The 257,037-nt window shown below is 40.4% G+C and overlaps 1 protein-coding gene across 1 annotated transcript, besides 8 other annotated features; it reads left to right on the top strand.

The window, feature by feature from the left end:
• Positions 32,609-33,129: an enhancer, noted in NCBI's record as "H3K4me1 hESC enhancer chr9:122132157-122132677 (GRCh37/hg19 assembly coordinates)". NCBI's record gives its function as "activates a minimal SCP1, AML or CMV promoter by ChIP-STARR-seq in primed H9 embryonic stem cells {active_cell/tissue: H9 hESC(primed)}" and the evidence as "EXISTENCE:reporter gene assay evidence [ECO:0000049][PMID:30033119]".
• Positions 33,130-33,652: an enhancer, noted in NCBI's record as "H3K4me1 hESC enhancer chr9:122131634-122132156 (GRCh37/hg19 assembly coordinates)". NCBI's record gives its function as "activates a minimal SCP1, AML or CMV promoter by ChIP-STARR-seq in primed H9 embryonic stem cells {active_cell/tissue: H9 hESC(primed)}" and the evidence as "EXISTENCE:reporter gene assay evidence [ECO:0000049][PMID:30033119]".
• On the top strand, positions 33,573-236,379 carry BRINP1 (BMP/retinoic acid inducible neural specific 1). The gene is made up of 8 exons (NM_014618.3): positions 33,573-33,952; positions 89,603-89,870; positions 153,858-154,048; positions 160,792-160,961; positions 164,248-164,353; positions 188,853-189,089; positions 194,067-194,289; positions 234,784-236,379. The coding sequence occupies exons 2-8, from the start codon at positions 89,653-89,655 to the stop codon at positions 235,922-235,924; spliced, it is 2,286 nt and encodes a 761-aa protein (NP_055433.2). The 5' UTR covers positions 33,573-33,952; positions 89,603-89,652; the 3' UTR covers positions 235,925-236,379.
• Positions 33,653-34,174: an enhancer, noted in NCBI's record as "H3K4me1 hESC enhancer chr9:122131112-122131633 (GRCh37/hg19 assembly coordinates)". NCBI's record gives its function as "activates a minimal SCP1, AML or CMV promoter by ChIP-STARR-seq in primed H9 embryonic stem cells {active_cell/tissue: H9 hESC(primed)}" and the evidence as "EXISTENCE:reporter gene assay evidence [ECO:0000049][PMID:30033119]".
• Positions 37,076-37,757: an enhancer, noted in NCBI's record as "OCT4-NANOG hESC enhancer chr9:122127529-122128210 (GRCh37/hg19 assembly coordinates)". NCBI's record gives its function as "activates a minimal SCP1, AML or CMV promoter by ChIP-STARR-seq in primed H9 embryonic stem cells {active_cell/tissue: H9 hESC(primed)}" and the evidence as "EXISTENCE:reporter gene assay evidence [ECO:0000049][PMID:30033119]".
• Positions 80,155-80,655: an enhancer, noted in NCBI's record as "H3K4me1 hESC enhancer chr9:122084631-122085131 (GRCh37/hg19 assembly coordinates)". NCBI's record gives its function as "activates a minimal SCP1, AML or CMV promoter by ChIP-STARR-seq in primed H9 embryonic stem cells {active_cell/tissue: H9 hESC(primed)}" and the evidence as "EXISTENCE:reporter gene assay evidence [ECO:0000049][PMID:30033119]".
• Positions 104,098-104,626: an enhancer, noted in NCBI's record as "OCT4-NANOG-H3K27ac hESC enhancer chr9:122060660-122061188 (GRCh37/hg19 assembly coordinates)". NCBI's record gives its function as "activates a minimal SCP1, AML or CMV promoter by ChIP-STARR-seq in primed H9 embryonic stem cells {active_cell/tissue: H9 hESC(primed)}" and the evidence as "EXISTENCE:reporter gene assay evidence [ECO:0000049][PMID:30033119]".
• Positions 104,627-105,156: an enhancer, noted in NCBI's record as "OCT4-NANOG-H3K27ac hESC enhancer chr9:122060130-122060659 (GRCh37/hg19 assembly coordinates)". NCBI's record gives its function as "activates a minimal SCP1, AML or CMV promoter by ChIP-STARR-seq in primed H9 embryonic stem cells {active_cell/tissue: H9 hESC(primed)}" and the evidence as "EXISTENCE:reporter gene assay evidence [ECO:0000049][PMID:30033119]".
• Positions 124,416-124,922: an enhancer, noted in NCBI's record as "NANOG hESC enhancer chr9:122040364-122040870 (GRCh37/hg19 assembly coordinates)". NCBI's record gives its function as "activates a minimal SCP1, AML or CMV promoter by ChIP-STARR-seq in naive H9 embryonic stem cells {active_cell/tissue: H9 hESC(naive)}" and the evidence as "EXISTENCE:reporter gene assay evidence [ECO:0000049][PMID:30033119]".
• Positions 236,380-257,037: the final 20,658 nt, after the last annotated feature.

Here is a 257,037-nt window from a genome sequence, read left to right as displayed (position 1 = left end):
CTATAACATTTGTGCCATCAAAACTAGATCTGAGACCAGACATCAAGCAGAAGTATCAAATCTAACTCCTATTAAAACCTCTCTCTCTCTCTCAGACACACACACACACCCCTTTACAAATTTTCTCGTTAAAACAAGAACTCAAACTGCAGAAAATAATTTTAATCAACGTCATGCTAGTGCGGGCTGAGGGTGAAATAGCATATTAATGCTTTTATCTCTGCTGGGGACATGGCTGACTTCACATTGATTCCATTCGAAGTCATACCCCAGGTGTGTTCCCATGGCATTTCTGCATTAAGCAGCTGCGAGACCAGGTCTAACATCTTTTATTATCTCGGCAAAGCTGCACGCACTGAGTGGTGGGGCCATAATAAAAAGATCCAATACCCCATTAGCACAGCTAAATATTTGACTTCTAAACTCAAGTGGAAAATGAAACTCAGTGCCTGGAGAGGAGCTGGTGAGGGGTTGCAATGTCTGGGAAGAGAAACAAATTCTTTCTTGTTTTATAGCACTTTAGGTTTACGATGCCTTGTAGATGCATCTTTTCACTTAATTTTCACAACTGCTACCCGTTGTAGGCATTATCATCCCTATTCATTGGTGAGGGAACCGAAGCTTGGAGATGTGAAGTGACTTGTCCAGATGACTGGCCCTTAAATCCGCATGGCCTGACTCCCAAGCAGATGTGGTCTCTAAGGTACATGGTGCAGGAGTCTTTCATCCATGTTGGTTCCCTTTTCTTCTGCATCCTTTGGCTCAGATGCTAGGTGTTAAATAGAGAATTTTCTAAACAGAAACTATGATTGCAGCTTCACGTTTGGGAAGAAACTACCTTCCTTCCTTTGCTCACTTCTTGCCCTCTTGCCTTCCTTCTTTCCTCAATCCCTTCCAACAAAAACATATTGAACCTCACCACCTCCTGTGTGCCAGCTCTGTGCTGAGTGCTTGGGATGCAGCAGTGACTAGGACATTTGATGTCCCTATCATCATGGATCTTCCCTCTAGCAGAAAGAATGGACTAACATTTCTAAATCACAACAGAAAATGATGAAACAGAGAAACGCAAGGGGATGGAAAAGTTGAGGGGATCTAGAAGGATGGATTATGGAAATTGCCCTCAGATAATGACATCAAAGCTGAAATTCAGTTAGGACTCAGTCATGAGAAGGCAGGGGGAGTGTGCAGATGGAGGGAATTCCTAGAAGAAACAACATGTACAAATGCTCAGAAGTATAAGAGGACATGCTGACTTGAATCACTGAGAGCGGTTTGTTATGGCTAGAGGGTAAATTGGTTGTAAACTGGCCAGCAAAGTAGGCAGTGGCCAGATCTCCAAGGGGTTAAGGCACTGAGTTAAGAGGCTGTTATGCTAATACAGGTGAAAGTTGACAGTGGTTATGGGAAAGGATAGGACTTTTTCAAGCTTTAATGTGTAAACAAATTACACCTAGAGATCTTGTTAAAATGCAGATTCTGACTTAATAGATCTGGGATAGAGACTGAAATTCTGCCTTTCTAGCATGCTCTCAGATGATACCCAAGGTGTGGTCCACAGACCACACTTGAATAGCAAGGTCTAGACCGGTGCTGTCCAACGTGGTCACCACTAGCTGCATGTGGCTAATTGAGCAACTGACACATGGTTGGTTCAAACTGAAATGTAATGTGAGTGTAAAGTACACATTTGATTGTGAAGACCTAAATAGAAAAAAAAGTAAAAATGTTTCATTAGTTTTTAATTGTTTGTACGTTGAAATGATACTATTTTGGATATATTGGATTAAATACAATATAGCATTAAAATGAAGTTAACCTGTTTTTACTTTTTGAATATGCCTACAAAATTAAATCACATCTATTGATTATGTGCTTACCTGTATCTTGGTTTAAGTGAAATATATTATTATAATTAATTCTACCTGATTGTTTCTACTTTTTAAAATGTGGGTGCTAGAAAATGCAAAATTACATATGTGGCTCATTATCTCTCTACCAAATTGCCCTGTCCTGAGCTGTCTCTCTGCCATGGTTAATTTGCTCAATGTTTCTTTAAGACAGGGCACTTTCCTACTCTGAAACCTGTGTTCACTGCTTCCCCTTCTTAGAATGACGTCCTAGCTATTAATACTAGCCAACTAATTCATCAGAAAATGTTGGTTTTCCTGGAGCAGGGCTTCCTAACATTTGAATCACCAGAGGAACTGGTGACCTAACCCTAATTGGTTCTGCTTTAAATACTTTACCTGCAGTGATTCTAATGTGTATTCAAGGTTGAAGATACTAAAAAGGAATTTAGACTTAATCCGACCCTTATTTTTTAAATGACTAAACCAAGGCTCAGAGTCAGAGACTCATTTAGGGTCACAAAAAATCAACCCAGGTTCCTGGATCCTTATCATTTCTCAATCTCTTCTTTGCAGCCTACCTCGAATGTCATTCACATAGGCTTACCATTGTGTTCCTCCTTCAATGGCATTTGCATTTAATTGTCTTGATCACAACTGGAAGGACTCTGAAAGCCTGTGGGTACCCCAAAAAAGTGGAAAAAGTCATCCTTCTAGGACTAGCACCTCTGATGTATACTAGGGGACTGAGACCATATTCCAAAGTAATAAAGGCTCACGTGGTACTAAACTAAAATAGTGACCTATCTAGGATGTGTAAACTTACTGGCTGGCAAAATTAATTCTTCACACACACACACACACACACAACTTTATGTATAATTTTTTTTTGTAGGTAATGTCAAAACAGGAGGCCTTCCATGAACATGAAGCCACTTGCTGAATGGCCCATTCGGCCCCAGAAATTGCCTCTGCCTGGGAGTCCTTACACCATGCCTTGCAGGCTGCCACCTGGTTTGCCAAAGCCGTACTTTGGTTACAGTTCATAACCAATGTTATTTTCTTGAGGACTGAATTTTGGCTTGTCTTTTCTCTGTGATCTCTGAGATATCATCTTAATTAAAATATCATAAAGAATGTCAGTAGGAGACCACCAGGCAGCTTTGATGGCAGACCAGCAATTCTTGCCTTTACTTGAATGCATCTTTCCCCTTCTCTGGGAGCTCATATTTTAAAGCCTGACACAATAGATTTAGGTAATTCTCAATTATTCTAATTTTCCCTAAAATACCCTTCTGGGCAGGAAGAGGGGTTTTTTGAAATGTTGCCTAATAATATCTAATAAATCAGAAGGTAATTCAAGGCTGGTGTTTATTTTTCATTTTTTGAAATGGAGTCTCACTCTGTAACTCAGGCTGGAGTACAGTTGCAGGATCTCAGGTCACTGTAACTTCCACCTCCTATGTTCCAGGGATCCTTCTGCCTCAGCCTCCCAAGTAGCTGGGACTGGAGGTGTGTGCCACCATACCCGGCTAATTTTTGTATTTTTAGTAGAGGTGGGGTTGGCTAGGCTGTTCTCAAACTCCTGATCTGTATTTGATGGAAAAGTTTGGGCCTGAGCTTCATCATTCCCATGTCATAGAATTCCAGACCTATGAAGTGTCTTAGAAGTCACTGTTGTTGAATCCCTTTAATGTATGGATAGATGGATATTGCCCAGAGCTGGGGTGACTTCGTCAAGGCCATAAAGGCAGTTAGTGTCTCAGAGGGAACAAAAATCAAGTTTCTGGACTCCCACATCTTTTCATCACCCTCAGATGTAATTGTGTGCTTGTTGCCAAGAGGCCCTGCCAGGGACAACTTCAGTGTTTCTCAAATGGCCAGACACACCAAAATGAGCAAAGCCCTGCTCTTGGCCTCAAAGGGCTTAAATTCAGCATAACTTTATAAGCATAACTGGGGCTATGATTCCCGGTATTTTTTCTCATCTGCATATATGGGCTTCCACCCTTGAGGAATTTTTGGGTTTTTTTTGTTCACTGCTACATCTCTATAGCATCTCTGTCCAATAGACATAGAATGTGAGTCACACATTTAATTTTAAGTTTTCTAGTAGCCACATTAAAAAAGTAAAAACAAATACATGTACATAATTTTGGACATTTTATTTGAATAAATATATCAAAATTTTATCCTTTCAATATCCAATCAATAGTAAACAGTATTAATGAACTATTTTATATTACTTTGTTCATACAAAGGTTTTGAAATCCAGTGTTCATTTCATATTTACAGCACAATTCAGTTTAGGGTAGCTCTGTATCAGTGTACCAAACCGTGGCTACAGTGGCTAGTGGCTACCTTATTGGACAATTCAACTCTAGAACTTGGAAAAATGTCTAGCACATAGTAGGACCTCAAAAAAGGTATTTATGAATCAATGGACTGGACTAACAGAGTCCACTTCATCGAACACCTAATACAGTGTATCAGTATCAGTGGAAGGGAAACAAAGCCAGGGAATGACAGTGACTTACTCTGTCATGGTCCATTAAATTGCTTTCCTTCCGGACTAGAAATTAAGTGCAGCACCCAGCCAGGGACCAGGCCCAGCCTACCCTTGACCATGAGTAATCCAGGGCTCAGCACAATACCTGACACATAACAGGTGCCCAGTGAATGTGTGTGGAGGAAAAGGTCACTTTACTAATTGGTAAGAGAGCAGGGTAGAAGACCTGGGATTCCTGCCTCCTGCTCAGGGCTCTTTTCACTACACCCTGCTGTCATGAAAATTGATTTATACTCAGGACCTGGAAGAGTGCATAACAACTGCATCAAGGACATGCTAGTGGGGTGCAGATACTGAGGCACTGATTACTGTTTAAATTTCTTTGTGAATAGGTGTCCAGTAGGCACAGTTGGAACTGATTGTGTCAGGATCTGAATCTGCCTGCAGTAGGAACGCTGGATGTCATTTACATAGCAGAAGACCAGCACTGGCTACCCTGGTTCTTTTTAAACAAACATATGCTTTCGGATGTGCCTGGGGCTCACTGGACTCGGAACCTTCCCTCTTAAGCCACGGGGTGTCAGAACTGGGAAAGCATACTTCCGACATTCTCTTCTGCTTTATTTTGGTATGTCTAGGTTCTCCTCATTCTTCAGGTCCCAGCCAAAAGTAACATCCTGCATCAGCTGGTGCATCCAGGAACACTTTTTGCTCCTTTGGCTGACAAAGCAAAGTTTCTATTGCTTTTTACCTTGTCTCACAGAGACTGCTTTCCAAGGGAGAAGTTGTATCTCAGAATCAAGTAACTATAAAATATCTGAGCTTAAAGAAATCTTGCACATCTCCTAAAGCAGTTTCCCAAATTTCAGGTGCTTGCATACTATCTCACAATCTTTTATCTTTGTTTTTTGAGACAGGTCTCGCTGTGTCATTCAGGCTAGAGTGCAGTGGTTTGAACACAGCTCATTGCAGCCTCTACCTCCTTCTGGGCTCAAGTGATCCTCCAACCTCAGCCTCCTGAGTAGCTGGGACTACAGGTGCACGCCACCATACCCAGCTAATTTTAAATTTATGTAGAGGTGGGGTCTTGCCATGTTGCCCAGGCTGGTCTTGAACTCTTGAGCTCAAGTGATCCTCCTGCCTTGGCCTCCTAAAATGCTGGGATTACAGGCATGAGCCACCATGCCCTGATCACAACCTTTGTGGTAGCTATTGTTACATTCATATTGAATCATTTGCTTTCAATCTTTCTGCTTTCTAAGGTTAAATCAGTGTATTTTTGAAGGAAAGCAATATCTTTGAAAACATGATCATGATATGTATGTTATAAATTGTCTCCATATAAAATAAACATATAGCTATTTTGCTATAATCATAACATCCTTATTATTTATAAATAGCTATATATAGCTAAACAGCCTCTCTGTGCACCTCCTAAAACCAACTATGCTTCTACCAGTGATACATATATCTTGCTTTTAAAACATTTTTCCAGGGCATAAACTTCATTAGACAGAGCCTTGAACTGAGACTCAGGGAGAGACAGGTTCTGTCCCCAGGCCAGTATTAACAGAGATTTGGTGGTAAGGCTGGTTTGGCACTCAGTCCTGTGGTTCTCAGACCACAACTCTATCAGCATATTCTTCTCCAGTTGCAGCAACCAGTTGTGTGCTCCATGCATCGGTCTGATGTTACAAGAAAATAGGGGCTTTCAAGTCATAGGTTTGAACTCCAGCAGTACGTTGTCGCTACACGAGTTTCCGCCAAGTTTATGCTTAATCCTCTCCAGTCTATTTCCTTTCAGGCAGTGGGGATGATGCATTATCTGGAGTTGTGAAAACATTTACAATTTTAACCTGGCTCACTAAGGGTCTCATTCCATAGACTAGCCAGGAGCTGTCCAATAGAAATATGAAATAAGCCACATAAGGCATCTAAATTTTATAGTGACAACATTTTAAAAAGGAGTAAAAAGGGGTGAAATTAATTATTATACAATATTTTATTTAACCTTTTGTATCCCAAATATTCTTATTTTAATATGTAATAAAAATAAAAATTATGAATAAAAGTTTCCTTTTGTTACATTAAATTTGTAAAATCCAGCATGTATTTTATACTTAAAGCATATCCCAATTCAATTAATTCTTCTTCTTCTTGAATTTCCATCAAATAACTTGATCAGAATTTAGATTTTATAAAGCTTATACAATTGAAAATGTAGATTCATATACGCAGGATTTCCAAACATACTTAAAATTGTTCCATTAACTGAATTATCAGCTTTTAACTTTAAAAATATTCAGATCAAAATATTTGAAAAAATAATAAAATATAAAAATGCAGCAATAAAAATACAAACATAATACAGTACAATGACTATTTCCATAGCCTTTGTATTGTATCAAGTATAAGTAATCTAGAGGTGATTTAAAGTGTACTGGAGGATGTGTGTAGGTTCTATGTAAATACTACACCTTTCCGTATAAGTGACTTGAGCATCCGAGGACTTTGCTATCCTCGGGGTGGAATCCCCTTCAGATACTGAGGGGCAACTGTATTTAAAATAAAAAAAAAGTAAACATCAAGTTCCTTATCACGCTGGCTATCTTTCAAGCTCTCAATAACCACGTGAGACTTGCGGCTACCATATTTGACAACATAAGTCTAGCATCTAACTTCGTTTGTTTTTATATTTCCTGTCTTGTAAAATAGTCATTGAATGTGTGTTGAACTTAAACATCTTTAAAATATTTGCACCTTTGATTATCCTGATCATCACAAGATCTCATGAGATAAGCTGGATAGAAATTAATATCCTCATAGTAGAGATGGCAAAACCAGTGCTTAGGGAAGTTAAATGACTAGCCCAGGGTCACACAGGTAGTAAATGGTAGAGGCAGGCCTAGAACTCTGGGTGGTCGTTTCCTGAACAAGGCTTTGCTCAGCATCCTTAATCAAATTTTTCATCCTTAATGAAAATTTTTAGTTTACCTACCATTTAAAGAGCAGTTAGATTTGAAGACTAACCCGTCAAATGTATTCCTTTAAAATACTCATTTTATCACATACTTGGTGTTATGTGTTAATAGTTTGAGCCCATCATTTTTTTAAAGCTGAAAGGATGGGAGATGAGGTTATTGGCAAAATGCTGAACTAATTAGCTTCACTGTAGGTTTACTTAGAAGGCTCATTTTAGCAGCTGTATTATTTAAGCATCAGATAACTGATTTGTTAATAACTCTTTTTCTTCCTCTAGTGAGTATAATTTTCTTCTCTGGGGTTCATAAAGGTAAAACTTTTCCCACATAGAGGCCTGATTGTCATGTTCAGTCTTTGATAAGGTTTATTCTTATGCCAGGTTTTCTGGTTTTTCTTCTCTTTTCTCTCCCACCCCCGCCCCTCCCCTGCCCTGGGTTGCAGGCTGTGTGGGAGTGCTAATCTATATAGGATCTCTTTTTCCCCTCCTCTGTTTGTCTTCCTTTGACTATTTTCTCATGTGAAGGCAAATACAATAATAACATCTTACTTTCTAAAGCTCTTTTCATCCTGATCGAATTCCGAGCACCACAGAACACATTGCATTTCAAAACTTATGGAAATGCAGTCTTACAGGTTACAAATTTAGACAACATGAAAAGTCAGACACACAGGGCCCTTGAAGCACATCAATTCACTCACAACATGCCTCGTCCTCTGAACAGCTACAATTAATCGTCGCCAAGCTAAGCCAGGCCTTTTGCTAAAGGTAGCACAGACCTTGTTAAAAGAAGGAGAATGATGTTTATCTATGTGTCTACATTTCCATGTGATTACTGGGAGACCATGCAGCTCTGTTGGGTTCAAACCAGCAATGTTGGAAGAGGAGTTTTTACTCTCACTGCAGTTTCCCAGACGAACCAAGAGTTTGCATCTATTGTAAAGCTCATCTCTCCTATCCCTTCTTTCCAAGGCTGTGAAGTCCATGTTCCTTTTAGAAACTGTTATATCTGCCTATAAGAATGTAGAAGAATAAAACTCAAATGCCTATCATCTTGTATGAGGCCCTACTTAAATAATAGCCCTGCCTCATCTCAAATAGTGAATATCTGTCATCCACACCGGCCAACCTAACCCCCTTCACTGCCTGTGCTCTCTGCCCCTCAGCCACATTGGGGATTTTGTCTGGATCAAGCTGCTTCCAGCTTCCAGAACCTCTTCTTATGCTCTTCTGTCAGCTGGCTCCTTCAAATCTCCCCTGTCCTGGCTCAATAGCATCTTCTCAAATGGGCCTGCTCTGCCCACCTGTGTATTTTTGTCATATTTTACAGCAGTATTGTTCCTCTTTCAACTCTTCACTATATGCCTCTTGTGTTTTGTTAATTTTTTCAATTGTTTAGTGTTTGGTCCTCCTCATCAATGTTCAATTTTAGCCATAAAATTGAGTGTGTAGTGGTAGCCCCAGGAGCCTGTTATTTTGCAAAAAAAGAGGGATTGGAGATACACTCACTTAGTAGTCTTTAATTACAACAAATATCAGTGTGTAGGATCCAAGAGTGATTTTTAAATCTATCATCTATGTTGGAGGAGAGTAACTGAAAGAGCAGCAATTCTATCCATGTGTCTCCCAGCTTGTGGCTGGAGGAAATCATTGTTCACCTGGTCAGATTGTTAAGGGAATATGGCCAGGGAGATTTTGAATTACTACCTTTCTCATCCAACTACCTGACATTATTTTTTCCAATTAGTATTCTCTCTGGGAGCATCTTATTCAGCTCTGATATTTATAGCTAATTTTTTAACGGTATGTAATGAAGGGAGCCCTAAAATGAGAAGGAACCAAAAAAAATTCCTTTCACTATCCTTTAGTCCTAAATCAAAACTCAAGGTGATTTTTGGCAGAAGAAATGAGCTTGTACTACACTACAGCCAAGGAAACTTTGGAATGGAGGGAGATGGAGGACAGAGAAAAGAGGAGAAAATTTACCCTTGTTTAATGTGGGAATTTCCAAAGTTCTCCCACATATATTGTCTCATCTAGTCTTTAAACAAGGCTAGAATAGGAGTTATCATCTGCATTTTCCATATAAAGACTGTGAGATGCAGACAGGAAAAGAATGACTTGCTTGGGCAAACTGATGGGTTGTGTATGTATCAAAAGGAGTGTGTTTCCTTGTGTGTTTATGTGTTTCACTTGGGTTTCACTTCAAGTATTTGATCTGTCTTGGTAGTATGTGGGAGAAGAACTGCTAGGAAGGATTCCGAAGCTGTGTCAAAATTTAGCCAGAAAGCATGGTGATTGATTAATTATGTCTGTCAGAGACATGGGAGCAGTTGTGGTTATAGGGTAGTGTGCATGCTATGTAATTTAGAACCTTGGTAAATCCAAAGTTCCAAAGCCTGAGCCATCGATGCAGTCTAAATTTTGAGTCGCTGAGATACCTGGATTCTATTTCTGACTTTTCTAGTAATGAGTAGTGCGGTCTTCAAAGGTCTTTAAAGCCTGACACAATAGATTTAGATAATTCTCAATTATTCTAATTTTCCACTTCCTTCTCAAAGGTTATTACGAGTCTATATAATCAGAATATTGGAGTAGATGATTAATAAGGCTTTATCTAGCTGAAATAGTCTATGATTTTATAAGAAGTTTATAATGACTGTATTCGTAGAACAAGCATACTCACATAGTGGCTCATTTTATTCTGATATACCAGCACATTTTTTTCTTCTCTTTTTCACTCAAGTAGATTATGTATACAGGATGTTTACTTATATAAATAATTTAACTATTTAAAATATCCATATCGACTCATATAGTGTTAAATTTGAAGTATGTCATGTGTTTACTCTAGCACATATTGGGAGGCAGTCAGATTCTCATTTATTCTTATTTTTCAGGGTGACAACACTTGACCTACACAATACACTCTGTTCACTGAACATATGCTGTTGATCATGAAAGTCACTGAGTAGAGAATCAGAGAAGCAAACTTGTAGGAAAAGGGGATCAAAAGACACTATAATTCATATAGTCATGAGGAATTTTCTTCCTTTCTATGACAAAATAAAACACGTTCATTATAGAAAGATTAGGGAATAGAGAATTGTGTATATAGTACTTGATAGCAGGAATTATGTTTATCTCACCAACCATTGTGTCGTCAATGATTTGTAGAGTGTCTGGAACTAATTAACAAATATATTCTGAATATATAAGTAAGTAAATGAATAACAGCAAGAAGTAAAAACAAAAATCACAGCTAATCCTGAAACACAGAGATAACTAGTATTAACAGGTAGTGTATCTCCACCTAGACTTTTCACTGGGCAAATATATACATGTTTATCTTTTAAAACCAGCTTCACTGAGGTGTAATTTATACACAATAATTGTCACCAGTTTTAAGTGTACAGTTCATTGAGTTTTGACAAATATGTGTACACATAACCACCACAATCAAGATATAGAACATTTTCTTTACACCAATATCCCTTGTGACCCTTTGTAGTAAATCTCTCCTCATCCCTGACCACAAGCAATCACTAATCTGATTTCTTTTATCATGAGTTTGCAGTTTCCTGAATTTTGAGTTAATGAAATCAAACAGTGTGTTCTTACTTGTGTCTGGCTTCTATCACATAGCAAAAAGGTTTTGAGATGTATTCATGTCATTACATATCAGTAGTTGGTTCCTGATCACTTCTTTATGGTTATACAATTTGTTTATTCATTCACCAGTTAGATAGTTAGGTTGTTTCCAATTTTGGTTATTGTTATGAAGCTATTATTAACATTCCTTTGCAAGTCTTTCTGTGGACCTATGTTTTTCTTTCTTTTGAGTAAATATCTAGGAACAGGAATGCTGGGTTACATTTTAACTTTATAAGAAATTGCCGACTGTTTTCCAAACTGGTTGTATCATTTTGCATTCCTACTAGCAATGTAGGAGAATTCTATTTGCTCCATGTTCTCAACAACACTTGCTGTTGTCGTTCTTTTCAATTGTAGTCATTCTAAATGGGTGAGTAGAAGTACATCATTGTGGTTGTAATGAGTATTTACTTAATAACTAATGATGTTGACCATCTTTTCCTCTATTGATTTGCCATCAACATACTCTTTTTTGGTGAAGTGTTTCTTAGAATTCTTCCCCTTTTTTCCCCTCCTTTTTTTGCTTCTTTTGTTTTAAAATAATCTAGTTGCTTATCTTTTTGTTAGGGAGTTTATAATGGGTTATGTGTATGTGCTATTTACAAGATCTTTATCAGATATATACTTATCATTTATATTTCCCTAATCTGTAATTTGCCTTTTTATTTCAATTACAATGCCTTTGAGGAATGAAGGATTTTAATATTGATCAGGTCCTATTTGAAAATTCTTTACAGTTGGTGCTTTAGGTATCCTATGAATGGAATCTTCTTTCTCTAACCCAAGGTTACAAGGACTTTCTTATATATTATCTTCTAGAATTGTTTGTAGCCTTTATATTTAATTATATGATCCACCTAGAGTTTAATTTTTGTGGCTCGTGTAAGGTAAAGGTTGAGATTCATTTATACATATGTGGCTATATCATTGTGCCAGCACCATTTGTTCAAAAGAATAATACCTTTCTGTCTTGGATTACCTTGGATCCTTTGCCACAAATCAACTAACCAGTTATGTTTGAATCCATTTCTAACGGTCTATTATGTTTCATTGATCTGTAAGTTATTCTTAAGCCAAAATAACCGTGTCATAATTCCACAGCTTTATATAATAAGCAATTCTTCCAGTCAGGTAATTTGAATCCTCCAACTTGTTCTTTTTAAAAATTATTTGGGTTATTTTAGGTTGTTTGCATTTTCATATACATTTTACAGTCAACTTTTAAATTTCCACAAAAAATGCTTATAAGGATATTGACTAGTATTTATGTGAATGTATATATTAGTTTGGGGAGAACTGACACCTTAAAAATAGTAAGTTTTGTGATTCGTGAATATGGTATATATCTCCATTTATTCACCTTTTTTTCTTTCGGCAATATTTTTTAGTGTTCGGTATGCAGATACTGGCATGTTTTATTACATTGTCTTTAAGTGTTCATGCTTTTTGGTTCCATGGTAAATAATATTTTAAAAATTGTAATTATTAATTGTTCATTGATAGTATATGGGGAAACTACTTTTATACATTGATCTGGTATCACAAAATCTTGCTAAACTCACTTCTTAGTTCTAGTAGCTTTGAAATAAATTTTGGAGGGAATTTAGACATAGGTAATCATGTTATCCACAACTAAAGGCAATTGTAATTGTTGTTTTGTTATCTGTATATCTTTTATTTTCTGTTTTGATTTGTTGCTCTTTTCTTATTACTCTTGCTCTTGTTTTATTACTGTAAGATTGCCAGTGCAATAATGACTAATAAAAATTATTCTTGCCCTATTTTTGGCCTTATGAGGAATCTATTCTCTCTTTTTTTTTTACCATTAAATAAGCTAATAGGTTTTTCAAATAAATGCTCTTTATCAGATTAAAGTTTCTTCTTCCTTTCCTTTTTTTTTTTTTAGTTTACTGAAAGTTTTTTATGAACAAGTGTTGCACTTTTTCAAACATTTGTTCTACATAGATTGAGATACTCACATGGGCTTTCTTGTTAGTCTAATAATATGGTGAAAAACATTGATAGATGTTGAATATTGTTATATAATTTAAAAATTGTCTCATCTTTACCCTTGCTTCCTGGGATGGATCTTCTAAACTCTTGTAATTTCTTGATTGGTAAGAGTGTCTTTGTTATTCATGGCGGTGTCTTTTTCCCCTTGTTAAATCTGGTTAGAGCTTTCTCTAATTTTATTGATTGTTTCCAAGAATCAGATTTTTATTTTATTGATTTTCTCAGTTTTTTTTTGCTTTGTTTTTCAGTCTCTATTTTTATCATTAGTATTTTCTTGCTACCTACATTAGATTTCATTTTCTTTTCTTTTTCTAATTTTCATATAGAAATTAGAGCATAGATTTAAATGTGAGTATATAATGCTACAAATTTCTCTTTCAGCACTGGTTTACCTACATCTTATAGTTTTTTCATGTTGAGTTTTTATCTTCATTCAATTCGAATAGTTTTCTAAACTCCTTTGTTATTTCTTCTCACACTCATGAGTTATTAAGAAGTGTGTTGTTTAATATCAAATATTAGAGTTTTTTCAAGTATATTTGTGTTTTCTGGCTTCTAATTCAATTCAATTTGTGTCAGAGAACATATTCTGTACACTTTCAATCATTTTAACTTTATGAATATTTTTAGGGGGCTAACCATAATTTTTGGATATTCTTAATTAATTCCTTTGTGGGGATCCAAATTTTTATTTGATATTGTGCTCCTTATATTGGAAAGATTTCCTTTTACATTCCTCATAATGCAGGTCTGTTGACAAAAATTATCTCAGTTTTCCTTGATTTGAAAATACTTAATTTGTCTTAAAATTTTAAAATATGTTATTATTGGGTATAGAAATCCTGCTTGAAGGTTGTTTGGTTCCAGCACTTTAAAAATGTGGTTCCATTGTCTTCTGACCCTCATGGTTTCTCACAAGCTATGTACTGTAATTTTTACCTTTGTTCCTTTGGAAGAAATGTGACTTTTTCAATACATTTTCTTTATCATTGGTTTTCAGCAGTTGAATTATGATATGCCTAGGTGCAGTGTTCCTTAATTGCTTCTGCTTTGGGTTTGTTGATGTTTTGGGGTTATTGAGTGTACTGTTTTACACACATTTGGAAAAAATGAGCTACTTTTTAAAATTTCTTTTTCTTTTCTATCACCCTGCTCCTTATATTCTGATTATGCACACATTCATCTGCTTGATTTTTTCCCGGATCTTACTGAAGTCTAACGTTTTTTCTGCCTTTTTTCCCCCTCTGCTTCATTTTGGAGAATTCCCATTACTATGTCTCAAGTTCATTGATCTTTTCTTTGGCAGTGATTAACACCGTCTATTTTTTATTTTAGATGCTGTATTTTTGTATCTGTAACTTCCATTTTCATCTTTTTAAATTCCATTTCTCCTCTCACCATGTTCATGTTTCCTCTGTTTTTCTGAACATAGTGAATATATTTATAGGAGTTGTTTTAAGTTCCCTTGCTTTCAAATTTCCTTATCTACATTATAAATATGATTCTACTAATTTGTTTTATTTTCTGATTATTATCAGAGTTGCTAGCTTTCTTGGATGCCAGTAATTTTTTATTGGATGTCAGATATTGTAAATATGTATCATTGTATGCTGAATATTTTGTATTCATATCATATGTTTCTTTGTTCTGGCCCACATTACTATACTATACTATACATTACTATACTTGGGAAACAGTTTATTTCAAGATTTGCTTTTAAAAAGTTTTGTTATGACTGGTCCAGCGCAGCATTTATGCTGAGACTAATTTAATCCTACTCTTAAGGCAATACCAATCTCAGAATTTGGCCCACTGCCTCACATATTAGCAGTTCTTTATGCTCTGGCTTGCAAAAACAGGCACTATTTCTAGCCCTCTATGAGTTCTAGAAATTAGTCAGCCTACTGCTCCTGGAAATCCTTTCTTTGATCTTCGTTAACTTTATCTCACACTTATATAGGTCATACTCAGCTACACATCTGAGAGGAGTCCTATACAGATCTCTAGAGATCTTTGTGTGGCCCCTTTATCTCTTGTACTCTGCCCTGAAAACTCTAGTTATCTTGGCCTCCCTAAACTACGATCTTTGTCTCAAGTTGGGAAATTTCTGGGTTTCAATTCTGTTCTATCTCCTTGTGCTACTACCTCAAAAGTGCCTCTCAGAGTAATCAGAGGTAGTCAGTGCACACCTTATAACCCTGTACTGCCTGTTGTTCAGTCTTGTCTTCAATTTGTTTTTCTTTAATGTTGTCTAGGTTTCTAGTTATAAAAGCGAATTCCCATAGCAGTTATTCCCTCATGGGCAGATGTGGAGATCTCATACATTGTGAAAGGGATCATATTACACCTGCTGTCTTGTAGATTGTTTTGTTTATCCACTTACTATAAAATTTTTCCTAAAACATTAAATGTTCTGCAGCAACTCAATTTTAAATGCTGTTGAGTAGTGTATGAGTTCATTTAATCAATACTTTATAGTTGTACATATAAGCCATTTCATTACCAAACACAATGTCATTGATATTTGTATACCTTAAAAACAAAATTTTAAAATTAAAAAACTAAACTTTCACTGCCTCTAGTCAGAGTACAGAACTAGTTAAAAAAAAAGTCATAGAATCTTCATCAGAGGGTTGTTTACCAAAACCTAGATTATTTGACTGGCTTGATCAAGAGATTTGGAACAGAGACATTTAATACACAGTTGCAAAAATGCCACTGAGGTTGGAATTTTATCTACTAGCCTCCTTTGATCAGAATCTTGAGCAAAGAGAGTATACTTCTATCTTTCATGCTTAAGAAAGAGAGAGATACATAAAAACTGTATGATTAGTTAATTTTCAAATTTATCTTCTAAGGCGGGCCCTTGTATTATAATTAATTTAGTTCAGTTTTCTTCACCTTCCTCATCTTCAACTACTATAAGTTAGAAAAATTGTGAAGGGTCATTTTAAAACCGTGGCCTTGGTGGTACTCCTGATAGTGCATCCCTAGAACTAAAAATATCCTAAGTCTATCTTCTCTATATATGTAATTTATTCATAAATGTTATACATTATTATATCTATACAGTATGTTTGTCATCACCTACATACATAAGAAAAATAAACTTTGAAGGATGAAATGTATACAGAAATAGAATTCTAATATTTTCTCCTCAAAACTCAAAATAGATCATCTTTCCATCTCTACAATGTGTGTTTACCCACCTTGGAGACCATTTTTCCTCAAATATAAAATAGAATAAAATAAATAAATGAAGACCAGGATAGGTAACTGACTTCTTGAGTTGACATATGACAATTCAATAAAGCACAAGCTATTATTCACATTTTATACATAAGGGACTTGAAGTTGAGATGGGCTAGAAACACCTAAAATTGTATATAAGGTAAACAGGAGAGTTCAGTAAAATGTAAGTCTCCTCATTCTGATTCAATGAACTTGCCTTTGCATAACTGTGTCCCCACCCTTTGAAAAATGATACTTCATGCCTGATATATAAGGACAATGTATCCAAGCAGCCTACTACCGTTAACTAAAAAAATCCTTCAAGATAGGCCAGGCTCAGTGGCTCACGCCTGTTATCCCAGCACTTTGGGAGGCTGAAGCTGGCGGGTCACGAGGTTAAGAGATGGAGACCATCCTGGCCAACATGGTGAAGTCTTGTCTCTACTAAAAATACAAAAATTAGCTGGGCGTGGTGGCACGTGCCTGTAGTCCCAGTTACTTGGGAGGCTGAGGCAGAATAGCTTGAACCCGGGAGGCAGAGGTTGCAGTGAGCCGAGATCGCGCCACTGCACTCCAGCCTGGTGACAGAGCAAGACTCCGTCTCAAAAAAAAAAAAAAAAAAGTCCTAAAGATATGATTAAAGTCTTAGTTTGCAAAACAAATCACAAAAGATATTTTATTAAATTAATACAATTTAATGAAGATATTAGTAATCATATTATAATATGCAGGAGATGACATTTAATCCCATGTTTCTACATCATTTGCTCTTCATTCTTTCTCTTATTTCAGGTATGGGAAGAAGTGAGGTCAGTGGGAATTAACTTTTCATTTCCAATTAATGAGGTGAGATTTTTGGAGAAAAGTAGGCCTAAAAAATGGCATGGAAATGGGCTAGAAGGAGGGAGGCAGAGCACTTGGAGAATAAAGGAATCTTTGGGGGAAGTCCCAAATCCCAGCTGTTATCCACCAAGTAATCACGTACTGCAGAGAGTGAAAGACTGGACCAGATTCAGTCACTGACCTGGAGATGAAATTCTCCATTTTCCATTATCAACTCAGCCAGAAATTTACTCCCCCTGGAGCCATATTTAGCCAACTTGCTATCTCCCTCCACCCTGCCTGGTTCATAAGCACAGATATAGGCATGGAGGTGAACAGACCCAAGCATTATCTTCCCAAAGGGCAAACTATTTTTGTACTGCATCAAGCAGAGTGCAGGGACCAGAAATGGTTGTTGCAAATAAAATAACAATACTAAATCCTGTTTGCAGTCCTGAGAGTGATGGGTCAAAGGAGATAAGAAGAGAAGATGAAGAATCAGAACTGAAAATCTTCAGCCCACTGGCTATAGTAAAGTAAATACATTTTAGAGAGGTGCAGTTTGGTATTGGAGAAAGAACATAGATTTGACAGTGGAAAGAACTGTGTTTACGCTCCCCATTTTACCTTCTCCTGTGGCTAGATTTATAGCACACCACCTCTACGTTACTGGCCTCAGTGAGATGACATTTCAAATGGGAATGCAATTTTTGATGCCACATAGAGTCGTTCTGGGTATTAATGTGAGAGTAAACATGAGAGTGTTTATTATTTACCTTCTACTCATTCTCTAGGGTCAAGACTAAGTGACCCTTCCCTTCCACTCTCAACGACTTTTATCTATGTGACCGTTCTTCTTCCCAAATCTGTTCGAAGAGCTTGTCCTAGCCACATTACAAAAAGCAAAATGAAATAGATGAAATTAATTATAATCACATTTTATTAAATCCCATATATCAAAAATACATCACTACAACATATCACCGATATAAAAATTATTATAGACATTTAACATTCCTTTCCACACTCTGTCTTCAATACCAGTTGTGTGTTTCACACATACAGCATATCTTAATTCAGACTTACCACATTTCAGTTGTTCAACAGCCACGTGGGGCTAGGTGCTGCCACTTCTAAGAGCTGGTCCAAGAGGAGACAGCTTTCTCCATTTCTGTGGATGGGTTACTTTCCTAAGGTTACTCTTGGCTGGCAAAAACCATGTCAGTGGCCTGGGGAATACTCTGTAATACCAGCTCAGTTTTAGAATTTTAATCAGTTTAACCATTTTATTTCTGATATTTGAGATTCAAGCATCAGATTGAAATTGGGATGGAGCAGATTTTAGAACCTGACCTTTAAAGATCATTTTAGCTCTAATTCCTGATTCAGTGCCCCACAAATACTTCCAAAGGCATCTCCTGTTGTTCAGATAAATAAAGCTGAGAAGAGAGTGGGTCAGACCAGATTAAAACCCTAGTGCCCTTCTTTTTCCATCAGCAATGTTTAAGAGTTAGAATGCCATTGGATTCCAAGGGATTCAGTTTGTGCAGCATGAATGCAGATGTGCCCAAGTGTATAGGACCCTTGCTCAGTCTACCATATCCTAAATTTGGCAAGCTCACTAAAGCATGGAGGTTTATTCAGTTTAAATTGAATGAGAATGGTGAAGATTGTTAAAAAATAATGTCAACCACAACAAAAATCAAAAACAAAAATAAAACAGAGATCCCTCACTTGCTAATAAAATAACATTTATTCCAAATCTTTAGACTAGACCAAAGATCTCCTAGAACCAGACAGTCCCAACTGAATCTGTTAATCCTAAAATTTTAAGGCGATTATGTGGAAAGGTTTTCTTGTATTTCTAAAAGCACAGAAGCCCCAGGAGAGGTTTAGTTTCCCCTACATTTTGGTAGAGGCCTGTGTGAGAGGTCTAGACCTAAGACCATTTATTAGGCAGTTGAGACCCACTGGTCTTATCTAAGGCAGACGGCACCTTCCCAGGAGACAGATGTTTGTGCAATGAATTTTGGGCACAGTTAAATAGGCTCACAACTTGAGGGGTATTTGTTTGCAGAAGAGAAATGCAGTTTGCATTCCACAGGAGACCTAGAGAGCAGCAGAATATCAACACAGCTCTCCAGGAGCATATTCAACCAGGTTTAAGGTAGCAATGAACAGGCATAACTATTCTGACTTGGGAATAATGCATGCTGCTAGCACTTGAAAATGGGTTGAAAAAAACATCTCTCTATCTTTTCCCAGCTCACAAGCTGCGTTTTGTGAGAACAGTAAGAGGAGCTAGGAACCAGGTCTGATCTTAGCTCATTGATCATGGGACTTTGCAGCAAGTCTTGTCTATGGAATATCAATGAGAAATGAAGGATCCCTTGCTCATGAAACCCCTTGGCTTTGAAGAGCAAGTGGCATCTATGTTGTCCTACCCTGGGTAACTTATAGGACTTAGGAAAACAGCCAGAAAGAGAGCACTTGTTGGGCCTTTTTCTAGCTCCTAGGTGCATTTCTGCTACCAGTTTTGTTGTTAGTGTTGTTTGCAGAATGAACTTTTTTTTTAAAGTGCTACCTTGACCTACTTTATATAGCATATGATAAAAATCAGCCGGTATAGTGTGTGATAAAAATTAAACATTGTATATAATAGGGAAGTGTTTTCCATTGTTTGAGTAGTTGTCATAATACAGGTTAATGCAGCAAGCAGAAAGTATATTCTGGTTGCTCACTATATGTTAGAATTTTCTAATATCTCTGCCTATAGAAAGAAAGAGATAAAGAAAATTATATTAAGTGTTTGTGAGCTTAGGTGTGTTGATTTTTTTTCATTCCTTCACTCAGTAGACATTGACTGAATCCATACCCCATGCTAGATAATGCCTTAGGTTCTAGGTTTTAACCCTAAATCTACCATATATAAACCATGAGGTCTAGGGCACTTTCTGCACCTTAATCTCCTTGACAATGAGATAATACACGATCTGCTTTGGTCATACACTGGATGAAGAATTAAGTGTGTCAGATGCTATGCCAAGCTATAATATTTTTAATCCTTACTCAGTTAGTTCTCTAAGCTAAGTATTATGGGCCAGTTTTACATATGAGGCCGATTTTACATATGCAACTTGGAGAAGTGAAATAGCCTAGATTAATTGAATTAATGGCAGAGGAGGGATTTAAATCCAAGTTCATCTGGCTTCAAAGATTATGCTGTTAGTTATAGATTTCATAAATATGAAGGTCTTCTAACCACACTGAACTATTTTGTAATGTTTTGTTATGACATAGCTAATTTCATGTACCAACCCCAAATATCTCTATAGACTCTTAGGAGCTTTGTGATTGCTTTTACCCATCAGCTTTTAGAAGGTGGGAGATAATCTGGCAGGACAGAAAGTGGATCATTGTGCTTCTTAGGTGCAGTGCATCAGATAGATCAACACTTCAGCTGAGATTTTGTTGCTTTAGCTGAGACTTGAGCAGCAGAGTGGGTGCTGGATTGGGTCTTGAATCTATACCTCGTGGGTGTAATAGAGCAGGTAGCTATGCTGCAATTAGGTCCTGAGTACACACTAGAGCTCATGGACACACCAGTCGTCAGAGATGAAAGGTACTTTCAAGATGCTTTCACTAAATTTTCTCAAAACAGAGGCCTACAGAGATTAAATAGCTTTCTTAGGTCTGTATGAGAGTTCTCCAGAGAAACAGAGCTAACAGGATGGCTAGAGATATTATTGATAGATAGATGGATAGATAGATATTATAAAGAATTGGCTCATGTGATTATGGAAGTTAAGAAGTCCCAAGATTCTGGGGAATAATTTGACAAACTGGGCTGAAGATGTAGCTTCAGTCTGAGTCTAAAGGCTGAGAACTAGGAAAGCTAATGTTACAGTTCAAGTCTGAAGGCAGGAAGAAGCCAGTGTTTCAGTTGTAAAGCAGTCAGGCAGGAAGAATTCTTTCCTACTAAGAAAACACAGGGAGAAAGGGTCAGCCTTTTAGTTCTGTTTTGGCATTCAACTGATTGGGTGAGGGTATCCATATTAGGGACAACAATCTATTTTATTCAGTCTAATGATTTTAGTGTAATCTTGTCAAAAATACTCTTATAGAAATACTCAGAGTAATATTTGAGCAAATATCTGGACACCCCATAGCCCAGTCAAATTGATGCATAAAACTAACCATCATGGAGTCACACTGTTGAATAGGGGAAAAAGCCATGAAGAGAACACACAAGCCTTTGGATTGGATTTTTGGATTATTTTCTTTTACACACTGATTTCATAGAATCCATGATGTATTGATTAAAAATAGCCACTTGTATACATTAACAAAACCAATTGATCTCTAGATCGAGGAGTGGGAAAATGGCATATACAGATTACTGCTAAGTGTTTTATTGGTATTTTCAAAGATAGATATCTGAAATATGCTCTGTAGTTTACTTGATCCAAGGAAAAGAGGTAGTTAAAAAACATTTTAAGCATTCCCTTCCTAATCACATTCACTTTCTCCTGTTATTTGTGATGCTTTTGAGTTGAGACATGTAAAGTTAAAAAAATAGAATCAATTTTGCACTATCTTTGGTAATGTTTAATAACATCATTAGAACATTTCAAGATTAACTGTGACCATTGAATTGTAAAATGTGTAAGGTTCAGCAGTATTTAAGAATCTTTCTGATAAAGTGTTCTGGGATTCTGAAACAACCTTGAAAAAGATGTAAGAAAAATATTATCTCCATGTTGAAGATGAAGATACTGGTTTAAGATGTTGCTGAGGGTCACCCAACTAGGGTGAAGGTGACTGTCCCAAGCTTCACCTGATATTTTTAAGGTGAACATTCAAAAGAGAATATTTAAAATTTCAAATTATTTGTTTATATCTTTGCCTAGGAGCAACTAATGGAAAGATTTGATTAGGGTCAAAGAGGCTGGCAATGTGGACATTTGTTGTGTGACATTTACATAGACATGTATAGCACTTATCTCTTTTCCATATTTCTGGTAATAGTACCCCACTTCTTTCAGAAGAGTCATTTTTTTTCTTAGTTATTCTGGTTGAGATAATGTTGAGATATTCCCTGGATTCGAAGTGTGAGAGGAACATGATGGGCAATCAGTGATGGGAACACAACATTATCGCAGCCAGTAGGATACAATCTTGAGATTTTGTTTGGGACTGTTGGGAACAGTTAAGATTGGCATTTGAGCTGTGCATGGAGAAAGTCAGCCTGAGGACCAAGCCAACCCAGAGAAAGAAAGAGCCGAGAGAGGCAGGATGTGTCCTTGTGACATGGAGACAAACCTGAAGAATGTTTTACCTTTTGACTTTTCAGTTACATCAACCAAGAAATGCTTTTTTTTTCTTTTTTTGCTTCATTCAGTTTCATATGAATTTTCTGTCATTTACAGGCAAGAGAGTGCTAATTGATATAGCAAGTTTGATTACTCCCTCTCAAAATCTGTCTGAAGTTGCTGTAGCCCCCTGGGGTGTGTAGTGATCCTGCAAGATTATTAGCATGGAAAAGTATGCAGCTTGGTTGTATCACGGTCTGATTATTTTTTGTTTATAGCTTGATTTTTTTTTAGACAGAGTCTCACTCTGTTGCCCAGGTTGGAGTGCAGTGGCGTGATCTCGGCTCACTGCAACCTCCGCCTCCCAGTTTCAAGCGATTCTCCTGCCTCAGCCTCCCAAGTAGCTGGGGCTACAGGTGTGCACCACCACGCCCAGCCAATTTTTGTATTTTTATTAAAGACAGGGTTTCACCATATTGGTCAGGCTGGTCTTGAACTCCTGACCTCGTGATTTGCCCACCTTGGCCTCCCAAAGTGCTGGAATTACAGGTGTGAGCCACTGCGCCTGGCTGGTCTGATTATTTAATAGTGTCATTATCAGCAAGATCTAATACAAACAAATGTCCTAGCACAGAAGAACAATGATTAAATTCATTAACCATGGCTTTGTTTACCCTCTCATTGTTAAATCAAACACACATCCTTGGTATACCTCTCCCTAGTAAAGCTTTCAGTGACCACATATTAACAAAAGAGGATTTGATGTCTACAATGTCTGAATTGCATAAATGTATTTCACACAAGCAGCAGCAGGGACTCAGGCTCTGTACATAATTTTCTTTGCTGACGTCTGTAATAAAACACAGATAATGATACAGGATATGCAGCACTTGACCTTCAACATAGAAAGGTAAAGATATTCTTAATTCCGAATTTAGATAATTCTTTCTATTTCATCTTGCCATTGGACAGACATGCTTTTATCTCTAAAATCTACAAAAGGCCTTCAACCATCTCAGGTAGAGAACATGTGGGACTGAAACTTAGGTTTCATCTCCTTTGCCTTATCCAATTGATTGGTAGTTTTGCTTGAGGATTTTGTTTTGGATTTTGCAAGGGAGAGTTCCATGATGGATTAGTAATGGCCCAGGCAAGAGGTGGACAAGAGGTAGTACTAAGGAGAAATCAAGAGATATTGAAAACTGACGAATATGTGATAGTTTGAAACAAAGACTAACCAGCTAAATTCAAGCTAATTATAATAGAAGTAAATTAAAACAATGATAAAAAATATATTTGTTATAAAATAACATCCCAACCATACCTCCTCAAAATAGTGAACCTGAAAATGAACCTGTAAAGAAAATGTGTTTATATGCCAGTGTAGTGTCACTTAGCACTCAAGTAGAAGAGACTGCAGTCTCTGTGTTACATAGGATAGTTTGAGAAAGTGCAAACTAGCTGAGCACAGAAGAGCACAACAATTAAGAACACAGACTACAGGGTTGCTTCTTTTTTTTTTTTTTTTTTTTTTTTTGGTGAAGCCACAAGCATTCTGCTTCTGTGCTTTTTATCTTTTATTCATTTAATTTTTTTGAGATGGAGTTTCACTCTTGTTGCCCAGGCTGGAGTGCAATGGAGTGATTTTGGCTCACCGCAACCTCCACCTCCCGGGTTCAAGCCATTCTCCTGTCTCAGCCTCCCTAGTAGCTGGGATTACAGGCATGCGCCACCATGCCCAGCTAATTTCGTATTATTAGTAGAGATGGGGTTTCTCCATGTTGGTCAGGCTGATCTCGAACTCCCGACCTCAGATGATTCGCCTGCCTCGGCCTCCCAAAGTGCTAGGATTACAGGCGTGAGCCCCTGTGCCTAGCCCTGTGCTTTTTTGTTTTGTTTTGTTTTTGTTTTGATACAGTCTTGCTCTGTTACCCAAGTTGGAGTTCAGTTTAATTTATTAAACTAAATACTATTTGTGAAGCATTTTGCAAGCTTTCTGGAACATTATAAGCATGAAAAATGCAAATAAAAACAATGAAAACCAAAAGCGCTACTACTAATGTCGTTTTATGTAACCCTTGATCAATAGCAGTGACTTGGTTAGAATTTGTTGTGTGTGGGGTATTCACGGTATGGAAGTGGCATATGCATTTGGGGTATTGGGAAACTTTCACATTCAAAAAACAAACAAACAAAAACTATCTACCCTGTGTCATCCCTTTTACTTTAAAGGCATCTAATGAGAATTAGTAAGAAATCATAGTAAAGTGCATTGACCTGTGAGCCCAGTGATCTGTATTTATATCTCAGTCTGATACTTATCAGTTCTTTTCTCATTGGGGATGATAATCACATCTACCTCTTGGGATGTTTTGTGGTGATTATATGAGTTAATACACAGAAAAGAATTTTGAAAAATGCCTGACCTGATGTAAGTACTCAATAAATACTGTTATTAATAATCATATAGCTCCTTTTGGGTGCCATAACCCCTCCAAGCATGGCTCCCACTGAATGAGGCTGTCAGGCTCCATGCTAAATGCTTATCTCATTTAATCATTACCACAACCTTATTAGTGTAAATATTACTTCCTAATGAGATTATATGCTCCAAAAGAGAGTAACCTATTCATTGCCATTAGACTAGATATTTGGTTCAGAGAAGATGCTCAAAACATAAGTTCTGGGTAAACTGTTGGATCCTCATTTGCAAAATAAGGACACTGAGACTCGGACACTGAGAATGGTGCATGTGAGGTTCCTGGTAAGGCTTACTGTGTTTCTTCCCAAAATGTGTGATGACAGGTTTGGGCTCAAACTTATTTGACTCCAAAGTCTATTTTTCACATCCACTAAGCTCACTGACTTGAAAATAATTAGTGTATATTCACACTTCAAAAAATGATGTCGCTGGATCAGAAGACCATTTTACTGGGAGCAAGCTGTGGGGGCAAAGGAAACTCATTTTCACATCCCCACCCTCAATAATTATGTTTATCCAGATGGAATGTACTGCATCAACAGGATAAGACTTTATATAGAAAATAAGTTGCTGGATGGAATAGCTTTGCAAGTCGGGTGGGAGGGTGTTTTTTTCCCTCTCTAGCTTGGAAGGTGTTTATGAATAGACATGAGATGGATTATCAGGGATTGGGATGTATTATGGGAATCCCCAGATAGTTTAGCACCAGAAGTTATTGCCACCTAAGAAAGTGATAGTGGAATTGAAAGGGAAGACTACGGAGACATTTTGATAAAACTATATTTATAGAGTATATTAATTTTCTATTGCTATGCAACACATTCCCACACATGTAATAGCTTAAAATATACATATTTATTGTCTCACTGCTTCTGTAGATGTCCAGAAGCAGAGTGACTGGATACTTCACTCAGGATCTCATCAGACTGAAATTAACGGGTCATCTAGGGCTGTGGTTGTCATTTGGGCTTGGTGTTCTCTTCTAAGTTCATTGGCTGTTGGCAGAATTTCCTTTCTTGTGGTCATTCCTGCTAGCTGTCAGCAGGGACACCTGTCAGCATCTAGAAGCCACTCATGGATCCTTGCTACATATCCTCCATAGGCAGTTCACAATCTGGGTGTTTGCTTCCTTTTAGGCTAGCTGGAGCACATCTCTCAGACTTCCTTTTTTATAGCCAGTGAAAACGTGTTTTTCAAAGCTAACATGGTTTAGCTGCCCCACCCAAGATAATAATCCCCCTTTTGTCATATAATATAATGTAATCACAAGAGTGATATCTTATTATATACACAAGTTCTACCCACACTCAAAGTAGAAGGAATTCTACATGGCCAGGGGGCATTAGGTGTCATATCAGAATTCTGCCTACCACATAGGTTAAGAATACATGGCCCAGAGGGACAAACAGACTTGACTTGTGTAGGGCACAGGGCTTACTAGAGGTAGAATTGAATTAATAGAAATTCACTTGGCTCCAATTTCATTTCTCTACTTTTGGTCTCTCTGAATCAAATGTTTCAAAGTTCTGTATCTAAAACTCTGTCACTCTGATTTATAATGCTTTAAGATACATTTGGTGGCAAGTGACAGAAACCCAAACCAAATTGTTTAAAATAGAAAGGAAAGCGATTGGTTTGTAGAGTTAAGTATGTGTTGAAGACTTCAGAAACCTCTGGATCCATTCCATGTTTCCTTCCTTCCCAGTCGGACTTCTTCATTGCAGTGGCAAAGGTCATTTTCAGAACTCCAGGTTTGAATCCTACCAGCTAAATATGCCCATTATCACTATTTTGATTTTAGGAGTACTTTTTAATAATGGGTCCAGCAAACATTCTGGATTTGACTCTCTGGGACCAGTGGGTATCAATCTCCATGCCTATACCAATCACGGTGACCAGTGGGATAGAACACCCTGACTGGCCAACCTTGGTCATGTGCCCTAGAGCCAGGGGATAGGAGCAGCACCTCTAGAACAAAATGAAGTGAGAAACTTAGAAGGGTGGTTTCCTAAAGGAAAATAAAGGTACTGACAGCAGAAGAGGGAAATGGACATGAGGAGGCACGTGCTAAAAATAACCTAAGTAGGGCTCCCCCTCGTGGAGTGTGGCAGAGCTTGAGAGAAATGATAGGAGCTGCCTGTTAGAAAGAGGAGTTAGGAGGGAATGAGTTGAAGTGGAATAGATTGATCATTAAGCCACCTAAAGCAGTGTTTAACACAGAAATAAAGAGAGAAGCAGTACACCAGCCTTGATGAGTTTGAATACCTGGTTCAAGCTGTGGGTCCATCATTACAAAGGGTTATCCTTCTATGAGCCATTCTTTGTCCCCAAGCCTCTATGTCACCTCTATAAAGGGGCTACCTGGTGTGCCTACCTCATCTTTCCATCATCACAAAAAGTGAGATTGCTAAAAAAACAAGACAAAACAAAACAAAAACCAAAAAGTCAGAGCAAAACAAGGAAGATACTATCTGAGATTTCAAGAGAACTTGCATATACTGAATTATTAATTCAAGTAGAATATTGAACGAATTTGCAATAGGGATGTTCCTTGAGCTTCGGCAAACAGGATAATATTTTTTCAACACCTTTCCTAAAACCTTTTTTTGGAAGTTGTATGTCACCAGGGCAAAGCCCTGGGCAAGCGCAGGCTTAACGAAGCTAGAACTTTAGCAACATGGAAAGGAGAGGGAGGAGAGAGAGAGAAAGCTGGGCATGTCTAACAAAATCATTTTGCACACTCTCGTGTCCAAACACATCCATGTTCACAGCTGGGAGAGCCTGATGGGAGACTAAGAAGGGTCCAAATCCTGGTCAAGGAGTTAGTAGGTAGAAGCATGCCTCCAGAGATTCGGTATGTTTGCTGAAGAACCAGAGCCGATAGCTGGGAATACCAAGAGCAAGGTTCACATATGCAAATAATCGTCATGAAAGAAAGTGAAGAATGCCACAGAGTTAGAGGAGAATGGATAACTTAAAGACTGAAGGCTTGAGAAAAAACTTCTGTTTATTGAATACATTTGTATTGGGCTTTTCCCATGTAAAGGGCTAGGTAGCTTAGCGGCCATGTTTGGCTTCTATAGCAGGGTGGCCTCAGTTCGAATTTTGGTTCTGACATATGATAGTGGGCAATTTGTTCAGCCTCTCTGTGCCTCAACTTTCTTCATCTGAATATGGAGGTAATAATCATAATGACAATAATGACATCATAGGGGTGTTAAAAGGATTAGATGAATTAACATTTGTGAAGTACATAGAGCAGTTCCTGGGACATAGGGCATAGTTCACACAAATACACTGTGTCTTCATGTACCAAGCTCTCACCATGAAAATATCTTTTATGCCTTTGAGTTTTAGTTCTAGCTGGGGTAACATATATAAAACAAATAATGTCACTGATAATTGTTGAATTACAGTGATGATACATGTTGTGACAGGGACATTCAGGGTTGTGAGAGAAATGAGAGCCTTGTTCTGGGGGTCAGGGAAGTGACATTTACACAGATACTCAAAGGGTAAGTAGGACTTGGCTAGGAGTGGAAAGCAAGCACAAAGCCTAGAGGCAGAAAGGAACTTGGTAAACTCTAGTGATTGGAAGACAGCCAGTGTGACTGGAGTAGAGAGAGGGGACATGATATTAGAGGGAAGGTTAAGGCCAGATCATGCACAGCTTTGTACACTTCATGTAAAAATGTGCTTTATCCTAACTGAAGTGGTCACGGATAAAGCACATGAACTAAATGTTTAAGGAAGGGTAAGATTTGGTCATGCAGAAATGATGGGCTGCTAGGGAGAAAAAGACCTGGGAATAAAGGGACCAGCATGCACAGAGAAAAGGAAGCTGGGAATGAAGAAGCAGTGAGCGGTTCATTTTTGCTAGCATAGAAGGTACAGGGTGATAACTAGGTATAAATAAATTTGTAAAACAAAAAAACAAAAAAAACAAAAAAACCCACAAAAACACCAGGACCAAATGATGGAGGGCATTAAATTCTGAGTAAAATGGTTCTGACTTTGGTATACAGTTAAAAGTCTACCAGGTTTTAGATAAGTAGAATGATGGATGAGAGTTGTGTTCTAAGCACATTGCCCAAACAGAGTTGGTATGGGCTGGGAAGGAGAAAAGAAAGAGAGGGAGGGAGGAAAGCGGGGAGAGAGATAGGGAGAGGGAGAGACAGAGTGAGAAAAGGAGAGAGAGAGACATTGAGAGAGAGAGAGAGAGACTAAGAGGCATAGAAGTTTTTATTTTGGAACATGATCTGGCTCTGTAGCCCAGCCTGGAGTGCAGTGGTGTGATCTCGGCTCACTGCAACCTCTGTCTCCCAAGCTCAAGCCATCTTCCCAGCTCAGACTCCCAAGGGCATACCACCATGCCTGGCTAATTTTTGTAGTTTTTTTTTTTTTTTTTTTTTTTTTTTTTTTTTTTTTTTTTGGTCGTTGTTGTTGTAGAAAGTGTTTCTTCATGGTGCACAGGCTGGTCTCGAATTCCTGAGCTCACGTGATCCACCTGCTTTGTCCTCCCAAAGTGCTGGGATTACAGGCATAAGCCACTGCGCTAGGCCAGCGTTTTTTATTCAATGAAAAGAGGCTCATAATAGCCTAGTTGAGAGACATGGAAGGCTTAAATGTTGCTCACACATATTAATCACTCAATAAATATCAGTTATTATGAATTCAACTGTTTTTAAAACTAAAGAAAAATAGCTGTTTATAGGTGTAAAATGTTATACCTAACATTGAGGCAAAATTTTCCTCCTTTTAGCTTTTCAATATTTCCTATAGACCCTGAGCATGCCTGCTACATTCTATGGTGTATTCTGATTATTTAGGCATGAGTATGGCTCTGCAATGGATTTCAGACTCCTAGAAGACAGAGACCAGGCAAGATATTTATCTCGGAATCTTTCATACTACCTCACAGTCAGTAGGCGCTTAAGAAATACAGGCTTCTTTCAGCAGTTGTTCAGCCTATTCTGAACCCAAAGCACCCCAGATTAAGGGATTTTAACTCCTTTGAGATTTGACAGGAGTAGTGAACTTAAGCTTTTGAGACAGTGGCAGGTGGCTGAGAGTCCTGCACAAACAGGACAAAATCTTATCTTTATTTAAGGAGGGGTAAGTGAAACCTCCATTTCATCACTGAACATTTATCTATATTTCTTGTCTATTTCTAGAAAAAAATGATGCTTACCTGTTTATTAATTTATTCACTGGATTTCCCTTTGCAATTTCTTAAGCTTAAGTCTAAGTAAAGCAACCTATAAAATCTAAGGTCAGATTACAGGCCAGAAAAGCCACCTATTCTAGAGTCCTAAAGCTGGGGTCCAGGGATAGATATTCACAAATGAGATTGGCAAAGACAAATTTAGTGAAACTCCATGTAAAATTGTGTGAGATTTTTTATAGTACATTTTCCACAACAGAGAGGGTCTATAGCAATAGTGAGGTTCTTAAAACAGTCTGTGATATTAAAAATATTATCCATTGATTTTCAAATCTATCATACTATGAATGAAATGCTGTGAAACATTCCATTTTCTTATTAAATGCCATTGTACAAAAGGTCCTATTTTAGTGTCACCCCAAAATCTACAGACAGGAAGTTCTTTCTTAAGTCTATCCTAATCTGTTGGCAGCTCCTCCCCATGGAAGCCCTTAGTAAATTCGGTGGAAATAGCAAACAGCTGCTCACCAACACCCACCCCAAAGAAAGAACAAGACATTTCTCACATATCTCAAGCTGCCTTAAATGTTCTTTCTTTGGCAAAGAAGAAAAAAAGAAATATATTTTTGGCCTCTAAACCTTTTCCCACCCGTGTGTATTTCTGCAAAAATGTTATCCATATGGTTTTGATTGCATTCTCCATAAGTCATTAGAAATGCTTTGCACTGAGAACTTTTCTGATGACCAAGGTGTCTTCGGAGACATTTTAAAATGGCCCTCTTAGCCTTTCTTCATAGAAACAGGAAAGCTAAACTGAGCCAAATGCAAATGAACTAAGACCTGGAAAGGTTGGCATTTTATTCAAAACTCAGAAACCATAAGGCTCGAGTGAGCCTTAAATCTGTCCATGCAAAGTCTTCACCTCCTTCTCCAGGGACAAGATACACTAAATCATCCATTGGGATGGGACACAGATAATGCAATGGATCCAGACATCTAAGTTGATATTTAGGGTTGGGTGCAGTGACCCCATAAAATTCCAAGAACTTCCAATCACCCCAGGGCTTCCCCATTATTCCCAGAGGATAAAGATTTTGGACTTGGACTTGGGTGTTGAATTCCTGACTCCATCACCTACTAGCTATATTTTGGCATATAGCTAGTTTGGCATATACTCAAGTTTTTCAAGACTCAATTTCCTATGCCATAAAGATGGGATAGTATTATCTATTCATACTGCAAAGTATTTTCAGAACTGTAAGCAATAATATTCAGAACATTGCAAATAAAATGCTTGGTGCACGGTAAAAGTTCAAAATTCTCTCTCCTCTTTCTCTCTGTGTAGTATTGGTTGGAACTAGAAGAGCTCTTTTTTTCTTTAGGGAAATATTGACTGGGTGGGGTGAGGAAGAGAAAGACTGGACAGTATTCCAAAGCATTAAGTCCCCACTTTCTAAGGTATGTAGACCACAACCCATCTTGGGAGATTGATTACAAGGAAAGGGTTAAGAAGAATCAGTCAGAACTTTGGTCTTCACCTGAAGTTGCCTGACTACGTTGTCTCAGATTGATTTCAGAACTGCATTATCAGCAGGGCAGCTGTTGCCTACTAACAGTCATGGAAGTAGATCTCAGCTGGGGGATGATGGGGAAACAAAGAGAAAGATAGGGACGAATAAAGGAAGGAATGGGGCACAGACAGAAAGAGAGAGAGAGAAAAGAAAGAAAGGAGGAGAGGCAAGAGATAGTGACCTGGGGTTTCATACCGCGGTGGGTGGGAGAAGGAGTGTGTGTGGTGGGCGTATTTCTTCGTGGTCAGAATCAAAGTCAGAACTGACCTGGGGAACCTGTGTTCAAGACCTGAACCTGGACCAGAAGCCAAGGGAAAGAGAAAGTTGCCCAAGAAAAAAGGGAGAAATTTCCACCAGGCGAAAATAGAAATCGCTGACTGGGTTTGTGGCTGGAGAGCTGTCCGTGGTGCTGACTCCTCCTCATTGGGATTCCAGTGAAGGCTGAGAAGCTCTGCACTGGCTGCTCCTCCTCTCCCTTTCCTCTCCCCTCAGTCCTGACCTTCTGAGACCCAGGATCATTCTGGCTAGCTCGATGTCTTCTCCTCTCTTTCTCCCTTTCTCTTTGTCGATTAAATAATTTTTCCCGAGTTCCCAGTTCATCACTCAAACATTTCTCTTCCATTTTGTTTCAAGACTCCTCTTCCTCCAATTAGTTCACTGGCTCCTAGATTGTTCTAGGCCTCCCTGGTGGTCACATCTCTCTCTTATCATCCTTTGAATTAAAAAACAAACAAAAAACATACAATGGCAATCATAAAAGCAGACAACATGCACTGAGCACTCACTAGGTGTCAGGGAGCAGTCTAAGTGCCTTTGCATACATTAACTCATGAGCAGTCTAAGTGCCTTTGCATATATTAACTCATTACAATTCCACATCAACCCTATTAGATGGGTAGATATATTATTATTCTATTAAACAGACAAGGAATTGAGGCTTAAGGGGTAAGTGATTTCACCAAGACCAGACAGCTACAGGACTCCAACCTCTCTGGAGCCTGCACTTCTACTGAATCTGGCTCTTTTACATATTCCAACACCTTTTCCTATGACTTCCTGCCCCTCCATCTGGTAGCCTTAATGCTTTCTATTCTTGCCTAATCTTCAGGGGACTAGGGATCTGCATTGCTGATTTGGTTTAAATCAGAAGGGAAGCAAAGTAAACAAACATACCAAATGTGCGCTGTGTGGGAATTATCATACGAGGGCTTTATTTTCTGCTTCAGGAAGAGGCCCTATGTTAGCAGCCCCAGCCTGCATTCAGGCTGATTGCAGAGTATTTTGCTTTTTATTTTCATGTCTTAGTCCCTGTACCCTCGCCCCTTCCCCGCCTCTGGTGGTCTCCAGAGAACTTCGTGTCCCCTCAGCTTCTCCCTCCTACATCCTGCCTACGTAGAGAAGCTCTTGCTTCATTCTGGGAGGTTACGTGGGCTCTCGCCTACACACCGAGAGAAACAAACAGTGTCAAACACTCACAGAGAGACGCGCAGACACAAACGGACCCACACGGGCAACTCCCGAGACAAAACCCACACTCGATGGATCCACGCGGCCGTGGAAACACCTGCCGCCCCAGAAACACTCAGGTACTCGCGACACACACAGTACAGTCACGCTTAAGGGCACCAGGATTCCGGGTTTGCGCGTATGCGCGGTCCCTTTGGATGCTCGTGCGCATAGACACAACACCCTACACGCCCCAGACCCACGAAACTCCCTACGGCTCAGCCCCAGCCCACCCGGGCCGCCCTTCCCTCGAGGCGGCCTCCCGTCTCTCCTCCTCTCGCTTCTCCTCCTCCTCCGCCTAAAGATGTACAAAACACTCCTCGGAAGCAACCCCGGCGTTCAGCTCCTCCCTCCCCGCCCCCCGGCCGCCGCTCCCCCATTCATTTTCGGCCGTCGCCGGCTAAGTCCCTCCCCCGGCGTAGCCCGGCCTCCGCCGCTCCCCGCCCGGAGACCGCGGCGCACTTGGACTTCCCTCTCCATTCGCCAGCCGCCTCGCTCCCGGACCCCACGGCTGCAAACTGATCTGGCGCGCGGGGAGGAGGAGAGCGCAGGCGAGCGAACCCGCGAGAGAGGGAGAGAGCGAGCGAGCAACAGCGAGAGCGAGAGCGAGAGAGCCGGGAGGCAGAGGGAGTAGTGACCGCCTTCCGGAGCCGGGATTCATGCCTGTCCTCGGGACCAGCGAAGGGGACTTTACGGCTGAGTATGAGCCAGGCTGCTAGGAGCCAGGTACCCCCACGCCTGCAGTCCCCGCGCCGTGCCCGGAATGCGAGCTGCACGCAGGGCTCTCCCAAGTTCCCACCGAGCCGAATAAAAAGCGTCCTCCCGCAGCTCTCCGCCAAAGACGGACATTGACTCCAGGTAAGGCGGCGCCGGGTGCAGCGCCCCGCAGCCCCGCTGCCCTTGGACCCGGCCCCGGGCCGCATTCGGGGCGTCCCCGCGCTCCTCTGCCCCTCCCCCTACCGGCACCCTTGTCCGCTCTTCACCTGGCCGCCCCGCCGCCTCCAAGTCTTCTCCAGTTCTAGGGAGGGGGTTCCTGTGCCTGGGGCTCAAAGGGCTAATTGCGGGTTTGAGTGAGTGGCGTGTGTGTCCCCGCGCGCTCCCGACGTGTGCACCATGGTGGGAACTTGATGTGGTGCTAGTGTGTTTGCGTGTGCGGCGTCGTTTGCGTTTGATGCGTGTGTTCGTGGTGTGTGTGTGTGTCCGTGTGTGTAAGGGAGGGGTGAAGAGAGAGAGGTCCTATAACCTACTTACGGCGCGATGTGTGTGTGCATGTTTGTACGTATGTGTTTGTATGTGTGCCCTCGTGTGTCTTTTTAATTAGGTCTCTCCAGCTTACACGGAATGGGACCCTTACTATAGGATCACGTAGTCACCGGGAAACCCGCTGTGGACTTCCTCTTGGGGCTCTGGGCTTGGGGTTTGGGGAGGATTATGGGGCTGTAGATGGCACCTTATTTAGCCCAATGTTGGTACGCTTGAAGGAAAATTCCTCCAAACGGTGGAATCCTGCTACACTGGGACCCACAGCTTAATATGAAAGAGACATGGCCAACCCCCGAGGCAAATGAGACGCTGTCACTTTAAATTCTACACTGGGCAGACTCCAAGATTCTGATGGGAATTTGGAGACACTGGATAGTGGGTGACAGAGAAAGGGGGAAGTCAGCGGTGGGCTCCTTATCTGGGGCTTGGAAAGTCTGGGATAGGGATTTACCCTGCATCCCCGTTTGCAATCAACAGAGCCCCTCCGGCTTCTGTTGGTTTTGGGGAGGATCTGGCAAGTTTGCATGGATCCCCCTCAGGGGAAAGGAGAAAGCGTCCTCGGGGACTTGCTCATCCATCACAGTTGCAAAGGGTCTCAGAGGAAATTTCATCTGGGGCGGCTGTGGATGATATGGAAGGAGATGGATGGGGCACTTTCCTAAGACAGATTCGTCTTTCTTTCCCCATTTCAGGCGGGGAAGCCCCCAGAGAGTCTCTCCCTAAATATGCCTCTCCATGGCTCCCCTGGAGTTAGGGGGATATTGAGAGAAGGCAGAGAGGTGGAGAGGGAGAGAGAGAGAGCAAGAGCGAGAGAGAGGGAGACAGAGAGAGAGAGTGTTTCAGTACTGAGGGAGATCTACAATTTGAAAAGGGGCTGTGAGTGTGGAACCCATGACAGAATGTGGCAGTAATTGACTTAAACTGCTGTCGGTTTGCACCTCGCGTCTCTCACTTGGCTCCAAAATACTGCCAAGGGCAGGGGGGCGGTGGAGGAATCTCAGCCAGGAAGGTAGTTTGGGTCAAGGCCCTCTTTCTTCTTTCCTCCATCTCCTGGGAGGCTCTTTAGGTAGGTCCCTTGGCCACCCTGGCTTGGTACTGTTGGGCTTGGGCTCTGGGGCCAGCCATTGATTTGATTCCCAGCTGCCTCTTAAAGGCTTGCCCTACTCAGCAAAAATGCTGAGTTTTACTGCTGTTAGCATGGCTTCCAGACTCGGCAGCTGTTACTTTCTCAAGGTAAGCGGCAGCCGTTCTGCTCTCAGGCAGGGAGGCTAGGAGAAGACAAGGGCTGTGACGCTGGGACACAGCCTCTTGTCTAGCTCAGCACGGAGGGGCCGCTGAAAAGCCCTCTTAGGGGAAAAAAGTAGAAATATATTTGGCCTAAAAAATGTACACATATATTCTAGGAAGATATATATATATATATATATATCAATCACACACACACACACACACACACATGTGTTCATATTCTGGGGAGAGATAAAAGCAAACATGTATTTGTAGGAACCTGCCCTAGTGGGTGGGTTCTACCTGCAGGCACTTGCAGACATACCATTCTCTGTCCAGAGGCTGATACCTCAGGCTGAAGCCTTCACATAGCCACAGAGAATCTCCTTCAGGAAACTCATGTCAGGGCAGAGCTCCCTGGATTATCTTGGGTAGGGGGTACTAGGGCCAAGGAGGAGACCCATTTTTGGGAACTGCCTCATTTTCTCTCTTTCCTAATTCACAGACGATCGAAACTGGAAGGAATATTAAAGAGCAGAAAGGCAGGACTCTGTGGCCTAAAGAGGGAATGAGAATTCCCCAACATTCAGTAGTGGGTTAGTGGCATGCCCAGGACTAGAATCTAGGCTTATCAATCAGCTAGATCAATACCCTTTCCACTCCTCCCAGCAATATACACTCTAGGACTGTATATTGCTCCCACCCCTATCTTGCCAACCTGCCACCATGACCCCTACCAAGACAATCGCTTGTCTTCCCTCATCAAACTTCACATTTTCAGAGATGCATTTCAGGGTTTTTCTATCTGGAAACATGGCCCTGAAGAGAAAAGATCCAATGCCTCAATCACTATTCCCGAAAGACACACACACACACACACACACACACACACACACACACACACACACACACACACACACGGTGGTGGGGGGAGGACTGAGAGAGAGACAGAGAGAGAACATAGATTCCTTCTCCAATGTCTTTAGGGAATTACCGACAAGCAAGGACCCAGTACTGAGTGTGACTGGTAGGCAGAACCCAGCAAAGTGTCTGGTCTGTATCTAAGATTTTTATTAAGGAATGCACTGGTTTCCAGAGAGCAAAATGTACACCCATCTACCAGTGCAAATACTTCAGGCAAATTAATTTCTTTATATTAATTAGAATCTCACCCCTAGACATTAATACATATTACAGGCACAGAAGCATATGCAAGCACACATGCATAGGTGTGCTTATACACACATGTGCACACAAAGATCCAGAAACCTTTCCTGCTTGCTACATTTCCAAAAAAGAGAACCTCCACACCAAATTGTGTTCTCCCATATAAAGCATCTCCCATGTGAAGAGTAGGACCCATAAACTCCAGGGAAGGAGAAATGTAAAGCCCTGTGAAAGAGAGACCCTGGAGAAGTCAGAATCGAGTTCACTCAAAAGCGTGCTCTTAGACTTCTAGATGCCTGTTTCGGGGTGCAGGCAGATACTGAAAAACATGGGGGTTTTAGGCCCATCTGCAATAGAGCCTTTTCCATGCAGGATTTTCCGGGGCTAGATGGCACTTTAGCTCCCAGAAGGGGGAGCTGTGACTCCATTTCAACCAAGGAGAAACAGCTCAGAGATGCCAAATCAGCTCTTGGGCCCCCGTTGAGTTTAGACGACCCAGCTCAGGCTGCAATGAGTATCTTTGCCGCTGGTACAGGCAAGAATTGTAAAAACACCCTCCCCTGATAGGTTCGAATTCAACATCTCTTTCTTAGTGCTTGCAAGAGTTTATGTTATGGATCATAAAGTCCTCTATTTTTCTGAAAAGGTCTTTGCCCAAAGGCCCCTTCAGTTGTGCAAGGAGACATTTTTTGATTTGCAACCTGTCTCTTTTCCCCTCCCAATTCCTTAGAGGAAATCACCAGTACATTATCACTTGAATGGGCCATTAAGGTTAGACATACCCTACCCGTCTTTTCCTGCTTTTCCCTTGCTGAAATACAAAGCTTAACAAATTGGCTGCTGAACTACTGGTAACCATGTTAAAGACAAGATGGAGGTCATGTGAAGAAGACAGGTCCTTAAATGTCATTCTTCAAATAATTTTTCCAGTTGTGCTCCCTTCTGCAAAGATTATCTTTATTATTCTTTCCACCATCTCCCACATTCAGCCACGACTTTTAACAAAATTCCACCCATATTTCAACATCTAGCTCAAATGACCCTTCCAAGAAGTCTTCTCAAGATCTTATTTTGGAATTAATCTCTTTATCACCTGATTTTTCTGTACCATTTTATCTGAAACTCTATTTTAGTTTGTGTCTCTGTTTGCCCTGCTTTATAGCGCTGGGGGTATAGGTCTATCTTACCCTCTTCAGTATGGTCTCAGGAGCATCTTTGTATTCCAGGGACTGACACAGAGTAGTTGCTTTATAAATGTTTGCCCTTGCATTTCCTGTTGCATCTCAATAGCAACTGTCATCTCTCTCTCTGTCTCTCACACTTTCTAGCTAACAATTGCTTCATGTTCATTTAAAGCAATGCCGTTACGGCATTTTTGCCTATACCAAGAATATGGGGATTCCAATGATAATATAGACAGATGAAAATTAGACCCTACCTGGAAGTGAATATTGACTTCCTGTGTTCCAGGGTCTTTAGTTTTGTTCTCTCATGTAGTCGTTCTTTCCACCCAGTGGGACAGATACAGCCCCTTTTACAGAAGAGGAAAGTGAAGCCCAGGTTGGTTAGACTCCTTGATCAAGGTCACACAACCATCACAGCTAGAATTTGAAACTGTCTTCCTTCTTACGTCATCTCTGCTCTTTTCACTGGACCACTGAGTTAATGGTAACTATTATGAATGGTTGGCAACATCGGGTTGTTCAATAGGTGCTAGGAATAGCTGGGAGTTATTATGAGCTCTTTGAAATTGATGGTATGAAGGTGTCATGAGTCACTGGATCAAAGAAAACCTCTGAAGGTTTCTCAATGACCAAACTTTTCTGTTTTCAGGAATGACGAGTCCTTTTTGTAATGCCAATAATACATGACCATTCAGTCTCAGTTTTAGTACTTTTAGTGATAGCAAGTTCATTACCGCACAAACCAGCCTATGTCATATTTGAAGAGCTTTGTTGGAATATTTTCTTACTTTGCCCCTAAATCATCCTTCTATCCATATGTCTCTGAAATCACACAAGTGCAATTCTCTTCCAGTTTTCAGTTCTTCGAATATTATGAAAACATAATTATTTCACAACAGTTTTCTTTCTGAATAGAGGGGATTGTCTTCACAGCCCTGTCTTCTGTAGCATCTGCTTGGAGGCCTCTTGGCACCCTGAATACTGTCCTAGGGAAATTGTCTAGTTTACCTCACTTTTAGGGCTTCGATGCCACCAAAAAAAAAAAAAAAAAAAAGGGAGGGATGACCTGAAATTGAGTGAGGATTTATTCAACAAATATTTATTGGGTGCCTACTGTTTGCCAAACATTGCTGTAGACGAGAGCTGTCAAATAGAACTGTCTGTGATGATGGACATGTTTTTTGTGCTGTCCAATATGGTAGCCACTAACCATGTATGATTGCTGAACACTTGAAATGTGGCCAGTGTTGCTGATGAACTGAATATTTAATTTTATTTAACTTATATTAATTTTTATTTTAATTTACATAGCTATATGTGGCTCATGGCTACTCTATTGAATAGCACAGGTCTGGGCTTTAGAAATGTAGCATGTACATGGCCATGGCCTTGTTTGTTTTCATTAAGTTCACACTCTAGAGGAGCGAGATGAATAATCAATGAGTAAACAAATAGATAAGCAAGATAATTTTATATAATATTAAATGTCACACCACTAGTCGTGGTAATGTGGTAGAAAGGAATGTGGATGGTATAATTTTCGATTGAGTAGCCAGGAGAAGCCTCCTCTGAGAAAGTGATGTTGGAACTGAGGCTTAAATGAGAAGGAATCAGCCATGTAATTTTGTGGGGAAAGAGCATTAGAGGCAGAGAGAAGAATAAAATGGAGTTGGCCAGGCTTGGTGGCTCATGCCTCTAATCAAAGCACTTTAGGAGGCTGAGGTGGGAGGATCGCTTGAGCCCAGGTGTTTGAGACCAGCCTGGGAAACATAACAAGACCCCATTTCTACAACAATAATAATCATCTTTAAAAAAACAGCTGGGCACCTGTAGTCCCAGCTGCTCCGTAGGCCGAGGTTGGAGAATCACTTGAACCTGAGAGGTTGAGGCTGCAGTGATCTGTGATTGCACTACTATACTACAGCTGAGCAAGCAGCAGAGTAAGACCCTGTTTCAAAAAACAAAACAAAACCAAACAAGCCACGGAGTCATTTCACTGGGACAAGCTTAGGAAGTCTAAGAGATGGACTACCTGCCAGTGTGGCTGAAGCTTTCAAATTGGGAACATGACATAAAAGGGAATTAGGAAGGTAGGCAGGGGCAGATCACAATGGCCTGTACAGGAGAGTGAGAAGTTTTGACATCTTTTCCTTGACATCTCTGGTTGGAAGGCAGGTAGTTTGAGGACTAAAGAGAGTTTGAGAATTGACAGAAGGTCATTGTCAAGTACTTTTGATGGGTTTTTATTATGTCCATTTTTAATCAGTAATTTCTACAAGTTTTCTCATTTTAATTTCTACTCCTACTCTGAATGCCATACCCTGGAGATACAACAGTGTAAAGTGAGGAGGAGAAACAAGAGTAGGGGAAATGGATAGAAAAGGAAGGAGAGAATGAATATGTGGGGATAAAGTAATTTAAATGAAGTGTTGTGAAAAAGAATGAAAGCTGGAAGTTTTCAGTTTGGATCAGCAAATATTTATTGCATATCTTGTCGTGGAAAGGCTTTGGACAAAGTGACTTGGGGGGTATGGTGATGAATCTTGCTAGGTGCTGGCAATCTAATAGTACCGATCTGCAAATCTATAAATAATTATCATTCATGATAGATTGATAATTGTCACTTCAGAAGTTCTGTGAGAATTTTGGGTAAGGGGAAGTCTAAAGGAAGACACTTCAGTAGTGATAGTGGTGAGGAGGATGTCGACAGTGAACTATAAGGTCTCAGAGATCACAGGCAGTATCTTTTTCTGTCTCCATTAATTCGGAATATTATACAATAAGAGCACAGGGACTCAGGGTACCTGATTCCAGTCCTGGCTTCTATCACTATATATCTAGACCCCCTCAAGAACCTATCTTTATCTCTCCAGGCTTGCCTTCTGTAAATTGAGAAGGGCCCAGCTGTGGCTTGCTTCACTGAAGGTATATTGCCTGGCTTTATGAAAATGTTGCAGTCAGGCATGGTGGCTCACGCCTGTAATCCCAGCACTTTGGGAGGGCGGAGGGGTTGGGGGTGGGGGGGTGGTGGATCATGAGGTCAGGAGTTCGAGACCAGCCTGACCAACATGGTGAATCCGTGTCTCTACTAAAAATACAAAAATAGCTGGGCATGGTGGCGTGTGCTTGTAATCCCAGCTACTCAGGAGGCTGAGACAGGAGAATCGCTTGAACCCGGGAGGCAGAGGTTGCAGTGAGCTGAGATCGCACCACTGCACTCCAGCCTGGGCGACAGAGCGAGACTCTGTCTCCAAAAAAAAAAAAAAAAAAAAAAATGCAAAAACTGTAGCTGGGCGTAATGGTGCACACCTGTAGTTCCAGCTACCTGGGAGGCTGAGGTAGGAGGATCACTTGAGCCTGGGAAGTAGAAGTTGCCGTGAGCCAAGATCATGCCACTGCACTCCAGCCTGGGTGACAGAGTGAGGCTCTGTCTGAAAAAAAAACAAAAAAAAGAAGAAGAAGAATATGTTGCATGACAAAGTTCTTGTAAAAGCAGAGAGAGACACACACAGTAGCTGTGCTTCCTCATAAGATTTAGATGTCTTCTAAAAAATAAGGAAATTTAAAAGAGGTCATACCTTACAGCACAGACTGTGTTTCGAGACAGTGTGGCTGAGTGGTGGTGAGATAGTGATTCTATGCCATGGTGGCAACTCCTGATATCAAAGTGATTAAGGGTTAACATGAAACCCACTGTCCTCATGGAACACAGCAGCCCAGAAAGACTGCCTAGAGATCCATAGACAGTCCTTGCTACTGAGGGGGCAAAAAAGACAATTAAGGAGATAATGAGGCTGAGAAAAAGTGAAATTAATTTTTTTTTTCATATGAGGGTGAAGGGGATCTTTGTCTCCTGAGGGAACTATCTTTTGGAGATTGCAAGTGGCCTTAAGGAGAATAGACTGAATGAGACTGGGTATGAGAGAGAAAGTGAAGAGTCATAAATTACCCGGACTTCCTGCTATCCCCACACAGGAATGGAGAGCCTGGTGAGGACACAAAATATATCATTCTGAACAAATTTTGTTCTCAGTTTGCAGAGGTTTTCTCACAGGGTGCGGAGTTGTATACCGGGAAGTTGGGGCCATCTTGGGATAGCTAGGAGACTGTATTCCCTCAAGGGTGGCAGGTAGATTGATAAGGTAATTAACAAAAGCAACATGCAACCATTTTTGTGTAAACTGCAAAGGTCAGAGCAGCAGGGCTCTTAGCAAATGGCCTATGTGAACAGCTAGAACCCTTTGTAAGGGTTAACCCAGTACTGGCCCTGGGAGGTTTCTAAGATATAATTTATCTAGCCTTGCAAAGGTCCTACAAATGAGCCATTGGGAACCTCTGTGAGAAATAATGGAGCTTGGGGATAATGGAGAACAGCCGCGTTTAGCCACGTTACAGATTACAAGCTGATTCAGTTGGAGGAAAGGCAGACATCCAGGATATGATTGCTTTTTGGGGAAAAAGTGGTGAATTCTCAAGTCTCCATTCTAAGATTTAGCAATCTGCAAAAGTAGATGAAACTCTAGTAGGCTGTGGAATTCCTAGAGTCCCCAGGAGCTCCAAGATAAACCTAGAAGAGCAAACAGAGAGCTGTGAAAGAGACAACTGCCTTCCGTAAGTACGTACGTTTCCCTTTACATGGTAGTGGATAAGCCAGATTTCTTATGGAATTTGATGGGTTCTGAGTTTACAGGCGCATGATAAAGGAAGGACCTACAGGAAGCCTGGGCTGGGACGACAAAAACATCTGCACAAGCATAGGGGCCATTAGAAAAGAAAATCAGCACTTTGGTATGCTTAGGAAAGATTGAAAAATAGATTACCTGGCAAGGGTTGGTAATACAGTTTTGCTGCTGGGACACATTTTGGAGACACAGTTCTTTTAGGTGAAGTGGTCCACATCAAATGCTATTGCCAGAGTTAGCCGAGGCTAGGGAGGACTGAGAGAGCTTATAAAGAATTTTATTCTGAATGTATATCAATAGGACAACAACATTGAAAGTCCAGTGAAGCCTTGCAAGTGATTCCTGAAAATATTACCAAGTCAGCTCCAGTTTTTGCTTACCGCTCTCTCTTCCCTGACAGTGGGAATGATACATGTAGGCAGAGCATGGACTGGAATTTGAAGGGGCTCTGGAAGGATCTTCATCCATAACATTTAGAGATGGCTGAAATGTCACTGCCCTAAAGCCGTTCTTGGAGTGGAAAAGTGGATGTGCCAAGCATGTGACATATTCTTTGTGTTGCAATGGATATTTGATGTAGATATCCTACTGAATATTCTCAACAAGCTCATGCATAGGTAGTATTGTGCCCCATTCTAGAGAGGTTGAAACTGAGCTCAGAGCAGTAATGCCACTTGACCAAGGCCATATACTGAGTCAATTGTGTTTTGTTGTGGATTTGAATCTACTTCTTTCTGACTTGAAAGTACAGAGGTTGAAAGCTTGGGTCTGCTGGAGTTTGAATACCTGCTCTGCCACTTACTAGCTATTTGATGTGGAACACATTACCTGATGTTTCTGTGCCAGTTTTCTTATCTGTAAAATGAGTACTGTAAGAATAGTAACTCCAGGTTTGGCATGGTGGCTCACACCTGCAATCCCAGCACTTTGGGAGGCTGAGGCAGGAAGATCGCTTGAGGCCGGCTGTTTGAGACCAGCCTGGGCAATATTTAGCAAGATCCTGTCTCTACAAAAAATTTAAAAAATAATTAGCCAGATGTGGTGGCATATGCCTGTAGTCCTGGCTACTTCGGGGGTGCTGAGGCAGGAGGATTATGTGGGCCAAGGTGTTCAAAGTTGCAGTGAGCTGTGATCATGCCACTGCAATTCAGCGTGGGTAACAGAGTCAGATTCTATCTCAAAAATAACAACAATAATAATAGTAACTTCATAGAGGCATGTGTGTATTTAATTAGTTTATATGACAGGTGCCTCAGACAGTGCCTGGCAGATCATCAACACTATATAAACATTAACTGTTACTGCCTTTTATGATTTCCACCCCCTCTTATATTAGATTAGCCATTGCTCATACTCTCAGGTATGTGCTCAAACTGGAAATAACATGTAGAAAAAAAGTATTATTAGGTTCAAGGCACTGCCTTCCAAATGAATGTGCTCAATTATTTCTACTAACCTCCCCACCATGTGGCAGTGGGATAACAGTGATTAGAGGAGAGAGTGAGAAAGTAGAATAAGGCGTGGGAGAACGCAAAATGATAGAGGCAGATTTTTAAATTCTCTATAACAGGCCAGAAATGAGATATAGATGTAAAGACCAGATATAGACATAGGATCACCTACCATAAAGGCAGAAAGTTATCTTCAACACAATCCAGCTGAAATTCCAACCTCTCTCTCTCTCTTTTTTTTTCTTGGAGATGGAGTCTCGCTCTGTCGCCCACGCTGGAGTGCAGTGGTGTGATCCCAGCTCACTGCAACCTCCGCCTTCCGGATTCAAGTGATTCTCCTGCCTCAGCCTCCTGAGTAGCTGGGACTACAGGCACACGCCGCCATGCCCGGCTAATTTTTTATATTTTGGTAGATACGGGGTTTCACTGTGTTGCTGAGGCTGGTCTAGAACTCCTGACCTCAGGTGATCTGCCCACCTCAGCCTCCCAAAGTGCTGGGATTACAGGCATGAGCCACTATGCCTGGACTCTCCTTTTTTTTTTTTTTTTTTTAATACATATAAACTCTTTTTAAGATCAATCCGTATCTGAGTTGGTTTTAGAACCTTCGCCTTGTGCAGCCCATCTCACTTTTGATTTGGTTTTCTAATGTATAAGACAGGGTATTCATCAGGTGCATATGGGAAAGTAGATGATTGACAGCATGATGGATGCTCTTGTGTGAACTGTGTTTATCAACCTCCTTCTTATGATTCCCCTCTTCATCCTTATTCTCATTTATTTTATTAGGTGTTTGCATGTTGTCACATGTTATATCTCATTTAACCTTTACAGTAACACTCTGAAATTGTAACTATTCTCCCCATTTTCCAGATGAGAACATTGTGGGTCAGAGGTAAAAGGATTTGCCCCAAGATATACAATAAGTGAGAGCATCAGGTTCTAAGCCCAGTGTATGTTATCAGCAAGTGTATGTTCTGTATGTATGTATGTTCTGTCCTTGAATTGCCATTCCTTTATACACCAGCTGAAGGCATTGTGGATTAGCAGCTTGGTGGTGTCCCAAAGACAAGGTTGAATACTGCTGCCTGATCTCTATTGTCTTGGGATAGGTTAGTCATTGCAAATCTTCATGCAATGAAGTCTGTCATGCAGACTCTGCCCTCAATCCTGATCCTGTACATGCCTAAATGAGAAAGGCATCCATCTTTCATATTCCAGGAGATGTTATAAATGGTGCCACTGGAAGGAGCTTTCTTAAATCTCCTTAACAATCTGCGTTTTGCTTTCTCTCTTTATCTGTCAGCATCATGAATATCTTCCACTCTTCTAGTGCTTTCTGGCTGCCAACTTCATAGCCTCTTAAAATAGTAATTTAACTTCACAGTGCCTCGGCAGGAAATCTTAGCTTAGCATGCTTATCTGCACCCTTAGTTCAAATGCTGCTGACACCAGGATCAGTAGTTATAGAATGAGCTGCTTTCTAACTCTGGGCCACAGCCAAGAGCCAGAATCTTATTCTTCCTGGGAGTAGAACCACCAAAGCCACCAGTCATAACAGTAACACTTTTTCAAGCCAGCAAATAGCAGGGTTGAGTTAGCCCAAATTGTGACAGCCAGATGTTGCAATCTCTCTGTCTGTCTCTGTTTTTCTCTCTGCTTCACTTATACACACACACACACATGCACGTGCACACGTGCATGTATAAAGAAAGGAATATTGAACATGGTTGAGAACAGGTAGAAGAGCAGCTGATATACCAGAAAATGTCCAAAGCAGATTTCTTCTTCTCTAGTAAAAGAACATGAGCCCAGATATGGTATTAAGATCACCTACTATCAGAAGATAATCTTGGGGTGGGACTTCTATCTAAAAATGGAATGAGGAACACATGTGACCAATAAATGTAAAAAATACAGGATATTTTGTTCTCCAGTAATCAAATAAATGAAAATAGCAATGCGATGCTATCATCAAAATGGCTTTTTAATTTAATGGCAGCATCCAGTTTTGGCAACAATGCAAGGAAAAGAACACTGTCACACAGCATTGGTGGAAATCTATATTGAGTATACCCTTTTATGAAATATGACTTTCATTCTGTCATAAACAAACTTTTGTTTTTTTTTTTTTTGAGACGGAGCCTCACTCTGTTGCCCAGGCTGGAGTGCAATGGTGCGATCTCGGTTTACTGCAACCTCCGCCTCCCAGGTTCAAGCGATTCTATTGCCTCAGCCTCCTGAGTAGCTGGGATTACAGGCACGCACCACCATGCCCAGCCAATTTTTGTATTTTTAGTAGAGATGAGGTTTTCACCATGCTGCCCAGGCTGGGTCTTGAACTCCTGACCTCAGGTGATCCACCCATCTCGGCCTCCCAAAGTGCTAGGATTACAGGCGTGAACCACTGTGCCCAGCTAAACAAACATTGTTTATTGAGCACTCATCCTTTGCCAGATGCTTTTTTATGAGCTATGAATACAGCAGGGAATCAAACTGACCAAGTTCTTACCACCATAGAGCTGACATTTAATTGAGAAGATAATTTATAAATAAAGAAGTAAACATATAGTGTATTGGAGAGCAAAGTGTGATAGAGAAAAAGGAGATAATGCATGTGGACCAGATGGCCTGGTGAGAGAGGACTTGGTATTTTATATAGGTGGGTAGGAAAAGCCCTCACTGGGATGGTGACATTGGAGCAGAGATCTGTAGGAAGTCAGGGATAGAGTCAGGTGGATATCTGGGGGAAGAGCATTCCAGGTGGAGACAGCAAGCATAACATTTTTGAGATGGGACTGTCAGTGTATACAGAAACCAGTGTGACTGAAGTGGAATAACCAATAGGAAGTAGGGGGAGAAAGAAGAGATACATTATTGTGAAAGCAGGGGTTAGATCTCTATCTCGATCTTTATAATTTCTATCTCTATTTCTGTCTCTTATCTTTATCTCTATACCAAATTTTTAAAAAGAAAAGAAGGTGCAAATGCTTTTGAGGAAAAAAAAAGTGTCCCCTTCTAAGAAGTCAGCTAATTACATGTGTACAAGTCTGTGAAGAAGAAATGTTATCAGAGTGTTTGGAGAAAAAAGGAAAACAAAACAGAGCATAGAATGGAATCCTCTGTGGTCCTTAAGAATGATATTAGGAAAGCACATTTGTACATTAGAAGGTGGGATGAAGATAGGGTGTATCTTTTTTTTTTTTTTTTTGAGACGGAGTCTTGCTCTGTCGCCCAGGCTGGAGTGCAGTGGTGCGATCTCAGCTCACTGCAAGCTCCGCCTCCCAGGTTCACACCATTCTCCTGCCTCAGCTTCCCGAGTAGCTGGGACTACAGGCACCCACCACCACGCCCGGCTAATTTTTTTGTGTTTTTATTAGAGATGGGGTTTTACCATGTTAGCCAGGATGGTCTCAATCTCCTGACCTTGTGATTCGCCCACCTTGGCCTCCCAAAGTGCTGGGATTACAGGCGTGAGCCACCGTGCCCGGCCGGGTGTATCATTTTTAAACAGAGCTGACAACAACAGTACCTTCCTTCTAGTTATGCTGTTGAGAATGAATGTCGCATGTACAAAGCACTTCGCAACATGCCTCACATATAGTAAGTACTCAATAAATGGCACTTATGACATTTATCAACATCAAATTTTTGTGAATTACCAATTTTAAAAAGCATAAGGTTCAAAATATCATATAGAGCATGATTATTTTATATGATGTATCCTAGTATTTGAATAGTCATCTTTGGGTGACGGGTTGTAGTGAATTTCATTCTTTGATTCTTACCTGTATTTTCTAATATTTCTTTAATGAATGTGATTTGCTTGTGTAGTCAGCATTTTAATTAGTGGGATATGGGGGATCAGTGAGCAATTTGTCGTAGGAACAGGAGTCAAAGCAGGGGAGAAAGCTTTAGTTCTGTTTTCTCAATTTCTAAGTCATTCATCCACCTTAAATCAAATTTAAATAGACTTAGTTTTTTTCTCTGTTTTGCTCAATCTTGGCCTGAACAATAATGCCTATAAAAACTGGAAATTTGTCAAGTGATTTATACTTACGTTTTTTCTCTGAGACAGGGTCTCACTCTGTTGCCCATGCTGGAGTGCAGTGATATGATCATAGTTCACTGTAGCCTTGGATTCCTGGGCTCAAGCAATCTTCCTGCTTCAGCCTCTTATGTAGCTGTGACTACAGGCACATGCCACCACACCTGGCAAGTTTTTATTTTTATTTTTTTTTTTTAGAGACGGGGTTCTTGCTATGTTGCCCAGGCTGGTCTTGAACTGCTGGCCTTAAGCGATCCTCCTGCCTTGACCTCCCAAAGTGCTGGGATTACAGGTGTGAGCCATCATGGCTGGCCTGATGTATACATTCCCTGGACCCTCACATCCCCTGAGTTTTCTCACTTGTAAAATGAAGCCTGAGATTCGATGGAGATTCTAAGAAAACCACTGAAGCCCACCACAAAAGCAGGGAGAGGTTGAGCAGGTGAGCCTGGATCTGAGATCATCCCCACCTTGCCACCCACATCAGAGCAGCTCCATGTTTTCCACTTGCTTCATTACATTTTTGTGTAAGCTTTGAATAAGGGGTTCCCAGGCTTTAAAACATGACTTGAAATCATTAGTTTACACTTTAAATCATCTCTAAAAGTGGATTTATGAGTGATGGATTTTGTCCTATTTTTTCATTTAATTTTTACTAATATTCTGTATAGCATACTTTAGGAAACTCTACACTAGACAAATGTATTTTCCATAAAAACCAGAATATTAGGCATGTCAAAAAATGTATACAAGCAATTCTGATGATCCATATTATTTCAGATATGATGATGATATTTTTAAAAAATTACCAAAGAATAATAAGAAGGGAAGTTTCCCAATGGTAAGAAGGGGTGTTTAATGTAAGTTTCACCTCTTTCTCTCTCCCTCATTCTCTCCCTAGTGGGTCAAGGGAGAGGGAGGGGTTAAAGATGACTTCCTCCAAGATTGTTCCAGATCTATTGAGGCCTGCTCTGTCTAAATAGTGCTTCCAGGAACAGCAGGGTCTCAATTATCTCACCGTGGGCTGTGAAATTGTAAAAAAAAAAAAAAAAAAAAAAAAAAAAAAAAAGTGCTCAAAACAAAATTAAGTTTAATTTGCTTTAATTGAAAAATAAACACATGCCATGTACAGCACTCTCAATAGGAGGAGAAAGGGCTAGAAAATGAAATGAACAGTTGGGTGTAGAAGGCCCTCAATTATTGGATACTCTGAAATGGGAACTGGTATTGATTGAGAAAATAAATTCAGAGTTAAATTCAGGGACAGAAAATGTGGGCCTCCTCTCTAAGCAACAGTTTTCTTAATTTCTCATGATGATATTTTTATTATTATTAAGAACATAAAGCAGACGTGGAATAAAGGAAGGAACTCTAACATGAGACCACAGAGTTGGAGTTTCACTCTAACACTGGCGTTATGTGATCTTTGGTAAGTGTCATTTCTCAGCCTCAGGTTCCTCATCTGTAAAATGGGGATAATCATTCATATATCACTGGATTCCTATGAGGATTGAATAGTTAATATACATGGAAGTTCTAAAGTACTGTTAAGGGATGATGGGAGAAGGATAAAGAGGAAAAGGAGGGAAAGGTGGAGGAAGGTTAGAAGGAGGCAATGAAAAATAAGGAAGAGGAAGAGCACCACAATGATTTGATCAGCTCATTCAAGCTCAATATTTATTGAGAGTCTTCTATGTTCCAGGCCTTGTGCTAGATGCTGGGAATAAAAGGAAAAGAAATAGCTGAGGCTTGCCTCGGTGGTACCGAAATTCTATCAATAGATGTTCTGAATCTTTAGGCCATAAAATGAAGTCAAGGAGGAGATTGGAGCTATGGGAGGTGTTTGAAAAGCCTTGAGGCATGCTTTAAGAGCTCTTCTTTTTAGTGGCCATTCTTTCTTTGCATGCTGACTCTACCTTCCCCATTCAAATACAGACACTTTGGCCCTGACTTAGGCTCCTACTTTCTCAAAGAAAAGGGTCTGGAAACCTCATTTGTATGAAGTTGATAGTGATTTAAGATTGTAAATTACAGTGTCAGAGTCATACTGTTGGCATCTTTGAATCATAAGTTGCAGGATTTCATAATTTATCAAATGTTGGAATCAGAGAATCTTAGAACAATAAAAATTCAGTCAGAATAGACTCATAGAGTATAATATTTATGGAATATAAAAATTAAATCTGACCAGGCATGGTGGCTCACGCCTGTAATCCCAGCACTGGGGAAGTCAAGGTGGGTGGATCACCTGAGGTCAGGAGTTCGAGATCAGCCTGGCCAACATGGTGAAACCCCATCTTTACTAAAAATACAAAAATCAGCTGGGTGTGGTGGTGCACATCTGTAATTCCAGCTACTCAGGAAGCTGAGGCAGGAGGTTCAGTGAGCTGAGATCGCACCACTGCACTCCAGCCTGGGTGACAAAGTGAGACTTTATCTCAAAAAAGAAAAAAAGAAAATCACATCTTAGAAATCATAGAATCATGAAATGAAATGAGAGCCTTTTAAAAGACAGCAGCATTTTGTGGTTATCTGGCCCACCATCTTTCCCAATTCAAAAAAAATACATATGTAGCACTAAAATATAAATATTCTTGATTATAATTATGTAGGAAAAATGTCTATGAAGGAAACGTCATGCTTAATAACACTGTGTTAATCATACTGACCAAAGGCACTGATAGTAAAGACAGATGGAGCTTCTGCACATTATAAAAGTTCTTCTTGGGATGGTTGCTGACTTTACGGATACCTAAGACAAACATTTATCTTGAGTAATAGAAAACTTGAAGCAGGCTGGGTGTGGTGGCTCACACCTGTAATCCCAGAACTTTCGGAGGCTGAGGCAGAAGGATCATCTGAGGTCGGGAGTTCGAGACCAGCCTGGCCAACATGGTGAAACCCCACCTCTACTAAAAATTAGCTGGGCATGGTGGTGGATGCCTGTAATCCCAGCTACTCAGGAGGCTGAGGCTTGAACCCAGGAGGCGGAGGTTTCAGTGAGCCAAGATTATGTCACTGCACTCCAGCCTAGTTGATGAAGTGAGACTCTGTCCCAAAAATAAAAAAAAAATAAAAAAATAAAAAGAGAAAAAAGCAAAGAAAACTTGAAGCAGAATAGGAATAATGACTTTGCTCATTGACTTTCCTACTATAATTATTCATGTTGGCCCAACTTATTCATGATGTCATGTCAGAAAATAAGCCCCTAAACATCGGTCTTTCCTAGGACTGTAAGCTTCAAGAGGGTACAAGTGATATGTGACTATCTGGTTTCTATGGGGTCTGTAGAAAAGTGCTTTGCATTGTTAGGTGCTTTGGGAGTTCAGTCCTAACTTTCCCTCAGCGCTTCCTCTTGTATACACATGATGAACTATTGTTGATCTCCATCCTTGTGCTTCCTTTGAAGCATTGGCTTGTATTGCCAAGACTTTTTTTTTTTCAAACCTGGCATCCATTTCATGTGTGGTAGTTGTTTGCTTCGCCTTCCACGTTCTTCTACAGGACCTCAGATCCAATGGCATAACTTGATAGATATGGGAAGAACCTTGCTTAAAGAAGTGTTTAGAGTGAGTAGAGCTCTTCATTTCGTATCAGGGCAGCTCTGTGTGTGAGTGTGTATGCAAGTGTGTGTGCTGCTCACATAAAATGTAAGCTTGGAAGTTTTTCACGTGCAAATGAGTTTGAATGTGTTACATGGATTTCTAAGTGCATTAATAAGTGGATAAACTTGTGTGGATATAATGTGTTTATGAATAGATGAGAATACATGGACACAGGGAGGGGAACATCACATACCTGGGCCTGTCGGGGGTTGGGGGGCAAGACAAGGGAGAACATTAGGACAAATACCTAATACATGTGGGGCTTAAAACATAGATGACGGGTTGATAGATACACACAAACTACCATGGCATATGTATACCTATGTAACAAACCTGCACATTCTGCACATGTATCCCAGAACTTGAAGTAAAAAAAAAAAAAAAGACATAAATACACTTGTGGTTTTTGACATACATTTGTTGAACATCTACTATGTTTCTGATAATGAAGCAGGTACATTTTTATATATATTTGATTTCACAACCATGAAGCAGGTATTACAGTTTTTATTTTGAAGATGTGTCAACTAACACTGTTAGAATTGAGCCGGCCAGGGCTAGTACTTGAAATGGAGTTTATGTGTTTTGAATGTGCTGATGTGTGAGAGTAGGGATGTGTGTGTGCACATGTTCATGGACGTGCGAGTGTGTGTGCAATCTTTTTTTTTAATGTGTATTTCTTAATACATGTGGAGAGATATATCTTTATATTATATGAATGTGCATGTCATAAATATATATGCACCAGCTGATACCTGAGTCATCCAGCAAAGCAAACCCATGTGGCTGATCTTAGGGACCAGGGGAATGTGAACTGTATGAGCTGTAGGAGAAAGCACCCAAGAGATAGAGAGCGGCAACTTAGTATAAATTCATCCGTGTTACTGACGTGGCTGTGTGTTTTCCAGTAATTGTATACCATAAGTTATTAACCCTCAAGAGCTTGTTTTAAAAGTAAGTACATCTAGGCCCTGTCCAGACCCAATAAGTCAGATTTTCTCGGGTAGGGCTCTGACTTGAGTGTTTTGTTAAAGTTCCCCTGTTCTAAAAAGCATCTCAGACTAAGATCCTCTGCTCTGGCAGCCTTCATCCAGAGCAGTTGTTCCCAGATGCTGGTGTGTGTCCCCACCACACGTTGGATGTTGATTGACAGGCAGGATTCCAGCCTTCAAAGTCCTGGAACCTTACTCACTAAGTCCATGGTCAGGATCCAAAATCATCTAAAGAGCACCCAAACATGTCCGTTTTGAGTGATCCTGAAACTGCAGTTTGTGAACTGTGCATCTAGATCTTAAAGCAGACTTCAAAGATGGAAGAAGAGGGAGAAAAAGGAAGCAAATGCTGGAGAGTGTTCATGATACAGAAGCTTAAGAAGGAGAAAGAAATGAGGAACTGAGAGTAGAGAAATACGAAGGAAGAGGAAAATAATTTTCTCAGTGTCACATAGGAACAGAGCTCGGATCTGAATCCAGGTTTTCCTGCCTACGTGTTTTCCCCTCTGCACTTCCCCTCCACAGATCCCCCTGCTGGGGGCTTTTCGCTGACTGCAACCCGAACCCACATAAATCTTAAGCAGTCTGACACCCAGCGAAGCACAAAAACATTCCACATTCACTGCACTGATGCTTTGAGGGGCTGAAATAGAACTTTGAAATTCTCCTTCACTTTTAATTAAAAAAAGATTTAGGCCAACCCCGGGTTCCCAGTTCTATTTAACTGAGACGGCTTTTAACCGTTGCTGTATTTTTATTGTTACAAGTGTACCGCACCAATCCATCTTCCTTGTAACGCATCTCGGTTTCTGCTCCATCTGCTGAAGAGAAAACATTTGCAGAAATCTCTCGGCTTCTCTCCAAGAGCTGAAACTTAAGTTGTAGCAAGGAATGCAGTGCAGGGAATGGGGCTGGCCATTGGTGAAATCAGGAGACTGGTAAAATCTGTTTCCAGTATGTTTTTGATAATTGTTTCTTCACACTAACAGTTGTCCCATATAAGCAGCCAGTGCAATTGTGTTCCCCTGTGTGTATCTAGGAGGACTCCAGGCACCACACATTTTGGTTTTTACACTCTCCCTTACAATGGAACCAACAATTTTGTTCTTAATTTTTGCCTGTCCCCTATCCTTAGCAAGCTCTTACGCGGGGGTTTTTCTAATAAACTGTCCTTAGTTTTAATTCATAAGGACTATATTTTTGTGTGAGAGGGGCCTTGGAAGACTTGGGTTCAAGTCTTTTCTTTGCCATGTTTCAACCTGGCAAATAACTCAAACTCTCTGAGCCTGGATTTCCTGTAAAAGCCCCAGGAGGTTGTCAGGATCAAATGGTTTAATTGAAGCACAAATGCTTTGCAAATTGTGAAATGCTACATTTACACCACACATACCCGGCCAGAGCATTCACTTGTCAGTGATTTGATTTGTTTGCTTATTTATTTATTAATGGGTCATTTGCTGGATGAATGCTATGCACCAGGCCTGGCTTCACTGTGCGTGATACCGAAATGAATAAGGCAAAGTCCAAATCCTCCAAAAGCCCACACATATGACACCATAGTAAGTGTTGACCTAGGGTCATAAATAGGCTGTTGTTTCCTCTTCCTATGGGATCAGGAGATTCTTCAAAGAGAGAATGACCTTGAAGTGAATATTAAAGAATAAAAGTTTCCCAAATCGAGAACAGTGACCAAGCCAAATGCTGACAAAAATAAGAAGCAACAGCAATTCTCACTGATTGCTAGTGGGGATGCAAAATGGTACAGCGACAGCTACAAAACTAAACATACTCTTACCATAGAATCCAGCAATCAGGGTCCTTGACATTTACCAAAGATGTTGAAAACTGATGTCCACACAAATACCTGCACACAGATGTTTATAGCAGCTTTATTCATAATTGCCAAAACTCGGAAGCAACTAAGATATCCTTCAATAGGTAAACTGATAAACTGTGATATCTAGACAAGGGGATATTATTCAGAGCTAAGAAGAAATGAGCTATCAAGCCATGAGAAAACATGGAGGAAACTTAAATGCATATTGCTAAGTGAAAGAAGTAAATCTGAAAAGGATGTATATTGTATAATTCCAACATATGCTAGAAAAGGCAAAACTATGGAGATACTGATAAGATCAGTAGTTATCAAGGGAGAATGGGGCAGGGGAGATAAGTAGATGGAACATGGAGGATTTTTAGGGTGGTGTATGTATTCTGTATGATGCTATAATGGTAAATACATGTCATTATCCATTTGTCCAAACCCATAAAATGTACAACACAAAGGGTGACCCCTAATGTAAACTATGGACTTTGGGTGATAATGATACATCGGTGTAGGTTCATGGATTGTAGTAAATGTACATTTCTAATAGGGCATGTTGATAATGGGGGATGCTATGCATATGACTGGATAAATGTATATGGGATAGCTCTGTGTTTTATTTTGCTGTGAACCAAAAAGTGTCCTTAAAAATGTCTTAAAAAAAATAAAAGGTTTATTAGGTTTGGGAATGGTAATGGGGTCGGGAGAGCATTATAGGCAGAAGGAACAGCTTGGGAGAAAGTGGCCATGGGGTAAAACAGATTGGGGCTTGCAGAAAATATTTGCAGGGAAACTAGGAAGCAGAGGCAGAGATGTTGGGAAGCGGGTGGACAGTGAGATGTGGGGAATAACAGGGTGAAGTAACAACAGATAATTGTTTACATTTAGAGGTGGGAGGAAGCCATTGATCAAGGTGAAATCAAGGTTTGATTGATTTCAATAATAATAATAATGTCCAATAATAATAATGATAGCTACCTTTTAACCAAACAGTATGTGCAGGACACGGTGTTCATGGTTTATATTCATCATTTCATTGAAAGCACAAAGAAAGTAAGATCCTGTGAAAGAGGTATGATTTAACTGGTGTGGGAACTGAGGTTAAAAGGGTTTCTGTGACTTGCCCGCATAGACAGTGGGCCCCATAGCTTGAGCCAAAGGCAAGTCTGTCTGCTTAAAGTCTCTGCTCTTAATCTCCTCATTGCCCACATTGGCATTTCAGGAATACCTGGATAGCTTGGAGAAGGAGCTAGTAAAGGGAGGGGCTGTGCAAGTAGCAGATTGCAATTATTCTTGAGGGTAAAAAAATCTCTTGGAACTGTAAAAACGGAGTCACTCTGCTGGCAGGATTGCAGGCATTAATTCCAAGCCTTTTCAAGGTGATTGATATTTTGGGGCAAGAGGGAGAGCTTCCAAGAAGTAAGTCTATGTGGGCAACTTTCTGCTGTACCTGAAGAAGAGGTAGGAATCTGTGAAGGAGTTGGGCCTTCTGGCTCTTGCTAGTTAACAACCTCCACATTGGGTCTAGTGAACTCTGTAGAGACACCTAACATGTCCGATTAATGTCATGGAAGCTGCCTTTCTTGACAATCCACCACAGGCAGAACCCCAACGTGAAAAGGCCATAAAACAACCCAAAGCCTTTACTTTATTCCTTTTCTAAGTATGTTTTGGTAGCATTTTAAGTTCCTTGAAGGAAACACCATAGAATCACAAGCTCTGTGGTCTGAAATGCCTTTGAGATTTTCATTCTCTTTCTTAATTTTGTGAATGTCACTGTCAGAACCCCTCAATTCTATCTTGCGATTCTATTGTTACAATCTCTGCCTGTTGGAATTGTTTTTTTTTCATGTACGTACCTTTCTGTGTCATCCACCTTTGGCCAACTCTGGCAGGCTGATGGCTCTTAAGTGCTGGTCTAAAATTTGGTGTCAAAATTTGAAGAGTAATATTTTATTTTGATGTTATGCCCTGACTGTTTCTTGTTGGTGGTTAAAATGTCCTTTCCCTTACAAAATTCTGGTAACGGTGATTGCAGTGTCTGTTTTGTTAAATAACCTTTCCTAGAACTAGAAAATGTTGATAATTTCACATTGGTCCAAAAAATTGGTTTTACAAATTTGATTTGGCCATGGGGTCAAAAAGGCTGATGTTGATGTTATGGATCAAACAGAGTAAGTCTGTTTCATATTTCACATTTGAGTACAGACTACTATTATATCTTTAATTTATTATCTTCTGTAATATCTTGGTAATGTCTTGCCCATAGTAGGTCATCATTAAATATGTATGTAAATGAGTCTCCAGGCAATCAAAAACATAGAGTACCTTTTTTATATTCTGGCCTGTTTGATGCACTGTTTGATGCATGCACTTAATAAGTACATTTAATGTGATATAAATCCTACCGTCAAGGCATCAGAGTTGAGTATGCTTTGTGGTTAAGAGGTCAGGTTCTGGAACTAGACTGCCTGGGTGTGAGCTCAGGCTTCCCCTCTAACTAGCTGTGCAATCTCAAACAGGTCACTTAGCAATATAGTGCCTCATTTACCCTGTCTGTAAAGTAGGTGTGATTAAAAAAACAAAACAAAACAAAAAAAACCACCTCATAGAGTTGCTGTGAATTTAAAGATCTTAGAGCAGTGCTTGACACATGGTATGTGCTCAGTGGTTGTTAACTCTCATCATCAAAGCTTACACATCGGAAATGGTGTAGTAGGGAGTCCACGTTGATTTGGTTCAGAAGACTTGGGTGCAAGTTTCTGCTCTGCTACTTACTAGTTGAGTAAACTTGGAAGAGTCACTTAACCTTCTAGTATAAACCTAATTAGAACTAATGGTACAACTTTAGAGATGGCTAACGTGCATGGGATGGAGAAGTTGAAAAAGCTGCCATGAAATGGAACCTTAAAGGATGAGTAGGGTATTGCTATGAAACAGACAGTAAGATGGGGTAGCAAAGAGGTGAAATCACCTGTGGAAAATATTTGGAGCCACTTATTTTCCTCTTTCTGAAATGTTCTTTGAGGAATTAGTGAGATCAATCATTTCTTTTGGGATGGAAGAGATTGAAACTATTACAGCTAATAGAGCATTCTTTTCCATAGAGACATCCAGAAATAGAATTTTTTTTTCTCCCAAGAAATTTGTTACCATGATGAAGACCTTCTTATCACAAGGGAGTTGATGAAAAGATGAAACTAAAGTCTAACATGGAGTTAAGAGAACAAAAATTGTTAGAATGATGTTGTTCAGGGTCTGGAATTGTTATCAAATATACTTAAGACAGGATCAATCTGGAAAGTGTTTCTACACAACATGGGTGGAATCAAATGTGTATGTGAATATTCAATGAGACAGGGGTTTTGGGTGCTTCCGGCTCTCTCGATTTCACTTGTTCCCAGAGATTAGGCTGCCATCTGGATGCTACCTGCATTCAAGATGTTACATGCATTCTTGCTGATTTTCAGAAGTTTGTCAACAATGTCTTTTATTTGTCTTCGTGCAGAGAAGAAATAAGTACTGGAGCATTAAAGTTATGGGAGAGAACTGATCATGTTGGGAACAGGGCAAGAAGTCTGGGGCTCTATTTTTTTATGTGCTTATGGGGTTTTTGTAAGCCACTGCAGGGGCTACGTTAAAAAAGATATCAGGCATGAGCAGAGGATGGTCAATGGATAATCTGATTGAGTACTTCTTTCAGTGGAACAAAGCTATTTGCATATTTAGGTGGTGGCTGTGGCATTTGAGATTGAATGTGTGGTGTCAGAAACTGGGAAGTGGAGGTAGGTTCATAACCTCAGCACTGGGTATCAGGTAAGCATTTTAACTAGAGCATCTTGGAAATCCATCCATCCACCCACATTTTCATCTGTTCATGCAGTGAACTTGTATGGAAGGGCTGTTCCTTGTACTAGAGGCTGTGGTTAAAATGAGAAAGTAGATCTGTTCCTGCTCCAGAGGAGTTTAATCAGTTGATAAATGTGTTGTCCACCTATTGTGTTCTAAATTCTGGTAACATAAAAGTGAGCAAGACAGTATGACCTTTACTTTTAAGGAGCTTACAGTGCAGGAGAAAGAGTAATATTAGCCAAACTGAATATAGCATGAGAGTGCTAGACTATGTGTGTGTGTTTATACATATGTATTTATATGTATTTTCCAAAATAATAATAATGTATATTTATTGAGCATTTACCACTGCAATAAAACATTTTATATGCACTGTCCCAAATAATTCTCCCTGCTGCCTTCTGAAGTAGGTAGCATGTAGTTATTATCCAGATTTTACCAATCAAGAAACAGATTAAGAGATGTTAAACCAATTACTTAGGGAAACAAAAAGAATCACAGCAGAGTGGGAAACAGACTGAGCTCCTCTGACTCCCGCTTCCTCCCCTGAGCTTCTCTCCATCTGTACCATCTCCCCAACATGCTGTAGGGGCTCTGGAGGAAGGAGCAACTAAAAGGGTTGTGATTGAGGATGGGGAAGCGATTGAGACAGAGGAGGGAAAGGTGTAGATTGGGTATATTAGGTCTAGTAAGAGAACATTAGGAGGACATGTTGGGGAAGAGCATTTCAGGCCTTGAGAACAACATATGTAAACACGTGGAGGTCTGAACAATCATATATTGTTGAGTGGCGCAATGAAATCTGAGTAGGTGGGTTGGGGTCAACCAAGGAGTTGAGGTGGGAGAGGGACATTATACATTATACTTCCTCTGTATAGCACAGCCTCAGGCAGATAGTGCATCTCAAATTTCAGTATCTGTCAAGGATCACTTACTTATTGGGGACTGAGTGAGGGAGGAATGATTTACTGACCTGATTAGGAAACACCCTACAGAGATGGAGATAAAGAATGAGGAAGAAGGTATTAAATGTAGAAAGATGGGCTTCTAGATACAAGAACTCCTTTGGGAGGCAGGAATGGCTTTCAAACAGGGTATTGGTGCCGTGCAGGAGGAGCAAACACGTTGAAGAAGCCAGATTCATAAAGTGAAATGTAAGTGTAGTGAAAGTAGTAAATTCAAGAGGTGAGCGGGGGAGAAGTGTTGCATGGTGCCAGGCGGGGAATGGAGCAGTTGTTAAGTTCAAGGTTTATGACTTGAAGAACGTGACCCATATAACCCGCTTTCTCTTACTGATGTGTTTTTAATCGGTTGTTCTTCTAAAATTCACCCTTCACTGACTCCATATCTCATTCCCCGTAGGCAGTGCGGAGCAATCTGTTTGCATCTGCACTTTATACAGCTGTGGGTCCTTCTCCCGTCACACCTGGTGGGTCACATCTTGGACACAGCACAGCAGCCAAAGTACCATTCTGCTGAATGACCTGGAGGAAGCTCAGCTTGACACTATGTTCTAATAATAATGGAAGCATTATAGTGCATGCTTCCTATGTTGCAGGCACTCTGCTAACGGCTTTACATGTGTTACTTGATTTGACCCAGGCATCCGCCCAATGTATTATACTCATCTCTATTTTATAAATCTATAAACTGAGGCAAAGAGAAATAAAGCAACTTGCCAAGGTTGAACAGTTCTTTAATATTATAATAGAACACCTAGGATTTGAACTGGGGGATGCCTCAGTTCCAGAGCCTGTGCTTAACTTCTCTAGCATATTGCTTGCTTGATGCTCTGCATGGATTTTCCAGCACAAGTGTAAGGACAGTTTGGGGCAGTTTTGAAATAGTAATTATGTCTTAAGAACAGGGATGAAAGTAATATCTGGCCATCACAAATGCCATTGAGTTGATTTTGCTCACAAATCGCCTCTCATTCACGGGGTAGTCTTACAGGTCTTATATATCCAAGACCAGGCATACGGTGTCTAGAGGTCTGCCAGGTGATGATGCAAATGCTTGAAGGCTCCCATTTTGTGGAGACATAAATGGAGGCTTAGGCAGATGAGGTAATAGTCAGAAGGTAATTGTTGTATTTGGCAGGTTTGGGATGAAAACTCAGGCTAATCTGGCTCAAAATTTCTTGTTCTTATATGACACTTTTTGCAGGCCATTTCCCTTCTTTGTGTCTCTGTTTCTTTGTCTGTGAAACAAAGGAATTGGATTAGATCAATGTTTCGGAAATGTTAGTCTTTCAGGCACCACTTTAACAGTTTCTATTGTCTTTTCAATCCATCTGCACTACTTAATATTTCTCTTTGAATCAGTCCACTTCTTAAATTCACATATTTCCATAGGAAATTTCATATCATTACAACTGAAAAAAGTATTATTTACACTACATAGAGGGTAACTGTATGAGTAAATATAGTGAAAACCAAAAAACAATACAACCATTTTTGTTTATATTCTAGCATGCATATTTGGCTATATTCTTGCCTATCCAAGTCTCTGATCTTTATAACTGACTTCTTTGTGTTAAAAAATAATACAGGCTGGGTGCGGTGGCTCATGCCTGTAATCCCAGCACTTTGGGTGACCGAGGGGGGCAGATCACCTGAGGTCAGGAGTTCGAGAGCAGCCTGGCCAACATGGCAAAACCCCGTCTCTACTAAAGATACAAAAAAAAATTAGCTGAGTGTGGTGGCGTGTGCCTATAGTCCCAGCTACTTGGGAGGCTGAGTCAGTAGAATCGCTTGAACCTGGGAGGCAGAGGTTGCAGTGAGCCGAGATCACGCCACTGCACTCCAACATACGTGATAGAGTGAGACTCCGTCTCAATAATAATAATAATAATACAGATGCTCTTGGACTTATAATGGCGTTACTTACCAATAAACCTATCATAAGCCAAAAATGCATTCAATACACCTAATCTACCAAACATCGTAGTTTAGCCTAGCCTACCTTCAACATGCTTAGAACACTTACCTTTGCCTACAGTTGGGCAAAATCATCTGGCATCACCGCACACTGTAGAGTGTCAGTTGTTTATTCTCATAAAATCGTGGCTGATTGGGAGCTGCGGCTCACTGCTGCTGTTGCTGGGTGTTGCAGGAGAGTGTCCTGCTTTCTACTGAATGTGTATCCTTTACACACCATCCTAAACTCTCAAAGTCAAACCATTGTAAGTTGGGGATCATCCGTATTTACAAATGTTAGAGAAAAGCTCAAGACATCGTGACACCCAAATGAACATTTTTCCTTGATATAATCAGGATTAAGAGAGAACTGGAAAGGGATTTTTCTTTCTCATTATGTGGGTTAAAGTTACGTTATGAAAAATCGAGTCTCCATTTAAAGCCATGCCTGCTGTGGCCAGTGTAGGCAGCTGTCATTTTTCTGAAATGCTGGATGTGGGGATCTGTGGTGTCTTCCCAACTTTTGCATTCCTTAACTTTAATAATCCTTTAGGGGCCTCCATGTACTTAGAGATCCAGTTTGACAGTAGTAGACTTGTTGAGAGATGAAGTGAAAGGCATGAGTCTAGACTGTGATATGGAAGAAGGAAGTCCAAAGAGAGCCGTTGCTGTGCTTGGCTATCTTAACCCTTAGAAGAGAGCCAGGGATTGGAGCTGATAAAATACCCAGTGCTGGACATTTGTGTCCAGGGTCATGTCTCCCTCTTCGAGCCTTTTCATTCTTATCCTTTTGCTGTTAATGTTCACTAGCTCCCTACTCTGTGGACCTTCATACGATTCTTACCTACTTGCCCCTCCTTTGTTCTCTTAAGGACTGATACATTTAAAAAGCTGTGTCTAAGGAAGATTTGCCTTGTGACAGTTCTTTAGGAGGAATGAACATGAATCACAAGTTTACTCTCCCCATCATAGGTTGGGCATTTGGCATTTTTTATTTCTCGTCTCCCAACAACTCAATGACGTAAAAATGAGTTAGGGTCTTACTTTACACATCAGAAAATGAGGTTTGGAGAGTATCAGTGACTCAATTGAGTCCTACGACTTCTGAGCCCTATATAGAATGGGATTGTCTCCAAATCCTGTACCCTTTTTCAGCAGTTATGATACATTGAAGATTAGCTGGACTGGGGAAGAGGAGGTTCTTGGATGGGGCAGCTCCTGGATCTGTCCCTGCATCCTGGGGGTGGGACTCACTGTCACACCTCTTGTCTCAGCCTTTTTTTTTTCCCTCAGAGGTTGGAATATGATGCTAATGAGACTCTACTCATGGATTTTAGCCCCTTGGGGGCCAATTAACTTAACTTTACTTCAGCTGCCGGGAACCTCAGATCTAAATCCAGATCAATTAGCTCATCCCAGGTGCCTGGTAATATCTGTTCCTTCACTCATTTTAACTATTCTTTGTTCCATTTTTATTTTTAATTGTCCTGATTTATATCTTATTTAACTTTGTAATATCACCTTAACTGTGCCTTGGGGGTAGGTGGGGTATGAATTCTAAATAAATAAGTAAAATCATTTTAGGTGTCAACTCTGGAGAGGAAGAACAGCTCATGGATCCTCCTCTAGATGGAAGCTGAGGTTATTCCTGAAACAGTGGCTTGGGAAGGTGAATTCTTACTGAAACACAGGGGGAGCTTGGGGAGGGGCAGGGAGAGGGAATGAGTGTGGGAGCAGCTGGGCAGACAAACCCTGTCCATGTGGGTGAGTGTAGCCTAATAGTGGAACAAGACTGTTCATGAGAACTCACTGGGGAGCCAGAACCCACCCAGGATTTTGGGGCCATGTAGAATGGCCTACATTCTAAAGGAGGAGGTTGCAAAGAAAGTTACATTTGCTGTGCTGTAGTGGGAGAGCCTTAGATTTGAATCCTTTCTTTTAAAATAATGAGTGAGTTGTGTGACGGTGGGTGAATCACTTAACCTCTCTGAGCTTGTTTCCTCATCTGTAAAATAGAAGAAATAATTCCTGTAGAAAATTAAAAAGACAGCAAAGTGCAGTGCCTGGCACTTGCTAGGGGATAAGTGATGAAATCCATTTATTCCAAAGATATGTATTCATTCATATCCAAAGATTTGCATTCATATTCATGCATTCATTCCAAAGGTATGTATTGAGCTTACACTATGTGCTAGGCATTGTTCTAGGAATTGATGATATACGGTTGACCCAAACAGATAAAAGTTTTGACCTGACCTCTTGATGCTGATATTCCAGTTGAGAAGACTAATAATAAATAATCAAATGAAATATATAACACGAAGTAGTTGTAAGTTCTGTAGGGAGAAAAGAAAGCATGTTAATGTCTAGCTCAGAAGTTGGCAAACTGCGATCTGTGGGCCAAATCTGGCCCGCTCCCAGTCTTTGCAAATGAAGTTTCACTGGAACACAGCCATGCTCATTTGTTTATTGATTGTCCATGGCTACTTTCTGGCTACAGTGATAGAGCTGAGTAATTGAGATAGAGACACTGTGGCCCATAAAGCCTAAAATATTTACTACCTGGATTTTTATAGAAAACCTATTCTACTCTTGGTCTAGAAGAAAACAGGATTAGTAGGAGCAGCAGTCCAGGTGAAAAGAGAGGCTAAGGTTTTATCTTCCCCTCTCATTTAGTGCCTCATTTTTCCTTCTCTTATTTCATCTTCCTTTCACTGTCCTCCTCTCTTTCTCCCTCTCTTCTTTTCTTCCTTCCTTCTTTCTCCCCACCCCCCTGTGTTTTTGTTGTTGTTTTTTTTTGTTTTTTGTTTTTTTTGAGACGGAGTCTCCCTGTGTCGCCAGGGCTGGAGTGCGGTGGTGTGATCTCGGCTCACTGCAAGCTCCGCCTCCTGGGTTCGCACCATTCTCTTGCCTCAGCCTCCGGAGTACAGGCGCCCGCCACCACGCCCGGCTAATTTCTTCTTCTTCTTTTTTTTTTTTTTTTGTATTTTTAGTAGAGATGGGGTTTCACCATGTTAGCCAGGATGGTCTCGATCTTCTGACCTCGTGATCCGCCCGCCTCGGCCTCCCAAAGTGCTGGGATTACAGGCGTGAGCCACCGCGCCCGCCCCCACCCCGCCTGTTTTTTGATCTGAAAGATTCCTTCTATTTCAGTCTTCTCCACTTATGGAGAGAAGATTGAATTCCAGAAACCGGAAGTGACTGCCAGAGTAAGGTGTCCCGGGAGAGGCCGTGAGGGGAAAAACACCTATCATTGTTGTTCTTCTCCCTGCATCTTTCAACAAGTACCCAGCACATTGTTAGGGGTTAAGAGTAGACAAGAGATATAAAAAACAGGAACAGCATCTAGTACAGTGCCTGGGACGTAATGCATGATGCATGGTCAATGAAGCTTAGCTGGCTTAAAGAAAAAAAAAAAAAAGCCCAATCTAATTGCAGAGGCAAAAAAAAAAAGAAACAAAAACAAAAACAAAAACCTCATAATCTGAATACCAGAAACTAATCAGAGCCTTAGAGATTGGAGATTGGTGTTTTTCAAGGAAGCAGCAGCATTGGCCTAGATATCCTCTCCTGCAACTCAACACTCCTCCCTGCATCATAGCTACCTCTGAGCCCACTTTAAAAACTGCTGACTTAAGCCAGTATCTTTATTTCAAACGTGGTGGAAATTGAGTCTCAGAGAAGAGAGTAACTTGCCCAAGGCTACCTGCCCAGCAAGTTCAGGGGGAGATATGGAGGAGCCAGGATTAGAACCCAGGCATCCTAGGTTCCCAGTGAAACACTCTTCTGACTGTAGTACTCTGCTAAGTAACCATGGAAATATGGTATATCTTTTGAAGGACAAAAGACACTTATATTCCCTCCAAGCTATAGGATTTGAGAAGGGGCTGATGTCATCAGGAAAAACTTCCTAGAAGAGGCAGAGCTTAGGTGGAACTTGAACTAAGTCCAAGAGGCAGAAACAGGCAGAGGAACTGCTCTGTATCTGTAAAGACAGCAGTAAGTTTCCCAACCTGTCAAAATTGGACTGACTGTGGTCACAGGTTCAATTCTGGTTAGAAAGCAAAAGCAAGACTAGGGAATTAGGTTAGATGTAGTTAAGGGAGAATCTTGGGCTTTTAATTAAGATGTTTGGACTTGATCCTGTAAGCCTATAGTCACAAACAGGTGCACTTGTCAACACATGGCTATGTTCTTGTATTTGACACTCACAGGGCTAGAGTGGAAGAGAGAACATTGGTCAATGCTTTAAATAGGAGAGATTTCATATACCTGTATTTCCTCCTGGCTTATCCTGAAACAAGTGACCCAGCAGCCTAAAGATCTCATTCCTACGTGGAAGCTCTCTACTGTCCTTCCAGACTGGGACCTGTGCCTACGATTTGTCACCGTATTCCCTTTTTAAAGTCTACACCTGGCCACGTCATTCCTTTGTGTTTACTGCCTGGACTGTGGGTTTTTGAGTTTGCATTCTCTGCAGAAGTGGTGATGCGCTAAAAATTCGTCATCATTGACAAGATGGAATCAATGTTAGGGGCTGTTTATTTTCTCATCAAACATTTATTGAGCATCTCTTTCCGGCAAGGGTTTAGAAAGGGGAGGATTGAGTTCAGGAGCTGAATTAGGAGGCTGGTCCAGTCAGATGAGAGAGGACGAAATCTGCTTAGAAATGGAACCATCGAGATGGAGAAGAGGTTGGCCCCTTCTCCCTCTCTCCCATTAATCCTTTTCTTAAAGAAAAGGCTTCCCCATCCCATTTCCGTGGAATCAGATGCCTGTCCATTTAGACCCATTCACCTGGTTGCTTTTATATTGTATTCATCTAAAAGGGAGCTATCCTCTTTCATTCTCATATTTTCTCTTTTTTTTTCTCTTCTCTCTCCCATTCTGTCAAGCAAACACATCCCTTCTGGTCCCCATTCCCCACAATTCACCCTCTGCATACAGAGTAGATGGTTCTGAACCTCCAAGGGTACGTGTGTGCCTTTACAGACCTGCTGAGAGCAGACCAGGAAGAGCCAGGCTGGCAGCGTCAGTTCAGTGAACTGCCTTTTCAAATCAATACGACTGCTTTGTTTCCATCTCTGCATTTGACTGCAGCATTCTTGCTCCCTCTGCTCCCCAGCACACACTCTCTCTCCCACATTTCACTCCCACCCTCACAGCCCACCCTCTCTATCACCTCTCCAGCGTGTTCCCCAAAGGTCCAAATGTTTCTCCATCCTTCACACACATTACAGCGTGATTGCTCTCGGAGTAATGAGAAGCCGAATTTGGGAAGTTGACTTCCTGGGAAATGGTTCCTATGTTAAAAACAAAGGAAAACAAAACCCACCAAAAATAAATCAACGTATGTAGGAACAGGAGAGGGTGTTTGCAGTCATAAAAACCATATGCAGGAGGAGGCATGAAGATGTGGTCTATACTTTTGGTTTCCTGCCATTAACTAGCTGTGGGACCTTGGGCAAGCCTTGATTTCCTTTTTCATAAAATAAAGCAGCTGCATTTCATTCTCTTTAAGGACCGTTTAATTTAGGGTATTCCAGAGCACTTGAAGGAAACATCACCCTGACATTTCTGAGGGGTTTTCTTTTCAATCTATACCTGACATGTAAATGGTGATGCCAATAACACATAATAAATGTGCACACCAAGAGACTTTTACCCATACATGTCAGCCTTAGCAATAACTACCTCCCTGGACATCAAGCAAGTCTCAGGTGGCATTCAAAAGAAGAACATCCTGACTGCACGAAATCTTAGTGGTTCTCAAGGAAAGCCCTTTCTCTTCTCTATGGGCCATCAGGAATAAGATGAACATCAAACCATGTTGTGAGGCTGTACCTCCTGAAGGTAGAAGGCTGGATTGGATGATACCTTTAGGCCAGTGCCCACCTGAGGAAAGTGTTGATAATCTCACAGAAAGCAGATTTTAGATTTAGAGAAGTCTGAGCACACTGCATGGCACTTGAAAGGTGTCCATTAAGTACCTGTTGAACAAATCACTGATATTAGATAGGTGTCCATTAAGCACCTGTTGAATGAATCACTGATATTGGATAGGTGTCCATTAAGTACCTGTTGAATGAATCACTAATATTGGATAGGTGTCCATTAGGTTCCTGTTGATCAAATCACTGATATTGGGTAGGTGTTCATTAAGTACCTTTTGAATGAATCACTGATATTGGAAAGGTATCCAGTAAGTACCTGTTGAAAGAATCACTGATATTGGAAAGGTATCCAGTAGGTACCTGTTGAGTGAGTCACCGATAGAGTGTGTCATAGAATGCCTGAGTTAGAAGGGCCCTTAGAGATAATTTAAAACTTCCAACTTTCTGCACAGACTAACTGAGGTCTGTGGATGGGATGAGCCTTGACTCAGATCACATGATGAATTAGAAACCTAGCTGGGCCCTGAGCTCAGGCCTCCTGACTCCCACATCAGTGCTTGCTGCACTCACCAACTCTCTTGGCATCTAACCACGTAACTTGGCTCAAGCAGCCTTAGGTTAACAGTTTCCAAAGGCCCTTCTGGGATTTCTGTAAATTATCTGAGCCTTTTAGGGGACATTCAGCTGGTGCCTTCTCTCCTCCTCCTGAGCTGGCTGTTTGTGTCCGTCTCAGTCGGGAGAATATTATAATCTTTCTCCCTGCTCTCCAGCAGTGCATGGCCACCCCATCACTCACTCTAACAGACCCTGCTGAGCTCCCACAGTATATCTGGAAGCCATTTTCTGTTTGGAAGTCAGTGGCGCTCAGCCAACATTTCAGTAATATTTGCTTTGCTAAGGCTTAGACAAATCAAATCCATTCACTTCCTCAGACTCGATCTCTCTTGTCTGGCACAATGTCCCCTCATCCAAGGCGAGCCAAGATTGAGCATGATTCTCTCTCTCTCTCTATTCCCCTCCCCCACCCCCTCCATAAAGTGCAAGTTTCTTCCTTATTTCACCAGTACAGAATTATAGTCCAAGACAAGTACTATGATTCTTGGAAGGAACATAAGAAAACACTTAAGTCTACCTTCCTCGTTGCACAGGTGCAGAGACCAAGTTCCAGAGATTTAGGGATATCAGTTGCCCCAAGTCTTGCCTCTATAGTAGTAGTGGAGGCTAGAATTGGGGTATTTTCACTTAGCTTAGTTAAGTGTCAGCTAAACCTGATGGCATGCTCTAGTTTATCCTCCACAAATAACCCTGCTTCTGACTTTATCTTGCCCTTGTTGAATTCCTATGGCTGGGGTCTGATTAGGGAGGAGCATGAGAGCTTGCTTGGGTAATCTTAGGCACACTACTTCAATTCTCAGTTTCCTTGCCTGTGGGGTGATGATTCAGTTTCCCCGTTGTGCCAACAACACGGTGTTGTGAAAACCGAATGAGGTAATGTACCCCTCAATTCGAAGGTGTTAGAAATATGCCTGCTCCTGCTGGTTGGCATGATTGGCCCTCTTCCTTGAGCAGGAATTTTCATTAGTTCAAAGTTGTGTTTATTCTATAATGAGCATTTGGGGCATCCTGGCAAGGAAGCAGGTATGATATTTTGAGGCAAAGGATCTCTTTCAGGAAACCTTCCATTCATCTAACTACCTCCTGTGTGCTGGGCCCCACTCCCAGCAGGGAAGCGGCCTTCTTCTCAGACTGCATTTAGAGCTGCCTCTGTCAGGGAGTGTATGGGCTAGAAATAGACCAGGCATTTCCTTTGGAGTTTCACAAAAATGGATCCTCTGGGTCAAAGGCCCCTTAATCTGCAAAACACAAGCTGTTTGCCTGACTTGAGGCCCCAGCAGACTTCCTAGACTTGAAGGGGCTTTGGTATGGAAAATGGTTTGTGTTTTGAAGATTAAGGGCCCTTTCATCCAAAAGATGCAATATATATTTTTTTTCTTTCCTTAGGCTCCCAATGAAACACCTTGTTCCTTTCTGATTTAAAGCCTGCAAGCTTCCTTTCTTATGCATAGATGGATTAAGGTAGACTGCACATTCACAGCCTATGAGATGGAAAGAACTTCAGTGAATACTCAGTGTCCCCTCGTTTAGGACAAGCCCTTCTCTCCTACTCCAAATATAGGCCATTCATCCCCACAAATGCATTAAAATAATACGGGAGCGTTTTAAGACTACAGATTTTTGGACCTCACCTCCAGAATTTTTAATGAAATCTGGAGGGGAAAATTTATTTTTTTTTATTTGAAGATTAGAAATATTTTAAGAACTTTTTTTTTTTTTTTTTTTTTTGAAACAAGGTCTCACTCTGTCACCCAGGTTGAAGTGCAGTGGCACGATCTTGGCTCACTACAGCCTCTGCCTCCCAGGCTCAAGTGATCCTCTCACCTCAGCCTCCTGAGTAGCTGGGACCACAGGCGTGCACCACCATGCCTGGCTAATTTTTTTGTATTTTTGGTAGAGATAGGGTTTTGCCATGTTGCCCAGGCTGGTCTCAAATTCCTGAGCTCAGAAAATCCACCTTCCTCAGCCTCCTAAAGTCCTGGGATTACAGGCATGAGCCACCACAGCCTGCCAGAAATTCACTTTAAAGTCAGAGACTGCTTGAGACTCACAAGCCACACTAGATTAAAGACACATAGCTTGGGGACCAGAGTCCTCAACCCAGTAGCTGACAGTTTAATGTGAATTAAGAGCCTAAGCTTTGAATAGATCTAGCATCAAATCCCAACTTTGGCTCTTACTATTAATAGTGTGACTTTGAACAAGTTACTTTGCTTCACTGACCCTCAGTTTTCTTATCTATAAAGTGGGAATATTAATATTACCTAGTGTATCTGTTAGCTATTACCGTAAACTTGTTATATAACAACCTCTCTCTTCCCACCACCTCACCCAATTCATTGGCTTTAAACAGCTGGCACTTGAAGCTCATGCATCAGTGGGGCAGCTAGGGCCAGCTGACCTAACCCAGGCTCACTGATCTAGGCTGGGCTGCTCTTGCTCCTGCAGTTCAGTGGGGAAGGGGGGTGCTCTACTCTAATCTTGGCTTGGCTGAGTCATGTTAGCTCGAGAGCCTGCTCTGCATGTCTTTCATCCTCCCTCTGAAATATCAGGCATGTCCTTGTGACAGTAGCAGGAGCACAGAGGTTAAGTAGAAACTCACAAGGTGTCTTGTGTACAGGCTCAGAACTGACACACCATCACTTCTGCCTCATCTGACCAAAGGGAGTTATGAAGATGAGCCCAAATTCAAGGAAAGGGGAATAGATTCTACCTCCTTAGTAGAAGGGCTAAAAAGTACATGACAGAGTGCCTAATGATAGGGAGGGGTGATGTGTTGGGGCCATTAAAGTAATCCACCACAACTATCCCATAGGTTGTTATGGAGATGAATTGAGGTAACATCTACAAAATTCTTGACACAGCTTCTGTCATACAGTAAGTGTTTACAATTTTTTTTTGTCATTAGTAAATTATTATTAATATTGTAAGGACTAAAAATGGTAGCTAGAATGGTTATATACAGAGTTCCTGAATCTAGCAACACAGATGGGAAAATAGATCCTCGGAGTGGTGACGTAGCCTTCTGAAAATCATACACATGGGACTGGTTGGGCCCTTAGAAATCAGAGAGTGCACAGCTTTTTATTCAGAGTTTGAAGGTAACAGGAAGGACCCTGGTTCTAGCTCATCAGGAGGCTTGTCCCTGCAACAATAGGAAGGCATTTCTTAGAGTTCAGCAATGGCCTCAGCTGATCCTGCTGATCTTCCTCCCCAGCTCAGATAGTGGCTTTTACCCTTTAGTGTATAACATTCACCGGAGAATTTACTAAAAGTGCAGATCCCTATACACTTCTTACTAGAGAGATTTATGATTCGGTAAGTCTGGTGAAGGGTCCAAGAGGTTGAACATTTATTAAGCATCCCTGGCGATTTTGACCAAAGTGGTCTGTGGAATATTCTTCGTGAAACCTCAGATAGTGTCAAGGGGATGGAAATAGTGAATTTCTTGTATCTTTGTATCTTTGGTTGATTCTCACGTTAGTAAAGCTGGAGGTCTTGGGCAGAATGGCAGCTGTGTAATCAATGGAGGTCTAGAAAAAGCTAGGAAGAGAGAGTGTTAAAGGATTAAGACAGACTTCATCATCTACATATTTACAAAGAAACACTCATGACAGCAGGAACACCCCCAAACCAGTACCATAGAAGGAGCCAATTAAATTCTACTGGAACCTCCCGATGTTATATATGGATGCAGATGTTGTTGACAAATTGCTGTTATTTCTTTGGGCTCTGTGTGCTGCTAGCAGTAGCGAACCAAACTGAAATTGTTTTAAGGCAAGAAAAATCCAAAACCCAAAACAACAAAATCATGTGATTGTCTTATGTAACTAAATCTTGTGAGCAGAGCTGGGCAGCAGGTTGCTCCAGGGTTTCTCTAGTCTCATCTTAGAACAAGTCTTGGTCCTGCCTTTCCAAGGCTCCTCCTCATAGTGATAAAATGCCTGCCAACCCTCCAGCTTCTCTTCCCTTTAGGTTCAGGTCTGGTAGCAAAGCCTTGCTTTCTTGGTCCTGGGGGTCTTTTACATTTTACTTCTTTAAGTCGAATCATGGACTGATCCTGAAACTACCCATCACACTACAAGAACTGAATGTGGGAAAGCAATAGAACTCCAAGTAAAAATTGATGACTGTTTCTTGTTGTTGCTGTTGTTTTGTTTTTTTGAGATGGATTCTCACTCTGTCACCCAAACTGGAGAGCAGTGGCACAATCTCGGCTCGCTGCAGCCTCCACCTGCTGGGTTCAAGCAATTCTCCTGCCTCAGCCTCCCAAGAACCTGGGACTACAGTTGCACACCACCATGCCTGGCTGATTTTTTGTATTTTTAGTAGAGATGGGGTTTCACTATGCTGGTCAGGCTGGTCTTGAACTCCTGAAGTCGTGATCCCCCCGCCTCAGCCTCCCAAAGTGTTGGGATTACAGGTGTGAGCCACTGCATCCAGCCTTGATGACTGTTAAGAAGAGAAAACAGGCCCCTGAGAGGCAAATATGAAAGGTCAATCACATTTATTGCATGCCAGTTTTTATGTTAAATGTAAGGATATAGGATTGTGTTAGAACCTGGGCCTTACCTTTAGGATGCTCATCATTCAGTCTCAGAAACATAAATGTCAACCATTGAATGAGATAGAAACACAAAGAAGAATGGACAATGTCAGCAAAGTCCCAAATATGGGAGGGTTCACTCCTACTGGTGTTCAAATAAAGGCCTCCAGAGAAGATACTGGAGATGAATTGTCAAGGGACAGTAAGAATTTGCTCTTTAGTACCTAGAGACATGGAGGCATTTCAGAGAATTTGCAAAACCTTGAGGCAACTGTAAGAAGTTTGGTATGCTGGAGGGAAGAGCATGGGGGAGTGGATGGTGGTGAGGTGAGTTTGGAAAGTAGGCAGGGTAGAAATAAAATGCCTTGTTAAAGAATTTGGACTGTATCCTTCAGGTGATGAGGAGGTAAAGATCAGTCTTAACAGGGAAATTAGATGGCTCTGGTTTAGCAAAAGGCAGAGAAAGAAAATGGTGAGCACTCCTAGTGTCTTTTCGAATTCTGAGACATGTGGAAAAGGTTAAAAAAAATTGGCACCCTCTGTAATATGTTCACATCCCTCACTGGTGGACCATGGATGTGCTTCTGTGTGGGAAATAAATTGTTCTCTATCAAAGTGAAGAATTATGAGAAAGTATAAGACTGAAAGCCCAGCTCGGGGCCTATGGCAGGAGTTTAGATCCAAGTCTACTTCTCATCCAAGTAGAACATTAAATAGGTATCACTGGCTAGTGGATTCAGAAACCAGATTACATGGATTTGGATCTTGCTGCTGCCTCACAGTAGCTTTGAGACCATGGGTCTCAGAAAGTTCTAAAACTTTCTGGCTTTTTTCTCACCTATGAAATAGGAATGATAATCACATCTTCAGATGCTTGTTTTGAGGGCTCAGTGAATTATGCCTGTTTTATTAAAATAATTTACTGGTGTTACCTCTCTGACTGTTCATTTTCTCATCACTGAAATGAAGAATATAAATCTTTGTCCTGTGTATGTTAAAAGTGGCTGAGAGATCAAATGGGAGCTCAGTTCCTTGGCAGCATGAAGTTTTACTGGAATGCAAGGATGGTGTGAGGAGAACCTTGAGAGAGTGGGAAGAGGCAGAGTGCTCAATCTCAACACTGAACCTGTGATTGCCGGCCCAGGCACATCCAGCATCTGCTTAAACACTCATGTGTCCCCTGCCTTCTTTCTTGGATTCTATGATTGTCACAGACAAGTGACAGCTGTGGCTGTACTTTTAGTTCATCATTTAAAAGGTACTCTATAAAAGGATGACAACATTGCAGAAGAATTAGCTGAACCATGGTAGTTTCTATACAAATGAATCCACCAAGAACTTTTCACCTGATTTCAGTAGGGACCTGCTGGAAACATCAGGCCAAGGGTCAGAACTTTTGATGAGTAAATATTGGAATTTGGATTCAAACACAAAACTTAAGTGTTTTATCTATTTGCTCCACTGAATATTAAGAATAATTAACCCCAGGGAAGAACTCAAAGCCACTAACTCACCAGAACAATCTGTTTCTTTATTGAGTCGCTGTATCTTGAGCACCTGTGTAGTGCCTGTTTCTATCTTTGGCATCTATTTCTGCCTCCAAGTCTGCCTCCAAGCTCTTCAATATGCCTCTGTGGGGGCAGCAAACTTTTCTTATTCTTTACATTTCTTACTCATTTTAGTGGTGGGTTTTTATGATTCCATGCTTTTGCTCACACTGCTCTCATGACCTGGAAAACTTTCTCTTGGGTTTTTTTGTTTGTTTGTTTTTGTTTTGTCCTTTCAGCTGGCACATCCTTGTTTGAACCATTCTCAGCTCCCCTGAGAAGTCTTTTTGACTCCCAAGCCAAATCTCAGCTCCCCTGAGAAGTATTTTTGAACTGGCTCTGTTTGAGTTACTTCTTCCTTCCTTTGCTCCAACAACATTGTTCAGGTCTCTGATACTCAATCTATTGTTTTGTAATTTGGGTTTTACAGATTTATCTCCGTTATCAGCCTATGGCTCCCTAAAGTCATGGACACTTTCTATTTAATTACCAAGTGTCTGGTCCAGAGTTTGGCCACCCTATCCCAGACTCCATTCCACTCTCTCAATAAGTGCTAATTATCTTTCTGTCTCATATTCTATTATTTAATTCTAGGTCTATCCTAGAATTAAATATACTAAAGTCTTTCCATAAAGAAAACAAAAAATCTTCCATTGACTCTTGGCTTCCCTCTCTGGTAGGGAGAAAGGAGAGCCATTTGCTCTTCTGCTTTTTCCATCTTAGCCAAGTACTGTATACTCTGTGTCTCCATTGACTCACATCCCATTCATGCCTTAATCTCTTTCAATGAATCTTCTGTTTCCATCATGCTGTTGACAACTGTCAGCTACCTCTGTATTCTTAATTCTAACAGATATTTTGCATCTTTATCTTGTTCTAGCACTCTGTAGCCTTTGAAACTTGAGACCCTTTTCTTCTTACACACCCCTGCTCCCCTGGCTTTGTTGCCATTATTCTCTCATAATTCCCCTTCATCCATCGTACTATCTCTTTTCAGTCCACTTTATGATATCTCTTCCTCTTCATGCTGACTAAAAATGGGCATTGCTTACTATTTATTTGCATTACTCTTGACTCATGAGTTTACTGAGTGGTCTCATCCACTCCTGTAGTTCTAATCACCACTGGTTCATAGTGATTTACAAATATTTACCTCTAGCCCTGGCCTTTCTTCTTCTTTTTTTTTTCTCTCAAGGATTCTGTAGCCTACTAGAAATCCTAACTTGAATGTCAATGGACACCTCAAATGCAACAGATCCAAGAGGGAACTTGTCATCATTTACTCAAAACCCATTCCTTTTCCATTATTCTTTATTGTCATGAATAGCACCAGCATTAACCTGGTTACCAAAACAGACTAAGAGTCATTGTATACACCTTCCTTTTCTCACTTCATCCACCCAGTCACCAAATCTTGCTAATTTTGCTTCTCATTTTTTTCTTTCCATCTAATACAAGATGTCTTGTTCAGACCATGTATAATCTATAGTGTCCTCAATTGCTTCCTCATCCTACCTTAAATCTCTCCACTAACCCCTGCAGTTGGAGTAATTCATCTAAAATGAAACTCTGACATAAAGCTACTGTGTTTAGAAGGTTCCCATGGTTCCCTGTGATCCCATGGAGTGAATCCTAGCTCTCAATTTGTACAGTTCATCCATTCAATAAATATTGATTCAGTACCTACCCAATAATTAGTTCCAGATGCTGGACATACATAGGAGGGGAAACAGGAATCTTGGTCCTCCACAGGGAGGGGAACAACATACACTGGGGCCTGCCTGTTGAAGGCACTGTAGGAGAGAGCATCAGGAAAAATAGCTAATGCGTGCTGGGCTTAATACCTAGGTGATGAGTTGATAAGTACAGCCAATCACCATGGCAAATGTTTACCTATATAACAAACCTGAACATCTTGCACATGTACCCCAGCACTAAAATAAAATAAAAAAGAATCTTGGTCCCCAAGAAACTACCAGTTGTTGGTAATGATATGGTTATGTAATAAGTGATCCCACTGAGGTTTTGCTTCATCTTCTGCCACTCCCTGCCTCAAAATTCCCACTGCAGCAACTGGGAAATGTTTGTAGATTCCATACTCACAACACACTCCTTCATGCCATTTCACATGCTTCTCTTGGTCTGAAATGCAGGCCAAACTTTTCATTACCTCACAAATGTCTCTCTGTCTTCTAAGGCCTCATCTAGATGTCATCTCCAGGAAGCATTTCCAGAGACCCTAGTTTAGGGGCCCGTGTTCCACAGAACCCTGGACGTATCCTGTCTTTGCTCTGTTATTACATTATACTGAAATTACCTATTTCTATGTCCATCTCGCATTCTGGACTGTGAGAGCCAATTAAAATAGAGGATCAAGAAATATCTATTGAATTGTAGCAAACTGGCCTACAATAAACACTCCAAAATATTTATTTCACTTCCCCTTTTGAAAGATCTCTTGCATAGACTGCTGATAATTTGGGGAGAAAGCTCCAAAGGCAGTCTCCCTGAATTTAGACCCTCACATTTCTAAATGTGGGTCCAAATGAAATATTTAAAAAGAAAAAAAGTGCTATACATAACTTAGGTTTATATTGTTAATAAAATATAATAGGATCACAGAAAAAAATTACAAAAATAATTATTCTACATATTTTAACTTTTATTCAGTTTTCCACGAACTTCTCTAGATTCACTATTTCTAGGAGTTTCATGCTTCAAGATGATTTATCAGAAATTCTCTTTATTAACATTTTTACAGTTGATTTGTGGTAGTTCACACTGGTCAAAATAAGAAAACTACAATTAGGGATGATGTGGTTTCTTAGCTTACTGTTTTAAAACCCTGAGTCATAGCACTTAGAATTGGTTTAGGTTTAAGTTCAATTCTGCCATTTTTAGGTACTACAACACTGGAAAAATAATCAGATACTTTAAAAGGGCCTCAGCTTTATCATCTGCAAAAATCAAAATAATGCAATTTAATGTCTTATGGGATTGTTCTGTGGATTTAATGCTATTGGGCATGAGAGTCTGACATAGTATCTAGCAAGTAATACATGCTCAATAATCTTTCATTCACTCTTACTAATAAATTTAGCCATGAATTGCCTATTATAAAGTTGGGAAACAGGGATGGGCATTGCAAGGAGAGGGAACAGTCTAAACAAGGCACTGAGGCATGGAGATTTACAGTGTGTTCAGTTGGTGCAATTGGGGAGAGAATCTGGAGAACAAGATGAGTTGAGGATGGGGTGTGGAAGCATGGAAGTAGGAAAAGGATTCAGCTTATTGTTGAAGGCAAGACTAAGGGGTAAAACAATCAATAGGGAATGGCTGGATCTGCTAGATTAGGTGAGTGTCATGGTTGCATCTGTATTTTGATAGATCACTCTGGCAACAAGGGCTTAGGATGGAGGTGGTAGACAGACATGAAGCAAGACGACCAGTAGGAAGATGGTTGTGATAATCCAAGTGAGAGTTAGTCATGTTCCAAATGGAATGACAGGTGTCAAACGAGGATAGGCTTAGAAAAAAGAAGTGTGTAAGGCAAAGGGAAGAGTGTAAGATTGCTCTGAGGTTTAGAGAGAAGGGAGAAGAATAAGACTGGCAAAGGAAGTAGATGGATGTGAAAGCAAAGTAAATTGACAGGATGTGGAAATGGTTGTGGCAGCAGTGGCAATGGCCGAATAGGGTGGAGGAAAAAGGAAAAGTCCCAAGCTTCTCACAGGCATGATTTGGGAGATTGTATGGTTTACTTGGATGGGGAATACTGGGAGACAGGAAAGTTTGAGAGGGTGATAATGAGTTTGGTTGGGGATATTTTGAGCTTGAGAAGCCTGTGTGATTTCCTAGAGATGTTGATTATGTGGTTAAAAATAATAATGTAAAATATACAAATTATAATGAACACTCATTCCAGAGTTTTCTTTTTTCCTCTCTCCTCTTTCTCTCTTTCTCTCTTTCTCTCTCTCTCTCTTTCTTTCTTTCTTTCCTTTTGACAGAGTTTCACTCTTGTTGCCCAGGCTGGAGTGCAATGGCGTGATCTCAGCTCACTACAACTTTCGCCTCCCTGGTTCAAGCAATTCTCTTGCCTCAGCCTCCCGAGTAGCTGGGATTACAGGCATGCACCACCACAGCCAGCTAATTTTTGTATTTTTAGTAGAGATGGGGTTTCTCCATGTTGGTCAGGCTGGTCTCGAGCTCCCAACCTCAGGTGATCTGCCCACCTCGGTCTCCCAAAGTGTTGGGATTACAGACATGAGCCACTGTGCCCGGCCATTCCAAGGTTTTCTAGAATGTTTTTGTAAGATACACATGTAGCAATCAGTAGAAATTTTTGGCAGTATTCCTTCCTATGAATGTATGTATATAAATTATTTACACATATTAACTTTACTAGCTAATATCTCAATTCCCCAGTGTTCAAGATTCACTTAGAGCAAGGGTCAGCATTAATGATAGCAGATGTAAATCCATACTTTAGTCTTCATGATTATCTTGAATCTTCCAATTCTTGATAAACCTGATTAAATCTCACTTTTGATTGAGCATTGTAGGGTGGCTGGCCCTTCACCATTTTCTTGTTTGTGTTGTCTTGAATTATTTTCATTATTGCCAATTAAAAGTTTCTTCCTAATAGTATTTTGAAGCCACTTGCTCATTTTAGTTAAAGTCAGATGATAGAATCCTAAACTCCATATCACTAGGCACCGATAAAAACACCAAGTTATCACAATACCCCAAAGGAAAAACAGAACCCACTGTGCAGTAGGGCTTCTGCTCTTCACTTCATGACCATTGGTGACTTGTGACTGGTATGTGGGATGAGTCTTGAAGATAGGTAGTAAACAAGTACACTAGAAATTCTAAGAATTTTTTTTTTTTTGCCTTGTATACCCTGATTAGTAAATTCTCATTGGAATTAATTGGACGTTTGTACTGAGTTGGGCACCAAGGTGTTTTAATTCATGAAATCTTCCCTTTGGCTAAACAGGATTCATAGGGCAAGATCAGAAAGAAACAAAAGCAAAAACCACTTGCTTCTTTTCACCCACTTTTTAGACTTAACTCTTGGATCAGGTTTCCTCTGACATTTGGATGAAAGTTAAGGAAAGACCATAATTTTTTCAGGTGAAAATTTGGGGGGTTCACCTCTATTCTCCATACATAGTCTCTGCTCAGTAATCAATCTGTCTAGTTCAGTATATTACAACAAATATTTTATTTAAAGTGGAAACTTCACTCTTCCTCCAGATTTTCCTCTTTCCCCAAGTTACAATTTTACCATGCCTCCTCCATCTTGCTAACCTTGACCTCTGACTTCTTCAAGGCATAAAGTTTGGCCAACAATGGAGAAGTGAGAAGGTAGAAGGATTCTTCCTTGATGAGTATTTTCTGATGATCTAGCATCAGTGCTTTGCAGCCTTGGCAGATGTTTAATGCTAACCTTTTCTTACTGGCAGCATTTCTTTGGGGGTGTTTTTGGAGTTTTCCTTTTTCTCTGGGATTTCTTACTTGTGATTCCTTTGATGTAGGAAAATGTATCTTTAGCTGCTTGCCTGTCACTTATCCTTTGGACCCTTGGTACATGGCAGGGAGATTATTCCAGTTTCCTGTCTCTGGCATCACCTCTCCCTCTGGGTCAGGATTGAAAGCAACCTCACCCAGTTTTCCCTTGTAGGTGGCCCACCTCTGATCTATGTGGAGGGGACACATTCCTTTTACCCATGAACTAGGCAGTTGCTTCCCAAATTGCAGCCCCTGCTCTGCTGCTGGGTTTCAGCCTGCCTCTCTTTAGATTTCTCTCTTTGGAATTTTTGTTTGAGATTTCTCTGATGTGAGTTAGACACCAATCCTCCATGTTCTCCCAAGCTCCAGGAGACCTTTGCCATGCTCTTTGAGTTGTCCTGTGGAAGCTTGAGGTGAGGGGCCTCTATACCCCATTCTGCCCATGAGAAGTTTAGAGGGTAGAAAGGAGGGCTCAGCACTGTCAGAGGCCACTCAAACTCCACTCCTAGTCCTGGCATCTTACTTTTCATGCTGTGATGTGGGTAAGAAGTTAAGAATCCCCAAAAAGTGCATTTTGGTTGCCTGTTTTTATAAGTCCTATATGATGGTCGTGCACCTGTGTTTGGAATATGGTAGCTGTAGTTTTGGGGTTCAGTTGAAACTAAGACAAATAGTTACATTTTAAAATTATGTTTAATTTGGATCTGAACCCCAAGAGATGTGCATCCCCCTGTTACTGCCCACATTTTACAGATGAGGAAACTGAGGCACAGAGGGGGTTAATAACATGCCCAAGGTCACTCAGCTTTGAAGGTCTGCATTACTGGGGAGAAGTCTTATCTGGAGAAGCAGATTTGAGAGTTAAGCCTAGATGAGATTATCCAGTTGACTCAGGTTTAAGAGGCAAGTATTGTGGGTTAACTTCCCAGATGCGATCATCAGCCCAGTTTCTCAGGCACCTGGGCGGAGGGAGGGAGGAGGCATTCCCTTCTACCTCTGGCCCAGAATATGGGTCATGGCCCAGCAATCCATGCAGAAAGCTCCAGAGGATGAGCTTGGTAACAGCGCTGCTGGAAGGTCATTCTCTCATCTCCTCCTCCTGAGTGTGTGCCTCGGATGTAAATAATTTACAATAGCAACAATTAGAGAATGCATTCTGTGTGGGATGAACCCGACTCCCTTAATAACACTGCAGGCTTATATATAGCACAGTTCAGCCAAGGGCCCCACGTGCTCACCACGCCACAGCCAGTGTTGGCGGCTCTGGGTAGACCAGAGCCCTGTGCAGCAATGGGCCTGTGACTCACTGAAGGTCGCAGGAGGTCAAGGGCAGCACTCAGAATAGAACCAGCCTCTCTTTCACAAGCTCTAAACTCCAGTGGCAGGAAATTCCCTTTGTGAATCTTTTGGAAGAACAACAGTTCTGAAATGCATAGTAGTAGATATTCAAGACTGTTGCTAGGGCATGGGGCTTGGGAGATGTGGCCCTTGAACATGGAAATGTATATTTCCGGTGTATTTATTGTTAATTTGTTGATTTTGGAGGCAAGAGGAGAGTGGCTCAACCCAATGGCTCTAAGGGAGAGTAAGTTGGGTTCTACGCTGTTGATAAAAATGTGGAGATGGATGAATGACCTTCTGGAGCAGTGTCATAGAGTATGAGGGTTCATCCTGACCCCCGCTGCCCAATAGAAGTAGAATACCAGCCACATGTGTAATTTTAAAGTTTCTAGCAGCCACCTTAATTTTTTATTTCATCCAGTATTTCCCAGATCATAATATTCCAACATGTAATCAATATAAAACATTAGTAAGCTATTTAAAATTCTATTGGCCAGGCATGGTGACTCACACCTTTAATCCCAGCACTTTGGGAGGCCAAGGGGGGAGGATGGCTTGAGCCTCCCCAAAATAATAAAATTAGTCTCTACAAAAAATAATAAAGTTAGCCAGGCATGGTGGCACGTGCTTGTAGTCCCAGCTAGTGGGGAGGCTGATGCAGGAGGATCGCTGATGCGGTGAGCTGGATTTGTGCCACGGCACTCCAGCCTGGGAAATAGAGTGAGACCCTGTCTCAAAAAACTAAAAAATAAATAAATAAAAAAAATAAATAAATTCCATTATTCTTGCTAAGTCTTTGAAATGCTGGTGTGTATTTTTATGAATAGCACACCTCCATTTGGACTAGCCACATCGAAAGCTCTTGATAGACACATGTGACCAGGGGCTTCCAAACTGGGCAGCACAGTCTCCAGTTCTAAATCTGCTGTTTGCCAGCTTTGTGGTATGAGGCCAGTTACTTCGCCTTTCTGAACCTCAGTTTCCCCTCCTCACCATGTATAAAATGGGGACCAATGGCCGGGTGCGGTGGCTCACGCCTGTAATCCCAGCACTTTGGGAGGCCGAGGCGGGTGGATCACGAGGTCTGGAGATCGAGACCATCTTGGCTAACACGGTGAAACCCTGTCTCTACTAAAAGTACCAAAAAATTAGCCGGGCACAGTGGCAGGCGCCTGTAGTCCCAGCTACTCGGGAAGCTGAGGCAGGAGAATGGCGTGAACCCGGGAGGCGGAGCTTGCAGTGAGCCGAGATAGCGCCACTGCACTCCAGCCTGGGCGACAGAGCGAGACTCCGTCTCAAAAAAAAAAACAAAATGGAGACCATAACCCCTCCCTCTCCTGGTATTTCTATGGGTCACATGTGTAAAGCAATAAGTGCAGTTTCTGGCACATAGTAAGTGTCCACTTAATGTGTGATTTCTTCCTCAAAATGACTTTCACAGCAACTAAAGTATAAGCTCCCTGTGGGAGATGGAAATGCAACCTGACTTCTGATTATAGCCGAGCATTGAACCCACCCTGTCCCTGTCTCTTTTCCTTTCTTCCACTGACATTGCTTTTCCCTGAGGCATCTGCACCATTCATCTCTTTACTTTCTTTAGGTCTCTGCCTGGAAGCCCCTTTATCAGAGATGCTTTTCCTGAGCACCCTCGCATAGAAAGCAGCACCTCCACTCTCAGCCCTCTGACCTGCTTTGATTTTGTTCGGAGCACTTCGCACTCACCACACGTAGAGTCAGTGCCCATTTGTTTCCTCCCCTCTCCCTACTAACCAAAAATAAGCTCTTTGAGGGCCCTGGCTGTTCTGTCCACTATTGAATTTCTATCTTCTAGAAGAGTACCTGACACATAATAGTTGTTCAGTATGGTAATGAATGAATAGATAAATTTATTGACCATCCACAATGCTTTTTGACTTTAGCAGGTAGTACAGAAATGAAATCCACAGTTCATTTGATGAGAGGGAGATAGAGTGAGAGATGGGCGATCAGCTGCCTCAGGGCCCTGGTTCTCCCTAAGTACTCTGCCACCTGGTGTGCTATCCCCAGCACACACCCCATCACTCTCCTACCTTCTCCCACCCACCCAAGGCTTTTGTAGGCTGTCTGTTCTGCTGAAATTTCCTTTTCCCCATCTGTGCTCAATAAAACTGTACATGCTATTTGAAACCCTTCTCAAGTACTACCTCCCTCTTCTATGGGGTTCTCTCAGTGCCTTTGCTGAAAACAGTCTCTCTGGCATCCATTCCTCCGTTGGACTTCATTTCTTTATTATAGTATTTATGGCAGCATATTTCATATTAGAATTGTTCACACTTGGGTGTGACTCCCCCATTATATTTTGAATCTCTGGAGAGCAGGATCTAATTTCAGCTGGAATGAGATGAGGCTGGGGAATGCTGGAAATTGTACAGACTGTGTAATGGGATATTCACAGGTTAGAATCCCAAGTCTGACACTTGGGAATTGTGAGCTTAAGAAAGTTATTCAATGTCTCCAAGTCCTAAGGTGCTCATTTGTTAAATTGGGTAACTGTGCCCATTTTGTGGAATACATCTTTATTAATAACTGCTCTGGACTGTATGCTTTGGCAACTACCAAGAAAATAAACCATTTTAAAGCCAGCATATAGTAGATGCTCAATAAATACCAATAATGTGACTCTCATATTATCTGGAGTCTCCAGCACAGTTGGTGCTAATATGGTCTTATTTACATAATGGGAGTCACTCCCTGCCATCATAACATATATGGGTAACATATGTACTCATCCTTGTTCCAGCCCAACAAAATATCCATTTCCATTAATAAAGTCAAGGACTCTATAGAAACTTTCATTTTCATTTCTGGTGCTCTGCGGATTACTGTGATGTTCTAAATCAACAGAGATATATTCTGACTTCTTCCATGAAACATTCATCTCTACTTGAGGAAATGTAGATGGTATTACAGGCCCTAAGAACAAAGCAGGTTGAAACATAGCCATACATGCCAAGTGCCTGGCCAAGACAATGTGGCAGAATGAGAAGAACTCTTAACCGAGAGCTAGAAGATAGGAGTCTAGCCCAATTTGCCACTCAGGTTATGATCTGTAAAAAGGAGTTGGATTAGAGCAGGGTTTCTCAACATTTGCATCATTGACATGTGGGGTCCCGTATTCTTTGTTGTGGGGGCTGTCTTGTGCAGTGTAAGATGTTTAGCAGCACCCCTGGCCTCCACCCATCAGATGCCAGCAGCATCCCCTCAGTTGTGAGGATCAAAGATGTTCCCTGGGGAGCAAAAGGTCCACACTTGGGAAGTACGAGTTAAATCTTCCAAATTTCAGCTAATTCTGGGACTGTAGGCTGAGGTCTCACTCTCCTGCACACACACACACACACACACACACACACACACACACACACCCCACACATTTCTCTTCCATGTATGACCTTGTTCCACTTTTGAGAGCTGCAATGTTCTGAGCCTTGTTTCTTTGCAAACAGTCTAACAGCTAAGTATTCTCTCACAGGCTCCCACCCTGCACCAGTTTACAATAGAAGCCATGTAGAAGGGCTGTGTGGGTGACACACTGTGACTTCAGTGTGTTGTATCACTACCAGGATCTCCCAACAATCGCCTTCATCCCCTGCTTGCCACTTGGGGGCTCTGGCAGACAGTTTGGCAGCCGTAGTTGTTACTGTTCTGCACTCAACATGTACGGATTTGTTTTAGGCTCTGAACAAGACCTCAGGCCACAGCTTTTGCCAGCTCACTCCTCTGCTCATGTACCTTTCTCCTTTGCCCCTGACAACTGAGACTTGCAGTGACAAGCAGATTTTTGTAGCGACTCATGATAAAACAGTGCAATGGGCAACAGAGAGAAATAACCAACTGGGCAATAAATCACATTTCTCTTTTAAATTTTTTTCTCTTTCTCAGCTTTGCTTTATCTTTCATATTCAGCTGGAAAAGTAGACAAATGAGGTGTCATATTTAATCATGTATATAGATGGGTTTACAGTTGACAAATTGTTTGTGTCCTCACCACATTTTCACATGGAAGACATAAAAATCTGAGGTCTTGAGAGGGGACATGACTGTCCACAGTCATGCAGCTGAGCGAGAGTAGCTAGTTTTCTAAAGATCATTTCCAGTTAAAGGCTTACAGCCCAATGAACAAGACAGACATAGAAACAAATACAGGCATATCTCAGAGATTTGTAGGTTGCGTTCCAGATGACCACAATAAAGCAAATATTGCAATAAATTGAATCACCCCAATTTTTTGGCCTCCCACTGCATATTAAACTTATGTTTACAGTATCCTGTAGCCTATTAAGTGTAGGATAGCAGTGTGTCTCAGAAAACAATGTATATGCCTTTATTAAAAACACTTTATTACTAAAAAAAGGCTAATGATCATCTGAAGTTTCAGTGAGTTAAAATCTTTTTGCTGGTGGAAGGTCTTGCCTCAATGTTGTTGGCTTCTGACTGATCAGGGTGGTCAGGTTGCTGAAGACTGGGTGGCAGTGGCAATTTCTTAAGTTAGACAACAATGAGGTTTGCCACATCAATTGACTCTTTCTTTCATGAAATAATTTTGTAGAATGTGATGCCGTTTGATAGTATTTTACGTAAGGTAGAACTGTTTTCACAACCAGAGTCAGTACTCTCAAATCTTGCCACTGTTTTATCAACTAAGTTTACGTAGTATTCTAAATCCTTTGTTGTCGTTTCAACAGTGTTCATAGCATCTTCATCAAGAGTAGACTCCATCTTGAGAAACTGCTTTCTTTGCTCATCCATAAGGAGCAACTCGTCATCCGTTCAAGTTTTATCATGAAATTGCAGCAATTCAGTCATATCCTCAGGCTCTACTTCTAATTCTAGTTATCTTGCTATTTCTGTCACATCTACAGTGATTTACTCCACTGAAGTCTTGAACCCCTCATGATCATTCATGAGGTTTGAAATCAACTTCTTCCAAACTCCTGTTACCGTTGATATTTTGACTTCTTCCCATGAATCACAAATGTTCTTAATGGCATCTAGAATGGTGACTCTTTTCCAGAAGTTTTCCAATGTGCAATGCCCAGATCCATCAGAGGAATCCCTTTTTATGGCAGCTATAGCAGTATAAAATGTATTTCTTTTTTCTTTATTTTATTTTATTTTTTGAGATGGAATGTCACTCTGTCACCAGGCTGGAGTGCAGTGGTGCGATCTTGGTTCCCGGCGACCTCCGCCTCCCGGGTTCAAGCGATTCTCCTGGCTCAGCCTCCCAAGTAGCTGGGACTACAGGTGCGCACCACCATGCCCAGCTAATTTTTGTATTTTTAGTAGAGGCGGGGTTTCATCATATTGGCCAGGATAGTCTCGATCTCTTGACCTCATGAAATGTATTTCTCAATAAGACTTGAAAGTCAAAATCATGCCTTGATCTATGGGCTGCAGAATAGATGTTGTTTCAGCAGGCATGAAAACACCATTAATCTCCTTGTATATCTCTGTCAGAGCCCTTATGTGACTAGATGCATTGTCAGTGAGCAATAATATTGAAAGGAATCTTTTTTTCTGCACAGTAGTTCTGGATAATGGCCTTAAAATATTCAGTAAACTATGTTGTAAACAAATGTGCTGTCATCCAGGCTTTAGATCACAAGCAGAGTAGATTTAGCATACTCTTAAGGGCCCTAGGATTTTTGGAATGGTAGGTGAGCATTTGGCGTCAACTTAAAGTCACCTGCTGCATTAGCCCCTAACGAGAGACAGTCTGTCCTTTGAAGCTTTGAAGTCAGGCACTGACTTCTCTCTAGCTATGAAAATCATCGACATCTTCAGATATAAAGCTATTTTGTATACATTGAAAATAGGTTGTTGGCCGGGCACGGTGGCTCACGCCTGTAATCCCAGCACTTTGGGAGGCTGAGGCGGGCAGATCACTTGAGGTCAGGAGTTCAAGACCAGCCTGGCCAACATGGCGAAACCCTGTTTCTACTAAATATACAAAAAATGAGATGGGCATGGTGGCGTGCACCTGTAATCTCAGCTACTGGGGAAGCTGAGGCATAAGAATTGCTTGAACCCGGGAGGTGGAGGTTGCAGTGAGTCAAGATTGCACCACCGCACTCCAGGCTAGGCGACAGAGCAAGACCCTGTCTCCAAAACAAGAAAGAAAATAGATTGTTTAGGGTAGCCATCTTCATCAATAATTGAAGCTCGATCTTCTGGATAACTTGCTGCACCTTCTCCATCAGCATTAGCTTCTTCACCTTGTACTTTCATGTTACAGAGATGGCTTCTTTCTTTAAACCTCAGGAAGCAACCTCTGCTGGCTTCAGACTTTTCTTCTGCAGCATTCTCATCTCTCTCATCCTTCATGGAATTGGAGAGAGTTAGAACCTTACTCTGAATTAGGCTTTGGCTTAAGGGAATGTTGTGACTGTTTTGACCTGCTACCCAGACCTCTAAAACTCTCTTCATTCAACACTAGGCTGTTTTGCTTTCTTATCATTCATGTGTTCACTGGAACAGCACATTTAATTTCCTTAAAGGACTTTTCCTTCACATTCACAATGTGGCTAACTGGTGCAAGAGCCCTAGCTTCCAGCCTATCTTGCCTTTTGCCATGCCTTCTAGCTTTTGATTTAAAGTGAGAGATGTAGGACTCCTCCTTTCACTTAAACAATTATAGGTCATTGTAGGTTTACTAATTGGCTTAATTTCGGTGTTATTATTTCTCGGGGAGTAGGCAGGCCTGAGGAAAGGGAGAGAAAGGGAATAGCTAGTCAGTGGAGCAGTCAGAAAACACAGGTTTATCGATAAAGTTTGCCATCTTATATGGGTCCAGTTCATGGTGCACCCAAATAATTACAATAATAACATCAAAGTTTGCTTACCACAGACCACCATAACAGATACAATAATAATAAAAAAGTGTGAAATATTTTGATAATTATCAAAATGTGACACCAAGACACAAAGTGAGCACACATTGTTGGAAAATTGGTGTTAACAGACTGGCTAGGCTGAGGGCTGCCACAAGCCTTCGATTTGTTAAAACTTTAATATTTGCAAATCTCAATAAAGTGAAGTACAATAAAATGAAGTATGCCTGTAAGCATAATACAAGGTGATAAGGGCTAAAATGCAGTTACAGAAAATGAGCAACTATAGCTCAGAGGAGTAAACAAATAACGCTTTTTTAAATTAATAAAAAAAGAAAATGACCTCTGAGGACATGATCTCAGCTGGCTATTGAAGGATTTAAACAGGGTTTGGCCAGGCAGTGGGGATCAGGTGAACAAAAACACTGTCATAGGGAATAAGTTGACATCAGTATCGACATTCATCATCATTATCCTCATCATGATACGTGACATTTATTGAGCACTTACTGTATGCCAGGCACAAGAGGGAGCAATTATGTCGTTTAATTGTCATCTTGGTTCTGAGTGTAGGTGCTATTATTAACCACATTTTGCAGATAAGGAAACTGAATGTCAGGAAAGTTAAATACATGACCTGAAATATTACTGTTTCTAACAGATACAAAGTGGATTTAAAGCTGCCTTTCAATATGGAGTAAGAGAAGCTCTGTTAGAATAAGTAGGGTGGGGTCACATACAGTTAAGCGAGTAAGTAGACTGACAAGGAGGGCGGATCATGAGGTCAGGAGTTCGAGACCAGCCTGGCCAACATAGTGAAATCCAATCTCTATGAAAAATACAAAAATCAGCTGGGTGTGGTGGCACGTGACTGTAGTCCCAGCTACTTGAGGGGCTGAGGCAGAAGAATCACTTGAACCCTGGAGGCGGAGGTTGTAGTGAGCTGAGATTGTGCCATTGCCCTCCAGCCTGGGTGAGAGAGTGAGACTCCGTCTCAAACAAAACAAAACTAAACAAAAAGTGTAAATTGTGTTTACAAAATTGGCATGGCCTTGTGATTTCTGGTCTATCCTCTCCACAAGGTACCTCTCTACCAAAGCTACCCCTTAGGCTTAAGCATTTCACCCTCGCAGCACCACTGTGCCATAAGACCCCCTAATAAAAGAAGCATGCGAGACCCCCTGACAAAATGACCGCCTTCAGTTTTCCTTTTGAACCCTGGGCAACCTTTGAGGCTGAGTCACCAAAAGACAAATTCTCTGGCCATGTTTCTTTGGGTTTGGGAGACATTCCATTGAACGTTGCAGAAGTGAACTGTAAGCAAGCTCCATGAACTCTTCGTCTCTAAAGTATTCAACCTAGATAGTCATGATAATCCATCACAAGACTTTGTGCATTCATCTGTTCATGCAAAAGCAAAATGTGTGCTCAGTGGATACATGCCTGCTGAGAGAAGGAAAAGGAACTCTTGTTTATTGATACCTCTTTATGAGAGGCAGGTTGTTAGTGAAGACAGAAGAGGGTACACTCACTTGAATTGTGTCCCTATGTCTCTTACTGGGTGTATGAGACTCTGTTTCTGCATTAATTCATTTATTCATTTTTTCAACACATCTTCCTTGAGCATCCATGATGTGCCAAGTGCCAAGATACAGGCTCGTAAGCTCACCCTCAGTTTTACTTCCAAGAAAACTGCATCCATAATAGACCAAACAGTTTGTACATGTTCAGACAATATGTGAACAGCAAAATGGGAACATGGGCCCAGATTTCCATAGATTCTATGTTTTTAACCAGAACTGTACTGGGTTTTATAAACTTTAAAGCACTCTACTGATATAAGGTATTATTATGAAGATGTGTTAATCACATTTTTTCTTTTCCTGTGTCTTTTTCTTTTACTCCTCTTCCCCTCTCCTCTCTCTCTTTTGGTTTCTCTTTTTTTCTCTCTCTTTTTTATTCTTTCTTCTATAGGACTCCACAGAATGGAGCAAGAATGAGAGGAAAAAGGCCGGCAGAAAAGCATGAACTGGAGGTTTGTTGAGCTCCTCTACTTCCTGTTTATATGGGGCCGTATCTCAGTGCAGCCCTCCCACCAGGAACCAGCTGGGACAGACCAACATGTCTCCAAGGAATTTGATTGGCTCATTTCAGACAGGGGGCCTTTCCACCACTCCAGGAGCTACCTATCCTTTGTGGAAAGACACCGTCAAGGATTTACAACCAGATATAAAATATACAGGTAAGACCTGGGCTAAATAGCCCTTGCCTTACATTCATATTATGCTTTGTGGAGTCAGGCGTTGATTGGTGCAAACCTTGCTGTGTGCAGAAGTGTCTGGGTCAAGGGTCTGTGCTCCTTCCACAAGCTGTTTTTGATTAATTTTTTTTTTCTTTGCACAAGAGATTAACAATGACAAGGAGAGGATCAAATAATTAATATTTATTGAGTACTTATTTATATGCTGGGCAGGGGGCTTAATACGTATTATATATTATCTCATTTAAACATTCTAATAGCCATCAGATATAGGTTTTGATTGTTTTTCCCACTTTACAAATTAGGTCATCAAGCCTCAGCTAGGTTGAGTTACTTGTCTAATGTCATATAGTTAGAAGTGGTTGGACTGGGATTCAGAATCTGGTTTATCTGGTATATCATAATTTTAGTCAGCCACATCAAGTATAAGTAACGTTGTTTTGAGAATGCTGCTGATGTACCCAATATCCTACCCAAATACATTCAAACATTTGGAAAAATAAAGAAACCTTTTGTTAAGCAGGTCTGTACTGGTTCTTGGACCGTTGACATTCTACTCATCCAAAAAAAGACTTAGCCCAAATTCTTTCCTCTTTGGAACCATCTTAGAGTTTTCACATTCCACTTAACAACCATATCTTTGATAGATCCACAGCTCTCTACACTAACACCTCTTTAATTTAAAATCATTTGGAATCAGAGTGCATTCTTGTATATTTTTCTCACCTAACTGGAAACTCTTTGAGGGAATGACCTATACAGAATTCATTTCTAGATCCTCCCCAGAGTGATTTTTGCTCTGCCTTGTTATCATAAACACACAGTGAATGTTGTGGACTTAAATGAATAAGAGAATGCAAAAAACTCTCTCAGGTGTAGTTAGGTGTGGTCTTAGGAGGATAACTAGTTATAATATCACATGGTGGTGTCTGTAATGCAGTTTTATAAAGGGAACTCTGGTCCATGTTAGATAATCCATATGTGTTGGTTATTGCTGTTGAAATAAGACATATCCTGAATGGAACCACAGATTCAGAATATTCAACAGTAGCATCCTTTTAGTGAGCACTTATCATGTGCCATGAAGGGAGGATGTTCAATCCTCATAACCTCCTCTATGAGATGGGCAGTGTCTTCTACAGATGGGAAAATCAGGAATTTGGAGGTTGAGTGTGTTACTTTAAGTCATCCATCCAGTAAGGAGTGGAGCTAGGGTCTACACACTGATTTACCTGACCCCAGTGCTTTCCTTCCAAGCATTCTGTTGGATGCCTCCCCTGGTATAGCTTCCAAATGTGGAGTGTTGCAAGCTCTAAGAAACTTTTTCCAAACATTTTTCGTTACAATCATTTGTAAACATCTGGGGGGTTGTTTTAGACATGTTGAGAAGTAAAAGGTTGCCAATGAGGATGGGGGATTAAGACCTCTAGATACTGATTTCAGTTCTTCACGCACTGGTCTTGTGACATTAGGTAAGCTCCTTCATCTTTTGCATTCTGCTGTCCTAATTTATCAAATGATAGGGCTGAGGTAGATCAGCAGTTTTCAACCTATGTTATTCAAAAACCTAAGGATTGATTAAAGTAGCCATAGAAACCATTGTGGGGAGTGTAGCAAAGAGGTGACCAGGCAGGATTCTGAGCCCTACACCTCCCTTATACTAGAGAAGGCTTGTATCTGCTTTTGTGTTAAGATTTCATGTATGATTTACTTTGGATTCTACTCCTAAAACAAAGTTTGCAATCATCCAATAAGTTGATTTCTAAGATATCTGTCTAGCTCCAAAATTACATTTAAGATTTAGCCAAAGTCAAATTGTTAATTAAATGACAGAGTTCAACCCAGAAGTTAGGCCCCTGGTCATCTAGTTATTCCTTCCTTCTTTTATTTAATCCTCAAATAATTATTAAGCACCAGCTACAGACTCAACACTATGTTTAGGGCAGATGATACAATGAAGAGTAAAATAAATATAGTAGTTGCTGTCATAGGAGAGACTGACAGTAATTAAACACATGCACATTTCAAGGTATAACAAGTGCTATAAAGAGAAATGTGCAGGATGTGTATAACTGGGAAATCATAAATACCACAAACATTGATTTGGCACCAACAATGTACAAGGATTAGGCGGAACTCTTGTCATAATGTGCATATGAACCCATATGCAAATATGCACCCAGAGACATGCGCTCATCCAGATGCTCATCAGAGCAACAGCCAACTAGGACATGCTCACTGGGGCAATTGTGAATTGATACTTTTTCCTTCCTGTATGCCACTTTGTTGAAACATTGACGTTTCAGCAAAGCATGTCCATAGGCAGTTTCCATTGTGCCTGTCTTCCTGTATGCTAGCATGGACACGGCACGTTACAAACTTGACATTTTCATCATAAAAAAAGAAAGGCCTGACTATCCTAGTGCACATTTTTTGATGCTAGAGGGCCAGCTTTACTGATCTGCCCAGACCTCAAGCTTCCACCAGTTCCCTCCTCCCCAGAATCCTGGCTGGAACCCAGGGTGATTGGGAAGCTTCAGAAAGAAACTGGGAAGAAGCTTTCTCTCCTTATTTAACTAGGTTAAGGCCATCTTCTTTCTCCTGCATTTGTACACAGAGGCTGGCTTCTGCTCATAGAGTCATGGTCAAGTCATTGCTAGTGACAACAATGAGAACCTTTTTAATTAAAACCCAGCAGAAGCCTCTTCTCATGTTGCTTTACAAGCCAAGCAACAGTGTGTGCACATGCAGTCTTTTGAGGGCATGACGTAAATGCTCTGTCACTCACAAACTTGAGTTGCCACCTGAAGGCTTGGGGGAGTTTTCTGCTCTTGAATCTGCCAGGGTGCAGTGGGAGAACTTTTGACCTCGGAGTCAGGGAACTCGGGTGCTGACCCAGCTCCCCTGTCTCCTGATTGTGTGATTTTGGTCAACTAACAGAACTTCTTTGAACCTTTGGTTCTTCATCTGTAAAATAGGAGTGCTAGCTGAAGTCATCTCCAAGGTCCTTCTTATCTCTGAAATTCCATGATTCTGTGAAATAGTGTCATTTGGAAACACAGCATGTGGTAGTGGAAAGGATTTTGGGTCTGGAGTCTAGAGATTTAGGTTTTGTTCATTCTGGAGCCTCTTTCCAGCTTTCTCATCCTGGGAAAATTCATGTATGCAGCACTCACTCACTCATACATTTATTGTTTTAGAATTTAACACCAATCATTATCCATAAATTGTACTACTGTTCGCTAACATAGAGATGACCAAAAAAACCCAATAGATTACAAACATATATCCTCCTATCCCCACATAACCCACGCCCCCTCCTCCACCCAGCTCAGAGTTAGGAGTGAAGGACAGAGGGCATAAAAAGTGAATAATGAAACAATGATCTTTTCATGGATAGAAATGACCGCTCAGATATTCAATTTCCCCCTCTGTAGAAAGGGATAATGATGTCTGCCCTACCTACTAGGTCAATGAGATACAGTTTGTGTGAAAGTGCCTTGTAAAATGTAAGTTATCTTATGCTTGAATTTTTTTCATTAGAGTTTTAAATCATCATTCTAACAAAGTAACTTATTTTCACTTTCTGTTAAGACTATACATATATTAGTCATTAACTCCTCATAGCCACACTCTGAAGGGAAATACTATTATTGTCCCATATCACAAATGAGAAAGGCACTAAGAGCCCATTGTTCATATTACACAACTGGAAAGTGGCACAGCTGGGATTCAAAAGCTGGTCTGTGGGACTTCCGAACATGGGCCCTTAACTCTATGCTGTCACAACTCTCCCTGGTTCTTAGTTACCTGATTTATTACCAAATGCTAACAGGCTTCCTTTGACCATGGGCAAGTTTCAACCGCTCTGAGACTCAGTTTTCCCCTCTGTGAAACTGAGATGATATTAAATGCCTTATGCAAGTGGGATGAGCAATAACTTAGATTTCAAATATATAGAGTTTAGAATTTTCCAGGAGCTTCACAAAGGCATGTCGGAATGGTGGTTCCCTCTTCCACTTCAGATGTTGGTTGTTTACTAGGAATTATTCTTTTATTCTCATGGTAATTTCAAAGTCAGTTAGTCCAAAGATTTTTCCTGTGTTTCCAATACCTTTTTGTGTTTTATTTTCTGTTTTTTTTTTTCCTAACTGTGAGATCATCAGTAGCTGCTGTAAATTTAGCAATTATTTCAAAGATGGTTTTAATAGAATAATTATGGTACTCTTTGGATCTGAAGAGTCAGGGCAAAGGGGAGATTCTGGGAATGGTGGTCACTGTGTCACAAGAGGCGGTTCCATATTGAGTGGTTTTCCCTGCTGGTTGCAGAACAAGTGGTTTGTGGCTTACGTTGCATCTCCCTTTGAGCTGTAAATATATACCTGAAAGTTGAGTGTAAATCAAATCTTGGTAAGCCAAGTCTAATTGCCTGGCTGTATTGCATATTTATTTCAGAGTTGTATAGATCTCAGCCCTCCTCTGTTGTCCTGATAATTTCTTCGTGTGTTTCACAAAAATAATAGGTTTTGTGGTAAAGCTACTTGGCTAAATGGATGGTGCTGGGGATGGATGAATGGTTCTACTAAGATGAATGAGATGTGGTCTTTATACAGCAGTCATTCAAGAGTATAGATTAGGCATCTCGATATGCCAGATATTGTACATGGGGAGTTTATCTTGTGATGAACAGGATTCCTGCCCTCAAGGAGCTTACAGACAAGTGGAGTTTAGAGAGAAGCCCACCCTTGCCCCACTCCAGGGGCTTGTGTTTGAACTTGAAAGAAGCCTTCAGCTTTTGATTCCAGGTATAATCTTGATATCATGCAGTAAAAGAGCTAGATTTCTATTAGTGTGGCATAAAGTAGTCGAAATCAGCATTTCTTAATGTATGTTACAGAGAACTCTAGTTCAATGTAATATTAAAAGATGTTTTCTGGAAAAAAAGAACACCCATTTATTTTTCCATGATGACTCTCATAGTCAAAGAAGCAATAATCATCACAACAGTGATAAGTTAATTGCTAATATTGAAATCTTAAGTGATTAGCATTGTACTTTATCTGGTATAGAAATTATTCCAACTGATGCTTACAATAATCCTGTGCAGTAGGTATTGCTATTATCTCTCCATTTGCACAGCTTGTACGTAGTGAAAGGGTTAATTTGTGATACAGCAGGACCTGTCATAGGCATGTGTGATTCTAGAGGCTGCATCCTTGACCTTGCCCAGCTGCCTCCCAAATGATATAGACCTGCACATGGAAAACCCAAAGTTACACAGGACTTCTTACCGCAGACCTTTATTAATATTAGACTATGTAACAGTATTTGGCCCTATCTTTTTAACCGTACAACCTCTTTTTCTTAGAGGAATTGAAATTCTGGTGAGCAGACTCAGGGAATTGTGGGCTCTGCTTAAATTTGACAGCTTGCGTATTGCTTCTTTGGATTCCAGCCTACGTCAGAGCACACTAAAAGGGATACCTCTTCGTTTTGAGTAACTGGTTAACTGGCTGAGGAAGGCAATCTTCTTGTTAAGCTTTTGCTTTGAGTTATTGGTCTAAATCTACCTCCTGGTTTGTGATGGAAAAAAATTATCAGCTTCAGTTTTCTCATCACAAACCTTTTGTTCTTCTTTCCCCTTTTCATTTCAAATTCCCAAGTTTGGCATTCCCCCTGTGGTATAGATATACAAACCTCAATAGAGGGCAGAACCACAGTTGAGTTCGGTACAATTTTGATCCAATATGCAAATAAGTGGCTGGATATTAGAATTACCTGCAGAGTTAAAAATACTAATGCTTGGATCTTTCTCCAGGTATTTAGATTTAACTGGTCTAGGAGAGACAGGAGCTAAAAAAAATTATTGTCAGTCAGGGATAATTTTGCTTCCTACGGGGACACTTAGCAATTGTATTTGGGGAGATTCTTGGTGTCCAACTGGTGGTGGTGTTTGTTGGGGGTGCTTCTGGCATCTCGTGGGTAGCAAGCAGGGATCTGGGATGCCGCTAAATACCTTACAATGCATAGGATAGCCTTCTCCAGCAAACAGTTATCCAACATACTTTCAGTTGTGTAGAGGTTGAGAAATCCTGCTCTAGCATTTCTGGGGAAGAAGAAAAAAAAAGAGTGGTGGGAAGAATATTTGAATAAATGGTCTTAGATTTTGGTCTTCATGAGTTTGAATTGGGATGGCTTAAATATAGGTACCACTGTAATGACTGGATTCCTAGAGTGTATGTCCATAGAATAAAATGGGGAAAGAATCATCCATGTTTTTGACATGGCCACAGACCAGGATGGCAGTTCAATGCATGAAGAGAGGTGGATCCATTTTTGCTTTCTCTAGCATAGAGGGAGTGGTTAAGGCAAACTAGCTCTCCAGTCAAAAAAAGAAAATTCTCCCTTCTGGGAATTCTAGTGCCTTTTGACTCTGACTACAGTATTCCTTAGGAAGTAAGATATTCAGCCTCCATTGTTAGGTCCAGATATACATGGATTGTGTCATTAAAAACCGGCTTAGACCAAGTGTGTTAAAAGACACTTTTTCTTCCCTTCAGAACATTCCTTGTTGACTCAAAAGATGAGAATGGGATGATGGCCCATATTCATGTTTGTCAATTTCAGCCATTTAAAGGCTGACAGCATTGGTGAGAGGCATGAACCTGTACCTCCCCTTACCCTCCAGCCCACATACATCCCTCGCTTAATCCAAATTTTTTATCAAGGTCTCCCTGAATAGATAAAAGTGGAGGAGGATATCCAGCAAACATTTTTCTGGGCCATCTGGTGCCAATTCAAAGATAATCTTTAGTGTTGATTATTTAAAATTGATCTTCCAATTCTAAAAATGATAGCTTTATTGCTACCAAATTGGTACGTTTACAGTGTTTTACCTCTTTGCTCCCATGCCATTACTGAACTGACTTCTGTGAGTTACAAACCATAGTCAGCTACAATTTCTACAGAACAATTGTCCAGCTTTTGTCACGAGCAGTGTCTGAAAATGGACCTACTTGCCCACCCACTCTTATGGACAGACTGATACAGAGTCTTTAAACTGATCTAAAGATAGCGATTGTTATGATTCGGTAGATTAGGAGGAGAAATGGAGAAAAGCCCTTAGGGCTTCAAATACTGTGCTCCAAATCTTGGCCAAGGAAGAAAGAGAGACTGGATCTGTGATCTGGGGCACCTGCAGCTTACTCACTCATTTGAAAAAATGTTTACTGATCTCTAAACTCCTACTAGTCAGGCCCTGCACTGTTTCCTGGGGATAGAGGGAAGAAATCATTGATCCCTTCCCTCAAGGAATTCATGGTCTCTTTGGGGGAGACTGACTGAAAGGCAAATAACCACAGTGTCATGTGCCTTGAGAGATGCCACTGAAGCTCTGTGGGTGTAGGGAATGGGAACTTACATTGCATTGAGGTGGCAAAGTTGGGGAAGGAGAGGAGGAAGAGGCATGTTTGGAAAGGCATGCTGGAGGAAGAGGTGTTGAACATAGGCTTCAAGGAGGATTAGGATTCATGAGAATGCAGTGAGGAGAGAAGCACCTTATCAAGTGGAATAGCACCTGTGAAGTCAGGAAACAGGAGAAAGCCTGGAACTATACGTCTTCATGTGTTTTGTGTGTATTTTGAGTAGTACTGATAGTAGGGCATAAGGTTGGAGAGCAGCTTCAAGCCAACAACAAAAGAAATTTGAGATAGCACATGGATTTCAACCAATCTTTAAAGTCTAGTGAATTGGCAGAATATTACTAGATAGCCATTTAGAACAGTGTTTTTTCTTTGTTGTTGTTTTTGTACATTTTTGACCTGAATACATGTGAACAAATACATTTTAGTTTGACACTCACTCAATAAACCTAGCTGGAAATATAGATAAAAATATATGATTGAAATAAAAATCCATGAAAAAAAACTTAACCTTACTACATGTGATGCTTCTTAAATATCAAGATATCTTCTATTCTATTCCATTCAAATATAATGTGTTCCTTTACAATTCATTTATTTTTTAAAATGCTGATGCACTAACATGGTCGTGTTTTGGTTCAGAGGAAAATTGTACCATGTGTGATTAGCAGAGTTTGCAATGGGTTTGTGTTAATCAGGTTAGAACCTGTGCCTTGGCTGATGGGGGCAAAAAGAAAACAATGAGGGCTTTGAAACATGAAGCTGACATGCACGGATATAAAGTTAGAATTGCTTGGGCAGCAGCCTGAGGAGTGGGAGAAAGGGAGAAAGAGAGATGGGTTAGAAAACTGTGGCAGTAATTTAAGGGAGAGAAAGGGAGTGCTGGAACTAAGACAAAGGCAGCGGAGAAGGGTTTCATTAACCCTCAAATACCAATCAGTGCCACCAACAGCTGCAGGCTGCAGACCTACTGGTCAGGCAGCCTTTTCCCGTGCAGCATCCAGGCTTACAGACTCCAATTCCATTTTCAGCACCCTGTGGCAGGATGCATTCTTTTATGTAGAGTTCTACAGCTACTGGATACCTTTGTATGTCTAATAAAAGGAACCAGAATGCTCAGGCTTCTGCCTCTGGGCAATTTCTTTATCTCTCAAGGCCTTCCTCCTGGGCACAAGAATTACTGGGTCTCATTAGCTATGGATTCCCAGACTGGCTTGGAGGAAGGCTTTGCATCCCACCCTTTATCTATACCTGACTCTTCCCCGCTCACCTTGATGGAAGCTTCCAGCCTCAAGTTAGTGTGTAACCTTTTGTGAACCATACAATGGTCGCTATAGGTTAGCAAGTCTTTAGACTCAGGCAGACCTTAATTTGAATCCTGGTTCTGCCACTTACTACCTGTGAAATCTTAGGCACGTTGCTTAAACCATGTGAGCCTCAATTTCTCCATCTGCAAAATAAGGATAAATTCCAAGATTATAGTGAAGATTTAAGAAGAGAATATAAGACAGCCTTTAGCAGCCGGGCGCAGTGGCTCATATCTGTAATCCCAGCACTTTGGGAGGCCAAGGTGGGCAGATCACTTGAGGTCAGGAGTTTGAGACCGGACTGGCCAACATGGTGAAACTTCATCTCTACTAAAATTACAAAAATTAGGCAGGCACGGTGGTGGGCGCCTGTAATCCCAGCTACTTGGGAGGCTGAGACAGGACAATCCCTTGAATCGAGGAGGCAGAGGTTGCAGTGAGCCGAGATCATGCCACTGCACTCCAGCCTGGGTGATAGAGTGAGACTCTGTCTCAAAATTAAAAAAAAAAAAAAAAGAAAAAAAGAGATAGTCTTTAGCATAGAGCAAATGTTTGAGGACTAGTAGCTAAAACAAATACCTGAAGTATCCACCCCTGCAAATCCAGCAGCAGGGACTCTGAGATGTCTTACTGGACTTCCAACAACTGCAGTGGGGATGATTGGTTGGTGTGCTTTGTAGCGTAGGTACTCTATGAAGGTAGCATTTGCTCCATTCTTATACTAGGAAGACGCTTTTTAGGAGGAAGCTAAAGAAAGAGCGCCAGAGACAGAAAGATTTTTGATGCCCTGAGGAACACGTGCCACCATACTGGCAAGGTCTCTTTAAGCTATCAGCATACATTGATTCATGTACACAGTGCACTTGCACGTCCCACGATTCGCGAGAGTCTAATTTATTAATCAGCCCAGGTGATAGGAACAGTCTGTGACATCTCGTCTTCTAGTTCCTACTGCACCGTGCTCGCCAGGTTGTCTTTGATGTGTAATGCTCAGGGGACATTTGTCCCTCAGGGATTGCTTCTCACCCAAGAACATCCATGGCAATCAGCAGCATTTCAAGGCAGGCTGTGTGTGTGTGTGTGTGTGTGTGTGTGTGTGTCTGTGTGTGTGTGGTGGGGGTGGGGGGTGTAGGTAACTTTGCTTTTCCTCAAATTGCAGGTTTATTGTTCAGAGAAAGTCAGCAAGGTACAGCTTCCGTCGCTGAGCACTTGTGACAGCCTCTCTGCGACTCTAGCATGACACCCAGCTCACCTAGTTCTACATCACATTCATGGGGGAGTGTGCTTTGTATGAGAAAGAAGTAGGTAAATACAAATGATATGAAAGAAATAAGTCTCCCTGCTGGTAAACAGTTTGAGATAAAAGTGCTCACCTGTGCATTAATTCAACAAATATTTATTGAGTCTCTACTAATGTGTATGCACTCTGTTAGCCTCTGATGACACCAAGGGATTATTCATCTCTGCCTTTCAGGAGCACTTGTAGGGTAGTGGGGGAGAGATATGCTAAAAGCAGCCAAATCGACCCCTAGTATGAGGAGTGTTGAAAAAAAAATATAAAATGGAGTAATAGTGCAAAAAAAGGGCATTGAGCCGGTCTTGCAAGATTAAGGAAATATTCCAAGAAAATATTTTAAGTAGGTTTGTGTGTGTGTTTTGAAGTAGGGTTTAGAGGAGGGGATACTTGTTCTTGAGCTTGCAAGTAATTCACCATAAGTAATGGACACAGAAGATGTTAGCATGCACGCCAGAAAATTCAATAGTGAGGTCAGGTCATGAAGCTCTGTACATGTTATATAAAAGACTTCAGACTTTATTCTAAGGTGATGGATCCTACACTTTCTCATTTCAAGATGTTCTTAAGGTTTCAATGATTTTTTTTTATGATTCCCATAGGCCCCCCCAAAAATACCAATAACACTATTTAATAAGTAGTTAGATCCAAACAATTTAATAATGAAGTATTTCTGTTGTGACAAATTTAGTGGCTATTTGAAAAAAACAATACATGAAAATCTAAACAAAAGGCAATATTTTCATTTTATTCTTAATCACATTTACTACTTCTCTAACTTTACAGTTAGATAAAATCATCCTCATTTTCTCTTCCTTATTAATTTTTTGCAGTACTTTGAAATTGTACCAAGTGCCAGAAACCCAGCTTCACACACATACTAACATTGAAAGGAATGTATTGTGTTCTAATGTTGAAACTGTGAACGACCTCAAGTTAGATGTTCTTGTGATGCCCAATAAATATCAAGCATCCTTCGTTTGCCTTGAACACTTAAAATATCCTGCTGTGCACCTGTGAGTTTGCTGTGGCAGTGCATGGCTTCTCAGCCACAATTTGTGAACTACATCCTAATGACAATAGGGATTTCTAGGAGTTTTGCCCAGAGGTAGAGCATGATCAGGTTGTCATCTTACAAAGATCACTTCTGTTATAATTGAAAGAATAGATTAATGGGTGAAAGATGGGAGACGGTGCAAAGTATGTCATCCAGGTGAGAGAGGAAACTGTCTTGGAATAAAGTAGCATCAGTTGATGTTTGAGATACATATTTATTTAAGTTATAATTTTGAAATAATTATGGACTCCCAAGAAGTTGCTACGATAGTACAGAAAGGTCTTATGTACCCTTTACCTAGTTCTCATCAATGGTTACATCTTATGTGACTGTAGTACAATATCAAAACCAAGAGACAGACATGGGTATAATATACACAGAGTGTGTATAGTTCTATGCCATTTTACCATATGTGTGGATTCATGTAACCACCACTGCGATCAAGAGACAGAACAGCTCCCTCACCACAAAGATGTTTCTTATGCTAGCCCTTTACAGTCAAACCTCTCTCTCATCCTCTACCATCCATAACCCCTAACCTTTGACAACCACTAATTTGTTTGTTCTTCATCTCTGTGATTTTATTCTTTCAAAATATTATGTAAATGGTCATAACCTGAGATACTTTAAGGAAAGACAGAAGACTCAGTATTTGGTGAGTGTTTGAATATGAAAGTTGACAAGGAAGAAATAGTCAAGAGGCAAGGAGACTGGCAAAACCATACCTTAAGTAATAAATCCACTGGGTCTAGGTTAAGTAAGGAAAAGAGAAGGGGAACATTTTTAACTTGGTCAGCTGGGTGGGTGATGGTGCTTTTCATTAATATGGGGAGCCCTGGAAGACAAGGAGACTTTTTGAGGTTATCCATGTTTGAAGATGATAAGCCAGCTTTGAAAATGTTGAATTTAAACTACCTGGAACATTCAAATAGAGACTTAGTAGGTGGTTGTATAAATGGTTCTGACCCTTAGCAGAGAGAGCTGGGATAAAAAGTTACAGTATTTGGAGTTATCAGGTTACCAATGATAACACTTGGAGCTATGCTCACTCACAAAGGAACCTGTTTAGTAGGTGCCGAGTAAAGCATTGAGAAATTGAGGAATGGCTGGTGGTACAGCGGGAAAATCAGGGATGGCTGGTACCATGGAAGCAAAAATAAATGAATCTTTTAAGAAAGAAGGTGTAGGTAATCAATAGCTGTAGTTTCTGATATAGCACATAAGGCAAGAACTGAAAATAGTCTTTTATAAAGTCTTGACCTTGGCAAGAGCTGTTTAAGCAAAGGGTTAGGGATATAAGCCAGAGTGTAGTGAGTTGAGAAGTGAGAAAAAGGGAGTAGAGATTTTATTATTTTTTCTTTTTTAAAAAAGAAGCATGGCTATGAAAAGAAGCAGAGATGTGAAATGAAGTTTTATTTATGTTCATTGGCTTTAAGAAGGAGGGGACTATTAAGAGAGGGAAGAGACTGACACTGTGGGACACAGTGGGGTTATTATTTTTTATTTTTTAATTTTTTGTTCTTAATTCTTGTGTGTACATAGTCGTGTATATACTTATGGGTTACATGAGATATTTTGATACAGGTATGCAATGCATAGTAATCACATCAGGGTAAATGGGGTATCCATCACCTCCAGCATTTATCGTTTGTGTTTCAAAGAGTTTAGTTATACTATTTTTGTTATTTTTACATGTACAATTAAATTATTTTTTACTATAGTCACTTTGTGTTAGCAAATACTAAGTCTTTTTAAAATTTTTTCTATTTTTTGTACCCATTAGCCATCAGAACAGGGTTATTTTTGATGAAGCCATTCCTGAAGTAGCAGGAAGGGAAAGAGTAAGAACACAAGTAGGGGTAAAAGGAGAGATACCTTTTGTTGAAATAGGAGGAAAGAAGGGAAGGAGAGGTGTGGGTGCAGATAAATCTATTGATTTCACTTGTGAAGATTTGAAGGCTTCTGTTCTCTTTGTGAAGTGGGGTGTGAAACGAATCACTGAGGAAGGCGGTACTGTGGAGTGTCAAAAGTTTTGATAGTGTCTGGGGAAACTTGGAAATCTAAAGAATTTTAGAAGAATGTGATTAAGGAAATACAGAAGGATCATTAAGAAACAACTCTTGGATAAGGTTGGTGATCACCAATTTATAATGGCTGTAATGCAGTTGGGATATCTGCATTTCCATATTCAGGGAAATATTTTTCGCAATAGCCAAGATATGGAGTCAACTTGAGTCCATCAGTGGACATATGGATAAAGGAAATGTGGTATACATACATGATGGAATACTATTCAGTCTTCAAAAAGAAGGAAATCTTGTCATTTGCAACAACATGGATGAACCTGGAGGACATTATGTTAAGTGAAATGAACCAGGCACCGAAAGACATATAACCACATGTACTCACTTTTTTTTTTTTTTTTTTTGAGACGGAGTCTCGCCGTGTCACCCATGCTCGAGTGCAATGGTGCAGTCTCGGCTCACTGCAACCTCCGCCTCCCAGGTTCAAGTGATTCTCCTGCCTCAGCCTTCCTAGTAGCTGGGATTACAGGCATGTGCCACCACACCAGGCTAATTTTGTATTTTTAGTAGAGACGGGGTTTCTCCATGTTGGTCAGGCTGGTCTTGAACTCCCGACCTCAGGTGATCCGTCTGCCTCGGCCTCCCAAAGTGCTGGGATTACAGGCATGAGCCACCGCGCCCGGCCCACTTGTACTCACTTATATGTGGAAACTAAATAAGTCAAATTCATAGAAGCAAAGAGTAGAATGGCGGTTACCAGGGTCTACGGTTGAGGAGTGGGGGAATTGGAAAGATGTTTGTCAAAGGATACAAAATTTCAGTTAGATAGGAAGAACAAATTTAAGATCGATTGTTCAACATGGTGACTATACTTAAAAACTGTAATTAATAATAATAATAATGGATTGTACACTTGAAAATGTGATAGTAGATTTTAAGCTTTCTTACCACCAAAAATAAGTATGTGAGGTAATGCATATATTAATTAATTTGATTGAGCCATTCCTCAATGTATACATACATCAAAACATCAGATTGTATACCAAAAATATATGCAATTTTTACTTCTCAGTTAAAATAAATACTTACCTTTAAAAAAAAAGTATTGGCTCAAAGTAAATGCATAGGTGGATCACTGAATCTAAGTTGGATACAAAAGAAAGCAGGTAATAGTATGTAAAGGGAAAGGAGAGGGTTGTGGGCCTAGAGGTCTTGAAAAGGTGAAAAAGCTGGTGTTGTGATAGACTAGTTAGAGACTGGAATGTTTTAATACACTATGTCAAAGCTAGAAGGGTGTTGGGAGATGGCAAGTTCTGGAGTAATCATGGCAGGAAGCAGGGGCCTGGAAGAGGATGGGGTGAAGGTCATTGAGATGGAATAGGTCAAGGGGCTGAGAGGCTGCGGGTATTTGATGCTAGGTACATGGAATAAAGATAGGACTTGGAGTTAAGGCACAGTTTGAGTCATGTGCTGACATGTTCAAATAACTTGAGAGAATACTCTGAAAGTTGGTTATTGAACACAAGGAAGAAGGGGAGGGGTGGGGGAAATCTCAATCTGTAAAAGAATTTAAGCATTCAAGTCTTGTTTCATTCTATATTAGATCTTTGAGTAGTGATCTGAGCCTCAAATTCCTTCTCCTTAAAGAGGAATTTATCTTTACCTGCCCCCCAGCCCCCAACAGAGCTGTAGAATGTAATACTCAAAAGAGGAACTGAAAGTAAATGTGCTTGGTAAACCATGCACTGTCATGTAAATATGGGCCCTATTGTTCCTGTTTACAGGCATGAGGGACGGACTTTGGATTCCTTTCCCTGCTCTGATGGAAGATAGTGCTTTGGTACCTAATAATTGCATTCAAATGGTCTGATTTCAGACTATCACTTTAGGATAACAAAATGAGCAGCAGTTGTAATATTGGAGACGGACTGTTAGATGTCCTATCTTTTAGATGTCCAGAATAAATGTGCGAGAATAGTTGACCCAGACAAATTGACTGATGAAAGGATAACTTGTGCTTCAATATAATGAGTTCAATATTCTTTTGATTTACGAAAAGGCACTGGGGCACCCAGGCCCGGATGCTTGTCAGCAAGAGAAAAATGGAGGTTGCATTGCAGTTCCTGCAGACAGAACAAAGTTCTTTCTCTGTTTCAGCTCAACCTGCATTTGTTATTATTTTATTATTATTATTAATTATTAGAAAGGGAAAGGAAAATAATACTAAAGACCAGGGGTTTCAGGAGGCAGAATTGTCTTACCGTATAATTAGCCCAGCCCTGATGCTGCCAGTTGAACCTAAATGAGCAGGATAATGGGAGAAAGTCCAAAATAGAATCCTGTTAGGGTTCATTTCAGAACCAAGAAGGAAGTTGAAAAATAAAACAAAAAGAATGGAACGAATAAACTTGTGTGATATGATACAGAATATGGTATTATTAGCTAAAGCTTATATAGCTCTATTAAGTCATTTATACTTGAGTGCAACCCTTGTGACAGCTGTAGCCTTTAACCCATTTTACAGATGAGGAAATTGAGGCTCAGAAAAGTAATATGGCCAGGGTCACACAGCTGGGAAGTCACACAACTCTGATTTGAACCCAGGCAATCTGGTTCCACAGTCTGTGCTCGTTACCACTGGCTATACAGGGCGCTGAGAAGGTGAAGGGAGCGCAGCCTTGGGAACCAAGGAGCCCGTGTCCTCCTCTGTCCTCAACACTGTATCATCCACCTTGTGACCTGAGCATATTATAACCCTGAGCCTCAATTCCCTCTATAATATTCATGTTTTGGACAAAATAATTGCTAAAATACTATCCATTTCTTTTCTTTTTAAGTTTTATTGAAGTATAATTGATGAATAGGAATTGTATACACTTAAGGTATGCAACTAGATGTTTTGACATATGTATACATTGTGAAATTACCCCCACAATCAAGCTAATTAAGGTGTCCATCACCCACACAGTAACTATTTTCCGTCTCTTTTTTTGTGATGAGAACACTTAAGATTATTCTCTTAGCAAATTTCAAGAATATAATATAGCATTTTTAACTATAGTCACCATGCTGTATATTAGCTCTCCAGAACTTACTTATTTGGCATAACAGAAACTTCGTTCGTACCCTTTGACCAAACTCTCCCCATTTCTCCCTTCCCCCTATTTCTGGCAACCATCATTCTACTCTCTGCTTCTGTAAGTTTGATCCTTTTAGATTCCACATACAAGTGAAATCATGCAGTATTTGTCTTTCTGTGCCTGGCATATTTCATTTAGCATAATGTCCTCCAGGCCCATACATGTTACAAATGGCAGGATTTCTTTCTTTTTAAAGGTTGAATAATGTTTCACTTTGTGTGTGGGTGAGTGTGTGTGTCCATTCATCTGTTGATGGACATTTATGTGGATTCCATATTTTGGTTATTGTGAGAAACTCTGCAATGGACATGAGAATGCAGATAGCTCTTCAACATACTAATCTCATTTCCTTTGGATAAATACCTATAAGTGGGATTGCTGGATCATATATTAGTTCTAGTTGTAATTTTTTGAAGAACTTCCATACTGTTTGTTTTCCAAAATGGCTGTATAAATTTGCATTCCCATCCACATTCTTGCTAACACGTTATTTTTCAAAATTTTATAATACCTATTCTAACACGTGCAAGGTAATAGCTCATTGTGGTTTTGATTTACATTTTCCTGATGATTAGTGATATTGAGTATGTTTTTGTGTACCTGTTGGCCATTTGTATGTCTTCTTGAGAAAAATGCCTATTCAGGTCCTTAGCCCATTTTTACATCGAGTTATTTCTTTCTTTTGCTGTTCATTTATTTGAATGCTTTATATATTTTGAAAATTAACCACTCATTAGATATATGGTTTGCAGATATTTTCTCCCATTCCATAGGTTGCTTTTTCTCTCTGTTGATTGTTTCTTTTGATATACAGATACTGCTTAGTTAGATGGAATCCCACTTGTCTATTTTTGCTTTGGTTTCCTGTGCTTTTAGGGTCATATCCAAAGGAATCATTGCCCAGACCAATGTTAAGAAGGTTTATCTCTGTTTTCTTCTAGTGTTTTTATGGTTCCTGGTTTTACCTTTAAGTTCTTAATTCATTTTGAGTTGATTATTGTATATGGTCTGAGATAAAGGTGCAATTTCCTCCTTTTGCATGTGGGTGTCTTGTTTTTCTAACAACATTTATTGAAGAGAGAACCTTTTCCTCATTGTGTGTGGTTGGAACCCTTGTTGAAGACGAATTGACAATACATGCCCAGGTTTATTTCTGGTCTCTCTATTCTGTTCAATTTTGTCTGTATGTTCATTTTTATGCCAGTACCATACTGTTTTGAATACTGTAGCTTTGTAATGCAGTGACACACTGCATGATGATGTTTCAGTCAACAACACACTGTGTATATGACAGTGTTCCTATATGATTATAATACCATATTTTTACTGTGCCTTTTCTATGTTCAGATATATTTGATACATGAATATTTACCATTGTATTACAATTGCTTACAGTAGTCAGTAAAGTAACATCTTGTACAGATTTGTAGCCTAAGAGCAATAGGCTATGCTATAGAGCCTAGGTGTGTAGTAGGATATATCATCTAGGTTGGTGCAAGTATACTCTGTGATGTTTGTACAATGACAAAATCATCTACTGATGTATTTCTCAGAATGTATTCCTGTCCACTTTCAGAGTCTGAGGTGGATGGATTGCTTGAGGCCAGCAGTTTGAGACCAGCCTAGGCAACATAAATGAAACCCCGCCTCTACCAAAAATGCAAAAATTAGCCAGTCTCATAACCCAGTCTCAAAAAATAAATAATTAAAAAAAAATTAAAAATAATAAAAAATAATGCATTCCTATCATTAAGTGATACATGCCAGTATATTTTAAAATCGAGAAGTGGGATGCATTCGTCTTTGTTCCTGTATAAGATTTCTTTGGCTATTTGGGGTCTTTTGTAGTTCCACACATATTTTAAGTTTTTTTTTTCTATTTCTATAAAGAATGCAAAATTTGATAGAGATTGCATTGGATATGTAGATCAGCTGGGTATTATGGACATTTTAACATTATTAATCCAATTCATGAACACGTGCTACCTTTCCATTTATGTGTGTCTTTTTTTTTTTTTTTTTTAACGTAGTGTCACTCTGTTGCTCAGGCTAGAGTGCAGTGGTGTGATCTCGGCTCACTGCAACCTCCACCTCCTGGGTTCAAGTGATTCTCCTACCTCAGACTCCTAAGTAGCTGAGAATACAGACACATCTGGCTAATTTTTGTATTTTTAGTAGAGATGGGGTTTTACTATGTTGGCCAGGCTAGTCTCAAACTCCTGACCCCAGGTGATCTGCCCATCTCAGCCTTCCAAAGTGCTGGGATTACAGGTGTAAGCCACCGCACCCAGCCTTTCTGTGTCTTTTTAAATTTCCTTCATCAATGTGTTTTGTCGTTGTTGTTGTTTTGGAAATGAAGTTTCATCTCTGTTGCCAAGGCTGGAGTGCAGTGGTATGATCTCGGCTCACTGCAACCCCCAACTCCAGCTTCAAGCGATTCTCCTGCCTCAGCCTCCTGGGTAGCTGGGATTATAGGCATATGCCAACACGCCCAGCTAGTTTTTGTACCTTTAGTAGAGGGTTTCACTATATTGGCCAGGCTGGTCTCAAACCCCTGACCTCAGATGATTCATCCGCCTCGGCCTCCCAAAGTGCTGGGATTACAGGCATGAGCCACCGTGCCCAGCCTCATCAACGTTTTATAATTTTCAGAATATATGTCTTTTACTTCTTAACTGTATCCCTAAGTGTTTTATACTTTTTCTTACTATTGTAAATGGGGTTGTTTTTATAATTTTTAAGATATTTCATTGTTAGCATTATTTTTGGATAGTTCACAGATTTCTGTATGTTTATTTTGTATCTTCAACTTCATTAAATTTATTTATAAGTTGTACCATTTTTGTTGTTACTGAGTCTTTAGGATTTTCTATATGATCATCATATCATCTGCAAACAGAGATAATTTTACTTCTTTTTTTATTTGAATTACTTTTATTACTTTTATGTATTTAATTTTTCTTGTCTAATTACTCAGCTAAGACTTCCAATACTATGCTGAATAGAAGTGGTGAGTGGGCATCCTAGCCTTGTACTGAATCTTAGAGGAAAAGCTTTTAGTTTCCATTTACAATACTCCATAGCTCTTATTTTTCCATCTTCTTCGTTTTCTTTTTTTTCTTTTCTCTTCTCACTCTTCTACCTCCTATTCAAATATACTATCTATATGCAATGCTTTAAAATTCACAAAACAATGTCTCATATGAGGTAGTAATAATATCTCATTTTACAGATGACGTAGCAAAGGCTTTGAGTGAATAAATTATTTATCCAGTGTGATATACCTGGTAAGTGATGAAGCATTGGCATCTATCTAAGTCTTCTGATGTGACTTTCATTACTCATTTTAACTTTCTACAACTACCTTTCTGTTTCATGGGTCCCTTATTATCACTGGTTCTCAGTTTAGGTACATCGCTGGTGCTTTTGCAACACTTTTCAAAGGAGAATGGAGAAGAGTCTTGCTAATATGCAAATATATCTCACCTTATTCATGCGTAAGGATAATCCTTATCCATACATAAAGATTCTAGAGGTGACATTTACAAGAAGAGAGAATGAGAAATATTTAGCTTGCAGAAAAAAAAAAGGAAAAAGAAACCTAGATTTTTCCATTTACTAATTCTTGGAGCAGAACATAATCTTAGTACATATATTTTAGCACCTTTTCCCGCCGAGAATTCTTATAACATGTCATATTCTTGGGAAGAATTTATTTTCTCAATTTACTGATCATTTATACCACACAATGTGGGCTTTCATAAGAAGCCATATCACCTTTTAGGAAACTTCAGTCCAGAATGTACATTCTATTGAGGCATGGATTTTTGTTCATTTTGATCACTGTTATGTACTCAGACAGAAAAAGTGCCCGATATATAGTAGCCATTCAACAGGTCTTTGTGGAAACTACGACTAAATCAATAAATACACTGTAATCTTCTCAGGGAAAACTCTTGCTAGTAACCTTGGTTCTAAACTCCCATTCCTGTGGTTCTTGACCTTATCTAAACATCTGATCTTTCATCTAGTCACCGCTGTAAAATACAAACATACAAGCAGCAACAATAACAGCAACAAAAAACCCTCATCATTGAGTGTACATCTTGCAGACCTTTGAGGGTAAGACTTTTGTCCATCACCTCTGGTATCAGTTCATATGATAAGTACTGTTTGCCTGGGACTTCACTTATTGTATGAAAGACACCAATTCACATACTTTTCATACTAGAAGTTGGACTTTCATAGTCTCTGCATTGGCAGAGTCTATGAAAGGCTGAACCTAATTAAGCGATAGATGAAGGACACTATCTTAGTCCCTATTTGTTTTCATTCATTCGTTTACATATTCCTTTATTATGTAGATATTCAACCTGTATTTTGTACCAACCACTCTACTATTTAATATAAATATGAATAGTAACATAATGTCCTAGCTGAAGGTGCTAATTGTATGGTGTTAGTGACAGACAAGTGAATGGCGATAAGATAATGCTCTAAAGCTATAATAAAAGTACATATAGCTTATGTCATTATTTCTGTTTTGTGTCTATCCTACGTCCATTATATTTTTCTTCTCCGTTTAAGCAGTCAACTTGAGCAGAGGTTAGTATGAGAACACTGGGTAGAAAAACATGGAATGGATCTTATGACACCTCAGCTCTAGTTCTAGCTTTATATCTCATTTGTTAAGTGGACTTGGTCAAGTCCAGTGACCTTTGTGGGCCTTTGCTTTCCCATCTCTAAAATAGATATTAGGGCTGAACATTTTCTGAGCTTCTTTCTAGCTCTTACATGCTGTGGTTCTGTGAATTCTTTGCCTTCTCAAAGATTTCAGAAAATTAACTCTCATTGAGTGTCATTTTCTGACTCCGGGAATAAAGTATTTTTTTTCTAAGATTGTTTTCTTAAAATTAGAAGACTGATGTTGTATTATTAAAAACAACCAACTCACCATGCTTCAGGGTAGAGATTCTTTTGTCTATTGCTAATGGAGGATGTTAGAGAGAAGGTCATGGCTGTACCTATTATGCTGTTCTATTTCAGCCTACTCTATAATTCTCTGCTTTTTTTGAATCCTATTCTTTTGCTGAGTACCACCCACCTACTTCTGGGAGACAAGGCTGTGTGAAAGACATCCTCAGACGTCTCATCTGCTTCCTCATCCATCTGCAACTGGATGCTGGATTTTCAGCAGTAACTTGGGAGCTTATTTCTCAAAGAGAACTAGAAAAAGTAGCCACTGACACTGGACCAGTATCTATTATGTACAGGAAGCTTGTAAACATATGTACAGAACCTGTACTGGGAAACAGAAAGTTTCTAATTAGCTGGCTCCAGAGAGAAAATTGGTGGTGGTTACTGGAAGACAGTCTTCAAAGTAAGAAAAGGTATTTAATAGTCAGATTTGTCAGAAGACAGAGAGAACACCTGGATAGAACTGAGTGGGCAGTCACTGTCCTGTCACCAAAGGGATTCTAATTAGCATAGTCTGACCCAAGAAAGAATGTAAGCACAAGTGTGAAATTGGCTTCAGTGACCTTGTCAGATACCCTTCACCACGTAAAGTTAGTTTTCTGGGTAGCCAAATATAGTTGCACAGTTTGTCTACTGCACAACGGAATCTTGATGGAGAAGAACAATGGAGGCTCTATCCTGGCATGGGGATGCATAATTCTATCTGAAAGGAGCACTGTTTCTGAAATTTGTCTGCCTAGAGGGAGCAACTTTTTCTAATTTTTTTTTTTTTTTTTTGAGATGGAGTTCATTCTTGTCGCCCTGGCTGGAGTGCAGTGGCGCGATCTCGGCTCACTGCAACCTCTGCCTCCCAGGTTCAAGCGCTTCTCCTGCCTCAGCCTCCGAAGTAGCTGGGATTACAGGTGCCTGCCACCATGCCCAGCTAATTTTTGTATTTTTGGTAGAGACGGAGTTTCACCATGTTGGCCAGGATGGTCTCAAACTCCTGACCTCAGGTGATCTGCCCGCCTCGGCCTCCCAAAGTGCTGGGATTACAGGCGTGAGCCACTGCACCCAGTGCTTTTTCTAATTTTTATATGGCATCTGTTCTATGAATGGAGGCCCTATAGTCTGATTAATAATGCACTGTGACTGTTTCTAGATGTTTTATTGAAGTCTTCCATATGGGATTCTCTTCCAGATATCAATCAAATGCTGCTGCCCTTCCCTCCATTTTCCCTGGGTAATCACACTTGCTCCCTCCTCTTCCATTATCACCTACATTCCAACAACTCCCAAATATCCATATTCAGTTTTCATCTCTCCTTCAAACTCCAGAATTTTTGCACCTAACTGCCAAATGCATTTCCATTAGACTTTTTAATGAAAGCTCAGAATCCTGATTCTCCTTCCCTACCAGTTTGTTTCTCTTTCTGAGTTCTCTGGCCCCAGTAATGGCACAATCATTGGTCAGGGGACTAAACCAGAAGATTAGCCACTACACTATTCTTCATGATTTTTCTTGTTCACTCAAGAATAATAATAATAATTTTATAGTAACCAGTAATATTTATTGAATGTTTACCATGTTTCAGACTCTATGTCTGTCTGTTCCTGACCCCTGTTCTCCACTGCTCTGAGCCTGTGAAAGGTTGCATAATTCACCACTGTTTATTGCCTTAGGGTTGGGGAGCACCCTTAGGTCAGGCAGCCATAGACATGCAATTCTTAACCTTTTTCAGTTGCAGTTTTTCAAGAATAAACTCTCCTATGGCTTCTGTCTGCTTTAGGTTCTTTCCATGGTCTTTAAATTATTGTTGTTGTTCTTTTGAATGTATTCATTATTTATCATTACTTACCATGGAAAGTTTTGCTTGAGCATTTCATCCTGCAGACTTGACCAGTTCCTGATTTAATTATTGAAGGATCACTGCAGGTGAATCAGCCAGTAGGGGGAGCAAGAGTGTAAGCTTGGACCAATCAGTAAGTTTTCAGACTGGCCCAGTCAAGAGATAATAATGACTCGGACTAGGGACTGTCGTGCATCTTCCGAGAAATTATCATGTTCAAGAGGTTTAAGATGACAGGATTGTATCAATCCATGTGATCAGTTCAGAATCAAAACACCATAGCCTTCTGACTTAGGTCAATGAGTTATTAACCAATGCATGGGTTCTTCTAGGTTTCTGAGTTGAGGAGAACTTAGAATGAGTAACTGGTGGGACAGGCAGTATGCTTAAAATGCTATCTGTGGTAGCTGGGGTTCTGTGTGAGGTTATATCCTTTGGGATATTTCTCAGATTAATAGAAGAATCTTAGACATGTGTTTTCTCACTTTCTGCATATCAAGTGAGTCATCAACCCTATTGCTTCTAATTTACCTTTCCTACCTTCTTCTCATTTTCTACCTCTAACTCATGCCATCAGCTTCTTTCAGTCCCATAATTGCAATAGTTTCCTAATCAGGCCTCCTCCTTTCACGGAACAGCCAGAGTTAACTGATCTCCTAAAATAAAAATGAGACCATGCTTTGCCTCTTCTCCATCGTCTTCATTGGTAGAGAATACCAGTTCTTCATCGTCTTACAGGTAGAGAATACCAATCCTCTAGCTTAGTATTCCAGTCATTTTCTGAGTATTGCATTTCTTTATGTTGGCAAGGCCACACCCAATTACTTCTTAATTCCAGAATTTCATTCACATTGCCCTGCCTCTGTGATTTTTCTCATTCTGTTCTTTTGCTTTAGAATGCTCTTTCTCCTTGATCTCCGTGCTCTGCTTTTTAAAACCACATTCTCAGACTTCAAGAATTGGCTTAAATGGGCCGGGTGTGGTGGCTCACGCCTGTAACCCCAGCACTTTGGGAGGCCGAGGCGGGTGGATCACTTGAGGTCAGGAGTTCGAGATCAGCCTGACCAACATGGTGAAACCCCATCTCTACTAAATATAAAAAATTAGCCAGGTGTGGCGGCACATGCCTGTAATCCCAGCTACTTGGGAGGCTGAGGCAGGAGAATAGAATAGCTTGAACCTGGGAGGCAGAGGTTGCAGTGAGCCAAGATTGTGCCATTCATCACACTCCAGCCTGGGCAACAAGAGTGAAACTCCATCTAAAAAAAAAAACAAAACAAAACAAAAAACAAACAAACAAACAAAACCTCTCCTTTGGTGCATTCACCTATTTTCATTTAATTCAGATATTTTTAGTGAGCACCTACTATGTGCCATTCACTCTGCTATATCCTAAGGCTATGAGGTTGAGTAAGAAGCATTTTCCCACCTCTTGCTAAAAATATCACCCCTAAATCGTGTGGCCCTTTTTTAAGATTTAGCAAAGCCCATTGCTTCCAGTGGTGGTTTATCAATTCATTGACTGATGAAAAGACCTCATTTTGCTTTCTGTATTGTGTTTTTGCTACTCTTTCCCACTCTTTCTCATTACCACAAGGAGTCTGTTGGCTACTGAGGTCAAGGCCCAGGTCTAGTCATCCATTGTCTCCCCAAATCACCCAGCATTGTATTTTGCATACATTACATCATAAACCTATGTTTAGGATATGGTTAAAAAAAATTTAAAAAGAAAAAATAAGTACCTAGTTGTGACTATTGCCATTTATATATTTGGCTTTCAAGAGTCACATACTAACAACATCATTCACAGTGAATTATTTACAGAAAGCTACTGTGAGGTTGAAGTTATATGTCCTCCTTAAATGAATCTCTTCAGGTGAAGGGAGAAAAAAGAAGGACAATGGGAAGGAATCCTTTTGCATGCAAATAAACCAGACATTTAACAGCCTCCTACCCATCTGTTCCCATCCTGTAATATAATATCTAAACCTTCCTCCAAAGGCATGATTTTGCTTGACCCACAAAAAGTTTTTAAAAGTAACTGTGGGTCTCTGACTTGTGGTTTTTCTTTTTTTTTAACTTTTAAGTTCAGTGGTACATGTGCAGGTTTGTTACATAGATAAACGTGTTACATGGGGGTTTGTTGTATAGATTATTTCATCATCCAGGTATTAAGCCTAGTACCCGTTAGATACTTTTTTCTGATCCTCTACCTCCTCCCACCCAGGTCTTTAATTTTTCAGAAAAGGATATTTCAAGAAAAAAATCCAGATATCTGAGGTTTTTTAATTGAAAAAATTATGTCTGATAAACCTTTGCCATCATTTGTGCAGATAAACAATGGGCTGGATCTGTGTGAGGGCTGCTACCTTCAGATATGAATGCTGTCAGGCTTGACCACTCAGATGGCGTTGTAGCTACATTTGCACTTGACTGTTACTTCCATGAACCTGAAAGCCTTTGAAATCTTTATTCCGTAGGTCCTTTATATTGTCTTATTTCTGTGTTTGTTTCCTTGTTCATCGGGGAACAAGCCCAGTGTAGTAGACTCTGTATTCTGATGTATCTCACCAATTGAGTTATCATAAGTACTCTAGTGTAGACATGTGATTATACTGTTCCTACTGATGAGGTGTTTGTGGTTCAGAGAAGTTAATAAACTTGTCCCAGATAACACAGACAATATGAGAAGCACTGGGATTCAAACTTAAAACTGTCTACTCCCAGGAGAGTATGTGAAATAAAAGTTAAAAATGTGAACCATCTCGAAGCAGAGATAATGAGGAAATTTCATCTTGCAATGATATATTTAAGAAGTTATTCAAGAACTGTTCCTTGGAACCAGGTCTCTCTTATGATAAAAAAGGAGAGCTTAAAGCACCATGTGAATTATTTAAAATAAAAGTGCTGCATATCCTGTAAACTAAGTGTTTGGGATAATCCAAGATGGGATACCCTTAGAGAAGAGATAAATCAGATGAGATCTCTAAGGTCTGTTTTTTTTTTTTTTCTTTCCTTCTATCTCAAATTTCTCTCTACCTTTGATTCCTCAAGGTGAAATTAACTAGACTATTTGGTGATTTGGAAAATACAAACGCAGCCAACCACATGTTGTGCAATTCAAGTGTTCCAAGGATCTTTAGGTCTAGAAAAACATTTAAAGTCTATCTAGCAGTTGCTTATCATTTTTTATTGAATAACCGAAGTCAGAGTGGATAGGCGTCTTGACCAAAATCGTGGATGAATTAATGACAGGCACAAGGGTAGAACACTCTGTCTGGTGAGTTCCCCCGTCCTCTTGTGCATGACCTTGTATAGCAGGCATGACTGTCTCTGAACTTTCAAAATACCAAGTGGCATTCTTTTGACATTTAAAATTAGAGACTTATATTGTCAATTATCTTGTCTACACAGCTATGTCTACACAGCTACATCAAAATTTCATATATGAAAACGCTGAATCTTTTTTCTACATTTTTGCACTACCCAGTAGACACATGTTAAATTTGTTACTCTGTTAAAAATGATGATGGCGATGGCCGGGCGCAGTGGCTCACGCCTTTAATCCCATCACTTTGGGAGGCCGAGGTGGGCGGATCGCAAGGTCAGGAGATGGAGACCATCCTGGCTAACATGGTGAAACCCCATCTCTACTAAAAATACAAAAAGAATTAGCTGGGCGTGGTGGCAGGCGCCTGTAGTCCCAGCTACTTGGGAGGCTGAGGGAGGAGAATGGCGTGAACCCAGGAGGTAGAGGTTGCAGTGAGCCGAGATCACGCCACTGCACTCCAGCCCTGGCGACAGAGCAAGACTCCGTCTCAAAAAAAAAAAAGATGAAAGATAATGGCGATAACACTCTCGATGCCCTCAGCTATGCAGATCATATATTGTTCATAGTGGAAAAAGTTGCTGGTAATATTCATGTTGGCAATGACAAAGATTGGTGGAGACAATTTTCGTGGTGATAATAATAATAATAGTATCTCCAGCTGGTGTCAATGCTGATATTCATATTAATGATGATAAAGTTGATGGCAATGATGATTTTGAAGATGCTGATAATTGGGGGAGAATGATGAGCATGAATTGATTTCCAAGTTGCACAGCTGTTTGCCCGGGGATGTTGGTGGTTTTGTTTGAGCCTCTTTAGTTTTCCTTCCTGGTATAAGTTGGATCTCAGTTTCCTAAGAAAAGAATGAGTTAGTAGGATATGACAACTGAATACCAGGAAAAGAGCCCCGCTGGAGTCACTGGTAAAATTGTGTTTCTTCCTGAATGATACCAGATACACACCACTACCAAGGCACCAGAAATCCTCTGGGGATTCAAGAAAACCTAAGGGATAGTTAGATGAGGAGGGAAAAAAAGAAAACGGGTAAATAGAAAGAATGAGGAGGTACAAAGTATCTTGCAGCCTGAACTTGAAGTTCCCTCTATGCTATTAATCCCTAAGTACAAGACTTTGACAATTAGATAAATAATTAGATTAAGGGTTATGTTGAGGGGCTCTGGAGTCAGAAATGCTTAAGCTGAAACCACACCTCTAACACTTATTAGCTATGTGGACCTTGAGGAAGTTCAGTTAACTGCTCTCAGCTTCAGTGCGTGCTCATCTATAAAATGGGAACACCTGTATGTAATTGTTTTGATGGTAAGCGTTAAATGGATATAAATGGTTGAATCAAATTACTCAGTGCTGACACATGTATGTGATTCCCTCATTTTCTTGATTCCCCTCTGCCATCCCGTTCGAATGTGCAGATCCATTCTGCACCAGCCTTCTGAGACCACGATGGTCTTTCTCACTGGCTTGTACCATGTCCTGATTTCAGTGATTCTCTACAACCTATTTTTTTTTTTTTTTTTTTTGATGCCTGCAAGAACTTGATTAGTATGCGAAGGAGTGGCCAGTCCACTCCACACTGCAGCAGGAGCCCAGAGCTGAGCAGAAGGCCTTGGGAACCGTGCGATGCATTTCTCAGTGGCAGGCAAAATGAACCCGGGACAAGCTAAGCTTTGCTTGTTTCAAAAACTCCGTCATAAATTAACGTAAAGATGCTCTTTTTCCTCACCAGCCAGAGGACAGGCATGTTTCAGTAGGCAGTTAATCTTGGCTGATCTATATTAAATATTTATCTGCTGAAATGAGCCCAGTATTGTAGTGGTATTTTTCATTATAGGACTTTATCATTTCCAAAGAGATTTCCATGAGCCGGCTCCCTTGTATATATTAAACCCAAATTTCCTGTGGAATGACACATCTTTCTTGGCAGCGAACTTTCCTCTCTGTAACAAGCTACTGATATGTTGGAATTTACAGGGCGATAAACACATTTATTGAGAAAGAGGGAGTGGAGCAATCTTTTATTTGCTTCTCTAATAAAAACCCTGGGGACAGGCTTGAAAAAATGGAAATTGGTCCCCATTTTCAGCAGCACAGGGTGAGGGGACAAGTGGTTGAGATCTGCTCTTGGAAAAGCCCTAAGAAAAGGGAGGGAAAGAGTTGCTTTGATAAGAGTCATTATAATTCCTTGTATTTGAATTGGGGCTTTTACAGCCATTTCCATTATCTCATTTGAGCCTTACAACCACCCCCCCAAAAGTGAGACTATATCCATTTTTAAAATGAGGCTCCTAAAGCTTCAACATCTTTGCCAAACACAGAGCTAGGGCACAGCTGGTATTGCAACTCAGAGGATGGCTGAGTTAGGGCCTCTTGCCTGTACCACATTGCCTCCCACAGCGGGAAGAGAAAACTGCAGCTTCATCGGATTCTGGCTCTGAGTGTGAAATTGGATAATCAAGTCTCTGGATAGTATGGAATTTGTAAAATCTGAGCATCAACCTTGGTCTAAGCCATGCTCCTAGAAAGCATGGGCTTTCCCAGAGAAAACTCAAGTCAAAAGAAAGCGATGCAGAAAGGAGCAAAAAGCGAAACCCAGATGGGAGGGGAGTGGAGAGAAATAAGAGGACTGGTGGCAGGCCCCTTCAAAGTTAATGTATATTTGAATCAGCTGAGGATCTCATTAAAACTATAGATTTGGATTCATTCGGTCTCAGGTGGGACCTGGGAATTCTGCAATTCCCCAGAGGATTCTGAAACTCACCAGATGCTGCTGGTGGTGGTCCAAGGGCTGTATTTAAACAGCAAGGTGATATGAAACCAGCCTAAGGAGAAAAAGGAGGAATGATAGCATCAGGTGACGGTATGGTACTTGTGTTAAGAGATCTGAGAGGAGGCCAGGCGCAGTGGCTTACGTCTGTAATCCCAACACTTTAGGAGGCCGAGGTGGGTGGATCGCCTGAGGTCAGGAGTTCGAGATCAGCCTGGCCAACATGGTGAAACCTCATCTCTACTAAAAATACAAAAATTAGCCGGTTGTGGTGGCCCACGCCTGTAATCCCAGCTACTCAGGAGGCTGAGGCAAGAGAATCAATTGCTTGAACCCGGGAGGCGGAGGTTGCAGTGAGCCGAGATCGTGCCGTCGCACTCCAGCCTACGCAACAGAGCGAGACTCTGTCAAAAAGATCTGAGAGTAGGAAAGGTTGTTTGATGTTGAATTTCACCCTCCCCCTCCCACCACTTTAAAAAATTCCTTAGGGCAAAGTTGTGTCCGTGAAAGTGGCAAGTATTTTAGTGATCTTTTGGGTCAGTGATTCTCAGACTTTAACCTGCATCATAATCATCTTGCTAAAGCAAGTTAGCAAGAGGGCTTGCCAAAGCAGATTGTGGGGCTCCACCCACAGTTTCTGAGTCACTGGGTCTGTCTGGGGCAGGGCTGGAGATTTTGCATTTCTAACAAGCTGCCAGGTGATGCTGAGGCAGCTGAAGCTGCAGTTCCAGGGACGATGAGGACTACTGTTTGTTTCCACCCCTTCATTCTAAAGAAACACTCAAGGAGGCCCAGAAAGAACAAATGATCTCATTTACAACCACAGCCGGTGAGAACGCAGATTCACGCTCCAAGCTCTGTGAACTGCTAGTCTGGTCCTCTTTCTACCTCTCCGTAACTCTGTATCCTTGGTCAAGTCCTGTCATCAATTTCTGCTTTGAAAAGGCTTAAAAGGAATCTAAGAAGTGGTCAGTGAGGGCGATAACTTTGGCAGCTGTGATTAATATAACATTGAAGAGAGAAAGAACCTACCTTCCTCCCAGGGGCATAGAGCTTTTGTGTTTGCGGTACACAGGGAAAAGCGCAACCGTAAGAGGTAATCTATCACTGCTGTCTCTCCACTGTGACCAGCTATTACTCTCCCCTTGGTTTCACTCAACATGAAAAACATTATTTCTGGGCAAAATTAAATTTGGGGTTTTTGAAAATAAAGGAACAACATTCTTGTTCCCCAGTCCCCTTCCAGAATCCCTTTCTCTTTCTTTCAAAGGTTATAGCTCCTGGCATTCCTGCATATTGAATTTTGTAAGGGCTTTTCTGTAACAATAACAGTGGAGATGGGCTTACTTTTCATTGCTACTCTTCTTTAATTTGTTTCCTTTTCTTTTATCACCCATTTTTGCTTTTCCTCCTTATTACTCTTCTCTTTTACATTCTTCCCCTCCTCCCTCTGTCCTTCTTCTCGTTCAGTTCTCCTTTCATCACTGGATGTCAGAGCCAAAAGAGACCTTTAATGATCAGATGCCAACTTCCTTGTTTTCCAGATGGGAATCCAAGGTCCAGAAAGCCTTACCCATTTTGCTGGATCTTACGGAAGGGATCCCATGCTACTTATTTGCAGGGCCACAGCTACAACCCAAGTATCCCAGCTCTTTCCTCCTGTGGATTTCATCTACTTTCTGTTTAAGCACCATTCCCAAGTTCAGCACTCTCCCCAACACTGTCGTCTCATCTACACATAGTAATTCACAGGGAAGGGATGGAGGTGGGTGTGGGACAAGAATCACTTAGGTAGGGTGAAGGGCCTTGTCAAAACTATTCAAACCCTCAGAGGGTGAGGAGAAATCAACATTTTCAGACTTTGTTCATGGAAATATAAGTTTGTATTTTTGAAAATTCAAGATGCCTATGAGCTATGACTCCATAATTCCACTTTAGGAATCATTTCTAAGAAATACTCACAATGTGTGCAGAGGTACACTTAACAATATTTACTGCAACACCATTTGTAACTAGCCAAGAGGAACAAAACATGAAAACAAGCTGAATACCTGTCAATAAGGGATTGCTCAAAGAAATTATGGTGCATTCTTGTAATACTGCAAAGCCACTAAAAAGAATGAAAACAATCTATGTGTACTGATCTGGAAAAAAACCATGATATATTGTTGAAATGAAAAATAAAGCAAGTTGCATACACATACACACACATCATGACCTTATTTTTGCTTAAAAATGTTTATATGTCTATATGCATAAATGCTAGATTTATATTTATATAAGCATAAGTAAATGTATAAGGATGTGTTATGAACTAGCAGAATAATGAATAATTTTGAATATTTTTCCAAAGGGAACACACCCTTCATATTCCCTGACAATGCTGACTTGTTCTCACTCGCCCATAGAGAATCCTATGATACCATAGAGAATCTATGATACCTCTCTTTCTCCCTTCCCTGCTCCTCCCTTCTTCTCCCTGATCCCTTCTTTACTTTTACTCTCTCTGTCTCTCCCACCCTCCCTCCCTTCTTTCTCATACACACTGCCTAAGTGATTTTTGAATGCTTACATCAATGCTAAAAGACCTACAGAGAAGAGAACTGGTTTCCTGGTAGTTCTTCCGCAAAAGCAGGCTGATTGATTGCAGATTGCAACCAGGTCCAACTTTCTATCCCAAATGACAAATGAAGAGCTCTTAAAAACAGAATAAAATATCCCATATTCAGAGAAGTATCTCTGCCAGGCCAGGCATGAAAGGCAGTGAGCAATGAGAACTGTGTGTAATTCCTGACCCATCCATAGCCTGTCACATTTCTACACTCTCAGAACCAGTGTCAGTAGGGTTGGCTGGACTCCCTGGCTTTGCCCTCCAGGTTCCTACACCATCCAGCCTAAAACCCTGATTAACTCCAGCATCTGCCTTTCCTGTACCTCTGGGTGGTGCAGAGAATGTTTCCATTTCCTGGGCACATTGGGCAAAATCAAACCTCTGTGGCTTTACCCACATTTCCTCCATCTGTCAAAGTCCTAAGCAGTCTTCAAGGCATGGTTGAATGATTCCTGCTCTCAGAAGTCTTCTTTCATACACCCCTGCTCTTTCAGAATTAAATAAATCTCACTTGCTGTATTACTAGAGCAATTATTTAATGTTGCTTTGTACTGAACTGACTTGGGGCCAGTTCTTCACACTAGATTGCTATTGAGGACAGGGAACATGTCTTTTCCTTTGTATACCGAGTGTCTCATACACAGTGACGTTCAACAAACAAAATAAAGGATGAATGAGGCGGGGACATTATTAGGTGACAAACTTGAGTAGTGAGATTCCTGGTTCAGTTAGACCTACTAAGTAATTATTGCTGCATCTCAATTGGGTTTGATTCAACAGCATTTAAAAATACTAGATATTTTGGCTGGGTGCGGTAGCTCACACCTGTAATCCCAGCACTTTGGGAGGCTGAGGCAGGCGGATCACGAGGTCAGGAGATGGAGACCATCCTGGCTAACACGGTGAAACCCCATCTCTACTAAAAATACAAAAAAAAAAAAATAGCTGGGTGTGGTGGCGGGTGCCTGTAGTCCCAGCTACTCGGGAGACTGAGGCAGGAGAATGGTATGAACCCAGGAGAGGGAGCTTGCAGTGAGCCGAGATCGCACCACTGCACTCCAGCCTGGGCGATAGAGCGAGACTCCAACTTAAAAAAAAAAGAAAAAAAAACTACTTATTTCATCCATGTTCTCACTGTCTACAACCAACTGCATCTTTTCTTTATATGTTATTGTACATCCATATATCTAACATGAATTTCCTGCACTTCTTGTGAAAGCTAATTCTGTAAACATGTATCTGTGTCCCAGAGAGTTTCTGCCAAGATCATCTACTATTTTCTTTATGCTGGACATTTTATTTTATTGCCATTTTTTTTCAAATTATAACAAAAGATGTTATGATCTTTTTGTACATATAGCATTTTTCTTCTTTTGAGGTATTTCCTTAGGATAGATTCCCAGGAGGTTATTAGGTCAAAGCATATGATCATTCTTATAAGCCTCATTAATTTTGACCCCAGTAATTCAGAAAGTACACTGATTTGGGCAGGTAGTGAGCTTTCTTTTGCTCTCTCTTTGAAAGGAAAATTGTTAAATAATAAATTGGCATGAACGCAATTTCCAGCATTCCTTTGACAATATTTCATGCAAACATTTTAAGCATGTTTTGTAGGCATCTTTTTCTTGCATACAGAATTGATATGCTAATTATGATTTATTTTCATCAGTTCATTAGTGCAGGCCTTCAGTGATCAACACTTGTTCAACTAATTTCCACCTTTTTCTACACAATTAATGTGAACGAGGCTTTGGCTACCTCTGAAGGGTTTTCCATGGGTTTCATTTGAGACATGTGTTTGAAGCACCTATTATTTTCTGGGTATTATTTTAAGTGCTGAGGATACAGAGGTAAATAAGATACAACCCTTTCTCTCAAGGAGCTCAACTCTCTTAAGGGAGACTGGGCTGTGAACACATGCATCAGGGAGATGGTGGATGAATGGACAGGATGATCTGGAGACACCTCACAGGGGAACCGTGCGTGGGCAGGTGCCCTGGCGAAATCCCCATGGTTAATAATATAGCTGAGTTGAGTTCTAAAGGAGTGGAAGTTTACCAAACTAAGAGTTTAGATAGGGACACAGTTTTCAGTTAATACATCCATTAGGTGATGTTTGTTTTCAAATATTAAATTACTCATCCTTCTAATTTATTCACACTGAGCTTTCCCCAAATAGCCTGAGTTCATGTTATTTTATTTCTCTCTTGTGCACAGAGCATTGGGAAGTACCTGAGGAGATCAGAGTTCTCAACTTGGCTCTGTACTTGTTTTACTTTGAGCCCTGGTAAATCAGTGTAGATCTCATCTCTGTACCTCAGTTTTCTTACCAATAAAATGGAAGTAAAGTATTATATCTGCTTTCTTTTTTGGGATATTTTGGATGTAAAAATCAATTGACAGAAAAGTGCTCTAAGTTGTTTTTTGTTTGTTTGTTTTGTTGTTGTTGTTGCTGTTTTTGAGATGGAGTCTAGCTCTGTTACCATGTCGGAGTGCAGTGGCGCAATCTCGGCTCACTGCAACTTCTGCCTCCTGGATTCAAGCCACTCTCCTGCCTCAGCCTCCTGAGTAGCTGAGACTACAGGCACGCACCACCACGCCCAGCTAATTTTTGTATTTTTAGTAGAGATAGGGTTTCACCATGTTGGCCAGAATGGTCTCGATCTCTTGACCTCGTGATCCAGCTGCCTTGGCCTCCCAAAGTGCTGGGATTACAGGCGCGAGCCACCGCGCCCAGCTGCTTTAAGTTGTTTTAAAAAAAGATGCAAGGTAAATGAATTTGTCTTATTTACTCACTTCTTACAGGGCATCCCTTAGTTCCTAAGGCCCCTTTATCCATCTCTTTGTTTGAATCCCCGCATTGGAGCAGAGTCACAAATAGAATCTATGGAACATGAAAATGGTTCTCTAATAGGCTCTATATGAGGCCAGAAAAACAGTGCCAAATAAAATTAGCCAACAATCAGTCAGCAAGGCGGCCCTGCCTCTGACTGTGTAGGGAATGGTTCACTGCTCAGAAAGATTAAGGCTCCAAACGCAGCCAGTGCCCTCAGGGCAGTAGGGCTGTGGGAGAGAGGCAGGGAGGCGAAGAGGGGATCCATGGGAGGGCTGGAGCAGGGGCTCCAGGAAGTCAGAGGTTCTGAAAGGGACCTGAGAGATCATCCAGTGCAAATATTGAGTTGTAAACACAGAAGAGTCCCAGAGAAGGGGAAAAACAAGAAACGAGATTTGTCTACCTCATCCAAGTGCTGGAAAGAAAAACAGTAGGGAAAAGACATAGGGTAGAGACTGATTCAGTATAGATAAGGAATAACTATATAATATTCGATATATGGAATAATCCATATAAAGAATATGATTCAGTATAGATAAAGAAAAATTCCAATGCCATAGAGAGTTGCCAGCTACTGGAAAGTTTTCTAAGCAGAGGTAGGGGGGTAACCTCTTTTTTAATATATCAAGCAAGGGGTTTGAGGAATAAGAATAGAGTGGAAGATAGGATGGACTTCCCAATATTCCTCAATTCCTTCTTCATAGATGCCATACTTACTGCCTGGAGAGATTACTAGATATGTTTACATCTCAAGGAGTCCTTTCTTTTTCTAAAATGTTATGACATATTTTGTACTAGTTCAAGAAATTAGGCACTAACTCTGATAACCAGGCACCTTTTCCCTCAGCATTCACCTGTGTCCATCTGCACTACTTAATCGGGGCCTTATAAATGGCTTTGGCATTTATTTCTAGTTCTGACATAGTAGGCTCCTCTCTTGTAATCAGTAATGTGCTGGTATATGCTTAGCAGCTGTTTCCAATATTTAATAATCATTAATGATGTTCACCCTCCCTCCCCCAAATAAAGCTCTGATAGTGTTTGCCAATTTCCAGGGGGTAAACATCCTCACCATCAAGCTACCAACTTGATGTTCCTAAATGTGGAATTAGGAAGCGAGGAATACATTCAACTTCTATGAGCCCCTAAAAGCTGACTTTGACCAACCAATGCCTGGAGTTGTATTCTCTGCGTCCTTCATGGAGATTTCAAAGCCAATGCATTGGACGAAAGAGCGAAGGAGGAGTGGATAAAAAGGATGTGGGCAGAAGGGAAAAATAAAGACAGAAAACTTCAAATATCCTTCAACAGGTGAATGGGTAAAACAACTGTGATGCCTCTACACATAGGCTACTATAAAATGAATGAACTACTGATAAATTCAACAGCTTGAGCGAATCTCAAAGGCATTATGGTAGGTGAAAGAAGCCAGACCCAAAAGGCTACACACTCTATGATTTCATTTATATGACTTTCTGAACAAGGCAAAACTATAAGGATGGACGGCAGAATAGTGGTTTCCAAGGCTGATTACTTTTGATTACAAAAGTAGATTTGGGGGATGATGGAGCTGTTCTTTACTCTGATGGTGGTTAATACTATACATTTGTCAAAACTCATGGAACTGTACACTAAAAATTTAAATCAGCTTTATTGTATGTGAATAATAATAATAATGCTAGAAGTAAAGGGGAGTAGAAAGGGAAGATAAACGAAATTAAGACAAAGAATTTAAATCTGCTTTGGAAGGAAATCATGCAGTATCTACATCATTTAAAGTGGGCAAATCGTTTGACCCAGCTATACCATCTCTCAGTATCTACCCTGGAGAAAACATGCACCAGTATAGTGGGAAGCATGGATGAAGGTACTCATTGCCAGATGATTTGTAAAGTAATAGTGAAAATATTAGAAGCAGGTTACATATCCACCGATGGGTTAATGCATAAGTAAGTTGTGGTTTATGGACAGTATAGAACCTTCTGCAGTAATTACAAATAATAAAACAACTAATTGTATTGATGTTAAAGGTTCTATAAGGAGATTTTGTTAAAAGATACAAAATGATCCATATAGTAGCATTTCACATGTGTATTAAACATAACCCACAAAAATAGTTTATATTTTCTAAGAGTACATTTATACACATATACATATGAAAAGAAAAATCAGGAAGGTGTTCTCATAATAATGGCAATTACCTATGATTTAAACTTAAAATAACCAAGGGACTGTATTCACGTATTGCTTTGATAGTTAAACATAAATTAACTGTCATTAGGAAATATGATATATACTTATGGGCCTTGTTTTGGATGTATTAAATACTTAAGAAGGTATCCAATTCAGATGACTGTGATAGATATTTCAGGAAAATGAGTCCTCAAGTAAAGATGTTTTGTCTGGCTGCCATGAGGGATAAAAGCATGAAAGAGAGGGAAGGGGGAAGAGAATGAAGAAGAAAAGATAACAGATAAGGAAATGAAGGAGACAAGGAAAAAAGGGAAAGTGAAAAGAACAGAGAAACTGGAGGAGTGAGGAAAGGATGGGAGAGGAGAGAAACGAAGGGCAGAAGTGAGTGGGTGATCAGATGGGGAGGACAGAGGGAGGATTTCGCTCTTTACTGCTATTTGGGGGTTCTCTTTTAAGGAATCCAGGGTTACCTGACACCCTTTCCCAGTTAATAGGCTTGATTTTGATATGCCTGTATCATATACCATATGAGCCATTAGTAGAGCATGCTTCTTGAAGATAATAGCTACCAGAGACACACAGCTCATGCTTTGGGATTAATGATCCAGCAGAAACTAGTGAAAACAGCACTATAGGTATTACTGGAGATTTTCTCCTTTTGAGGTTGTAGGAGAGCTTATAGTATGGATGGACTTGGTCCCAAGCATCCAATATGTTGCATTGGAGTTACCTGACAGTGTGTCCATTTCAGGATTAATCTTGGAGAGTCCATCATGTTAAGACTGTACATGAAACCTCCCCAGCTGTCTTCTTAGAACCATCAGTTGGGACAGAGTACCTATATAGTCCTATTGGACTCAGCACACATTTTATGAGCATCTACTGTGTGCTGGTCACTGTGATGGACGGTGTCAAAGGGAGAGAGATAAACAGAATAAGGTTATACCCTTAAAAGTGCAAGTTCATAGTCTTGTGGGAGTTGGGAATATATGTGTACAAGGTAGGGCAAAATAGCAAAGACTTCAGAGATGATTTGATGTTAACAAACTACAGTATCTCCTGGTTGATTACAAGGATTCCTATTCATTTGAACATGGGCTTTTATAATCCTACATATATATTAAAACAAAAATAGATACATTTTCTCTTTTAGATATGCATTATGAACTCCAACCACTGGGAATCAAGTAACTCAATGGGTCAGGTACCCAAAGTCTAGAGTCACACAGAATTGGGTTCAAATCCAAGCTCTGGTTTTACTTATGATTGACCTGTGGCAAACCACATTCCTATCTAAGCCTCGGTTTCTTAATTTATAAAAGGAGATGTGATTTAGTCTACAGGGTTATCATAAGCATTAAATAATGTTAACATACATTAAATAATGTACACACTACATATATAGTATATATATTGGATATCTCTATTGTATATATCATATATGTGTATATACACATATATCTATATCTATACCTTAATTAGAAGATCCTCCAAGCTAAGTGCTGCATTTACTCTCTGTGACTTGAAGCCATCCCTTGATGCTTTAGGATTCTGATAATGTCACTAACTTCTCTGTGCTTCAGTTTTCTAATTTTTAGAATGGGTGTGAGACTGATTCTGTGCATATTTTCTTATTTTGTCTCTGGGGCTGACCTGTGAAATAGACAGAGCTGTTAGAATCATTTCCATTCTACAAATAAGGACCCTGGTACACAGCAAGTTAGAGAGACTTTCCCAGGGTTGCCCAGCAAAAGAATGTGTGTTCCTCCAGCTCTTCTAATGGTCTCTTCCAAATCAGGGCCAGCTGGGGCTTAGTCCAATGAAATGAATTCAGATTCATTGGCAGAAGCATAAAGGCTTTCAAAGGTTCTCTGTAATCTCAACCAAATCCGTTTGTTAGTCACCCTAGAGGAATCATTTAACTCTGTTCACTCTTCATTTTGTTTTTTCTACTACAGTTTGCTTCTCCCTCATAGGTCCTCACACCCCAGGGTCCTGTTTTCCAGGGCTGGATCACTTAAGGCCAGCAAAGGGACGCTGGGTTCTCCTTCTACTCTCCTTTCATGTGATGAACTCTATATTTCTCTGAGCTAGGAAACAACTGCCATTTAGAGAGCATAGCCAGTGGGTGGGAGGAGAGGAGAACACCAAAGGTTTCCTTGGCTGGGCAACCTGGAGAATGACTCAGAATAAACAAAATAGGATCGACTCAGTGGAGTAAGGCTGCCAATTGCATTCACTGTCCACATTTAGCTTCCTAACCTGCTACAATCTGTATCTTTGTCTGGGTATCCAGAATAATCTCATTTGAGTTTGTATTTTTATAATCAGCTTCAACTTATGCCAGGTTCTGAAAATACAGAGGTAGAGGTGACCTGTCCTTGAGAAGCTCAACATCTAGTAGGAAAATCAGCCAAGAATAAACAGAATGAAGTCGTTGTAAAGAGATTTGATCTAGCTGGGTGAACGTGGACAAGGAACATAACCTCTCTGAACCTGATACTTTTGCATCTTGGCTTTACTAATACCTATCCCAACCCTTGTGGTTGAAATGGTTGAGTGAGATAATAATTAAAACCCATGGCTCAGAGTAGGTACTCAACAATTTGTGTCTGCTAATGAGTACTAATGAGATCATCATGAAGGAATGATTCAGGCTGAAGAGGCAGTGTGAATATTGGAACTCTGGAAGGCTTCCTGGAGGGAAGAAGCATTGTGCTGGGCTTTGCAGTTTGAATTAGACTAAGTGAGCTGATCCTTGCATGCTTTCTTCCTCCCTCCCTAACCCCACTCCATGCAGTTTTGAGCCAGCCTCCCTGCCTTGCTCACGTTGCTCCCACTCAAAGAATTTTTTTAATCCTTTTTCTTTACTGACTCGAATCCTCACAACCCCTGAAACCCAGCCGAGATTCTGCCCATCTGAGTGCCTCTGGCCTCATTTTGGATTCAGACTGAGAATCACCCAGGGTTCACACTCACTTGCTCTCCAATTCTTCCAAAAATTATAGTATGTACTATAAAGGACCTCAGGGATATTATTCAAACTTTTGATTGTACAGATGGAGAATCCAAGGCCCAGGGAGGTGAAACAGCTTGCCCAAATTCAAAAAACACTTTGGTGACAGAGCCAGGAATAGGATCCTGAGTTCATTCTGTTTCCTGCTTTTTTGAGTTTTGTCTCCTGATGCAGATAACTACATTTCTAGAATTCAATGCTATTGGTTTCTTATTCCTGTGCAGTGGATTATGACAGCACCCAGAACTGTGTGCAGGAAACATCAGGGCCCAGAAGCCCTGGCTGCTGGCCTGATTTCAGCACTTGTTGGAGGGGACCAGGAATGGGGCTTTTGGCTCTGCAGGAATTCTATGTGTACTTTCTCCCAGGCCCACATTCTCTGGTCTAAGAACAAGGACCTCTAAGGACAAGGACCTACACAAGACTTAGCTCAAATTACTTTCAATCAATATAGGACACAAATTCAGGCTACCCTGAGTTATCGAATGGATAACAGAGAGAGCTAGTACGGGAAAAACTTCCATGGAAAAGTGTCAGTCTCTGCGATGTGGCTGCTGGGGCCAGTTTGACCAGCAGGGAAGCGAGTCTTTCATGGTTTCTGCTGCAGCAGGAAATGGTGTGGAAATAAAATGCCTGGAAGTAGCAAGCTCAACACACACAGAGTCCATGTTCCCCTTCTCCTGACCTCACTGTCCAGGCTGTACCTAGGTGGCTGGCTTTTCTTCTCTTGGGAGCTAGCTTGTTAGGACTTTCAATTGGTGCCCCTGAGGCATTCTTCCCAGCGTTCTAGGGGATAGCAGTTTTGTTGTCTGCTCTTATGAATTCAGCTTTAGTCTCTCTTACTTTCATTTCAATATGGATGTGCAGGTCACCCACCTCAACCAGATATTTTGAAGTTCATCATCTTTAAAAAATAATTTCCTGCCGGGCGCAGTGGCTCACTCCTATAATCCCAGCGCTTTGGGAGGCCGAGGCAGGTGGATCATCTGAGGTCAGGAGTTTGAGACCAGCCTGGCCAAAATGGTGAAACCCCATCTCTACTAAAAATACAAAAATTAGCCGGGCATGGTGGCGGGCACCTGCTACTACATCCTAGCTCTCAGGAGGCTGAGGCACGAGAATTGCTTGAACCCGGGAGGCGGAGGTTGCATTGAGCCAAGATCGCGCCACTGCACTCCAGCCTGAGTGACAGGCTGTTTTTTTTTTTTTTTTTGTCTCAAAAAAACCAAAAAAGTAAATAAATAAATAATAATTTCTCCCACTTTTTTGTGAAAAGCATTTCAAAATATTTTCAAAAAATTTTTAAAAGGGGAAACAAGATTATGCCTATAATCCTACCACTTTGGGAGGCTGGGGCAGGAAGATTGCTTGAGGCTAGGAGCTTGGGACCAGCTTGAGCAACATGGCAAGACCCCTGTCTCTATGTATTAAAAAGAAAAAAAAATGGTAGTTTCAGTATCCTCTCAAATTCTCTCCAGAAATAAATTTGCACGTGTTTGTGTGTTTAAAAAAAAATGAAAAAAGACAAAGAAGTGGCAAATCAACAGTTATGTACTCTTTACCTAGATTTGCCAATCATGAATGTTTTGCCACATCTACTTTCTTCCTCCTTCTCTCTTTTTTCCTAGCTCTCCTTATTTTTTCTCTCTCTTTTTTCCAAAAAGAATGAAAAATATGTTGTAGACATCATGTTACTTCCCCTGTAATATTTTGGCATGTTTCTTCTAAGAATGAGGACATATATAAACAATAAGTAAATGAATGTATTATATAAATAATACATTCTCCTATAAATAATAAATAAATACATTTCACAATAAATACATAATCAGGCCATTAAAATCTCTAAGAAAATTAATCAATGATAGTTGCATAATATAATCTAATACCCAGTATCCTCAATATTCTCTAAAATTTTTTCATCATTGTTTTTCCTTTCCAGGGTGAAATCAAAGGCCACATATTGATTTTTTTTTTTTTGGTCCTTCTGGTCTCTTCTGCCCAGTGTCCCTCTTTCCATCATTCTCTCTCACCATTTACACTCATCGTTTCCCCCTGTACTCATCTTGAGGGTTTCTGAATTGTTCTTATACCTCATGTTTCCATTCACCTATGAGCTATTCCCTTTGCCTAAAATACTTCCTTTTCTTCTATGCTCCTGGCTTAACCATTTCATCAGTTATCAGCTCAAATCTTACTTCTTCCAGGAAGCTTTTAGTGAAATACCTAGATTAGGTCAGATACTACAACTGTGTACTCCCATTTCCCTCTTTATTTTGCAACCAAAAACCTTATCATATTGTAATATAATTTATTTCTTATAATTATTTATTTCTTATACTTACTCTATTTTCCTGCTAGACTGTAAGTACTCTGAGGCAGAAACTGTGTCCATTTTCCCCCATCCATTTCAACACCAGTCTCTAGTTCAGATTCTGGTGAATAGTGAGGCATATCATATTTATTGGATGAATAAATCTTTTTGGAAAGTGAATGGGAATGTCAATAATATTTCTTCTTTACATTTTTCTCCCCAAATCTAGATTTGTCAACTCAACTGCACACTGGACATGTCCGCTTGGATGTCTTACTTCTCAAGTATATTGTGTATAAACCTGTACTTCTGACTACCCCTTTCATTGTCAGTTAAATCTGTCTTATCTACTGCCCTCCCTATCTCAGCTAATGGAAGATTCATATTTCCAGTTGCTCAAGTCAAAACCTTTTACTCTTCCTTGATTCCCCTTGTTTCCTCACACTTCAAGTCTAATCCATTAGGAAACCCTAATTTTACTCCTTAAAAATACAAACCCAGAATCTGGCCACCTCTTCTCTCCTCTCTTGCTACTCCCCTAATTCAAGCTACTGTCCTTAATCTCCTGGATTACCAGAATAGCCTCCTGTATAATCTTACTGCTTTTAAGCGTGCCTGTCCACGTTCAACTCTCAACACGGGGTGATCTTTGTAAACATAAGTCAGGTTGTCTGACTCATTTAACTAAATGCCCTGCAAATGGCTTCCATTTATTTCATAGCAAAACCCAACATCTTTACAGTAGTCAGTGAGGTCCAGCATGGTCAGTCCCTTGTTTTCTCCCCAACATTACCCGCTATTACTCCTTGCCCCTCCCTCACCACTCTCTAGTTATCAGGTTTCCTGGTGTCTCCTCTGCTTGGAAAGCTCTTTCACCAAGTGCCAACCTAGCTCACTCCCCTACCTCCTCCAGGTGTTTACTCAAATGTCATCTTCTCCATGAGTCCAACCCTGACTATCCCACTTAACATTGCATTCCCTTCTGCCAGTACTTCCAGTCTCCCCTTCTCTGTTCCACTTTTTCTTTTTTCCATAATACGTAACACTTTTTAATTTACTTGTTTAAAATATTTATTATTTATCTCTTTCTGCTAGAAGTCTCATAAAGAAGGACCTGTGAATTTTTTTTTATTAATGTATCTCAAGTGTTTAGAATAGTGTCTAGTTCCTAATGAATATTTGCTGAAGAATGTGTGCCTGAATGAATGAATGAAATATTGAATGAATGAATGAATCATGTGAAAGCAAGTTCAAAATTTATATAAACCTCCTGGCTCCTCTGCTTTTTGGCTCTGTTACCTTGTTCAAGTCATGTCACCTGTGGAGGTTCAGTTTCTACATTTTAAAAACAGATAAATAAAAATCTCTACCACATAAGGCAGCCTTGAGGATTAAACTAAGGTATTTGAAATGTGCTTTGTAAACTAGAAGGCACTGAATAAATGTTAGTTTTAAACAGGGGTGGGGGTAGGAAGACCAAAAAGAAAAGAAACCATGGAGTAAGAGTGACCAGCAGGGGATTATATGGGCAAACTCTCACAATCCCAATGCAAGCACTGGAGGGAATAAGACACAGTAAAAATGAAGTGGAAGAAATTCAGGCTAAAAACACTTCACGTCCCTGAGGAAGGGGAGGGTGAATCATTCCACGAGCATTTACAAGGAATCTAGAAATTGCAAGTTCCTGCACTCAACGGGAGTTGAACTGGTATTGATAATTTCACAGTGTTTGAAAAGGACAAAGCCCATGTGTAAAAATAATAGTGATTTAGGGTCATGAGAAGTTCAGATGTCTGCTTTGGGAGTGCCAAGGAGGGAGGGATAATGATTATAAGGTATTACTCACCACTTATGAGCACCTCTGTGTGGCCAACACTTTACACATTATCTCTAACAGGAAGCCTGTGGAGGAAGGATCTTTAGAGCCCTCACTGTGCAGGAAACAAACCCAGAGAATTTATGTGACCACTGCAAAGTCACACAGCTGTGAGAAGCATATTTAGGACTTGAACCTTATTCTGACTTGATTTCCAGGTGTATCCTTTTTCAACTACATTTTAGTGCCTTTCATGTTTTGTGTTGAGTTGGAAGTCTTAGGGAAGTTTCCATACAAGAAGTATTTTGGTCTTGTTGGATGGGAGTTGGACAGGTGATTTCTTTTCTTATGTGCTCAACAAATATTTATTGAGCACCTACTAAGTGCTGGGCACAGTTAATAGGTTTTTGTGATGAGCCGTGCAATAAATAAGACAATGTCCTTGTCCTACTGGAGTTTGTATTGTAGTCGAATAAAGGGCCGAGGCCTGGAGAATAGGTGGAGAAAAGAAATAAGGTGTAAACAAATGAATAAGATAAATCTAGGCAGTGACACGATTGCCATAGATAAATAAAAATCAGGTAATAGGAAGATGTCTAGTTTAGCTTTGGTGGCCAAAGACTGCTTCTCTAAGCTTGTTGCCTTGAGCTTTCATGGTGCAAGGCAGCATGGTAGAGATCTTAGCGCTGTGTGTTCCCTGCAAGCTATGAAGGTATGAGAGTCAACCCATCCCTGCCTCTTTGAGGGCTGAAAAAGACCACTTTGGATAGAGATCAATTAATGGAGGATGGTAGAGGGTGAAGTTGGAGAAATAAACAGAGGCCAGTCCGTATCAGCTATGGTAGAGTTTCGATTTTATACAAAAACACTTTTATCTATCTATCTATCTATCTATCTATCTATCTATCTATCTATCTATCTATCTATTTATTGAGACAGAGTCTCACTCTGTCGCCCAGGCTGGAGTGCAGTGATGTGATCTTGGCTCACTGCAACCACCACCTTCCGGGTACAAGTGATTCTCTGGCCTCAGCCTCCTGAGTAGCTGGGATTACAGGCATGTGCCACCACGCCTAGCTAAGTTTTGTATTTTTAGTAGAGATGGGGTTTCGCCATGTTGGCTGGGCTGGTCTTAAACTCCTAACCCCAGGTGATCCACCTGTCTCGGCCTCCCAAAGTGCTGGGATTACAGATATGAGCCACTGCACCTGACCTAACTGAAACACTTTCTTTACTCAATTTCTCTCTCGTTCATCTTTGTTCACTAGGATAGCCTTCTCAGTGTCATTGCTGGATTCTTCTCTTTTCAGTCTCTAGATATTGGTGCACCCAGAGTCTCAGTCCTTCGGCCTCTTCTCTATCTATCTGTGCCTATGGTTTCATGCTCTCATCTGTTCTCCTGGTGTTATAGAATTTACCCTGACAATTCACATTTATGTTGTCAATCTAGACAAATCCTCTAAACTCCAGACCTATGTCCCCAGCTATTTAATAGCCTTATTTATTTATTTATTTATTTATTTATTTATTTATTTATTGAGATGGAGTTTCACTCTTGTTGCCCAGGGTAGAGTGCAATGGTGTGGTCTTGGCTCCCTGCAACCTCTGCCTCCTGGGTTCAAGCGATTCTCCTGCCTCAGCCTTCCAAGTAGCTGGGATTACAGGCACCCGCCACCACACCTGGCTAATTTTTGTTTTTTTTAGTAGAGATGGGGTTTCACCATGTTGGCCAGGCTGGTCTTGAACACCTGACCTCAGGTGATCCGCCCACCTCAGGCTCCCAGAGTTCTGGGATTTCAGGTGTGAGCCACCGTGCCTGGTCTTTAATAGGCTTCTTAAATGTATCATGTCAAAGTCTGGATTCTTGGTTGCTTTTTCAAATGTGTGGCTCTACCAATGTTTCCATTTTCATTGAATGGCATCACTGTTGATCCAGATATTTGAATCCCAAGCAAGTAAGTATCCATGATTCTTCTTTTTCTTTCATATTCCACATCAGCAAGTCCTATAAACTCTCCTTAGAAACATTATATTTTATGCCATAAATGTGTACAATTATTATGTGTCAATTAAAAGAAAAGAAAATGCATTCCTGGTGTATCTACTTACTGCCCTCATCCAGGCCACTCCCTGCTTTTATCTGGATCACTGCAGTGACCGCCTAGTGGCATCTCCGCTTCTGATTTTGTCCTCCCCTGCCTTCAGGTCTTCTCTACACAGCAGCCGGAGTGATCCTTCTGAAACCCAACTCAGATTCTGGCACATTATAAAAACCTCTATAGTGGCTTTTCATCTCACTTAATACAAAATCTGAAGTCCTCCTATTCAGCCTTAAAAAAGAAAGAAATTCTTTCATTTGCAACAACATGGATGGAACCGGAGAACATTATGCTAAGTGAAATAAGCCAGGCACAGAAAGACAAATATTGCATATTTCACTTACATGTGGAAGCTAGAACAATCGAATTCATAGAAGCAGAGGGTAGAATGGTGGTTACCAGAGACTGAGGGTAGGAGAAATGAGATGATGGTCAAAAGGATGCAAAGCTTCAGTTACATCTGAGACTTAAATTTTGAGATCTGTTTCACAGTGTGGTGAAGTTAATTAATGATTGAGTACTGTACATTTTAATACTGCTAAAGAAATAAATTAAAAATGTTTTCATCACAAAAAAATGTTAAATATTCGAGGTTTTGGGTATATTCATTAGCTTGATTTGAGCATTCCACATTGTATTAAATAATCGTAACGTCACTTTCTGTCCTACAATTTGTACCCTATAATTTGTCAATATATAATGATAACAGTAAAGTCTTCATCGTGGTGTACCAGGACCTCCTTCATGTGGCCTCTGCTCCCTCTCTCTACCTCTCCAAATTGGCCTTCTTAGTAGTTTTCAAACATTCTGCGTTCACTCACAGCATGGGACATTTTACAGTTGCTCCTCCCTTTGCCTGGAACAGATTGTGCCTCTAAGTCTCCCTCTGGTTGTATTTCTCCTCCTTGAGGAACATGGGACCTCCCTCCCTTGTGACTGTCTGTCCCCTGAACTTGCTCTATTTTTTCCATGAGACTTACCATGTCTGACATTTCATTATATCTGCATTGGCATGTTTATCATCTGGTTCTCTCACTAGAAGGTAAATTCAAAAAGAACAACAATTTGCCTGTCCTATTCACTGTCTTATCACTTGGCATTTAGAAGAGTACCATAAACACAGCTTAAAAACCACTGGTTGAAAAGAAGGGAACAACAGACTCTGGGACCCACTTGAAGGAGGAGAGAGGGAGCGAGGAGGTTGAGGATTGAAAAACTACCTATGGGGTACTATGCTTATTACCTGGGTGGCAAAATGAGCTGTACACCAAAACCTCGTGACACACAATTTGCCTATATGAACAAACCTGCCCATGTACGCTTGAACCTAACATAAATGTTTTAAAAAAAGGTACTGATTGAAAGAATGAATAGCAAGTCATGGGGTCAACTGAGTTTGAGAGAGACATGGTTATTCTTTCCTCGATGATTTGAGGACTGATTTTTTGTTTGTTTGTTTGTTTGTTTGTTTTGGTAATTGAGATGGAGTCTTGCTCTGTCACCCAGGCTGGAGTGCAATGGCGTGATCTCAGCTCACTGCAACCTCTGCCTCCTGGGTTCAAGTGATTCTCTCACCTTAGCCTCCTGAGTAGCTAGGTGCCCGACACCACACCCAGCTAATTTTTTTTTTTATTTTTAGTAGAGACAAGAGTTTTGCCATGTTGACCAGGCTGGTCTTGAACTTCTGATCTCAAGTGATCCCCCAGCCTTGGCCTCCCAAAGTGCCAGGATTACAGGTATGAGCCACCATGCCTGGCCTTGAGGACTGATTATATGCAAACCCTGAGCTAGGTGTTAAGAATATCCCAAACAAGCTACCACTTTTCCATTCTCGTGCAGGACACATCCTGTAGCACTGACAGAGAGAAGTAAGTGGGCAATTTTAGTTCGGGGTGATACATACTTTAAGGAAGTGCAAGGTGATATTGGTGAGTAAGATGAACCTGAGAGAGTAGGGAATGAGTTTTTCCAGTAGTGAAAACTGCATGTGGGTAAGATAACTTGGAAGTTAGAGTGTGTTTGTACATTTGGATGGAGCATAACAACAAAAGAAAAACAGGAGACAGGACAGACAGTGTCCTATTCAGTGTTTAGATATCAGGGCTGGCTGGGTGCGGTGGCTCACGCCTGTAATCCCAGCACTTGGGGAGGCCAAGGCAGGCAGATTACTAGGTCAGGAATTCAAGACCAGCCTGGCCAAGATGGTGAAATCCCGTCTCTACTAAAAATACAAAAAAAATTAGCCTGGCATGGTGGCGGGTGCCTGTAATCCCATTTACTCAGGAGGCTGAGGCAGAGAATTGTTTGAACCCGGGAGGCGGAGGTTGCAGTGAGCTGAGATGGAGCCACTGCACTCCAGCCTGGGTGATGAGCGACACTCTGTCTCAAAACAAAAAAACATCAGGGCTACATTTTCAATAGTGGCTAGTTTCTGAAAGTTCATATAAATGTAAGAAAAAGGTGAATGTGGGTGATGCTAATTGTGAATAGTTTCACAGAGCAATATAAAGTGACTGGGATGAGGACAGGGCAATGAGGAAGGAGCTGGGAATTTGAACATAAGGCATCTTGAATATAAATCGAGAGAGTTTCCTATTTGTCTCATAGACAGTGGGGTTCATTGACTGCTTCCCAAAAAGGTGGAGGAGGTGGCATGAGCCAACTCACACTTTGAGAAGATAATTCTGGCTGTCATATTTAAGAAGAATTGTAAGGTTGTCAAGGTAGAATCAGGGGGACCAGGTGGGTGGCATTTGTTCTTCTGTGTGTCTTGGCGAAGAACCTTGTTTTATTTAATCCCACTAAGACTTCTTTCCTGCAGATCTCTGGTCTTACCCGACATGCTACTGATTGGAAAGGGGAAAAAATGAACCCACTAAGGTGTTAAGGATTAATTCCAAAATTCCTCACTTCTGAGGATTTAATTGCCACCTCTGCCTACGCATGAAACAGGGTGAAGTAATAAATAGAAACAGGAAGTCACTGAAGACTTAGGCAATTTGGAAACAGAGTCCTAAGGTAACTTGCCAGATTCCAGGGGCTCTGTATTGGCAGTGAAACAATCTGATTGCGGGAAGTGCCTAAGAACATGAGTTTCTTAGTGCTGGAAAGGAGAGAAGATCCATTCATAAGCCCGTTTGTATTGCCTTCATTTATTTAAGAATTGTTGGCCGGGCGCTGTGGCTCACGCCTGTAATCCCAGCACTTTGGGAGGCCGAGGCGGGCGGATCACAAGGTCAGGAGATCGAGACCATCCTGGCTAACACGGTGAAACCCCGTCTCTACTAAAAATACAAAAAAATTAGCCAGACGTGGTAGTGGGCACCTGTAGTCCCAGCTACTTGGGAGGCTGAGGCAGGAGAATGGCGTGAACCCAGGAGGCGGAGTTTGCAGTGAGCAGAGATCGCACCACTGCACTCCAGCCTGGGCGACAAAGCGAGACTCTGTCTCAAAAAAAAAAAAAAAAAAAAAAAAGAATTGTTTACTGGGTATTTTATAAGTTCCAGGCAATGTACTTAGAGATGAGAAAAATAGATACAGTCCCTGTCCAATGGAGGTAACTGTCTAGTGGAGAGTGAGGACAATAAAATCATTGCCAGCTGGCCTGGGGGAGCCTGAGGCTGAGCTAGTTGGGAGAGTCAACTAAAGTGCCCTGTAGAAGTGACCTCCAAGCCCAGGCCCAGTACTTTGAGAAGGAGTTTATCAGGGGAGAATGGGGGAGAAGATTGTCCAAAGAAGAGGAGACCTCAGAGGCACTTCAGTCCTGAAGTTCTTGGTTTCACTCTGTAGAAGAGTCACCTGGGAGCTTGTTAAAAAGGCAGAGGCAAAGACTCTGGCCTGCTAAGTTTTGACTAATCTCTCGTTTCTGTATTTTAACATGGATTCTCACCAAATTGTGATGCGGGTGGCTGACCTCACGTCAAAATAACACAGATGGCATCTGTGTCTGATAGTTTTCAAATTGTGCCCCTGGCCTGAAGGGCAGGATGGTGAGGGGAGAGTCAGGGGTCTGCGTTCATCGCTATCCCCTGAGAAGTTCTACTTATATGTAGTTTACTTATTTTGCAAAATATTTATTGGAATGTTATTATTTGTACTTCCTCCGGCAAAATGTACATTCTTTGTCTATAGAGTTTTCTCCTGTAGTCCTAGCACCTAACATAGAGACAAAACCTTACTCCCAAAATTAGTTGAAAGAATATATTAATAAATCAAATGTTTCAAGTCTAAGTAAAAGCATGAAGGCCACTAATCCACTCCAACTGTTCATTTTACAGATGAGTAAAGTGAAACTCAAAGAGGAATCATTACTTGTCTAAGGTTGTCCAGGTTGTTATGTTAGAGTAGAGGGCTGACTTATATGCCTGTGCCCACAGTCCAGTGTTTGTTCCTCCAAGTCCAATTTCAGCTTTTTTTTTTTTTTTTTTTTTGAGTTGGAGTCTCGCTCTGTCACCCAGGCTGGAGTGCAATGGCATGATCTCGGCTCACTGCAACCTCTGCCTCCCGGGTTCAAGCAATTCTCCTGCCTCAGCCTCCTGAGTAGCTGGGATTACAGGCATCCACCACCGCGCCCGGCAATTTATTTTTATTTTATTTTTTTATTTTTAGTAGAGACAGGGCTTCACCATATTGGCCAGGCTGGTCTTGAACTCCTGACCTCATGACCCGCCCGCCTCGACCTCCCAAAGTGCTGGGATTACAGGTGTGAGCCACCGCGCCTGGCCTCAGCTTTTAAGGAGGACAAAATATTGGCAGAATCTTGCTTAAAATACAGGAAGTAAGTAAGAAATATGATGCAGTTTAAGAACAATTTATATAAATTCATAGACTTGGGTCTCATAATGGGCAATTAGCTTGCTAGAGAGATTTTTGGGTTGAAAGCAATCCTAAACCACATGTGGCATGCACATAGTGTCATAGAGATAGTTAAACCCGGAATCTTTGAGCTTAAGTTTCTTCATCTGTAAAATGAAAATAACCACAACCAGCTCCTGGGGTGCTTGTGAGTATTCATGCAAAGTGCCTGGCCCATATATAGTTGACCAACATACATTTATGCTTAAGCATATGTACCCGGAAAATCAAACATGTCCAATATTGTAAAAGAGATATTATTTATCTCTGAGTCTACTAGGGGTTTAGGCAGTAAATACATGCAGGAGGGAGGGAGAGAGAGAGAGAGAGGAAGAGAAGAAGGAGGAGGGAAAGAGAGGCGAGGAAAAGAGAAGAGAGGAGAAAGAAAGAAGAAAGAATAAACGAAGGAAGAAAGGAAAGGAAGGGAGGGAGGAAGGAAGGAAGGAAAGAAGGAAGAGAGAAAGAAAGAAAAGAAAGTAGAAAAGAGTATTATTCTTCCTTTTGGAAAATACCATGTGAGCTTGCAGAAATACCACGTTGGTTGTTGGCAGTGGCCTTTTGTAGGCTATTGCCATCAAATACCTTATGCTCAAGAGGAATGGTAGTCATGTGTGGAGACAGGAAAAAAGAGGAACTGAGGACAATTTGATGGAGAGAAACCATTTTTATGTGCTTTGGAAGAAAGAACAGAATTAAAATTCAGACTTTGGGAGTAGCTCTGGGATAAAACAGGAAACTGGCATTTCTCAGTGTGTTTTGGAGTACTGTCCAATGAACTCAGAGCTGGAAAAACCTAAACAGGCAATCCCTACCATAAGTTATCCATCATCTTGGTGCCTATATGGGACTAACATGTGTCTGTGGCCACAGCGATGACTAATTTTTGACTGAAAGATGTCCAATTCACCTAGGTATCCAGAAGACAATTGCTAATGTTCCATAAACATTTTTACTTTTCTGAAACTCATAGCATTTCCTAGTTAAGAATGGACAACAATAACGCTTTCCAACCACCCGTTGGATTCTGAATCCCTCCTATAAGCATCTCTGTCAATCAGTTATGCAAACTCTGCTTCAGTATCTTCAAAGACAGGCACCCCTCTACTTCCCAGAGCAGCTTGTTCCATTCTGATCAGTTCTGACAGTCAGCAAGGACTTGCTTTATTGAGTGTAATTTTGAGAGTATTGAGAATATTTTAAATTAAATTATTATTTAATAATTGCTGTCAATTATTCCTAGTCATTTCAGTTTTAACCCTCAGAGCTGTGTTTTCATGACATTTACAACTCATCAGATCCTACCAACTAGGAAAATTGATGATGCCTTCCTTCTTCTTATGATGCTTTGGTAATCAAATCAAATATCTCTAAGAATACTTTAGACGACCCCCACCCCATTGTTTTTCTATTATCATTGAGTATACTAAATCAATTACCTTGTTTAATCATCAAATTATAAATTCCACTTAAAACGTTAATTTTCTTAACTCAGATGTGACCTGGGCAGTTTTTATCAGCTTCTTCCAGCGTAGATTTAAATAACGAGTGTGTTATTCAGGTTTAAAAGTTCTCCAAGAAGGCTATGTGGGTAAACATCCCTGTTTTCTAATTTGCTTCAGCTGAGTAGTTTTCAAACATTTTGGGAGCAAGAGAATACTTTTGTCAAAGCAAAACAAACAAACAAATCACTGATCTATCTATCTCTGTCAGTGGTAGTACAATATATAAATCTTTGATCATCCTTGATTATTTCCTTAAAATATATTATTTGATGTCTGGGTCAATGAGATAAAACAGGATTAGCAAACTGTCTATAAAGGGTCAGACAGTAAATATTTTAGACTTTGTGGGCCTTCTGGTCTCTGTTGCAGCTGCTCAACTCTGCCACTGTAGTGCAAGAGCACCCACAGAATATACAGCACATAAATGGAGGAGTGTGATAGTTTTCCAATAAAAATTTATTTGCAAAATGGACAGTGGGACACATTTGGTCTTTGGCCTATAGTTTGGTGCCTTGTGAGTTAATCCTTAAAGATTTTAGTGCATTTTGGTTAAGTAAAGTATGGTTTTAGATCCCTGGTTCTTGATATAGAGCCAGATATTCAGTGAATATAACTGAATGAATTAGCAGAAGAGAAGGATATTTCTTAACTAGTTTCAAACAGGGACAGGGAATATTTCTTTATAGGAAAATGACTAAGGGTCTAGCTGAGAATGTGGATTTGGGGGAGGCTCTGAGATGGCAGCATGCTCACTAATCCTAAAATATCTTAACAAGAAAGAAATTGGCAATTAAATGCAGTATTACTTGCCGGGAAAAAAGTTGTTCATTTTTCTTCTTAAACAAAGCACTGTGGCAGAGGGAATTAAGCAGAGACCTGGTGTGCGAGACCTGGATTTTAAAACCAGCTCTTGTGCTGACAGCTGTGTGTCTTTGAGAGAATTATCTCCTCTTTCAGAGTCCCTGTGTTTCCATCTAAAATTTAAGTCAGTGACAAAGACACTCTTTGTGGTCCCTTGGAGCTTTCAAATTTTGTGATCTGAAAGGAAAAAATTCATATAATTGCAATGTTTAATGGGATTTATGATAATTGGAAAATAATTGCCATTCCAAACTTTTATTAATCTATATTTAGTTATGAGTCGCTCTTTCACAATAGATGCTTTGGAAATAAGCAAAGAGACAAATTGAGTCAACAGAATTTTCAATATTTTATTTATATGCAGTTTGTGTAATCCCTGGAGCCCATGGGCATATTAAGATCATTTAAACTATCCATTAAAAGTTATGTGTTATACAACAAACTCTCCTTTTAGAACGCCTTGCCGCAGGATACGTAGCTAACATTTATTGAGTAGCTACTACTGCCAGATTAATTGCATTCATTATGTTTAATCCTTCCAGCAATGCTGCAAGGTAAATACTAATATTCCTTTTGCACTGATAAAGAAGCTCAGAGATGCTGAGGGATTTGCAGATGTTCACTCGGCTAATGAGTGGCTTTATTGTAGGATTCAGAGCCAGACCAGGCCGACCGTAAAGTCTGTGCTCATCCCACAGTATCAGAATGTCTTTGTGAAAGGACCTGTTTTGCATCCTCTTTCCAGGTGCTCAATGGAATGAGCATTTGCTTTCCTTGATATCCTCTATTTTGTTTTTCTGTAGAGCATTGTGGAGACTCCTGGCAGGGTGGGTTGCCAGAGTCAATGACTTCCCCCATTCACATGGGGACACCAGAATGGGCAGAGGAGTAGAGAATAGGAAGAAACAAGGAAGATCCCAGACTAAGAATAACAGAACCTGAATTTCTGTCCCAGATCTGGTGCAGATTTTCCAAGTGGCCTTCACTGCTCTGGGCCTTGGTTTCCTCCACTTGTGATGGGGATGATCATACTCCCTATCTTCCAGGTTGTTGGGAGAATAATGTGTGGGGTGACAGAGATTTGTAAAGGACCAAGTGCATGACAGACCCCACAAAGTCAAGAAAATGGAATAAGACAGTGGGTCAGAGTAGAGAACACGGAATCTAAGGTGAGGAACTTATTTCCTAGTCCCTCTTGCCACCAATGGTGCTGTGGCCTTAGCAAGTCCCTCTCTCTCTATGGGCCTCAGTTTTCTCATCTGTGAAATGACAGTGATGGCCGTGAGTGCCTAAAGTCCCTCTATCCTGATATTTTGGATTCTGTATGGCAAGGCAGTGAGCAGTTCCAGTGCATGGAGTGTATCTCAGGAAACACTGGGCCCTTTGGGGTAAAATAAAACAAGTGCATTCTAAGCTTCCTTTCCCACGATTAACTCTCATAGCCACCATTATGGCCCCCTGCCCTCGATAACAGTGCTTCAGGAAGAATCCCACTTGCTTTTCTGGAAATGGCCCATTTATATAAAAGTTGGGCCATTCCAAGTGTGCTTGTTGTGTTTCTATTTTTCCCTCTCAAGTTTATGTGCAATGAGAAACACACATAGTCCCCTTCCAGTGTGCTCCCCTTAGGTTATTTACCCCCATTGCTCTGAATTCAGCCCCGTAAGAGCCTTCAGAACTGCTATGAGGCTGGCATAAGAGTAAAACTATCATTACTTAAGTGAACACCTTTGGCAAATAGACCTCTGTACACATTATAAGCAAGGAGTACTTTATTCTCTAAAGTTAAGTTGATATCTTTACTTGTAATTAAAATAATACTATTCATAATTACATTTTCAGAGATAGTTCTTTTTTTCTTCTTCTTTTTTTCTACTTTTCCTCACTTCACCCCTCTGGAGCCAAAATGCCCTGAGAGATCTGCCTGGATGTGGCTGTTTCTCAGCTGCCTTGCCAGTTGTGTTATGGGACATGAAGGCAGGCAGGGGATTTGGAGCTGACACCCTCTCGTTAAGATGCATCATTTCTGCTTCACATATGCCCTTGGGTTCACCTTTCTCTGAGCTGGCTGAGGATCGTGTGGGGAGCGAGTGGGAACAGCAGGCAAGAGAAATGCCTTCTTTCCTCTCTCAGCTCAATGATTTCATCTCACTCTTCTCCTCTGTGATTCCCCTTGTTCACCTCTGGGGATAATTTGCTGCTAACAATAGCAGAAGCTGTCCCAGAGTTTTCCTCTATCACCCCGATACTCAGAAGCTTCTCTTTATCCATTTCCAAATGATTAGTTAATGCGACCAATGGGATAAGCCACCCAGGAATAAACAAATGCAAACATCCCATCACTGTAATCAATCATGCTTTCAACAAACCTTTATTCGGGGTTCAATGTCATTATAGTATTCCAAAATGTATTCTTGGATTAAGCCAGACCGCCAGAAAGCTATATATTTAGACTGTAATATGTTTGCCCCTCATGGAGTTGCTTTATTGTTGCTTATTGTATGAATCGTGTATGAATAGTGCTTCATTATATGCATTAGGCTACCTTGAGCCCATCAAACTCACAGGAATATTGTTCAGAACATCTCCCACCAGCATCAACTCTATTGATCTCTTTATGAGAAACCATGGAAAATGTTTGTGTCTTATTGTAGCATTGAGGGAATCTATTTCTCAAATAACTTTGAACAACTACTCTGCTGTCTTTCTGACTGTATGGCTTTTGGCTATAATTCCCCTTTTTCCTTCAGCTGCAAGGAAGCTCAGAGACACTTGCAGTTCACTTGAATCAAGTGTTCAGGACTTTATAGAATTAACTTTACAAACTTCATTTTCTATTTTAACCCAAACTTCATTTTCTATTCTCCCTTTTATTTTTCCTATTTTATGTGTATTTTACGGCCTATAAGATGTGTATGTTTTTGAAAGTAACCTCCAACTACATCTGAGATCAGATTCATGTAAGCGAACAAGTCATAAAACATGCATGAGAAGAGTAAAAGAACCCTCCACTTATCAGAGGTCATTAGGAGCTTGATTATCTAAAAACAATGGAGGAAACACATTTATCCAGTGCGCCCTATAGACCCAAGACTGCTGGAAGCATTCCCCTTACAACTCTAAGATGCAGAAATTGTCACTGCCCCACCCCATTTTACAGATGAGGAAACTAAAATAGAACCTTTTAAGCAATAGAAACATCATAAGTGTGTCCTATACAAATAATTGTAAAACAAATGCTAATGCCAACAGCAGCTAACAATTGTTCATACCGTGTTGCACTGTATAAAGAAGTTGTCTAACTATTATTTCATCTAACTCTTCCAGCACAATTTGAGGAGGTGCATGCTTTTAGTCCTCATCACATATACGAAAAAATAGACTTGGATGGAGTTTATAAACTATTGCTTCATTTCTTAAATTTAGCCTTGCTACTTTCAGCTTACTTCACAAGAATCAGATCCCACCTTTCCCTAAAGTTTTATCTACTGGAATTTTAAAAGAGCATGATTGTGTCCTTTCCCTTCTCACTCCACCATCTATCCACTATCACCCAGCTTTCCAATGTAGCTGCTCATGTAATCATAACAACAATGATGATATTGATAATAACTTTAATATTTTATTGATGCTTTCATGGTTTAATATAATCCTAAGCCTGTCCTTGTAAGGTAGCTACCATTTACATTTTACAAAGTATAAACCAATAGGTGGTAGAACCATAACTCACAGTTTTACCCCTAGAGCCTAGGTTGAGGATACAGGGTTAAAGATGATCCAATTCAATCAGTTTATTTCACAGGTAGAGACACGGATATCCAGGAATGAATACACCGTCCCAAGAGCACAGAGCCAGTTCTCCTTCCTGTCTCGTGTTTTTTTTTTTTTTTTTTTTTTTTTTTTTGAGCTGGAGTCTTGCTCCGTTGCCCGGGCTGGCATGCAGTGGCTCGATCCCGGCTCACTGCAGCCTCCGCCTCCCGGGTTCAAGAGATTCTCCTGCCTCAGTCTCCTGAGTAGCTGGGACTACAGGCGCATGCTGCCACGCCTGGCTAATTTTTTGTATGTGTAGTAGAGATGGGGTTTCACTGTATTTCCCAGGCTGGTCTTGAACTCCTGAGCTCAGGCGATCTGCCCGCCTTGACCTCCCAAAGTACTGGGATTACAAGCGTGAGCCACTGCACCTGGCCTCTCCTTTCTGTCTCGTAATCATGTCTCCTTCTGTGCACTGTGTCATTGAGTGTACCTATGTGTATTTTTTTGCACGTATGAAGGAAAGTAGAGGACTAATAAAGAGGATGAAGGAGGATTCCTATACAGGCAATACTTTGCTCTAAAAAGAAAGATTCGGACTTATAATTTTCTCTCCAGCCTCATCTTAAATCCAGCACCCCTGGCTGCAGTCTTCATCCATCCCCAGGCCCTGTCATCATCTGCCCTCCCACCTCTGGCTCCCCCAGTGGGATGGCCCTTGCTGCAGACACCCCACGACTTCCATCCAGGATCTTACTTTAATCTCAGTCTAATTGGTTTGCCCACCCTGCTGGGATGCTTAATTGGGCATAAGCATATTCCACAGATCCTATGCCATTGTGAGTTCTGCCTTCTCCTCCAAGGGGAATTTGCTTGTTCTGTGCACTCAGAAGGAAAGATATATTTTATGTTGTGCTCAATTCCCTGAGAACTGACATGAAATTGTTCCCGGGCCAGCAGAGCAGTTAGACAACATGGCAAGCAAGGCTTGCTTTCTTTTATGTATTTTCTTTTACATTATTTTTTTTAAGGTGGCATGTTGCAATGGAAAGGGTATTGCACTTGAAGTCATGAGCCTTGGGCTCTGATTTAATCCTTCCTGATCGTTTGCTGTGTGATCTTGATCAAATAACTCAATCTTTTTGACATTCAATTTTCCCATCAGTGGATGGTATTAGTTGGATTTGATGACTTCTATGAATGGAGTTAGAGTGAAGCTTTTAGGACATATTTCCCATAGGCCAAATATATTTGGGCACTTGCTTTTGTAAATAAAGTTTTATTGGAGCACATCCACACTCAGTTGTATTGTCTATGACTGTTTCCCTGTACAAGGACACAGTTGAGTGGTTGCAACAGGTACCTGTGGCTGAAAAATCTAAAATATTTACTACCTGGACCTTTATAGAAAATGTTTGCCTACCCTTCCTTTATAACGTAAATCAGATTAGGTAGACTCAACACCTTCTTTTGACTTTTCTTGTTACTTAGAATTTTTAAAAAAGTTTTACTAAGGCTGACAAAGCCTTTTGAGGTCTATGTTCCTCCACTTCATCTTTTGATATTATTTTTCTTCCCATATCACCCCTCTACTCATTTAGGCTGCCCTTTGATGTTTCCCAAATGTGTCAAACACATTTCCACCCCAGGACCTTTGCATTTGCTGTTATTTTTTTCCGGGAACATTATTTCACCAGGTGGCCCTATGGTCCCTCCCTCATTTCCTTCAGGTGTCTCCTCAAATGTCATGAAATCACAAAGGCCTTTTCTGATGACCTATATGAAATGACAGCTTTACCCCCTTCTGGACATCGCAGCCTCCTCCCCGTGATTTATTTGTCTTTATAACACTTATCTCCCCTGACACATTACATATTTGTTTCTTTGTTATCTGTCCACTGTCACCAGCATGTATGCCCCTTGAGAGCAAGACTTTCATTAATTTTGTTTACTGTGGTATCTTTAGAGCTGGAAAAATAGTAGGTGCTCAAATTTCGAATATGTAATCAACCTTTTTGTCTCTAATGTTGTTTAAATCTAGCTCTGAATAGATCTGGGTGCTATTGAGCCCTTTTACTTAAGTGTACTTTGGTAAAGAGTGTAAAAATCACAGAATCCTGTGATTATTACAGTCTTTGCTCCAACATCCCTGTAATGGTTGCAGAGCCACATAAACCTATCTTCAAAATGCTTTTAGCCTGGATTGTTGGCCAGTGAGAACAGAGTTTATAGACTGTAATCTACTATCATAGTTTGACACATAGTCATTCATCCTGTGGTCCTTGACAACCTCTCTGCCTTTAGCTCTTATCATTTATGTATTACAGGTACACACAGACACACACATCCCTTTCTTTCTACCTGTCCTATCCCCTCTCTTTCACCTCCATTTTTGCACATGGAGCTCATTGTTCTTTTTGTTCTTTACCATTTTTAAGTGTTCAATTCCATGGTAATAAATGCATTTATATGTTTTATTTTTCCCTTCGTTCCTCCCCAACTATCCTTCCCAGCCTCTGGGAACCATCATTTCACTCTCTATCTTCACGAGGTCCATTTTTCATCTCCCACAAATGAATGGGATGTGTGATATTTGTCTTTCTGTGCTTGGACTATTTCACTTAACAAAATGGCCTCCAATTCCTTCCATCCTGCTGCAAATGACAGGATTTCATTCCCTTTTATGGCTGAATGATATTCCATTGAGTATGTATACATATTTTCTTTATCCATTCATCCATTGATTGGCACTTAGTTTGATTGCACATTTTTCGTATTGTAAATAGTGCTGTGATAAGACATGGTCCTATCTCTTTAATATGTATTTCCATTCTTTTGGGTATATGCCTAGTAGTGGCATTGCTGAATCATATGGTAGTCCTATTTTTAGTTTTTTGAGGAACCTCCATATTGTACATTATAGTTTAATACCTTCCCTAAACAACCATTTGTCCTCCTTCCCCCAGTGGACCAATTCCTTGGGATAAAAAACTCTGTCCGTGGTGCTGAGCAGGTAGTTAGTTCTTTAGGGTAACATCCCCAGTTACTGAGTTCTCCCCAAGTACCTGACTCTGTGCTCAGCAGGTCGCATACATTTCCTCACTTAGGCCTTACATCCACCCTGTGAGGGATAAACTGGGTACCTGGCATAGGCATCTTTCTGAGTTTCTTTTCAAGGAAGCAACACAGATGGCAGGCCCTGGTCTATCGCTGGTGAACGTCAAAGACTGTGATGGCTGTTTCAAAAAAAGGAATTGAGTCATGCCTTGTAATTTGGTGGTGGGGGTGGCATCATTCTTCTGTACTGGTACTGGTTCTACTATGCTTTTATATTCTACCTCTCGATATTTACATTAAAAGAGTGATTTAAGAGTCAGGGTGCCAGTTTTCTATACTCAATTCTACCACTCATTAGCTACATGACCTTTAACAGTTACTTAACCTCTCTGTGTGAAATAAATATTAATTTTAAGGAATACGGGTGTGTTCATATGAAAAAAGCAACCCAAGACAGTAAGTTATGAATAAAAGTGATACACACACACACACACACACGTATGACTATATATATTTTTCTATATACTGATATATCAGTATGTTTATATGCATATATATATATAACCTCATAATTATATGTATATATAATTTTATAAATTTCTTGGATTAGCTGATAAGGAAATACTCTTTTCCTCAGAGATATTTGGCATTTCTCATTGCTGTGTATTGATCAATTACCTCACAATTCAGTGACTTAAAACAATATTATCTCACAGTTTCTGTGAGTCAGGAATCTGGACGCCCTGTCTCTGGGTTTGTTACCAGGCTGCAGTCATCTCAAGGCTAGCTTGGGAAGGGTCTGTTTCCTAGCTTAAGCCCATGGTTACTGCCAGGATTCAGTTCCTTGCAAGGCCTCATTTCCTCGGAAGCTGTTGGCCTAAGGATTCCCTCGGCTCCTTGCCATGTGGATGTCTCCATAGAGCATCTCACAGCATGGCAGCGAGTGAGAGGGAGGGAGGAAGAAAAGATGGACACAGAGACAGAGAGAGCGGGAAAGCCAATGCAAGAAACAGAGAGGGAACAGAGAGCCAGTGGGTGAAGCAGAAAAAGAGACAGAGACAGAGAAAGACATAGAGGGACTTAGAGAACCAGAGACACACAGAGAGAGAACACACACCAAATAGACATCGAAGAATTTTGTAACTGAAACGTGAAAGTGACACTCCATCACTTTCATATTCTATTAATTAGAAACGAGTCCCTGGGCCCGAGGTCATTAGGACTCAAGCCGCAAGCTGCCTGCCACACCTGTAACATTTGTCTCAGCTGGCTGTCAAGGTCTTTCCCCCATGCCCACATCCCATCAACTACTTGTTCCATCTTGTTGCCTCCCACACCCTCTTTTTCATGCTCCCCCCTATTTTATTCTGCCCTTCTCAATGTTTTCTGTATCCCTGCTCACTGTTCCTGACTTTTCCTCCCCATGGTTAGTTTTTTTGTTGTTTTTGTGTTTATTTGTTTCTCTTTTACTTTTAGAGACAAGGTCTCACTATGTTGTCCAGGCTGGATTTGAACTCCTGAGTTCAAGTGATCCTCCTGCCTTGGCCACCTGAGTGGCTGGGGCTACAGGCGTGCACCACCATTCTGGCTGTTTTTGTTTTTAACCACACTTCGTTGATCTAAATTCCATGCAAACTTAAAAACTATAGTTCAAACATGACCTCCTCTCTGAAGCTTTCCCTAGAGGCCCGAAAAGTTCAGGTTCCTCCTCCTGTGTCCTGTAGTCCTTGATTTATAATAAACTGAAAAGTCTTCCAGACTGTGAGCTTCTTAAGGACAGGGACTGTGACATGTGCATTCCCCTTCCGTGGACATCATATGTTGCCCTTAGTAGGTGTCTTGAAGGGTTCACTGAGTGCAGTTGATTGACTTAAGTACCTGCAACAACATGCAAGGTACTCAGTGGACTTCAAATTTGAACTATGTCTTGAATTATGGACAGAGATTTCTTACTCAGACACAGACCATGATCTCTGAATCTTGGAAACATATTCTAATGTGAAAGCTTTTCTCAGACCCAGTTTTCTGTGAATCAGGGGTCAGACACCACCACTAAATTACCAGGGCACATTCCGGCCAGATACCCCCACTGTTCTGCTGCTTCTTTGCCCTGTGTCCCTTTCCTCATTCGTCTCTCCCATCCTGTGGCAGGAGAGAGAGACCTTTTCATTAAACTCTGGTTCCCATCATTTATCTCAGCTGACCTTACAGCCCTCTTGTCTAGTCTGTTTTCCTCAAGGGACCGAGAGCATGTAACTCAGGCAGGTCGGAGAGCTGGTCATTCTGGGGGAGCTGCATCTTTGGTGGGAACTGTGATTGTTACTGAGCAAAAGCAACCTTCACTCAGTCCCTCTAAGTTTTCACTTGTACTCGGTTTGTATGCTCCAAGTTTACTGTATGTGAACTTTTAATGATTTACATGTACATGTCTGGGAACTTGTGAGAAAATAAAGTTATAAAACAATAATTCACATTAAATTAGCACCTTGCAGTTTCCAAAGGTATTTTGCACTCTATGTTTCATGTAATTCCTGCATCAGCAGTAGCAAATAGATAATTGAATTTTATAGATGAAGAAATGTAGGTCTAGAGAGGGGACAAGATCACAACACATAATTTGTAAGAGGGAGAGCGAGACTTGGACTTCCAAATTTGGTGTCGTTTGGTTGTGAGATCCTCTGTTATTAGTGAAGGCAAACATGGAAATTCTCCCACATGGTCTTTGGAACATAGCTTAATTGCTTTAAAATACTAGGTGCTCAATGAATACATGTTAACATTTTGGATTAAAGTGAGCTCTGGGCTCAATATTTGATTTCTGGATTATCCTAGAACAGTCCTCAGGTTGCTTTGTGCCTTAGGTCCTGTCTACTATTATATATCCTCCTTCTCACCCTCCCTCCCTCCTTCCCTCCCTCCCTCCCTCCTTCCCTCCCTCCCTCCTTCCTTTTCTTCCTTCCTTCCTTCCTTTCTTCCTTCCTTCCTTCTTCCCTCCCTCCCTCTCTCTCTCCTTCCTTCCTTCCCTCCTTCCCTCCCTCCCTTTCTCTCTCCCTCTCTCCCTTCCTTCCTTCCTTCTTCCCTCCCTCCCTCTCTCTCTCCTTCCTTCCTTCCCTTTCTCTCTCCCTCTCTCCCTTCATCCGGTCCCTCCCTCTCTCCCTCCCTTCCTTCCTCCCTTCCCTCCCTCCCTCCCTCCCTCCCTTCCTTCCTTCCTTCCTTCCTTCCTTCCTTCCTTCCTTCCTTCCTTCCATTTGTTTATTTCTCTGTCTGGCATTATCATGAATCCTGCCATGTAACAGGCACTGAGCTATATACAGGGCTGGGTTAGGGAGTGCCTAAGAAGATTCTATTCTTGTGGTGTCATTTACAGTCTAGCAAGAGAGATGGACAGACAACTAGAAGACAATGGAGGACTTGGTCCTGTGACAGGTATCAGAAATGGATAATAATCCCCTGGCACAGGGCTAGTGTGATCATTATATAAGAACTTAGACATGATATTCTTGGAAACTATAAAATACCATGAAAATTTTCATCAGTACATTATCATCATCCATATTATCATCAGATTATTATTTGTATTACTCTTTCTTTTTCCTCAGTCCCTCTACCCAACCCCTAATAAAAGTAACTCCTGATATTTGTCTCCCTGGTGCTCTGTAAACAACTTGAGGACAATGATATTGTTTATCTAGTTCAATATTCCTGTGATGAGAATAGTACTCTATAAATATTTGTTGGTTGCAGATGATTGGAAGCTCCAGATCAAAGCATCACTTGACACATATTAAAATTGTAGGCACTTTCCCACTTAAGGAGAGATGCCTGGATGGATGGTTGGGTGGACTTTGGCTTAAGGGTAATGGTGGTAAGTTGAGAAGTGTTGCTCATTTCTCCTGCCCAGGGAGTTTGCCCGTTGGAAGGTGAGGAACACAGCCATCGAGAGGAGAGATCTGGTCCGCCATCCAGTGCCCCTCATGCCGGAGTTTCAAAGGAGCATCCGCCTGCTTGGCAGGAGACCTACCACTCAGCAGTTCATCGATACCATCATCAAAAAGTACGGCACCCACCTGCTCATCTCAGCCACATTGGGAGGTAGGTCAGCAGCCACTGGGCCAGAGCCTTCTCATGACTTTGGGTTTGGGATGGGAAGGGAGAGTGGGATGTCTTAACAGCAAAGCCTTCTTAGCTTCTCTGCCATTCTACATCACACAAAAGCATTTATAGCCAGGTAAGCCAAATTGTCTTGGCTGTTGTGATCATATCCGAGGAGGTGATTCAGTTCTATGGGACAGTCTAATTTGAGAGTTTACTAAATTTTCTGAAAATACGGCTTAACCTTGGAATTGGCTCCATTTGTTAGAAATGCCTAATCTGATCATTTTCTCAGTTCCTTTGGTCTAATCTGGGAAAATAATTAAATTTCAGATATTGTTTAGGGAATATGCTTTGTTTATTTAAGTCTACTTTAGAGACTGATAAATCGAGGTTATCCTTTTACAAACAGGCTATCATTTGTAACTCCTGTGGGCTTAGAGTAGGTTAATGGGAAAGCAGATTAATTGTTCCACCCTGCTCAGCCTTACCCATCCCTCCCCATCAGGGCCAGTCAGTTTTTGAGTGATCAAGGGTAAGAGGGCTGGATAAAGGAGAGGAAATAAATGCAAAGACAATGAATGGAAAATAGTGCAGACTAGTGCCTTTAGATGCTTGTGGATCTTGCCTGAATGCATCATTTAATATTAGGAGCAATCCCTTAGGCACCAGTTTTGCCACAGTGACTGGATTCACTGAACTTTGAGGAAGCCCCTTTAGTGATAGAGCGCTGTGCCACATACTCACAAAGTCGCCGGCTGCATTTAGGTATGGCCCATGCCCACTAGGAGAGATTGGCATATTGATACAGGAAGGGTGGACTGAGGTGTAATTATAACAGGGGATCTTCTCCTTCAGAGACATGTTGAGCACTACCAACTGGAGTGGTCAGTACAGACTTCCTGGAGGAAGTGACAGTTTTGTTCACCAGGAGCTGGTTAAGTAAAGGGAGGTGGCAGAGCTTTCTAGGCTCAGCATGCAATGTAGGAAGACCCGATTCATAATGTGGGGAATGTGGTGGAGAGATTGGTTAGGCAAATTTATTCATTCCTACAATAATATTATCCACTACTTAACAGTTATTTGCTATATAGCAGACATTGTACATTGTCTTTAGTCCTCAAAACTGCACATGTCATATTACCTCCATTTTATAAATAAGGAAGCTGAGACCCAGAAGAAGTACAGCTAGTAAGTGATAAAGCTAAGTTTTTAAGTGAGTGTTTTCCATGCACAAAGCCTGCATTCTGTTTTTGATCCAATGTCAGTCATCTCTTTTTTTTTTTTTTTTTTTTTTTTTTTGAGACGGAGTCTCGCTCTGTCGCCTAGGATGGAGTGCAGTAGTGGCGCGATCTCGGCTCACTGCAAGCTCCGCCTCCCGGGTTCACGCCATTCTCCTGCCTCAGCCCGCCGAGCAGCTGGGACTACAGGCGCCCACCACCATGCCCGGCTAATTTTTTATATTTTTTTTTAGTAGAGACGGGGTTTCACCGTGTTGACAGGATGGTCTTGATCTCCTGACCTCGTGATCCGCCCGTCTTGGCCTCCCAGAGTGTTGGGATTACAGGTGTGAGCCACCGTGCCTGGCTGTCAGTCATCTCTTTAACCAACTCACTTCCCCACCAACCCAATACCCGCTCCACCAACCAACCAACCAGCATGTGTTAGCTGTCTGTTGCCAGTTAGATATTAAGTTAAGTAGGACTTTGAATATGAAATCATTAGTGTAAATTCTATTCTGTTGTAAAGTGAAAATGAATTCATTTCTACATTAAGTGTAGCATTAACCTAAACTCTTTTCTTTGGACATCACCCCCTCCATTTCACTTGGGGGTAAAAAAGGCATTGAGACCAATTCAATTCTTCCATTAAAAGCTGTGCTCTTGTCTGAGTTCCTGGAAACCCCAAGTAACCAAGACCTTTCTTCCTCAATGAAATATATTTTTAATTTCTCTAAGGCAAGGTGGTGAATTATTCACAGAGCCTTGTTCCTCTCCTATTTTTACAACACAACATTTTAAAATATGCAAAGCTTTGGATTGAGATCTGGTGTTGGACAGTAGGCCCTAAATGTTCCCTCAGCCCTCAGTGTGGAGGAGTAGAGAGAAGGAAGGCAAAGAGATTTATTGTTGATTGAACACTATGTGCCATAAATGATGCAAAGCTCTTCTTACATCATCACTTCATTCATTCACTTATGGAAAACATGTTTTTTAAGAGCCTCCTCTGCAGTATGAGAGAAGGGAGGTGGGAAGTTGTAGGGAATGAAAGAGCAGGCTCTAGAGTTTGATCACCTGGCTTCTAGTCCTGCCTCCGGCTGTTCACCAGCTTAGTGTTACTGTATTAGTCAGGGTTCTCTACAGTGACGGAACTAATAGGATAGATGTATATATAAAGGGGATTTTATTCAGGAATATTGACTCACACGATCACAAGGTCCCATAATAGGTCATCTGCAAGCTGAGGAGCAAGGAAGCAAGTCCGAGTCCCAAAGCTGAAGAACTTGGAGTCCGATGTTCAAGGAGAGGAAACATCCAGCAGGGGAAAAAGATGTAGCCTGGGAGGCTAAGCCAGTCTAGTCTTTTCACATTCTGCCTGCTTTCGTTCTAGCCACGGTGGCAGCTGATTAGATTGTACCCACACAGATGATGGGTGGGTCTGCCTTTCCCAGTCCACTGACTCAAATGTTAATCTCCTTTGGCAACACCCTCACAGACACACCCAGGAACAATACTTTGCATCCTTCAATCCAATGAAGTTGACACTCAGTATTAACCATCACAGTCACCTTGGCAAGTAACTCAATCCTCTAAGCCTCAGTTTCCTCTTTCCTAAATAGTTACAATAGTAGTCCTTCATGCATATTGCAAAAATTAAATAAAATCATCTATTGAAAGTGCTTAGCACACTGTCTGACACTTAACAAATTGTTGCTATGTTACTACTCTTGTTCTTACTATTATTGTTGTTACTTAATGGGGCTAAGAAACTTGGGAATCCAGATTAAGGCCCAATTCTGCTACTCACTAGATGAGTGGGAGACACTGAGAAACTCACTTTTCTGTCTGAATATAAATTTCTTTATCTATAAAGAAGGAGGTGCAAATAATTTTATTCACTGTAATTTTTTTCTAAGACCACTGTGTTCATTGAGAAAAAATGCTTTGATAAACTCTTCGACATGTCAGGTAAGTTCACAAGGGGATAATCAAATACTAAAAGATGCTTCTTAACCTGTCACCTATGAGACAAATAAATGTGTTTGTTTCACTCTTTAGGAAGAGGAAAGAGGAAGGGAAGGCTATGGGAATGGAGAAGCAGAGGTGATGGGAGGGCCAACAAATAAGAGATTTCCATGGGATCTCCAGATTTTTGGTGAAATCTATTAAACTAATAAAATACATCATGTGAATACTCCTATGAAGGGGGGTGAAGGGAAAAACACACAAGAAAACAGGCATAGAAATTTTCCTTAGTCCCCCTGATGACCATATCTTGGGGCTGCAGGAACCACCTTGGAGACTGGGTGCCTGTGTGACACGTGTGGTTAAGCTTGGATGTATGACTATGCGTGCATGGAAGTACATCTGTGTAAACAGATGTGCACAAATGCCTACCTGTATAGACAGATGTTCACAAAGCCTATTCCTGCTTAGATATGAGTTAATTTATACATGAGCATGTATTCATGCACATTGCACACACGTGTACACATCATTCACATATATATGGTTGCAACATGTATATGTGTGTGTGTGTGTGTGTATGTGAGCTTGCACATGCATATGAGCGTTTGTATTGCATGGATGTCTTTTTATACATGAGGGCTCATCTTTTTTGTTTATTTGTATATTCACTATTTCCCTCCCTGCATTTTGGGAGAAGTCCCCTTGACTAAGAGGAAGGCTGAGAATAAAATCCCAGGGGCTCAGAAGGAAAGGAAGAGTTATGTCCCAGAGGGCTAAAGTCCAGACACCTCATCTCCTATCTGGGAGCAAAATCTCCTATTGACTCAAAAAGTAATAGGATCAGCTTCCACTCTTCCTCATTCCCTTTGAGAGTCCCCTTTTCTTCACCTCTGAAACAAGGTGCTGCAGTGAGGTGAAGTCTCCTGGAGAACAGAAAGACTCAGAAAAGGCCTATGTGGGGCGAAGAGGCAATTTGCAGGAATGCCCAAGGGGGAAAGCAATTCTAAACAGAACATTCTCTTAATAAACAAGAAATTAAGCCTTAATAATGCAGCAAGAAGCCCATTAACCCCTCTTGATCTAAAGGTTTGCTTCTGCCAGTTCTCAGTCCAGAGGGAACCGGGCTTGTTTCACCTTCTCCTTCACAGGCCCCTAAGAGAGCCTGAGCTGACACATGGAACATTTATTTCCTCTGCCTCATGGCTCAAACTCTTAGCATATTCACTTGTTTAACTTTTACCTTTCCACTCAGCTGTCTGTTCATCTATACACCCATCCACTCATCTATCTATCTATCTACTTATCCATCAACTGATAACTGAACATCTATTCTTCATCAGACCCTAGGATAAGCATTGGAACATTAGAAAGGTGAATTGGATGGAGTCCTTGTTCCCCTGCTCCACTTCCCATGGCCCCCAGAACTCAAAGTCTAATTGGATATAGCATCAGTTTTAAGCCAAATCTATTCAGGTTGCTGTGGGGGCCAAAGGATAGACAATCATGTATTACTACGTAACAGTAAAGCTTCTAGGAAAACTGCAAACGCCAAGTGCTTTACCATGAACTCAACTCAAGCCTTGGCCTGTAAAACCTGAGAGTTATTAATCTAGTTCAGGTAAGGAGTGAAGGACTAAGGGAAGGCATCCCAGAAGTGCTGTCTTAGGTGATACCTGAAGGATGACTATAAGTTAGCCGGGAGAAAAACAGAAAAATAGAAGTCCTAACGACGAGGGAAAATGGGGCACATTTGTACAGGGTAGAGCAAACACAGAGAGCAGCAAAAGTTATAGCTGGAGTGCCCAGATCATCCAGGCCTTGTGGTCCACATTATCTACAGGATGCAGGTGCCCACTCTTTCTCTGGTCTGCGTTGCATTCTGTGCACTCCCTTACCTTGGCTATTCACCTGGTATATTAAAATGATCTCCTATGACTCTGTATCCCTAGACCAGCACTAGCCAATAGATATATGATGTCACCCCAAGTGTGAGTCACATAAGCTCCTTTTAAATTTTCTTGCAGCTACACTGAAAAAGACAAAAAGGAGAAATCAATTGAGAAAAAAAGGACAAATCAATTGAACAAACGTTTTTACACTGTTGGTGGGAACGTAAATTAGTTCAACCATTGTAGAAGAGAGTGTGGTGATTCCTCAAAGATCTAGAACCAGAAATACCATTTGTCCCAGCAATCCCATTACTGAGTATGTATCAAAAGGAATATAAATCATTCTATTACAAAGATACATGCACACATATGTTCATTGCAGCACTATTCACAATAGCAAAGACATAGAATCAACTCAAATGCCTATCAATGATAGACTGGATAAAGAAAATGTGGTACATATACACCATGGAATACTATGCAGCCCGAAAAAAGAATGAGATCATATCCTTTGCAGGGACATGTATGGAGCTGGAAGCCATTATCCTCACCAAACTAAGGCAGGAACAGAGAACCAAACACCACATGTTCTCACTTAGAGCTGAATGATGAGAACACATGGACACAGGGAGGGCAACAACACACACTGGGTCCTGTCAGAGGGGTAGGGTGGGGGAGCGTTAGGAAAAATAGCTAATGCATGCTGGGTTTAATACTTAGGTGATGGGTTTATAGGTGCAGCAAACCACCATGGCATACGTTTGTTTACCTATGTAACAAAACTGCACATCCTGCACATGTACCCCAGAACTTAAAAAAAAATTTGCACCAGTTTGTGATAATGTAGCTTCAGGTTTTCAACTGTTTACCAAATAAAGCTTCTTAGAATGAAAAAAAAAAAAAGAAAAAAGAAACATGCCCTTGTTCACATAGTTGATAGAGAATAGAGGCAGCTCCCTGGAGCTTCCTTTCTGGAGTTCTGGAGAAACAGTTCTTTACCCAAATTAAAAGTCATCATAGTTAGCAGTGTTACTGATCTATGTGTGCATGTCTAAGAAAAACTTAAAAGAAGAAAATGTATAAATTTTTATATTTGCATCTAAATTTATTTAAACATGTCTATCATTCATCCATTTGCTTCCATCCAAATATCTCTTTCTAGCTATCCACCGTTCATTTATCTATTAAGAAAAGATCAGGGGGAGGGGAAAGAGAAAAAGGAAAGGAGAAAGAAATGAAGGGGAGATGGGAGAGTAGAGGAAAAGGAGGAACTGCATGATAATGAGGAGACAAAGGAGGAGGAGAAAAGAATGAGAAGAGAATGTCTATGCCACATTTGCCATTGTATAGAAGAGACTGAACTTTCTTGGAAGAGGGGAAGAGGGTTTTGTTATAAGATGATGCTGGTGAGAAGCATGAAGTCAATTATTAGGGGCTGGACTTTATTGTTGGGGGTTTTTTAATGATCCTTGTCCTAATGAAGCCTGGTGTTTACAGCCACCTCTAGACAGTTTATTTTCATTGTGCCTTTGATTTTTAGAGGCAGAAGGAAACATGGGCCACATTGGTTGGAGATTTAAGGCTGTTTTCAGCATCCAGGTCCCATCCCTGTCCTCTCACATGAAAGCTCCACAAACCTTCTTATCTACTTTTCTTTCCCATCCAGGGGAGGAGGCTTTGACCATGTATATGGACAAAAGTCGCCTCGACAGGAAGTCAGGGAATGCCACTCAAAGTGTTGAAGCTCTGCACCAGCTCGCATCATCCTACTTTGTTGACCGTGATGGTACCATGAGGAGGCTTCATGAGATCCAGATATCAACTGGAGCAATCAAGGTACAGCTCCGGGGTGGATTTGGGCGACAGGTTCTCAATACAACAACACTGCAATGCAGGCATTCTGAGAGTGGATGGACAGATGTAATTTCTGGGTTCATAACCATGTAGCTCGTGATGCCCTCTGCCAGCTGCTTTGACTGATATTGTCACATACCCTGTAATTAATATCAATGTGCACTGTCATTCCAGTGGCCATATGTACTGATTTGCTAGAGTATTCTGGCTGTAGTCATGGCATAACTATCAACAGTTCTCTCATTCAGTCTTCTGTATGGAGATTATCAGATCCCCTTTCTAGAGAAGAAACAGAGACTATGAAGAGGTAAATGATTTTCCCGAGGTCTCAGAGATAGCAGCGATTAGATTACTGATGCCTAGCTCAGTAATATTTTAAACATCTATGTTTTTTATTCTTTCCTCCCCACTCACCATTTTAAAGATGGGAAAACTGAGGCTAAAGGTTTAAAGCCTTTTTCTGAGGGTTATACAGTTAGAGAATAACTTAACAGGGACTAGAACTCTGCTCTCAAGACCAGCAGTCAGCAAAAGTTTTCTGTACAAGACCAAACAATAATTATTTTAGGCATGGTGGGCTGTATGGCCTGTGTTGCTATTACTCAACCCTGCTGTTGTAGCATAAAAGCAGCCATAGATGATATAAAAACAAATGGGCATGGCTGTATTCCAATATGACTATATTTACCAAAACAGGCACTCTGTGGTTTGCTGATCTAGGCTCGCCTACACCAGCACCGTCCAGTAGTACCTTCTAAGATGGTGGAAAGGCCCTGTATCTGTGCTAGCCGAGATAGTAGCCACTAGTCACCTGGGGTTATTGAACACCTAAAATATGGCTACCAAGGAGCTCATTGTTTAAGTTTATTCCATTTTAGCTAATTAAAAATTAAATGGTCACATTGAGAAAAGCAGCCCTGGACTTTCAATTCAGTGCTTAGAGCACAGGAACTTTAACAAGATTCCATTTTAAACACAACAAATTCAGACAGCCTCTATAAAGCGAATGTGGGAGGACATCCTCGACATAAAATGTTTGCTCTTCTGAGGGTTTTAGTGCAGATGTTTCCATCTCAAATGTTCTTTAACCAGATTATGCCTGCATTTTACATCTCAGTCTTTACTCTAATTTCTTCTAAAGAAAATGCAGACCTAGCCTTATATTAAGACTTTCCAAGATATCTATAGGGAAAAACGGTGAGGATAAGGCCAAGGGGTCTTACCCTGCCAAGGCTGGCAGATGAGTCAGAAATTGACTAAGGAGAGAGAAAAGTGTGGGAGGGAGAGAGTTACTGAGCAGGGAGGTAGTAAGGAGAGAAATAAATCAGACCAACAAACAAAGGGCCAGTTTATCCGAAAAGAATCGCCTGTATTTGGGAGATTATGTTGTTAGGGAACTCAGCACAGAGAGATGGATCTTTATGAAGCCATCGGAGTCAGAGTGCTGCAGAGGCCTGGTTTTCATTATCACCAAATGGTTCTCTCCTCGCTGGATGGGATGTGGAATTGAGATATTGAAGCTCTGTCAGAAGATAATCCTCCTTCGTGTATCCTAGAAGTGCAGTCTGCCTCCATAGGAGGAATTTCTCAGAGAAATTGCAGAGGCCACTCAAGAAACCATTTCTTATGGTAGGCACTGTCTTCTGCACTTAATTTGGCCCTTGGATTTTTCATGCCATTTCTTGCCACTACCTCAAGACCAAGCTGTCTAAAACTTGTCTCACTATTGGGTCTGTTTTTGTTGTTGTTGTTGTCTTTTTGAGATGGAGACTCGCTCTGTTACCCAGGCTGGAGTGCAATGGCATGATCTTGGCTCACTGCAACCTCCAGTTCCCGGTTTCAAGCGATTCTCCTGCCTCAGCCTCCCAAGTAGCTGGGACTACAGGTGCGCGCCACCATGCCCAGCTAATTTTTGTATTTTTAGTAGAGATAGGGTTTCACCATGTTGGCCAGGATGGTCTCAATCTCTTGACCTTGTAATCCACCCACCTCAGCCTCCCAAAGTGCTGGGATTACAGTCATGAACCACTGCAGCTGGCCTGGGTCTGTTTAAGACCAGCCACTAACCCGGGCGGAGAAGTTTTGCCCATTCACCATTCTCCCCAGCAGAGGTATCTTTAGGAAAGTAAATTGGTAAGTTTTACTCTCTCTCAATAATAAATATGTTATTATTTTTATATAAAAATAAATTATTTGTAAAACAAAACGAAAAATACAAAACCTAATTATTCCCCATTTACTAAATATGACTGCACCCGAAGTGCTAAACCCTTCAAAAATATAATCTCTTGACCCTATTTTGGTGACTAATAGCATTACTAACATTTTATAGATGGGGAAGTTGAGGCTTAGAAAGAGAAAGTTACTGATCCAAGGTTTCACAGCTGGAAAAGGGCAGAGAAGGTGCATGTGGCTGCCTCCCAAGTCATTGTTCCTTACAATGGATGCTGTGTTTTTATAGCTGAATGCAAACTTCAAAACAACCCTAAATAATGGGAAGCAAAGGCTAAATAAATGAAGAGGCTTCTTTTCATACTAAGCCATTCTTATTTCAAGGTTATCTTTTTGAATAGCTGTTCCTCTCTTACCCACCACCTCAAGTCTTTCTAAGACAATGTTTTGGAAATGCACATCCACAGGATTGGGTCATTTTCTCCTGTGGCAGCACAATGCTTCTTGCTAAAACTTCTTTAGGAAAATGGGCATCGTTTTCTTGTTCTTGCCTAATAATAGTGTATATGTACTCATTATAACTTATAGAGCCATTTTGTAATAAGGTACCCATTATGGAACACATGCCATGTGCCAGGCGTTTAGACCCATCGTACCTGGTCTCACAACCTCTCTGGAAGAGATTTACTAGCTTTGATTTGCAGATACTTAGAGAAATTAATTGGCTTCCCTAGGTCCCAGGGTAAATACATGGCCTAGGCAGGATTTAACACTATTTTTTCTGATTCCAAAGCCAATGCTTTTGAAATATAATGTGTCAACTTCTAAGTTCATGTCTACTTGCAGCCACCGTGTGAAGTGAGAACCAGTGGTAGGAACAGGCATGCACTCTGTATGCTTGACCACCCTGCTTACCTGTCTACTCAGTGACAGCTGTGCTTGGTCCCAGACACAAGCACGAAGCTCAGAAAGTGACCATTGACTCAAACCAGGAGGCCTTTTCTGCAGGCTTTGCTCTGCTGGGGCATGACTCTTTGGGGTATGTCCTAGACAAGGACTGCTGTCTCACACCTATCTTATTTGATATCTACTGCAGGTCACAGAGACACGCACTGGGCCTCTGGGCTGTAACAGCTATGACAATCTGGACTCTGTGAGTTCCGTCCTTCTGCAAAGCACGGAGAGCAAACTGCACCTTCAAGGTAGGAAGCCAGTGGAAAAAGTGGGGTCAGTTGGGGGAAACATCATGGATGTGATATGTGGGAGAGGGGATCAGGAGGGATGGAGTGAAGGGAGAATAAAGAAGAGGAAGCATAGAAAATCTAATGAAAACTGCAAATATGGAAATTAGACAGTTATGATACCGTGTATACATATATATTTAGAATTTTTTAACATATGCAGGACAGTAAATTCATGATTATTAATTAGTTTTCAGATAGTAAGGAAATGTGAGCTTTAATTAATTTGTATTTATAAATATCTACATTTCTTTGGTGTCTGTATATGCTGTATATGTCAAGTTTATGTTTGGGGCTCCATATACATTATTTTAAAGAAAATATATCCTTTAAAATAGTAATTTCATCTTTATTAATTCACATCATAAAAAGGAGAGGAGATTGCAGGGAAAAGTTGGACAAGGCTTTAAGTACACATAGCACTGTTTTTAAAAAGCATAATGTATTATATCAAAAAAAGTAAGGATTTTAATTTTTCACATGTGAAGACTAAGTGAATTATATTGCATTAATACAACATAATATTAAACTGGTACTGATGTTTATAAAGAATTTCCAATAATATGTAAAAATAATGTGATATAATGTTAATAAATAAAAGGTTTCTGATGGAATGGGTGGCATGATCTTAATAATTTAAAGAGATAATAAAAATAGGCAGGGTGCAGTGGCTCACACCTGTAATCCCAGCACTTTGGGAGGCTGAGGTGGGTGGATCACGAGGTCAGGAGTTTAAGTCCAGCCTGGCCAATATGGTGAAGCCCAGTCTCTACTAAAAATACAAAAATTAGCTGGGCGCGGTGGTGTGCGCCTATAGTCCGAGCTATTCAGAAGGATGAGGCAGGAGAATCGTTTGAACCCAGGAGGCCGAAATTGCAGTGAACCGAGATTGCGCCACTGCACTCCAGCCTAGGCGACAGAGCAAGACTCTGTCTCAGTACTAATAATAATAATGGCCAGGCGCGGTGGCTCATGCCTATAATCCCAGCACTTTGGGAGGCCGAGGCGGGCGGATCACGAGGTCAGGAGATTGAGACCATCCTGGCTAACGCGGTGAAACCCCGTCTCTACTAAAAATACAAAAAGTTAGCCAAGCGTGGTGGCAGGCGCCTGTAGTCCCAGCTACTCGGGAAGCTGAGGTGGGAGAAGGGCATGAACCCGGGAGGCAGAGTTTACAGTGAGCCAAGATCATGCACCACTACACTCCAGCCTGGGCAACAGAGCAAGACTCCACCTCAAAATAATAATAATAATAATAATAATAATAATGTAGCAAGAAAATATGCCCAGGTATTAGAAGAGCTTACTTCTGGATCTCTAGGTTACCGATGATGTATTTTAGGCATCTAATTTCTTTTCTAACTTCTCTACAATGATCATGTATTAACTTTAGAGTCAGAAAAAAAAATGACATGCTTTAACTTTGAGCAGACTAAAAATGTGACCTTCTAGAAAGGTATATGATAAAGGTGATTCTGAATGTCAGTGGGAGGAAGTTGGGTTGAGATTGGCAGGTAAAGCTAAGAGGAGACTAATGTGACTTTTATTTTCTGGTTCCTTTTGGCAACTCTTTGATTCATGCTCCCGTTACAGAAGGTGGTTAGAAAATATCTTCTGTTTTCTAACATGCATGGAGGGCTTGGTAGTGTCACTTGAGGGCAGTGAATGAAAATCCCTCAGGGAAATTCAGGCCAAGAAAGTGGTTTACTATTAAATAACAAAACACAACACACTAGAAACTTAAATACATGGAGCGTAACCCTGCCCTCTTTAGCAGAAAAAAGAGTAGACAGAAAAGAGTAGCAGAAAAAAGAGTAGACAGAAAAAAGAGTAGACAGAAAGATTTACTAATGCCTGTTAAGAAAGTAGATAAGAAAGACAGATCTTCCTTGTGTGTGCCAGGGTTTTCAATGTGTTAGTTCATGCGATACCTGTAGAGACTGTGTGAAGTGGGAGCCAGGATTTGAATCCAGGCAGTGAAGCTCCAGTCTGTGTTTGATCACCCTGCTGTGCATACTGAGGGTGGAAAGATTGTGAGTTATAATTGGAACAGAAATAGAAGGAATTAATGACATATTCCTACCAAGGAAATTACTGAGATCTTAGGGACATTTAGAGGTTGATTTACCTGAAGCCAATGAAGCTTAAGGTTCAAGGATTCTGCACCTTCCAAGTACCCACCTTTTCTCATTCTAAATACACACTTGATTTCCTATCTAATTTTGAATTTATTTTTTAAATAAAACAGCTAGTGTATAAGACTTATGTTCTCCAAAATCTAGATCTGCCATGATAACATTATTAGAAGGATGCTGTGAATGGAAAGGGTGGTAGCAGGCCTACTGTCCTACCCTAGATGGGTTAGAGTACACCTGGAGGATTGGATCCGTGTTTGAGCATCACACTCCAGGAGGGATGTTGAGAAACTGCAGTTTTTCTTGAGAAAGTGTTTTACTATGATAAATAGTAAAAGAAGGTTAAATTGAAGCAAAAATTACTTGCTGCAGGTATCTAAAAGGCTGCCTTGCAGAAAAGATAATCAATCCCATTAATATTAATAAAATGGACCAATCCCAATCTAGTAGGAAGGGAGAAGTTACAAGGATCCCAGCTTTTAACTCAATGTAAAATGGATCTTTCTAGTACACATTTATGACCAAATCTGGAATGATCTGCTGAAGGATGCAGTCACTCCCTGTTGTCAGAGAATTATAAGTAGATTATATTTGGTGCAAATGTTATAGAGATTATTTAAGCATCAGTTAGGTTGGGTGATTGAGGCAGGTGGTTTTAAGTTCTTCTCAACACTGATTCTAGGATTTTATGAAAATGATGAATTATAAAACCTTTATTGAGACTAACTACATGCCAAAGCCAATACTAGACCCCAGGCATATAATCATAAATCAGTTCAAGTCAACAAATATATTTTTTGAAGAACTCATGTTGGTAATGAGATAGACAAAAAAAATAAAGTCGTGAACAAGACAGACATTGTTTCTGCCCCAAGGAAATATACATTCTATTAGAGAAGATGAGCTTCAAACAAACAAGAGTAGGCATAATAAATTTTAATGGAGAAAAAGTATAAGGTTTATATGGCACGAGATAGCATAGGGACTTAACGTACCAGGGAGTCAGGAAAGTTTTCTGCCAAAAAGATATATAGGATAAGACCTGAAGGATGAATAGGAGGACAGAGGCATGGATAGAGAGGCAGACAGAGGATCTTTATGAAGGGGTATTCAAAGAAATAAGAAACTCATGTGAAATTAAAGCACAGACATCAATGGTGAGAAAGACAAGATAATCTTTCAAGTCCTAGAAGGCTTCTGCAGCACATTAATGAGTTGAAAGTTAATTTGAGAGCAATGGATACCATGGAATGGTTTTTTAAAAAGAAGTAGCATGAAGAGATTGATATTTTAGAAGATCATTCTGACTCTTGTGTGGACAGTTAATTAGAGGGGGTGGATTAGAGGTTGGTGACATTTAGGGGGCTACTACAGAACTCAAGAGGAAATGCCACGGATTTAGACCATGGGGGTACCAGTTGAGATGGACAGAAATGGAGCAATCCCAGAGTTACTTAGGAGGCATTATGACGAGGATTTAGTGAAAAGACCATATAGAATTTAGACAATTGGGTGAATGGCTTGTGGGGATGAGATAGAAAGGATAGATGGGCAAGTATCTATGACTCAAGATAATATATAACCTAATAGTCATAATAAAATAAGACATGGCATTATGGGGATTCAGAAAAGGGAGTGATTCATTCTGTCTGTTCAGATTCATTCTGTCTAGAGGAGTCATAGGAAAAAAAATATCTGAGGAAGTATCATATTCTCCTAGTGGAAGGCAAAACAAAAGTACTTCTAAAATATAAGACAGATTATCTCATGATTTTTGAGTGAGCTCATTTTTATTCAGTAGGATGCAAAAAAACACTAAGTATAAGAAAAAAAGGCTAATAAATTGGATACATTAAAATTATAATTTATGTTCATCAAAATACTATTAATATTATAAGAATATGAGCCATAGAGTGGAAGAAAATATTTGTAATACATGTGCCTGACAAAGAACACTTATAGAATACAGAATATACATATTTTTAAAACTTCTGAAGTCAAAAAGAAAAAGGGAAATAGTCTTGTAAGAAAAGAAAATGAATGAAAGACATGAACAAGCACTTCACAAACAAGAGTGTCAAAATGCCAAATAAACACTTAGGTGCTCAACTCTCCTAGTCAGGAAAAAAAGTGTAAATTAAAGTCACAATTTAATATAACACAGCAATGAGCATGACTCAAATCAAAAAGACTGACAATATCAAGGAGGGACAATGTGAAGCAATGGGAACTTAGGCACATTGCTTATAGGAACACAAATTGGTACAATCACTTCGGAAAATTCTTGGCAGTGTCTACAAAAGACTGCACGTGTCCTTGGTCAATGACCCATCAATCCTGACTCCTATGAAAACATGCTCACCAGAAGACATAAATGTTCACAGCAACTCTATTTCAAATAACTCCAACTGGAAACAACCCAAATGTCCATCAACAAGAAAATGGATAAATAAATTGTCATACATTCATACAATGAGCTTACTATACAGAAATAAGAAAGAATAAACCACTGTTTCATACAACAATATGGAAGAATCTTACAAACACAGCATTGAGTGAAACAAGTTAGACGTAAATGAGTACAGGCTGTGGGATTCTATTCCTAGATGGGTGAAAAAAAAGTAAAAACAAATACACGGTTTTAGGAGTCCAGAGAGTGTTAACCTTTAGGGAGAGGAATGGGGTAGTGGCTGAAGGGGTGAGAGACATTTCTGGGGATATTGGTAATGTTCTGTTTTTTAAATCCGGTTGGTAATACATGGATGTGTTTGCTTTGTGAAAATTCAAAAAGCTGCACATGCTTTATTTGTATGTATGCATTTCTGTGTATACAATACGTATCTATTTAGGTTTTATTTAATAACATGTCCCATGTTGACATCCTCTGCAAAGAAAGAACATGAATAAAGGGGAGAGGCATGGGAAAGTGGGAGGTGGTTCAGCCCAGCTGGAGGACAGGCTGCATGAACTGAGGTTAGAGGAGCCAGGAATGACAATAGATATTATTTTTTTCAGTGCTTCCTCATATGCCAGAGATTGTGCTAATTTATTTTTATTAGATTTATTTTTGCTTATTTATGTATATTTTTAACTTGTTTTTATTTTATAATTGTATTTATTATATTTTTAATCCTCAACATGATTCCCATGAAGAAGGCATAAATAACATTCTCATTTTTGCAGGTGAAGAAACCAGGGCCTAGAGAGGTTATTTAATAAGTGGCTGAACTGCAGTTTTAACTCAGCCTAACTTCAAGCTTCTTCAAATGTGTTTCCTCTATATTTCTCTCTTCCTCTTCTCATTCCTTTGAATGAGGCTGGGAGGGCAGATTCTGCAGAAGGCTACTTTGGTGGATTGAGAACAATATCAATGGCACTCTAATGACTTTCACCTTGTGATGTTTCATGAAATGTTTATTAAAACAAGGCAAACGTAAAGCAAAATAGAAAAAAAAAAAGAAAGAACAGGATTGGAGGAGATTAGAAATGAGAAAGAAAGCATCATGAGAATGATCAGAGGCTATTAGTAGTCATAGCAGTAACAGCTCAAATAGTGGTAATAACACTAATGGCATAATGATAACTTCTTATTTTCATACTTCTCTTTCCAAGAAGCCCATTGAATGTTTTACCAACATTGTCATGTAATTTAATCTAGTATCCATATGGCGAAGTATACAGGGAGCAAAGCTGTGCCTCAGTAGCTCCCTGATGTGGAAAGGGATGCAGAGAGAATATTTTGCTGAAATCTGTGGATGATACAGAAATTTATTCTTTCATACATTTACTAATTTATTTATTTAGCAATATTTACAGAGCACCAACTGTATGGTCAGGTATGTTTTTAAAGCCAGATATACAGCAGTGAATAAGATAAATGAATCATTTTGAGCTTATAATTGATGTGTGGATATGGCAAAAGCAGACAATAAATAAAAAAACTTCTTTATAATCAGAGAAATAATGAAGGAGCAGGTCATGTAGAAACTTGTAGAACATGGCAAAAACTTTATATCAGATTTTACTCTAGATGCAATGAGAAGCAATTGAAAATTTAGGCAGAGAAGTAACTTGACCTGACTTAGATTTTAAATAGATAACTACAGCTATTAAGTAAGAAAGACTGTAGAGGGCAAGAACAGTTGTAGGATATCAGTTGTTAGGAGGCTGTCATGTTTATCCAGGTGAGAGAACACAGTGGCTTAGATCATGACAGTTGCAATGAAGGTGGTGAGAGGTGACTGAATTTATGGATGAATTTTTAAGGTTAGCCTGACATGATTTGGTAATGAACTCAAAAGTATTTGTGAGAGAGAGAAGTCAAGGATGACCCCAAAGTTTTGCCTGAGCAACTACAATGGTAGAATTGTCACATTGCTATGATGAGACTGGTAAGGACCAGTTTTGATGGGACATGTGAAAATGCGTTCAAACCTAGTTGAGTTGGAACCTACGTTTGACAAATCTATTCGATATCCAAATGTAGATGTTGAGTGGAAGACATTTGAAAGGTAAGAGGAGAAAACTGAAAATATAAATTAGGATATAAATACTATTTAATTATCTGAGATTGAACAAGATTACTTTGGGAGAGAGGGTAGATAGAGAAAAAAAAATTCAGTTATTGTGCCATGGAGAAATTAATGTTAAAAGTTGCGATGATAGAATGATGATGAGGAACAAGAAAAGGAAGCTGGAGAGTGGCCAGAAAAGTAAGAAGAGAGACAAGAGAGTATAGAATCTTGGATGTTATATAAGGAAAGTTTTTCAAAACAGAGACAGCAGTAACTGCGTCAAATACTGCTAATAGTATAATTAAAGTGAGGACTGAGAACTGAGGATGATATTTAGCAACACATGGGTCACTGATGACAAAGGATGTTTTCAATGGAATTCTGGGGGTGAAATTCTGGAGCAAATTCAAGTGAAATTCAAGGGCAAACTCTACAGAGTAGTATTATAGTAAATGGCACAATAGCTTAAGGTGATCAGGAGTAAAGTGATATTTTTCTTTTCTTTTTAATATAGAAGCAACAAAACTTTTGTCTAATGTTGAGAATTATTCTGTAGAGAGGGAAAAATTGATACTGCAAAAATGGGAGGAATGGTTTTACAATCAAAGTGGAGCAGGCAAGAGTGAATAGGGTCTTGTGCATAACTGGAATTATTTGCCTTAGATAGGAGCACATATTCTTGGCAGAGAGGGAAAGGAGAACCTGAGATCAGAGGCTAGTACAATTTGTACATGTGATAATGGAGACATTTTCTTGATCTTTATTTCTTGATTGCCTATCATAGATTTTAAATTGTATGATTTTTCAGATTTTAATACCTCTGAAATTAGAATGCTTTTTATTATTGATGATGTGTCTTAGTTTAATTTGGCAGGGTATTATTTTCTTAGTATACATAAAACAGTGGTGTGTTTTATAGTAAATATCATCTTAGATTTGTAGATTCAATGTCATAAGGTATTTCCCCTGAAAAATTGAGTGAGGTCATTAGCTTATTCCCAATTTCCAAAAGGTAAGGATGAATGCAAGGAGGATAGAGATCATTAGGAGATGGGAGGGTAGGCCAGGGAAGGGAGATGGGGTCAAAGACCACTAACTTGAGGTATCGTCTGCCCTCTGCCTGAATCTCCAACAGGGCCACCCGAGACTTGTGTTTTGAGAGCCTTCTCCAAATCTTCACATTCAAATGGTCTATCTGGTTTCTTGGTCTTAAATCATTTATCTTCCTTCTCTTCATCCTCCTCTTTTTTCTTCTTCTTCCCATCTTCTTCCTCTTCTTTGACCTTTTCTTTTTCTATCTCTGCTTGAAACCTCAGCTCCTTCTAGACTAGAAGATTTCCTATCACTCATGCACCCGGACTCTCTTCATGCCTAAAATGACATCCTCACTCTCTTCTATTGAATGTGGCCCATCTCTCAATGCCAAGCACAAATGTCCCCTCATCAGAATCATTCCTTCTCCACCCTCTGCCTTGGTTCAGCTCCTTGTCTCATCATCTCTCCCTTCCCCAGATCAGTACAATGAGGGTCAAAGCAGCCTTCTTGTTCAGATCTCACTCCTGCTGATCCGTTGACTCACAGCAGCCAGCGTGATCTTCTTAAAGCCAAATCAGATTCTCGCTTCCCTCCTCACAGCCCTTCACAGCCTCCGTGAAAGTTTTGGTATACAGTTTAGATTTCTTAACTTAACACCAGGCTGTTCAAATGCAAGCCTTGCCAATCTTCTTGGCTTTGCCTTATGCTATCACCCAACATATACCATATCCATGCTCCAGACCCATGCCATTTCTTACATTTCACTACAGGCATCTTTTGAAAACTATTATTTTTATTTTTTTATTGCCCTGCACTTTTACACAGCCTTTCTCCAATTCCTGAACTTTTCATCTCTCTCAGGTAAGCTTCTCTAAACTCCCCTCCCCAGGCCATTAGATGGTCTGCACAACTTCTTCTCTAGGAGTTGCCACACAATAGTATCATCATCCTTTTATTAATCTGACTCTCCAATTGTCCTAGATTCTTGTTTGATAAGAACCATCTCTCTCTCTGGCACAATACACAGAGACTGATATATAGACACTGCTCAAAAGATAGTTGCTGTACGACTGTGTGAATGAATACATGAATGAATCACTCAGCCCATAGTGAACTCTGTTTTCTTCTTTGAACCCTTACACTTCTTATCCCACATGATACTGGATTCAGTTCAACCTAATGACCATTTCCTGAGGGCCTACTGTATGCCATTCTCTGTGCTACATTGCATGCACAGCATTCTTCAAAAGGGCATGTGTTTTTGCTATTGCTTTGGATGTTACATCTTCCAGGAAGGGTCATACCATTGAATTCTCCAAATGCCACCTCTTCTGAGAAGCCTCCTGGCTTCTTTTGCTTCTCTGACCTTCTACATTATGACCATTGTCACTCTCTTTCTTATCTAAGGAGATACAATGTAGAATAGTGGTTTCAAGAAAAGGCCCTGGAGTCAAACGGACCTTAGTTCCAGTACTAGTTCTACCATTTGCTGGCTGAGAGGTTTCAGATAAGTTACTGCAGCCTCCGAGCCTCTATTACTAACTTACTTCCTATGGTTGTTGTATTATGCATGTAAGAATATACATTATGTCTGGCTTAGATTAAGCATTAAAAAAAGTTAGGTATTATTTTTACCACCTCTATCAATGTGTTACTTGCAAAATATTTGCTTTATTTATATTTGCATCCTCCATGGCATATGTGCTTGGCCAATATCAAGTGCTCATTAAATATATGCTGAATGAATAAATGCAGTGTTCCTTACATAGTCAGGAACTCAGCAAATCCTTCCACAAAAACCACAGCAAGTATTTATGGTGTGCCAAATATTAAGAACAACCACTGTGTTAGTCAAAGTGGAGGATCACAGTCTAGGGGATTAAACCAAATACATATACATAAAAAGTGTACTTGGCAACTTCAAAGATAATCTCAGTTTGATCAGTTTATTTATGAATCAATCAAGTAATTAATATTTTTCTCAATGGATCTTTATTCAATATACATCAGTTCACCCCTTTGTATTAATCTTCCCAAGTCATAGCCTATTAGGACTGACGCTTGCCTGAAATCACTCCATGGTTTCCCCACATTCGTGGGGTCCCAAATTCCCTTTCTAGCTTCAGTTCTAAAGCCCATTGGAACAATGGAGGTGGGACTTTCCTAGAAGAGGCAATGATAATAACCAACACGCGCAATCACGCAGATTATCTTTCCTCCAACTCACCCTCTTCTTTCCCATTCGTCTTTGCTCAGCAGTATCCTCTACCAGAGATACCTTGCATTCCCATCTCTACTCAATGGCATTCTACATAGTCCTCAGGAACCATTTAAAATGGTATCTTGCATGCACACATGCACATACACAGGACTGGATTAAAATGTCCCTCCTCTCATCCCATTATAACTCTTTGATTACCCCTCATTTACAGTATGATTTTTTTTTTTATTTTACTCACCTTGCAACATATTCATTTATGTTTAGTTTTCTATCTTTTCTATTAGATTAGAGTATAGGCCTCTTTAAAGGCAAAGATTTTTCCTTGCCAATTTTACATTTCGTAATATTTAATGTAGTGCCATGGGCATAGGAATTATATATAATATAATTCCTATGTGTGTGTGTATACACGTACATACATGTATTTGCTGAATTGCTGAATTGAGTTTTTGAATATAATTGGTGCTAGACTGACAGTGGAAGATAATGAGATAAGGAAGATTAGGAGGAAGGGGAAAGGAAAGAAAGGAAGAGAAAGAAGTGTGGAAAGAGAGAAAGGGAAGGGGAAGTGAAGAAGGGGGTAGAGGGAGAGGACAGGGCAGAGCAAGAGGAGCAGTCTGATGAAGAGTAGTGTCGGTAATCCCATTTCTCAGTAGCTAGACGTCACAGATGGAGCGAAGATGACTATTTTCAAAATCATCTTGCAACAAATAGTAGAAAAAGAAAGTGTAGGAGAAATGTTTAAAAATAACATTTTTTTGAGATGCTATCCTTCTTAGACATTGAGCTTATAACCACTAGCCCATTTATCCATCCCACCAACTAAGAGTTAGGGATCATGCTCCCCACTATACAGATGAAGAAATTGAGGCTCAAAGAGGATGAAAAGACAGAGAGTGAATAGGTCTCCTTTTTCTAAAGCCCCCTCCTCTCCCACACGCCCATCACTTTATGTGGACTTGTAACCTCAGGGTGATACACTAAGTGATTGTTGCCAGTACCTGGTCTCAGCAGCAGCTTTGGGGTGAATCATCTTTGTTAGGAATTAGTCTAGAGTCACAAGCAATGGCTCATGCCTACAGCCTCTCTTGTCCAGTTAGCAGGGACCTGGAGGCACTAATGGGAATTTATGTTCCTGGCTTCCTGTGGCTCTGCCGATGAGGCCCTTTCAATGAAAGAGCAGTGCCTTTCGTGTCTTCATGAAAAATGAGATTACTGATTTCCACCCAGCTAGCTGCATCCAACTGTTGCTTTTACTTTATGAACATAGGAGCACCTTGTTCTATGCTCGCCAGAGGAGAAGGATTCTTCTCAAGAAGAAAGGGATTGAGGATATCAATCAAAGACTCAATCAGAAACCGAATAGAATGAGGAGGATGGGCAGAGAAGATTTAATTAGAAATCGGATAGAATGAGGAGGATGGGCAGAGAAGATTTGCCAGTGATAAAGACTAGTTAATTAGGCCTCTGAGCTTCCTTAGGTCTTTTAATCTGTAAAATGGGAATAAGAACACATGTATCTCAGAGCTATTGTTCTTCATTTATTTGGAAATCACATAGAAAGCACCTGATCTAAAAACCAAGAGGGTTCATAAAATAAGAATACTAACAATAACGGCTATTATTTGTGAATAATTATCATGTGCCAGGTATAGAGCTCATTTCTTTACATGAATATTTCATGTAAACCTCAACACAGTCCCATTTTTCAGATTTGAAAATTGAAGCTCACAGAAGTTAAGTAACTACCTTTTAGAGCAGGAATTTGAACCCAGATCCACTCAGTGCTGGTATTCTTAAACTCTACATAATTTTGCTTCCCAACCTGGGGCATATATATAATAGTCATGGTTTTTACTAGATCAGGAATTTATATAGCCCTTTCCATGTGCCAGCACCATAACCTTTCTAGGTTCTGCTATTTACTTTAGACAGTCTGTGATTTTCCTAAAATTACTTGCCAACTTGTGTAGGTGTGACCGATTTCCATAATTATTCTCATATTCTGAAATGGATCTATAACCGGAGAAGACAAAAAAAAACCCTAGAATAGATGATACTAGGCTTTGCAGCAACCCAGGAGTATATGACTGTAAAAAGAGCTGCTTCTGACCTACAGAAACCTGGAATCTGGAGGGAACTTAAAGACTCAGACTTGGGCAGGAAGGAGTAAAGAATTCTAAGCAAGCACAAACTGATGGGGTATAAACTGATGCTGAGAGAAGGAGTATCAGGGAGTTACTTCTTGGTATGTAGCCATGTGGGGCTATACCATTCAAATAAACTTGTGGCCAAGTACGCAGCATGGAAATCGTGAGAGATAAATGGTTGATGTGGCAATTTGGTCTATTTAACAACCATGTCCCATTAGATTCCTTGTCGATCTCATTGATTGTGCAGAAATGAGGCATCAGGATGGCCAAAACCTAAATAAGTTACCCATGATAATTAGTTTATTGACTCCATGGAGATATGGTGCCTGTTTATTTTTTAAGATGATTGGGCCACTTCTTATCTTCTTCCTAACAACTTACCTTAGAATTAAGCTCTCCTTTTGCACTGTCAACAAAGCATTTTTAATGTGCCTCTATTATATTCCAGATACATTCTGTCTTGTCTTATGTGTACAATTGTACACGTCTGCCACTAAATTGTAACTGAGATCGCTGAGAGGAGAAACCATATGCTTTTTCATTTGTTCATTATTTGCTTCTCTTTCTCATAGTGTTTAGCTTATAGTAGATGCTCAATAAATGTTTACGGTTTAAAGTTATTTGAACTGTCGAATCGATTTGTTTTGAATCTTATTTGTTTATTGTTGCAAAATATACACAACATAAAATTTAACACTTTAATCATTTTTAAGTGTTAAATTTAGCAACAGTACATTCACAATGTTGTGCAAATATCCTTACTATTTCTACAACTTTACACAACCCCCAAAACAAACTCTATACCCCCTAAGCAGTTATTCTCTATTTCCCCTTCCCTTCAGCCCCTGATAACTACTAATCTGCTTTCTGCCTCTATAGATTTGCCTATTCTGGTTGCAGTCTGCCCTCTATACCCTTGAGTTCCATATCCGTGGGTTCTGGGTCTGTGGCTTCAACCAACCAGATAGAGACTATTTAAAAATTAATAATAATAATACAACAATAAAAAGTACAAAAAGTTAGTACAGTGTAACAGCAGTTACATAGCATTTACATTGTATTAAGTATCATAAGTAATCTAGGGATTATTTAAAGTATAAAAAAGGATATGTGGAGCGTATATGCAAATACTATGCTATTTTATATAAGGGACTTGAGCATTCATGGATTTTGGTATCAGAGGGTGGTGGGAGGGTGGGATTCTAGGACCAATCCCCTGCAGATACCAAGGGATAACTGTATTTCAAATCAATGGAATCATACAATATGTGGTATTTTGTGTCTGGCTTCCTCCATTTTACATTTTCAAGGTTCATCTATGTTGTAGCATGTATCAGTACTTCATTCCGTTTTATGGCAGAATTAATACTTCATTGTATACATATACTACATTTTAGTTTTTCATTTATTGGTCAGTGGACATTTAGGGTTGTTTCCACCTTTGACTACTATGAATAGTGCTGCTATGAACATTCATTTACAAGTTTTCATTTGAATGCTTGTCTACAGTTCTTTTGAATATATACTTAAGAGTAAAATTGCTGAATCATATGGTAATTAAATTAAAAAAAGATTTGGTGTAAAAATAAGTGTATTTTGTGGCAGATTTCATTATTACATTATTGTTCGTTTCCTCTAAGAGGATTATATACATACAGTGCATTTCCATGTGACTGGCAGCACTGCACTGTGGGAGGCTCTGTGACTTTCCATTTTAGTGACATTGGCCTTGTCCATGTGATTTGCTTTGGACAATGGAATGTGAGAGACATGGTACATGACACATTTGGGCAAGACACTTTAGGAGACATTGTCTGGCATGGCTTTTGCTCTTTTCCCTTTATCATAAGAATGGCATATTCCTGAAAAAAGGCTGCACCTTTAGCCTACATCTGAAATGAAGAAGACATCTGGAGCAGAGCCAAAGCACAGCTGACACGAAATATGAGCAACAAATCAACCTTTGTGGTTATAAGCCACTGGGATTTTGAGGTTATTCGTTACCACACAGTAATTTAGCAAAAGTGCCCTAATATTAAAACACTGGATTAAATAACATAAACCACATTTATTTACTGCAGGACTTCTCAGTGTCTTGACTGTGCTAATATGTATTATGAGTCTAAAGAGGTGAATTAAGTACAGAGTTTTCTGAATGTATTTGGGTTTGGGCATATTTGCAGATTTGTGATTCTGTGGCATACAACTTGGCAAATGCTGGACCATATATACTATTCAGGTTCAATCCTGTACAAAATGACTTTCCCAAACTCCTCTACTATTATAAAAGTTAGAGAGGTCTTCTTTTTTGTTCCTATGCAAACTCGTGCATATGTATGCATATATTTTATTGTCATTTTACATTTATAAATCTTTTTCTAGTGCCAAACTAGAGCCCCATGAGGCCATAAACCATGTCATATTCACTTTTTGTATCTCTAGCATCCAGTATAGAACTGGCTTAATAAAGTGGTAAATGAAAGGACTTTCTTAATAGATGTTCAATTGAGTACTTTAATTTTTGCATACCTACTATGATCTAGCACTGGGCTTGTTACCTTGGAAAGAATGCAAAAAAAAGAGATAAAGTTATTGTCCTCAAGAATCATAATCTATAGCAATGGATCCATAACAAATTATTTGCTGAAGTTAGTGGCCAAGTCTTTTAGCACCATTGTTCTCTTAAGAATATCTTTGTGCCTATGTATTTTTTTACTCAGATCTTTCTGAGCACATGTCTGTAACTACTGAGATGAAATTTAAAAAGCCTCGTGTCTCAAGCTGTAATATTGTGAAAGAAGATACAGGTTTTGCTAATGAGGGATGGCTGTAGAGATGGGGCATGCTAAACATAGAAGACAGAACCACAGTCCTCTCTGAAACACATTCTGTCTAAAATTGCCTTCATTCAAACACGTACTCTGGGTACTCAATACTGTGCTAGATGACAGGGAAATGGTAGATGAATGAGCTGTGTTTTGCATTCAGGAAGCTTATAGAGTAGGAGAGACATGAACATGAGCACACATATGATACTGTAAGTGTCCCATTGGGATTTGAAATATGTGCAAGGTGCTTTTGGTTGCCAGCAGAGAGACTACCTGAGACCACATAAGACTTCTGGAGAAAGGAATAGAAAACAGGGCAAGGTCAGAAAATAATGTCACTTAAACAACTACCCTGTACTAAGAGCTCCACAAGTGCTATTTATGTTATTTTATTTTCAGGTTCATTGACATATAATTTACATACAGCCAAATATACCCTTTTGAGGTGGACTCTTCTATGAATTTGACAAGCATATTCAGTTATGTAACCCCCACCACAATCAAGATATAAAATAGCTCATTTAATTTTTACACTAGCTTTATGAAAGAAGCTTTGATAAGAAAACTGGGGATCAGAGAAGTTAAGCCTCTTAGCTTCTTCAAGGTCAAACAGTTAGTGAGAGCTGAAGGCAAAATGTGAACAGGAGAGAACTTGGCATGCTTGGAGAACAGAGATAATGGTATGGCAGGATATAACAAGAAAAAGAAGGGAGATGGGTAAGAGAATAATTTGAAGACATCAGCTGATCCAGGGATCAGGTAGCACAGACTCTTACAGGTACCAAATTTGGTTTGTATCATGACTTCTGTGAAGAAGCTTATATTTAAATTGAACCAACCTCTTCTTAAAGCTTCAAGAACATGTTCATGTTGAAATTTTATGAAATTGAAAAAAAAAGTATGCTGGCTTCCTTATCCTTGGTGATTTCATAAATTAAGCTATATTATCTTTTTTTGAAGTTAAAATTCTCATTTGGAAGTCCCTCTGGCCCAACCCCTCTAATCAGTATAAATCCTTTCTATTTTTATTTATTTATTTGTTGTCTTATCTCCCTCACTACAAGGTAGGTTCCATGACAGCAAGGATTGTGTCCTTGCCTTTCCTAGTTCCTTGTCTTTTCTCTAGAACCTAGAACAGTGTCTGCACATGATGGATGCCTTATTGATCTTTGCTTGACAAATGAATAAACAACAGCACAGAGCAGAATCATAGAAAAGTCAGGTTGGAAAAAATCTTGATGGTCATCTAGTAGAAGAGTTGGCAAACTTTTTCTGTTAGGAACCAGATAATTAATATTTTAGGCTTTGTGGGCCGCATGTTCTCTGTAGCAACTGCTCAACTCTTTTATCTGCATGGCTGTGTTCCAGTAAAATTTGTTTATAAAAATAGACTGCAGGTCAATTTGGCTATAGTTTGTCAACTCCTGTATCTGTTAGTATAAGCTAGGTTATGCTGTGCTAACAAACAATTCCTGAATCTCAGTGATTTGCCAAAGTGAATGCTTATTTCTTCCTTATGCTACATGGTGGTCACAGTACTACTGTGATTCTGCTCCTCCGATGGCCCCTATCTGGAACATTGTTGGACTTGTAAAAAGAGAGATTGATGAGCTCATATGTTGTTTTCTATAGCTTTGTTTGGAAAAGACACACATCACTCGCACTCATATTTCATTGGCCAAAACATGTCATGTGAACTTGTTTAAGTTTGGAGAGTGGGGATGTGTAGTTATCTCTAAGAGGGGACATTATAAGAAGGAGCACTGAATGTGGGTCAATGATAACCCACCCTACCACCTGCCATCTGAATCTTTGATGGAACCAAGATTTGTTTGTGCCATGTCACCTTTCAAACTCTGCTTCCACACTTCCAGTGTTGGGGAGTCCTCTGCTACCAAAGCAACCTGCTTCATCCTTTGAAACGTCTGATTGCTGAAAAGGTGATTTTATTGTGCTGAATTCCATATACCTGTATCTTTCACCTAAGGATTCCAAATCTTCTTAAGATCCTGCAGAGCAGATGATTTTATTTACAAACACAAAAGATTACTCTAACCAGGAGGGGACATTTCCGAATTCTTATATCAAGGAAGCAGGAACCCACTCACCAACCCCCAGGTATCTGCCTTTCCTCATTTTCCAGAGTGTAAATGACCCATCATGGAGACAGAGCTGAACTTCTGAATGAGATCATAGCCTTTTCGCCCTTTCTGCACAGTTTCACCCGGTGAATTATTGTCTTATTTTCATTCCACTCCAATGAGCTGTCAGCGATGGATACTGTAATTCACAGCAATAGAAACACAAACAGATGGGTAATTGACCTGCATGCCTTCATTACACTGGAGTTCAGCATGGCTGTTGGAGCCATAAAGTCCTTTATCTGCCAGTCTGAAATCCCTGGGCTTTCACAAGGAAGGGGATCAGGCTGACTTTTTGCAAAAGGTGCAGTCCTTGCTGTTGTTCTCCTCACCTTGTGCATTTCGGAAATGGACAGAATTTGACAAGCAGAACTTAGTGGTACAAGACAACAGCTGGGGCTCCTATAAAGCTCAGAGATATCTACAGGGGGCACATTCTGATACAAGAACAGGATAGAAAAATATTTATATTCAACTAAAATAGAACCTGTGTTTTTTCCTTCTTCCCTTGGCACTGTAAGAAATCGTGTATTTAATATCTAATGAAATAGGTCAGAAAAGAGCAAATCCATCAAAAATACCACTGTATTAGGTAATTAGGATATAGAATAAAACAAAATAAAGCTTACCAAAAACAACCTATGACAATGCATGGTCTTTGCCTTGCATAAGAAAGGCTTAGATTGACCCAAATTATGCCCTCTGCTATGGCATACTGAGTTCACTTTCTTTATCTACCTATTCAGACCATGCTCATGTTTCAAGATTCAGCCCACATCCCACAGCCATTACAAAGTCTTCCATATTCATTATTTCCAGGCCTATTTTCTTTCGTCTTCATAATAGATCACTGACTTATTCAATACTTGAAATACATTTATAAAAACCTACTATGTGCCAGACACAATACTACTTTTAATGTTTTAATCATCAATCAAGGACTTTCTTTCCCGTTCTTGAATTTTTTTTTTGCTTTAGTTTTCAATATCTGAGTAACCTCTCTGTTTCTTTAGGAGGTGGGAAGCATGCATTAAACCTCTTATTTCCTCCAACAATTCCTAATGTACTACTTGTTAAAAGGAGAAACAAGCTGAGTTCCTGTCAGCAAAAGAGCAGAATCAAAGTCAGCGATGAAGATTGGGCTATAATCTTCAGGTCTTAGGTTCACCTTCAGCTTCTGTTGATTGGATCTTCTTTCCCAGTTATCTTTTCCAGATATTCTTCTTTCCCCAGCCTCACAGAGCATGGTCAGTTGATCCAAGTGCCTGCTAGCAATATCATCAATGTTGTTGAAGGTCTCCAGAGATCCAACTTGAGGGTCCCCTAAAGTTCTTCTGTTACTTGAGTACTCCCAGTGGTTGAAACTCAATAACACAGTGAGCCCCATTTTTTTCCTGAGTCTCAGAATCCCATCTTATAATGAATAAAGATCTTTCTTGTACTATAAGAAATGCTATTTCCTCTAAGGAGCTCACAGATTTCTGCTTTGTGTCACCCTTCCCTTCAAAATTTTGATCTCTTGTGTGCAAGTACTCTTTCTTTTCTTTTCTAGGGAACTTGTAAGCAAACAAACAAAAGAAGACGAACCTTAGTCAGAAAGAAATGTGAGGGCCAAGTTGATTCTCAGCTGGAAGGAGTTCTATGCCCGTGGCCTTTTCCATGCTCTTCCCGCTGTCTAGACTACTCTTTCTGTGGATCCCTCATCCCCTAGTGCCCTTGTATCCATTAGGTCTCAGCTTAAATGCTACCCCCTAGGAGAGTGGAGAGTGCTTTTAACACCCCTAATCCAGTCCATGCTGAGTTCATTGTTCTTTCCCTGTGTTCCCTGAAAAACTTGTACTTCTCATAGAATACTGGTTTCATTGCATCCAAGCAACTAGTTTACATCTCTTTCTCTCTCTCTCTCTCTCTCTCTCTCTCTCTCTCTCTCTCTCTCTCTCTCAGTAAACAGTAAGACCTACAACAAGAGGGAGTTGTCTGCCTCATTCACCCTAGTATCCACAGCACAGCTGCCTGGCACATAGTAGGGCTTCAGGAATATGTGTGAAAGAAGGGAAGCAGAAAGATGGGAAGAAAGAAAGGAAAGATAAATGGGAAGAAGGAAGGAGGGAAGAAAATGAGGAAAGAAGGAAAACAGGAAGGAAGGAAGGAAAATTAATAGAAGAAAAATGATGGAGTGATTAAAAACGAAGACCAATAATAATTATTTTAATCCTCATATAAGAAAATGCATTCTTAGCATGTTTTATACTGGCTCAAATGGTGCTATTCAAGGAGGATTTTTCAAGAAGGGTTCAAGTTTGGTCCAGGTAATGAATGTGATCTGATATCTAGTTAAATGGGGGGCAACCTAACATTTGTTGAACACTTAATTATGACAGTGTCTTGGTCTGCTCAGGCTGCTGTAACAAAATTTCACAGACTGGGTGGCTTACACAAAAGGAAATTATTTGTCACAGGTCTGGATGCTGGGAAGTCTAAGATCAAGTACCAGCAGATATGGTGTCTGGTGAGGGAGGGACTGCTTCCTGGCTTGTAGACAGCTACAAGCTGTCTCTTCTCCCATCTCTTCCTTTTCTTATAAGGGCACTAGTCCCATCACAAGGGCACCACCCACATGACCTCATCTAAACCTAATGACTTTCCTAAGTTTCCGGCTTCTTATACCATGGCATTGCAAGTGAGGGTTTTGGCATATGAATGTATGTATGCAGGGGACAGGGAGCGCAAACATGCAGTCCATGGCAGCCGAGTTGTGGCTTAAGTTTATGCCTTTTCTCTCTTTGTTAGTATACAAGGAGATTGGGGTTTCAACCTCATAGCCAAAAAAAAAAAAAAAAAATCCCTGAGTTTCAGGGGGTATAAAACATTGCCAGAGGTCTCAACTGTGCTGGAGCCACCACAGGGGTTGTAAGCCAGGTCACCCTCGAGTGTGTCAGAACTCAAGTTGAATTCCTAGATTGGAGTCCTGGTTCTGTTACCTTAGTTGTGAGACTTTGGCCAGGTCACCTGATTTTTAAATTCTAACACCTCAGAAGCCTCGTGAGGCACTTTCTTTTCATCTTGGAGAAGGAAGCGTTTAAAGTTCAAAGTCAACACTTCCTCCTTGCAGGAGGAAGTGTTTAAAGTTCAAAGTTCCTTTGACTGTTAGGGTGCAGTGGCTTATGCCTGTAATCCCAGCACTTTGGGAGGCCGAGGCAAGTGGATCATGAGGTCAAGAGCTCAAAACCATCCTGACCAACATGTTGAAACCCTACTCGGGAGGCTGAGGTAGGAGAATCGCTTGAACCCGGGAGGCGGAGGTTGCAGTGACCTGAGATTGTGCCACTGCACTCCAGCCTGGTGACAGAGTGAGACTCGGTCTCAAAAAAAAAAAAAAAAAAATATTTATTTGATCAACAAATGAGTGCCTGGAGCCTACACTGGGCTTGACCTTAGTTTATACTCTGGGGGCCCTTAGAGGGCAGACAGGTCCCTTCTTCCCTAGAGCCTACTCTCTAATGGGGATGATAGAAAAACTATTAGAAATAAAACAAATTCAAAAGATAATTTCAGCCAGGAATTAATCCTATGAAAAAAATTGAAGATGCCTTTTAACCTGGGTCTGGGAGGGTCTGGATTATAGGACAAGGGATCAAGCAGAAATCTGAGGAGAGAATATTCGGTGCACAGGGAAACGCAAGTGCAAAGATTATGGGAGGAACAATATTGATGTGTGTATTGCAGGTACTGAAAAAAAGGCAGGGTTTTTCTGATGTATTCTCAGTACAGAAGAGAATATTAGGAGATAAGAGGAAGGAGGGAGGCAAGGAAATAGAGATATCCCATCATGTGACACAGAGAAAGAGAAATAATATCTCAGCACACAAAGACTGTATACAAGCTACAAAAAATATTGTGAGATGCACCTGTCGAAGGTGAATTGAAAGGAAAAAGAATGAGGCACAAATCAGGAAAAGAGAAGGAAGACATCTTGGGTGTTCCCACATATACATTGCCCACATGCTCTGCAGAACAGTGAAACATTCCATTTTAAATTATAACAAGATTATTTTAATATATAAAAAGATTGGGAGAAAAATATTCCATATGTTCAGTGTGGGTGAGTTGATGTTCAAATAAAACTCTCAACTATTGCCTGCCTGGGTTTTCTAAGGCAAAATTTATATGCTTGGCAATAACAGTAGCCCTTTTCTCTCTCATTTTCTCAGTTTTCTTTTCTCTCTCTCTCTTTCTCTCCGTGTGTGTGTGTGTGTGTCTGTGTGTCTGTGTGTTGTGTCTTTGGGAACTGTGGGGACAGAATATTTCACCCCAGCCGGCAGCTGTATATCTTTCAAACAGTGGTTTCACAAGCCAAATCCCCCTCCAAATTATTTATGGTTCCCATTGAAGCAGGCAGGATTCAGGCGCCCATGTAGGAGTTCAGCACTGGGCCTCTTTGTTGGACACAGGCCATCAGGAGACGACTCTGTCTGTGACTGCTGTGTGAACCTCCGCTGCCGTAGAAATGGTTATGTAACTTTAAACAGTAATGACATTTTACAGAAAAGTGCTTTTTAATTGCTATGTCTTCATTGTTCTCTTTCGAAATTGCCCAGGAGATTCTGCCTCCAAGACAGCTCGGCATGTTCTGAGTTTCCATTTTTAAAGAGCAGCCAGTTTTGTATTTTAGCTGCTCCCAGAAAACCCCCAACCCCAAACTTCATCTGTTTTCAGTTGCATTAAATGGGGTAGGTAATACTGCCTTTTGTATCCTTGCCAAATGGAAAAATGATTTGACGCAATTTTCTATAAATGCTCTCCCCAAATTCCTTTTGGGCTGGGACCAAGAATAGAATATTTTATCCCCTACAGAAGGGAGAAAGAAAATGATGAGCAAGCTAGAAAAATAGAACTGAGAATATAGTCTGTAGAGTTCCTTTAAGCAACAGAAACTTAACCCCGATCCATACACCCAGTTGCCTATGGGGGATTGGGATCAGCTAAAAATAAATTTGGCTCTAGAAGAGAAAATGGTGATATAGATAAAATGACTAAAAGAATTGTAGACTCAGAAAGAATTGCACACTCTGAAAGAATTGTAGACTCAGTTCAGAAGGGACTTTATTCTTGATTTGTTTTACCTCACGTTTTGGTATGTGTGTTATGCCCTTGTACAGTAGCCCTCCCAAACAGTCACTCAAACCCATACGGACTCATTGCTCATCAATGTGGAGCTCACTCAGTCTCACAGCAGCCCGTTGTTCAACTGTATAGCTTAATCTGCTAGAATCCCTTCCATGCATATTGACATATACACCTTTCTCAACAGCCCTGTCACCAATGCTGGTTCAACAGGCACAGAATTCTAAACCCTCCTGCTTATCAAAGCTCTGCAAATATGTGAAGACTGCCTTTTGATTATACACCCACACCTGTTTTTCTTTCATTAATCCTGAAGGTTTTGTTAAACCTTTAACCACTTTAATCAGAGGAGTGGCATCATCATCAATATCGTCATCGTCATCACATCAAAAATAAGAACAGACAACATTTATTGTTTGCTTGCTATGTGCCAGGAGCTTTTCCAGATAATTTGTAGGCATTCTTTCATGTAGTCCTCTCAATAATCTTTGTACATAGATACTAAGTGGAACCTAACAGGCAGGCTGAATATTTTGCTTGAGATGACTTAGGTAGTAAGAAGAGGAGCCAGTGCAGCCCTGCCCAGGTTTTTGACCACACCGTGCAGTGCAGCCATGCCCAGGTTTCTGACTACAGCATGCAGTGCAGCCATGCCCAGGTTTTTTACTACAGCGTGTGGTGTCCTGCCATAAGGCATGCTGGAGGAATCATCTTCTTTCCCACAATGTCCCTCTGAAAATATTCTCTTTTAGCTGCCATGTGAAGACAGGTTGAAAGGATGGGGCTTATTTAAGTATATATAAAACCTGAAGAAAATGGAAAAAAGATAAAAATCTAGAAACAACTGTGAATAGAAAATGGAAGAAATGCTGACCTTGTTGAGCAAATCCCTGATGAGTTGGATTAAGGAGTGTCCCTGAAGCATAAATGAGAAAAAAAATAATCCAAATAAGAATACAGTTCTCTTTTACACAGTGAGTAGTAGAACCATTACCTCATATTGGAAGCTAAAACTGTTTGCAGCTCCAAATGAGGTGGAGAGAAATGTCCTAAGCGAAAGTGCCCTAATGAATTAAGTTAGCCCAGATCTGTCCTTCTCTCTGGGCACCACAGACAATAGACCACTCTGCTGACTTTTCATAGGTACCAGAGTAGTGCTCATGTCCAAATAAATCCTTCTCTATCATTGGCTCTCTGTATTAAGACTTTGAATATTCAAGTATAAAGAGAGGATCATGAGATGTAATCCAGAGTGCTAATCCTGTAACCATGGGCTGGTCACTTCCTATTGGTAGACCATGGCTTCCTCACTGTTAGAGCAAAGAAGAGAAAATTAATTATCTAGTGATGCTTGTGTCTAGTGATGTGTTAGTTTTTATGTTACAGTGGTCCTATTAAATTATATCACTCTAATTATGTTACTCGTACCCTTCAAAACTACCAATGTGTACCTATGATCCACAGAATAATGTCCAAATTCCCTAGCATATAATAAAGCCCTTTGCACACTGGCCTCTGTCCCTCTCTACAGCTATTTTCTACAGCACGAGCACCTCCATTCATCCAAGTTCATTTCTTCACTAGGAATTTCCAGACACATGATGCCTTTCCTCTTTTAAGAATGTCCTTCCTGTTCTTCTTTTAACCTAGTGTTCTCTTACTTGCTTTTCAACCAGCCCAAATTCTGTCTCCTCTATGAAGGTTTCCCTGCTATCTAAACAATGTTATTTGCAGTCTTCTGCTGTTCATTTGCCTCATATGGCTCTCTCTGCTATAGGTCTATAAAGCCATGTTATGATGATGTGCGTCCATGTCTACACCTGCTGATTATATTGTAAACTCCCCAAGGGCAAGGATTGTGTCTTTTTTTTTTTTTTATCTCTACAGGCCTAGTGCCTAGCTCAGAACTTGTGTTTCATAAATAGGGTTTATATAAATACTTAAGGAAAGCACTTGAGGAAATAAAGAATAATAAACAATAATGTTATATTTTCAATAAGAGTTTTCTCCACAAATGGAAAAGGTATATACCATATGTGGCTCTAGCCTCAGTCCTACTATAACAGAATAGAGTATGCCTTTCAGAGATGGCCAAAGTCATGACCTGAGAAGTTTAAGTAAAAGTGATGCAACTGGAAGCCTCACCAATAATACCCTGTCTGGATCTAGGTTGGCCCAGAAATATATTGGTTCCAATACACAGGGAGAAATGTAGCAGCTTCAGATTCCTATGTATCACCTTTGGAAATTGTTAATGAAACACCTTTTTTTAAACCTTTCTGTTTTCCCTTCTTGCTATTCTCACACAGGTCTTCAGATAATCTTTCCTCAGTATCTGCAAGAGAAGTTTGTCCAGTCGGCCTTGAGCTATATCATGTGCAATGGGGAGGGGGAGTACCTGTGCCAGAACAGCCAGTGTCGCTGCCAATGTGCCGAGGAGTTTCCGCAGTGCAACTGCCCCATCACGGACATCCAGATCATGGAGTACACGCTGGCCAACATGGCCAAGTCTTGGGCCGAAGCTTATAAGGACCTGGAGAATTCAGGTAGAGAGTCTCACTCAGTGCCACTGCATGAGTGGCCTTGAGCCAAGTCTGAAAGGGAGCTAATCTAACTGGAATTAGGACTGCTGCAAGGGAAAGTTCAGTGACCCTGACCCTTTCACTTTGGAGTGTCCAGATGCAAGTATAATAGCTGTCACAGAGCAGGCACTCAATAAATCTCAACTGAATAAAATTAATGAATAGCATAATCCAGTTTGTGGTCATATGATGTATTGTTTCTGTCGTACCCAGAAGACAGAAAGAATAAATCTGCATAGGAAGCCTCTGGAGAGGGAAGAGTCAGAGGTAGTTGTATTGATTCCTTGGGCTGTGTATGTGTGTGTGGATATTTGTGTGTGTATGTGTTTGTGTGTGCACCCACACACTTCTGTCCATCTCTATAACTAGATAAACATACCTCTATGTGTATATTTATATGTGCATATGCATAGAGATATAGATATCCAAAGAATCTACAGACTATCAAAGCTCAAAGTCTCTTTTCTGGTATCTTAGTTATTTTCTGCCTTTCATAGTTCAGAAAAATGAGTTTCAGGGGTGGAAAGACAGTCATCCAAGCTCCTAAAGTGGATGAAGTCTGAAGTAGGATCTCTACCTTCATGGACATTTGAGTTTTGTTGGAAAGCCAGGCATTAATTATGTAACCATGCCAATGATTAGGAAATGTCAAGGATACGTCTGTAAAAAGGGAGGAGTTGCTGTGAACAAACGATGTAGAGTTGGGGGTCAATGTGGTCAAGGAAGTCTACCTTAAAAAAGAACAGAAATGGAAGTATCTGACTATGGTGCAGATATGAGAAGGTGATTACAGGTAGACCAATGGGAGGCACAAAGGGCCTAGGAGAGAGATGACCATGATGTGGGTTAAGGAGATGGTACAAGTTGTAAAAACTGGAAATGTGCAGATATGCCAACATATTTAGAAGGAAAAAATGGCAGAGCTTGATGTTAGATTGTCTACAAGAGTTGAAGAGAAAAGGGATATTGAGGTGATACTCATAAACCTCCTTTAGATAGGCATGTTAGACAACTTGATAGATGTTGATATCTTTCATTGAGCTAGAACACCCTGAAAGATTTGGAAAGAAGACCATGTGCTCACTTTTCTATAGGATAAGCTTGAGAATCCTTGAGACTTCCAAGAAGAGATGCCAAGCAGGTACTTAACATATAATATGTGCTCAAGTACCTGTTAAATAAATGGACTCATGCAAAAAAGCATTCCTGTCTTTACAACAACATTATATTTCTTAAATCTGTTATAATAGCCACCTTAAAGGAAGTACTAACATTTCTGAATTACAGAGAAGGGAACACCTCCTCTATAATCCTCCTGCAAGACCCAGTGTTTTCCCTAGGGTTGCACAGTTAGTAAATGGCAGGATTGGTAATGGAATTCCTGATTCCAAATCTAGTGCTCACAGCAGATTTGGTAACTTAATTTTACTTTGTCCCCCAGGCCTGAGGTTCCCTCATCTGATAAATGAGAAGACATGTTTGTGTTTTTAATATTTGAGTTTATTCAAGTCTTTAGACAAGAAATTATTTGATCAAGCAAAATCTTACCTAGGAGCCACTGTGTACCACAGATAAAAGCAGAGTTCTATGGAATAGCATTTGAAAATAACTGGTTTCTGTGAACTCTAAGCCCTAACCCAGCTCTGGGAGCCCAGAATGCATCAGGGATCCTGCTCCTACAGTGCTGTACAGCTCAAATGGAACTGTGGATGTCTTATAACGACACCCATTAGTCCACTGAAAATCCTGGGAGCCCATAAAAGAGAAAAGTTCATGATGGAAATGTACTATGATGATTATTTGGCCCCAAACAAAGGAAGCATTTGATAAAATGCTTTTGCAGAAAGATTTGGCTGATTACTACAAAAAACAAAAACAAACAAAAAAAAAACAGAGGGAATTTAGGCTATATGCACAAGGAGTAAGACTCTTTAGCATACAATCCTTATTCCCAAGGAAAAGAAACCACTTTAAGTGGATGGATGAGGAAACACAGAAAACTGAGATGCTGCTGAATAAGCTGAACAGGCCAAGAAAATGATTTATGTCACACTTTCTCCCCAAAAGGCATACACTCCCTCTAGATCTCCTGTGCTTCTCTATTTGAAATGGTTTTACCCTTTAAGACAAATCCATTCATCCGTATGTGCATCACAGCCTTGTGCATATGAGTTTTCCTTTGGTCCATTTTTAGCCCTTAACCTTCGCTACTCAGCCCAGGTGATTTGGAGAGATTAATGACCAGCCCAAAGTAAAAGCCATTGGTTCCTTGATGGCTCCAGAGTGTGGGTGGCCAAATAGGGCCTAGTTTCTATACATAAATGGCAGTCTACATCTCCTTGCTAGGGGATTCGTTGTAGTACTTCTACTTTTATTCAAGAAAGTTGGCCAGGTGCAGTGGCTCATGCCTGTAATCCCAGCACTTTGGGAGACCAAGAAGGGCGGATCACCTGAGGTCAGGAGTTCGAGACCAGCCTGACCAATATGATGAAACCCTGTCTCTACTAAAACTACAAAATTAGCCGGGTGTGGCGGCACATGCCTGTAATCCCAGCTACTGGGGAGGCTGAGGCAGGAGAATCGCTTGAACCTGGGAGGCAGAGGTTGCAGTGAGCTGAGATAGTGCCATTTCACTCCAGCCTGGGCAATAAGAGTGGAACTGTGTCTCAAAAAATAAATAAATAAATAAATAAATAAATAAATAAATAAATAAATAAAGTTAATGTATTTAACTCTTAAATTCTATTTTCTTATCAGACCCAAATTTGGGTTCATTGAAGGCCTGCTTTCCCCTTTGACATCCACGGAGCCCTCTGCAAGATAAGCTTTATGTTTTCCATGAGAGGAGAGTCTAGCTGTCCCAAACAGAACAGAGTCATCAGGGCCTGTCTCCTGCCTTCAGCCAGCTCACTGAGTCAATCAATCAGTGTAGAGTCTTGTGTCATCCTGTCAATCTTATGCTACCATCAACCGAGTACTTTCTGTGTCTCAGGAACTAGTTAGGTAGATGCAGTCCTATGCCACTATGTCATTCTCAGCATTTGGATTAGATACTATTATTCCTGTTAGCAGATGGGGAAACTGACGCCTTGAGAGAATAAGGGTCCCACAGCTGTTCAGCACTCAAGATGTGACTCCAACTCTTGCCTGTCTAACTGTCTATAATTAAATGCCTGAGTTTTTTCTAGGAGTCAGAGACTTCTATTTTTTATCACCTTTTATTTACTGTTTTCTCCTAATGTACTGAGCCTCGGGATTGCCCTTTTTATGTGTCGAGAGGAAATATAATATACTAAGTAAGAACACAGGATTTGGAGCCAGACTCAAGTCTTAATTCTCCTATCTACTGGCCATTTGACCTTGGGCAACTTCTCTGTGCCCTATTTTCTTTAAAATGGGGGCTCTAAAATACCTACCTCATAGGTTTGCTATAAAATATGGTTATATATGTTAGGTGATTAGGACTGTGCCTGGTGCCTGTCAAGAGCTATGTAAGCATTTTTTAAAATAAAATGAAAGCATAAATGCATAGTATACCTAAAATGTCCTTGGAGCTTTTATAACATGAAGTGAAAAGTGTTAGGCTGAAGATTTATAATATTTATATAAATCCAACCATTGGCCTTTTTTCCTACAAAATGATCAACCCCTTGATATTTTTAATTTTCCAGGGATGGGGTGATAGGGATTAGAATTACAACAGATTGGATTATTAGATTGGAAAACAGAAACTCAGGACACAGACCTGGATCTTGTCATTTATCAGCCACGTTACCTTTAAGAAATCATCTTCCCATTTTGGGCTTCAGTTTTCCTATTCATAGAACAAAAGAGCTGAACTAGATAATTTCTATGGATGTGCCAAGTTGACACTCTGAAACTCAGCATCACAAACTGAGGCAGAAACTTTTACCTGGGAGGCCCAAGAGTTTGTCACCATCTCTTAAGCTGGAGTTTTTTGAAATGTGAGTTGATGCTAGATGGGACACCCATACAACTTCAAACAACACTGGATCACCGGGTGGGGAAGTTGATCCATTTCAGTTCTCTGTGGAACCTGCAGATTACATCAAAAAGTTTCAGTTTGGTGCTAGCATGCCTTTAACACCTAACACTTGCTAATTGCCTGCATTTCAACATGAGAGCAGTCATGGAGGTTTGATTTTTTTAGCAGGCAACAGTGTCTGACTAGAATTTATTAACATTATCTTCAACATATTTATTTTTATAGCTACCATCTTCTGAAGGCATGCAATAGTGATTTTCTTTGGAGAATTCAATAAACATTTTGTTTTCCTTTTTTTTTTAATTTTTTTGAGACAGAGTCTTGCTCTGTTGCCCAGGCTGGAGTGCAGTGGTGCAGTCTCAGCTCACTTGACCTCTGCCTCCCGGGTTCAAGCGATTCTCCTGCCTCAGCCTCCCGAGTAGCTGGGATTACAGGCACCTGCCACCACGCCTGGTTAATTTTTATATTTTTAGTAGAGATGGTTTCGCCATGTTGGCCAGGCTGGTCTAGAACTCCTGGCCTGTTATCCACCCGCCTTGGCCTCCCAAAGTCCTGGGATTACAGGTGTGAGCCACTGCACCCAACCTTGTTTTCAATTTTTAAGTGAAAAACAATGATTTGATTCAAATAACATGTTAAGTAAATGTAATAATATACGAATATTACTATGAGGTTGGTATTCCGACGCCAGAAGTTTGGGAAGCCCTGTCTTAAGCAAGAATGCGGTATGCAGATTCCCTTCATAAGAAAGCATAGTAGCTTTTGCCCTTTCTAGTAGGGGCAGGACAGACTAATGCAATGTTCTATGGCCCTTAAGAAAAAAAAATTATGTTTGCAGGCCTGGTTTATTGGAAAGTGACACTAAGCATTCAAGGCCACTTTAGATGGGTGTTATCATGCTTAGCCCTTCTCTCTCGGCCTTTGTCTCTCACTAGATGAGTTTAAATCATTTATGAAGCGCCTCCCCAGCAACCACTTCCTGACCATCGGAAGCATCCATCAGCACTGGGGCAATGACTGGGACCTGCAGAACCGCTACAAGCTCCTGCAGAGTGCCACGGAGGCACAGAGACAAAAGATCCAACGCACTGCCCGCAAGCTTTTCGGCCTCAGTGTACGCTGTCGCCACAATCCCAACCACCAGCTGCCTAGAGAGAGGTAAGTGTTGCCACCACCTCCACCTCTGCAGGCACCTACCTGGCGTTAGCTACATTATCTTGCTGCAGAGTGAAATGCAATGCAGATGGTGCATTTGTGGGGTGGCAAACAGGACCTCGCATGGTCCAGACCAACAATTTTCTGGATTGCCTCTGGGTCCTCACCTACTGGCTCCACATTGTTTCAGATTCCACATTGTTTCCTGAATGTACCATGAATTTTCAGCCTCTGTGTTCTGTCTGATTCACCTGATTGAGGAGGGGAACACTAGCCCTGATAGTTATGTGGCATTATCCTGGCTGTTAAAAATATATTTCATATTTAATTTTAAAATTACTGAGCAAAGCCAATTTTAGCATCCCCATCTTAATGGTGAAAAAACTGGATTAACTAATTAATCATTCGCCACCTTATTTATGAGGTCCTTTGAGCAGAGCCAGGAGTGAGTGACACAAATAACAAAATGTAATACAAAATGTCAGGAGACACTTGCGGGGTCATTGAGTGCAGGGTCCTCACCTGAGAGAGTGTCACCTTCAGTGCCTGGCTACCTTGCTTGCCTCCCCTAGTTCCAGCCATGTCCTGGATATACCGGGTATTCTGCTAGATGGTGGAGAATACAGAGATGGACAAGACAGGGCCCATGCCTCCATAGAATTAGGGTTTACTACTCTCTCAGGGGCACAGAAGGAAGGAGCCAGGACTTGAATCCAGGTTTTTTGGACTCTATTCTTCCGGGGCATTTCTGATCTGCAGCTGGTAGTTCCTACTGTAGAGGTGCCTCCAGGGTTTCTAAAAGGGCATCACAAGACAGCAAAAGGGCAGGTTGGGGCTCTCTCTCCACCCTGCTTCAGACAGAGCAGCTCTGCTCTTATTTGTTGCATATTTGGGGGTTCTACCTTCAATTTAGTTCTAAGAAAAAGATCCACTCTTAAAAAGAACAAGTCCATTCACATTCACCTAGCATACCCTGTGTCAGTCACATATTTATATATATGATTGTTACCCTGTTGTACAAATCTGGAAATGGAAGCTGAGAGAGGTCAAGTAATTTGTCCAAAGCTACAGTGTAAATCAGTGGTTCTCACTTGGGGGTGACGTTTTCCCCAGGGGACATTTGAAAATATCTCAAGACAATTTTGAGTATCGTAGCAAGGGTTAGGGGTATTATTGCACAGGCAGTTCTCACAACAAAGAAATATGTGACTTCAAAAGTTGCTGGTGCTCAGGCTTAGCAATTCTGATGTAAGAGAGACAAGATGCCAGCTATTTTAGGTTGATGCAAAAGTCATCGTGGTTTTTGCCATTATTTTTTAAGTTTTGCCATTACTTTTAAGTAACAGCAAAAACCACGATGACTTTTGAACCAACTTTAATAAATCTATAAATCAAAATCTTATCTTCCTAACTAGTCTGTTCTACTGGCACTCAACATTTAACAACGGCAGTCTTCTACCACAGTCCATCCACCTAATTACCCCGATGAGGTGCACCCTTTTTTCTCTCGTTTTTCTTGCGTCAGAGCTAATGCTGCTATTCCCTCCATGAAGTCTTTCCTGATTGTACTAGCCAATACAGAAAGCTTCTTATTCTAGATTCCCACTAATCTAAAATCCTTTCCTTAGCATATTTCTCTCTCTTTCCCCCCTTATGAAACCTCCTCCTTGTACAGACATTCAAACTCATCTCTGTTTTCCCTATTCCCTCCAAATTTGAGCCCACTGCTTTGCATCTAGCTTGTGATAATTATATTGTTTTGTGGATCAAATAGAATTTCTTTTGCCAGTTTCTTGTTGCAATGCTGCTGAAGCAGGGACTAGAAAAGGTCACAAACTTACTTTCTTGTCGAGCACAACAGATGCTCAGACTGCTACCACGAGCAAGTCTCTGAAGAAGCTTCCTTTTAGATCCATCACACATCTGCCATGAGACCTGCATCGAGCACTGTGGGAAATTCAGAAATGCACACAGCGAACAGTGCTGTGGAAGATGTCTTGTAGAGCAGGAGTGGGGAGGGGTTCTTTTATCAATCAGACCCCATATGTATTAGTTTATGATGGTTGCCATAACTAAGTACCATGGACTCAGTTGCTTAAACAATAGAAATTTATTTTCTCATAGTTCTGGAGGCCAGAAGTCCAAGATCAAGGTGTCAGCAGGCTTGGTTTCTTCTGAGGCCCCTTTTTCTGGCTTGTGGATGGTTGTTTTTTTCTACCTGTGTTTCCACGTAGTCTTTCCTCTGTGTGCATCTGCGTCCTAATATCCTCTCTCTCTCTCTTTTTTTTTTTTTTTTTTTTTTGAGATGGAGTCTCGCTTTGTTGCCCAGGCTAGAGTGCAGTGTCGCTATCTTGGTTCACTGCAACCTCCGTCTCCCAGGTTCAAGCGATTCTCCTGCTCAGCCTCCCCTTGCGAGTAGCTGGGATTACAGGTGTGCACCACCACACCCAGCTAATTTTTGTATTTTTAGTAGAGACGGAGTTTTGCCGTATGGGCCAGGCTGGTCTCAAACTCTTGGCGTCAGGTGATCCACCCACCTCAGCCTCCCAAAGTGCTAGGATTATAGATATGAGCCACCATGCCCTGTGCTAATATCCTCTCTTAAGAGGATACCAGTTATATTGGATTAGAGCTGACCTAAATGGCCTCATGTTAACTTAATTACCACTTTAAAGACCCTGTCTCCAAACACAGTCACAGTTTGAGATCCTGGGGGCTAGGACTTTAACATATAAGTTTGGAGGGGTATGTAATTCAGCCCAGAATATTATAGGAGGTAGCTTTTGATCAGATCTTTAGGTGAAAAAGCTGTGCATCCCAAGGAGCAACGAAGCTCGATGCAAATCTGATTGAGGAGGGCCATGTTTGACCATGATAAGAATTCAAACAAATAACCTCTTTCAGTTACGGTGATTGTCATCTCAGAAAATGGAGAGTAAGATCCAAAGGTCCCAAAGACATTAGGCAGGCATATTTATTAAAGTTGAGTGAAATCTCCAGAACACCAAGCATCATCAGATATGCTAAGTTCAAGGGAAGACTCGAGAGGATTTTAGAAGGAGGGTAGCTGGATAGGTATTACAAGGGAAGAAGGAGGGACAAAGCTGGGTAATAGGAGTAACACTGGGAAAAGTCAAGGAGTCTGGATTTGTCCTACCACTAGTAAGCTGTGTGTCCTTGGGCAAGTCACTTCACCATGCTCAGTGCAGGTGTCTGCATCTTTGAATAAGTCTCTGCTCTCCTTCTGCAAGTCGTCAGGTGTAAATAGCTAAAAATGCTCTACCATCATGGGACCTTCAAAGAAAGAGCTCACAGTGTTGCCGTCTCTCCTACTAAGGAGGAGAAAACCTGCCCTAATCATCATATTCTTCTCACCTGGAGAGGATGTCTGGCGTTCCACCATTAGCAGGTCACTCAATTATATTAATTTGAGGAATTTTGAGTGCTAGGTACCGAGGGGTAGGAGCACACAGACACTAGGCTCTGTGGCTAATTCCTCTGAAGCCTTCCCAGGAGAGATGAACTTCCTTGGACGGGCTGTGGGCCGCTTCCTGACATCTGAATCTGAGGCTTTAATGAGTATTTCTCACACCGCAGGGCACCTCTCTGGCATGGAGCAGTGTCGGACAGAGGTGCTAACACTGGGAACCTTGGGCCACCTCTAGCTGAGCAAGCTGGTATTTGCAAATGAACTGATTGCATGGTTTCAATGTGTCTGCTTGCTGAAGTCTGTGGAAGATGAGTGTGCTGAGCAGGTGCCATTACTGCAGCAGGTGCCACAGAGATGTTTACTTGTCTCACAAACAGGTGGCTTTGTTAAGGTAAGGTGGGAGAGGGAAAGAGGGAACAAGCACAGGGCCTTAGCCACACATGGACTGGTCCGAATCCTGGCTCCATCACTTACCAGACACAGAGCTTTATGTAAGTCCTGCACCTCATTTGTGAAAGGGGATAATAACACTTGCCTTCAGGTTAAGTGTGATGATTAAGATTTTAAAATTTAAATAACCTTGGTAAAGTGCCTGAATCAGTTAAAAGGAAGGGAGGAAGGGAGAGAGTAAGAGACAGAAGGGAAGGAGCTGTCACTTAGTATGTGTATTCTAAAGGTCAGGCACTGTTCTTTAGCATCTTATATGAGATTAACTAATTTCTTCCTCACTACAGTCTTATGAAGCGATACTGTTACCATTCCTATTTTACAGATAAAGGAACTGAGGCACAGAAAGGTTAATAATGTACACAAGGTCAATAAATGTTAATTTATTGTTACTTCAAAGAAATGTTAAGATTTAGATTTAGTGAGAGGTCAATTATAGCTGATTAAAACTTGGCTTCAATGCTTGCTAGAAACTTAATATTGGCTGGAAGGCAAAAGGGGTATTTTGGCTCTCTATTGGTGTAAAACAATTCACCCCAAAATTTAGTGGCTCAAAACAACACTATGTTATTATCTATTATGAATCTGTATGTTGACTTGGTACAGCTGAGGATATCTCTAGTTGGCTGGGGCTCTTGTCATCTGGGGGCTTGACTGGGCTGCATCTCCACAATGACACTCTCTCAGAGCCAGTTGATGCTGGCTGTCAGCTGGGGGCTCAGCTGGGGCTGTCACTGGAGTGCCCACACAGGACCTCTCCACGGGGACTGGACTTCTTGCAGCATGGCAGCTGGGCTCAGAGAGGGAGTGTCCTGAGACCAAAAGAAAGCTGTGAGACTTTTACACAGCTTAGCCTTGGAAGTCGGAGAGCATTATTTGTACCACATTCTGTTGGCCAAAAGCCTAACCTGGCTTCAAGGGTGTGAGTATTGGGAGGTGCAGTTCATTATGGGGGCAGGGGACATATATTTTGGAGATGAGGTACAATAGCAATTGAGTAGAATTGGAGCTAGAGGTGACTATCAGATATAGGGAACATAAGATTAATAATAATAACAACAATAATGAAGCAATAGCAGTTACTTACTGAGCAGCTAGAATAACAAGCAATAGAGTTGTCTATTTGTAAAGATTCTGGAGTTAGACTGCCTTGGTTCAAATTCCAACTTCGTCACCCGGTTACATTGTAAGTCTGGAGGAAGTTACTGAAACCTTTGAGCCTCAATTTTCTTATCTGTAAAATGGAGCTAATAATAGTGCCTACATTATAAGGTTGTTTTCAGGATTAAATGCCTTAACCTACATAAATTTCTTAGGACAGTGAGTAGAACATGGATAGCACTCAATACATGTTAGGTATTGTTCTTATTCTTTTTCCCCCAAGAACTGATAGTTGGCATATAAATTTCTTGGCACTCAGTAATTAGTTACCTAATGAAATTGAGCATTGGTGACATATATTTTTTATCTAATACTCATGCCATCTCTGTGAAGTAGATGCTCTTGGATCATTTATGGGTTAGGGAACTGATAAGGCAGATGTAATTAATTTATCCAAGGTCACATGGGCAGGTAAGGAGCAGATTAGATTTATTTTGCTGACTTTACTGTTGGACTTGATGGTCAAGATCACTGTGCAGAGCAGCAAGAATGCATGCTGTCTAAGCAGTGGGCAGTGGCAGATAGGAGACTGCACTGGGTTTGGGACGCCCTGGTTTAGTGTATGGTAAAGCCAAAGGCAGGGTTTGCTCGTCAAGGTTGAGGGTAGTAGACCAACATTGAAATATATATACTGTAGTGTGCTGAGATGCAGGAAATGGCCCTGAACATGGAGCCCTGAATTAACTCTCAAGCCCAAGCAGAAACCCAGAAAGACATGTTCCCTGTAGGTAACCAGAAGAGGCCTGGTTCAGTGCAGTCCAACTCAGCATACATTTCCTGAAAGCTTACTATGTGCCAGGCTTTGGAAGCATGAACATAAGTAAGATTCATTCCACTCCAGCGCCCAGTGCTTGTTGAGAGGACAGCAACAAGATAATTCCGGACCACACCTGTTGATGGGGACCAGTAATGGGTCGACCAGATATTTATTGGGTAGTCATTATATATTAGGTTCTGTTTGAGGATCTGGGGATACTGTGATGGATTTCTGTTAGCCCGCAGGAGAGCTGACCCTAGTGTCAGACTGCAGCTGGACATATCAAGGGAAGGCAGGGACCCACAGTAAGATTCCTGTGGCTTGTCTTGCCACCAGGAGATCCTTACACTGTGCAGTTAAAAAGGGAAAGATGGACTTTAAGTTTGGTCTCAGCTATTACTGGACACTGAGACTTTTTAAGCCTTGGCTTTATCACTTATAAAATGGGTATAATAATTTCTGATTGCCTATCTCAGAGGGTCACTGTGGGGCTCACCAGGGGTAGTGTATAAATTTGTGAACTCTGAATGCTGTAGAAAGGGGGCTATGCAATTGGGATGAACTTGAAGCCAAACACATCAGGATGGGAATGGGAATGGGCTAAGTTCAGGTTCATGGCAACATTTAATAGTTAACACTTCTAAAGCATTTACCATGCACCAGCCACAGTCTTATGGCTTTCATCTTATTTAATCACTGTAACAACCCTATGAAGTAGCGCTAATTTATCCCACTTTATGAACAGAGAAATTAAGGCATAGAGATGTTAAATGACTTGCTGATGATTAAATAGCAGGTAGAAGACAGGCTTCAAGCCCACCAGAATCCCTTCTTGTTACTCCTCTGCTATTCTACCAATCTCCGAGACAAGATGATCCAAGGTGTTTAAGTGACCTGCCAAGACTAAAAACTGCATTGCATAGTGGTGGAAATTGCCTGTCATGGCAAAAGGGAGATGAAGGAAGGACGGAAGGGAGGGATGCAGGAGAGAAAAGGAAGGAAAAAAAGAAGAGAGAGGGAAATAAGGTAGAAAGGAAGGGAGGGAGGAAGAAAAGAAGCACAAAGTCATCTTGGGCAATGCTGAATTTAGCTGGTTCCTGTGCAATTACATAAATGTTTACTAACCACCTTATCTTCCAATCTCGTGTCAGCCACTGAAAGGCATTTAAAGATACAAGCAACTGTGCGTTGGTCCTCCAACCATCATTATCTAGCCTCTGGGTGTGCTAAAAAGACATTGTTTCATGAAGCCAGAGACCTAAGTTCAAGTCCTATTCTGTCCTGTGTGGGCTGGACTAAACCTATAACTCACACTCTGGAGAGCACTGGGTACAGAAATCGTGCCTTGCAGAGGTGAGGTACAGGTTGAGTAGTGAAAAAATTGTACCTCACCTTAAACGAGAGCAGCTCTTTAGCGGTTTTCTTTGTGGAAATTCTGAATTAAAATTCATTCAAGAACATAAGGTAATTTTTCTTTCTTTCTTTCTTTCTGTTTTGCTAAAACAAAAACAACAAGACTCAATTATCTCTGAGGTCCTTCTCAACTCTAAGAGACATAACATTTACAGAGAATGAGAGTAATAGTTCAATTCAAGACTATTGGTAGAAGGTCAGTAATTGAATCTTTGAGCAGCATTGCTTTCAGATGATGCTAATTAGTCAATTTTAATGAGTAGCCTATAGTTCAAAGTAAAATCTTCTTTTGCCTGAAATTACAATGGCCTTTTAACTAAGTCTCCCAGAATCTACTCTAGTCACTTTCCAATCTATGTTCCATGGCAGTCAGAATTCAAATTCAATCTTGTCACATCCCTGTTTAAAACTTTTTGGTTACTACTTACTGCTTTTAGGAGAAAGAACAAAATCCTCAGGTGGCTGACAGATCTGCCATGATCTGGTTCCCACCTACCCCTTGGCTGGGTTCCACACCATTTCTTGTCTCTCTCAGTGACAGGACAGTTCTGCTAATTTTCTTTGAGTTAACTAAATGTCTAATTCCACCCACTCCCAGTAGCCCTTCATTTCAAAGGATTCACATGGGCTGCTCCTTCTGCTTGAATGTGCTTCCTTTTTTTTCTTTTGTTCTTCACTATGGTAGCTTCTACCTGCCCTTCAGATCTCAGGCTCAAAGATTCCTTCCTCAAGAACATGGTCCCTGCATTGAAAGGCTGTTTCAGGACTTATTTTATATGCTTCCTTCTCATTCTAATTTTCCAATTGAACCCAAGTTCCAGTTTACCATCCAGTTTACCAGTATATCTTTTTTCTTTTCTTTCTTTTTTTTTTTTTTCTTTTTTTTTCTTGAGGCAGAGTCCTGCCCTGTCACCCAGGCCGAAGTGCAGTGGTATGATCATAGCTCACTGTAGTCTCAAACTCCTGGGCTTAAGTGATCCTTCAGCCTCAGCCTCCCAAGAATCTGGAACTACAGGTGTGCACCACCATACCTGGCTAGCTTATCTAATTTTTTTGTATAGCCAGAGCCTCAGTATGTTGCCCATGTTGGTCTCAAACTTCTGGACTCAAGTGATAGTCCCTCCTTGGCCTCTCAAAGTGCTAGGATTACAGACCTGAGCTACTGCACCTGACTACTGTTTTCCCTTTTTAAATCTATTTATTAATGCCTATCTCTCCTATGAGACTATCAGCGCACACATACATCTTTTCTATATTCTTCATAACTTTGTTCTTATAACTTCCTACCACATGACCTGTCACACAATAGCCATTCAAAAAACTTGTTCAATGAATGCACACATAGATTATTTGCTTCTCCGAATATGCCACAAATGCATGTTGATATAATCTTCTGCAAATTGAGTTCCGTGTTCGTATATAAAGTGTATGTACTTTCTACATATGTTGAATATATTTAGATTATCTTCCTCATTCACAAATGAAGAAACTAAGATCTAAGGGAGGTAAGTGACTTTTCCAGGGTCACTCAGGGAATTTGTGAACAGATCGTAACCAAAATTCAGGCCAGTAAACTGACAGTCCAGACAGTTTAGTAAAATTGAAACTGCAAATGGCGATTGTCTTCAACTGACTTGAATCCAAATCCTGAAGTTATTTCTTGTTAAGTCTATTACTTTGGGAAATGTTCCCTACTGAAGAAAAAAAAAAAAAGAAGAACAAGAAAAACAGACACTATTCAATTCAATGAAATGAGATAAAATTCCTAGCATCAAGTAGGTGTTTAAGGTCAGTGTGATTTGATATTTCTTACTTATATCTGGCTATCACCTGGGTTTTTTTAAAGATTAGAGTATTGTGAAGCAAATAAGATCCATGGAAGCTTAACTTGAGGGCAGACAGTAGAATTATTAGCATTTTCTGATGATGCTTGGTCTTTGATTTCTTTTTACTTCACAAATTCACATGGCCTTGACCCAGCAGTCCGAGCCTTAGCCAAGCACAATGTAATTACCCATTGTTGAGATGAAAATCTCTTGGGGGCATCAACTTCAGGCTCAGATGCTGGGGCCGTAGCTTCTGAACTCATGTCAGCTTTTAACATATTTCCTTCTCCATACAGTGTTTAATTGGTGTCTATAGAAAGACTCTGGCTACCAAGATAATCGTTATCTCTATTCTGATGACCCTCAATATTCATACTGATTTTGATTCTTCTCTGTGAACCCTGTACTTATTTGTCTCTGGATTTCATCTCCATAGACTCCTGCAGTGGGGCGGAGGGATATGGCTTCTTATATTTTATTGAACTCAAGTCAGTTTCAGTTTATTAGACTGACAGTCCCGGCTCTGTCATTTATTAGATGTGTGACCTCCAAAAGTCTCCAAACCTACCTGATCCCTCTGTTTCCCCATCTGTATGGTTAGGATAATAAGAATAGCTACCCCACAGAGTTGATGTCCTAGTCAATTCATATGATATATGGGAAAATTCTTCATAACTTGTAAAGAAATATACAGATAGAATGTTAATATATTCAAGGCTGGGCACGGTGGCTCATGCCTGTAATCCCAGTACTTTGGGAGGCCGAGGCTAGCAGATCACTTGAGGCCAGGAGTTCAAGACCAGCCTAGCCAACATGGAGAAACCCCATCTCTACTAAAAAATACAAAAATCAGCCTGGCGTGGTGATGCACACCTGTAATCCCAGCTACTCGGGAGGCTGAGGCACAAGAATCACTTGAGCCTGGGAGGCGGAGATTGCAGTGAGCCAAGATCACGCTACTACACTCAAGCCTGGGCAATAGAGCAAGACTGTGTCTCAAAAAAAAAAAAAAAAATTAATATTTTCAAGAGCACAGCAGTAGTAGACCCTAGATATTTGATGACATAAATAATTGATGACAACACTTTCTATTTCCAAGAAGTGGATGTTTCTGTTGGGTAAAATAAAGCACGAGCCTATCAAACAGAATGTAATCATATAATAAAGAAAAAAAGAACTTAAGAACCTTAGGACTTCAGACTCTCTAGTCTGACAGACCAAAGTGTGTGACTGTCATTTACTATTGATAGTACTTGGCATAGTATTAAGGCATTCAGGCTTCAATTTTCTGCATGGCGTGATGGAGAGAAAAATAGTAGCCAGCCTTGGAAAGCCAATAATAGAACACAGATGCCAGGGTTAACACATAGCAAAATGGCAAAGCATGGGGCTCTTTGTTGGACGAAATTGGAACCAATAGTTTGTTGGGTAATTGAAAACGTGAAGTTAAACTAGGAAATCCTAAAATGTATACATGCTATACATATATGAACCATTTTATTTTAACTTAAAAACATATAAATGCACATTTCTTGGCCAGCCTCTTGAAGTAAAGCCAAAATCTTTTTTGAGGGTAGTGGTATATTCTATTTAACATTCTACTGGTGTTCCTGCATAAACCATACCATAATTGCGTAACATTTCAAACCTCGGTTTATTCAAAGTGGAGCAACAGCTTAGACTCTTAAAAAACAAATGTTTGCAGATTTTTTTGTTACTTCCCCTTTATTTAAATCGATAGTCATTTTTGTCAATAACTTGTCTTTATAGAATTTTCCCACTGAATTCAAATTAGTTTCCACAGAAAAAAGCAATTCACATTTCATTGATTTATTTTAGTTTTAATTTAGTTATTTCATAACTTTTTAGCTATATTAGAAGATATAATAATAGCAAATGCAACGGGCATAAACAGGTTTGGGAATAAACGAAACTGACTTTCAGCTCGTATGCTTGTTACTTGGTGGAAATAGAAACGTGGAAATGTAACCCACCAGACAAGAGTGTTCAGTGCTCCATCAGCTTCACACACCACATTTATCTGATGGGAGGAAGAGTCATTTTCCCAAAGTTACTTCATGGAGGTCAATTATGAGAACTTGTCCCACTTGACAGAGAAGCTGTGATTCCTAGTAACTTGCAACTCTTAGTGGAACAACTTGCTCAAGGTCACCTATTATAGTAAGAAAAAAATGATGATAATAATACCTGTCATACATTGACCATTTATTATGTACCAGACAGAGTTGTTGATGCTTTACATATATTAATGTGTGTAATCCTTATGACAACCCTATCAAAAAGGTTCTACTATGCTTCCTATATTATAGACAGAGTTTGAGTAGCAAAGGGAAATGCTGCAAGAGAAGAGAGTGAGAGAAATGCATTCCTGCTGGGGAGACTGGAAAAAATACTTTCCTCTGTCCGGATTACTTTATTCATCCTTTAATTTTCAGATTCATCCCTGATTTCTTAGGAATATTTGGTCTGACTCAGTGAACCAAGTTGCACCATCCTATTAAATGCCTTTACTGCATCTTCTGTTTCATTTTTTTCTAGCACTTGCCATATTTGCAATGCTGCGTTTAAACCCAGACTTCCCCTACTTGACCACAAATTCAGTGAAGGCAGATAACTTGTTTTCCTTGCTAACCAATGTTTCCTCAGTGACGGGTAAAGTGCCTGGAATATCACGACATAGCCTTTGCTGCACTGAAGTGAGGGGACATTTCACATGGGAGCTGAGGGATGATTATGCTTTGTACTTGCAGTGAAAAGAATGATTTTCCATTCAAGAAAGCAATACGTACCTATGAAGAATAGAGTGTGGGATTAATTTTATCCAGAAATGTCAAATCAGAAATCAGAAACAGGATGTAAGTCAGAATTAAATACCTGGGCTTTGGAACCAGAGGACTGAGGTTAAATATTGGCAAGCAATGTGCTGAGTGTCCTCTGCCCTGAGTGTCCTCATCTGTAAAATAAGGATAATATCTCCTCCACAGGTTTATTGAGAGGATCACCCAAGACACATATTCACTGTTCCTAGCATGTAGTAAGTGGTCAATAAATATTAGCACTTAGTGCAATTGTCCTTATTGTTATTGAATAAGGTTAGACCTTTATGTTGGGAAATTATGGAGGGATTAAATATCTAGTGGTGGAGTTTGCATCTTATCATTAAGGTGATATGAAGCCAGAGGGAAAAATAATAGAAGGGATGCTGTGGTTTAGTAAATGTTCTCTGATAGCTATTAGAAAGATGAATTGGAGAATCGATGGGATCTCTCTTTTGGGTGTAAGAGGATTCAGTATTTCTTCTCTGTGCTGATATGATCTGTGGATTAAAGCACTGCTTCCCAAACTGGGATTGGCATCACCGTCACCTGGAGTACTTTCTGAACATAGATTACTGGGCCTTGTGTCCAGGGTTTTTGATTCAGTAGAACTGAGGTGGGTCCTAAGTCCCAGGTGATACTGATGCCACTGGTCTAAGCGCCATACCAGACTTGGATTAAGTCTGTCTTCACTGCCTTAAATATGGTCACATCTCTTTCTATGCACTTGGTAGAAACTAAGCAAAAATGAGTTCCCCTAAGTGAATCCTATAGGACTTTGAAAAGGAGGAAAATAAGGAAGTGGTATCTGTTTGAATAAGTTTAGAAAATGTTGAATTACAAAAAAATGCTAAATAAAGAAGAGGTCAAGTTTTCATATGTTTCAAATTTATTTGGCCATAAAATCTTTCTTTTTGAAGTTTTTCAAGAGATTGGGCTCCTCAAAACACAGCTTTGGAAAAAAAAGTGGTTTACACCAGATTAAGAAGCTATGACACAGATTATTTGGTGTGATACCACAGGTTGTCATATTCCCTTCTTGTCAGTAGAGATCGTCATCTTTCAGTAAGTCTTCTTTGAGTTGAGTTTCTAACACCTTCTGCTTAAGCAGATGCTAATGGCTTTGTCTCCCTGCAGGTACCACCCCTGCTGAGAGGTGGCACGACTGCTAACCAGCAGCTGCAGAAGTAACAGCAGGAAGGTGCTCCATTTCTGGTATAATTAGGAAATAAATTTACCCCATGTGGCTTAGGGACATTCCTAACCTTAAAAAGTAAACTATTACCAAGACAAATACCTTATGTATAGATTACTTTAAAGTTTGCAAAGGGCTTTCACACTGATGATGTTATGTGATCGGAATAACCAGTGGATGAGTTAGAGTGAGGATCAGTCGGCCTCCCCGTTTACAAAGGAGAAAACTGAGACTGACAGAAATGAATGACTTGCCCAAGATTATAAAGTAATACTCATTATCCTGTTGCCATCCTACATAGGCATAGGCCTCTTTTCTTGTCAAATAATATTTACATTAATATTTATACTGAATCTTCATTTATTCATTCATTCATTTATTCATTCAACAAATATTTAGTGAATACTCACTAAGTGCCAGGCGGGATACAAGTGGTAGGGGGGTGAGCAAGACAATGAGTGCCCCTGTTCACAGACAGCTCAAGATCTAGAAGATAGACTACCTAGAAGATAAAACTGGCCCAGAATTGGTTTGGCATCCATGATTTACTTTAGAAACCTGAGGCTCAGGAAGGCTAAATGACCTAATATTATGAAATCATAAAATTTTGTACCTGAAAGAAACTTAAAAGATTGTCCAGTCTATTCTTATCATTTTCTTAAGGAGTAAAATGAAACAGAGTGTTTTGTCCAGAATAACTATGTTAATTTTTATTATGTAGCAAATTACCATAAATTAAGAGACTTCATGTAGATTTATTATGTTATAGTTTCCAGGGGTCAGGAGTTTAGGTATGGTATAGCTGGGTCTTCACTTTATGCTTCACAGGCTGAAATCAATGTGTTGGACAGACCAGGCTCTTACCAGTGGGTTCTGGGGAAGAATCCAAGTCCAAGCTCCTTCAAGGTGTTGGCAGAATTCAGTTTCTTGTGGTTGTAGGACTGAGGTTACTGTTTCCTTGCTGTTTGTTGCTAGGGATTCTATGTGAATGGCTAGGGGCCCTTCTCCAGGCCTTGCACAAGGTCCTCTTCATCTTCAAAAGAATAAAGATGCATGGAGTCCTTCTCACACTTCAGACTTCTCCAAGTTCTGCCAAAGCGAGAGAAAACTCTCTGCTTCTAAAGGGACACATCTGATTGGATTAGGTCCACTAAGATAATCTTCCTCTGTAGGTCAACTGTGTTATGTAAAAGAACACAGTCACCAGAGTGCTATCTCATCACCGTTACAGGTCCTGGGAATTAGAGCCTGGAACCTTGGGGAGGAAGAAGGCATTTTTAGAATGCTCCCTAGTACAGTAGCATAGTTCGGGAATAATAGAATGAAAAAGAGATAACCTGAGTTCTCTTTGGAGCTCATAACATATACTGTTCTGAATATATATTGCTGTATAACAAATTGACCCAAATTTAGGGGCTTAAAATACCAATTATTATATTATGTTCCTGATTTGTGGATCAGTAATTCATGCTGGAAGTTGCTGGGCAATTGTGTTCTATGTGGAGTTGATTGCAATCACTCATTGGTATTTAGCTGGGAGCAAAGCTGGCTTGGAAGTCCCCAGAAGGCTTCCCTCACATGTCTGAAGCAGAGATGGCCAGAAGGCTGGCCTCAGCTGGGCAGTTCTTCCTTTCCAAGGTCTCTCCGTGTAGTCCTACAGCAGAGTGGCCAGACTGCTTAGAATGGATCTCAGAGGTACAAAAGGGAATTTTCCAAGGGATAGGAGGTGAAAGCTGCCAGTCTCTTCAGGCCCACACCTATAAACTATGTGAATCACTTCTGGCTTACTACATTGGTCAAAGCCACTGTAGGATCTTCCCAGATTCAAGGGGAGAGTACATAGACCTGTTGTCTTTACGGGAGAAATAGCAAAGGATTTGTGGCCACTGGATACATAGAGTAGGTTTTTCATTTGTTCATTTTTCCAGTGTAAAACATTAATTTTTTTGCAAGCACTTTATTTTTTGAAAACAAATTGTATTGTGTGTATTTGAGGTTTACAACATGCTGTTATGAGATACATATGGACAGCAAAATGGTTACTATAGTGAAGCAGATTAACATAGCTATCATCTCACCTAGTTACTTTCCTGTTACAAGAGCAGCTAAAATCTACCTATTTAACAGCAATCCCCAATGCTGTATTAATTCTGTAAATGTGTTCATCCTACTTATTTGTTATTTTGTATCCTTTGACCTACATTTCTCCATTTCCTCTCTCCCTACAAGCAGAGTAACCACTATTTCCATTATCTATTTCTCTGTCTCTGTGTATTTGAGCTCTTTTTTTCTTTTCCTTCTGCATTTAAGTGAAATCATGCAATATTTGTATTTCCGTGTCTGGATTATTTCACTTACAATAATGTTTTGTAGATCTATCTATGTTGTAACAAACAGTAGGATATCACACTTTTGAAGCTGAATAATATTATATCATATACATATGGTCAGCCTTCCATATCTGTGGGTTCCACATCCATGAATTCAACCAACTATCGATAAAAAAAATTTTAATAAAATAACAATGCAATAATAAAAATAATACAGATTTTAAAAATATAGCATTATAACCATGTCATAGTATTTACATTGCATTAGGTAATATAGGTACTCTATAAATGTTTTAAAGTATACAGTAAGACATGGGTAGGTTATGTGTGTAGGTTATGCAAATACTATGCCATAAAAAGAAACTTGAACATCATCAGATTTTGGTATTTTTGGGGGGTTGAGGAGCCAGTTCCCAGTAGATACTGAGAAACAACTGTGTACCACATTTTCTTTATACATTTATTTGTTGATAGGTATTTAGTTTCTTCCCTTATCTTGGCTATTGTGAATAATATTGCAGTTAATATGGGAGTGCAGATATCTTTATCTGTGCTGATTTCATCTCCTTTGGGAATATACCCAGAAGAGGGATTTCTGTGTTGTATGGTAGTTCTATTTTTAATTTCTTTAGGAACCTCTATATTGTTTTCTATAATGGCTGTACCAATCTACATTCCTACCAACTGTATAGAAAGGTTTCCTTTTCTTCACACCCTCACCAACATTTGCTATCTCTTGTCTTTTTTATAATAGCCATCCTTATGGGAGCAGGGCAATATTGTATAGTGGTTTCAATTTGCACTTCTCTGATGATTAGTGCTGTTGAGTACCTTTTCATATTCCTGTTAGCCATTTTTATGTCTTCTGTGGAGAAATGTCTGTTCAGGTCCTTTGTTCATTTTTTAAATTGGGTTGTTTGTTTTTCTGCTATTGAGTTGTAAGAGTTCTTTGTAAATTTTGATTATTAATCTCTTGTATGTGGTTTGCAAATACTTTTTCTCAGTCTGTAGGTTGCCTTTTCAGTTTGTTAAATATTTCCTTTGCTGTGAAGAAGCTTTTTAGTTTACTATAGGCTCATTTATATTTGTTTTTGTAGCCTGAGCTTTTGGTATGATATCAAAAAATTCATTGCTAAGGCCAACGTTGAGGAGCTTTCTACTTATGTTCTCTTCTAGGAGTTTTTTGGGTTTCAGATCTTCCAATGAGGCCTTTTATCCATTTTGAATTGATTTTTGTGTATGATGTAAGATAAGGGTTCAATGTCATTAGTCTGCATGGGGAAATCTAGTTTTCCTAGCACCATTTATTGAAGAGATTATCCTTTTCCCATAGTATCCTCTTGGTGCCCTTGTTGAAAATTAGTTCACCATTTATGATTGGATTTATTTCTGGGCTCTCAATTGTGTTCCATTGGTCTATGTTTCTGTTTTTTTATGCCAGTTCTATATTGTTTTGATCACTGTAATTTTGTAGTATAATTTTAAATCAGGAAGCACGATGCCTCCTTACTTTGTTCTTCTTTCTCAGTATTGCTTTGGCTATGTGAGTTTTGGTTTTCTTGAGATTACTTTTTCTATTTCTGTGAAGATTGACATCGACATTTTTATACGGATTGTTAAATCATTATATTGCTTTGAATAGTGTGAATATGTTGATAATATTAATTTTCCCCATCCATGAACACAGAATATCTTTTCATTTATTTGTGTCTTCTTTAATTTCTTTAATGTTTTGTAGTTTTCAGTGCACAAGTCTTTAACTTCCTTGGTCAAATTTATTCCTAAGTATTTTTTTTGTAAATGAGATTCTTTTTAAAATTTCTTTTTCAACTAAGTTATTTGTGTGTAGAAGTGCTACTCATTCTTGTATCTTAATTTTGTATAATTCAACTTTATTTAATGCATTTATTCTAATAGTTTTTTGTGGGGGGATCTTTGGGGTTTTCTGCATATTAGAATTATGACACTTGCAAATAGAGTTTATTCTACTTCTTCCTTTCTGATTTGGATGCTTTTTTATTTCTTTTTCTTGTCTGGCTACTCTTGCTAGTACTTCCAGTACTGTATTGAATAGAAGTGGTAAGAGTGGACATTCTTGCCTGGAATTGAATATTAGTGGAAAAGCTTTCAGTTGTTTCCTGTTGATTATGATGTTAGCTGTGGGTTTTTCATAAATACCCTTTATTATATTGACAAACTTTTATTCTATAGCTAAATTTATGAGTTTTAACAAGAAAAAATGTTTAACTTTGTCAAGTACTTTTTTCTGTATCAATTGAGGTGATCTTATGATTTTAATCTTTTATTCTGTTAATGTGATACATGACACTTATTGATTTGTATATATTAAACCAGCCTTGCGTTCCTGGGATCAATTCCACTTGGTTTAGATGTGTTGTTAAATTCAGCTTGCTAATATTTTATTGAGGATTTTTGCATCAATGTTCATTAAAGACATTGGCCTGTAGTTTTCTTTTTTTGCAGTGTCTTTGTCTGGCTTAGATATCAAGGTGATGCTGCCTCATAACATGTGTTTGGAAGTATTCCCTCTAGCTCTATTTTTTGGAAGAATTTAAGAAGTATTGGTAACAATTATTTTTTGAATATTTGGTAGAATTGAGCCATGAAGCCATCTGGTCCTGGGCTTTTCCTTAGTGGAAGGTTTTTAAATATTACTTCACTTCAATGTCTTTGTTAGTGGTCTGTTCAGGTTTTCTTTTTCTTCCTGATTCAAACTTCATAGGTTGCATTTTCCAGGAATTTATCCATTTCCTCCAGGTTATCCAATTTGTTGGCATATAATTGTTCATAATAGTCCCTTATGATCCTTTTTATTTCTGAGACATCTGTTGTAGTGTCTCCACTTTCATTTCTGATTTTATTTATTTGAGTTTCCTTATTTTTTTTTTTTTTAGTCTAGCTAGGGGTTTGTTGATTTTGCTTAGTTTGTCAATGAACCAACTCTTGGGTTTATTGATTTTTTTTCCATGACTTTTGTGTTCTGTATTTGATTTATTTCTGTTCTGATCGTCATTATTTCCTTCCTTCTGCTAAATTACAGTTTAGTTTCCTCTTCTTTTACTAACTCCTTAATTTATTTGGGATCTTTCTTCTTGTTTATTATTTATTGCTGTAAGCCTCCCTCTGATAACTTCTTTTGATGCATCCTATAGGTTTTCATATGTCATGTTTCTACTGTTATTTGTATCAAGATATTTTTCAGTTTCCCTTTTGATTTCTTCTTTGACCTATTGGTTGTTAAGGAGCATGTTCTTTTATTTCCACATACTTGTGAATATTTCAAGATTTCTCTTGTTACTGATTTCTAGTTTCATACCATTGTGGTTGGAAATAATACTAGATATAATTGTAATATTATTGAATTTACTAAAACTTGTTTTGAGGCCTAACATGTGATCTGTCCTGGAGAATGTACCATGTGCTCTAGAAATGAATGTATAGTCTGCTGATGTTGAATGAAATGTTTTATATATGTCTGTTAGGTCCATTTGGTCTAAAGTGCAGTTCATGTTCAGTATATTTTGGTTATTTTTCTGTCTGCTTGATCTATTCATTGTTGAAAACAGGGTGTTAAAGTCCTCTACTGTTATTGTATAGATATTTATTTATTCCTTCAGGTTCATTAATATTTACTTTATATATTTAAGTGCTCCAATGTTGGGTGCATATGTATATTTATATTTGCTATGTCCTCTTGATGAACTGATGCTTTTATTGTTATACAATGACCGTCTTTCTCTCTTGAAATAATTTTTGACTTGAAGTCTATTTTATCTAATGTAAGCATAGCAACCCCTGTTCTCTTTTGACTACTATTTGCAAGAAATGTCTTCTTACATCCCTTCACTTTCAGCTGTGTGTCCTTTAAGCTAAAATGGGTCTCTTATAGGTAGCCTATAGTTGAGTCTTTTCTTTTGTCAATCTACTCAGCCACTCTATGTCTTTTGATTGGATATTTACAGTTAATGTCATTATTGATACGGAAGAATTTACTACTGATATTGGGTAATTGTTTCCTGGTGGTTTAATAGATCCTTTTTTTCCTTTCTTCCTTGTTTACCTTTGTGGTTTGGTGATTTTCTGTAGTGCTGATCTTTGGTTTCTTTCTTTTTCTCATTTGTGTATCTCTGTAATATTTTTTTTCTTTGTAGTTACTGTGAGGCTTACATAAGATATTTTGTAGTTATAATAGACCATTTTAAGCTGATAACTTAAATTTGGTTGCATATACCTTTTACCTTTACCCTCCCCCCAACTATTTATATTTTTGTTGCCACAATTTATATGTTTTATACTGTGCATTCCTTAAGAACTTACTGTGGCTACAGTCATTTTTGGTCATTTTAACTTTTAACTTTCATACTAGAGATTTGATAGATTTATATATCACTATTATAGTCATGGGATAGTCTGAATTTAATTATGAATTTACCTCTACCAGTGATTTTTATGCTTTCATATATTTTCTTGGTAGTAATTGTCATCCTTTTACTTTTAGTTGAAGTACTTCCCATTTTTTTTAAAGATGGGGATCTTACTCTGTTGTCCTGGCTGAAGTGCAGTGGCATGATCATAGCTCACTGTAGCCTCAAACTCCTGGGTTCAAGTGATCCTCCCACCTCAGCCTCCCAAGTAGGTAGGATGACAGGCACATACCACCATGCTTGGCTAATTGTATTTTTTTATGATTATTTTTAAAACTTTTGTAGAGATGGGGTCTCACTGTGTTGGCCAGGCTGCTCTTAAACTCTTGGTCTCAAGTGATCCTCCCCTCTCAGCCTCCACAGTCTTTGAGATTACAGATGTGAGCCACCATGCCTGGCTCTAAACATTTTTTCTAAGGCTGGTCTAGTGGCGATGAATCTTCTCAGCTTTTCTTTGTCTGGGAAAGACTTTATTTCCTCTTCATTTCTGTGCTAGGTGTAATATTCTTGATTGAAAGTTTTTTTTATTTTTTCTTTCAGCACTTTAACTGTATCATCCTATTATTTCCTGGCCTTTTAAAATCATTTCTATGATGTCTTTGATATTTTGATTATAATGTGCCTTGTGGAGGACTTCTTTGGGTTGGACCTATTTGGGAACCTATGAGCTTTGTGAATCTGGATGTTCATGTCTCTTCCAAGACTTGGGAAATGTTTAACAATTATATCGTTAAATAAGCCTTCTATGCCTTTCTTCATCTATTATTCCTCTTACACTCATCATGTAAGTACTTGTTTGCTTACTGGTGTCCCATAATCCCATATACTTTATTCACTCTTTTTAATTTATCCAATTTTTAAATTCCCCCTTTACTGGGCTATTTTAAAACACTTCCCTTCAAGTCCAGACTTTCTTTCTTTTACTTGATGTAGGCAGCTATTGAAGCTCTTAATTTTGTTTTTTAATTCATTCATTGAATTATTCAGCTTTAAGATTTCTCTTTGGTTCTTTTTAATGATATCTTTTTGTTGAATTTCTCCCAGATCTTGAAGTTTTATTAATTTTATTGAATTATCTGTCGATATTCCCTTGTATCTCAATGAGTTTTGTTTTTAAAGATCATTGTCTTGAATGCCTTTTTAGGCAATTCACAGTTTCCATTTTGGAGGATTTGTTATTGGATAATTATTTTGTTCTTTTGGTGGTGTCATGTTTCCTTGTTTTTTCATGTTCTTTGTGTCCTTATGTTTATATCTGTGCATTTAGTGGACAATCACCGATTATAATTTTATAGAATAGCTCTCATAGAAAAAGACATTCCCCTGCAGATGTGTCCTATGGTGTCAGTTGGGTAAGGTGCTTAATTCTGGTTCTGGGTGGGCGCACTGGTGTAGCCATCATGCAACTTCTTCAGTTGTAATCAATGTCAGAAATTTCTGTGGGTACCTTAATAGCCTAGTCTACAAGACTTTGTGGCAGTGGTGGTGGCAAGGTAGATTGTTAAGGTTATTGGCAACAAGGGCTTCAGGGATCCTGTTGTTCTCATTTTTCCCACAGTGTGAAGACTTAGCTGAATTGAATTCCTTTCGGAGTTGGGTATAATATAGGTAACAGGCAGCCATAGTGGCACTGTTTTCCAGGACACAGGTGCTTAGAGTGGCAATGGAACTGGGGTCCTATGATCAGTGTCTTGTTGAATACTGTGGCCCATGTGACATGGGTGCAGCTTTACTTTCTTAGCTCTCCCACCAAGCAGAGGATTACGATTCCAAGGCACTTCAGTAGCTCAGGCCCAGATGGCAGCGATGTAACCGTGACTCTGATCCTGGGTGTCAGGACACTGCACTGGTATGGCTCCCGGAAGGAAGAGGTGTTTCAGTGGCTCAGGTTCTGGGGAGCAGGATACAATTGCAGTTTGGGTTGGAGAGCCAGCAGGGCACAAAGACAACTCGGGCATCAGGAGAGAGGGTACTGCTTAGTGGTGACTCTGGACCCTGGAATGGTGGGACATAACAGCTACCCAAATCCTCTGAGGCGCTGTAGAAACAAGAACCAGGAATGGCAGGGCGTGGCTGTGGCTTGGGCTCTAGGGTTCAAATAGCAGTGCAATATTGGCTTTACTGCGCATTGGAGGTAGGGCCTCTCAGTCGTGCATACTTCAGAGGGCTGGTCCAGATCCAGGGCAGTAGGGCACTGTAGCAGTTTGACATAGTGGACAAGGTGATACAGATCAGCCAAGGCTGTGCTTCCCTGGGGGTCAGGTGCTGTGTGGACTCAAGCACCAGGGTTGTGGCTGCTCCCTGGGCCAAAGCTCCAATTACCTGAGACTAGTTGGTTCAGGTGCTAAGTGTGCAAGGCTGCTCTGCCAGCTTGGGCATGGCTTTTCTGCTGGGCTGGAGCACCTGGTCTCCAAGGGATAGAACACCACCAGGGCTTAGGCATGCGGTCATGGCTGCTTCCATGTGTCAAAGCTTCAGTTTCCTGGGGCCAAGGTACAGGTTACTTCAGGCATCCAGAAAGTGAGGCTTCTCTCCTGACTTGGGTGTGGCTTCTCTCCTGGGCCAGAGTACCTGGTCGTGGAGGGGCAGGGTGCCAAATTGCAGCTGTTCCCTGGCCAAAGCTTCATTTCCCTGGGGGTGGGGCAACAGGCTGGTTTAGGCAATGAGGGGACACAGCTGCCTTACCTTCCCAGACATAGCTTCTCCACTGGGACAGACTGCCTGCTCCACCGAGCCTAGGCTGTGACCCTAACATCTGAGCCCAGGCAGTGCCCTGGGCTCAGGTGCCAGGAGCAGGGCACAGCAACAAATGAAATGGGGGAGATGGAGTGCCTCCCAGGCAGCTTGTTCCCCATGGGTAAGGAACTGCAGCAGCTTGGCTGGGGAATGGAGCACTACTGTGTATGATCATAGTGCAATGATGTCAGTGCCTCAGGGATGGAGAAGCGCAGTGGCTACTGGCCACTAGAGAAAAACACACTCTAGCAGGGCTTTGCTTTCAAAATGTCACAGTGCAGTAGCAGGTTGAATAAAAGGGTCGGGAGTGGGATACAACGTGGGCTTCTTTTCTGGAGTAGTACAGCTGTGCAAACTCCAGGCAGTTCCCTAAACTGGGCTCAGGGCCCATGAAGACTTTTCCCTTCAGGGAGAGGGCTCACCTGGTTCTGAGCTAATCCTGACCGGGGAGAGGAGGTAGCAGAGACAAGATGTTTTGTTTCCTTCTCTATAGAGTCATCCTGCTTTTCTGTGCCTCACAGGGTTTTCACCACCCCCTTACTGTACTTCAGTGCTCTCCGTTAGTCACTTTAGTCAAAATTTAGTTGTTTGTTCATTGTTTTGGTCCTTTTTTGTGTTGGGCAACGAGTGTTAGCCACCTCTAGTCAGTCATCTTGCTGACCACAAGCCTGTGATAATTTTAGTACAAAGGCTAATGCACTCTTCAGAGATGTTGTGAGGAAATATTTTGTTATGCAAGATTGTCCTTTAAAATCTAGTCAATCAAGATTGTTGTTTAGTGGATTTATCTTAAGGTTTCAGCCGCTGTCTAGGTGCATATTTTGTTGTTGTGTGTTGTCATTGTTCTTGTTAATGTTTTTTTGGTGTTCTTGAAAGCTGGTTTAAGTGGGGGCGAATGTACCATAAAATACTATTATTCTATTATTTGGAGAGGGGTATAGATAGTGTGGGTACTGAATGAGGGAAGGGAGGGGATGCTACCAGTTGGTGGGTATTCCAGTTATGATATAATCCCCAATGTGCATTCTAGGACTGGGGAACTACCACCGGAAGTACCCACTGGACCCACTGTGAGATGGACCTGAGCTAAAACTCCATTCATCATCTGACTTCCATAAACTCTTATTCTGATTGGTAGACCACAGTGATATTTTACATCTCCTGGAATTAATGTCAGTTTAGAGCCAGTGTGCAAAAGTCTTTGGAAAGCATTATTATTTCCTTTTCTCACTCAGTATACAGTCACCCAGGTAAGATGTTATAGGCCTGTTTGGAGAAGGCTAGGAGGAAGATTAACAGTATAAATTTTGGGAAGTGTGCAGGCTTCTTCCTCAAGGGGAAGATTCTGGTTCTGGGCTTCCAGGTACTACTCGTGTGACTGCAAGCAGATTACTTAATGTCCCTGGACTCTGTTTCTCATCTGTCACAGGGACCAGGCCTTGCCTAAGTGTTATTTAGCTTTAAGGTTCTGGAATTGTCACTATAAACTCATAGGCAGCTCTCCCCAGGAGAAGTTGCTACTTTGATAGTCCCTGACTACTGATTTTTGTGTGCATGCATGTGTGGAGTGGGGAGCAGGGGGTATAATTTGAGCAACCAAGACTTATTCTGAGTGTGTATTAAATTGTCCTATAAATAAGAGGCACAAGCCCACAATGTGAAGTCAGGCTAGCTCAGGGCATCTGGCTGTCAATCACAAGTGCTTACAAGTGTCCTTCTAACTATGTGGCAATGAAGCTTTTAGCTGAGAATATCTTCGGAACTTTCTTTCTATTTATGGGCAGGAAAAAAAAGGTAGTGAGGTCCAAAATGGTGGCAACCGAGGGTGTACAATCTAGGTGAGGGGCAAGGAGATGTGTGGCAGTGGCTGAGCTTCACTGCGAGTGCTGTCCGGGGTGTATTTAAGTCAACACTAGTAGGAATCTCTCCATTTGCACCCATGCTTGTTATTCTGCATTTGTAGCAAGTAGGGCAATTGACTCACTTGGCTGATGCAAGGCAAGAAAATAAGCATCTCCAGTTCCTTTCTGTTGTTTTTGGTTTTTTCTTTTTTTCTCCCCCCCTGTGGCTCGGAAGTAGCTTCCTGTTTGGAATAGAATCTGTAAGCTCAGGGGATTTAGTCAAAAATAGACATAAGTCTTATAATTTCTATGGACTGCTTCTTTTTAATCCCCTGTCAGAGCCATCACCCAATTCTCCTGTCTACCTCCACCCTCCACGTCCTGCCAACAAACTCACGCATGGGTGAGTTTTAGTCCCAGTGATGTGACAAGTCACTAGTGACCATCAGGAAGTTACTTCCCTTCTCTGAGCCTCAGTTTTTTCATATCGTTACAATGAAATGATACTCTCTCAACCCAGCCTGGGACACAAATCAATTGTGAGGATCAAAATTAGAGAACAAACAGAAGAGCTTCAGAAAGTTGGAAAGTGATATGAAAATGTCATGTTTTGCTGCCTTATTAATATCATTCTGATTGTTTTAAAGGACAATCTTTTTGGTAAATATTTTACTAAAGTATTACATACGTACAGAAAGTGGAAACAACATAAATGTACAGTAAGATGAATCTTTACAAAGTGAATTCACACGTATGACCAGCACCAGATCAAAAACTAAGGCATTCTCTGTACTGTACAGCCCCCCGTGTCTTCTTCTAAGCCTTATCAACCTTCTCCCCAAGGGAATTATTTTTTTCCACTGCTTCATCCAGTGTAGGTCAGTTTTGCTTTATATATGAAATGAACTCTTTGTGTCTGGTTTCTTTCACCTTTTCATCTTTCTAAATGGAGATATTCCTCCATTTTGTTTTGTTTTGTGTAGTTGTGGCTCACTCATTCTCAAAAATATTTTATTGTTTATATAGAATTCTCTTCTACTGCTGATGGTCATTTGACTAGTTTGGCATTATTCCAAATAGTACTGCAATCTTATACATGTCTTTATATATGCCTTTTGGTTGTGTACATATTAGGCATGGAATTGCTGGGATGTACTGTATTCATATGTTCAACTTACTGGCTATTTTAATACATACTTCCAGTTTTCTGAATTTGTTGATGCAAGTTTTGTTCCTAGCAGTAGCCTAGGAGAGTTTCAATTGTTCCACAACCTTGATGACTTAGTGCTTACCTTCTTTTTAATTTTGTATTCTAATTTTATTTTGCCATCCTGCTGAGTAATATATCATTGCCAGTTTAATTTGCATTTTTCTGATAGTGAATGAAGTGGAGATTCATTGCATATTGACTTTTTGAATATGCTTTTTGATGAAGTGCCTGTCCATATCATTTGCCTATTTTCCCTTTTGGTTATCTGAATTTTGCTCACTGATTTGTAGTTGTTTACGTATTATCTTAGTCTGTTCAGGCTGCTATAATGAAATAACAAAGACTGAGGAGCACATAAGTAGCATGAATTTATTTTTCACAGCTCTGAAGGTTGGGAAGTCCGAGATCAAGGTACTGGTAGATTGGTTGTCTGGTAAGGGCTTTTGGGTTCACCTTCTACCTGTGTCTTCACATGTTGGAAGAGGCAAGGAGTCTCTCTTGTGTTTCATTTATGAGAACACTAATTCCACTAGTGAGAGCTCCACTTTCATGACCTAATTAGCTCGCAAAGGCACCATCTTCTAATATCTTTACCTTGGAAATTGAAATTTCAACATACAAATTTGGGGGAGGGGTATACAAGCTTTCAGACCTTAGCATGTCTTATACATACAATCTCTTGTTAGCTAGAGGTATTGCAAATATATTCTGTCATTGAAAGTTGTCTTTTCATTCTATGGTATCTTTTGATGAATCTGTTTTAATTTTTGTATAGTCCTGTTAATCAATTATCTTCTTTTACGGTGAGCACTTTTAAGAAATCTTTGCCTACTTTCATAAAGATGCTCCCCTATATTTTCTCCTAAAAGTTGTTTTGTTGATGTTGTTGTTTTACTTTTTTCATTTAGATCTGCAAGCCATCTGTTTTGATTTAGGAGTACAGAGGAAGTTAAGTGTCAAGATTTATTTTGTTTAATATGGATATTCAACTGATCCAGCAGCATTTGTTGAATTCTTTCCCACTCTGAGTTTTTAAATCTATAATTACTGATTTCAGAGGGATCATTTACTATGTGAGCTCAAGAGAAACACAGTTTATTTGCATGAGAGACAGTGTGTACCTACTATATGTTAGAAACTTAATGCACATCATCTTATCTGAGCCTCAGAACAACCTTGCAAGGATTGTATTATTATTCCATTCTGTAGTTGAGAAAACTGAAGCTTAGAAAGGACAAGCAATTAACTCAAGGTTAAATAATGAGTAGCAGAGCTATGACTCAATACTCCTTTTTTTTTCTTTTTGGATTCCAAAGCTCATGTTAGCTCTTTCTTCTTCAAGTATCTTGGTGACAGCATTCATTAGAACTGTGGAGACTGAATAACCAATGAGTTGAAGATATTAGGCTATGATCAACTGGGCTGTTTTAGTAACCAAGAGGAATAATTTTACTGAAGGCATTTATAAAGCATAGTTATTCCTTGCCCTCAGTAACAATCATGGTTAGTAATGGTCAGTCATTACTTCTTTTCACTGGAAATCTCTCTAGAGCTTTGCATATTCCATCCTAGCTCTTAAGACAAAGTGAAAAGTAGATGTTACCTTCCCCATTTGACAGATAAGAATACTGAAGGTCAAAGAGGTCAGGTGACTTATTTAAGGTCAAATAGCAAGGCCAAATATCCAAGGTCAAATAGGGGTAGAGCAGGGCCCAGCACTTATTTAACTTACTCTCTCACCTGTGATCACCGCTTCTCACTGCCAAGATCATAGATCTAGATGACCATTATTGTACTTCAGGGTTAAGGCCCACTAGACCCTGGGTAGTCCCCTCTTATTTCATAGCTTTTTGGTTGAAGTCTGTTATTATACAGTCTAACTACTGCCCAAGAAGAATAAACCACTCTTGTAGCCCTCCACCAGGGAGTGTCCTGCTGTTTTTAGCCTTTCTGTCACCCTTGAGAAGCTCCGGGCGCCTTCCTTCACTTGTCTTCAGCACATTCATGCCCCAAAGCAAAATGCTGAATTTGAATATGCAGCTGATGTTGCCTGTCACCTCCTTCCAGACACAGAACTGTGTAATTGCAAAAATTGTTTCGTAATCCTCCTCAATTAGGCTCCTGACAACCTAATTTTAAAGACCCTATTGGATTTTTTACATTGATGCTCTTCTCCTTCTTCCTTCTTCCATCTTCCTCTGCCCTCTCCAGTAAGACCTATTACCTTCACTCCACAATTGAAAATTAGAAAATAGTTTCAGCATGACAAGGGACCGTAACATTTTCTTTTGGTATTTCTTCCTTATTATTATGAGCTACTTAATGAGGCTGTGACACCATGTGAAGAACTGAGAGAAGGAAAAACAGGTTATTAAAGCAATGTTAGAAACTCAAAGAGGGTAATGATTAAAAGCTAAATATTTATCTGGGAAAAATAGTGAACAGAGTGAGTCTGATGGCCAGTTATAATTCATACTAGCACATCCATAGCATTTCTGAGGCTGTTTTCAGCGGAATCTCAAGTATTCTGACACCACTGACTTGACGTATTCATCTCTTATAAATACCACTTCTTTAACACACACACACACACACACACACACACACACACACATGCACAGAGAGAGTCACACACAGCACAACTAAAGAACAGCGCATCATCAGAAACCTAAAAAAACAACTGTTTGTCTTCTCAGTTTAGTCTGTGGTCTGTGGAATACACATTTTGTGGAGTCACAGAATTACTTGGGCACCCATTACAGTGTCAAAGAAATGCCAAGGAAAAAGCAAAGGGCATAAATAAAAGAATAATGCAGAGCTCCAATTTCATTTTTTTCCATTTCCTCTGTACTTTTAAATACACACTCCTGGTAGGCAAATGGGAGTTATGGATTATAGCTTTCTATTTTAACCTAGATCTGTTTTTCTTCCTCTCTCCTTGGCACTCGATTTGTATGATCTCCCCTAAAATGCCACTGGCCCCACACTGTATTCCCATCTTAGGCAAAACCTCCAATTAAAATCAGCAGGGAGTCTGCTTGAATTAGGAACCCCAGCCTGGGCTCCCCAGCCAGGGGGTTCTGAAAGGGAGATGTGTACCTTTGAAAGCACTGATGGGAAGCCCTGGGTGACGGAGACTGTCCTCGAAATGATGAGCGACTCCATGCTGTGTCACCAGGAGACCTGTCAGGTTGCCAGAAATTCCTGGCTGAGGCAAAGACAGAACCTGCAGGGGGGCAGCTGAGGTGTTAACATGGTCCAGAGCCTCTTTCTTCTCCAGTTGGGGGTTTAGAGGGCAGGGAATATAGAGCATGGGCATTGAGGGAGTATTGGGTTTGGACCCAAGAATTCTGAACTTTGCTCTGCTACTCCCATGCTGTGTGACCAAGGTGAGTCGCAGTCTCTCTGTGGCCTTCAATGCCCTCATCGGTGGGATAAAAATCACAAGGGAATCCTATCTCATGGGGTTGATGTGAGGATAAAGTGGTAACTGCCATGATGTAGAAAACACTTAAGAAACACTGATTTTTTTGACCTCAGCAACCAAGTCTCTGTGTTCAGGCCTAAACGTGAGAAAGAAGAACATTCCCAAGGTTTCTTCTTGAAGTTTCCCTGCTTCTAATGGTCAAAACTGCTTTATTCAGAGCCAGTGTGGGTACCTATCAATCAATCAGGCTCCAGGGTTTTCCAGTTTAGAAATGAAAATGCAACTTCCTTCTTTCTCCTACTTTCTCCTTCCTTCTCTCCTCTCAGCCCCCTATCAGAATGAATTGAAATCCCATCCAACAGAAAGATGCTGATTTGGATGTATTGCATCTCAGCTTTGGCTGCAGATGGAAGATGCTTTGGATCCTTAGGGACAGAGAAAAGCACTTTAAAACCTGCTTCTCCCTGCCTCACACTGACTGGCTTTCAGTGGGGTTGTGTCAGCCTTTGTGAGACCCTCCCCTCTGAAGCAGCCTATTAAGCTGCTTCTCTGTTGCCGGGGTTGAGGAAGGCTATCACCAACTAGCCTGGGAAGTGGTATTTATAGATTGCAATCCCTGCTATCCCTGATCCCCAGCATCCCCCTATGCACTTGTCGGGAGCCCCAATTATCTGTGAGTGGAGGAGAGGGACCCTGGCAGGTCCAGAGGAAGCAAGGAATGTGATAATAGGCCCTTCACAGGCTCAAACTTTCAGTATTTTTCCGTTATTTCAATTTATTTCTTTTCTTGTGTCTTGCTTTCTTCTTATTACTCACCATATCATTATAATTTTACATTATGATACCTAGAAGAGAGTGCACTGATAACTTATCTGAGATCACAAAGGTACTCCACATTCAGATACCAAATTTTGTGATCTCAGACAAGTCATCTCACTTCTCAAGGACTCATTTTTCTTTGCCTGTAACATGGAGGTGGTTTCATGTGCTGTTCAGGGAGACAGTGTGAAGAACCTCCAGCACTATGCCTGGTATACAGTGAGAACTCAATAGTTGTAAGTCACTGATGCTCTCAGCTGGTTTAGGACACTGCCTACAATTGAACCTTGTAGAGTTTATGACTATCCATGATAACTACTGAGAGAACTGGCTGGAGATAGGGGAGGTATAGGAGATTGATTTGATTGAGGGTTTTTCCTCATTATTGCAATTTGCTTGTATTCAAAAGACACACACACACAAACAATGAAATGAGCTTTTTGTGGTTCTAATCTCAAAATGAAATATGGAAAAGCAAAAGAAAGTTTGTTGACCTGGGGGATCAGGACTCACTGGTAACATTGCTTTACCTCTCTGCCCCCACTGTCTCTGCAGTTGGCCTCTCTAGAAAGGGAGGAGAATGGACAACTAGCCCACCCTTAAATGGCCCATCCAATAGTTGAATTAGGAACCCCCGCCTGGGCTCTTTCCCAAATCTGTGAGTGAGTTAACACAGATGATGCCTTGGCTGCATCTCTTTGTCTCTATCCTACCCACTCTAATTTCATTCCATTTCATCCTCCCTGTCCAGGGTCTCCTCCATAGCCTGTGTCTGCTCATTTGCTCCACATTTCCCCACCATCTCCAACACCAAGTCCTTTTCTCCACTTATCACCCTTCCCCACTCTCCACCTTTCCCCTCTGTTTTCTTTCCTCTTTCCCTCAGCCTCGTGCTCCCTGCTCCCCGTGAACACCACCTGCTTTCTAAGTCCTCTTGCTGTATCATTAATGCCTTCTTTGATACAGCCCACAACCTCATGATTATTCTGAGGTCAGGAGATGCAGGTGCCACGCAGCTCGCGAATGTATCTCAGAGGCCCTCTGTCCCCAATTCCTCCTGCCTGACAGGGCTGGAATCCTAATTTGCCACTAGCCCCGTTGCTTATTGCAGCATCACCAGGAACTTTCATCTTTTTATTTCCCTCACCGAGGATTCTGAGAGTTCAGCCACAATGAAGCATTGATTCAAGGAGTGGGGGCTGTGGTCCTTACAAAGGGTCCCAATGATGAGACACGAGAAAGGGGGCGCTCTACGGGGTTATAGAATGCCTTGCAGATGGGAACAGAGGAACTCTAAATGGGGTACTGTCCTGTCACTTGGAGAGGGAGTGACAGGGGCAAGTGTGGGCCATGTGAAAGGGGCATTTTGAAATGACGCTCTCGTCAGATGGAACCACGCAATCAGGGCCGTGTGGAGGGCCCCTGCAGCTCACAAAAATATCAGATGACTCATACCCAATATTCAGTCAATGTTCTGGTTTGGGAGGTGGGAGCCACATAGCTCATTATTATTCCAGCTCCGTTTCCTGAAGGCTGGGCCTGCTGCTGTTCTCCAGGCTGTAATAGGATTGGTCTCACGAAGCAGAAACTGGGGAGGCCTGGAGCTGTGTGGGTGGATGGTACGGAAAACGAATACTGCAGTCCTGAGGGGAGAGGTAGAAGTTTGTTTTTCCTTTTTTAAATGAAAACTAACAAGAAAAATATGAATATTCTTTATGCATTCATTCATCAAACATTGATTCACTCAGCAAGCATTTGTAGAGCCAGCCTCTGGGCTAGGTGCTCGGAGAAGAAGGGACCTCTCCTCTCAAGCCTAAGAGCCTGGAGGGGAAACTGACAAAGAAACGAGGGGTTTCAATACAGTGTTTTGAATACTGTCAGGGAGGTTTTATCGCCAGGTCCGGGTGGTTCTGTGGATTTAAAAAGGAGAGGGTTTCAAGGAGCCCACTAATTATTCCGCCATTTTTTCCCAGCCGATAAGCAACTCATCGAAAGCAAAGCATGCTGGGAAGCCATTTCAACAGTATCCATTTTCAAATGGATATAACAAAATGGTTTTCCTCAAACTCCAGAGCGATAGTGAAATCCCCGAGAGTGTCTCAATACCTTCAAAGGAAGAGCTTATTTTCTGGGATAAGAGTACTTTTTATTATTACCTTTTCCGTAATTGCTCTGTGCCAGGCTCTTTTAAGCACTTTAAATATATTATCTCACTGAATCCTCTCACCAGCTGCCTAAGATGGGCTTTATTATCCTCATTTTAGATATTGATACTGAGACTTAAAAAGAGATGAAGTGACTTGATCCCGGTTATAGAATGCAGCTTTGAACTCAGCTCCGCTTGGGCCAACAACCATACTTTTCAACATTAGGCTCTACTGCCTAATTAGGCTCTTGGTGTTTGTGGTTTGGGGATTGTGGCTCATCAGTGGAAGTGATAGAATAGATGGATTGTTAACACTTCCTACCACAGAGAGTACAATGCAAATTAGCTTCTGTTTCTAGTTTTATAAAATGAAGATCAGGAACCACTGAGAGCATCATCGTCATCATCACCATCACCATCTCCACAGCACGACAGCCTTAGGAAAGGTGCTCTTGACTCTCGCTTGACAGACAATGCAAAAAGCCACAGCTGTGAGCCAGGAGACTACTCTGATTGTTTGTTTGACTCTGAGCAGTCCTTTCACCCTTAGCTTCCATTGCCATGTCTGTAAAATATTGCTGACAGTCCCTTTGCAGGAATAACAACCGCTTTTATTGAGCTCTTAATAAGTACCAAGTTTGGGGTTAAGCCTTCACATAAAAATTCATATAATCCTCACATAGCTCTGTGTGGTGGGAATGATTAGGAAGGTGAAGAAAACTGCCCAACATTACCTCAGCTTGCAGGTGGAGGAGCCAGGATTTTCAGCTGTCTCTGACTGACCTCAAGTCCCAAGGTATTTTTAGGGTGTTGCTGTGAGGCTCAAGCGAGAAAATTGGAGTGAATATACCCTGTGCAGGGTAAAAAGTGCTAGACACACAAGAGTTTATTGGTAGCATGGAAGACAGCCAAAGGGTGACTTGAATGGAAAAAAGGAAAGATGAGAGGCCTCTAAGCTGACTGCCTTGCATATTTGTTCCTACTCTGATGCTGCTTCTTATCTGATGGAATATCTGTCTTCATTAGAATGTTTTGGTGGCTGAAATCAGATTATAGACTTTGGTATCATTTATAGTGTTGAGGGCCTGTGGGGAGGGGGCCCAGAGGCTGCAATAGAAATCAACTGAATGGAGAGTTTGGAGCTCTGGAAAAATGCAGGGAAATAACCCCCCCTTTTTTTTATTATACTCTAAGTTTTGGGATACATGTGCAGAACGTGCAGGTTTGTTACATAGGTATACATGTGCTATGGTGGTTTGCTGCACCCATCAGCCCATCATCTACATTAGGTATTTCTCCTAATGCTATCTCTCCCCTAGCCCCCCAACCCCTGACAAACCCCAGTGTGTAGTGTTCCCCTCCCTGTGTCCATGTGTTCTCATTGTTCAACTCCCACTTACTAGTGAGAACATACAGTGTTTTGTTTTCTGTTCTTATGTTTGTTAGTTTGCTGAGTGTGATGGTTTCCAGCTTAATCCATGTCCGTGCAAAGGACATGAACTCATCCTTTTTTATGGATGCATAGTATTCCGTGGTGTATATGTGCCACATTTTCTTTTTTTTTTTGTCTTTTTTTTTTTTTATACTTTACTTTAAGTTTTAGGGTACATGTGCACATTGTGCAGGTTAGTTACATATGTATACATGTGCCATGCTGGTGCACTGCACCCACTAACTCGTCATCTAGCATTAGGTATATCTCCCAATGCTATCCCTCCCTCCTCCCCCCACCCCACAACAGTCCCCAGAGTGTGATATTCCCCTTCCTGTGTCCATGTGATCTCATTGTTCAATTCCCACCTATGAGTGAGAATATGCGGTGTTTGGTTTTTTGTTCTTGCGATAGTTGACTGAGAATGATGATTTCCAATTTCATCCATGTCCCTACAAAGGACATGAACTCATCATTTTTTATGGATGCATAGTATTCCATGGTGTATATGTGCCACATTTTCTTAATCCAGTCTATCATTGTTGGATATTTGGGTTGGTTCCAAGTCTTTGCTATTGTGAATAATGCCGCAATAAACATACGTGTGCATGTGTCTTTATAGCAGCATGATTTATAATCCTTTGGGTATATACCCAGTAATGGGATGGCTGGGTCAAATGGTATTTCTAGTTCTAGATCCCTGAGGAATTGCCACACTGCCTTCCACAATGGTTGAACTAGTTTACAGTCCCACCAACAGTGTAAAAGTGTTCCTATTTCTCCACATCCTCTCCAGCACCTGTTGTTTCCTGACTTTTTAATGTTTGCCATTCTAACTGGTGTGAGATGGTATCTCATTGTGGTTTTGATTTGCATTTCTCTGATGGCCAGTGATGATGAGCATTTTTTCATGTGTTTTTTGGCTGCATAAATGTCTTCTTTTGAGAAGTGTCTGTTCATGTCCTTCGCCCACTTGTTGATGGGGTTATTTGTTTTTTTCTTGTAAATTTGTTTGAGTTCATTGTAGATTCTGGATATTAGCCCTTTGTCAGATGAGTAGGTTGCAAAAATTTTCTCCCATTCTGTAGGTTGCCTGTTCACTCTGATGGTAGTTTCTTTTGCTGTGCAGAAGCTCTTTAGTTTAATTAGATCCCATTTGTCAATTTTGTCTTCAGTTGCCATTGCTTTTGGTGTTTTAGACATGAAGTCCTTGCCCACGCCTATGTCCTGAATGGTAATGCCTAGGTTTTCTGTCTAACGTTTAAGTCTTTAATCCATCTTGAATTGATTTTTGTATAAGGTGTAAGGAAGGGATCCAGTTTCAGCTTTCTACATATGGCTAGCCAGTTTTCCCAGCACCATTAAATAGGGAATCCTTTCCCCATTGCTTGTTTTTCTCAGGTTTGTCAAAGATCAGATAGTTGTAGATATGCGGCATTATTTCTGAGGGCTCTGTTCTGGTCCATTGATCTATATCTCTGTTTTGGTACCAGTACCATGCTGTTTTGGTTACTGTAGCCTTGTAGTATAGTTTGAAGTCAGGTAGTGTGATGCCTCCAGCTTTGTTCTTTTGGCTTAGGATTGACTTGGCGATGCGGGCTCTTTTTTGGTTCCATATGAACTTTAAAGTAGTTTTTTCCAATTCTGTGAAGAAAGTCATTGGTAGCTTGATGGGGATGGCATTGAATCTGTAAATTACCTTGGGCAGTATGGCCAGTATGGCCATTTTCATGATATTGATTCTTCCTACCCATGAGCATGGAATGTTCTTCCATTTGTTTGTATCCTCTTTTATTTCATTGAGCAGTGGTTTGTGGTTCTCCTTGAAGAGGTCCTTCACATCCCTTGTAAGTTGGATTCCTAGGTATTTTATTCTCTTTGAAGCAATTGTGAATGGGAGTTCACTCATGATTTGGCTCTCTGTTTGTCTGTTGTTGGTGTATAAGAATGCTTGTGATTTTTGTACATTGATTTTGTATCCTGAGACTTTGCTGAAGTTGCTTATCAGCTTAAGGAGATTTTGGGCTGAAACAATGGGGTTTTCTAGATATACAGTCATGTCATCTGCAAACAGGGACAATTTGACTTCCTCTTTTCCTAATTGAATACCCTTTATTTCCTTCTCCTGCCTAATTGCCCTGGCCAGAACTTCCAACACTATGTTGAATAGGAGTGGTGAGAGAGGGCATCCCTGTCTTGTGCCAGTTTTCAAAGGGAATGCTTCCAGTTTTTGCCCATTCAGTATGATATCGGCTGTGGGTTTGTCATAGATGGCTCTTATTATTTTGAAATACGTCCCATCAATACCTAATTTATTGAGAGTTTTTAGCATGAAGGGTGGTTGAATTTTGTCAAAGGCTTTTTCTGCATCTATGGAGATAATCATGTGGTTTTTGTCTTTGTCTCTGTTTATATGCTGGATTACATTTATTGATTTGCGTATATTGAACCAGCCTTGCATCTGAGGGATGAAGCCCACTTGATCGTGGTGGATAAGCTTTTTGATGTGTTGCTGGATTCAGTTTGCCAGTATTTTATTGAGGATTTTTGCATCAATGTTCATCAAGGATATTGGTCTAAAATTCTCTTTTTTGGTTGTGTCTCTGCCTGGCTTTGGTATCAGAATGATGCTGGCCTCATAAAATGAGTTAGGGAGGATTCCCTCTTTTTCTATTGATTGGAATAGTTTCAGAAGGAATGGTACCAGTTCCTCCTTGTACCTCTGGTAGAATTCGGCTGTGAATCCATCTGGTCCTGGACTCTTTTTGGTTGGTAAGCTATTGATTATTGCCACAATTTCAGATCCTGTTATTGGTCTATTCAGAGATTCAACTTCTTCCTGGTTTAGTCTTGGGAGAGCGTATGTGTGGAGGAATTTATCCATTTCTTCTAGATTTTCTAGTTTATTTGTGTAGAGGTGTTTGTAGTATTCTCTGATGGTAGTTTGTATTTCTGTGGGATTGGTGGTGATATCCCCTTTATCATTTTTTATTGCGTCTATTTGATTCTTCTCTTTTCTTCTTTATGAGTCTTGCTAGTAGTCTATCAATTTTGTTGATCCTTTCAAAAAACCAGCTCCTGGATTCATTAACTTTTTGATGGGTTTTTTGTGTCTCTATTTCCTTCAGTTCTGCTCTGATTTTAGTTATTTCTTGCCTTCTGCTAGCTTTTGAATGTGTTTGCTCTTGCTTTTCTAGTTCTTTTAATTGTGATGTTAGGGTGTCAATTTTGGATCTTTCCTGCTTTCTCTTGTGGGGATTTAGTGCTATAAATTTCCCTCTGCACACTGCTTTGAATGTGTCCCAGAGATTCTGGTATGTTGTGTCTTTGTTCTCGTTGGTTTCAAAGAACATCTTTATTTCTGCCTTCATTTCGTTATGTACCCAGTAGTCATTCAGGAGCAGGTTGTTCAGTTTCCATGTAGTTGAGCAGTTTTGAGTGAGATTCTTAATCCTGAGTTCTAGTTTGATTGCACTGTGGTCTGAGAGATAGTTTGTTATAATTTCTGTTCTTTTACATTTGCTGAGGAGAGCTTTACTTCCAACTATGTGGTCAATTTTGGAATAGGTGTGGTGTGGTGCTGAAAAAAATGTATATTCTGTTGATTTGGGGTGGAGAGTTCTGTAGATGTCTATTAGGTCCGCTTGGTGCAGAGCTGAGTTCAATTCCTGGGTATCCTTGTTGACTTTCTGTCTCGTTGATCTGTCTAATGTTGACAGTGGGGTGTTAAAGTCTCCCATTATTAATGGGTGGGAGTCTAAGTCTCTTTGTAAGTCACTCGGGACTTGCTTTATGAATCTGGGTGCTCCTGTATTGGGTGCATATATATTTAGGATAGTTAGCTCTTCTTGTTGAATTGATCCCTTTACCATTATGTAATGGCCTTCTTTGTCTCTTTTGATCTTTGTTGGTTTAAAGTCTGTTTTATCAGAGACTAGGATTGCAACCCCTGCCTTTTTTTGTTTTCCATTTGCTTGGTAGATCTTCCTCCATCCTTTTATTTTGAGCCTATGTGTGTCTCTGCACATGAGATGGGTTTCCTGAATACAGCACACTGATGGGTCTTGATTCTTTATCCAATTTGCCAGTCTGTGTCTTTTAATTGGAGCATTTAGTCCATTTACATTTAAAGTTAATAGTGTTATGTGTGAATTTGATCCTGTCATTATGATGTTAGCTGGTTATTTTGCTCGTTAGTTGATGCAGTTTCTTTCTAGTCTTGATGGTCTTTACATTTTGGCATGATTTTGCAGCGGCTGGTACCGGTTGTTCCTTTCCATGTTTAGCGCTTCCTTCAGGAGCTCTTTTAGGGCAGGCCTGGTGGTGACAAAATCTCTCAGCATTTGCTTGTCTGTAAAGTATTTTATTTCTCCTTCACTTATGAAGCTTAGTTTGGCTGGATATGAAATTCTGGGTTGAAAATTCTTTGCTTTAAGAATGTTGAATATTGGCCCCCACTCTCTTCTGGCTTGTAGGGTTTCTGCCGAGAGATCTGCTGTTAGTCTGATGGGCTTCCCTTTGAGGGTAACCCGACCTTTCTCTCTGGCTGCCCTTAACATTTTTTCCTTCATTTCAACTTTGGTGAATCTGACAATTATGTGTCTTGGAGTTGCTCTTCTCAAGGAGTATCTTTGTGGCATTCTCTGTATTTCCTGAATCTGAACGTTGGCCTGCCTTGCTAGATTGGGGAAGTTCTCCTGGATAATATCCTGCAGAGTGCTTTCCAACTTGTTTCCATTCTCCCCATCACTTTCAGGTACACCAATCAGATGTAGATTTGGTCTTTTCACATAGTCCCATATTTCTTGGAGGCTTTGCTCATTTCTTTTTATTCTTTTTTCTCTAAACTTCCCTTCTCACTTCATTTCATTCATTTCATCTTCCATTGCTGATACCCTTTCTTCCAGTTGATCGCATCGGCTCCTGAGGCTTCTGCATTCTACACGTAGTTCTCGAGCCTTGGTTTTCAGCTCCATCAGCTCCTTTAAGCACTTCTCTGTATTGGTTATTCTAGTTATGCATTCTTCTAAATTTTTTTTAAAGTTTTCAACTTCTTTGCCTTTGGTTTGAATGTCCTCCTGTAGCTCAGAGTAATTTGATCGTCTGAAGCCTTCTTCTCTCAGCTCGTCAAAGTCATTCTCCATCCAGCTTTGTTCCGTTGCTGGTGAGGAACTGCGTTCCTTTGGAGGAGGAGAGGCGCTCTGCTTTTTAGAGTTTCCGGTTTTTCTGTTCTGTTTTTTCCCCATCTTTGTGGTTTTATCTACTTTTGGTCTTTGATGATGGTGATGTACAGGTGGGTTTTTGGTGTGGATGTCCTTTCTGTTTGTTAGTTTTCCTTCTAACAGATAGGACCCTCAGCTGCAAGTCTGTTGGAATACCCTGCCTGTGACGTGTCAGTGTGCCCCTGCTGGCGGGGTGCCTCCCAGTTAGGCTGCTCAGGGGTCAGGGGTCAGGGACCCACTTGAGGAGGCAGTCTGCCCGTTCTCAGATCTCCAGCTGCATGCTGGGAGAACCACTGCTCTCTTCAAAGCTGTCAGACAGGAACATTTAAGTCTGCAGAGGTTACTGCTGTCTTTTTGTTTGTCTGTGCCCTGCCCCCAGAGGTGGAGCCTACAGAGGCAGGCAGGCCTCCTTGAGCTGTGGTGGGCTCCACCCAGTTCGAGCTTCCCGGCTGCTTTGTTTACCTAATCAAGCCTGGGCAATGGCGGGCGCCCCTCCCCCAGCCCGCTGCCGCCTTGCAGTTTGATCTCAGACTGCTGCGCTAGCAATCAGCGAGACTCTGTGGGCGTAGGACCCTCCGAGCCAGGTGCGGTAATATAATCTCGCGGTGCGCCGTTTTTTAAGCCCGCCGGAAAAGCACAGTATTCGGTGGGGGAGTGACCCGATTTTCCAGGTGCCGTCAGTCACCCCTTTCTTTGTTTCGGAAAGGGAACTCCCTGACCCCTTGCACTTCCCAAGTGAGGCAATGCCTCGCCCTGCTTCAGCTCGCGCACGGTGCGTGCACCCAATGACCTGCGCCCACTGTCTGGCACTCCCTAGTGAGATGCACCCGGTACCTCAGATGGAAATGCAGAAATCACTGTCTTCTGCGTCGCTCACGCTGGGAGCTGTAGACTGGAGCTGTTCCTATTAGGCCATCTTGGCTCCTCCGCCACATTTTCTTTATCCAGTCTATCATTGATGGGCATTTTGGTTGGTTCCAAGTCTTTGCTATTGTGGACAGGGCTGCAATAAACATCGTGTACATGTCTTTATAGTAGAATGATTTATAATCCTTTGGGTATATACCCAATAATGGGATTGCTGGGTCAAATGGTATTTCTCATTGTAGCTCCTTGAGGAATCGCCACACTGTCTTCCACAATGGTTGAACTGACTTATACTCACATCAACAGTGTAAAAGTGTTCCTGTTTCTCCACACCTTCTCCATCATCTGTTGGGAAATAACCCCTTTCTAACATGTTCTAAAAAACCACCATGAGGATCATGTAAGATCATCAATAGAAATCACTACATGATTTCTAGCGTATGATAAAATATAATTTGTTTTTGTTGAAGTTGGTAGATGTTATACACCCTCATGGGAGGAATCTGTAATGGGGGTTGAAACATGTGGTTTAAGTAAACAAATAACCCCTAAGGTCTTTTTCATTGCTGATTGTTTACAATATGTTGTCATCCAGAAGGGGTATTTGAGTCTAGACACTTTCATTTCCTGAATCACACTTTTCTGGGACTAGTGTATAATGGAATCAAAGAGCTGGAAGGACCCCAAGGAACATTTACTCCAACCCCTTCACTTTGCAGATGAGGACATTGAACATTAGGAAGGTAAAGTACGATGTCATGCAGCTGGTTTGTGGCATTAGGAGGAGCTACAATGTAGTTCTTACGTTTATATTCGATGCCCTTCCTGTATTGTCACTGCTCCATCCAGTCCTTTCATCTTTTTGGCAGCTCCAGTTCGCATTATCAGTTGGATAACTGTAACTCACAGACCCACTCATGGTAGCTAACCTTCTCCAATTTTCCTTTATCTCCCAGGACAATTCAGCAGTGGCTTGCAAGGGTCCAGTCACTCCTCTACTGTAATGAGAATGGGTTTTGGGGAACCTTCCTGGAGAGCCAGCGGAGCTGCGTGTGCCACGGCAGCACCACGCTGTGCCAGCGCCCCATCCCCTGCGTGATAGGCGGGAACAACAGCTGCGCCATGTGCAGCCTGGCCAACATCTCCCTCTGCGGCTCCTGCAACAAGGGCTACAAGCTGTATCGAGGCCGCTGTGAACCACAGAACGTGGACTCGGAGCGGAGCGAGCAGTTCATCAGCTTTGAGACTGACCTGGACTTCCAGGACCTGGAGCTGAAGTACCTGCTGCAGAAGATGGACTCACGCCTCTACGTCCACACCACCTTCATCAGCAACGAGATCCGCCTCGACACCTTCTTTGACCCTCGGTGGCGCAAGCGCATGTCCCTCACTCTCAAGAGCAACAAGAACCGCATGGACTTCATCCACATGGTGATCGGCATGTCCATGCGCATCTGCCAGATGCGCAACAGCAGCCTGGACCCCATGTTCTTTGTCTATGTCAACCCCTTTAGCGGGAGCCATTCGGAGGGCTGGAACATGCCCTTCGGGGAATTTGGCTACCCACGCTGGGAGAAGATCCGTCTCCAAAACAGCCAGTGCTACAACTGGACTCTTTTGCTGGGCAATCGGTGGAAAACATTTTTCGAGACGGTCCACATCTACCTACGTAGTCGGACTCGGCTACCTACCCTACTGCGAAATGAGACTGGCCAGGGCCCCGTGGACCTGTCGGATCCCTCCAAGAGGCAGTTCTACATCAAGATCTCAGACGTGCAGGTGTTTGGGTATAGCCTGAGGTTCAACGCCGACCTCCTGCGCAGTGCAGTGCAGCAGGTCAACCAGTCCTACACACAGGGCGGCCAGTTCTATTCCTCTTCGTCAGTGATGCTCCTCTTGTTGGATATTCGGGACCGAATTAATCGCCTGGCCCCTCCTGTGGCCCCGGGGAAACCCCAGCTGGACTTGTTCTCCTGTATGCTGAAACACCGCCTGAAACTGACCAACAGCGAGATCATCAGGGTGAACCACGCCTTGGACCTGTACAACACGGAGATCCTCAAACAGTCGGACCAGATGACAGCCAAACTCTGCTAACCCGGGACTCCTTGCCATGGACTTTTCCTGTTGTTGTACACACACAACAGAACAAAATGAAGCAAAACAAAACAAAAAAACCCACAAAAATTTGTAAAATGTAATTAATATTCAAAGAAAAGGAGGAAAATCTTCATTTGTTGGAAATGAAAACGTTCTAGCAACTGTATAAAAGCGTTGGGCATGTTTGTTATTTCTATACTCACTCTGTCATGAAGAAGGGTCTCAGCCTTTTGTGGAGCATTGAGGGAGTTGCTTCTTAGGCCTCAGGTGCTGTATTGGGGGAGAAGGGAGAAAGCATATGCAATGAATTGTAAAGATCTCTGCTGTGCAGGTGCTAAGATTAAACACTAAAAAGAAAGAGAGATATATGTAATGTACAACTGACACTGCCATTTTTCCTTTTTGGAGGAAATGGACATAGATAAAGAAGATATTTCTTCGGTTAAGATTTATTCCCTCTTTATGCTTAATTAATTCCTTGTGTGTGTTTGTTTTCTCTTCTTTTTGACTCTTTCTCACACAGGGGTGGGAATACAGTGACAATGCTATCTTACCCATAGGGCATCTTTCATTCTGAATACATTAAAACTAATGCAAGCTGGCCAGTAGGTGGGATTAGGAGGGGGTACATTCACATAGTCACAGGACAATAAGTAATTTTGGATATCAGCTCATCAAACTCCTTAGTTTGAGAAAGAAATAATAGGCTCAGAGAGGAATGGCATGCCCATGATTACACCCAGAGTTACTGCCTGAATGAGGGCTTGACCCTCACTTTCTGACTCCCTTGGCAGTGCACCTTCTTCCAAATTACACTGGCTGCTTTTGTATTTTCTCCTTCAACATAGTTGCCAAGGGATGAAGTTTTTTTTCAGTCTGAGGTTGTTTGTTTAGAGAGAGAGTTTGAAGAAATTTCTCCCCCTTTGCTTTCTAAAAAAAAAAAAAAAATTTAGGTTTCCCAGAAATTCTTTCTATATTAAAGGTAAAGTTAGTTAGTTAAGTTTTAGTTTAAATAAAATCAGTGACCAAAAAACAGGGTAAGTTTTAGTATTGCATTGGTTTGCCAGACAGAATTCCCTAAGAAGTCTAAATATATATAATCTCCTTTGATAATACATATGCACATCTACCACCTATACACCCACTCCCGTTCCCCACACACAGAAATATAAACACTGCCACTTCCTTGGCATCTGTGAAAGGGTGAGAGGCCTTATGAGGGTTAAATCAGGATGATAGACTAAGAAAGACAGCTTTAACTTGGGGGTTAAATCAGGATGAAAGACCAACAAAGACAGCTCATTTGAAAGCAGTTCTGTAAAGGATTTGGTCAAACATCACTTCTTAGTCTCCAGAAACTCTGAGTTCATCTTTTTGCTAAGGTAGTGCTTGCAAGAGCTTCCTCCTGAGCATCTGGATCCTCATTTCTGCATTGGAAGAGAAATGCAGAATCACAAAATTTTAAGGTTGGAAGAGAAAATAGAACTACTGTGATCTAAACTTCTCCCAGTGCAAATCTCTTCATCATTGGGAAATCACCACCATTCACTGACTAGATCATACCAGGGACAGGGAGCTAGCTAATTAGCTCTATCTTCCACTTTCTTTGAATTATTAACATTATTTCACGGAAGAAGAGTAATAGCTCCCATTCCAGCTTGTGTTATAAACCAGATCTAATTGGAATATCCTTCCATACTTTGATCAGCTTTGCATATTTCACCCACTGGCTCCAGTTCTGCAATGTGCATTTCCTTCTTATGGTAATGTCCTCCTGGATAAAATACACAGACCTGTCTCAGAGGTTATTGAAGTCTGTGTTAGCAGGACACAAAGTGAACACCATCCCTAGTGTAGCTTATTTTAAGGTGAAAGAATGGGAGGGTTTCAATGCATAGAGGTAAAGAATTATCTACTTTGTCTAAGTGTGTCTGGGAAGAAGATTCTTTTTTTTTTTAAGAATGGTAAATTCCAACTTTAATATTTCAGTTTTTAGTATGAATTAGCATATGTTCCATACCAACTTTCACAGGGTGGCATGCACTTTACACTGACATAGGTATTTGGACCTCAGATTTTGAGAAGGTTCAGTGCTCATTTAGGTTGAAAATCCTTTATGCCAGAGGTCACATCACAGCTTATCCATCAAGCATGAAATTTGGCAGAAGGCCAGTCAATGACCAAACATTTCTCAAACACCTAGCAGGTGAATGGGGCATGTCCAAAATACACAGATTTGAAAGGAAATCATTCATGCTTTTGTGCCAGTCATAAACTAATGAAAAAGACAGACACATAAACCAATTTAAAAAACAACAATAATTATTGTTTACCATGATCAGTGCTTTCATGCAGTCAGGCACACAGAGAGGAGCCCTGAAGGAGGTGTTAACTCTGTTTATGGGGTTGGAAAAGCCTTTACAGAAAGGACTTATTCATTCTAAGTGTAGAAAAATGATCAGGAGTTGGGCAAGTAGAAAAGAATAGAGTGACCAAAGGAACAGTGGATGCGAAAACGATTATAAAGTATAAATATGCATTGCATATTTAAGGGTCAGTTCCAATAGTGATTTTAAAAGGTGTTATTTGAAATAGTAAACCTACCAAAGAGAGTGAGGATTTTGACTCTATATGAGCAGTAGAAACAATTATCCATAATCTTCATGATTTAAAGAATGAATTTAAGATTAATTGTTCCTCAGTTCCCTCCCTTTCTTTTCTCCTTCATCTATACCTTCCAGGCACTTCCAAAGACTCCTAATGTAATAAGCCCTTGTATTTACACAGTACTTTACAGATTGCTAAGCAATCTTCATATGCAGTGTGCTACTTAATCCTTATCACAATTCAATTAGGACCTTCAATCTGAGTTCTTTTCCAGACTTCATTCACTGCAGTTGTAGGAAAAATTCTTCCCTTCACCTTGAAAATATTAACTCAGTCACTTCATCTTATAGAAAGAATACAGCATTGTCTAATGACTAGAAAGGTCAGGGAAACAGAACAATTTTCAAAGAGAAAGAAGGATTCAGACATCAAAATATTTATTCAATGGTGAGAAAAAAAAATTTGCTATGAAAGGACAAAAATTTGTGTGGATTTCCAAATGTTTCCTGCTTGGGTCTGGCTGGCCCTTTGAGCTAATAAGGTTCCCCTCTAGCTGGAAGAGAAGCCTGAAGCCTCCAAGTGATATTTTAATTCAATTAGTGTCTTACCAATTTGATGCAGCAACCAAGGACCTATGGTGTCTGATTAATATGCTGATGCTAAGACACAAGAGTGAACAGAATGCCTATTTGGATAAGGCCTGGCAGCAAAGCGTGGCATTGCTATGGAAACCACAGAAGGACATTAATTAGCTATCAAATAAAATCATTGGAAAATTCTGGACCCTGGCACATCTGCCCCCTTCAAAGAGAAGGGCAAGAAGAGGTCACACTAACAGCAAAGCTCCCTTCAGTGATTAAAATCAAAGTTACATGTAGTCCAGAGACTACATGTTGCAAAGTGGAAGAAAGATGGGGGAGCAAAACGGGTGAACACAATAGGAATGAGGCTTTGGGATTATTCAAGTCCAAGAATATAATTTGGAATGTGGAGTATCTTGTTGGGTTGTCTGTATTGATAAAATGATCCAAATGACAAATATGTTATCCTATACTCTGTTATGTAGAAAGAAAATGATAATAATGATACGGATCCATCCACTAGACGGTGATAAATGATCAGGGGTAGAGACCATAGAGTCCAAGACTAAGGGTGATTAACCCCTAATATAATAGATGCAGATCCTATAACTTTTAAGTTAATAGAGAAAAAAACAATTGAAAAGAAGGCAAAAAAGACAACAAAAGAATCATTAAAATAGCTGGACACATACAAACATGTACAATAACGAAACTTACTATACAGATAATCACAATAAACATAATTGGATAAAACTGGTCAGTAAAAAACCAGAGACTACAAGTTATTAATTTAAAAGTAGATAAAGGTTGAAAATAAAAGAATTGACAAAAATATGTTAGACACATATTGACTAAAAGAAAGCTAATGTAGCACTGTTCGTGGCAGTCAAGATAGATTTTTAGGAAAACTACTTTATTAGAGTTACAGAGGATTAATTTACCAGGACAAATGGAGAGAAGACTGCACAGGTGGAATTATAGACTTTTAGGGCTAAAGAAGATGTTACAGATCTTTAAAACTTCAACTTTTTGAATTATATAATTATATAATTTATATAAAGAATTTGTATAAAGAGAGGATTATACCAAAAGTTTGAACACTGACCGTGAGTTTAGTCCTCTTTTTACTGTCTGGAAGTAAAAGGTTTTCTAGTCTAATCTTCTAGTCAGTATAAGAATCAAGGATCAACCCCATGATATTTATACTAATGGGTTACCAAACACTCTCTCTCTCTTCATATCTATATAGATATATACACACATACACACACACACACACAAATATATATGCTGCCAGACCACATATATATAAACATATAATTTCTTGTTACCAAAATTTTATACATAGACATTTTTCCAACTAAGGATCAACTAAATCCTTGGATGTTCATAATAATCTTAGGCTGAGTGGAGGTCGATCTCTTCTTGAGAATTGCTTATCAGTGACTCCAGCCTTAGCAACTCTAAAAACCTAAAAGGAGGAGGCTGCCTGAGTAAACTCTTATCAATATTCCTTCTCTCTCTAAATTGTTACCAGGACCTGCAGTTACACATGTGATGCCATTCCTTACTTTTCAGTATTGGATCTAACTGTCAGCATTTGCAGTCAAGGAACATAGTATATTCTCTCACTACTTTGTCTTGGAACCCTCCTCCCTTCTCAGCAAACTCACAAATTGACATGGATGCAAAGAATGCAATGGGATAGATTTGAACCAATGAGTGGGAAATAACATCACGTTTACTAAATAAACTTGTCACCTAGTCAACTTGGGGGAAATTACAAATCTCTTTAATTTTAATTAATTTGAGGAAAGTTACAGATTTCTTTGCGATATCAAAAGCTCTATCTAGGTTCCTTCCCAATAAAAATGTACCTTCATATACACTTTTGAAAAATATTTCACAGATGCCTTAACAACTTTTCTTGAACATTCTGGAATGCTACCAGCCTTGGGTGAGTACCTCTGATCTAGTCTAAACCATGAGTTTAGTTTCCTTTTCACTATTTCATGCATAGTTTGAACTAGGATCACTTACCAAGTTAATATAACTTGCATAGCACCCTCCTGCCCATCAGAGAAGGCAGTCTTTATATAAAGATAAACATCTTGATAGGAATGGTAGTTATGGTCACTTTAACAAAACCTTGAAATATATCATAGAAACACATTTATTTAGTAGATACATTATTTGTGAGTATTAACTGAAAGAAAGAGGCTTCTAAACTGGCAAGTAAAGAGTTAGGCTAAAGGATGAAAAAGAATGCCTTGGTATATATGGCATAATCAGTAGACAGAAAGCATCTAGATCACTGAACCTGGGATAATGGTGGGCATGAGGTTTGAAGGAGACATTGTTAAATCAGTAAAAGAAAAATATCTGCCAAGTAGCTTGGAATAAACAAATAGGTTTCATGAATCACAAGTTGAATTGCTCTCTGATTGAATATTTGACCTCCACTCCCAACATCCCTCACTTGGTAGGTGTCCCCTGAAACTGTGTTGATTCTACTCAAGGGCCAATCTCTCCCTAAGAGTGGACAATGAGCCTTTTCCACAGTTCAGGCTTCATAGTCTTCATGAAACTTCCAGATGGAGGTATTTATCCCAGTCCAGGAAGAAAATGGCCTGGATAAAAATTTTAAACAAAAAGCTGCAGAGCTGATGATGGGGAGAAATAAGGGATACCCACACTGAAAGTCTGAATTTTGTGCTGATGTCACCAGAGATGACTGTGCTTTCCCTGTCTAGTGATTCCCCTCAAGCTTTAACCAGGGAGCAGAGATTGTACTGACTTTGCCACAGGCCTGAATGCATAAGGAGATTGTAATGCCTTTATAAATTAGGGATGATTATAAACACTGCCAAGGGTTTGTTAATTATATGGTGTTAATGGTGTAAAAGATAATTATAAATTAATAATAATGTCACCTAACATTTTGTGAGTGCACAAAAGTATTCTGAGCTTAGAGACTAGACCCAGGTTCTGGGTTTTTCCTGAATTTTCAGGCACCTACAGAACCAGAATTAGAACTCAAATTTTCTAATTCCCAGATTAGTGATTTCACCATTACACTCAAGCTTATTCCTGACATGAGAAAATAACAGGGAGCATACAGCTGTGGCTAAGAGCACAGATTTCAAGACAGGAAATGGGACATAGAGCTTGGCTATATACCAGCTGTGTGACTTGACTGAGATATTTAACCTCTCTTGCTTCAAATGTTTCTTCTGTAAAATGGAGATTCTTAGTAGGTCCTCCCTAAAATGGGTGTTATAAGAATTAAGTACTTTTAAAAAACCTAGAACAGTGTCTGGCATGTAAGGAGCCTATCTATTTGTTAAATAAATGGCACAAATAAAAAATATAATTTTGATAAACAGATAGATAGACAAATTCATCTTAATAATAAACTAAAATTAGTTGAGCTCATGGCACTAGGGAGAGCCAAGTACTATAGTACGAATTTGATGCAAGTTATTTTATGTCTTAGTCTGTTAGGAGTGCTATGACAAAATACTGAGACTGAGTAATTTATAGGCAACAAAAATGTATTTTTCACAGTCCTAGATGCTGGAAAATCTAAGATTAAGGCATCAGCAGATTCAGTGTCTGATGAGGGCCTGTTCCTCATAGATGGCCTTATTGCTTTGTTCTCCTCACATGGTGGAAGGGGCAAGGGAGCTTGAGCTTCTGTTACAAGGTCACTAACCCAATTAATGCGACTGTAGGGTCATGGCTTAATAACTTCCCAAAGGCCCCACTTCTTAAAACTATAATACCCTAAAACTTGGGTATTAGGTTCCAACACATTACTTTTGGAGGAGAATAACCAACATTCAGATCATAACATCTTATTTAACTTCATGGCAACCCAGTGAGGTGGGTCTAATTAACACTTCAGTTTACACACAAAGTAACTGAGACTTAGAAAAGTGAAGTAATTTGACTATGGCCATGCAGCCAAGTAATCTGACAGGTGGCCATGATGGAATTATGATTTGTCAGTCTCCATAAACAGGTCTTCTAACTTTGCCAAATGCAATTTCCCCAAAAGATACAAATAAATGCTCTAAGAAAGTTATCTGTAAGGATAGCTCAGACTCTAAAGGCATCTGGTACCTCTCCTTTAATACAGAACCATGAAATCCCTCCGTGAGCCAGAGTCAAGTGTATCTGGATAGTGCTAAATGTACTGACACCTGGAATCATAGAGCTTCCGCCTGTTCTGGAGGGCAGATTTTCCATCTGGAAGAATGTAGTCTGACTCAGAGCACAGATGCATTTCTTACTCCTTCTCAAACACCTCAGGGAAGCCTGCTGGCTCCAGGTAGGGCTGCCAGCTCTCTCTGGCAAAGCAGTATTGACTGTGCATCACTCTTGTCTGGGAAGGAGTGGTACTAAGGGAGTGAAATGGGCAGACACTGAGCAGTGGCATGGGTATTTTAGATCAGGAGATGAAAACTGTAGTCTGTTCCCCAGCACTAAGGCACATAATGAAGGCCGTTGATCTCCAGCTCAGCCAGTTCCCATATTTCATCATAGTGGGTAGAGCGGGGAAACAGTCTGGTCCAAGCCCCGTGAAAACCTATCTGAGGTCCAATAAATGTAGACCAATATAGCTTGAGGGGATTTTTAGCATGAATGAGGAGGAGGAATGACTTCTGTAGACAGTAAGTGGGGCCCTGTGAAGGCATCATTGTCCTTGTTCAGCATCCTCTGTCTTTCTACTTTCTCATATTATTTGTGTCTCTCTGATCCCAAAATTCCAAGAATTTTTATCCTTGACCATAAGAAGTGAACCAATTTCCCGTCTCTTATGGTGACACTGAAATTTTTGACAGGCAGAATGAAGACACCTTATCATAATAAGAAAGTTTAAATGTTTACGAAAGCATTACTTCTATAAGTGATGTCTCCGGAAAAGGGAACTATAAATGCCATTTTCTGCTCTTCTAGGTTCAGTCAAGTCTTAGGATTCAGCACACATTGATAGAAGAGGAAAAGAAGGCATATAATTTTTACTGAGCCTCTGTGATGTCCCAGGTATTTAAAATGTATCTTATTTAATTCTTACAAATCTCTAAGACAGAGTTATTATTTCCATCATACAGGTGAGGAAACCAAGGCACGAGAAAGGGCTGGTAACTTCAGTTTTGCAATTACTGATTTAGCACAAGTGTTAAGACATGAGGATGATATGGAGTGGTTAGGAGCAGGGGGCCAAAGGCCTGAAGGGGTTTACTTCTTGGTTCTGGTCTTCACAAACTGTGTGGCCGTGGAAAGTTACTAAATCTCTGTAACCTCAGTCTCTTCATCTGTCATGTAGGTAGAATAACTCCTACTTCATCTTGTTGGCATGAGGACACATCTTTTGCCAGGGTGTCATCGCTTACATGAGTTAGTGCAGTTAAGGCCCTGTCTATAACTTCCTGGCACCTAGTAAGCATTCAACTGAAGTTAGCTTTCATTATTCCCTTGAGCCAGGCATGGCTCAAGACCAAGACTTGGAATCATTGTCCCTTTATGCTCCTTGGCCTTCCCTATTGTGTATGTGTCTCCTCTGAAATCCTCTCCAGCACAGGAACTGAGTGGAAGAGTTAGAGATAAATCTCTGCCTTCCAGGAGTTCACAAGTGACCAATGACAACAAATGTACTTTAAACTCAAAATGGCAGCAGGGTACCATCAGAGGAGACATCATTTTTAAATAATTAAAATGGAATCTAGGCTGGGCGTGGTGGCTCATGCCCGTAATCCCAGCACCTCGGGAGGCCAAGGTGGGTGGATTACCTGAGGCCAACATGGTGAAACCCCGTCTCTACTAAAAATAGAAAAATTAGCCGGGCATGGTGGCACACACGTGTAATCCCAGCTATTCAGAAGGCTGAGGCAGAAGAATTGCTTAAGCCCAGGAGACAGGGGGTTGCAGTGAGCTGAGATCATGCCACTGCTCTCCAGGCTGGCAGACAGAGAGAGACTCTGTCTCCAAAAAAAAAAAAAAAAAAAAAAAAAAAAAAAGGGAATCTGGAAACAAGAGAATGAAAGACTAAATTTGTAAGGGAAGGAGCTCCCAGCGACTGTTCCCAGTGTCCTCTCCCCTGACAAAGCTTCCTATAGCCTCACCCCATTTCAAGGCAATCAGGGATGTTGCTTAGCAACCCCACCAGGAACAGTGGAGTGAGTTCTGTCCTAGTAGCATTAAGGGTTGCTACTGCAGTCCTGAAAAGGACCAAACTTTCCTTTAAAACCCCTCCTCCAACACAAGGGACACCAGCAAATTGGAGGCAACTGGGAAGAGAGTCCTCTGAGGGGTAAGGATGAACAGAAGGCAGGTAAAGGGGAAAATAATCCATCTAAGTTAGTGGAAAAATATAGAGAAAAATATTATTCTTATTTTCTTCAAGCACTGCAAACACTTGGTGGGTTAAGAGAGATTTGCCAAGCCAAGAACTTGGTGAGTCTGCTTCACTGAATTTTGATGTGGCAATTGAGGCCAGCAGGACATGCCCAGTGTATTAGTCAATTTTCACGCTGCTGATAAAGACATACCCAAGACTGGGAAGAAAAAGACGTTTAATTGGACTTGCAGTTCCACATGGCTGGGAGTCCTCAGAATCATGATGGGAGGTTAAAGGCACTTCTTACATGGCAGTGGCAAGAGAAAAATGAGGAAGGAGCAAAAGTGGAAACCCCTGATAAACCCATCAGATCTCATGAGACTTATTCACTATCACGAGAATAGCACAGGACAGACTGGCCCCCATGTTTCAATTACCTCCCCCTGGGTCCCTCCCATACATGTGGGAATTTTGGGAGATACAATTCAAGTTGAGATTTGGGTGGGGACACAGCCAAACCATATCACCCAGTTGCCAGCTCCTGTAGGCAATCACTCCCAATAGCTGCAGCCTCTTGGTTACCACCTACAAGTTCAATCTCAAAGTAAGATATGGAGAAAATATTATCCTTAGTCAGTAGAGACTGAAGGTGTTAAAGTTCAACTCTATGTTAATTCATTCAACGCATATTTTTTGAGGCTTGCAGTTCAGATAGGCAGTTGAGCATTAGTTTTTAAGTGTGATACATGTTAAGGAGAGGGAAGTTTAAGATGCTATTGGAGTGCACGACATGGACTCTTAACCTAGATTGGACCGGGAGGGGAAGGTTGCAGAAAGCACCTGAGGATCTGATGTTTAATAGGAGTCTTGAATGATAAGTCAAATTGAATGAAGAGAGCAAAGGAAACATTTTTCCATGGGGAGTACACAGTTTAGGCAGTGGTCCAGTTCAGCTGGAAATGAGAGAAGTGGATGAACTGGGGATGGGGACACAGAGTAGTAGTAGCAGAAGATAAGGGTATTAGGCAGTCATATGACGAAGTCTTGCAAGTCATATGAGGATTTTGGACTTTATCCTAAGAGCTACTGGCAGCCATTGCAAAATTTCCAGCATGACGAAATATAATCAAAAGTACCCAGCATCCATTCAGCCTTTCTGCTATCCCATCCTACTCTATTGTTGTACCACAGTATTTGGATCCCTGCTCCAGTCTCTTGAACTCCTTGATTTCCTTCTTAGATTCCCTGTCCCTGAAGAAAGGGAACCTTGCTAGTTTTTTTTTTTGTTTTTTTTTTGCCACATCCGCACTCCTTCTTTGATGTATAGAGTCCTGCTCTTGCACATGAGCTTGTAGCATCCATTTACCTGTCATTTCTTCTGTCTTTGCCTGTTACAAGACTATCAGTCATAGGGCTTATCCCTGTCACCCATTTCCATGTACTATTATGGCTGCCCCCGATGCTGTTTGATTAGACTACCTCTCCATTACTCTCTATTATCTTCATCCTCCCTATACCAGGTAACACCCATTGAAGTAGTTATCTTCCCACACACTGTAGCAGCTGTGTGTGAACCAACTACTTGCCCAGGAACTGATCCGCTCCAAAAGACCTGTCTCATTTTGAGTTCTGTCCAGAACAGAGATGACCCAAAATATTCATCCTAACCATTCACCTTTTTAGAATAGTGGCTAAGCACACTGCTTCTGGAGTCAATTTCCCTTGTGAGTGAATCTTGGCTTGCACTATGACTTAGCTGGGTGAACTTTGGCAAGTTAGTTAATCTCTCTGAGACTAATTTTATTATTCTTACATGAAGATATTGTTGCCCACCTTATGGGGTTGTTGTGAGGATTAAAAGAGACTATGAAGAGAAAATATCTGGAATAGCACCTTGCACTAGAAGGAACAAAATAAATACTGGTTCCTCTTCACCCTTCCTCTGAAAGCACATTATCTGCACAAATTTCTGGTTTTGATCCTTACGATATCTTTCTAAAATTGGAGAATCAAAGGAGATTCTGCATATAAAGCACAGATATATAGTATAAACAAAATAAATATAGCTAATATTATTCATTATTATTATAAATGAAGCAGCATACCCCAATTGAGAGATTAACTGTGTCTTATTTTCTTGAATATAGGCTCATGATTAATGAACAAGAGGTAACCATCCATATGATAATTCCTTTCTGTATATTCATATGTACCATGCACATACTGCAGTATTTGTCTTCTAAGTTCTCTTTTCTATCTTTGAGAAGGACCAGCAGCCTCTAAAACCTTCCTGTTAGTTTCAGAGGCTGTCCTGAAACAACAACAACAACAACAACAACAACAACACACCTTCCTTTTCGTTTCAGAGGCTGTCCTGAAAACAACAGCAACAACAACACACACACACAAAAACAACTCCCTCTGGGAGATTAACAGAATAGCTGAATTGCAAATCTTCATAGCTGCCATTGTTATCCGAGTTTAGAAAAATGGCATCCCATGCAGCAGTAGTGATGATTAATATTATGGGCTGAATTGGGTACCCCTAAAATTCATACGTTTTAAGTCTGAACCCTTAGTACTTCTAAATATGACTATATTTGGAGATAGGGCCTTTAAAGAGATGATTATGTTAAAATGAGGCTTTGGGGTGAGTTCTCATTCAATCTGACTAGTGTCCTTACAGAAGAGACAATTTGGACACACAAAGAAACACCAGGGTTGTAAGTCCACAGAGAAAAGGCTTTGTGAGTACATAGCAAGAAGACAGTCATCAACAGACCAAGGAAAGTGGCCTCAGAAGATTCCGAAACTGCTGACACTTTGATTTTAGAACTGCTGGCCTCCCAAACTTTGAGAAAATACATGTATGTTGTTTAAATAACCCAATGGTATTTTGTTATGGAAGCCCTAGCAAACGAATACAGTGGCCCATTAAAAATTAGGCAATCATTGTAGAGGTAGGTAGAGGCCAGGTGGAGAGAGATATGTGTTTGAATCAAAAGAGAGAATGGTTGTTTGGGCAATCCCGGCTCAGATGTCCTGAGAATGGGTGGATAGAGACCTGCATTTTGCTTTCCTACGGAGAACTGGATCAATGCAACTGCTGCCCTAGGTGCCTTGGAAAATGGATGCCTGGTGTGTGTCCTTGAGGCCAGTATCTAGGTCCTCTTGTGAAGACTGTAAGACCATTAAGAGGACACCACAAGTGGCCTCAGTGTGACTCTCCATGGAAGCAGCACCCTCAAAGGATGCCTTCACAACATTTCCAGAGACTGTTTGCAAGGCAGTGGTTTGACCACTAACCGGACCTCTGCCTCATTTTCCTGGGGCCATATGTGCAGAATTGATGCAGTCTCCAGAAGGAGGTTGCAGGGAGCTTCATTAATGAGTGCAGTGGTCATCCTGCTAATCAGGTGGGAGGCAATTCAGAACCAGAAATAATATATTTTAAAAAGAAAGACATGTAACATTTCTAGCATCTGTATGTTGTGGAATAAACTAATATCCATCATATATAAATAGAGCAACTAGAAAGTCACAATGTATATTAAGGCAAGAGGAATACTTATTTTGATCTCTGTTGCATTCCTACTGCAAGCATAATGTCTGGCACCAGGTATGTGCTCAGTAAGCATTTGTTGAATAAAAAAAAAGAAGCATTCATATGTTATTTCCTTCATTTCAGAGACGCACAGGCAGAGGCCCAAGCAGTAAAGAGACCTCACCGAGATCATGCAGTGAATCAATTGCAGAGACAAGGCAAGATTGAAAACATTTTGACTCCAATTCCAATGCTCTGCTGAAAGCCCATGTAGATATTTAACATCTTTTCTGCCTGGGCCAGAATGTGCAGAATTATCTAGTGTGACAAATCCTCTTTTCCTCCGTCCCCGTGCAAAGGGAATTGCCATCTTCTGTGATCATCAAGCTGGCAACATCAATCTGGAAGTTTGTTAATGACACTGACCTAAATCTGTCACATTGCAAGAAACTCTTCACAGCAGCTGGGATTTGCTGCCATATAACAGCTTTATGGTATGTGGAACTCTCTAATAAGCTGATTAAAAAATAAAATGTTTGAAGCCTTAATATGTACTTTTCAGACATCTGATAAGAAGGAAAGTGAATGGAAACCTCAAGCTGAGTGTAAAAAAAGCAGGGATCCTGTTGTATGAGAAGATGCACATCCTTGGGTTGAGGCACTTTCTCACAGTTATCAGAGCAAAGGTCTGGCATGACCATATCCTTGTTTAAACGTTTCTTGGTGGTTTGTCTTATTGACAGTTCAGTACATGCAGAATAAAGTCATAGGTAAGCAGTGGGCCTTCTTAGGATGAATTGACTTCTGACTATGGCTATGAAACAGGACCATTTTATCACTTATGTGCCTGACACTGACGTGTGCATCTATATCTCTAATTCTCTAAAAGACTCTGAAGGCAAGATACACATGGCCACCCTCATTTTACTAAATAGGAAACTGATTCTCAGCAAGTGTCTTTGGTCTTGAAACTTTGGAGTAGCAGGAGTCACACAAGCTCTGTCTGACACTCACGCTCATATTATTAAGCCATTCTTTCCTTCTTTCAAATCAAGCAAATGTGAGCACCTACTATGTGCTTGGTACTGCAGTTAAATGGCTTGCTACCTCAAAGCAAAGGAAAATGTACTAGAAATCTTCCTCAATTCAGAAAGTTTTTACAGTGTGCTTGAGTGTACCAAACTTCTAGTTGAAATACAGATCTCATTATTATCAGCACTTTTCTATTATAGTAGGAAACCTAATCTCATAGATGAGCATTTTATAATTAAATATTGGGCAGAAAACAAAAGTTAATTTAGCAGAGCTGGGTTACTTAAACCGTGCACATTCCCAAGCAAGATTTGTCTTCAGGGCTGGTCTTTGGCCAACTCTTAGGAGAGGGGTTCTGAGCCTTGCTTTATTCTGCTTGATGAGAGTATTTTTGTATGCTTAGGGCCATGGGCCATGCTGTACCATTTTGACCAGATAGCTTCTGCTAATAAGTGTTGTTTATGGTGAATCCCTGTTTTTGCTCTGGAGATCTGGAATCAAAATAGTTGAGATCAGTTATACAGATGTTGCATGTCTATGTAACCAGTCCCTGCTAAAAATCCTGGACATCAAGATTCAGGTGAGCTTCCCTGTGAGGCAACACTTCACATGTATTATCACACAATGTTGCTTGGAGAATTAAAGTGTCCATGCAACTCCACAAGGACTGGACACCTGGAAGCTTGCATGAGCAGTTTCGCTTGGACTTCACCCTATACAACTTTTCCCTTTGCTGATTTTAGTTTGTGTCTTTTGCTGTAATGCTCTTTAACAGTTAATATAACAACTTCTGTGAGTTCTTCCAGTAAATCATCAAGCTTCAGGGTAGTCATGGGCACCCCTATATAACTATCTGCTTCCCCACTCATCATCTTCTTTATTCCTCTTCACACTCCTGAGAGCAACTGAGCTGGCATATCCATTCTGTGAATAAGGACTCCTGGGCTCACTAAGGTAAAGTGCCTTCTTTGATGGTGTTTTAGGGGGTCCAAAGTCACCTGCAGTCTAAACCAGCTGACCTTGAGAATGGTTAAACAGTTGGAGATCTATGTTTTGCCTGTCTCACTGAAAAAGGAGAGGACTGTGGATGTGGCTTAGGTGCACATGATAAAGGGCTCTCTATGACTACATCCCAGAATTATGGGTACACCCACCCAGTCACAAATGGCCCTGGATGACTACAGTCCTCTGTGAGGAATGAGTTTCCCTCCCAAGCTTATGGCATGTTAGGGAGAAGACTGATGCACGACTTTGCAAGGAGACAGAGCCAGAAAGTCACTTGATCTCTCAAACACAACTGTCAGAACAGTCACTGCATTCTTACATGAGGAATAAGTGAGGAAGTAGAGAGATTCATGGAACATGCTTCTGATTAATAGGTGCCCTTCTATGCAGACTCAGTGACAGAGAGGAAAGAAAATTGCTTGGATATTTCAGAAAGTCAGCAGTGCTGCCAGAACTAGAACTCCCAGTGTTCCTGGAGGCCAGGACATGTCCTCCGACAACATTCTACATTGACCTCATGGCAAACACTGTGCTTTTTATTGTTGACTTCTGACTCTGAGGGTCTCCATGACATAAGATACTGCCAATGTTTAAAATACAAAAAAGCAATAAACAACCTTCATTGAACTCAATTAGCACCATATAGTTGAGGAAAACAACCTCCCTCCCTAAAGACCCAGGACTATTTCTAAAAGACTGTGCCTGAAATATAAGATAAGCATAAATCTTTAGTTCTTCTCAAGCTATTTTGCCTCTATCAGAATGTGGCCAGATATTCAGACCTGGCCCCATCAGCCACTTCTTAGTCCTGTCTCAACTCTCTCCCCTTTTATAGACTAAAAAAAGCTGTTGTGAAACATTAGGCTTCTGTGTCTCAGCTTCATTCATTCATTTGTTCATTTATTGAGCACTCATTAAGCATTAGCTATGTATTAAATGTTAATCTATATTTTGAGGCTGCAAGAACAATGAAGTCCTTGCCTCAAAGGGTTTACCCTCAGTTTTAAGAAGTAGAGCATGCTGATGAAACATAGAAACATGGACTCCCAAAACAAAGACAGACTTATTTGCAGGATACAGTCAAGATATAGATGAGAGAGTGGTACATCTTATTTGCACTCTAAAAACACCTACTTCTGCCCTGTCATTCACATCAGCTCCCCATTTTCTCCCCAACTTCCAATTACCTCTTTTTGCCCCATTCTTCAGTTATTCCCAACACCCACTCATGATTTGACTAAGTGCCCTCAGTACCTATATCCCTCACCAACCATGATGGTTTGGACCAGATGCTCTACTGAGCCTAGTGCTCAGTCTGTACCAGTTCAATTGCCATTCAGATTTGGGCCTTGCAGCCTGCCTTGGCAACTTCTGCAAGGCTTTTGCCGGCAGAGCTCAAATTGCACCTCCAGAGACCTAGAGGTTGTGTTGTACTTTCTATGGCAAGCGTATGGCCTGGAATTGCTTATCCAAGCTGAAACACAATCCACTCACCTCCTGGTTTGGGGGCATGATTTAAAGCCTTAATGGTGTCTCATCGATTTCTTAAGGTATGCTCAGAACTGGCACTCTGCTCTTGCATATTTTAATCATTACTGTTTCATTCTTGCATCCTGAGGTGATTTTATTGGAAGAATACATGCTTGAAGAAGTTGAATTAAATAAAGATAAATCTCATTAATTCAGGCTCCACTAATTCAGGCTGTACTCAAACATAACTTTGTGTTATCCAGAAGTAAAAAAGATTTTCTAAATAAATTAATGATGGAAATAAGACCTCAGGGGGAAGAGAATGTTTCACCTGTTTAAAAGGCAGTGCTTCCAGACACTGTAGGGATTTCACAAGGGCCATCAACATACAATTTCCTTTGTGTTTGTTTATTAAGGCTAAAGACTTATTCATCAAATACAAATTTCCTGTTTGGCAAACCTTTCCTTTAGTTTGTTATTTTGTAGAGTTGGAAAAAAATAAGGCTACACATCTTTTAAAATAGTCACCAAACCTAATCCTCTCCATAATGCTAAATATATTAGAGACATATTGTATCTACACATAAATACATGTGAGCACACATTAAAAATACAATGGAAACCTCTTAAAATGAAGTGGCATATTTATGGTGGGTAGGAGAAAAGGTGATTTTTATTTTCTACTTTATATTTTTAAGTATTTTCTGTAAAGAATTCTTATTTTTATCATCAACATAAACATGTAAAAAATCACTAAAGTTTTTGAATACCTAACAGGTCTTTCTTCCCTCCAAATAGTATATATTAAGTAAAGCTGAGTCATATTCAGCATTTATGAATGAAAAGACTTGGTAAGTAGTGTGAGAAGCTGTTGTACCACAATTCCAAAATTTATCTTTAGGCCACCATTGTTGGAAGCAAACAATCAGGCAATCCATTCAATTTAGAATATGAAGGGAGCCTTGAATATCTCTTACTTTGCATCAGCAACCACCTGTTATGATCATGGCAGGATTGTGGGAGAAGTCGAGGAGGATGTTGATTCTGCCTTTGTATGTGTTCCACAGAAGTTCAGAGGTGTCTTGGTCAAACTGAGGCAGCTGACACCCAGCACAGTAGACTCTGTGGTAACTGAATACCTTATAAGCCATTAGAAGTGCTAAACACCTCCCATTAAACTTCTCCAAATCCTATTGGTTACCATTACAATGATTACATTACAATGACTGCAGGTGAATTGAATATCTTATTTGTTCCAGGTAATTTTCCATGCACTTTGAAGATAGAATTTACTTTTTCACCACAAATAATCACAGATTGATGCTCAGGGATAGGGAAGAAATTGTCCAGGTTTCCACAGCTGGTGCACTACGGAGGCGATATTCAAAGCCACAGTCAGCCAAAAGAAAGCCCCTACCCTCAACACCATACAGCACTGAGTGCCACAGCCTAATAGCCAGACCGCATTCCGGCTGTTGCAAATATCCATCCAGGCAGTGCACTGGGAACTTCAAAGGGCCTTAGTGTTTGCTGGTCATTCTTGAATTTTGATGTTTGATTCTTGAGATAAACATGAGGTTGAATTGACCAGATACCTCCCTTGAGACTGGAACATATTTATAGGCTCAGAGAAAGCACAGTGTAAAGAAAGAGCACTAGATTAGGGGTCTAACAGTTTTGAGTTTTAACCTCTGCTTCTTCTCCTAATTGAATATATGATCTTGACTTTGTGTTTCACCCCTGTAAACCTCAACATTTTAAAATCGATCAGCATATACACCAATGAGGAGAAAAAATGAGATAAAGTATTTTATAATGACTTTAAACTTTCTTTTTATTAATATAATTTTAATTAATGACATCTTCAGCTTCACAATCAACTGTCCTCAATGATCTAAGCATGCAATTCAGAATTCTCTGAACTAGATAGTGCACATAGGCTTTTGTTTAACATAGACTTCAGTAGGTCTTTCTGGAAGTAAATAGTGCCATTTTAAACAAGAATGTGAGTCCAGTCTGCAATCAGGCAGGTATTAGTAATTTCTATTTTTCTTGCCTGCCCTAACCTTCTAAAACTCAAATCATGAACTCAGATATTTTATTATTGATAGAAATAGATGTCAAATGGCTTGATAAATAACCAGTTAGGAAGGTTGTTCTTACTGTAATAATCCCAAAATCTCAGTGTCATAACATTATAAAATTCTCTCTCTCCGTATCATAGTCCAATGTCAGTTGGGTGTCTCCTCTTGGTGTCTCCTCTGTAAGTAGAAACCTGAAGATCCAGATGCCTTTTTCCTTGCAATGTCAGCATGTTAAATATGTGGCCTCCACGGATTATTACAGAAGAGAGAGAGGTTCTTACTGAAGATTTTAGAAATCAGACCTGAATATGTTGTGTATTCCTTTAGGCCACATTATATTGTCCAGAATGAGTCATATGATTTCAGCCTACTGCAAGTCTTACTGTGTGTCTAGGAAGTGGAGATGGAATCTGTGAATACGGTGGTTTCTTTTCGGGACATGGGGCTGAAACGCAGCCACAGTGCTTCAGTATGCTGAGAGTCTGTTCTTACTGGCTGGTGTCTTTGCTGTTCCAGTTGTTCAGTATTATGCTGGCTGAAATTGCTTGTTATAGTGATTAAGGGCAGTGTTGAAATAGGTTTATGTTTTGTTTCATTTCATTTTATTCCATTCCCTTCCATTTTACTTTATTTTATGAAGAGAGTGTAATTTTATTGCCACAAATTACCATCCCATATGTCTTGTAATTGGAGTCATAGAATATGTAGCCTTTCCGATCGAGGTTTTCACGTAGCAGTATGCATTTAAGGTTCATCCATGTTTTTGATAGCTTGATAACTTGTTTTTTAATCGCTTTGTTGAATTGGTGTACCACAGTTTGTCTATCCATTCACATACTGAAGGACTTGGTTGCTTCCAGCTCTTGGCATTTATAATACAGCTGCTATATATATTTATGTGCAGATTTTATGTATATATAAAGTTTCAAATCAGTTGGGTAGATACCTAGGAGCACAAGTGTTGGATTGCATGGCAAGACAATGTTTGATTTTGTAAGAGACTGCCAAAGCGTGCAAAACGTACCGTTTTGCATTCCCAGCAGCAACGAATGAGAGTTCCTGTTGCTCCATGTTGTCACCAGCAATTGGTACTGTCAACTTTTTAAAAATTTGTCATTCTAGCAGGAGTGTAGTTGTTAGAAATCCTTTTTCTTTTTTTTTCTTTTATTTTATTAAGTTTTAGGCCTTTTAAAGCTTCAAATATTCTGGGACCACTATAAACACAGCCAGACAGTGGCCTAGCAAATCCTCTTGACATTGACATTATTCACTCTGAGTGGGTGACTGGATAGGTGATGATGTAAGGGAAGATATAATTTTCCCCATGCAGATTGGATAAGCAATTGCACAGGGTTAAGCTGTATAAAATACTCATTCATTAGAGGGCTGAATGATCAGCTGGTAAAATCTCTGATTTGACCCGTCTCTTGGGCACAGTGACAGTGCCCACCACAGAGACAGTGGTGTTCTCTAAATCCATCTCCTTCACACCTTCTTGGAACATAAGTTTGTTGCTAGAGCCGCTCTGTAATCTATTTTCCATGGCAGAATTAGCTGAGAGATAGACAGATTTAAATCATCACTTAAATTATATAGAAAATCCTGACTCTAAGGTTTAAGGGAAACACAGAGACTCGTTCTTATAGAAACCAAGAAATTGATTTCTAAGGAAAAGAATGCCCCCAGGGAAGAGGACATAGCAGATATGATAAGAAAGAATCTTGAGTTAATACCTCAGAAACTAAGCTTCCAGCTATTCAACTTTCTCTTCTGTTTACACAAAGCAAATAGCTTGTGTGAAAGAATGGCCTCCATTCAAAGATAATTGATAACATCATAAGATTCAGTATTTTACCTATGTATAATACATAGGTGCAAAAACATGTGGGAGTACGTATATGAACAAACCTTCACCCCATACTCAGAGGGAAATACATTACTGAAACCAGGCAAAAAAGAATATAAAATGTACAATCAGAAGAATAAGTGAAACCAAAATTATTTAAAAGTATTCAGAAAAAAATATCTCATTGTCTGGAAAGAAAAAAGTTAACTTCAGTAAAGAAAGAAGTCCATAAAGCATTATAAAAGAAGAAAACAAGATGATAGGGTATAGACATAAAAAGTGAACTAAATTAATTTTTAAAAAATTTAGAGGAGAATAATAAAACCATTAGAGAAATTGAATCATCATTAGAAGAAAAAAAAAAGTAGAGTTAAAACTTTACCAAACATCAAAATTTGTGAAGGACAAGTTTAGAAAAATAAGATAAAATAACAAGAAATAGGAAAGCAGTAAAAGTGATCCAGAAAATTTAGCTAGGATTATAGAAGAAAACAGCCATATAAATGATTAATGTTTCTGAAAAAGAGAACAAATTGGGTAGAAAACAATATTTATAATGTAACAGAAAAACACTGAATTAAAAAAATACATACACAAA

The sequence above is a fragment of the Homo sapiens genome, chromosome 9 (genome assembly GCF_000001405.40).
Source record: "Homo sapiens chromosome 9, GRCh38.p14 Primary Assembly".
NCBI classification, from domain to species: Eukaryota; Metazoa; Chordata; class Mammalia; order Primates; family Hominidae; genus Homo; species Homo sapiens.
Note: the sequence above shows the minus strand (reverse complement) of the source record. Positions and strands in the feature narration are given on the sequence as shown.

Bases quoted from the DNA above. Each gene is read 5' to 3' on its own strand.
- BRINP1 (NM_014618.3), top strand. From the start codon at position 89,653: ATGAACTGGAGGTTTGTTGAGCTCCTCTACTTCCTGTTTATATGGGGC. The intron at 89,871-153,857 runs GTAAGACCTGGG...TCTCCTGCCCAG, and splicing joins ACCAGATATAAAATATACAG to GGAGTTTGCCCGTTGGAAGG. The intron at 189,090-194,066 runs GTAGAGAGTCTC...GTCTCTCACTAG, and splicing joins TAAGGACCTGGAGAATTCAG to ATGAGTTTAAATCATTTATG.